Genomic DNA, 280449 nt, shown 5'->3' with positions numbered 1-280449 from the left:
ATTGAGGTGGTGGGGGGGGGCAGATGAAAGGGCAGGAGGGACCTTGGAGAAAAAGGGGGAGGGCAGAGGCTGGAGGAGGACATTGGAGGAGTCAAAGGCCGGGTGGAGGGCGAGGGTCGGGAAGGGTTAGGGTCCGGGCCTTGGTAGTGTCCTGGCCAGAAGGCCGAGGGAAGGACAGGCCCGGGGCGGGGGGGCTCCTGGTCCCTCCCCGGGGCGGGGTCCGGCGGGGCCGGGATGGGGAGGGACAGCAGCAGGTGGCAGGGGCCGCCGGCTATAAATAGCGGGGGGGGGGGGGCCCCGGGGACGGGGCAGAGGGGACAGGCCGGGACAGCGGGCCCAGAGCCGGGCCAGGGCAGGACCGGCCCCGGGGGTGGCTGCGGAGGGGACCGGGGGACAGAGGCAGGCCGGACGGGCCTATGGGGTCCCGGAGGGCCCCGGTTCGCGGGTGGCAGTCCGGCCCGCGCTGCGGGGGTTTTCCCGGGGGGGACGGCGAGGACGAGGGTCGGTGTGGAGCAACAGCCCGGCCAGCCGCAACTACTTGCTCAGCGTGCGGCCCGAGGCCAGGTAAGGGCGGGCCGGGGGTCGGGGGGCTCTCAGGGGTGGCAGGGAGGGGTCTCGAGGAGGTTTGGGAAGGGGGCGAGGGAGAGGGTCTTGAGGCCTAGTTACAGTGCTCTGCTCACAATAAGCGCTCGATAAATACGACCGATTGATCGATCGATTGAGGGGCTCCCGGAGAAGGAGGAGGGCACGGAGAGGGGCCGGGGAGGAGGGAAGGGGCGTCCGAGGGGGTCGGGGGTCCCGAGGGGGGCTGTGGAGGAGGGAAGAGGCCCTGAGGGGATCGTGGAAGAGGGCGAGGCCGCCGGAGGGGAGGGAAGTGGATCTCGTAAAGAATGAGGGGGCTCCTAAGAGGGGCTGTGGGGGAGGGAAGGGGAGCTCAGTGGATCGTGGAGAATGAGGAGGGTCCTGAGAGGGCCTGAAGAGGAGGGAAGGGGAGCTCAGTGGATCGTAGGGAATGCGGGGGATCCTGAGAGGGGCTGTGGAGGAGGGAAGGGGCCTTGAGGGGATTGTGGAGAGGGAGAGGCGCTGAGAAGGCCGGGGAGGAAGGGAAGGGCGCTCAGTGGATCCGTGGAGAATGAGGGGGGCCTGGGGAGAAGGGAAGGGGCTCCGAGGGGATCGTAGTAAAGCGGTGGGGGGGATGATCTGGAGAAGGAGAAGGGGTCGTGGAGAAGGCGGGAGGGAGCTAAGAGGGACATGGAGGAGGGGAGGGCTGAGGGGAGGCTGGAGAAGGGAAAGGGGAGTTTTGTTGAGAGGTCGGGGAGGAGGAAGGGGGCTGGAGGGAGGGTGATAAGGGGAGCTGTATAGGAGATAAGGCGGGCTGTGGAGGAGGATGGACACTGATGGGATCCCGGAAGGAGGAGGAGGGCTGTGGGGCGGGCTATGGAGGGAGGGGAGGGGTGCTGAGAGGATCGTGGAGGAGGGGGAGGGCACAGTGGAGTAGGGAAGAGGGTCTAAGGGGGAAGGTTGGGGTGATAAGGGGGGGGCCGTGCAGTCTGGCCCTGTGATGCTCGTGGAGGAAGAGGGAGCTGAGGGGTCTGAAGAGGAGGGAGGAGTGACTAAAGGGAGCTGTGGAGGAGGGAGGGAGGGCTGTGGGGTCCTGGAGGAGGGGTGGGCATTGAGGGGATCGTGGGGAAATGGGAGAGCATTGAGAGGGCCGAGAAGGAAGGAAGGGGCACTGTAGGAGCCATGGAGAAGGGAGGGGGTGTTGAGCGGGTCTGTGGAGAATGGGGAAGGCACTGTAGGGGCCAGGTGAGGTGTTGAAGAAGCCATCAGGAAGCTGTTGAGGAGGTTTTGGAAGTAGGTGTTGTGAGGGGGTGAGGAAAGATGACCTGCCCCGTGCCCCTTGCTGGGCTCCAAGAGGTTGGGGTCAGGGGCAGTGGACTGGGGCTGGGGTAGTCGGAAAGACCTTGGGATTTACGGGTCAGAAGTGGATCTCTCCGGTAGTAGATGAGGAAGGAAATGGGCTGAACTGGACCGGGGTCAAAGCCTCTGCCAGGATCTCAGTAGACAGGCCCACCCCACCCTCCCTGGGCAAGAGCTGCGGCTCGGCAGGCAGGCTCTGCCCCCATCCACCCTGGGCAGGAGCTGGGGCTTCCAGGGAACTAGGCCTCCTGAGCCGAGGCTGGGAGCGAGGCTGGGACCCCAAACAGCCCCTCGATCCTCTGTGGGGCTTGTGGAGGGACTCTCAGTCATGGAGGCAGCCTGGGAGGCTTAAATTCCAGGGGCCAAAAACCCAGCTGGGGGCTACAGGGTTCTGGGGACCAGAGACTCAGCCCTGCCTCGCCCCACCCACCCCACCGAGCCCTCTCGATTTCTGGTTGTAGGAGGCTGAACTGGAAGCTCCTTTGAGGGTAGGGATATGTCTTCGAATTCTACTGTCCCTCTCCCAAGCACCTCGCACAGAGCTCTGCACGCAGAGGGGGCCTCAGTACGTACGACCCTGATCGATCAATCGATCGAACCTGAAGGCTGGCTTCGGCGGGCAGGCGGTCAACAAGGTCTGAGGGTGCCTAGGAACTGGGCCTGAGGCTGCGCCTCTTTCAGGAGGCTCGGAGATGGGGGGAGCAGGGGAAGGGCCTATAGGACACTGACCAGCCCGTCCCACCCCGTGGACCCGTGCAGATCTTGGCTGAGCTGAGCCCAGAGTTGACCCAGCCTTTCAGGCGAATGTCTTTCCCTCGTCCCTCTCCTCTCCTTCCCCACCCCTCACCCTCATCCTTCCCTTAGAATCCAAACCTCTGGTCTTTGTCATCAGACTCTCCCCCCCAGAGAGACAGAGAGGCCCAGCCCAGAGAGACACACCCCTACCTCTCCCCATCCTTCAGCATGGCCTAGAGGAAAGAGCCGGGTCTGGGAGTCAGAGGACCTGAGTTCTACACCTAACTCCGCACTTGCTTGTTGGGTGACCTTGGGCAAGTCCCTTAACTTCTCTGTGCCTCAGTTTCCTCACCCGGAAGATGGTGAATAATCCTCCTCCCTCCTGGTAAAATCACGAGCCCCAAGTGGAGCAAGGACTGTGACCAACAAGGATTTTGTATCAACCCCGGCGCTTAGCCACAAAGTAAGCACTTAACATCTATAATAATAGTAATAATCATAATAGTCCCTCCTGAATTTTCAGCTCCTTGGTCTCTCTGACCAGGGACTCCTCAGCAGAGAGCACTTTTTTGTGAGCCAGAGCGGGGCGGGGGGGGGGGGGTAGGTTTTCTTAGCCCCGGGGGCCAATCCTCGAGGCCGCTCCAAGGCATTCGGGCCTGCCTCCCTGGAGAGCAGAGGAGCCGGGCCTGGGCAGCAAGGACAAGGAGGAAAGGGTCCGATATTGCTGCTCGCCCTGGCTCAGGGCCGCTGACCTTGGAGTTCTGAGAAGTTCAGTTGTAACCGGAACCAGTTTCTCTCTGGTCCCGTCAGAGTGTCACATGTCCCAGTGCAGGGAGGAGAACTGCTGCTCACACCCCCTCCCCACCCACTCCCGCACCCTCCCCCTACCCGGCTCTCAGAAAAAGCAGGAGGGAGACTTGGCTTTGTGTTCCAGCTGGTGGCCTGTCAGGGCTCTGGCTTTTGTCAGCGCTCAGAGACCCCAGCTGGAGGGGCCAAGGGGCGGCCGCTGTCCCGGAGGGATGGAGGGAATGGAGCGAGCCCAGAAGGCGGCTGGCCACCCAACTGGACAGGCCAGGTCTGCGACCAGGCTGTGGGAGGACGGAGAGGTTCAAATTGCCAGGGAGGGTGCCAACCACTGACTGGGGACCACCCTCTATCGCTCCCCATTCTCTGACTGTTGCTTGTTACCCCACTCCTCCCCCTCCGTCAATCCCCCTCCTCTGCTTGAAGGCCTGTGGGCCTCATGGGACCGAGAGCCTCTCCAAGGGAAAGATGAGTCCCTTCCTTGGGATCAGAGTGGGTTTAACAGAGACGGGGGGGCGCCCCTCCAGGGTGAAAGTCAGTGTGGGAGCCATATTGTCTCAAGGAAGAAGGAGGGAGGGAGGGAACAGGTCCGTTCAGAGAGTAGGGGTCGGGGGGGCCTGAGGAGTTGAGCACAGTGGACGGGACCTTTTGCGAGGGGCGTTGCCCAGGGTTCCCCTGGCTGCTGGGAGCAGTGGGGAGGAGGCTTCCATCACTAGTTGGGGCTGGGGGCTGGGGAACCCCCAGTCCCCCCAGTGTCTCCCAAAGGACTACGGCTTCCTGCCCACCCTACCCTGCCTTGTGCCCCGGGTGAGGACGTTGCTGTGCCAGACCAGCACCAGGAGGGGCCGGGGGCACCCACACGGTGATCCAGCCTGGGCCCCGGAAGTCCGAAGGTGGTCAGACCCAGATCCTTTGGAATCCTGACAGCTGGTCTGGAAAACTCGTCACCCCTCGTCCCTGGCGCCTGAAAGTTTCTGCCCCACTGCCAGATCCTAGGGTAGGGAGACGGGAGAGGTAGGGTGTAGGGGTGAGGTGGGGCAAGCAGGATGTAAAACTGAAGAGCTGCCCCCTCCATCCTGGTGACCCTTGGGGAGAAGCCCACGACGGACTAGATTTGGGGAGATGGGGAGGGGGTGTCAGGGAGGAGCCAGAGGGAGTGGTTCCCAGATTGGCCGATAGCTGGTGAGTTTTGATAAAACCCTGGTACGTAGAGCAGCCTAGTGGAAAGAGCACAGACCTTGGAGTCAGGAGACCTAGGTTCTAATCCTGCTTCCACATGCCTGCCTGCTGTGTGACCTTGGGTAAATCACTTAACTCCTCTGAGCCTCAGGTTCCTCATCTGTAAAAAGGGGATTCGATACCTGTTCTTCCTGCCCCATAGACCGTGAGCCCCATGTGGAACCGGGACTGTGTCTGGTTTGATTGCACTGTATCTACCTCGGTGCTCGGCTCAACAGAGTGCTTAGCGAATACTCCAATCATGATTATTATCGTGTGAGCAGGGCTTGGACTGGGATGAGGGAAATGGGGGAGAGGAGAGGTCAGGGTGGAAACCGGGGGGCTGGGCCCGGCTGTCACCGCCCCAGGGCCCTGTGAGGGCAGCAGCTGACGTCCACGGGGCCGGGCTGCCGTCTGGTAATGGAACATCTGAGCAGATTGTCTTTTTGGGGGCTGTGCGTGTCCACGGCGGATGGCGGGCGGGGCCGGGGGCCGGGGCCGGAGGCGGGGGGAGCTGGCCGGAGCCCAGGCTGCTGTCCTTGCCGCTCGCCCCTTGCGGTTTTCTCTTTATGGCCACTATCTGGGCCTCCTGCTCTTAGTGGACCGCTATTCCCAGCAGCTGTTCTGGGGCTGGACCAGCGGAGGGTGGGGGGGCCCCTGCAGCCTCAGGGCCTGCTTGGGTGTTGGATTTGCCGGTCGGTTGGGTGGTCATAGCTCACAGCTTCCTCGAAGCGGTCTCTAATGTGAATAGACGGTCCGGGGTCTCGGTGTGTTAGGGGAGGAGGGTCGTCTGGCCAGAGATGAGGAAAACACACACACACACACACACATGCACACACACAAAACACTCTCCCCTCCCCCCCCATGACAGTTACCGCCTCAAATAGGCAGTCAGACGGATAAAGGACAGATATCCTTATGCTCTTCTCCATTCATGATTGCATTATTTGTTAAGCACTTATTATGTGCCAGGTAGCATACTAAGCACTGGGATAGCTACAGGCTAATCAGGTCGAACCCAGTCCCTGTCCCCCATGGGACTCCCAATCTAAGTGGGAGGAAGAACAGGTACTGAATCCCTATTTTACAGATGAGGAAACTGAGTCCCAGAAGAGTGAAGTGATTTACCAAGGTCAAAGAGTGGGCCAGATGCAGAACAAGGATTAGAACCCAGGTCCTCTGACTCTCAGGCCCGGGCTCTTTCCACTAGACCACCCTTCTTCATCTCTTTCCACCCAGACCAAGCTCAAAAGCCAGGACACACCCAGCGGGGCAGAGGGTGGTAGCTAGGGACATAATTTTCGGGGTGGAGCCGTGGCTACTGGGTCGGTGATCACAAAGACAAAGAGGTAGGGAGGTGGGCAAGGCAAAGGCAGGAAGGGGACCGGAAAACGAGCTTCGTGACCCCGGGGAGAAGCCAGGTCAAGGTGGGAGCTCCCTGTATCATCCTGCTAGCTTGGGGTGCTCTTCCCACTGTGTCTGCCATCGCTGCTGTCCAGGGGACAGGGTGGACATTAGAGGTCCTGCGTGTCCACCCCACCTCTCTGGTCTCTCTCCAGGCTACTCAGGGTCAAGAGCGGAACTGGCCGCTTCGGTGCCAAGTGAAAAGGTGCCAATCTAGACCTGTTAAGGGCGATGCCTAAGGCTAGTTGAGGGACGTGACCACTTGGAAGGCCAAGAAAACTGAGTCTGGGGAGGGTTTCGGGGCACCGGAAATGGGAGCAGAGGGCCACGAGGGCCAGACACGGGACTAGGGGGACTGAAGCTTGAAATGTTGGGCACTGAGGGTCCAGCTCAGGGTAGAGTTAATGTGCGGGCATCTAGGGCAGGGACATATCCAGGCTTGGCCCAAGAGACGGTCACAGAGGAGTTGGGAATCGGTGTGACCTCTGATCAAATCTCTGTCCCTCGGTCTGACCAAGCCCAGCCTTTCCTCAGCCAAGATAATGGAAAAATAATCCTTCATTTCTCTGGCTCTCCATCTTTGGAGGGCGGGCTCACTGCTGCAGCCCCAAACCCCCTCGCCCACAGCTCCGGGACTTCCAGATTTCTCAAAGCCCCTTGCGGGGCACCTTCCACCCTCAAGGTGTGAAGTGCCCTCTGGGATTCCCCCTCTTCTCCAGAGGGAGGGAGGTTTGCCTAGCGATTCCGCCGCCTCTCACCCCGGCTTGGGGCCCGGGCGGTGGGAGAGAGCCGATGGCAGTGAGCCAGGGCCCGGGGACAGCCCATTTCCGCTAGCTTGGGGTGGGGTTGCCGGCGCAGGGGAGGAGGATCCTGAGGGGTTTTTTGGTTTGGTTTTCCCTTTACCCTGTCCTCTGCTCTCCCAGCTGGTGTGCACTGTGGCCTCTTAACCCGTTAACCCGTTAATACAGTAGATGTTTCTCACGGTCCCCTTCCCCGGCCTCAACCTGGCAGGGAGAGAGGAGGGGTCGCCGTCTGAGGCATTCTTGGAGGGGCAGGATGCCGGAGACGAGCGGGCCGGTCCCCCCCGACCCCGTGTCCTGGAGGACCCGTGGAGCCCCATCTCCCGACTCCGCCGCCTCAGCTCTTGGTTTCAGAAAGGGCTTCGGTTTCTGGACCGTTTCAACGGGAAGTCCAGCAGGCGGCCCCGAGGTGGTGAGGAGTACCTCCCCGGCGGGCAGGCTCCCGGGCTGGCTCCCGTCTCCGCTTTTCTGCCTAATGGTTCTGTTTGCTGTTTCCGCTTAGCTCATCCAGCAGCCGACTCTCCCCCCCCAGCTCTGGAAGGTAAAACTCACTGCGGGCTCATCCGTGCCCATCTCTGCCCTCTCCCTTCTTGAGCCTGTGCCCTGGAGATGCTCGGACACTAACCCACGGGCTGCATGGGGCGCTCACTCACTCCGTTTGCCTCTCTGGGGGTTCAAAGGTCGGTGCCTGCACCGGACGTCCCACAGGGTCGGGGGGCTGGGGGCGTCAGTCAACAGGTGGAGCTATGTGGGGGTCCGTCCCCCTTCCTCGCAGGAGGGAGAGGTCAAAAAGTCGCTTTGAATCCTGTCTTCCCTGCTTTCCAGCTTCTTCCTTCATTGACCTCCTCCTATTCCTCCCTGCCCAGTTTTCTCCCCCTTTCCTTCCTAGCTCCAGCTCTGTTCCAGGACTCATTCTTTCTCTGGGCACCTCCGTCCATACTGCCTTTCCAAAAGTCAATCCTTCCCTCCCTCCCTCCCCTCTGTTCTCCCCCATCTTTGCTCACTGTACCCCTTCCCCGGTCCTCCCCTGTAGAACCCTCCCCACCCCCCAGCACTGACCTGCTAATGCCGGGGCGGGGAGGGGCAGAGAGAGCAAGTTAAACCAGGTAGGGTCTCAGGGGTCCAGCAGGGTCCAGAGCAACCCATGGAAATGCCCAATCAGGAGCCTCTGGGCTGTGGAAATTACCTCCGAGAGCAGAGTGAGAGACCTTGAGCTGAAGAATGGAAATGGAGAGGGAGGGAGGGAGGGAGAGAGGGAAAGGAAGAGAAGGGAGGGGGGAGAGAAGAGAGGGGTTGTTTGGAGTAACTTGATAAGGTGTCAGACAGGCCCAAGCTCCCCCCTCCCCAGTCCCTGCCTGAGTCTCTTGGAAATAAATCACTTGGGACTTTCCCTCAGGGGCCCTCGGGGAGGTGGGGAGTTGACAGCTGTGTGGACCGCTCTTCTTTTTCTTTTTCTTCTTCATCTTCTTCTTCTTTGGGCCGAGGGTTGGGAAACACCGAAGCCTCCCCCAACCTCCCCCTCCAGTTGCAGCCCCAGGCTCAGCTTGGAGCAGGGGGTGGGGACGGGGAATAGGGGCGAAGGTAGGACCAGGGATAAAGACGGAGGCAGGGGTAGGGCACAGTTTCCGTTGGCCTTTGAAACCCCCGTTGGGGGCGATGCAGGGTGGGCCCAGATCCCAGGAGTCTTCTTTCTCCTCCTCTGAGCTCCCACCAGGCGCCCCCAGGACTCCCCCTCTGCCCCCCAAGCTTGAGCAGGTCAGAGGGTCAGGGTTGGGTCGGGCACAGCCTGCTCCACTTGTGTGATTGCATCACGTGTGTGAGGTGGATCCACGCACCAGCTGGGTGGGGGGAGGGCACTCTGCCTGCTGACTGGGGAAACGGAGCAGTCTGTGATCTAGAGGTGTTTTTTTCAGCGGAAAGGTGAGGCATCGAGACAGCTGGCGAAGGCCCGATGCCTTGGCTTCCATGGGTGGAATTGGTAGCCTGGGGGGCCCAGCCCCAGCAAGGGTTCTCCGACTCAGCCCACCTGGGCCTCCAGGGGGCAAGGGGGCGGTGGAGGAGGAGGGTAGGGTGGAGGTGGTCAGGGCATTTGGCACAGCTTTGCTGGGCAAAGCTAGAGCTGCCCACGCTACCCAACTCCACCCGCGGTTCCTGCCAGTGGCTCCGGGACCAGAGGGAGGCCGAGGCTGGCCGGGACCGGGCTCCCTCCCTCCGGGGAGTGGGAAGGGAGCGGGAAGGTGGGGGGAAGGAGTGGGAAGGAGCGGGACGGGGTTCCTGACCCTGGGCCAGTGCTGGCACGGTCACTGCTACTGACACTGTTGATTGGAGCAATTTCCACAGGCTTTCTTTGCAGCCAGCGGGCCAAGTCTCAACAGACCCACCCCGACCCCAGCCCGACCCGGCCCCGCCTCCACCCCAGCCCGAGCCAGGCCCCCCGGGGTCCCTCGCTCCCTTCCTGCGGCCCGCTGTGGTCCTTCTTTGGCTCTCTTCCCCCAGGAGTCACCCCCCCGGCCCCCACCAGGGTGGGATGGGGGCACGAGGCCTCTGTTGGCCTTCCGGCGGGTATGTCCGAAGGCACCCAGAGTGGGGGGTGGCCTGGGGGCAGGGGCACGTCCGGCCTTGCCTGTAAGTGCCCGGGTGTGTGTCTGGTGTGTGTCCTGGCTGCATGAGCTTCCTTGGAATGCGGCAGCTGGAGATGAGGGAAGGGCAGGTGCAGGAGAAAGCGGGGGTCCCTGAACAGGCTCTGGGGTCTGAACGCCCCCGCCTGCCGGCAGCCTGGCTCCTGCCCCGTCCCTCCCCCTGATCCGAGGACCCCCCCCCCCTTCCCTGGCCGGGGAAGGATCGCTGGCCGGGGAGGGTGGAGATGCCGGCCCCAGTGCGGGCCGGGGGGGCGTGGGGTGGCTCTCAGGAGTCCTCGCCTTCTCCAGGAGCACGTTCTGCTCCATCATCGCCCAGCTGACCGAGGAGACCCAGCCACTGTTCGAGACCACGCTCAAGTCCCGGGCCGTGTCCGAGGACTGCGATGCCAAGTTCACCTGTGTCGTCACAGGTATGGAACCCCCCTACCCCCTGCCCCCATCCCTGTGGGTCTGTGCAGGAGCAGGCTCCGTCTCGGGGCGGGATGTGGACGTCTGTCTCGGCTGGGATGCGGGGCCGGCTGACCCTCCGGGCGGGCAGGAGGTGGGTGCGGGAAGCTGGGGGCTGCCCCCGGAGACCCCATGAGCGTTTCCGTGAGGGTCCAGAGGCCTTCCCAGGCTTCTGGGCATTCGGCCCGGGAAAAGCCCACGGAAAGGGGAGGGAGGCCTCGGGGGCGGAGGAGGGAGAGGGATCTAGTGGAGGGAGAAGTGCTCCGGGGCACTGGGCCGGGATCCCCCCCGGGCTGGCCTGCCGGGCCTCCGGGGCTCATCTCTGGGCTGGGGTCCCCCAGGCTGCACTGCAGGGCCGCCTGGTCACCTCTCTGAGCCGGGGCTCCCAAGAGTGGGCTAAAGGGCCGCCTGGTCTCTCCCCCGGTCCGGGGTCCCCCATGTTGGCCTGCAGGGCTGCCCGGTCTCCTCTATCGTCTAGGCTCCCCCAGGCTGAGCCGCAGGATCACCTGGTCTCGTCTCCGGGTCGGGGTGCCCCCCGGATGGGCTGTGGGGCCGCCTGAACTCCTCTCTGAGCTGGGGCCCCCCAGGCTAGGCTGCGGGGTCCCCAGGCTGGGTTGCAGTGTCACCTGGTCTTGTCTCAGCAGGGCCACCTGGTCTCATTTCTGGGCCAGAGCCTCCCAGGGCGACTTGCCTGCCCCGTGGTCTTGTTACTGGACCGGAACCCCCAAGACTCCCCCTCCCCTGGCTCCGAGTAGGCAGATGTTACAGCAGGAGGCTGGTTCCCGTTCACACCTTGCCAAGCTTGGCATGCCACTGAGTCGGCGACACCCAGAGAAGCGGCAGGGTGTAGTGGATAGAACACGGGCCTCGGAGTCAGAAGGTCATGGGTTCTAATTCCCCACTCTGCCACTTATCCGCTGTGTGACCTTGGGCCAGTCACCTCACTTCTCCGTGCCTCAGTTACCTCATCTGAAAAACGGGGATTGAGACCGAGCGCCCTACTTGTATCCACCCCAGGGCTTAGAACGGTGTCTGGCAAATAGTAAACGCTTAACAGAGATCATAATTATTATTACTATTATTATTACCCAGCCTGATACTTAGGCGTGGTTCTGAGGGCACTGAACCTGCAGCTGTCGCCCTTTAAGAGTTCCCAGCTCTCAATACGCAGGCCGGTCTGAAACCCCAGGCCGAAGGTGTCGGTTTAGCCTGGGCCAGAGACTTCGCGGCGGTCCGGGCTGGGAGATGGGATTCATCCGGGCAGGCACCGGAGGGTCGGGGTAGGGCCCAGGATGGATGGTCCAGGTGGAGAGCAGCGCTCCCCAGGGGAAAGACCCCGGGCCTGGGAGTCAGAGGGCTTGGGTTCTAATCCTGGCTCTGCCACTTTCATTCATTCGGTAGTATTTATTGAGCACTTACTATGTGCAGAGCACTGTACCAAGTGCTTGGAGTGTACAGTTCAGCAACAGAGACAATCCCTGTCCAGTGATAGGCTCCCAGCCTAATCAAATAATGTTGGTATTTGTTAAGCGCTTACTATGTGCAGAGCACTGTTCTAAGCACTGGGGTAGAGACAGGGTAATCAGGTTGTCTCACGTGAGGCTCACCGTCTTCATCCCCATTTTACGGATGAGGGAACTGAGGCGCAGAGAAGTGAAGTGACTCGCCCACGGTCACCCAGCTGCCGAGTGGCAGAGCCGGGATTCGAACCCATGACCTCCGACTCCCGAGCCCGGGCTCTTGCCACTGAGCCTCGCTGCTTCACTTGCCTGCTGTGTGACCTCGGGCGAGTCACTTGACTTCTCTGGGCCTCAGTTGCCTCATCTGTAAAATGGGGGTTAAATACCTGTACTCCCCTCCCTCTTAGAACCAGCAGCCTCATGTGGAAGAGGGACTCTGCCCAATCTGATCATCTTGTATCTATCCCAGCACTTAGCATAGTGTCCGGCATATAGTAAGAGCTTAACAAATGCCACAGTTATTATTATTACCTCTGGGCAGGGGCAGGGCCTGGGACAGGAGCGGGGGCAGGCTCTAACCTTCACTCTGTTCCCGTTGCCCAGAAGCTAAGGGAGGCAGGAAGTGGGGATAGGAGCGACTCGGGTTCTGACGGGAAAAGGGCAAGGCTCGCACCCGGTTCCACGCACTCTGCCCTGTTCCACGCAGCCCCTGAGTGAAGTCAAAGCGGGGAGGGGAGTTCCATCCCTCCATCCAAGACCCCAAGTCTCCGGCCCCTCCCCACAGCAGCCCCCGGCCCTTATCTCAAAGGTGGGGCGAGTCCCAGTGGGACAGGGCACAGGCCTGTTAGGTGAGGAGATGGGGCAGGGAGGCAGGGTCTTGGAGTGGGCGATGGTGGGGGCAGGATTCAACTGTCCCCTGGTCTGGGGGAGACACGGGTGAGGTTCCGGCAGGTCTCCAGCCTGACCTCCGCCTATCCCGCGGGCCACCGGGTACTGAGGGGCAAACCCCCCCGGCTCTGGACCTCCCACGTCCCCTCTGTGCCTTCCCCCAGCCTCACTAGCTCTCTGCTGTCCTGGGCCCCGCCTGCTCTGTCTGCTCAGCTGATTTCTGTGGGAACTCGGCGGGGAGGGCTGTCACGGGACGGGGCTCCGGACACGTCCCCCTGCCCCAGCCCTTCCCGCAACGATGAGCTCATATCCACACTGGAGGCGAGGGAGACGTGTGCTGGCTGGCATGTGCTGGGCGGGCACACACGGTGATGCAAGAGGGGCTTTAGCTGGGTGGGAACAAGGAGCTCACCTTACCGGGCAGGGGCAGGGTAGGCGAGGGGACTCCGGGGCACCAAGTAGGATTTCCGCAGGCTCGGTGCCCGGCACGGGGGCAAGAGCGGGGATGGGAGCGTGGGCCTGGGCAGTGACACGGGAGCGGGGGGAAGGTCAGGGATGCCTCAGCCCGCGCCTCAGGGCTGGCCGCCCCAGGAAGAGTGGGGTCGGCTCCCCGTTCTGAGCGCGGCTTGCTTCCGGTCCCCACTGTCTCCCCACCCCGGGCTATTCCTGGGACCTCTGGGGCGAGGCAGACGGAGGTGCCAGGTATGGGGAGCCCAGCCCGTGCCCCCGTCTGCCCCCGTCCCGCACAGGGTACCCGGAGCCAGAGGTGACCTGGTACCGAGATGACGAGGAGCTCGACCGGTACTGCGGCCTGCCCAAGTATGAGATCTCCCAGCGGGGTAACCGCCATACGCTGCAGCTCTACAAGTGAGTGGGGCCTGGGGGAGGTTGGGGGAGGGGGCCCAGAAGAGCTCATGGGGCAGGACCAAGGGGTCATTCATTGTCAGCCTTATTTATTGAGCGCTTACCATGTGCGCAGCACCGTACTAAACGCTTGGGAGAGTACAGTGCAACAATGAGCAGACACATTCCCTGCCCACAACGTGCTTACAGTCTAGATGGGGAGAGACGCCAATACATATTTAATTAATGACAGATATGTACATGAGCAGCGTGGCTCAGTGGAAGGAGCACGGGCTTGGGAGCCAGAGGTCATGGGTTCGAATCCCAGCTCTGCCACCTGGCAGCTGTGTGGCCGTGGGCAAGTCACTTAACTTCTCTGTGCCTCAGTTCCCTCATCTGGAAAATGGGGATGAAGATTGTGAGCCTCATGTGGGGCAACCTGATTACCTCGTATACCCCAGCGCTTAGAACGGTGCTCTGCACATAGTAAGCGCTTAACAAATACCAACATTATTACATAAGTGCTGTGGGGGTCTGTGTGTGGGGGAGAACAAAGGGAGCAAGTCAGGGTGATGCAGAAGGGAGTGGGAGAAGAGGAAAGGGGGGCTTAATCCGTGATGGCCTCTTGGAGGAGATGTGCCTTCAGTAAGGCTTCCAAGTCGGGGAGAGTCACCGTCTGTTGGATTTGAGGAGGGAGGGCGTTCCACGCCCACCTCGGATCCCCTCCACACAGCAGCCGGCCAGGACTGGGTCGGTGGCAAGGAGGGGTCGGCAGCCCGGGTCCTTGAGTCAGACAGACCCCTGCCCGGGTAGCTTCCCGCTCTCCTGGCTCTCGCAGGTCAGTCAGTGAGTCAGTCGTATTTATCGAGCGCTTACTGTATGCAGAGCACCTCATTAAGCGCCTGGGAGCGTACGAAATGACAATATTGTTATATTGGATCCTCTGGACCCTGGAACCCTGGCTGCTCCCAGCTCCGAGCAGAGGTTCAGCGGCCCCCGGAATGGTTGATACGGGCACTCGACCACTCGTTAGCCATTATGAGCCAGGAGGGGCTCGCCACCTAACAGGGTGGGGAGACGGCCAGACACAGATGATACACGGTCAGTGGAAGCAAGAGGAAAATGTAGGGAAGGCTGGTCACAGCCAAAGTTGGGAAAAATGAATGAGCGCTAACTCAGCAGAGTGCGAACATAAACACACCGGCTGAGGGCGGCTGCTGGGGTTACCTGACGGGGGTGGAAATTAGTTGGGCAAGGCCTCCTGGAAGAGGTGGCTCTTCAGGAAGCTTTGGAGGGGCAAAGGGGCATACGTGTTCTGGCGGGATTGAAGAGGGGAAGGTGTTTTAGTGACGGGGGCGGTGGGAGAGGCGAGAGCCAGGTACAAACAGAAGGGGACCTTGGAAGGAGAGAAGAGAGTGAATTGGTGAATAGCGGGTGAGGAGTAAGATGGGGACAGATGGGCCGAGGGGGGCCGTCCAAGAGGGAGAGTTGGGCGCTGTGGGAGTCAGACGGCCCAGTGGGCCTGATCCAGGGCCTCCCCCCCGACAAGGGCCTTGGTCTGGTCTTTTCTCTCCCGTGACCTGTGAAATGGGAGCACGAGGCCGTTCTGCCCCCAGGTGCCGAGAGGAGGACGCTGCCATCTACCAGGCGTCCGCCCGCAACGCCAAAGGTATCGTGTCCTGCTCGGGGGTGCTGGAGGTGGGCACCATGACCGAGTACAAGATCCACCAGCGCTGGTTTGCCAAGCTGAAACGGAAGGCGGAAGCCAAGCTGCGGGAGATCGAGCAGAGCCGGAAGCGGGGCAAGGAGGCGGCCCCCGACGCCGGGGACGGGGCGGCCCCCGAGGACGGGGCGCCACGCAAGCTCAGCCCGGATCGGTTCCAGCGCAAGCGGCGTCTCCGCGGCGCGGCGGAGCCGGACCGCCTCTCCGGGTCCGGCGGAGACGTCGAGAGGGGGTCGCGGGGACCCGACCCCGTGGCCGAGTCTGGCGAGCCGGGTCCGGCCGGCGGCAGCCTCGTGGGCGATCAAGTGGCCACCAACGGAGATGCCGCTCTGGACAGCGGAGAGGAGGGCGGAGGCGAGGCCGGGGGAATCTGGGCCCACGGGCCGCTCAAGGAGTCGGTAGCCAAGAAGAAGAAGAAGAAGGAGGAGGAGGAGGAGAAGGAACCCGGCCGCGGGGCAGGGACCAGGCCGGAAGAGCAGAAGCCATCCCCGGCCCCAGCGTCTGGGAGCCCCGGCCCCACAGAGAGCCGCCGCCCCCACACGCCTCCCGCACCTGGCTCCCTGCGGGGCTTGGAACCCAGGAGAGCCAAGCCCCCAGAGGTGCCGGAGGCCAGGAGCACCCATCCCCGAGGGGTCGGAGCCCGGGACACCCCCACCCCCACTCCCACCCCGCCCGGCAACTTTTCCCTGAAGGATTTGTTCCTGGAGAGTCTCCAGCCCCCTGTCAACGCAGAGGAGGAGGGGACGCCCACGGGCACGAGGGGAGGGGGTTCACCGGCAGCCCAACCCCCCAGAAGATTTAACAAGAAGAGGTTTGAGCCTCCAAAGCCTAAAGGAGATCTGAGCAGTGAGCCCCCGTCCCGCCCTCCGACCCGGCAGGGAGCCCAAGAGCCCCCGGCACCCCCGGTGCCCCTCACCCCACGTGCCCCAGCCCGCCGGAGACACGGCGCCCGGGAGAGCCCCTCGCTAGAGCGGCCGGCCCCCAGCGCCTCTCGGGAGGTGAGGGCACCCACCTAGGGAACTTTTTTGGGAAGTGACTTCACAGCAGACTGTTTCCAAAGCAGCTTTGAGGCAGGCACGCTTGGTCCTATTTATAGGGTTGGGAGGAGGGGCGGGGGGTGGCGGGGGCAGGCCAGGCCAAGGGAGCTGGCCCGGTCACTGGCTCCGGGGACACAGCACACCCAAGCCTGGCCAGTCACCCAGAGTGACCACTGAGCCCAGGACCAGGGCCCCGGGGTGGTCCCCGAGGCAGGAGGTGGTGGGGAATGGCCATCCCGTCTTCCCCCCCGAGGCCCAGCTGCATCTGTTCCCAGCTGCCGCCCTCCTGCTCCCGGCCCCTTGGCTATTTTGGGCGGTGGATCTCTGGGTTTCTAGGAACTGTGGGGCTGAGGTGAGGGTGGAGGTCCGGTCCCCACCGGCCCCAGCTCTTGGGAGAAATGGGGACCGGATCCAGACCCTGTTTTCCCTGAGAGTTGGGGTTAGGCGGCAGGTGGGAGACGGTCTTGGGGAGCCTAGTCTCGTGGGACCAACTGGGCCCAGAGTCTGGCTTGGAAATAGAGGGGTCCTGGTCTTAATCTGAACCCCATCCCTCCCCACATCCCCAAGCTATACAAAGATTTCTGCTCTGCTTTCCCCCCAAAACCAGGCCCCACCCAGAGGGATGGGATCATCCTATGCTGAGGCCAGACCTCTGGGGTCCCAGAGACCGAGAACATCCATGGTAGGAGCGGTCTGCTCACTGCCAACCCTCCCAGCCCCCGAGCTTTGCCCAGGGATCCGCCCCTGAGCTGCTGTGCCAATGTCTCCTGTCCCATGCTCAGCTTGCATCTCTCCCTGCCTCCCCCCCCCACCCCCAGGTCCCACATCCTGGATCTCAGAACGCCACACACCCTGGGTCTGAGAAAGGAAATCTTAGGATCCCACAGACCTCCACCTGCCCCCTAGCTGGTCAGAGGTCATCTTGTCCAGCCCCTGGCCCCAAGCATGGCAGCCCTTCCCTCCAGCCCTCCAGGGAGGGAGGTCTCCAGCTTCCTGGCCCCGCTGACGATCCCCACAAACCCCTGCTGGCTGTGACTCTCCCCAACCTAGTGTGTCATATTCATTGCAAGCAGAATTCTGCAGTTTGACCTAAATCCCACCTGCCGCAGGGTCGGCGAGTTCCCCCTGTTCCGGTCTCGGTGACACGGAACGGCTGAGCCCCGTCCTCCTAACAGGTGGAAGCTCTTCCTCGCGCCCCCAGCCTTCCCCTTTATGCCCACCTCTGGTCCCTGCATCATTTCTGTACCCTTCCCGGGCCTCTGTGGATCCCAGCAGGCTACTAGGTCGGTGGGGGGAGGCAAGAGCAGGAATTGGGGGTCCAGAGAGCATGTAGGGTAAGAGAAGGTTCGGGGGTCCGAGGCGTGAGTTTGGGGCCCAGGCACCCGGAAGGTTGCCAGCCCGGAGAGGGGGTAGAAGGTGGCTCAGGTCCGACTCTCGATGCCTCAGCCCAACAGGGCACAGGGACCCAGGATCCGAACCCCTTATTGCTGTTTGTGGGCTGGACCAGCACTACCCGGTGCCAGAGGAGACTAGAGGCCGTACTGGGCTGCAAAAGATGGACCAAGGGAGAAGGAGATCTTGGGGAGTAGGGCTCTGGGCCAGGTGGGTGAGGTCCTGTTCTCTGTTCTCAGGCCACAGGTTCCACCACAGCTACTGGGGCGGGTTCCACCCCGGAGCTCCCCAGCCACAGCCCCGCAGGTGGCCGGGAGGACGGTGACTCCGTGGACACAGACGCCCGTCGGGACGGGAGGATACAGGCAAACAGGAGACCCCAGCCAGACCCTACACAAGGGGGCACGAGAGCACAGGTGGACAAGAAATCCCAGGTGGACACGAGGAAGCAGGCGGATGAGAAATCCCTGGCGGACGTGAGGTCACAAGAGGAAGTGAGGACTCGAGTGGATGAGAAACCCAAGGTGGACCCGAGGACGCAGGAGGACACGAGGACGCAAGTGGATGAGAAACCCCCAGTGGACTTGGAGACGCAAAAGGACACAAGGACGCAGATGGGTGAGAAACCCTCGGTGGACGGGAGGACGCAAGAGGACACGAGGACGCAGATGGGTGGGAAACCCCCGGTGGACGGGAGGACGCAAGAGGACACGAGGACGCGGGTGGATGAGAAACCCCCGGTGGACGGGAGGACGCAAGAGGACACGAAGGCACAAGCGTATGAGGCCGACACGAGCACGCAGGACAGGACACCACGGTCTGACGTGACACAGGAGGAAGGGCGACCGCAGGCAGATGAGAGACCACAAGAGAACCCCAGAGCACAACCGGAAGGGGAGAGCTTCCCCGACTCCCAGGGCCGACCCCCTGGCTTCCCAAGCTCAGGAGTCCCTGGGTCTCCTCAGACTCCTGGGCGTTTTCCGGAGTGCCCCATCCCCGACTCTGCCCCCGCTAGGCCCAAGATGGCAGAGACTCCTGCCCCCAACTCTTCAGAGGGAGACTCTCTGGACTGTCCAGCTGGGATCTCCGTACCCCCAGCCCACCCCTTCTCTGCAGGACAGATGGACCCAGCTCAGTCCCAGCTGGCCGAGGGCAGGCCGCCCCAGCCAACGCCGGGCGTTAGCCTTGTCGCTGGAGGGAGAGAGCTCAGCCTGACGGGAGGGGTGGCTGCGGGGGGCGGGGCTCCCTCTTCTGACACCCATCCCTCGGCCCTGGGTCCCGAGTCTCTGAAAAGCGAGGAAGGGCTGGGCCCCGGGCATCCCACCCCCGTGGACCCGGCCTCCCACCAGCCCCCAGAGGCCCGTGCCCAGGGCGGGTCTGCTCTGCCACAGCCGCAGGGGCCCGGAAGCCCAGCCCCGGGGGAGGGAGGCCAGTGCCGAGGGAGCCCGCTGGAGCCCAGAGTGGAGAGGCCGGGGGCCCCAGAGGCCGGGGAGGCCGACAGCTGCCTCATCGATTCACTGAAGAATTACCTGCTCCTGCTGTTGAAGCTGTCCAGCGCTGGACCCCCAGACTCGTACCAGGAGGGCTCCCAGATGGGAGCGAAGCGGGAGGGCCTGCAGACCCCTGCACCCGGGCCGCCCGCCCCCAAGCACAGCCTGTGCCCGACGGTGGAGGTCGCCGGCCTGAGTCCCCGGACGTCCCGCAGGATCCTGGAGCGGGTGGAGAACAACCACCTGGTGCAGAGCGCCGAGACGCTCTGCCTGAGCCCCCGCACCTCCCGCCGGCTCACCGGCCTCCTCCACCAAGAGCTGCAGGCTGGCCACCAGGCGCTCGCCCTGGGCAGGGGGCCGGGAAGGGGTTCTGTTCACCTCACCATCCCGGACATCGTGGTGGGAGAGGAGGCCTCGCCTCGGGACCCGGAGAGGGAAGATCTGGCATCCCCAGGAGAGGGCGGGATGTGGGAAGTCCCTGGGGGGGGTGAGGAGCCGAGGCCCTTCTTGGAGAGGGAGCAGGAGATCCCTGGTGTGGAGGCTCCCGGGGCTGGGGAGAGCAAGGAGAAGGAGGTTCCCGGGGAGGGGGAGAGCAAGGAGAAGGAGGTCCCTGGAGTTGGCGAGAGCAAGGAGAAGGAAGCTCCTGGAGCCGAGGAGCCCGGGAAGAGCAGGGAGCAGGAGTCCCCTGGGGCGGGAGAGAGCGGGGAGCAAAAGGCCCCTGGCGCTGGGGAGAGGGGGGAGCTGGGGGAGAGCAGGCTGGAGGCACCGGGAGCCACCCCCCAGGAGCTCGCCCTGGGAGCTCGGCGCAAAAGATTCCTCCCACGGGCGAAGCCGGCCGGGGAGGTGGAGGCAGAAGAGAAAGAGAAGGGCAGCCCCTCGGCCTCCCCTCGCGGGGCCAGGAAGGGCCCGGCTCCGGGGCCCTCACCGCCTCCAGCGGCCCCGGGACGGTCCCCGACCCAGACCAGGAAGCTTGCGACCCTGGAGGTGCCACGGGCATTCGAGGAGCCCGCGGGCCCGGGCGGCGACGACGACGGCCCCGAGGGCAGCAGGGCGCCGGGCGTGGAGGCGGCCCCAGAAGGCCCCGAGCGCGGGCAGGACGCGCCGGAAGCCGAGCCCAGAAAAGCCAAAGACCCTTTCAAAGGTGAGAAATGGCAAGAGGAGGGAGAACCCCACACGGGGGGCGGGTGCTGCTCGGCCACGGCGTGTTGCGGGTGGTCCTCCCGGCCCCCGTCCCCGCTCACCCGCCTCCCCACCGGCCCTCAGCCCCCCAGGTGATCCGGAAGATCCGGGTGGAGCAGTTCCCGGACGCATCAGGCAGCTTGAAGCTCTGGTGCCAATTCTTCAACATCCTCGGGGACTCCGTCCTCACCTGGACCAAGGACTCGCGGCCCGTGGCCGAAGTCGCGAGAAGGTGAGCGGCGAGGCGGGGCCGGGAGGGACATCGGTGAGGAGCTTGAGGCCACCCTTCCTTCCCGACCCATCGTCCCCGGTCCATCTCCCTGACCGATCTTCCCTGACCTTTCCTCCCTGTCCCTTTCTCCCTGCTTCACCCCGCTGTCCCCACGCCTCCTCGTCCTGCCTCCCCACCCCTGCGGGAGTCCGTGCCCACTGCTCCGTCGGGCTGGCCACCTGGGCTGCCCTCAGGCGGGCTCTGCTCTCCGCAGCGCCGGCGACGAGGGGCCGGCAGCCTTGGCCATCGTGCAGGCCTCGCCTCAGGACTGCGGGCTCTACCGGTGCTCCATCCGCAACGAGCACGGCGCCGACTCCACTGACTTCCGACTCAGCCCCGACGGTGAGTGCCGCTCGGGCCTCCACGTTCCGTCCTGGGTGCCCCGAGTGCCGCCCGGGGTCGGTGCCAGACTGTAGAGGGGAGGAGGAATGGGCTACGAGGGGGCGGACAGAAGGAGCCGGGGGCTGGGAGACGATAGTCGTCCCCCAGGGCCCGCGCTCATCGGCCGCTGTTTCCGCAGTGCTGGCGGGCCTCGTCTCCAGGGAAGAGGTAGAGGGTAAGCTTTCCCGGAGAGGGGGCGGGGCCCCGGGGCGCGTCCCCGGCCCCACGCCTGCCCCTTCTTGGAGGGGAGTCCCCGGGGCCCCGGGGAGACCGGGAGGCCTGCTGCGGTGCTCTGTGTGTGCTCGAAAAACCACCCCCCCGGTCGCACTCGCATACACACACGCACACACTCATGATGGGGGGAGGCTGATTTTTCGAGCCCACCACGTCCCCGCCTCTGTCCCGCGGCCGCCTCACCCCTCCCGCGTGCGCCTGTGTGACCTTGCGGGCCGAGGAGAGGACGGATCGCGGCGGGGAGCGGGGAGGCGGGGAGGCCGGGGCTGCCGCCCACGCTCCTGCCGTCTGCCCAGTTGGAGAAGAAATCGAGATGACGCCCATGGTCTTCGCCAAGGGACTGGCCGACTCCGGCTGCTGGGGGGACAAACTGTTCGGGCGGCTGGTGAGCGGGGAGCTGCGCGGCGGCGGGGCGGGGGGCGGCCTGCGCAAGGCCTCCCGAGCCAAGGTCATCTACGGCCTGGAGCCCGTCTTCGAGTCGGGCCGCACCTGCGTCATCAAGGTCCCCAGCCCGCTGGTGTTCGGGCCGGGCAGCGACAGCTCCCTGCTGGGAAGGAACTATGACGCCACCATCCAGGTAGCCGGGCCGCCGTTCCGCCCTCCCCTCTCCTCCCCACCCCTCCCCGCTCCCCACCGTCCCTCTCCGCTTCTCTGCTCCCCCCTCCCCTGCCCTTCCACTCGTCCCTCCGCTCTCCCCTCCCCGGTCCCTCTGCCTGCCCCTCGTTCGCCCCGCCCCGCCCCTCGAATCGTTTTGCCCTGCTTAGCCGGGCCCAGGCCCCCGGGGGATCCGCGGTGGCAGCCTCGGCCTTGGAGAGGCTAGTGGGTTCCTGAGCCGGGAGGGTGCTGTGGATGGTTGAAGGGGGCAGGGGACTCCTGGGGCGAGCTTCAACCCCTTGCGCTAGGCTCCGTCCCCTCGGGGGGGGGGTGGTGAGGAGCTGGGCCAGGGTTGGGGGCGAGCCGGGGTGACGGGCCCAGGCCATCTGCTCCCGGGGGCGTACGGAGACCGACCGGGGCGATGGGCCCGGCTCCTCTCCCTCCCTCCCCAGGGCTGTAAGATCCAGAACATGAGTCGCGAATACTGCAAGATCTTTGCAGCGGAGGCCCGGGCCGCCCCCGCCTTCGGCCAGGTGCCAGAGTAAGTGCCACCCCCCGCCGCGGGCCCTGCCGCGGGCCCCGCCGCGGGCCCTGCCTTGCCCTGCCCCGCCCTGCGGGGCTAAACGGCCGGCACGGCCCCAGGCGTCCGACCTGGCTCCAGGGGCTGACGGCGGGAGCCCCGGGGGGCGGCCTGGGAGCCCGACCTGGAGGAGGCCACCGTCTTCGGCCTGACCCCGGTTCTTTGGCCCCTTCCTCCCTCCCCCCAGGGGATCTGCAGGCCACTACGGGGAGCCCCGGAGAGCCCTTCCCGCACCTTAGTCCCCGGGGCCTGAGGCCCGGGTGGCGGCACCCCAACCAATCCGACTTCGCACTCCTCATGCCCCACTCCCGCCTTTTCGCTCCGATCGGGGTTCCGGGCACCTGCAGTCGGGGAGCCGAGGAGGCCTCCGGCCCCCAGGGGCCGAGCCTGCCGGTGGTAGCTCTGAGCGCCAAGTATTTCCCCGCTCGACCCCCTTCCTCGCCAGCTACGACACCGGATCGTCGGCGGGGGGCGGTTCCCTAACTGGTCTCCCACTGAGCCGAGGGCCGCGCCGGGGTCGAGGGCGGACGTCCCCGGAGGCCGGGGGGCGGGCCCGGCCGGGCTGATTCCCCTCTCTCCGTCGGCTCGTCAGGATCATCCCCCTGTACCTGATCTACCGTCCGGCCAACACCATCCCCTACGCCACGCTGGAGGAGGACCTGGGGGCGCCGCTGGCACCCTACTGTGCACGGGCGTCGGGGTCTCAGGAGGGGCCCGAGGGATCAGAGGCCGCGCTCAAGTGTCAGACCTTCCAGCACTGGCTGTACCAGTGGACGAATGGAGGCTTCCTGGTCACGGACCTCGCCGGTGTGGCTTGGGGGCGGGAAGGAAGGGAGGGGAGGGTGGAGGTGGGCAGAGGGAGAGGGCAGAGGCGGGCCGCGGGGTCGGGGGGAGAGGAAACTGGGTGTCGGGTTCTCCCTTTCCGGCTGTTCCCCCAAACTTGGCTCCTCCTCAGGTGTGGGCTGGAAGACAACCAACGTGCAAATCGCCACGAGACTGAGAGGGTGAGGGAGCCCAGCTGCCCAGGTCCTGCCTGTGCCTCTGTCCCAGCATCAAATATCCTCCCCGGTCCACCCCTCCACCCCCGGCCAAACGACTGCCATGGGGTTACATCCTGGGCCCTTATCTCCCCCCGTTCTGCTTCCCAGTGCAGCGTGGGAGAACTGACCCAGCCTGGCAAGAGATGCCCCTCTCCCCCTCGGCCCGGGGCCCCGGCCCGGCTGGCTCCTCTCCCCGGGGCGCGGTGCGGGTCCGGCGGCCGGGAGTTGGGGCGACCGGCCGGATCCCAGCCCTGCGTGTCCCCGGTTCTCCCTGCCTGCAGGTATCAAGGCCTCAAGGAGAGCTGCTCTCCGGCCCTGCTGGACCAGTTTGAGTCGACGCACCGGTGCAGCCCCCACTGCCGGATGCTGGGGCTGCAGCCTCTGAGGGGCCCCGAGTCGGCCCACTCGCTGGCCAAGTCCAGGGGCCCCAAGAGCCCGTCCCAGGGCCGCAGGGGCCAGTCGACCCAGTCGAGCCCCCAGCTCCAGAAGAAAGGCCCGGCCAGCCCCCAGGGGTCCCGCAAGAGCGGCGTGAGCCCCAAGGCTGCCCGGAAGGCCTCCGAGGCGGCCGGCCGGCCCGCTCCCCCTGACGACAGGGGAGCCGAGGCCCAGGGCCCGCGCTAGGCCGGACCGGAGCTGGGAGCCTCCACCCAGGAAGCGGGAAGCAGCTCCAACCAGACGGAAGACCCGTGCCCAGGGTGCCCGGCTCCCGCCCTGGGCGGGGGCCGCGGGCGGTCGGGGACTTGCCGCCGGGCAGCAGCCTCCTCGGTGTCCTTGGACAGTGGAGTGGGCGGTATGGGCGAAAATGCTCCATTCAGTCCCACGGGAGCCGGGACCCTGAGGAAGGCCGTGTGGCAGGAGTGGGAAGGATGGAACGGATTGAGGTCTCAGGGAACGAGGGACTGGGCACGGAGCCTTCCGCTTCCCTCGGGTCTAAGGGGCACGAGGGGAGGCGCGTATGACTCCAGGGTCCCGGAGGTGCCAGGCTACGAGCGCGTGCCCCGGCCTTCCGGTGCCACTTGTGGTGACTACGTTTACAATAGGTTTTCCCCAGCTCTCCGCTTAGGCCCTCGGGCGGCTCTCGCCGGAGTCAAGCCCCATCGTGTGGGAGTTTCTGTGCCCGGTGGAGGGAGCCTGCTCCTGCCCCGTCCCCCTCCCGAGACCCTTTCCTCACCGGACCCCTCCCCTGGGTCTCAGGCGCCTCCAGAGATGACTCCACCTGGTCTATTTAGGATGGACCTGGGGGTCTCACCCCCAGATGTTCTTCCCTAGCTGCTTTGTTGCACATGACCCAGCAGTTCCTCTACCTCTCGCTGGTTTCCTGCTCCTGCCCAGCCACCGTCTGTTTGTCTTGTTGTGACTTGGATAATCATGGGCATTCTCTTCCCCGGGATTCCCTGCCTAAACCCTCTGGCCCCGCGCTCCGGCCTTACGCTCCGGCCCCAACCGGTAGCTCTTGTTCCCTTGACCGGTCTTTCCCCACACGGCTCGGCTCTCTCTTCCCCCTGAGTGGGCTCCCTCGCCTCGGCTGCCCTCTGTAGACCCCCATATTCCGTCTCTTCCTTTCCTCATCTTTCTGTGGCTTGGGTGAGTCTAGCCTCGCTCGAAAAGGGCCTGGGCTTTGGATCCGTGGCCGCTCTGCCCCCAGGATCGGCGTGGGGGCCGTTCTGTTACGGGGAAGGAGGTAGCCCGATCCTAAGCTCCATCCTGGCCCGAGCCCTGCCTCTTCCCGGGGTTCTCCCCGTGCCGGGTGGGTTGAGACGACCGCCCCGGGGCCCGCATGCTCCGCTTTGAGTGCAATAAACACAGAGTGCACACGTGCCAGGCTCCTGTCTGTCTGTCAGGGCTGTGGGGACGCTCCCTCTCCCACCCATCCTTCCCCAGGGCCAGGGCTCTGACAGCTCACGGGAAGGGGCTCCGCAGTGGTGGAGTGGGAGGAGGGTCCGGGGGAGTGTCCGTCCGTCAGCCTGCCCATCTGTCCTCAGAGCCGTCAGAGGGGACAGCAGGTTCCTGCTGCTGCCGGCCCGGCCCACCTCCAGGACCCCTGGCCCAAAGCCCCGTTTCCGGGAAGGGATCGGGGATGGGGTGGGGGGTGGTGTCAAAGTGAGGCGATCCCCTCTCCCTGCACATTCCCCGTTCCTCAGGGATCGGTCTCGTGCTTCCGCCCGCTGGGTCTCCCTCGGGCCAAGCCCTGTCCGTGGGTTGGAAGCCGCCCAGAATTCCAGCCCGAGCTCACTTTGCAGGAACGAGGGGTTTGATCTGGCAGATTCCTAGTCTCCCCCTGCTCCCTGCTGGGGAAAGATAGGGAAGGTCCCCGGAGTGTGGCGGGGGAAAGAGTGGTGGGGTGGGGAAGAGATCCTAATGAACTTTCGAACACCCGATTTGACCTACTGGACCCCTGCAAGAATTGAGAGTTGGCTGGTTGGTCTACCAAGAGGACTGGTCTTCTCCAGGACCCAGGCTGCCCAGTCCCCCCAGAGAGGCAACCTGAGCCTCCGTGATGCCCCCCGCCACCCCGGATCTCGCCCCTCTCCTTGGAACCTCATGCCCCACGGGTTTTATGGACAGGTGGATGTTGGCCCTCAAAGATCCCCTGCCCCTGCCCCACCCTCCAGGAAGCTGAACAGGGCTGAGGGAGGCCCAGCCAGCTCCTCCCCAGACCCTACTGGGATCGGGGGTTGGGGAGGTAGGGGGGAGGGAATGATGGATCAGGTGCTGGCCCCGGACAGCTACCGAAGCTGGTCGAGGAGCCGCGTCAGTGCCCCGCAGGGCGTGGACTCTGAAAAGAGGATCGGCATCGGCCGCGGACTCTGCCCTGCTACTTCCTGATGGGCAGGGGCGGCCGGAGAGAGAGCGCTTCAGTCCTCTTGGCCCCGGGAAATGCGGTGTTGACGGTCCTCCAGCCCAGCAGTCACCAAGCCGAGCCGGTGAGCGGGATGTGATTCTGTCAGTGTGTGTCTGCACAAATGTGAGGATGAATCTCTGTGGGTTTGTGTTACGTCTTTGAACTTATACTCTCCCATGTACAGTAGGTGTTCAAGAACTACTAATGGATTGAGTGATGTGTGCCCACACCTCTTCATGAGTTTGTGCGATTTTCTTGGTGTGTGTGCTCACACGGGTGATACCTGCTTGTCTAGCGGTGTCTAGTTGTGTACTTTGCAGATCTATGAAGGTTCAGTGCTTTTGGCCCACAGAAGGGCCACCATACTATAGAATGACTGAAAACCTCAGGTGGGAACATAGGCTGTGGAGAGAGAGGGGAGAGTGATGAGAGGAGAGTGGGAAGTGGCAGAAGGGAAAGAGAGCCAAAGAGACATGAGAGACGGATTGTAGACAATCCCCCTGCCCTCTGGCCCACCCTCAGAGCGCCTAGGAATACCCTCCCCTAAACGAGGGGGAGTCTGCTGGGGTGGGTGGCCCGAGGGGCTTTAGGGATAGGAGAGAAGGGCTAAGGAATGGTTGGCATGTTTACTTGGTGCCATGGTCAGGAGAGGGCAGGGCTCTAGTCCCTTTCCTTGTCCCAGGCTCAAGCTCAGAGTCCTGGGGTCAGAGGTCTGTGGCACGGTTGTGGTGAAGTGGAGCGGGAGCTGGGTACTGCCCCTCGGCCTTGCAGGGGTCGGAATGATCTCAGTCCCGGCTTCTTTCTTCAGGGAGAAGCGGGGGGTCAGGGAAGGCACTGCCCCCTGCCCTCAGAAGGGATCCAGTTGTGCGATGGCTCCCCCCAGAACTGCCAGGCCCCGGGCTTGGGGTCGGAACTGCCGGGGGCCGGATCGGAGAACAGGTGGTGTGGGCTCTTTGAGCAATCGAAGCTGGGGTTATCCTGGAGGAAGGAAGTTGGGCAAGGGGAGCCTGGTTCGCTCTGGCACATCAGTCTCTCTCCTCCCACCCTCCTGGGCACACTCCCTCAGAGTGACAGTCCCTCCCCAACTTTGGGTCAGACCTGGCTTCTCCCCATTCCTCCCCGGGTCTCTAGCACCAACTGGGTGGGGTCAGCAGGAAACGGGTCTGAGCTTATGCCCAGCGCTGCTCCAACGCTGCGGAGGCTGGGGCTCGGCCCGCGCCTAGGCTGTCGGGAGAGGGGTCAGGGTGGAGGGAGGGGGTGGTCCGACCCTTCACGCCATGGCCCCCGGTCTGTTGTTCAGGTGGAAGAGCCAGGAGATGGAGGAGAAAGCGAGAGAGCGACGGCCCCCAGGCCCCAGCCCCGAGAAGAAAGGCATGGAGAACATGGGGCTAGAGTTAATGGTAACACCGAGTTCCCTAGGGTGGGCCAGCCTGCGAGGGGTCCCCGGGGGCCACCCCGGAAACATCCACATCCAGGAGGGGCTCCAGACGACACTGCTGCTGCTCATTCCCGCTCAGCGCAGGGGCTGGAAGGTGGCGGGAGCTACTGCCTGTCTTCTCCCCATCTCAGTGGCTATTTCCTGGGGACAAATGACCTTTGGGCTGAAACCTTTGAGGACCATGGTGGCACCACTCTGTCCTGGCTCCCGAGCCGCTCGGGGCACCGTCCCTATAGCCTCTTGACTGTCTGTTTTTGTAGGAGGAAGGCGGGGGAATGGAGGAAGGCTCTCGGAATGCAGAGAGAGGCAGCGGTCTGGGCGAAAGGGCCGAGCCCCCCTCTGAATCGAGGTACAGGGTCCCTGTAAGAGCACCCCCTCGGTTGACCCGCTCCTTCTCCCGCTACCCTCCAGCTGGCAAGCATCGCTCCTCTCAGGCCAACCTATACACCGGGCCTTCCCCTCGTCACCGATCTCTGGCTCATGCCTTCCCTTCTGCCTGGAACTCCGGTCCTCTTTCACATCCGGCAGAGCTCTGCTCTCCCCAACTTGAAGGTCCCTCTGAAATTCCATCTCCTCCAGGAGGCCTTCCCTGATTAATCTCTCATCTCCCCACCTTATTTCTTCCACATATTCTGCTTCAGGGCCTCTTCACCCTTTAAGCCCTTAGGTACTCACACCTCCACACTGTATTTGTGCATGTATCTTTTAGTTGTTCCTTCCTCCTCCTTGTAATTTCCTTGAGTGTTTGCCTTCTCGCTACTGTGGGCAGGGATCATGGGACCGTGGGCAGGGATCGTGTCTTCTACCTCCCACGCAGTGATATAGTGATCTGCGCAGAGAAATTGCCCAATAAATACTATTGATTGATTAACTGCCACCCAGGTTCCTATCGTTGGGGGGAGCTTTGGATGAACACTGGACCAGACAACCTCCCTCTTGACTTCGCTTGAAATCTCCCCAGGAGCTCGCAGCCTGTCCAGAAGGCGAGAAGCTTCTGCCAGGCTCATGCCCGACATATCCGCTGGATCCTCGTGGGCCTGGGGTGTGCAGGTGAGATCTCCGAGTAGACCCTCCAGGGAGGTCAGAGACAAGAAAGCCCACTGGGGTCCTGTCCTGATCGTCCCTGCCCCGGGGTCCAGGCTGTTCCCCATAGTGACTCGCAAGCGCTCTGAGCTTTTCCCTCGCTGCCATCTCCACCGCTTTCCCCTCGGGTCATCACCGTCTCTCAGACCTCTGCCTGCGTCCTCTCCTCAGCTCCGTCCTTCCAGAGAGCCCCAGTGGTTCGTCTCCTTTAACCTGAGTCACCCAGAGGTTTTCTCCTACCTGTCCTGGGCCCATCCCACCTCCAGACTAACCTCTTCGGGGGGCACTGAGCCCAGCACTCTCAGGAAGTTTTGTCTCCTGCCCCCGAAACATCGGCGACACCAAATCAGAGCCACCCTTTCCACACTCTGGGAATGTGGCACAAATGTTAGCCGCTGTGCAAGCCTCACATGTGGACAAATGGGTTTAGCTGTCCTCTGGGGTGACCGGTCTCTTCTGAATTAACTGGGATAGGACTCCGGTTCACCTTCTCCCCTCAACTCTCTGAATTCCCTTCTCTCTTGTGGGGCTCAGGGTTCTATAACTGGCAGGTTTTCACAAGCTGTCAGCTCTCCTGCTTCCTTAAAAGACCTGAATGACTCCTAAACCTCTGGGGAAGGCTCGCTGCCATCTTCTCCCCTATGTCTTCTAAGCTGCTTCTCCTGCCAAAGGAACCAGGCATCTCAGGCCCAGCTGACTATACGTGCTCCTAATGTTTCCTCTTATTTCAGAATCCCTTTTCAGTGTTCCCAAATTTTCTCATTGTTTATTCCATCCTATCTGGAGTCCTTGTGTGTCCTTAGTCTCACTGACGAGATGGGGGTGCGGGGAGCCGGGACCTTCAGGTGAGGTTGCCCCGTGACTCCCTTATTCACCAAGTAATGGCCCCGCCAGCAGCTTCGCAACGGGGAGAGTGGGTGGGCCCGGACAGGGACTGTATCTGTTGCCCTGATGCTTGAAGTCTTGGTTTAACCTTGCATGTTTCCTTTCCCTCCTGCAGGTTATGCTGCCTACCTGCTGGCGGCCTGCATCCTGAACTTCCAGAGAGCGCTGGCCTTGTTCATCATCACCTGTGTGGTCCTCTTCTTCCTGGTCTATGACTGGTGTCAAAAGCGTTTTGGGGAGAAACTGAAGGGGTGCCTGAAGCCCCTTGAAAATTCCCGCCTGAAGCGCTGGCTGAAATGGTGAGAGCAGAGCCCCTGTGGACCCAGCTGCACCGCTGCCCCAGACCCTCCCAGGGCTGCAGCCTAGGGCGCCCTCCTCCAGGGCATACCTTTCTCTCCTGCTCCTCTTCCTGGTGTTCCCCCTCAGGCTTCTCAATAACGATCCCTGAGGGTGACACTTCTGGGACCCTTGGGGCTCTAGGGTATAGACGAAAACTCTTTCCAAGGCAGTGGGGTCCAGTTTTCCGGTAGAGGGGTCCCCCTGAGGCTCTGAAGCCGGGCCAGGCACACAGGGTCAGCTCTGAGGGTCAGATCACTGATCAGCTGTCTGAGGCTCTATTCCTGCACAATGTGCTGAAGTCTCTGGGCCCCCAGAAGGGTCTCCCCATCCCATAAGATCAGGGTTAGCTTCCCCATAGTCCAGGAGAGCAGGGGCTGGGAAGGACAGATTGGGATGGGAGAGTAGGCCAGAAAGGGAAGGGGACAGGTCAGAGATCAGGGGTGGGAAGAGACAGGTCGAAGGTACAGGCCGGGAAGTGAGGGAGGCAGGTCGGAGAGCAAGGACCGTCCACCTGAGGGAGGCTCGGTCCTTTTGCCCCTGCAGCTTCCTAGTTGAGGTCTGCTGAGCCCCCAGGCTGGATAGCCAAATTCTTGGGCTTGAGTAACCCTAAGGGACCACTTGGTGACTAGAAGTCTCAGCGAGGAGGTGGGGGTGAAGATAGGTTGTGGGAAGGAGAAGGAGGACATACATGTTGTAGGACAGACATACATACACCACCCTCCCCTCTCAGATCCAAGCTGGCTTTCCCCGGGGAAGCCCGCCCACCTACGCCTGAGGGGCGGCCCACCTTACAGGGTTTTCTGTGCTCCAGGCACCGCCCTAAAAGCCTGCTCTCGGAAGGATGGGTACAGAAGACTGTTCAGGAGGCAGGTTGGGATCGAGAGGTCGCTGGACCGCTCACCTAACATCCTCCCCGCTGCCACATCAGGCCCCCTGGGGCCCGGGCCCACAGCCCAGATTTCACTCCGGTGTCTGCTGGAATGGCACGGAGTGGTCGAAGCCCAAGCTGACCAGGTTAGACCAGGGCCCCCAGGGTCAGGTCAGTGGTGAAAGAAGACCAGGCTCTGCTGACGATTGCCCAGTTCTGCTGCCCCAGAGATCCAGCCTAGGATTCCAGCCCCTTCAGAAGTCACAGGTCGACCTTCAGGCCCCCAGTCTGCCCACAGGTAACGCACTGTCTACTGCTCCCTTCGCAGGGGCCTGGGGGCGGCGGCGCTGGTCGGCCTGTGCCTGTGGCTGGGGCTGGACACGGCCCAGCGGCCAAAGCAACTCATCTCCTTTGCTGGCATCTGCACGTTCATCATTATCCTATTCGCTTGTTCCAAGCACCCCAGAGCGGTGAGTCTCAGTTCGCAGCCCTATTCCCGGGCTGACTGGCAGCCAAAGCTCTGTGTGTGTCCAGGGATGATCGGTATAGTGCTCTGCACACAGTAAATGCCCAGTAAATACCACTGATTGATTAATTGAGCAGAGACATAGCTTCTTTCTAGGTGAGCGCCCCTGGCCTACAGGGGAACACCATGTCCTTATGTTCCTTGGAGAAGTTTCACCCTGTCACCTGCCTGGCCGGCTCAGCTGCCTCTCTGGCTGTGCCTAAGAGTACTGGCTTCCCTCCCAGTCCCACCACCATCACCCCTTCCCTTATCTGGGCACCTGCCTGGGCCGAGGGCACCCAAGTGACCCCCGGAAGGGGTGGGTTTCTGGGTAACACGGGTCCCATTCTCTCCTCGACCACAGGTGTCGTGGAGGGCAGTGCTGTGGGGCCTCGGGCTGCAGTTTGTCCTCGGGATCTTTGTCATCAGAACCGATCCTGGATTTATCGCGTTCGAGTGGCTGGGAGAACAGATCCGGGTATGGGAGCCCGGTCCGGTTCCTGTGGGGGGAGGAGGGATGGGGAGCTCAGCTTGAATTCTGGAATTTGGGCTGATGGCTGAAGATCTCGGGGAGAGAACAAGACCATCAGAGTGGTTGAAGGGGATGGGACAGGGGTGGTGTACGGGCACAGGGGAAGGGGCTGTGGGAAAGGAGGGGGGAACTGGACCGGGGGTTCCCTGGATGGTTCCATGCCTCTTCATGGGCATTTGGAAAGAATTCCTCCTCCTCCTCCTCCTCCTTCCTCTGTCCCTGGGCCCGGAGGGCTCAGGGGGTGGAGACAGTCCAGACTACAGCAGGGCAGCCTGTGTCCAAACAATGAGTCTGGACCCTAACCATCGGCCCACTCCGCCGTTTCCTGTTTGGAGTCAAGGAGTCCTGACCGCCTAAACACTGGCACTTCTGGACACGGATCTGGGCTTGGTCGCAGAAATCTTTTTCCCTTGCTCCAGCCAGACTAGATGTGGAGAGAAGGAGAGCAGGAAACATCAGCCCTGGGTCCCATTGTCCCCCTCTGCCCATCCCCTGACACTGCCTCCTGGCCCAGCTACCCTGGGCCCATGGCCTCTGTTTCCTGGGGCTCAGCCTTGGCTCCATCATAGGGAGCCCAACCTGGTGGTGGGGGGGGGGGCGGGGCGGTGCATCAGATATGGAAATAGATGATGTTGACCCCTCTCTTTCCCCTCTTTCCTCCTCCCCTCCCTGTATTTTCTCCTCCAGATTTTCCTGGATTACACTGTGGCTGGCTCCGGCTTTGTCTTTGGGGAGCAGCTGATCAAGGAGGTGTTTGCCTTTCAGGTCAGCTGTGGGTACGGGCAGGAGGGGTGGCCGGGTTGGGAGCGAGCAGGATCCGGGCTTCCGAGTGACCTCGATTTGGGCCATGGACCCTCAAGCCCCCAGACCTGCGGGCAGACATGTTATCTTTTGAGGTCTCCCGGTTTGACTCAGAGAAAAACAAGCAGACCAAGCTGGCGCTGCGCCCAGCCTCTGAGGGGAGTCTTCACAGCCCCCCATAGTGGGAGAGCTGTGGCTAACCAAACTGGGTTTCTGTTCCCGAGGAGAGGATGGCTCACCTCGTGGTTTCCATAGAAACAAAGCCAGAGACCCCGGCAGACCACTCCGCCCAGCACAGCTGGTCTCCCTGCCTTTCACGCTTCAGCGGAAGGCAGAGATGGTGACCCAGGTGGAGTTGGGGCTGGTGCCCTGGGACTGCTCCACAGCTGTAAGAAGGCTTGCACATGTGTCTCTCCAGCAGTTTTCCTGTTTTTGATTTCTGGATTCAGCCCTGTCCCCAGCTTGGGGACGATTCCTTTCTCCTGTCATAGCAACTGAGGATCAAAGTTCTCATCCAGCTCCCCAAGGCTGAGTCATTAACCAAGCAAGCTGGGGGCAGGGGCCTCCTCCCAGCCTCTTTGTCCTCTTCGTTGTTCCCAGCCTTTGAAGACTTAGAAAAGACCCCAGGTCCAAGATCGACCCTGCAGAGCTTCCCCGGCCACATCCTATCACGTCTTGCCCAGTTGTCCCAGAACTGACAGGACCGATTCATGATCTTTGACCCTGAGCCCCAGGGCTCTCCTGGCTAGAGAGGAGGACATTTGTGTGGAAATTCTCCAGTCCTGGTAGTTGGCCCAAGAGCTGAACCCCAACCCTGCTCTTCTCCCTGGTCAGGGCCTACTTGAACAGTTTGTCTCAGACCAGGCTGACCTAGGGGCTGGATAAGGAAGGCCACAGACCGCTGAAATGCCAGGGGGCTCAAGACAGTGGTCTGGCTAACGTGGGGCTTCTGCCCCCTGAATCTTGGTTCCCATCCTGGCAGAAGGGGCAGCGACTCATCAGTCAAGCTTAGTGGATAAACCAAGGGCCTGGGATTCAGAATAATGATAATAATAATTTTGGTATTTGTTAAGCGCTTACTATGTGCCGAGCACTGTTCTAAGCTCTGGGGTAGATACAGGGTAATCCGGTTGTCCCACGTGAGGCTCACGGTCTTCATCCCCATTTCACAGATGAGGTAACTGAGGCACCGAGAAGTGAAGTGACTTGCCCAAAGTCACACAGCTGACAGGTGGCGGAGTGGGATTCGAACCCATGACCTCTGACTCCCAAGCCCATGCTCTTTCCACTGAGCCACTCCGCTTCTCTAGAAGGACCTGGGTCTATTCCCGGCTCCACCACTTGTCTGCTTTGTGACCTTGGGCAAGTCACTTCACTTCCTCTATGCTTCAGTTCCCTCATCTGAAAAATGGGGATTGAGACCGTGAGTCCCATGTGGGACAGGGACTGGGTTCAATTGATTAAGCACATAGTGAGTGATTAACAAGTATCATTATTATTACTATTTGTTGAGCACTTACTATGTGCAGAGCACTGTACTGACGTCACAGGAGAGACAGAAGATCCCGGTACAAACGTGACCGCCCAAGGCAAAAGGGAGGGAAGTCAACGGGGGATAGACGCCACAGCCGCCTGCTCCTGGGGGCTCTTGGAGGCTCTGTCCAGGCTCCCAGCAGCCCCCGCCCCCCGCAGGCTGCCCTGCTCTGCTTACCCCGGGTCCTCTGGGGTGTGGCCTGGTGGGGGGGTGAGGGCACATCCTCATCCCCTCTTCACCCTTGGGCAAGTCCCGCTGTCGGCCAGACTGGCCGGGTCCTTTCTGGCTGTGGAGGGGTCTGAGAAAGGGAAGTCCAATCGGAGCCGCCCAGAGATGTGCTGTCTCCTTGTGGGTGAAAAGATCTCCACTCCCCTGTTGCTTGAGGGCCACGAAGGGGGTGCCGGGCATGCTGAGAGCCGGGGAGGAGGGGCAGAATGAGACCAGGCCAGGCCTACTACCCTGAGATCCGGGGGAGATTCGGGGAAAGGACGGGACCACTTTCCTGAGTTTCACAAATGTATACCCTCCCTGTGTTGCCTGCTGGATCCAGGCTGCGAATTGACTGGATCTGGCCCCTTCCTGCCCCTCCCCAATCTACTCCACCCTGTCCCTCCTTCACCCAGCCTGGCCCACGCGCACACGTAAGACAGACAAGGCCTCACCCCGGGCTTGAGGCCCATCAGTTTCAGGGTCCAGACCTCTTCCCGGAGAAGCCTGCGCAGCAGTCTTGGGTCATAAATCAGAGAGTAGAGGTCACCGCTGATAGTGGGTGGAAATGATTGCAAAGTTATCACTGTCGCCAACTTGGAACCACGTCAGGACCTTGATTTCTGGAGAAAGGGGGGAAGGGAAAAGGGAGTCTGATTCATTCAGTCATTCACTTGCATTTATTGAGCGCTTACTATGTGCAGAGCACTGTTCTAGCACTTGGGAGAGTACAGTATCACAATAAACAGACACATTCCCTGCCCACAGCAAGCTGATGAGTCAATCTTTTGTTTCAAATTCCACGGCCAGGATTTGTTATTATTATAATTAACGTAATAGTATAATCAATGTTATAGTACGATACTAATATAATTAATATAATAATTGCGGTATTTCTGAAGTGCTTGCTACGTACTGAGGCCCAGAGAAGTCACGCAGCTGATGAGCGGAAGAACCAGGATTAGAACTCAGGTTCCCTGACGCTCTGGCCCATGCTCTTTCCACCCAAACATGCTGCTTCCCCTTGCACACATATTCTTGCCGGCGCTAGCTCAAATTTTTCTTTAACTTGGTGGAGCCTCTTGGGGGCATTTTGTTCATCCTCCAGGCCGATCCTACTGAAAAAATCCCCAACCGTGACTCTCCTCCTTCTTAAAAATCCCACCACCATGACTGGATGCCCAGTGTTTTGTCACCCCACAAATGGGATTTTTCTCCCATGTCTACCCTAAGTCCCTCCCGCTGCAACTCGAGTCCATTCCATCTGACCCTGGTGTCCTCAATCTGAACACTGGTACTGTTCCCTAGGGTTGCCTAGTCCCCCACCAAGCCAGGATTTTGAGTCCCTCCCTGCTTCTCTGCCCACAGGTTCTTCCAATCATCATCTTCTTCAGCTGTGTGATGTCTATGCTCTATTACCTGGGTCTGATGAACTGGTTGATCATGAAGGTGAGACTCCCTTCCCGCTCCCAGACCCCTGAGTTTCGTTACCCAAGATCTCTCCACCCCAAGGGGGTGACCCCGCTCTTCCCGGAGCCCCGATCGACTCCATCAGAACGTTCAAGGGGTATCTGCTGCGATTCCCACCCACCCCTTAGAATTCTTAGCATCAGGATACAAGGCTGAAACTCAGTGGTCCCAGAGTCCCAGATCTCCTTCCCCGCTGGTTTCCGGTATGGGCCTGGTAGTCCCGACTATCCGCAGTCCTGGGTCTGTAGGGCCTGCCCCAGGTGGGCTCCTGTGGGAGGCACTGGGGGGGAATGAAGCTTATTCAGGGGGCTGAGGGCCAGACCCGAGGCCCTTTAAGAGGATGTGTCAAGGAGAGTCCTTTACCCCTGCCGGCTTCTGTGGCTTCGGCTCAGCTGTCCTCCCCGACCCCTTCTAGATCGCTGGCCTACTGCAGTTCACCCTGGGCACCACAGCCCCGGAGACCCTCACTGTGGCAGGAAACATCTTTGTGAGCCAGGTAAGTTCTAGCCTCCCCGTGTTCTTCCTTCCCCTCGGCAACCCCTGGGCTCCCTCCCAGGAGCACCCACGACTCTTCCCCGGAGAGAGACCATCACACCACTGCAGCCCCTCCCTTCTGCTGGGCAACATGCCACATATGGAGGGGGAGACAGTGGACAGCCTCGCCCCGCCCCAGCTTTCCTCCCCTGGGGACTTCTACCCGGCCCCTCCTGGAGACTCCTACTTTATCTTGCCCTTCTTATTTTATTGCCCAAAGGAAACAAAAGTCCTAAGAAGATGGTTTGTTCAGAGTCTTCTTGTCTTAAGATTAAGGATAATAATGTGATATTTTTTAAGCACTTACTATGTGCCAGGCACTGTACTAAGCACTTGGATAGATACAAGCTAATCAAGAAGCAGCGTGGCCTAGAGGATAGAGCACAGGCCCGAGAGTCAGAAGGACCCACATTCTAATCCCGGCTCCGCCATTTGTCAGCTGTGTGACTTTGGGCAAGACATTTCACTTCTTTGAGCCTGTTACCTCATCTGTAAAATGGGGATTAAGACTGTGAGCCCCACATGGCACAGGGACTGTATCCAATCTGATTGCCTTGTATCTACCCCAGTGCTTAGAATGGTTCCTGGCACAGAGTAAGTGCTTAACAAATATAAAAAAGTCATAGTCCCTGTCCCACATGGGTTTCATAATCTAAGTAGGAGGGAGAACAGGTATTGAATCCCCATTTTATAGATGAAGGAACTGAGGTCCAGAGAAGTTAAGTGACTCGCCTAAGGTCACACTGCAGGCAAGCAGTGGAGGCAGGATTAGAACCTAGGTCCTCTGACTCCCAGACCCAAGCCCTTTCCACTAGATTGGGTTTCTGAGAACTCAACATCCTAACCTGATTTCCATCTCGGGCAGGCAGTCACTGCCCCCTATGTGGTGGCCTCCCATTTTCCATAGTCCCTAGGTGGAGGAACCATGGCAGCTAAGGGACTCTACCTGGGGCTTTCCTGGCCAGCTGAGCAGTGACTGCTCAATAGCTATAATGGTGTTTATTAACCACGGACTAGGAGTTTAGTACTGGTGTACTAAATTACATCAGTCACTGTCCTGTCCCAAACAGGGCACACAATCTAGAAGGGTAGAAGGAAGGGAGAGCAAGAAGGTAGAAGAAAGGAACAAATCTTTACTTCATTTTACAGATAGTGGAATTGAGGCACAGAGAGGTCGTGACTTACCTAAGGCCACACAGGAAGCCACGAGCAACGCTAAGACCAGCACTTTGGTCTCCTGTCTCAGACCCACTCTCTTTCCACTCTGGCCTTGTTGCCTCCCTTCAGAAGAGTTGTTAGAAACGAACCGTTGCCAACTCGGCAGGTGGGTGGGGTGGAGGGTCACGGGAAAATGTGGCAGCAGGGGGTTACTGGGAAATCTATCTGGACAGCAGTCCCTTGTGGAGGAATCAGCAGTGAGGGGGACGACTGGAGAAAGCTTTGACTCAACAGTTAGTAATTGAAAGGCACTCAGGAGTAATCCTCATTACCTCAGTTATGAGTTGCTCAGTGAGGCAGAAATATCAGGTTTGATTTCTTTCTGGAAAGATGAGCAGGTTGGGGTCATGGTCCTCTAAGCAGTGAACCAAGACAAGTTTTGAAAATCAACTCTAGACTGTAAGCTCCTCGTGGGCAGGGAATGTGTCTAACAACTCTTATATTGTACTCTCCCAAGCACTTAGTACAGTCCTCTGCACACGGTGAGTGCTCAATAAATACCAATGGTCTATCTAGGCCACAACACAGCACCTTCCTTCTTCTTTCCCTTCTCAGAGGCCTCTTGGCTTCTTCCAGGGACAAAATTCCAACAGCCACCGATAGTCACTGGCCCAGCTGTTCCCAGGGCTTCCCAGTTCGGGTTTCGATAGCTCTAGGTCACCTAAACGGTGCTGGAAGAGGGGGAGAACATCCATCTTACAGGTCCGCAAGTGTTTAGAACAGTGCTCAGCACTTAGAACGGTGCTTGGCACATAGTAAGTGCTGAACAAATACCATAATAATAATTATTATTATTATTACAAGTGAGCAGGGCCTTGCCAAGCTGAAAGGAGTCTGGGGGGAGCCTGTGGGGAGGGCTGATTCCCCTCTCAGCCCAGTGTTCAGAGATTGAGCCGAGGCTCCGCCTCGCAGGGTTCGGCTCCTGTTCTGGGGAGGCTCTGTGGATCTGGGCCTCCGTCCCAAGCCCGCGTGCTTCTTCCTCTTTGCAGACGGAGTCGCCTCTGCTGATCCGACCGTTCCTCGCAGACTTGACGCTCTCCGAGATTCACGTCGTGATGACCGGAGGTTTCGCCACCATCGCGGGCAGCTTGCTGGGGGCTTATATATCCTTTGGGGTAAGAATATATAAGCCCCCCATGGGGCTCTGGGTGACTGCAGAGACATCCAATGTTGAGATCTTTTCCTTCTGCCGGGGTGGAGGAGTGGGGAGGTCGCGGGCTGTGAGTCTGGTAGTAATCTAGGCGGCATCCAGCCCCTGCTCTACATGCCAAGTACCTTTCCCCATTGGCATTCTTGCAACCTCAGTCCTGTTCCTGAATCCCATCATCAAGGGAATTTATTGAGTGCTTATGGTGTGCAGAGCACTATATTAGGCATTTGGGAGAGTACAATACAACAGAGTTGGTAGACCCATTCCCTGCCCACAGTGAGCTTACGGTTTAGACACTGGCAACATTGGCATCACCTTATTTCCTAAAATGAAGACGTCTACTTGAGCTCAGTTTCCCCTCCTGCAACTCCAACTCCTTCTTCAGTGGGAGGAACTAGACAGGTAGGAGTAGTGATGACATTTACTGAGCGCTTACTGAGTGTAGAGCACTGAACTAAGCACTGGGAGAGAATACCCAGGTGGGAATTTGACATGGTCCGAGGCTCACCAGACTGGGACTGACCGAACGACAAAGGAGTAAGAAAGTGCCAGGATACATGACCGATCTTCAGCTCTGGCCTTGCAGATTGATCCCGCGTCCCTGATTTCGGCCACTGTGATGGCTGCCCCTTGTGCTCTCGCCCTGTCCAAGCTGGTCTACCCGGAAGTGGAAGAGTCCAAGTTCAAAAACGATGAAGCGATGGAACTAACTTTTCAGTGAGTTCCATGATATGTGTAGCTTGTGTAGTGGTGAGGGTTGGGGAGGGTGAGTGAGGAGCTTCTGTTGGCTAACTAGGAATTAGCCCAATCTCCCTGTTTCCTGCCAATCTTCAGCTCTCCTCTTCCTCATGTTCAAATCTCCCACTTTGCTCCTCTCTAGGGTGAGGCGAACACACGTCAACCCTGGCTCCATTTAGATAATTCTAGATCCAGGTTCTATTCTGGGCTTACTTGCCCGCCCGCCCAGGGGAAGTCAGAAATAGCAGACTTAGCGATGTCCTGTGACCCTTTCCCTCAAGGGAGAGCCAGAAAAGGCACAGGCCCTGACCCAAACTCTCTGTCCCAGGACTCCCTTTGGGCCACCTCAGGCCCCAGTGCTCTGGGAGCTTACCGCCCCGGTCCCTGGACCAGTACCCACTGGTCGTACAGAAACCACCAGACAGCAACCCAGAGTTTGGGAGGGTGAAGCGAGTAGGACTGCCTTAGGCCCCTGGGATTTCCAGTTCCCAGAAGCCTGAGGGGATGGGTCCCAGTTGGAAGCAGACAACCATGGGAAGCCTGGGCCAACTCTCAAGTTTGACCCAAATCCCTGAGTTGGGGCAGACCTGGGTCAGCCCAGAACTGAATAGGGGTGGCAGGGGGAGCAGGAGCCAACTTTCTACTCTTTCGGATTCCATTTCCCCGTGGTACAACTCCTTCGCATCTCCATTTTCCTCTGCAATTGGAGGCACCGGGATCTAGTGGAAAGAACACAGGGCTGGCAGTCAGGAGACCCGGCTTCTAATCCCGGCTCTGCCTCTGGCCTGCTGGATGACCTGAGACGAGTCACTTAACCCCTCTGGGCCCCAGTTTCCTCATCTGTAAAAAATGGGAATAAGAGATGCCTGCCTCCCAGTGACATTGTGAAGATAGAACGAGACAATCCGAAATCTTTTTGGAGAAACGGGAGCGTCGTATAAATCCAAAATAATAATAATGTTGGTATTTGTTAAGCGCTTACTTTGTGCAGAGCACTGTTCTAAGCGCTGGGGGAGATACAGGGTAATCAGGTCGTCCCACGTGAGGCTCACAGTTAATCCCCATTTTACAGATGAGAGAACTGGGGCACAGAGAAGTTAAGTGACTTGCCCACAGTCACACAGCTGACAAGTGGCAGATCTGGGAGTCGAACCCATGACCTCTGACTCCGAAGCCCAGGCTCTTTCCACTGCTCTCCTGCTGACTTCTGCTACTGGGGCCTCTTCTCTTCCTCTCCTCCCTACTTCATTCTCATTGCTCTCTCCAAGGGGGAATCCCTTCCCATCACTGGAAAATCTCCACTCTCCTCCCTCCTCGAACCCTTCCTCAACACCCTGAAACAGACACCAAGGAGAGACGAAGCTCATCAGTCCCCATCCCTGCCCTCTGAGCAAAGTTCTTTTTTGTCTTGACTTTTCATTATGGGTCCTAAAGGCGGGGGAGGAGATGAGGTCCGACTCCGAGACCTCTGGTTTCCTCAGGAAATGGTCAGCCAAAGTAATTCCCACCGATCACGATCTGATAACCACAGGGAAGGGAAGCCGGCGAACCTCCTGGAAGCCGCCTCCAGTGGAGCAGCAATTTCAGTGGGCGTCGTGGCGAACATCGCAGCCAATCTGGTTGCGTTCCTGGCCGTGTTGGCCTTCATCAACGCTGCCCTGTCCTGGCTGGGGGAGATGGTGGACATCCAAGATCTCAGCTTCCAGGTAACATCTCAGTGCCATGTCAGTCAACCGATCAGGGGTATTTATTGTGCAGAACACTGTACTAAGCCCTTGGGAAAGTGCAATACAAAAGAATTTGCAGACACGGTCCCTGCCCATCACAAGCTTACCATCTAGAGGGGGTGACATTGGCTATGGGCGGGTAGTGTTACTTATTAAGTGTCTTTTCTATGCAGAGCACTGTACTAAGCACTGGGTGGGAATCAGATGCAGTTCCTATCCCTCAGGGTGGCAGCAGTGTGGCTCAGCGGAAAGGGCACGGGCTAGGGAGTCGGAGCTCATAAATTCTAATCCTGACTCCGCCACTTGTCAGCTGTGTGACTTTGGGTCGCAGCTGTAGCTGACACAGGCTAAAGGGAACAGAGCTTGTGGGACAGACCACTAGTGAGAGTACCAGTAGAGTATTAGATGGCTACTGGGTGCCAAACACTGTATTAAGAATTGGGAAAAATACCTAGGTGAGAATTAGCCACGATCCCTGATCCTCAAGGGGTCCGTGATATATAAATAAGAGCGGGAGAGGGTTGGCGAAGAACCGGTAAGGAAAGATGAATCAGTAAGTACACAAAACAATACACCAGCCAAGAATAATGATGAGAATAACGCAAGAGCAGTAGCACCCTGGGCTAGAGGAGCCGAGCTCCTCCGTCCAATATTCACAACAGCCAAGGCTCCCCCGTGTCCCCGCCTTCCTTAACTGAATAACCTCACCTTTGGTCTGGGGCATTAACCCTTCCTCATCCTGCACTCCGCCTCAGCTCATCTGCTCCTACGTCCTGCGGCCCATGGCCTTCATGATGGGCGTGGACTGGGCGGACTGTCCGATGGTGGCCGAGATGATGGGGGTCAAGTTCTTCCTCAACGAGTTTGTCGCGTATGAGCAGCTGTCCCGGTATAAGAACAAACGCCTGTCTGGAGTGGACGAGTGGATCGATGGGAAGAAACAGTGGATTTCCGTAAGTCGCCCAGGCAGAGAAGCTCGAAACGGGTTGAGGCCCAACTCCGGGCACAGAGGGGAAGGGGCAGGGTGACATTTGGGCTGGTGCGGCCTCCCCCTTGACATTGGCGGGAGCACCGAGGCTGCTCGGCGACCTCAGCTGGAGACTTGGGGCCGGGACTCGTGGGCTCAGAGCCGGGCCCACTGCCACCTCCGTCGGGGCCTCCCTGCTGTCCGGGCAGCTGGACCTGTTCCTGCTCCTGCCTGAAGCAGCTCTGCCTCCTGAGGTTCCGAACGTCTCCATCTCATTTGCTTCTGGCCTGGGGCCATCAGTGAGCTCTCTGCTTTCCTTGACCCCTGTACCTTTCTCCAGTACAAGCTCCTTGGAGAGACTCTGTCCTCCCAGGACCCCTCAGTCTCCACTTCCTCCCCCTGTTCAGGCCCCCATTGCCCTCAGGATCCCGGTCGGACTTCTGTGTCCATTCCCGGGGGCTGTTTCTCTGACGGCCCAGCCGCCGGCTGACCCCCAGCTATCCCTTGCACCTCTTTCCCCCAGGCTTCTCAGCCTCACCTTGCGGGGCGGGGGTGGGGGGGATGGCGCTGAGGGAGAGCCTGGGGTTCGGGTTCCTGGACAGAGAAGCTTCACTGTGTCTACAGCTTCTCACCCGGTTTGCATTTCAGATCAGAGCAGAAATCATCACCACATTCGCCCTCTGTGGATTCGCCAATCTCAGCTCAATCGGGATCATGTTGGGAGGCCTGAGTGAGTGAAATGGGTTCAGCTCCTCTTCCTGGCCTGTGGGGCCCCAGGTCATCTCTGAGGGTTGAGGCTCCAGCTCTGGCCCCCAGAGGGGTTGTTGGGTGGGCTTGTTAGGGCCTTGCTTGGCTGGCCTCTGGGGCTGCAGCCAAAGCTGACAGAGATCGGGGGAGAAGACCTCCCACAAGTCACTGATTTTGCTCTCTGCTCTAAGTCAGGGGTGAGGCGGGTGAGATCAGCCTGGTCCAGCCTCTGGGAAATAGTTTCCTGGGCTCTAAGTCGGCTGTGGGTGGTTGGCTGATTGCTACTGTGATTTCCCCAAAGCCCAGCTGTAGCCAGAGAACCCAAGTAGGGGCCTCCCTGAAGGAGCATGGCCTGGTGGAAAGACCGGGCCTAAGAGTCAGGAGACCTGAGCTCTAATCCTGGCTCTGCCACTTGTCTGCTGTGTGACTTTGGGCAAGTCACTTAACTTTTCTGTGCCTCAGTTTCCTCATCTGTCAAATGGAGAATAAGACTGTGAGCTCTGTGTGGGACAAGGACCGTGTCCAACCCGATTACCTTGTAACTACCCCAGTGCTTGATGTAGTGCCCGGCACATAGTAAGCATTTAACAAATGCCGCAATTATTATTATTATTATTATTTTGTGAGGTCTGGCCTGGAGGATACCACCTAAGATACTCACTGTTCCTCAGTGTGATAGCTGCTGGCAGTCCCTCTAGTTGTAAGCTAGTTGTGGGCAGGGAATGGGTCTTAAATATATATAGCAATATATATTGTACTTTCTCAAGTGCTTAATACAGTCTTCTGCACCCAATAAGCACTCATTAAATATGATTGACAAGCTGACTGGGCAATAAGGTGGGGAGGAGTGCCGGGCCTCTCTGCTAAGGCTGTCTGGCGGGGGCTCTTGTGGAGCTGAACTCTTGCCATGGGGGACTCTGGTCTGGGCCCAGCGAGTCCCTTTCCTTGGGGCCTGGAAGGGCCCCTGGGAAAATACTTCACTGTAGAGAGTGGGCCCCTTCCTGAGAACTGCTTCCTGATGTCCTATAGAATCAGAATCAGGTTGCCTTGAGGGCGACTGGGTAATCGGTGCCGTGGTGACTCTTCCGGAGGTGACTTGGAGGAGGAGTAACTTGGGAAAATGGGAAAATAGAGCTAGCTGGCTAATCCAGGTGCTTTGTACAGTGGTCTACATACAGTAAGCGCTCAATAAATACGACTCACCGACTATTCCCAGAACTAGCAGGATGTGGAAACTCAGGGCAGGGGTGGGCACCTTTCTCACCTGTGTATCGAGTCCATCTGCAGGATTCCAAGTTCCTCTCTCTCATCCCCTCCCATTTGCCTGCAGCCTCCATGGTTCCTAAGCGGAAGAGCGACTTCTCCAAGATTGTCATCAGAGCCCTCCTTACAGGTGCCTGCGTGTCCCTGGTCAATGCCTGTGTGGCAGGTAGGTGCAACATCCCCAAGCGCTTTGTACAGTCCCAAGAGCTTAGTACAGTGCTTTGCATACAGTAAGAACTCAATAAATATGATTGCATGAATGAACATCTACGTCCCTGTGAGGGAAGTGTGGTGGAGGGGGAGATATTCATTCATTCATTCATTCAATAGTATTTATTGAGCGCTTACTATGTGCAGAGCACTGTACTAAGCGCTTGGGATGAACAAGTCGGCGACAGATAGAGACAGTCCCTGCCGTTTGACGAGCTTACAGTCTAATCGGGGGAGACGGACAGACGAGAACAATGGCACTAAACAGCGTCAAGAGGAAGAACATCTCGTAAAAACCGATGGCAACTAAATAGAATCGAGGCGATGTACAATTCATTAACAAAATAAATAGGGTAACGAAAATATATACAGTTGAGCGGACGAGTACAGTGCTGTGGGGATGGGAAGGGAGAGGTGGAGGAGCAGAGGGAAAAGGGGAAAATGAGGCTTTAGCTGCGGAGAGGTAAAGGGGGGATGGCAGAGGGAGTAGAGGGGGAAGAGGAGCTCAGTCTGGGAACGCCTCTTGGAGGAGGTGATTTTTAAGTAAGGTTTTGAAGAGGGAAAGAGAATCAGTTTGGCGGAGGTGAGGAGGGAGGGCGTTCCAGGACCGCGGGAGGACGTGACCCGGGGGTCGACGGCGGGATAGGCGAGACCGAGGGACGGCGAGGAGGTGGGCGGCGGAGGAGCGGAGCGTGCAGGGTGGGCGGTAGAAAGAGAGGAGGGAGGAGAGGTAGGAAGGGGCAAGGTGATGGAGAGCCTTGAAGCCTAGAGTGAGGAGTTTTTGTTTGGAGCGGAGGTCAATAGGCAACCACTGTAGTTGTTTAAGAAGGGGAGTGACATGCCCAGATCGTTTCTGCAGGAAGATGAGCCGGGCAGCGGAGTGAAGAATAGACCGGAGCGGGGCGAGAGAGGAGGAAGGGAGGTCAGAGAGAAGGCTGACACAGTAGTCTAGCCGGGATATAACGAGAGCCCGTAATAGTAAGGTAGCCGTTCGGGTGGAGAGGAAAGGGCGGATCTTGGTGATATTGTAGAGGTGAAACCGGCAGGTCTTGGTAACGGATAGGATGTGTGGGGTGAACGAGAGGGACGAGTCAAGGATGACACCGAGATTGCGGGCCTGCGGGACGGGAAGGATGGTCGTGCCCTCCACGGTGACGGAGAAGTCTGGGAGCGGACCGGGCTTGGGAGGGAAGATGAGGAGCTCAGTCTTGCTCATGTTGAGTTTTAGGTGGCGGGCCGACATCCAGGTGGAGACGTCCCGGAGGCAGGAGGAGATGCGAGCCTGAAGGGAGGGGGAGAGGACAGGGGCGGAGATGTAGATCTGCGTGTCCTCTGCGTAGAGATGGTAGTCAAAGCCGTGAGAGCGGATGAGTTCACCGAGGGAGAATATGAGATATGAATATGAATATGAGATATGAGCACCTCTTCCTGTGGATGAATGATTACAACCCAGGATATCCATCTGAAATTTCATCCCAAGAGAAGAGGGAGTTCACAGCCCAGAGATATGAAGATGACGGGCAGAATCCACTTCTGCCCGCCATCCCGAGACAGGGTTTCTTTCTCTTCCCCAGGAATCCTCTATGTCCCCCGAGGTGCCGAGGCGGACTGCGTCTCCTTCCTGAACACGACCAGTTTCTCCAACAGCACCTATGACCTTTATGTGTGTTGCAGAGAGCTCTTCCAGAGGTGAGGACCGCAGGACCCCCACCCGCTTTTCCGGGGAGAGGTTGGAGAGAGAGGGCAGAGAGTTGGAAAAGAAAGATGGGTATCAAGGGGCTTTTGGAGCCGCCAATTGCAGAGCCAGGTTGGGTCAGTAAAGGGTTACCAAAACGAGTCCTGTTGAAGTTTAGGTGGCCCTGAAACTCAGGTGACGTTGCCATGGATGCACAGTTGGCCCAGGGCCATAGTGGGACTAATTTTCAGCAACTCTCGGAGCAGTGAAAGGCAGAGACCTAGATGGAAATCCCGGTTTGGCCCACACCCACTGCTGGCCTGGGTCGGGGCTGGACTGTGCTATCTATCCAGCACTGTTTTTAGAATGATCCCAGGTTCCTGGTCTGTCAGGATCTGTAGTGGATGGACGTCCTGTAGACTCCCATTAGGCTGGGGGCCAGTGTTGTTAGGACCACTGAGGCTGCTCACAGCAGCAGATACCCCCTAGGCTGGGAGATGGTGCCTCTAGGCCCGAAGAGGCCACTCACATATGCAGACTCTCCCAAGGCTGGAGGACATTGTGGGCGGGGGAAGACATCAGTAGCGGCATGGAGTAGCAACATGGCCCCATGGAAAGAGCACGGCTCTGGGAGTCAGAGGACCTGGGTTCCAATCCGGGCTCCACCACGTGTCTGCTGTGTGACCTTGGGCGTATCACTTAACTTCTCTGAGCCTCAGTTACCTCACCTGTAAAATAGGGATTAAGAGTGTGCGCCCCATGGGGGACAGAGATTGTGTCCAACATGATTACCTTGTACTGACCCCAGCGCTTAGAACAGTGCTTGGCACATAGTGCTTAACACGTACCAAAATTATAACTCTGTTGTACTGTGCCCTCCCAAGTGCTTAGTACAGTGCTCTGAACATAGTAAGGGCTCAATACGTACTATTGAATGAATACAGTGCCCTGCACACAGTAAGCGCTCAATAAGTACGATTGATTGAAGTGATGGTGATGAGGGAAGGCGGGGTGGGTGGCAAGACAGAAGAGAAGGGTGAGGGGGCAGTGTAAGTGACCCCTTGGACTGAAAATTTCTCAGTGGCCAGTTGAGACTTGGGGTTTTCCTTTCAGCACCACCGTCACCAACGGCTCCCACTCCTTCTCCGGCCCCTGGGCCGATGTGGAGTTCAGCGAGCTGACCCTCCGCAGCTGCTGCGGGCTCTACGACAACACCGTCTGCTCCGTGCCGCGCCCATTTTGGTGATCCTCCGGCTGGGTTTCACTGAGGTTGGGGTGAGTGGGGACTCCTTCCAAGGGCGAGGTTGAGTTAACGGACTCTTCCCACTTCCAGTGGCTCCAATCCGGGCTCTCGCACCCAAATCTCCAAGATCCATCTCCATCTGGGGGCGGCTCGTGAGGCTAACTTTGCAGTGTTTAATTTATGTTCTTGTTCTCCCTGGTGTGAAAATTAGCTCTTGTCTGTAAGTTCAGGCCCAGTGATCTTGCTGCGAGCTAAACTTTAGGAAATGTAAAAAATGTAAAATAAAAAATATAGAGTTTGGTACCCTGACCCTCTCTGACTGTTGCAGACTCTTTGGCCTCTCTGCCTGCTCTTTGGGGCCAAGGCTGTCAGTTTGTTGTTGGCTCCTCACAATTCCCAAGTCCCCCGCCCTGCTAAAGTAGTCGGATGCCTGACTATGATGGCTCTGGTAGTGAATGGAATACAGTTACCCAGACTTAACAATTAAGACTGTGAGCCTCACGTAGGACAACCTGATTACCCTGTATCTACCCCAGCACTTAGAACAGTGCTCTGCACATAGTAAGCGCTTAACAAATACCAACATTATTAATTACCCAGCATTTAACAGTAAGTGGCCAAGAGTTTAGTCATCTGGGGCAATCAGTCAAACAATCAATAACATTTATTTAGAACTTTCCGAGCACAGAGCACTATCCTAAGCATTTGGGAGAGAAGAGTATCATAATGATAATAATAATAATGATATTTGTTAAAAGTGCTTATCATGTGCCAAGCGCTGTTCTAAGCATTGGGGTAGATACAAGGTAATCATGTTGGACACAATCCCTATCCCACATGAGGCTCACACTCTTAATCCCCATTTTACAGATGAGGTAACTGAGGCACAGAGAACTTAAGGAACTTCCCCAAGGTCACACAGCAGACAAGTGAAGGAGTTGGCAGCATGGCCTAGTGGCAAGAGCACGGGCTTGGGAGTCAGAGGTCGTGAGTTCTAACCCCAGCTCTGCAACTTATCGGCTGTGTGACTTTGGTCAAGTCCTTTAGTAATAATAATGTTGGTATTTGTTAAGCGCTTCCTATGTGCCGAGTACTCTTCTAAGCGCTGGGGTAGATACAGGGTAATCAGGTTGTCCCCTGTGAGGCTCACAGTATTAATCCCCATTTTACAGATGAGGTAACTGAAGCACTGAGAAGTGAAGTGACTTGCCCACAGTCACACAGCTGACAAGTGGCAGAGCTGGGATTCGAACCCATGACCTATGACTCCCAAGCCCGGGTTCTTTCCACTGAGTCACGCTGCTTCTCTCTTCTCTGTGCCTCAGTGACCTCATCTGTAAAATTGGGGTTATGACTGTGAGCCCCACATGGGACACCCTGATTACCTTGTATCTACCCCAGTGCTTAGAACAGTGCTTGGCACATATTAAGCGCTTAACAAATACCACCATTATTATTAGAACCATGATCTCTGACTCCCAAGCCCGTGCTCTTGCCACTAGGCCTTGTTGCTTCCCAGATGATGATAATAATAGTATTTTTCAAGCCCTTACTATGTGCCAAGCACTTAGTGCCAAGCATTAAGTGATACAAGATCACCAGGTCCCACATGGGGCTCGCGGTCTTTTTAGGAGCAAGAACAGAGATTGAATCCCCATTGTGCAGATGAGGGAATTGAGGCAACGAGAAGTTAAGTGACTTCCCCAAGGTCACACAGCAGACAAGAGGCAGAGCCAGGATCAGAACCCAGGTCCTCTGACTCCCAGGCCTGTGCTTTTTCCACTTGAACACACTGCTTCTCCACTAGAGTATCCGTTATCGTGAATGGCAGACAGGCCAGGTCTGTGCCCATCAGCTGGCATCTCAAGGACCCTCGAGTCACATGCTCCTCCCCTCGTGCCCCTAGAGTCCTCCAGACTGTAAGTTCACCATGGGCAGGGAATGCAACTGTTACATTGTTGTATCGTACTCTCCTAAACTCTTAGTACAGTGCTCTGCACATGGTAAGCACTGAGTGAGTACGATTGACTGACGGACTAGAGCCTGGGGGAAGTGGAAGGCCCTGGGCCCGGATCCTCAATCCCCGAGTCCATCCTACCCACTCCTGCCACATGTTCTTCCTCGGGGTCGCCGATCGCGTGGGGCTGGACAGTCTCCTCACCTGTGCGCGCACTCCAACTCCCAAGGACAGTGAAGATGTGAGTGTTCTGTCTGGTTGAAGCTGCTTCCTAGGTGGAGTCCCCCAGGCTCGGTTCTTCCAGGGTCACTGAATAGTTGACCTTCTATTCGACGACGACCCTGCTGACTGTGAGACTGTACCCGGGAGAACTCTGGAAAATATAGTAAGTAATGCCCCTTTTCAAGCCATTTGCCATTAAGGGGAACATTGGCCCAGCAGCAATGGTTTAGAGTTTTTGCAAAAGTGGGGATGGTCTGCACTGAGCAATCCACATCCTCTCATCCAGCCCCTCTATGCCCCAAAGCACTGTTTGGAGATGGCTGATAAGGAAAATAGGTGCACTCTGCGATCAGAGAACAGAATCCCTCAGACCTCATTAGCAGCAAACACCTGTACTCTCATCCACCCTTAACATAAAAGTCTTGAGTGTCTTTTACTAAGAGTTGGGGGAGGAGGTGATGATTCTGAGAAGGGTGAGCAATTGTTTGAAATGAGCTCAAACTTCCCCCACAAAAGTTGGACTGATTAAAGGAAGAATTTCCTCTAACCAGCGCTGAGACACTGGGAGGAATCTCTTTCTGAGGATTTGAAGAACATGATGTCTCTTCTGTGTGGGGGCAGGACATTGGACTAGATGGCCCTCTAGGGGCCTCTTCCAACCTAGGCCTCTGGTTCTGATTTCCAAAGCACCAACGGGCAGTGGAAACCTAACTGTGCATCCATGATTGCAGCTGGATATCATTCAGGATGTTCTCCGGAATAAGCCTCATCTCTTCGATTGCTTTGCTCTCTGCCCCCGTTGATTCCCCGCTGGTGCCCACGAGCATGGCACTGGGCCCACCCCGTTGCAGACTGGAGCCTCTCTTGTGAGGAAAGGGTACTCTGTGGCCATCCATCTTCCCCCACGGGCCTGCCAGCAGCCTTTCCCATCTCTATCCTGAGGAGGTGTGTGTGGCAGGGTGGGTAGGGGCTATTCTAGCCGCTGGTGCCCCTGGCATCACTCACTTGACAGCCTGGGCCCACTTTTCCTCATCTCACACTCCCTTCTGGGTCGCCCTCACTTGCTCCCTTTGTTCTCCCCGCATCCCAGCCCCTCAGCACTTATGTACATATCTGTCATTTTATTTATATTGATGTCTTTGGGCTGTAAGGTCACTGTGGGCAGGGAATGGAACTGTGTATTGTTGTATTGTACTCTCCCAAGTACTTAGTACAGTGCTCTGCACAAGGTAAGTCTCCATTAAATACGATTAAATGAATGAATGAGTTAAGATAGTTTAGTCTCCAGTGGCCCACGGTTGCTGCAAACACCAGAGAAAGATTTGCCCCACTCTGTCCATGTGGTGAAATCCAGGTGTCAGACTGAACCAGGCCTTCCTTCCCAGGTACTTTCTTTCTTTTTTTTTTTTTACAATATTTGTTAAGCCCTTACTAGGTACCAAGAACTGTACTAAGCGCTGAGATAGAAGCTAATCAGGTAGGACCCAGTCCATGTCTCACAGTCTTAATTTCCATGGAGAAATAGCATGGCCGAGCAGTTAGAACATGGGTCTGGGAGTCGGAAGGTTCTAATCGTAGCTCTGCCACTTGTCTGTTGTGTGATCTTGGGCAAGTCACTTCACTTTTCTACAGCAGACAAGTGGCAGCCTCATCTGTAAAATGGGGATTAAGACTGTGAGCCCTCTCTGGTATAGGGGCCGGGGCCAACCTGATTAGCTTGTATCTACCCCAGTGCTTAGTTCAATACCTGGCACATAGTAAACACTTAACAAATACCATTAAAAAAACACCCCACAAACCCAGATTCCCAGACTCCCAAGCTCGTGCTCTATCCACTAGGCCATGCTGCTTCTCTTAATTGTGACTGAGGTATAGATAATAATAATAACTGTGGTATTTGTTAGGCAATCACTTTGTGCCAGGCACTGTTCTAAGCGGTGGGATAGATACAAGGTAATTGGGTTGGACACAGTCTCTGTCTCATGCGGTGCTGTCTCAATCTCCAGTAGACAAATGAGGTAACTGAGAAGTGAAGTGACTTGCCCAAGGCCAAACATCAGACAAGTGGCAGAGCTGGGATTAGAATTCATGACCTTCTGATTTCCAGGACTATGCTCTATCCACTGCACCATGCTGGGGAGTGGAAGTGCACACCGTCCTAGCAATTGCGGGGTGGCTGGAGTTGGGGCAGTTTTGGGGGGTAGGAAGGGGGTATTAGACGGGGGCTCGAGGCTTCCCTTAGCTGGGGGTCGGTAAAAAGACCGTCCACCTCACTGCCACTTCGTCTGGGTGAGTCCAGGGCTCCTTTTGCTGGGCGGCAACCGCTCCTGCAGGCAGTGCCCAAGCGGTGCCCAAGTCGGCAGTGCCCAAGTCCATGCTCTCGCCACTCGGCCATGCTGCTTCCCATTATTGAGCGCTTACCGTGTGCAGATTTGCTTGGGGCAAATCGATCTCCTTTGGGTCTGGTCTCGAGGTCCCGCTCCCAGCCAGCTAGGTCCGTCCTCCCAGCTCTCCCACCAAACGCAGTGGGGGCCCTGCCGCTTCTTCTTCTCCCCCATCCTCTCCTTCAAAAGCAGTCTGAGCAGAGGGGGCGGCTGCAGGGTCTGAGGTCCCCACTTTCGGGAGAGTTCTCTCTGTCACGGGCAGATCTCCTAGTTGCTGGTGTTGGTGAAACTCGTTTAGTTCTGGAAGTTTTGCAGAAGGCACTGTCCATCTCAGCCTCTCTGGGGAAGGAGAAAGAAACTTTATCAGTAATGCCTGAGAAGCATGGTGGCCTAGTAGTAAGATCCTGGGCCTGGAGGTCAGAGGACCTGTGTAATAATTATAATAATAATCATAACGGTATTTGTTAAGCTCTTAGTATGTGCCAGGCACTGTATTAAGCACTAAGGTAGATACAAGGTAACTGGGTTGAACACAAACTCTGTCCCACAGAGGGCTCACAGTCTTAATCCCCATCTTCCAGATGAGATAACTGAAGCACAGAGATGCAAAGTGACTCCCCCAATGTCACACAGCAGACAAATGGCAGAGCCAGGATTAGAACCCAGGTCCTTCTGACTCCCAGGCCCATGATCCATCCATTAAACCAAGCTGCTTGCTTGCTGGTGACCTTGGCCAAGTGCTTCAGTTTCCTCAACTGTAAAATGGGGATTAAATCCTACTCCCTTGTACTTAGAGTGTGAGCCCCAAGTAGGACATGGACTGTCTCCAACTTGATTGGCTAGTATCTACCCCAGTGCTTAGAACAGAACTGGACACATAGTAGGCGCTTAACAAATACCATAAAAAAGTGAATTCTGCCTGTGATCTTGGTATCCCTGGGCTAGGAACTTCCTCTGCTCTGTGGTGACAGGGTGGGCCTCTGCCCTGGGGAGGGGGTGAAATTTTGGATTTCCAAAATGAAATTCACATCCAACGAAGCTTTTTCCTCCAGGAATCTCAGGGCTTCTTGTTCCTCAAACACATAAAACCAAACCCGGCCCAGGAATAGGCCAAAACAATCAAATAGCTGGAACCACAAGGGTAAGAACACTGGACTTAAAGAAAAAAAGGTTTCTGCCTCCAGGCAGCAAGATGGGCCCAGAGACACCTATCTCAAATTGGTCTTCCAGTGTTGGAGAATAAGTTCAAAAGAACCTTATCAAAGGAGTTTTTGTGGTATGTCGCCGGAGGCAGGAGATCAGCTACTGGTGTTTGTGGACAATTCAGACCCTCATCTTTTAGGGCAGAAATTTAGAAAAGACTGTGATGCCAAGAGATAGGCTCAGAAATGGTATGAAGCCCAGCAGGTAACAAACCAGCTAGCGGAATGAAGGATGTCTTTCTGCTCAAGCACAGGCGGGAGGGATTGCCCTTCACCCATCAGTCTCTTTATCCGCCTTGCGACATATATGGATTGAATCTCTATCGGCACACATGTGGATAAATCCTCAGAAATGTCATCATCAAACCTGAAAGACGGTGCTATATTTGTTTTGGAGGCTGCAGAGTTGTGAGGCAGTTTCAAGCTCTTTGCTGACTGCTTGCTATAAGATTGAGACATGGCCATGATCTTTTTCAAGATGACCGTTGATCTTTCCCGCTGTTTTCTCTGTAAAATGTCAACCTGTGTTCATGTTTCCAGGGGACCCTTCTCAGCATGAGGCAATACCCAATATACTACCTCAAGGACTCCGAAAGGTGCTTGCAGGCTTTTGAAGTGGAGTTTTCCCAGAAAAATGAAAAACATCTTAAAATCAGCATCCAGATTACTTATTTTTTCCCCCAGAGCACCAGACCCCAGCTGACCCAGGATGTAGACTGCGTCATTCAGTGGAACTCAGTGACCAGCAATTTTATCCAAAGTCTAGAAAATATCAAAATCTTGGCTTGAGTAAGTAAAGATCCCCTAGTAGTGGGATGATTTGGTGCCCTCTGCATTTTCCTTGCCCTTGACATGTTAAAAGACATAACCTGTTCAGATGAGAGCTAAGCAAGGATAAAAAGAAGAATGAACCGCGCAAGTAAGAGAGTTGTCAACTGGCTTGAGATGAAAAACCAAGGAGAATCTGAGACCTTCAGGAGGCCATTCATTTCATCGTGGTTACTGAGCACTTACTGTGCCCAGAGCACTGTACTAAGCGCTTGGGAGAGCTAAATATAACAATAAATGGACACATTCCCTGCCACAGTGAGCTTTAAGTCTAGAGATGAGCTTACAGTCTAGAGGTCTGTTGCCCTGGGCTGGAGCAATCTTAGCTTTGGTTTTTTGTTTTGTATTCATTAAGCATTTACTATGTGCCAGGCATTGTACTAAGTGCTGGAGTAAATACAGGATTGGATACAGTCCATGTCCCTTGTGGGGGCTCACATTCTTAATCCCCATGTAACAGATGAGGTAACAGAGGCCCAGAAAAGTGAAGTGACTTGGCCACGGTCACACACTAGACAAGTGGAAGAGCCGGCATTATGAACCCACGTCCTCCTGACTCCCGGGTCCCGGGTTGGCCTGGCCTGGCAAAAGAGGACAGAGCCAGGGAAAGTTGCAGAGGTGGGGTCCACAAGACTCAGGAATGCCAGGGACCAGATGCATCTACCTAGATCTGCTTTGGGTGTGCTTGAGTTAGAGTTTCTATACTTGCGTTAGACTCGGATGTGAGCACTTTGGGAAAGGAGCAACTGATCTGTTCCACATTTTACTCTGCCATTTTGCCACACTTCTGGCCTTAATCCTATTTACTGAGTGCTTACTGTGTGCAGAACACTGGAGTAAGCACTTGGGAAAGTACAGTGTAACAGAGTTAGTAAACACATTCCCTGCTCTCGACAAGCTTACAGTCCAGAGGGGGATACAGACATTTTTATAGATAAATTATGCATAGGTACATAAGTACTATAGGGCTAAGGAGGGGTGAATATCCAAGGCCTCCCTCAAGCAGCATGGCTCAGTGGAAAGAGCGTGGGCTTTGGATTCAGAGGTCATGGGTTCAAATCCCGGTTCGGCCACTTGTCAGCTGTGTGACTTTGGGCAAGTCACTTAACTTCTCGGTGCCTCAGTTACCTCATCTGTAAAATGGGGATTAAGACTGTGAGCCCCACGTGGGACAACCTGATTTCCCTGTGTCTACCCCAGCGCTTAGAACAGTGGTCGGCACATAGTAAGCGCTTAACAAATACCAACATTATTATTATTACTCAGAAAGCCCTCCCTCTACTTTCAGAAAGCCACTGGTTCTTCCTGTCAACCTACTCCTCCCCTCCAGAGAGCATCTATTCTTATTCTGGGAAAATTGCTCACACACAAAAGAGCCAGGCTCGGTTGGGTCGGCAGCTTGGATCGCTTAGGGCTTGGAGTGAGTGGGTGAGGCTGTGTGGCCTAGTGGAGAGAGCACGGGCCTGGGAGTCAGAACAGCTGGGTTCTAAGCCCGGCTCTGCCGTGGGCCCAGCGCTTAGAACAGAGCTCGGCACATAGTAAACACTTAAGAAATACCATTATTATTATTAGGTACCTGCTGCGTGACCTGGATTTCAGAGAGCTTCACGTCTGAGAGAAACGGCTGGATCAGTTGAGGAGCTTTGTCCTAGAATTTAGGAAAGGACAATCAGGCTTGGATATACTGGTATTGGCTCTTATTTGGGGAAAGTAGACCTAGGCCACGTTGCTTCCAAGAGAATTGGTCAGGTTGGGGAGTAATGCATGTGCCTGCCCATCGAGAGGAGTGATTCTAGGAGAAGCTTCATGGTATAACGAATAGAACACAGGCTGGGTGTCAGAGGGTCATGGGTCTTGATCCTGGCTCTGCCACTCATCTGCTGTGTCACCCTGGGCAAGTGACTTTACTTCTCCGGACCTCAGTTACCTCATCTGTAAAATGGGGATTGAGACTCTGAGCCCCACATGGGACAGGGATTGTGTCCAACCTGATTTGCTTGTATCAACGCTTAGTACAATGCCTGGCACACAGTAAGAGCTTAACAAATACCTTAATTACTATTATTATTGGTCCAAAAATTGGGTGTAGTGCACTGCTTGGCACCCAGGAGACGCTCAGTTGATACCATGGTGATGGTGGGAGAAGAATTTACTTCCAGGATCAGCCTTTGCAAGTGGTCCATAGAGTAGAACTCAAGACATCTGAGCACGGCTGAACATGATGATGGCTGGTAAAACCAAAGATTAGAATGAAGCACCTTGAGTCCAGGGTTGGTTAAAGATCAAGCAGCAAGGCCTAGTGGATAGAGCACAGGCCTGGGAGTCAGAGAGACCTGGGCTCTAATCCCAGCTCTGTCACTTGTCTGCTGTGTGATCTTCAGCAAGTCACTTCACTTCCCTGTGCCTTGGTTACCTCATCTGTAAAATGGGAATTAAGACTGTGAGTCCCAAGTGAGACGGGGACTGTGTCTAACCTGATTAACTTGTACCTATCCCAGCGCTTAGTACAGTGCCTGGCTCATAGCGTTAACAAATACTATAAAAATAAAAGAAAAAAGTGGGCAGCATGGAACATGGAACAGATTTTCTCAGCAGACCTGAGAAAGGGATGAGCCACGAGTGTGGAATGGCAGAGCTTTGAGGGATTCACAGCCTGTAATCTCAAGATCCTGTTAGAGCAGTTAGTGGTCCCAAAACCCATGACATTTTAGACCTCAGGCCCCACCACCTATCAGATGAAAATGAACAAACTTGGCAAATGAAAGATGGTTCCCAGCAATATCAGTAGAAGGCAATGTGGCAGCTGTGAAGAATGAAGAAGACTCTTTAGATTAAATTTAAACAAAATTCCACTCTCCCACAGAGGCAGATTTCATAACATAGGAGGATTTCCCCTTGGGAAACTAAAATGAAGAATACTTAGACTTCACAAAATTTTAAAATAGAAAAATATTACTCCCCTTCAAGTTCTTGGGCATCCCAGGTCAACCCCTGCCCCACTGGGCTGCCACTTCAATCGACCAATGGCATTTACTAAACATCTATTGAGTGCTAAGCGCTGTATTAAGTGGTTGGGAGAGTACAACAGTATTAAGATACAGGCTCCCTGTCCTGAAGGATCTCATAATCTAATGGAGGAGACAGACAAAATTATTCTCAGAAAATGGAAGCGGAAGAGCTAGTATGAGACTGGAAACAGTATGACCATAGGATGAAGTAACCGTATAAATAATTGAATGTAGAGATATTTAAAGAAATAAAATAAAAATATACGTATGAACTTGAGTACATATGTACATGAGAGATGGAGAAAATGAGCATTAGGAAAGTGAAACGAAAGGATGGTATTCTAATTTTCATAAGGTGATTTTCATCGAGAAGCAGTGGGTAGAGCATGGGCCCGGTAATCAGGAGGGTCTGAGTTCTAATCTCAGCTCTGCCATTCATCTGCTGTGTGACCTTGGGTGAGTCAGTTAACTTCTCTGTGCCTCAATTATCTCATCTGTAAAATGGGGATTAAGACTGTGAGCCCCATGTGGGGCATGGATTGTGTCCAACCACATTAGCTTATATCCACCCCAGCATTAAATAAATGCTTAACAAATACCATTACAAAAAAAAAAGTTTTGTGGGTTTCCGCTAACTCAATATATCCTACTTTTACTTCCTATTCCCCTTTTATTTGGTTTCCACGGGGGAGGGAAGTAACAGAATGTTTTCTTTAGACAAGTGCTTGCCTTCTGTTCACCTAGAGATGTCAGTTGGTCATATAGACAAAGAGGAAGTAACAGCTGTAATTTATCTAGACTTCAGTAAGGATTTTAATTCCATTCCACATTACATTTTCAGTACAAACCAGGAAGGTGGTCTCTGCACCACATTATTCATTCATTCATTCATTCAATTGCATTTATTGAGCGCTTACTGTGTGCAGAACACTGTACTAAGTGCTTGGGAGAGAACAATACAACATTCCCTGCCCACAGTGAGCCTACAGTCTAGAGTGGGGGGGACAGATGAGGAGGATTCATAGTTAATTCAGGTTTTGTTCCAGAAGGTGGTAACAAATGGGTCAGAGCCTACCTGGGTGCTTGTATTAATAATAATCACAATAATTGTGGTATTGGTCAAGTGTTTACTATGTGCCAGGCACCATACTAAGCCCTGGGGTAGATACAAATTTGTCAGGTTGGACACAGTCCCTGACACTGCAAAGGGCTCACAGCGCTGTTTCCAAATTTTCTTTTATATTGAAACAACATGGCCTATGGCAAGACCACGGGCTTGGGAACCAAAGGAAGTGGTTTCTAATCCTGGCTCCATCACTTCTCTGCTGTGTGGTCTTGGAGAACTCAGTTCACCTCTCTGTGCCTCAGTTACCTCATCTGTCAAATGGGGATTAAGATTGTGAGCCCCAAGTGGGACAGGGCCTGTGTCCACTCTGATTACCTTATATCTATTCCAGCACTTAGAACAGTGCTTGGCACATAGTAAGTGCTTAACAAATACCATTATTATTATTATTATTATTAATAATCTCCATTTTGCAGATGAGGAAACTGAGGCCAGAGAAGTTAAATGACTTGCCCAAGGTCACACAGCAGACAAGAAGCAGGACCAGGATTAGAACCCACATCCTTCTGACTCCTAATCTCATGGTCTGTCCACTAGGCCACCCTGCTTCCCTATTTTGTCGAGTCCCCTGCTAATCAGTTCTGGACTAGTATTATTCAAGATTTCAGTCAATTATATGGATGAAAAAATTAAGAGTATGTTCATTAAGTTTCCAGGCTTGGCCAGGGTTGCTAACACTTCAGAATTTTAAAATACAATTCAAAATGGACTTGGTAAATTAGAGAAATGGCCCATCGACAGCAAGATAAAGTTGAATAGTGTACCAAAAGGCAAAAAAAAAGGGAATAATACAGCAACAGGGGAAGAGAAAAGATTAGCTAGACGCAAGAAGAGCATGAAAAAAATCTTGGGGGTAGACTCCAAGTTGATTATGAATCAGGAAGTTGGTATTAATAGGAATATGACATATATAAATCAGGAAATAAACATTTTCACTATTATCATTTTGGTCAGATCATCATTAAAGCATTGTGCTGAGTCTAGGGCATTGGCTTTAAAAGAGGATGTGAAGAAACTGGAAAGGAATCACAAGAAGAGCAACCAAAATGATTAAAGGGATGAAAAACAGGTCTCATAAGGAAAAGTTAAAGGAATTGGAAGTGGAATGGGATGCAGAGGCACTTAGCCTGAACAAGAGAAGTCTAAGCAGTGATGTCATGAGAACCTGAAGGGTTTCTATGAGTAAACCACCACCCAGGTCTCCAATTCCACAGAAAACTCAATGAAAGAAAATTGGTTTAAAATGACATTACTAGTATTATGGTATTTATTAAGCACCTATGTGTCAGGCACTGTATACGCCCCTTTATACAGATGAGGAAGCAGAGGTCCACGGAAGTGAAATGATTTGCCCACGGTTATCATAGAGCAGGCAAGGGGCAGAGCTAGAGTTAGAAAACCCAGGTCCTCTCACTCTCTGTGCTCTCTCCACTAGGCCATGTTGCTTCCTGCCCACGTAAGGAGAAAATTTCGCTGAACCATAATTGAACACTGGAACAGGCAGAACAAGAGAGGAGATGATGTCTCCACCACTGGAGATCTTGAAAAATCAGAATTCTTTGGTTCTGAATGGTTTAGGAATACGTCTGCCTGAAGACAAAGGGCTATAGTGAAGGATCACCTGAAGTTCTTTCCAGCACTGAGATTCTGTTGGGATGGGGGAGGAAGAAGCAGGAGGAGGTAGGAAGGAAATGGAAGGTGAGAGGAGGCAGGTGATAGGAAGGAGGAGCATGGCCTAGTGGATAGAGCATGGACCTGGGAGTCAAAAGAACCTGGGTCCTAACTCAGGCTCTGCCATTTGTCTGTTGTGTGACCTTGGGCAAGTCACTTAACTTCTCTGTGCCTCAATTACCCCATCTATAAAATGGGGAATAAGACTGTGAACCCCATGTGGGACACGGACTGTGTCCAACTCGATCATCTACCCCAGACGTGCAAATTAAAACCTTGAGCATTTCCACCACCTGATCCTGCCTGGACTCCAAAAGAGATTTGCAGAGGCCATGCTGAGGGAGCTGGCAGTGCTGTAGGGGCGGGAAAGAAAGCCTCTCAAACCCTTCGTGACCCCCGGGGGCTTCTACTCTGGAAGAAGCCAATCGGAAAACTTTTCTTAGAGGCTCCCTGTCTCCCACAGCTAATCTGGCAGGAGCCAGATGAGAAGAGAGCTAGATGGCAGATAAAGATCAGTAACGCTGAGGTTTCGGCCAACGGTACTCCTTGGCTCAGAGCGAGAAATGGCAGGTGGGCCAATGGGTAGTGTATGCGGTAACGGACAGGATGCCTCCAAGACAAACTCCTTCCTGAGTGAAAGTGGGAGTCATTGAAGTTTCTGAGAAGGTTTTTTTCCTAGAGAGTAGCAGGAAGAGCCCTCCCTGTCCAATACCTACTCCTCTCCACACACCGTATTGACCCTGGCTGCTTCTTTGAAGCCTGTACTGAAGTCTGACTCCTGAACGCTCCAATCATAATCGATAGTGTTTTATTGAGTGCTACAATTTGCAAAGTGCTACACTGAGCACTGGAAGAACTTTCATTCATTCATTCAATCGTATTTCTTGAGCGCTTACTATATGCAGAGCACTATACTAAGCGCTTGGAATGTACGATTTGGCAACAGATAGCGACAATCCCTGCCCAACAACGGGCTCATGGTCTAAAATACATGGATATTAGCTCGGACATAGTCCATTACCCATGGGGGCTCACAATCTAAAGTGATTTAAGGGGAAGACAGATGAAGAGGGAAAGCTCAACAACTAAAAGGAACCAGAACATGGAAAGACAGATTAAAAAAGAACAAAGAGAAGCAACATGGTCTAGTGAATGGAGCACGGGCCCGAGAGTCAGAAGGACCTGGATTAGAATCCGTGTAACCTTGGGCAAATCACCTAACTTGTCTGCTACAACCTTCCCCCAGTTCTACCACCCTCTCCTCTTCGGGTGGGGGTGGAGGATGGGGAGGAGGGAGAGATCATCCCAATTCTCAAGTAGCCCCTGTGGTCCTGCAGCCTCGATGTTGGGGTTTGCGTGGAGATGGTGAGCAGGGATGAGGGATTCTTCCCTCAAGCATGGGAAGTGGGGCCCAGAAGGCCAATAATCGCCACAGAGAGTCTCTGACCCACCTCCCCCTTACTCTCACGGCCCATTCCTCTATTAACAAAGATCAGCCCACCCCCAGCTCCTTCTCCTTCACCCTGGATCTTCAACGGTTAACACAACTTCCAGGATGCCATCTGAGCTCTCCCTCCCACCTCCGGAAGCCCAGTTAGTAAAGGAGAACTCCTGCATGCAGGTTGCCATACCTGGATTTGGTGACCCAGCCACTGCAACACAGCATAACCAGGACTGGTTCTAATAGCAGAGTTGACGAGGACAGATTGCAGCCTCAGACCCCAAAGCACTGTCCTCACGGACATCTGGGATCCAAAACACACGATATATGTACTTTTCTATGGTATTAAGCACTTACTCTGTATCAGACACTGTTCTAAGCACTGAGGTAGATACAAGTTAGGTTGGATCCAGTCCATGTCCCACATAGGGCTCAGTCTTAATCCCATTTTGCAGATGAGGTAACTGAGGCCCCACAGAGAAGCTTAGTGACTTGCCCAGGGTTACACAGCAGGTAAGTGGCAGAGCCAGGATTACGAGCCAGGTCCTTCTGACTCCCAGACGTGTTCTAACCACTAGGCCATGCTGCTTCTCAGTGTACCTAAAGATGCTGACTCTAATGAAAAGAACCCCACCCCATTAGCTCTTTAGTGCCATATTAGTGCACTTAGTACACTCAGTACTTTGCATACAGTGAGAGCTCATTAAATATGATTGAACAGATGCACATAGTAATAGAGAAGCAGCGCGGCTCAGTGGAAAGAGCGCGGGCTTGGGAGTCAGAGGTCACGTGTTCTAATCCCGGCTCCGCCGCTAGTCAGCTGTATGACCTTGGGCAAGTCACTTAACTTCTTTGGGCCTCAGTTACCTCATCTGTCAAATGGGAATTAAAAAACTGTGAGCCCCACGTGGGACAACCTGATCACCTTGTATCCCCCAGCGCTTAGAACAGTGCTTTGCACATAGTAAGCACTTAACAAATACCACAATTTATTTAATAATACTATGGTAGTGCCCTATATGCAGCCGGATGTCCATTCCAGCACACTCTGTGTACTTTTGCCAAACGTGTGCTGTTAGAGTATGATTTTTCAGTCATTCCTACTGAAATCAGCCAGCTTTATAACTGATCATTTCTCTGACAACCAGGCAGCTTGGAATTCTGACCCTGGAATTTCAAGGCAGTGGCTTTTTACCTCAGCCTTCAAATATAAATGTGGAGGAGGGGAAAACCTTGGGTCCGGGAAGTGACAGAAGCTACATCAATCAACAAATGGTACCTCAGTTCTAATCCTGGCTCTGCCACTTGTCTGCACTGTGACCTTGGGCAAGTCACTTCACTTCTCTGTGTCTCTGTCACCTCATCTATAAAAGGAGGATTAAGACTGTGAGCCCAAAATGAGACAGGGACTGTGTCCAACCTGATCATCTTTTATTTATCCCAGAACTTAGTACAGTGCCTGGGAAAGAGTAAGCACTTAAAGAATACCAAAAAAAAAAAAGGTATTGAGTGCTTACTGTGTGCATGTCATGTATTCAACACATAGCAAAGAACAATGCAATAGAGTTGGTAGACACAATCTCTGCCCCTAAGGAGCTTACAGACTAAATCAGCTAAAACGATCCCCTCAGAGGGTTTTCAATGTCTCACTGCCTAGAGTCTTCCTCGGCATCCAGAGTACAGAATGTCCGAACAGTGACTCAGCCTGCAGGTGTCTTGAGTCATGTGGGCTGAGCCATGAGTTTTCTTGGAAAAAAGTCTTGTGGCCTGATTTGTTCATGGAGAAACTGTGCTTGTCCTGTGTTGCCCTGGGTGTTGATGGGGTGGAGGCAGATGGGTCCTGCCCAATCCACACCAGTCATCCCAGACTGTCAACAGACACTGACCACACAGCAAAGGGATTGGCAAAGAACATGGAAAAGGCAGCAAGGGAGACCGGTTTCTGGACCTTAGGGAAGAGATCTACCCCTAGCCACAGGACCAGGCCAGTCGGCCAAGCTATCCCCAGCTTCTTACATAGAAGAATCTCCCTCTGGACTAGAAGCTCCTTGTGGGCAGGGAATGTGTCTGTTTATCGTTGTACTGTATTCTCCCAAGCACTTAACACAGTACTCTACATACAATAAATGCTCAAAAAATACGATTGACTGACTGAATGACCTGAGAGAATGAACCAGTGAATGAATCATGGGAGCTAGAGGGGTGCAAGATGGATTCAGTCTTACCCCTCAGGGAAGAATTTTATTATTATTAGTAGTAGTAGCAATAGCAATAATAATTATGTGGTATTTGTTAAGCACTTACTATGTGCTAGGCACTGTACTAAGCACTGGGGTGGATGCAAGCAAATCGGGTTGGACACGGTCCTTGTCCCACATGGGACTATCAGTCATTTTACGGATGAGGTAACTGAGAAACAGCTAAGTGAGGCTACTTGCCCAAGGTCACAAAGCAGACAAGTGGCAGAGCCGGGGATTAGAACTCAGGTCCTTCTGACTCCCAGGCCCGAGCTCTATTCACTAGGCCCTGCTGTTTTTCTTAATTACATTCACAACACTCCAGAAAAATGGAATAATTTTCCCTCATCTACCCTTTCCTTTAATATCTCCAGTGTAAGAAATGTCACAATTTCCCTAATAATACTATTCATAATTTCACAACTCTTACAGTAAAGTTATTTTCCAAATATCTAAACTGATTTCTTCTGCAATGTCAGCCTATTCCCCTTGTGGTTTCCTCAAGTGAAATGGAGAAAATTAAAATGACCAAGCTTTGTCTTGGTTCCTTCGTAAGGAAGTTAACTGAGTAGCTGAGCTAAATTCCTGAGAGAGGACTGTTCTGCTCTGGGGGTCAAATCTGTAAGCTCCTTGTGGCTAGGGATTGTGTCTACCAGCTATATTGTATTGCTCTTTGTCACTTAGTACAGTGCTCTGCGCACAGTAAGTGCTCAATAAATACCACTTATGGATTGAATCAATAAATACCACTGATGGATTGACTGCGGTTCTATTTCCACCCTGGCTGCAGTTGAACTAGATTGCCTTGGGCAATTCATTTATTTCTCAATGCCTCCAATAATTAACTGAAAGTATTTAAAATTTGCTCCTTCCTCTCCTTCTCTGACAGAGTTTGGAGGAGTAGAATACTGGGCAAAGCACTTCAAGCCTTCCGAAAGAAGTGGGTAACGATAATCAGTGACTGGGCCCAACTACAGTCGGATCCAGGCTTATTTCCAAGGGTGCTACTGCCTAGGTATGGTGGGTCAGAGAGTGCTCAACCCCTGTACATTGGCACCATTACTAATTGCAGTGGCTAAAGAGAAGCAGCAGGTCCTAGTGGACAGAGCACGGGCCTGGGAGTCAGAAGATCATGGATTCTAATCCTGGCTCCGCCACTTGTCTGCTGTGTGACCTTGGACAAGTCACTTCACTTCTCTCTGCCTCAATTACCTCATCCGTAAAATGGGGATTAAATGGGGCTGTACACCCAATGTGGGCAGGGACTGTGTTCACTTGTATTCCCCCCTGCCCTTAGTGTAGTGCCAGGCACATAATTAGCGCTTAACCAATACCACAGTTATTATTATCATTATGCTCATGGGGCAGCCAGGTACTGAGGAACTCTTCTTCCCCTCATCATTTCAGCTAAAGTTTTACATAGAAACTTTCAAGGAGTGTCAGAGAGCTCTTTAGCTTCCTTTCAAAGTGGATTTTAAATAGAAGATGGACCAGGGAGAAGAGGACCACACAGTAATGGGTGAGACGTCCAAGATGCCGGCCCCCAACATCAAGGTAGCATAGCCTAGTGGAAAGGGCATGGACCTGGGAGTCAGTGGACCCTAGGTTCTAATCCCAGATCTGCCTCTTGCCTACCATATGACCTTGAGCAAGTCACTTAACTTCTCAGTGCCTCAGTTGCCTCATCTGTAAAATGGGGTTCAATACTCGTGACTGACCTGATGATCTTGTATCTACTCCAGTGCTTAACACAGTGCTGGACATATAGTCAGTGCTCAAATTCCACAGTGATTATTATCATCAAGATGCTAAATTGGGGTAAGGAAACTGAGATGGTGAAAGACTCAAAGCTTCTAGGAAATGGCTCTAATCTCTTCCTGGGCTGGCTCTCCCTCTTCCTCACCAAGGTGCTGGATAAGTAAGGATGGAGTAGATGGACAAGCGAATCACGAGGTTGCTTTACCTGACTCGAGGTTTTCAGGGTGTTCAGGAAGACGCTGAGAACCTTCTATGGACCAAGGTTGACGGGCAGTTTCCATGTTTCCTCAGCAGAAGGGGCCAGGATGGGTCACCACAGAGCTGAATCCAACCAGGTCAAGGTTCGGGTCCTCCAGCTGAAGGAATAGCCGGCAGCTCCCTGAGACGTGGAGGTTCGACAGCAATGGGCAGAATGGGGAGCTCCACGGAAGAGAGGGAGGTTGAGAAATTTAAGGGAAGGAGGTGAAGGCAGAGCCTTTGAAATTCACTCGGAGCTGTCAGATCCCTATGGGGATGTAATGAGGATGAAATGAGAGAAATTAAATGAAAGCACATTGGAAAATAAATGTACTGGACAACTTCAATGTGGGAATAAAACCTGCTAAATCAATCGATGGTATTTATTGAGTGCTTACTATGTGCAGGGCACCATACTAAGCATTTGGGAGAGTACAATGCAACAAAATTAGCAGACAAGTTCCCTGTCCATAATGAGCTCGCAGTCTAGAGGGGGAGATAGACATTAATATGAATAAATCAGTAAGTTATATAATTTAAAGAAATGTACGTAAGTGCTGTGGGGCTGGGACAAATATCAAATATTGTCTGCAAGTGAGGTCTTCACAGTGTCTAAAATTGTCCCCATTCTCAGAGTTTGGAAAGGGAGGGGCTGGCTGGACCTCACCCATGTGCCTGAGACAGGAGATTCAGAATCCTGAGCGTGCTGGGTTTAGCCTTCCTGGAGAAGGGGAGTCTGGAGGTGGGAGAGGCCCAGGAACGGCAGGAGAAAACCTCAGGATGACACGGGGAGAAGGAGCTGAACCACCGGGGGTCTCTGGAAGGACGGTGCTGAAGAGAGGACCCAGGCGGAGGTCCAAGGGACAGTGTTGACCCGAGAGGAAAGCGGTGGAAACGGCAGCGAGGGGAAAGGTCAGAGCCTGTGGGAGTCACCTGAGGGGCAGGAACGGCTGGGACCCCAGGAGACTTCCCTGTCTCTGACCCCCCCGAAGGGTCGAAGCGGGGGTCTCATCTGCCCACCCCAGGCCCACGAGGATCCACCGGAAAAATTTCTTGCCTGCACGTTCCTGGGAGATTTCAAGCAAGGTCAAGCAAGAGGCTAGTCCAATGCTCATTGCCTTCCCAACTCCCACTTGGGCAGGGACTCTGAGAAGTTTCAGCCAGAAACTTTCCTTGCTAAATCAGGGTACTGTCAAACCTTCAGCCTGCAGAAAGTCTGATGATGCTCCTGCTCATCCTAAAGGACCTTAGTTACATCCTCCGGCAGCAAGAAAGTTCAACAAGTTCACCTCTCATCCCAGGATGAACCTGGAATATCTTAGGTGATCTATCTTTTTAGGCAGGGACCTGGGTTCTAATCCTGACTCCGCCACTTTTCTGCTGTGAGACCCTGGGCAAATCACTTCTCTTCTCTGTGCCTCAGTTACCTCATCTGTAAAGTGGGGATTAAGACTGTGAATCCTATGTGGAACGGGGACTGTGTCTAACCCAATTAACTTGCATCTACCCCGGCACTTAGTACAGAGCCTGGCACAGAGTAAGCGATTAACTTTTATTCTTAACTATTATACCCCAATTATTCTTATGGGAAGGAAGGATTAACCACTACTGCTTAACTCAGGGAGCAACCCTGGCTATCCCTAACGCCAAATGCATAACTCTTGCCAGTTGAAGGACGAGGTTCTGAGAGGCAATCCATCAATCAATCACATTTACTGAACACGTACTGTGTGCAGAACACTGTCCTAAGCACCTGGAAAAGTACAACATAACAGAGTTGGTAGATACGTTCCCTGGTGACAGTGCTGAGCCTTCTCGGCTCAGATCCACACCACCCCTTCCCCCCACCGTAGTGCAAGGTCAGAGCTACCAGGCACTTTCTCTGTCAGACCAAACAGTACAGTCAGACATTAAGTTGACCTTGACCGAGCTCAGAGCTGAGCTACTTTGGGGGGCTAGAGCCTGGACTCCCTTCTTGCCTGACCTGGTTGGAAAAAATGCAAATGCCCAGCAAGTAGCATGGCCTAGTGGAAAGAGCACAGATCTAGGAGTCAGAAGGACCTGGATTCTAATTTCAGCTCCGCCACTTATCTGTTCCGTGACCTTGGCCCTCACTTACCGCATCTATAAAATAGAGATTGAGACTGTGAGCCCTATGTGGGACACGGCTTGTGCCCAGCCTGATGATCTTGTATCTACCCTAGTGCTTAGTATAGTGCCTGAAGTGGTAGAGCTGGGGAGACAAACATCAATACAAATAAATTAAATTGTATATAGGTAGAGAAGTGCTGTGGGGCTGGTGGGGGCGAGGAGAGCAAAGGGAGCAAGTCAGGGCGATGCCGAAGGGAGTTGGGGTGATGAGGAAAAGGGGGGCATAGTCTGGGAAGGCCTCTTGCAGGAGATGTGCTTCAATAAGGCTTTGAAGCGGGGGAGAGTAATTGTTGGATTTGAGGAGGGAGAGCATTCCAGGCCAGGGGCAAGAAGGGTCGGTGGCAAGACAGGTGAGATGGAGACACAGTGAGATGGTTGGCACTAGAGGAGCGAAGTGTGCGGACTGGGTTATAGAAGGAGAGGAACGAGGTGAGGTAGAAGGGGGCAAGGTGATGGAGGGCTTTAAAGCCAATAGTGAGGAGCTTTTGTTTGATATAGAAGTGGATGGGCAACCACTGGAGTTCTTTTGAGGAGTGGGGTGACATGCCCTGACTGTTTTTGTAGAAAAATGATCTGGGCAGCAGAATAAAGTATGGACTGGAGTGGGGAGACATAGAAGGCTGGGAAGTCAGCAAGGAGGCTGATGCGGTAATCTAGGTGGGATAGGATGAATGATTATATTAACATGGTAACAGTTTGGATGGAGAGAAAAGGGTCATTTGCCATTCCATTCCCCCTCTTGTTACCCCCTCCTCCTTCTCACCTTTTCAGTCATCCCTATCTCCTTCCCCCCGCCCGCCTCCTACTCTCAGGAAACTCCCCACCCTCCCACCTCCCACCTGCCAGGTCACTTGAGGAGATTCCTGGTGGGAATGGCCCGCATCTGGCCCGATGAAGCAGCCACTGTGGTCGGAGCCCCCAGAGCTTCGTGACACTCCCTGGAAGTGGAGGAAGGCACCAAAATGGGGCAAGAAAGTCCCATCAATCCTGTTCCTTCTGCCAGGATCCAGCCCTCGTGCTCCAACTCAAAACTGGCCCAGCAGTTCCTTCTGGCTGGGCCCCTGTTCTAGATGGCAGCTTCAATTCCCCCTTCCCACCCAGATGCAGCCTGGCACCACCACCACCACCATCATCATCACAACTGCATATTTGTTAAGCACGCACTATGTACAGGCACTCTACTAAGAGCTGGGGTGGATACAAGCAAATCGGGTTGGACACAGTCCCTGTCCCAGGTGTGGGTGACAGTCTCAATTCCCATTTTACAGATGAGGCAGCAGAAGTGAAGTGACTTGCACAAGATCACACAGCAGACAAGTGGTGGAGCCAGGATTAGCACCCATGACCTTCTGATTCCTAGGCTCGTTCTCTATCCTCTTCCACCACGTTGCTTCTTAATACAGCAGACTGTGTCTGACATGACTGTGCTCGGCACAGCCCTTAACAAATAACATTATTATGCAATATGAGGAACCGGCCTAATGCATACCTACTAAGGACTTGGGAAAGTGGAATAGAAACAAAAGACCAGGTCCCTGTCCCATCCCCCCAACCGCCAAAGTGCCAGGAGAGGGGTCATACACAGCAAAGTGTGCCCAGCCAAGGAGTTTGTCATCAACTGAGCAATTATTATCGAATTGAGCGGGGTCATGCTCGGAGGACAATATAGCCACCCACCTTTACCCTGTTCACATTTGGAAACTTAAAATAGAAAATCCAAGGCCTCGTTCAAAAGCCGGTGCAGAGGACCGCCCGAGGGCCTCTCCAAAAGGAGACGGGACACTCGCTTTGGGAGCCAGGGTAAGGGCAGGCAAGTGCTCGCCCAACTCTTCTGCCATCATCATCGTCACCTTGATCAACAACACCACCGCCACCATTTTCCACCTTATCATCATCAACACCTTCACCACCATTTCCACCATCAACTCCAGCTGCTTTTACCCTACAGCTATTTCGAGCTGAACGGGATCGAAGAAGTATAAACAGGATCTTTGCCCTATAGAAATTTACAGCCTACCAAACATTAAGGGTGTGAAGTCTCAACTTCACTTCTCAACTGCAGGAGTATAAATAACAGACACACCAATCAAAGCTTTTGGTAGGCACACTGTGAGGATAAGATGTGAAAGTGGTTTGGGAAAAATGAAACCTTTTTCAGATTCAAGGTATTATTATTATCATTAGCATCATTATTATTCTGTGCACATCGGGACTGAAATAGCTGTTAGAGAACGGTCTGAGCAGGCCAGAGGGAAGGGGAAGTTAAACAGAAAGGGCTTCCTGAAAAGAGGTGGCTTTTCAGTAAGAATTGAAGGAGGGTAAGGATGTGATTGGGTGAGGTGGAAGCAGCAGAGGGAGTCAATCAATCATCATCGTCAACATCAATAGTATTTATTGAGCGCTCACTGTGTGTAGAGCACTGCACTAGTCAGTTGTATTTATTGAATGCTTCCTGTGGGAGAGTACAATATTACAAAAAACAGATACATTCCCTGCCCTCAATGAGCTTACGGTCTAGAGGGGGGTGGGAAGGGGCTTGGGAGAGAAAATTACAACACGAGAACAGAGTTGGTAGCAGTCTAGAAGTGGGAGGGACAAATGTGGTGCTGGGGGAGGAGGGTTTACCTCAGGCACAGTGAAGAGCAGGAGGTGGGGTGTAGTAGGAGAAGACAGAGGCTGGTAGAAGCCAGCTCCTGGAGGGTGAAGTGAGAAGGAACTAAAGGGAAAGACAACGAGAATCCACCCAAGGATTTTGTGAAGAGAATTGTTATGAAGGATTATTATGCTGCTTGATATAGGACAGATTCTGCGCTGTAAGCTCCTAGTGGGCAGGGAATGTGTCTACCAACTCTTTTGCCTTGTACTTTCCCAACCACTTAGTACAATGCTCTGCGCACAGTAAGCGGTCAATAAATTCCACTGATTGACTGGTTGGAGGGTAGAGAGCCTGGAGACAGGAGGTGAGTGAGAGGCCCAGGGTAAGGAGATAAGATTTGGGGTTAGGGTTTTGACGAAAGGACTAGGAGAGGAAAGGGGCAGATGGGGGAATATTACTGGGTTAGAATGAGCAGGATTTAGGCACAGTGCTACCACTTGGTACTAAGCAGGTGTGACAAGGAGGGACCCCGGTAAGACTTCTGCCTGACAAAGAGGCTAGTGCCTGGGATCAGTATAATCCTTTAGGTCCCCCCAAATCCCACCCTGCTTAATAACTCAAAGGATCCATACTAGTCATGGAAGGTGTGAATTTACTCACAACAGGTTTGTACAGAGGTAAACAATTAGACACTTTTACAGAAATGAGTGGTCCTGCAGATGTGCAAACTGTGGAATTACCTCTTGTGACTTGATGTCGGCCTGAAAACTTGTAGACGCCCAGAACGTCACTAGCCCCATCCATCACCACAGCTACCAGGAATTAGGTGGTACAGAGGGACCCAAACTTGACTCACCTCTTTGAAGAACATCCCTCTCCCGGGCAAGATTTTCAAAACACACAGATCCCAGCGTGGTCACCGACAGCAAGACGAATACATTTTTATTTTACATTTTTACATTTCTTAAAGTTTAGCTCCCAGCAAGCTCATTGGGCCCAAGCTAACGGGCAAGAGTATATCTTCACGCCATAGATAAAAAGAATATAAATCAAGAACCGCAAGGTTACATACAGCATCATAGGCTCGCTGGGTTAGAAAAGGATCTTTGAGATTTGGGTGCGAGAGCCCAGATTGGAATCACTGGAAGGCTAGAAGGGTCAATCAAATCCACCTTGCCCCAGGAAGGAAACACCATTCATCCCACCTTTCATTAGGATGATTATGATGATGATTATGGGATGTGTTACATGCTTACTATATGCCAAGCACTGTACTAAGCCCTGGGTAGATATAAGATACAAGGTCTAACATAGGTCCTGTCCCACATGGGGCTCACAGGCTATGTAGGGGGGAGTGAAACCCAGTGTGCAGATCATCAAAATATGCTCGGTATAGTGCAGACACTGTGGTTGAAGAGCCCGCAGCAGCTGCTGACGGTCTGACTCGTGAGCCCCGCGTTAGCCCAGGGGTCGGAGAGGATGTATGTCTTGTTGACGATGGTGGTGCTGAAAGGATGAAAAGGGTTCAGTTGCCCCCGATCCTTCCCGCACACACATACACACTCCCCCATCCTCCCACCCACACCAATCCCATTCCCTCTCTCTCCACCTCCAACTTCTCTTAGAGAGACCCGGGCAGCTGGGGGATCCTGGGGGGCCTCACCTCTGGAAGAGCTCTTTGCAGCACACATTAAGTTCATAGGTGCGGTTGGAGAAAATCGCTGTGCTCAGGAAGGAGATACAGTCGGCTTCGGCGCCTCTGGGGACATAGAGGATTCCTGGGGAAAAAAGAGAGGGACCCAAGAGGGAGACTTCGTCTTGCAGGGTCTCAACTTCTGTTCCTGGGGGACTGGTTTGGCACCAGTAATCTGGGTTGGCCCTTCACTCAGTTCCCAACAAAGGCCGGAAAGTGAGCTCTGATCTCTGCCCCTCACATCCTGTCATTGGGTGGACAGACCACACTTACCTGCCACACAGGCATTAACCAGGGACACACAAGCTCCAGTGAAGAGGGCGCTGACCACAATCTTGGAGAAATCGCTCTTCCGGCTCGGGACTATTGAGGCTGCGGGCAAAGAGTAGGGGAATCAGACATGTCAGACTCCTCATTATAACAACAATAATAATAATCATGGTACTTGTTAAGCATTTACTATGTTCCAAGCACTGTTCTAAGCACTAGGATAGATATAAGTTAACCAGGTGAGACACAGTCCCTGTCCCTCATGGGGTTCACAGTCTTCAACCCCATTTTACAGGTGTGGTAACTGAGGCCCAGAGAAATGAAGTGACTTGCCCAACGTCACATTATCAGACATGTGGCGGAGCTGGGATTAGAACCTAGGGCCTTCAGATTACCAGGCTCTTGCTCTATCCACTAAGCCACACTGCTTTTATAATAAGTGTGGGTATTTAGTAAGCGCTTACTATTTGCTAAGCACTGTACTAACCACTGGGGTGGATATAAGGAAACTGGGTGGTACATAGACTCTGTCCCACATGCAGAGTCTCTGTCCCACATCTTCTTACTGAGCCCTGAAAATAGACACAGCAGTATTATTAGTAGTATAAATAGAGAAGCAGCGTGGCCTAGTGGAAAGAGCCCGGGGCTGGGTGTCAGAAGGACCTGTGTTCTAATCCTGACCACGAGTGGTGGACCACTAGTCTGATGTGCGACCTCAGGCAAATCACTCAACTTCAATAAACCTCAGTTGCCTTATTTGTAAAATGGGTATTAAGACTGAGCCTCAAATGGGACATGGACTGTGTCCAACTTGATTAGCTTGTATCTACCTCAGCACTTAGTACAGTACCTGGCACATAGTAAGTACTCAATAAATTTCATTAAAAAAATAGTAGCCATAAGTAGACTACAAGCATCTTGTGGAAAGGGATCATGACTACCAACTCTATTATACTGAACTCTTCCAAGCGCTTAGCACAGTACTTTGCACATAGTAAGCCCTCAATAAATACCATTCATGGATTGATACTTTTATATTTATTTCATCCACTGTATCATACTAAGCCCTTAGTGAAGCACGATAGAAGCACAAAATTCATTCTCTGCCCACAGGGAGAATTTACACTTTAATGGCGGAGACCAACAGAAGTATGCCCAAGGTCTCTTGTAGCATGATGCATCTGTGATTCCAGTTTGCATCTAGCTTTCACATTCCAGATTCCCTCCAACGCCATCTTCTCTCTCTCATGTCCTCAGAGGGGGCAGATTGCTCAACTCTGCTCTTGGCAGTCTGCTCCTCCCATCACAGAATCTTCTCCAAACCAGCCTGGAGCTAAGCCCCCGAAGCCATTCTTCAGCCCTTCTCCTTCTTGGCTCTGATATTGGGAGCGCAGTATGGGACAAGGGCTATGTCCAATCTGATTGTCTTGCTAAACCCCAGGGTTCAGCACGATGCTTGACCCAGAGTAAGTGCTTAATAAATACCACGTGAGCCTCCCCTGACCCTCCTAGTGAAAGCCCCTCCCCGCTTCCCCTCCACTAGGGCCTGGGAGTCGGAAGGACCTAGGTACTAATCACGACTGTGCCACTCATCTGCTGTGTTACCTTGGGCAAGTCACCTCACTTCTCTGGGTCTCAGTTACCTCACCTGTAAAATGGGGAGGAAGACTGTGAGTCCCACATGGGTCAGGGACTGTGTCAAACCTGATTATGCTGTATCTACCCCAGCACTTAGAACATTCCTGGACACATAGTAAGTGCTAAAAAAAAGCATTATTATTATTATTACTCAGTAATTCCTCTCAAGCAGACATTTCCAGCCCTAGCTTTGACCACATCCTGTTTGAGAGACAGAAACATACAGAAAGGAGAGGTGAGGATGCACTGAAAGACAGAGTTGTGCTTGTCCTACAGTTTCTTAACACAGCCCTCACATAGCCCAGGATTCTCTTCTATTTTCCCCTCATTGCCTTGGCTCTCAGATGGAATTTTTACAAAAATTGTATTTGTTAAGTGCTTGCTATGTGCCAGGCACTGGACTAAGCTCTGGGGTAGAACAATCGCTCAATCAATCAATGGCATTTACTAAGCACTTACTACTATATGCAGAGTACTGAATTAAGCGCTTGGGAGAGTACGATATAATAAACAGACACTTTCTCTTCCCATAAAGAGTTTACATACAGACAGGCATTTATATGAATAATATTATATATGTATATATTTATAACTGTATGATAATTGGGTTGGCACGGTCCCTGTCCCGCAAAGTGCTCATGGTCTCAACCCCCATCTTACAGATGAGGTCACAGAGGCACAGAGAAGTTATTTTTTCCCCAGGTCTAACAGCAGACAAGTGGCAGAGCTGGGATTAGAATCCAGGTCCTGGGTTTAGAATACAGAACGCAGTCGGGCCCAAGCCCTTCCACTTCGTTACACAAAGACCCCAAGAGGTTGGCAAAACAGATGGCATTCTATTTGTCATGTCGTTTTGCATGCCGTTTGAATTTGGTTCATTTTAACAGCAGTTTTACTCCCATTTCCCTAAAGGCTTCTCTTGCCAGAATTACCATCACCCCGGGGTGGGCCAAACAGGTATAAGGGCTCCACTTTCTGGTACCTAGACTCAACTGCAAGTCTGGGCTCTCCAGACTTTCCCCCTGTGATGACAACTTATTTTCTGGGGGGGACTTGGGGACTCAGTTCACTCACTCATGCCTCCTAACGTGATCCCGATCGAGGTGAGATTGGCAAATCCGCAGAGGGCGAATGTGGTGATGATTTCTGCTCTGATCTGAAATGCAAACCGGATGAGAAGCTGTGGACGCAGCGAGCCTTCTCTGTCCGGGAACCCGAGCTGCAGGTTCTCCTTCGGCCTCCTGAGAAGCTCGGGAGAAGAAGAGGTAGAAGGGGATGGCTGAGGGTCAAGCCGGCGGCTGGGCCGTCAGAAAAACAGACCCAAGGAATGGGCAAGGGTCGGGCGGTCGGGATCCTGAGGACAATGGGGGCCTGAGCAAGGGGAGGAGGTGGAGACTGAGGGGCTGTGGGAGGACAGAGTCTCTCCAAGGAGTCTGTACTGGAGAAAGGCACAGGGGGACGGGGACGGGGGCCCTCCTGACCAGGAGCTGGGAGGCCCCAGCAGTGAGTCCTGACTTACTGAGATGGGAGCTGAGAAAGAAAGGGGCTGGCTGATGGCTCGAGGCCAGAAGTAAATGAGATGGAGACATTCAGAACCTCAGGTGGCATAGCTACTTCGGGCAGGAGCAGGAGCAAGAGTAGGCCGAGCTGCCCGGACAGAGGGGAGGCCCCAATGTAGGTGGCAGTGGGCCCGGTTCTGAGCCCACGAGCCCCAGCCCGAAGGCTCCAGCTGCCGTCGCTGAGCAGCCTCGGTGCTCCCGCCAATGTCAGACACAAGGCCCCTGTTAGGGAGGAGGCTGCACCAGCCCCTCTCCTCCGCGCCCGGACCCGGGGCCTCACCCCATTTCGAGCTTCTCCGCCTGGGCCACTTACGGAAATCCACTGTTTCTTCCCATCGATCCACTCGTCCATTCCAGACAGGCGTTTGTTCTTATACTGGGACAGCTGCTGATATGCCACAAACTCGTTCAGGAAGAACTTGATCCCTATCATCTCGGCCACCATCGGACAATCCGCCCAGTCCACGCCCATCATGAAGGCCATGGGCCGTAGGATATAGGAGCAGATGAGCTGAGGCACAGTGGGAGATAATGACACGTGAGTTTGTTGTGGGCAGGGCATGTGTCTGTTATACTGTACTCTCCCAAGTGCCTAGTACAGCGCTTTGCGCACAGTGAGTGCTCAATAAATCTGATTGAATAAATGAATGAGCCAGAGATCATATCTTTCTGTATGACCGGGTGGGGAGGGGGGGTTCCACTCTCTCGGTCCTACCTGACCCCCTCCTCCTCCTTGCCTTCCCACTACCTGCCCCTTGAGTAATTCTCTACTTCAGATGTTCTGGGCCACTGGGTTGAGCACTCTCACAGACACGTCAAGCCTGATGCGGGGGGTGACTGTGCTTCACAGTTGACCTCTCTTGACAAGTACTGCCAGGTGCAGTCAGGTGCTCTGTCCATGAAGTGGGAGGCCCAGGGTGGGTGGGGCCCAGTCCATGGCTCCCGGGGGCTTCTGAGATGATTGGGATTCTACCAGAGTCCAGGCTTCCCCTCTAGAATGTAAACTCAATGTAGGCAGTCAATAGATCAATTACATTTACTGAGCGTTTACTGTGTTCAGAGCCCTGTATTAACTTCTTGGGAGAGTACCCCAGAGCAATATAAAAGACAAAAACCCCCGCCCTCACAGTGAGTTTAGCTGACAAGTGGTAGAACCAGAATTAGAACTCAGGTCCTTCTGACTCCCAGGCCCTTACTCTACTCACTAGACCGTATTGCTTCTCCCTAGAATTTACTGCAGTGCTCTAAACACCCTCAAATACAGTTGACTGGCTGACCGACAGCCCTCAGAAACAATTTTCATTCATTCATTCAATAGTATTTATTGAGCGCTTACTATGTGCAGAGCACTGTACTAAGCGCTTGGGATGAACAAGTCGGCAACAGATAGAGACAGTCCCTGCCGTTTGACGGGCTTACAGTCTAAATCGGGGGAGACGGACAGACAAGAACAATGGCACTAAACAGCGTCAAGGGGAAGAACATCTCGTAAAAACAATGGCAACTAAATAGAATCGAGGCGATGTACAATTCATTAACAAAATAAATAGGGTAACGAAAATATATACAGTTGAGCGGACGAGTACAGTGCTGTGGGGATGGGAAGGGAGAGGTGGAGGAGCAGAGGGAAAAGGGGAAAATGAGGCTTTAGCTGCGGAGAGGTAAAGGGGGGATGGCAGAGGGAGTAGAGGGGGAACTGGGAATTTTGGGAACTGGGAGCCGCTGGAGTGGAGATGCGGGAGCCTGAAAGAAAAGCCGCATTCTCCTCCTTCACGGGCACCTGGGTATCTGGACCGTGAAAGGTCGTGGCGCTTCCCCACCGGTACTGAGAGAATTACCTGGAAGTTGAGACCTTGGATGTCCACCATCTCCCCCAGCCAAGACAGGGCAGCGTTGATGAAGGCCAGCACGGCCAGGAATGCAATGAGATTGGCCGCGATGTTTGCAATGAGTTCTATTGAGGTAGCTGCCCCACTGCTGGCAGCTTCCAGGATGCTCTGCTCTTCTCTGCGGGGGGTGAGGGAGTGACCAGAGAGAATAGGAAGGGAAAAAAACCCAGAACAACCTAACACCAGTCTCTGAGACCTGAGGTAGTCCCCCCAGGGAAGGGAGCAGCATGACTTAGTGGATAGAGCATGGACCTGGGAGTCAGAAGGACCTGATTCTAGGTTCTAATCCCTGCTCTGCCATTTGTCTGCTGTTTGACCTTGGGCAAATCATTTCACTTCTCTGTGCCTCAGTTACCTCAGTTATTAAATGGGGATTAAGACAGTGAGCCCCAAGTGGAACAGAGACTATGTCCAACCTGATTTGCTTGTATACCATTCCAGTGCTTAATACAGTACCTGGCACATAGTGAATGCTTAACAAATGCTACAATTATGATTATTATCATTATTATTAGGGAGGGGACCTGGGAGCTGCTGTCCCTATTCACTCCAGCCCCTTAGAGTAGCCTTTTGCCACCTCAGTGAGATTCTTGGAGGTATGAGTCCTCAGAACTCCTGCAGCAATGAGGGGGATAATGCAGCTGGGAGAATGGGTGTCCAGGAAGCCAACCATCACACACTTCCTCCAAGTGAACCACTGTCACTTTTGGAGGCAGAATCCTAGGCCGATCCGGTAATGGCTTCGATGAATGCTAGCGGTGGTGTGAATTATCCTCTGTGCTCATAGGGAGGAAAAGGAAAGGGACAACATTCTATCCTGTGGTTCCTTCCTCGCACACCTCCTCAGCCAGCCTAAGGGAGCTGCTCTCTCATCCTTCCCCCATCCGCAACCCGCACCCGAACAAGATGCACAACTTCTTGGACTCACCCAGGGGGCAGTTTTACCCCCTCCTCATCCTTGAACTTCGACTCTTCCATTTCTGGGTAGACCAGCTTGGTCAGGGCCAGGGCACAGGGAGCAGCCATCACAGATGCAGAAATGAGTGCTGCTGGGTCTATCTGCAAGGCCCAAACCAGAATTAGTGTCCGTGCAGAGTCCACATTTGGCTCCCTACAGGTCCTGAAAGATGGCTTTTTCATCATCACCTGTGTGCAAAGCACTGTATTAAGGCACTTGGGAAACCAACAGTAGAAATAAGTCACGGTCTCTGCTATCACAGAGTTTATAATTTAAAGGGAATAAATCAGTAGTATTCATTGACTCCTACCTAAGTTTAAACACAACTCAATTCAATTACACCACTGCAGGGGAGATGGAAGCCTGGGGTTTCCAGTTGAGTTGGAGGGTTGGTGAATGAGTGGGGTCAATTGGAGAAAGTTTGGACTAGGGATTGTGGGGAAGTTGAAAGCCTTCATGTGAAGGACTCTAAGAGGACACACCTCACTGGAAGGGAAGGTTCTGGCTGGGAAAGAACTGGCAGGGAGACTGGGGCTAACTGGTGAACAGATCTGAAGACAACAGTGAGCAGCAAAGGGTTCTGGGGAGTCGCCGGAGGGGTGGGAGTTGCCGAGAGACATGGCTGTAGTGGCAAGTCTAGGAAACAAATCTAGCTGTTGCGAGCAGAACAGTTTGGAGTGGGGAAAGCCTGGGATCTGTTGGATGGGAAAGAGAAAAACTACAGAAGCCAGAGGCGAGAGAATGAGTGGTAGAACCGAAGGAAAATGGTCCTATTCAATGGTGGTTTCAGTCCGGAAAATGATTCCATTAAGGAAAGGAACCCGTAAACAAACGCTCACCCTAATGAAATGTTCCACTGCCCCCGCTGGCCAAATGTCAGGGAGATTTGAAGCCCGAGGCTCCCGTCTAGCTGGCGTTAAGGGACCGAGGAGATGGTTTTCAGGTCAGGGAGTGCCAAACCTAGCTAACGTTAAGATTCCCAGAAGCAGCGTGGCCTAGGAGAAAGAACACAGGCCTCGGAGCTAGAGGGACTGTGTTCCAATCCTGACTCCGCCACTTACCTGCTACGTCAATCAGTCGGTCAGGCCGTCGATCGCATTTACCGAGTGCTTACTGTGTGCGGAGCACTCTACTAAGCACTTGGGACAGTACAGCATAACAACATAATAGATACATTCCCTGCCCGCAACGAGCTCACAGTCTAGAATGGGAGGAAGGCATCACTATCAACATAAATAACACTTTGTTTCTCGGGCCCTCAGTTTCCTCAGTTGTAGAGGTTCAATCCCTGTTCTCCCTCCTGCTGCGACGGTGAGGGACTGGGTCCAAACTGATCAACTCGTATCTACCCCGGCGCTTAGCACGGGCCTTGACACAAAGTAAGAGCTTAAGAAATAGAATAATGTTTTCGATAATAATAATAATAATACTAATAGGACCGTAGAGCCCCTGAAATGGTCTGTCAGGGGGTCCGGCTGGTCAGCCCCGAAGCAATCTCTCCAGATGAACACCAGAGGGCAGTGTCCATCTAGGGCCCCAAGGCTCGGGTCCAGGGCCACTAGAGTGGACAGAGGGAGTCCCGTTAGCGGCCCCGTCCCCTTTCTTACTGAACCAGAGTCCCAAGTTCTCCTCGCTCAGGGCTGTACTTACCCCAAAGGTAATGTAGGCCCCCATCACACTGCCGGCGATGGTGGCAAAACCCCCAGTCATCACTGAGTGAACTTCAGACATGGTCATGTCTTTCAGGTACGGTCGGATCAGCAGGGGTGCCTCCGTCTGCAAGCGGGAAGTGGTAATTGGGTTCCGGGCCGGGGCCCGGCCACGGGGCCCAATCCACGGGCACGATTCAAGAACCGGAGCGTGGCACCCTGGGCAGGGCAATGGGAAGTGGAGACTCATTATGACCACTGAACACCGGGGTGGGAGGGGGGACTCAGGGCATACAATGTGGGGGCCTCACCCCAGCTCTCCCACTGACTCTCTGCCAGCCTGGCAAGGCACTGCATGTTTCTGGGTCCGTTTCCCCACCCGTAGCGTGGGTGATAACCCTCCCCCCCCTCTTATTTCTGGGTAATCTGTGGATAAATAAGACCCCGGCTGGGAAGTACCACGAGCACCTAGGGAGGAATTGACCGGGGTAGAGGCCCGGACGATTTCTGGGCTGGGCCCCGGGGGATCTAGGAGCTTGGGGTAGGGGAAAGAGCGGTGGGGGAAGTGCTACCTTGTGGCCCAGTTGATCTTCAAAGACTTTTCTTTGCCCTTTTACTGACTGGGCACAGGACCGTGGCCTTCTTTCAGAAGGAAATCAAGCCTCACTCAGCCTGGTCCCTGACCAACTTTGGATCCATCCAGAGCTCCATCCAGCTTACCATGCCCACAAAGATGTTTCCTGCCACACTCAGGGTCTCTGTGGCTGTGGTACCCAGGGTGACTTGCAACAACCAGGCAACCTAGGAGGATGAAGGGGTGTGTCACCGGGGACCCAGAATGAAGCTCGGGATAAAAAGCCGACCCCCCGGGGGGACCCAGGAGTTACAAACTTCCCGTGGGGCAGCGGGGCTGCTGGGAGACAACTGAGAACGGGTTCAGTTCCATCCTGCGTCCCAGGTCCCATATCCCTTCGTGGCATTTCTGCCCAAGAACCCGTCCCTAGGGGAGCCCCTCGGTGTCCCATCCAGGTCCCGGAGGGAGCTCCCGGCTCAAAACTGACTGAAAAATTCTTACCTTCAGGATCAGCCACTGCATGAGGCCCACGTAGTACAGAATGGACATCACGCAGCTGAAGAAGACGATGACGGGTAAGGCCTGAGGTTAAAAAAAAAAAAAATGACAGGGGACACCTCAAAGACCAGATGGAGGATTAAGATGTTGACAGAGATATGATCTTCTAAATTGTTATACACACATACATGTAACATATACATACATGTTAGATTATATAAATAAATCAATAGGCTAACTCTATTTGTTTATGCTACTTAATTTTTCACCCCTCATCCTTTCCACACTTGTGGCTTTGTTCTCTCCCCCCCTCACAGTTTGGAAATAATTTTTGTTGGTCTGCTTCCCTTTTGAGGACAGGGACTGTGAATTTTGCTTTTATTGAATTCTCTCAATTTCTTAGTACAGTGTTCTGCACAAAGTAGGTGCTCAATCAAGCAATCGATCAAAATCACTTAATGAGCACCTACTGTGTGCAGAGCACTGTACTAAGCACTAGAGCACGTATTTGACATATAGGAGACATGATCCCTGATGCCAGAAAGGACACTTCAGGTAAGGGGTAATTGATTGACGTGCCCCCACATAATCTCCTCTCCCCTAGGGCAGAGAACACACCAACTCAACCTAAGGGCAGCAAGGGGGCAAGGGAGGAGGGCATTTGATTGATTAAAAAAAATCTTGATGTATTATATGTCTAAATACTGTACTAACTTCAGCATTTATTTTAAAGGGCTTTTTAAAGGCTAATGACAGCTATACTTCACCCAGATCCTTTTTACACAAATCCACATCGGTACCTTTTTTTGGTCTGGAATTCAGGTGCCTTTTAGAGTTCAACCTAACTTTGACTCATTCCATCGTATTTATTGAGCGCTTACTGTGTGCAGAGCGCTGTACTAAGCAACTGGAAAGTACAATTCAGCAACAAATAGAGACGATCCCTACCCAACAACGGGCTCAGTCTAGAAGGGGTGAGACAGACATCAAATCAGGTAAACAGGCATCAATAGCATCAATATAAATAGAATTATAGTTATATGCACATCATTAATAAAATAAATAGAATAATAAATATGTACATATATACACAAGTGCTGTGGGGCTGGGGGGGGTAGAGCAGAGGGAGGGAGTTGGGGCAATGGGGAGGGGAAGAGGAGCAGAGGAAAAGGGGGGCTCAGTCTGGGAAGACCTCCTGGAGGAGGTGAACTTTGAGTAGGGCTTTGAAGGGGGGAAGTGTGATGACTTGGCAGATGTGAGGAGGGAGGGTATTCCAGGCTAGAGGTAGGATGTGGGCCAGGCGAGAACGAGGCCCAATGAGGAGGTTAGCGGCACCAGGGGAGCGGAGTGTGCTGGCTGGGATGGAGAAGGAGAGAAAGGAGGTGAGGTAAGAATGGGCAAGGAGATGGACAATAATGTTGGTATTTGTTAAGCGCTTACTATGTGCCGAGCACTGTTCTAAGCGCTGGGGTAGACATAGGGGAATCAGGTTGTCCCACGTGGGGCTCACAGTCTTAATCTCCATTTTACAGATGAGGGAACTGAGGCACAGAGAAGTTAAGTGACTTGCCCACAGTCACACAGCCGACAAGTGGCAGAGCCGGGATTCGAACTCATGAGCCCTGACTCCAAAGCCCGTGCTCTTTCCACTGAGCCACGCTGCTTCTCCAATTACAGGTACGACCCAGATGGGACACGAACCCACAAAATAGCAAAGAGTTTTTGCTAGATACGAAGGTTGTTAGGTAACATGCCCAGACTGTTTCTCACCCTGGGTGTTCGGGGGGTGAACAGTCAGAGGCGGGGAGGTCCTGGCCAACATGGAATCATTAGTGAAAGCTTCTGGCCGGGTGGACAGGCCCAAAAGAAACCCTGACAATAGCTGGCTAGCGTGGGCAGCGGAAACCACATGGGCTACTGAGGCAGGTGTGGGCACAGCATCAGTCCTGTGCCGTGATAGGATAAATGGGTTTTGTACGTAAGATTTTTGCATGTACTTCATGATGTGTCATGCCTCTTCCCTTCTACTTCCTGATTGGCCACATTGCCCCATAGGGAACGCAACTGGCAGGATCAAGAGTGCACGTCCTGACTTGCTCCTTTTCTTCTAACCCCATCCCAGCCCCACAGCACTTAAAAATAATAATAATAATAATGATAATCGTATTTGTTAAGCACTTACTACGTGCCAGGCAGTGTACTAAGTGCTGACATTAGCATCAATAACTTATTTATGTTAATGTCTGTCTCTCCCCCATCTAGATTGTAAGTTTATCGTGGGCAGGGAATGTGTCTGTTTACTGTTGTACTGTACTCCCTCAAGTGCTTAGTACAGTGCTCTGCATACGGTAAGCACCCAATAAATACAAGTGACTGAAGTGGTGCTGTGTAAATCACGTGTCTCACAATGAATTTCCTCCCACAGGGTCTTGGTCCCAAAGCCTTATTTTTGACTGGACCAAGCCTTGTCTGTTGTTTACAACAGATGGCCCCGGTGCTGTGTAAAAGAGATTCACATAGCATAGCCTTCGCTCCTCCTCAGTATTGGGCAATCACTGACTTCCCAATACTGCCTCACAAGGGAGAAGGAGGAAGCCATTGACAGTTATGAAGACTGGGCGTTCTGCCTCTGCCCTTTCACCCAAATGGCTTGGAAAACAGGTGGGATCCTGCAATTAGTTTCCTCAGTGTCAGTGAGATGTCAGTTTGTGCCCAATCCATCTGATTTTTGGCCTGGGTTCTAATCCTAACTCCACCACTTGCCTGCTTGTGTGACCTTGGGCAAGTCACTTCACTTCCCTGGGCCTCAGTTTCCTCATCTGTAAAATGGAGATGAAGACTGTGAGCCCCTTGTGGGACAGGGACTGTGTCCAACCTTATTACCTAAGGTTACTGTGGATACAGTGCCTGGCACATAGTAAGCACTTAAATACCATAAAAAAAAAGAGATTGCAGATTGAGGTCCCCAGCCTCAGCGCTCGGACTCCAGCTTAAACTGGAAACATTCGACACAGATGTGCAGTGCTTCTTACGTATAATATAGAGGCACAGTTAACGAGTTCCACCTCCCCAGAAATGAGAAAGCCAAAGAGACCAGGTGAGGTGGTCTGGCCTGGGTCTCTGGCATGGTTTCCATGGGAACCATGAGGCGAGCCATCTTCTCGGGAGCAGAAACCCGACTGGTTAGCTACAGCTCCCCTAAGATCAGGGCTGTGAAGATCCTCAGCGGCTGAGCTCGATGCCAGTTTGATCTGCCTGTCGGGACCAAAACAAGCTGGGAGCCCTGAAAGGATGGCCTGTCTGCCCCAAGGCCTAAGAAGGGCAGAACTCTATTGGACCAAATCACTGCCCACTCCCAACCCGGCCACCCCTCCTGCCCGAACCCACACCTGACCTGAAAGGCAAACACGTCCTTGACCAGCGTCTCCCCAAAGACAAAGCCAGAGCCAGCCACAGTGTAATCCAGGAAAATCTGGAAGAGAAAATACATGGGGAGGAGGAGAGAGAGGAGGGAAAAGAGAGGAGTAAACATCACCCAGGATGGGTTCCTTGAGATGGCACCAGACCTGAGCCCTCCAGGAAACAGAGGTCCAGAGCTCAGGGCAGCTGGGCCCGGAGGCAATGTCAGAGGAGGAACAAAGGGGGACAATGGGACACTGGGCTGATGCTTCCTGCCTGCCACATCCCCACATCTAGTCTGGCTGGAGCAAGGGAAGAAGAGTCCTAGCGACCAGGCCAGGATCCAAGTCCAGAAATGCCACTGTTTGGGTGGCCAGGACTCCTTGACCCAAAAAGGAAATGTCCCTTCATTTACTGCACCTCTGGGCCATGAGACAGAAGAAGGAGGGGGATGAGGGATTCTTCCCAAATACCCAAGGATGGGAGATCCAGAGAGGGACACGAAACCATTCAGGAAGCCCTGGCCCAGCTCTCCCCTCCTTTCCCAAAGCCTGTTCCCCTGCACCCTTACCCCCCCTGCCCCATATCCTTCAACCATTCTGATGGTCTTGTTCTCTCCCCCAGATCTTCAGCCATTAGCCCAAATTCCCAGGATTCAGGCTGAGCTCCTCCTCCCTCCTCCCTCCTCTCCCCCACAGGAGCTGGAAACAGAGCAGAGCCCCAGGCTCCCATACCCGAATCTGTTCACCCAGCCACTCGAAGGCGATAAACCCAGGATTGGTTCTGATGACAAAGATCCCGAGGACAAACTGCAGTCCGAGGCCCCACAGCACGGCCCTCCATGACACCTGTGATCAAGGAGAGAGCGGGACCCACGTTACCCAGAAATCCACCAGACTAGGGTCTCCTGGGTGACCTAGGCTCAGGCAGGCACCCAGATAAGGGAGGGGGTGATGGTGGTGGGACTGGCAGGGAATCCAGGACTCGTAGGCACAACAGCCAGAGGAGAAGCAGCTGGGCCTGCCAAGCCGGTGACAGGGTGAAACTTTTCCAAAAAACATAAGGACAAGGTCTTCCCCCGTAGGCCAGGGGCGCTCACCTGAAACGAAGCAATTTCCCTGCTCAACCATCCAGACACACATCAAGCCCTGATGGCCCAGTCATCCCTGGGGCTTGCCAGCCCCAGCCCCACCCCATAGGGCAGGGCCTTGCGCTTCTATACCCCTCTCTGATCCTTTTTCTCTGGAGGAAGAAGCCTGGCCTAATGGAAAGAGTATGGGCTTGGGAGTCAGAGGATGAGGGTTCTAAACCTGGTTCTGCCACTTGCCTGCTGGGTGACCTTGGGCAAGTGACTTACCTTCTCTGGGCTTCAGTTCACTCATTTGTAAAATGGGGATTAAGATTGTGAGCCCTGTATGGGACAGGGACTGTGTCCAACCTGATTATCTTGTATCTACCCCAGGGTTTAGAACAGTGCTTGGCATATTACAGAAGCAGCGTGGCTCAGTGGAAAGAGCATGGGCTCGGGAGTCAGAGGTCATGGGTTCAAATCCCGGCTCTGCCGCTTGTCAGCTGGGTGACTGTGGGCAAGTCACTTAACTTCTCTGTGCCTCAGTTCCCTCATCTGTAAAATGGGGATTAAGACTGTGAGCCCCACGTGAGACAACCAGATCACCTTGTATCCTCCCCAGCGCTTAGAACAGTGCCTTGCACATAGTAAGCGCTTAACAAATGCCATCATTATTATATAGTACGTGCTCAACAAATATCATTTAAAAAAGGGACGTCTACCAACTCTGTTGTATTCTACCATGCACTTAGTACAGTGCTCTGCATATAGTAAGCACTCGATAAATACCACTGATTGAACTGATTGATTGGGAAGGTCAGAAGGAGACACTCCAGGCTTGGAGAGCCACATGAAGCTGTGGCTGGGAGGAGGTGAAAACTAAGCTGCCCCTCTTCTATTGAGTCTAAAAGGCAGAGGTCTGTACAATCAAACAAAATCAATCCATATACGGTATTTATTGAGCACCTATTGTGTGCAGAGCTGTTCCTCCAGCTTCCAAACCACTCCCTGCTAAGCTTGTCTTTGGGGCAGTGCAGTGAGCAGTGGGCTGGGACACAGGAACTGTGGGATCAAATACGTGTTCTCTCTCACCTCTGCAGTGTCCTTGGGCAAGTCACTTAATTTCTCTGTACTTCAGTTTCCCCATCTGTAAAGTGGGAATCGAGTAACCCTTCCCCTTCCTTCTTAGATTACGGATCCTATGCGGGACAGGGACTGCATTCAATGTGACTCTCTTGTATCTACCCCGGTGCTCACAGCACTTAAATAAATAACATCGTCATTAGGATTATGATTCACCAGAAAACTCTGAGTCCCAATGGGGCAATTTAAACTGGAGCTGTCAGCAGGGTGCCAGGTGAATAATGACAGGATCAGGGAAAGGGTAGGGACAAAGGTAGCCCAGGTGATAGGGGCAGTGGTTGTTTTTATCAGCCTGGCACTGGCTACGTGAATGCAGAGTTCAGGGTGAGTCTAAAGCTAGGCCAGGGGAGCAGGTTAGCCAGCTGAAATCAGGAGAAGGGCAGGGGGTAGAAAGACAAGAAGGGAAGAATGAGAGATTGGCTTAAAACTGTTTCAGGCCCTTTCATTAGGGGGTGTGTGTGTGTAAAATCAGGAGAGTGTCAAGAAGTAGAAAGACAGGAAAGGAAGAGTGAAAGCTGGGTAAAACTGGTTCAGGCTAATAATAACAATAACTGAGGTATTTGTTAAGCACTTACTATATGCCAGGCACTGTACTAAGCACTGGGGGAAGACACATGATAAGCAGGTTGGACACAGTCCCTGTCCCCCATGGGGCTCAATGTCTTAACCCCCATTTTACAGATGAGGTAACTGAAGTTCAGAGAAGTGAAGGGACTTAATAATAATAAATGTTGGTATTTGTTAAGCGCTTACTATGTGCAGAGCAATGTTCTAAGCGCTGGGGTAGATACAGGGTAATCAGGTTGTCCCACGTGAGGCTCGCAGTTAATCCCCATTTTACAGATGAGGTAACTGAGGCCCAGAGAAGTGAAGTAACTTGTCCACAGTCACACAGCTGACAAGTGGCAGAGCTGGGATTCGAACCCATGACCTCTGACTCCCAAGCCCGGGCTCTTCCCACTGAGCCACGCTGCTTCAAGGTCACACAGAAGACAAGTGGCGGAGTCGGATTTAGAACCCAGGTCCTTCTGACTCCCAGGCCCATACTCAATAGGGGACGGGGGATGGGGTGGGGTGGGGGTGTTTGTGCGTGTTTGTGTCTGTACAAAAGAGGATGATGGGGTCCAGCAGAGGCAGCCAAGCCCTCCCCAACCAGCCCGGGCTGCCAACGGCAGACTCACTTTGCGGTGGTTCTTGGAGCAGGCGAAGAGGATGATGATGAACATGCAGATGCCAGCAAAGGAGGTGAGCTGCTTGGGCCGCTTGGCGGTGTCCAGCCCCAGCCACAGGATCAGGCCGAGCAGCGCCAAGGCCCCCAGACTCCTGCAGAGGGAGCAGCGGACCGTATATCACCTGTGGGCAGGCTGGGGGCCGAGGGGGGGGAAAGGCCTCCGGAGGGCATGAGAAAGAATCAATTCCCAGTGGTAGGGAAGGGGAAAACCCATCTCGGATTCCCAATTTGTTCAGCTTGATCCAGGCTGGGCTCGCCCCTACTGCTAAACAGGCTGGGGGTGGGGAGGACTTCCAGGATCTCAGTAAGGGCCTGGGCCAAGTGCTCCCCTTGGCAAATAGTACAGAGATCTACACACATAAGCACTTAATGAATATTATTACTTCTAGCACAATCCCTTCCCAGGGCCTCATGCCTTTCCAGTGCTCTCTGCCTGCCTTTCTTAATAATAATAATGGTATTTGTTAAGAGCTTACTAAGGGCCAGACACTGTACTAAGCACTGGGGTAGACACAAGATAATCAGGTTGAACACAGTCCCTGTCCCCCACAGGGCTCAAGTCTTCACCCTCATTTTACAGATGAGGTAACTAGCAAACTGTGTTGGACACAGTACCTGTCCCACATGGGGCTGAGTCTCAATCCCCATTTTACAGATGAGGTCACTGAAGCACAGAGAAGTTAAGTAACTTGCCCAGAGTCACACACAGCAGACGTGGCAGAGCCGGGATTAGAACCCACGACACTCTGCCCCCCAGGTCTGGGCTCTATGCACTAAGTCCAGCGCTTAGAACAGTGCTCGGCACATAGTAAGCGCTTAACAAATACCAACATAAGCTATTGCTACTTCTCTTGTGGCTAAACAGCTCTTGGGCAAAACAAAGCAGCCTACAGAGCAGGAGGCATCTGACAGGATCTCTCCCTGCCTACCAACAGCTGGGCTCCGGGAAGGAGAGATAATTAAAGGAAATGAGGGCTAGAAAAGAGCTGAGATTGCATGGGGGGGGAGGTGGGGGAGGCTTTCCCTCTCTCCCTCCCAGGAGGTGGCGGTTGAACTTTGCTTCCCAGCTGTCGTCCCTCTGGCCAAGGAGTGTTCCTTCCCAGAACACTTGCTCTGGCCTGCTTCCTGCTCAGGATCTACCTGGAATCCATTGGGAAACCTTATCCTCCTCTGACCGAACTCTAACCCCTTCGGGAGCAGCTGGCTTCAACCTCCATCGATGGAGAGTCTGAACTCCGGAGCAATGTTTGGTTTTCTTCAGATGGCTATTTGTTTCAATTATGCATTATAAGTTGTTTATATTCATATAAATTAATTACAGTCTCTAGAGTGTAAGTCTTTTTATGGTATTTGTTAAGTGGTTACTATGTGCCAGGCAATGTACTAATTGCTGAATCCAACAGACAATGACTCTCCCCCACTTCAAAGCCTTATTGAAAACTCCTCTAAGAGGCCTTCCCAGACTAGACCCTCCTTTCCTCTTCTCCCACTCCCTCTGCGTCACCCTGACTTGCTCTGTTTATTAATCCCCACACCCAGCCCCACAGCACTTATGTCCATATCTGTAATTTATTTATTTATATTAATGTCTGTCTTCCCCTTTAGATGTCAGCTCATTGTGGGCAGGGAATGTATCTGCTTATTATTATATTGTACTCTCCCAAGAGCTTAGTACAGTGTTCTGCACATAGTAAGCTCTCAATAAATATGAATGAATTAATTAATACAAGCTAATCAGTTTGGACACAGTCCCTATCCCATGGAGCTCACAATCTTAATCCTCATTTTGCAGATGGGGTCACTGAGTGCAAGGAATGTGTCTGCTAATTCTCTTGTACTGTACTCCCCAAGTGCCCCAATCCCAACCCCACAGCACTAACAATAATAATAATAATAACTGTGGTATTTGTTAAGCGCTTACTGTGTGCCAGGCATTGTACTAAATGCTGGGGTGGATACAACCAAATTGTGCTCCTCCTCCCTCTCCAATCCCCTAACTGTAGGGGTTCCTCAAGGGTCAGTTCGTGGTCCCCTTCTGTTCTCCATCTATACGCACTCCCTTGGTGAACTCATTCGTCCCTATGGCTTCAACTATCATCTCTACGCAGATGACACCCAAATCTACATCTCCTTCCTTGTTCTCTCTCCCTCCCTCCAGGCTTGTATCTCCTCCTGCCTTCAGGACATCTCCACCTGGATGTCCGCCCTCCACCTAAAACTCAAGCCTGAGCTCCTTATCTTCCCTCTGAAACCCTGTCCTCTCCCCGACTTTCCCGTCACTGCGGACGGCATTACCATCCTTCCCGTCTCACAAGCCCGCAACCTTGGTGTCATCCTTGACTCTGTTCTCTCATTCAACCCACACATCCAATCTGTCACCAAAAGCTGCCGGTCTCACCTTCACAACATTGCCAAGATCCACCCTTTCCTCTCCATCCAAACCGCTACCTTGTTGGTACACTCATCATATCCCGACTGGATTACTGCTTCAGCATCCTTTCTGATCTCCCAATCTCCTGTCTCTCCCGACTCAGTCTATACTTCACTCTGCTGCCCAGATTATCTTTCTACAGAAACGCTCTGGGCATGTCACCCCCTCCTCAAAAATCTCCAGTGGTTGCCTATTAACCTTCGTATCAAGCAAAAACTCCTCATTTTTGGCTTCAAAGCTGTCCATCCCCTTGCCCCGTCTCACCTCACCTCCTTTCTCTCCTTCTCCATCCAAGCCAGCACACTCCGCTCCCCTGCTGCTAACCTCCTCACTGTGCCTCGTTCTCACCTGTCCCACCGTCGACCCCTGGCCCACATCCTACTTCTGGCCTGGAATGCCCTCCCTCCTCACAACTGTCAAACTAGCTCTCTTCCCCACTCCAAAGCCCTACTGAGAGCTCAACTCCTCCAGGAGGCCTTCCCAGACTGAGCCCCTCTTTTCCTCTTCTCCTCCTCTCCTTCCCATCATCCCTACTCCCTCCCTCTGATCTACCCACCTCCCCGCCGCACTTGTGTATATGTGTACATATTTATCATTCTATTTTATTAATGATCTGTATATATCTATAATTCTATTTATCTATTTTGATGCTATTGATGCCTGTCTACTTGTTTTATTTTGTTGTCTGCCTCCCCCCTTCTAGACTGTGAGCCCATTGTTGGGAAGGGATTGTCTCTATCTGTTGCCTAACTGCACTTTCCAAGCACTTAGTACAGTGCTCTGCACACAGTATGTGCTCAATAAATATGAATGAATGAATGGGTTGGACATAGTCCCTGTGTATATATATATACAATATGAGTATATATATGTATATGTATGTGTATATATATGCATATTCGAGTGGGCCAGACAACTCCAAGCTCAACTGATTCTATCACCTCCTCCCATCTCCTCCAACAAGCTTTTCCCATCAAATTATCGGCACCCTGGAATTGACTCTTCGGTCGCCTCTCACATTTATGGATTCATTTATCAGGAGTATGTACATTGTATTTCTTTTCAACTGAACATCCCATTTTACTTAAAGAAGCCATATGGCCCTGTACCTGCCAACACCACACCTTCAAAGGGTGAAGATGGCCTTGGAGAAGCAGTGTAGGCTGGTGGATAGAGCACAGGCCTGGGAGTCAGAAGGACCTGGGATCTAATCTCAGCTCCACCACTTGTCTACTCTGGGAGTTTAGGCAAGTCATTTACCTTCTCTGTGCCTCAGTTCCCTCAGCTGTAAAATGGGGATTAAGACTGTGAGCCCCATGTGGGACAGGGACTGTGTCCAACACAATTTACTTGTATCCACCCCAGTGGTTAGTACAGTTTCTGGCACAGTGTAAGCACTTAAATACCATAATCATCATCATCATCCACTTTCACCGCAGACAAAGAGGGCATTCTGAAGGAATGACATAGCCACCATATTTCAACGTTCTCCTACCAACTCTTCCCCGATTAATCTCCCGGGTCCCTGGGCTGCATCATCCTTTCAGTCACCTCTAGCACTTATGAACCTATTTTTATCCTCTTCAGCATTCACTTTAGACATACCTCCTAAATTATTTATTTTGACAATTCACTCTGTAAATAATTTTTGGTTGCCTTAGTACAAGCACTTTATACAGTGCTCTGCACGCAGTAAACACTCAATAAATACCCTTGATTTTTGTCTCCCCTGCTAGAATCTAAGCTCCTAATGGACAGAGTGTGTGTTACTTTATTCTGTGCTTCCCAAGTGCCTAGTACAGTGCACTACACCAAGTGGGCATTCAAAAAGAGTCACTCAGTCATTCGTATTTATTGAGCACTTACTGTGTGCAGAGTACTGTACTAAGTGCTTGGGAGAGTACAATATATCAGACTTGGTAGAAACATTCCCTGCCCACAAGGAGCTTGGAGTCAAAGGATTTGGAAGCGAATCAATCAATCAATGGTATTTACTGAGCACTTACTATGGGCAGAGCACTATATTACTAGTAATAATAATAATGGTATTTGTTAAGCGCTTAGTATGTACCAAGCACTGTTCTAAGCGCTGGGTTAGATACAAGATAATCAGGTTGTCCCACTTGGGGCTCCCCATCTTAATCCCCATTTTACAGATGAAGGAACTGAGGCACAAAGAAGATAAGCAACTTGCCCAAGGTCACACGGCAACAAGTGGCAGAGCCTGGATTAAAACCCATGTTCTCTGACTGCTAACCCGTGCTCTTCCCGCTAAACTACGCTGCTTCTCTAAGCACTTGGGAGAGGACAATATGATAGAATCAGCATATGCGTTCCCTGCCCACAACGAATTTACAGTCTAGAGGGGGAGATAGACATTAGCATAGTAGGAGAAGCCAAAATGTCAACCCCCTCTAGACCGTAAACTCATTATGGGTAGGCAACTAAGAGTCTGCTAACTCTGTTGTACTGTCTTTTCCCAAGGGCTTAGTACAGTGTTCTGCATAATGTAAGCCCTCAGTAAATACCATTCATTCAATCATATTTATTGAGCACTTCCTGTGTGCAAAGCACTGTACTAAGTGCTTACCACTGACTGATTGATTCATTTATTCATTCATTCACTTCCAGCCCCTCTATGACTCCAAACTCCTTGAGGGCCGGGAATGTGTCTACCAACTCTGTTGTGTTGTACTGTGACCCGAGGGTTCGTTCATTCATTCAATCACATTTACTGTGTGCTTACTTTGTGCAGAGCACTGTACTAAGCGTTTGGGACAGCACGATAGAGCAATAAACAGACACATTGCCTGCCCAAAAGCTTTCGGTCAAGAAGGTTCCTCTCACCCTCTCTGGGCTCTGGAGCTGGACCAGAGGCCCCTCTTGCTCCCAGCCCAAGGGTCCAGTGAAGGTGAACCCAACCCCTGCCTCATTCTGGGCCACCCCTGGAGCCACCGCTACTTGGTTGGCAAGAGACAGGATCTGTAGCAACAGAAGAGGATGCCCTTCCTCCTGCTTCCAGCAGCAATCATCCCCAGTCAATCAATCAATCAATCAATCAATCAATCAGCCAATGGTATTTACTGAGGGCTCACTGTGTACAGAGCACTGAGGATGACAGATTTTACTCGCAAGCTGGCCGGACCCGAAGTGGATATCATGGCACTCTGACGGAAGGGCATTAAAATCCATTACAGGAGTGTCACCTTTGTTCCCAACATGCTCTGTGCCCACCAGGCAGGAGATAAAAGTTGCTTCCCCATGCTCTCAGGCCCATTCATTGCCAATAATAAAAGCATCTGCATCCCTTCTCTCCACTTGTATTCTTTGACCGTGTGTCCTCCAAGGGATGGGAACAAGAGCCCCTTTCTCACATGGGGCTCACGCTCTTCATCCCCATTTTACAGATGAGCTAACTGAGACACAGAGAAACTAGTAACTTGCCTAAGTAGACCAGAGAAGTGAAGTGACTTGTCCAAAGTCACACAGCAGACAGGTGGTGGAGCCGACATTAGAACGCAGATCCTTCTGACTCTCAGGCCCCTGCTCTATCCATTAAGCCAGGCTGCTTCTCTAAAGGTCTGCATTTCATCCCTGCTGTCTCTCCCACACACTTTCACACTTCTCTGTTGATCAGGGAGACCATAAGAGCAGACAGCAAATCACAGCAGTCCAGAGCCTCAAGGGTCCCAGAAGTGTCACCCTCAGTGACTGTTACAGAGAAGACTGAGGGGGAACACCGGGAAGAGAAGCAGGAGAGAAAGGGAAGCTCTGGGAGGATCTGGGGCAGAGGGGCAGTAGGGTCCACAGGGGCTCTGCTCCCACTCACCATTTCAGCCAGCGCTTCAGGCGGGAATTTCCAAAGGGCTTCATGCACCCCTTCATCCTATTCCCAAAACACTTTTGAAACCAATCGTAGCCCAGGAAGAAGAGGACAACACAGGTGATGATGAACAAGGCCAGGGCTCTCCGGAAGTCCAGGATGCAGGCCGCCAGGAGGTAGGCAGCATAACCTGCAGGAGAGAAAGGGAACAAGCAAGACCAAACCAAGATCTTTTTTTATGGCATTTGTTAAGTGCTTATTATTTGCCAAGCATTGATCTAAGCGCTAGGGTAGATACAAAGTAATCATCAGGTTTGGGTCATATGGGGCTCATAGTCTTATTCCCCATTTTACAGAGGAGGCAACTGAGGCCCAGGGAAGTGAAGTGACTTGCACACAGCAGATGAGTGGCAGAGCCGGGATTAGAACCCAGGTTCTTCTGATTTCCAGCCCCATGCTCTATCCATTAGACCACGCTGCTTCCCTGACTCCAAGCGACAGGACAACAGATACAGTCCCTGCCCAGGCCTACTCTCTCTCCCCATCGCCAAGCCCCTGGCAGGGCCATTACTGGGTAGGCAAGGGAGTCAAGGGGAATCCCGGCCTGAGGGTCTCGGCTCTCCACCCTTCCCCTTCCCCCTCTCCCCACCACCTCGTCAATGAGACCAAGGGTAACATGGACTCCAGATATGATGAAATAAACAACGAGAAAATCTGGAAACACTAAGAAGGGATTCTGAAATAACAGGGAACATTTGGAGTGTGTACAGTCAGTTGGGCCCGAGATACTCAAACGGGAGGTTTCAGATTCATTCAGGTCTTTTAAGGAATCAGGAAGATGCCGATAGCTCACAAAGATCGGCCGCTTATAGAACCCTGGGCCCTGGCCCTGGGCCCACAGGACAGAGGGAGGTTCCAAAAGGTGAGGGGAGTAGGTGAAACCGGAGCCCTGTCACAGTTCATTCAGAAAAGACTGGTCCTTCTGGAGGTCGGCTAAACCCAGCTGTCCGCTTGTGCAGCCTGCCCAGTGGCTAACATTGCTCATCCGTTTGATGGTATTTTTTGAGTGCTTACTGTGTACAAAGCACTCTACCAAGTGCTTGGGAGAGTAAAAGACAACAATAAACAGACACATTCCCAGCTCACAACGAGCTTTCAGTGGAGAGCCACATTCTCAGAGTTTGAAAAGGGAAGCGCTGACTGGGTCTGAACCTGGGAGGGAGAAATTGGTATCACGGTGCTGCGACTGCTGTATGAGAGGAGTCCATGGGGTAGTAATGAGACTAACCAACTGGGGAAGGCTTCTGGAAGTGGGTTCTTCATAGGCTTGAGAGGAGGGGAAGAATGAGGCTGGCACTGCTGAGTGGAAGGGCTTTCCAGGTAGGAGAACATGCGGAGCAGGTCAGAGGTAGGAGAACAGAGCACAGGAGTCAGTGAGAAGGCTTAATCATTTGAAGAGAGGAGAGAGCTGTGGGGGAGAGCACATCTAGGTGGAAAGGAGCCAGTTGGGAATAATAGTAATGATGGTATTTGTTAGGCATTTACTATTTGTCAAGCATTGTTCTAAGCGCTAGGGTAGACGCAAGCTAACCAGATTGGACACAGTTTCTGTCCCACATGGGGCTCAAAGTCTTAATCCCCACGTTACAGATGAGGTAACTGAGGCTCAGAGAAATTAAGTGACATGCCCGAGGTCACGCAGCGGAGCGGAGATTAGAACCCAGGTCCTTCTGACTTCCAGGCCCGTGCTCTTTCCTCCAGGTCATGCTGCTTCAAAGGAAGAGCCTTGAGGTCAAGTAAGTAAATCATGAACTTTAGTTTAATATGAGCAGGGTCCAGTATCATGAACTATAATTTAATATGAGCAGGGTACAGTATCATGAGCTTCAGTGTAATGTGAGCAGGTATTTGAGGAGGAAAGCGATGTGAAGGGATTAGTACTCCCATTTTTTGCTTTAGTATTTCTGATTTTTATCCTAGAGGGATCACACGATTTCTTTACACTGTACTTCGTAGAAACTTTGCCTAATCTAGTGCATCCGCTGCCTTTACGACTCCTCCACTTGGCCATCCTCATGGTAGGTGACATAAGGATGATTGTGTAGCCTTTCTTTCTATAGGTCTTTATGCAACAGGATATATATTGGGTAATATATATACACTCATTTGGTACAGGAACCTTATTTTGAAGAACTGAAAATTGAACTCACATAACCTTTCGGTCACTCACTTTCCACTAAGAGGACTGTCTGGATGTGGTGATGGGTCAGATGTGGTCCCTGCCCTCGTGTAGCCCCCAGCCCAGGGCAGACACACAAATCGCCCCCTTCGGTTTGTACAGACAGATGAGGTCACGACAAGCAGCATGGCCTAGTGGATAGAGCACAGGCCTGGGAGTCAGAAGGACCTGGGTTCTAACGGTGGCTCCGCCACTTGATGGCTGTGTGACTTTTAGCTAGTCACTTCACTTTTCTGTGCCTCATTTACCTCATATATAAAATGAGAATTATTATTATTAATAATATTGGTATTCATTAAGCACTTACTATGTTCCAGGCACTGTACTAAGCACTGGGGTGGATACAGGCAAATCAAATTGGACATAGTCCCTGTCCCATGTGGGGCTCAGTCTTAATCCCCATTTTGCTGATGAGGTAACTGAGGCTCGGAGAATAAAAATTACGGCATCTGTTAAGCATTTACTATGTGCCAGGCAGTATACTACATGCTGGAGTGAAGTGACTTACCCAAGGTCACACAGCAGACAGGTGGCAGAGCAGGGATTCGAACCTATGGCCTTCTGACTTGAAGGTCTGTGCCCTACCCACTGTGCTGAGCCCCATGAGGAACAGAGACTATGTCCAACCTGACAATCTTTTATCTACCCCCGTGTTTAATAGAGTCTCTGGCACATAGTAAGCGCTTAACAGATACCATTTAAAAGAATAAAAAGTTAAAGGGGAGAGGAATAGTTCACAGATGGTACTGGCAGGTTGGAGAAAGCCTCCTGGTCTCCCCATTAGATAGTGAGAGCTCCTCAAGGTCTGGGATGGCATCTTTTTAATTCTACTGGATTTTCCCAGGCACAGACTCAGTAAATACTGTGAATAACAATTGCTAAGAATGGGGATAGAGCTTCCCATTAAAGCTCATATAGAAGGGTGGTCGCCCCAGAGAACTGCTAAACACAGTTCTCTGCATGTGAGGCTTGCATAATGGTAGCTTCCCGGAATTTAGGAAGGGAGGTCGTAGACTGTAAGGTCCTTGTGGGTAGAGAACAAGTCTACCAAATCCATTGTACTGTATTCTCCCAAGAGCTTATTACGGGGCTCTGCATACAGTAAGTGCTCAGTAAATACCAGTGATTGATTGGCGGCACTGTCTGGGTCTTGCTGATAATAATAATAATGTTGGTATTTATTAAGTGCTAACTATGTGCAGAGCACTGTTCTAAGCGCCGGAGCAGACACAGGGGAATCAGGTTGTCCCATGTGGGGCTCACAGTCTTAATCACCATTTTACAGATGAGGTAACTGAGGCACAGAGAAGTTGAGTGACTTGCCCACAGTCAAAGAGCTGATAAGTGGCAGAGCTGGGATTCGAACTCATGACCTCTGACTCCAAAGCCCGTGCTCTTTCCACTGAGCCACGCTGCTTCTCATGTGTCAGGGACAGGAGACACAGATCCCAGAGGGTGCTGGTCTTCTTCGTCCCCCTGGAATAGGGGAGTCTGGAGGTGGGAGAAGCCCAGAACAGGCAGGAGAAAACCTCAGGGTGACTCGGGGCGAAGGAGATGAACCACCGGTGCTCTCTGGAAGGACGATGTGCTCTCTGGAAGGACGATGCTTGGAGAGAGGACCCAGGCAGAGATCTGAGGGACAGTGATGACCCGAGAGGAAAGCGGTGGAAATGGCAGCAAGGAAAAAGCTAAGAGCCCATATGAATCGCCTGTGGGGAACAGCCCGGACCCCGGGGCAGGGTCAATCAGGATCTCAATGAGCCTTCCTGTCTCTGACCTCCCCAGAGGGTCTACTCGGGGGTCTCACCTGCACACCCCAGGCCCACGAGGATCCACCGGATAAGTTGGCCATGGGCCTGGCAGAAGCTCTTCACCCTTGAGGTGACCTGTGAGTTCCTAGGGAGATTTCAAGTGAGGTCAAGAGGTTAGGTTGTCCAGTCCAGCGCCTATCGCCACCCAAGCTCCTCCTACTAAAGGAGTGTGAGCAACTCAGACTGAGGTTCCCTTTTCTTGGAGCAGGGCTCTGGCCCTCAATCAACCCTCTAGACAAACAGGTGGTGAAGCAGCTGGTGCCCTGAATTCTATGAATGGAGGGAGTGTTCTCACAAGAACCCTGCCCACAAGGATTTACCTCGATTCAGAGGAAGATCTGGCCCCATCATCAAGGCCGTCCTTTCTCTCGCCAGTCCAAAGGCTTTCCTCGATGCCCCTGTCTTTCTCCTACAAACACAGGCAGAGTCAGCACTGGTGGGGATTGGTGCCCAGAATCCCCCGAGGGACAGGGACGTTACCGTCAGCTCCAGATCCTGGTTCTCCATGCCACTGTCCAGGGAGGAGCCATGGTTGCGCCTTCTCTGACCCTCAGTCCCCACCTCCACATCCTCCATTTTCTGTCTGAAAAACAGATTGGGCCCAAATTCAATCCCCAGATTCCTGCTGCCTCCTGAATCGAGCAATTCAGTTCACATTTGCCCCAGTTCACCGTGGCAGAACCTGTTTGAATTTGTAAATGAACATGCCTATTTGAGCAGTGAGCATACTTACCCCAAAATAAACATTTCTGGCTAGGAATTAAGTTAAATTGGTTAAAACCCTAAAAATTCAGCTCAGAGCGGTAGGAACCCACCGTCGGTACAGAACGTGGTGGGAGGGAGGCACCCCCAGATCTCCGTTAGGGAAGGAGGTCTGTGGTCAGCCTCTGTGATCTCTGAGCAGAGCAACAGTGTGAAAAGAGGAACAGCAGAATTGGGAAGAGACTGTCCAGGTCCCAGGCCCCTGGGGCTTGAGACTAGAGGATGGAGACAGGTGGGTTCAGTCAACCAATGACACTTATTGAGCTCTGGCTGTGTACAGTGCACTAAATAAACCACTTGGGAGAGTAGGATAGCATTTGAAGAATATGATCCCTGCCTGCAAGGAGCTGACAATCTAGAGGGGGAGACAGACAATAAATTACAGACAGGGGAAGCAACAGACTGTAAGAAGACCTATCAACAAAAACTCCTCACCTTTGGCTTTACAGCGCTTAGTCACCTTGCCCCCTCCTACCTCACCTCCCTACTCTCCTACTACAACCCAGCCCAAATACTTCGTTCCTCTAATGCTAAGCTTTTCGTTGTACTTCGATCTCCTCTATCTGCCCACCGACCTCTTGCCCACATCCTACCTCTGGCCCTCCCTCCTATCAGACAAATAATTGCTCTCCCTCACTTCAAGGCCTTATCAAAGGCATATCTTCAAGAAGTCTTTCCTGACAAAGCCTTCTTCTCCTCTTTACCCACTCCCTTCTGCATCACCCTGACTTGCTCCCTTCATTCATCCTCCCTCCCAACCCACAGCACATATGTATATAGCCGCAATTTATTTATTTACTTATCCCTACTTTTCCTCATCTCCCACTCCCTTCCGCATCAACCTGACTCACTCCCTTTGCTCCCGCCCCACAGCACTTATAATAGTAATAATAATGATGGTATTTGTTAATCGTTTACTATGTGCCAAGCACTATTCTAAGCACAGGGGTAGATACAAGGTAATCAGGTTGTCCCACGTGGGGCTCACAGTCTTAATCCCCATTTTACAGATGAGGTAACTGAGGTACAGAGAAGTTAATAATAACAATAATAATAATGATGGTATTTGTTAAGCGCTTACAATGTGCCAAGCAAAGTTAAGTGACTTGCCCAAAGTCACACAGCTGATACATACATATATCTGTAATTTTATTTATTTATATTGATGTCTGTTTACTTGTATTGATGTCTGTCCCTCCTTTAGACTGCAAGCTCGTTGTGGGCAGGGATTGTCTCTCTTTATAGCTGCATTGTACTTTCCCAAACTCTTAGTAGAGTGCTCTGCACATAGTAAGCGCTCAATAAATACGACTGAATGAATGAATGAAACAATTAATTAATTAATTAACGTCTCCCCCTCTAGAGTTTGTTGTAGGCAGGGAATGTGTCTGTTTGTTGCTCTATTGTACTCTCCCAAGTGCTCAGTACAGGGTTTTGCACACAGTAGGTGCTCAATAAATATGATTGAATGAATGAATGAACATGTATAAAGGCTTTTAGGTCAGGCAGGGGAGCACCCAAGTGCTCCGAGCAGTCACAAGTAGGGAAGCAGCGAGGCCGAGTGGATAAAGCCGGGAAGCAGCGTGGCTCAGTGGAAAGAACCTGGGCTTCGGAGTCAGAGGTCATGGGTTCGACTGCCGGCTCTGCCACTTGTTAGCTGTGTGACTGTGGGCAAGTCACTTCGCTTCTCTGGGCCTCAGTTACCTCATCTGTAAAATGGGGATTAACTGTGAGCCTCACGTGGGACAACCTGATTACCCTGTATCTACCCCAGCGCTTAGAACAGTGCTCTGCACACAGTAAGCGCTTAACAAATACCAACATTATTATAAAGCCCAGGTCTGGGAGCCAGAAGACCTGGGTTCAACGCCCCCTCCACTTGCCTGCTGTGTTACCTTGTGCCAATTACCAGCTCTGTGCCCCAGTTTCCTCAATACCTGTTCTCCCTCCTACTTGACTGTGAGTGAGCCCCATGTAGGGTGGGACTCTATCCAGGCTGATTAACTTATATCTTCCCCACTTCTTGGAACTGAGCTTGACCCACTGTAAGCATTAAACAAATACCACAAAAAAAGGAATAGGAAATGCAGAATAGGGTGGGGTGAGCAGGAAGGAAAGGCTTCCTGGAGGAGATAATGCCACCGGCAAGAGTAGCAGAGCCTTTCCTTCAGGTTTCTTGCAATCTCCACCCAGCCTCATTTCCTAGTTACACTGGGGGGTGGGGATGGGAGGAGGAGGGCACTGGAGCCCTTGAAAGGCATTGGAGCCCTAACCAACCTCCCCAATCCAGGGGGGGCCAGGGTTAGGGACCCTGCTCCCAGGAGCTATCCAATCATGGCTTGCCTGGAATCCACCCAGATCTCCCCCATATACTACCTCTGTGAGTCTGAGTTACTCATTACTTAACATTATCTTTCTGAAAGGGCTTTATAATAATTACTGATTACCTCTCTCCATCCTGATGGTCCAATTAGGAGCACAGGATTGTGTTAAACAGAAACGGTTTTCACTGCCACTTTCATCCCGCCCTAAGATATGCAAACCGGCTGTTTTTAAAGGGAGAACAGGTGGAGAGATCAGAAGCAGAGATTCAAACAGGGGATCCGGCCTGGGAAGAAAGAGGGAGATGGGATAGAAGAGAGGGGAAGCAAAACGAAACCTCTTGAAAGTCTCTGCATCTCAACTCCCTGCAGCAGGGAGGGACTTCTGAGCCGATTCGGGGCAGGGGAAAAAGCAGTTTCCAATAAGATGAGAAAAATCAGCCAGTAAATCAGTCATTGTCAAGCAGACACAGAAAAAGGACCCTGCTTCAATTTCTGAGCTGCCCAGTAAATCTCGCTAAATAGCAAGGGCAGAAGAAAACACAGCTGTGCCACTGGAGTGGAGCCTATAGACTCGATTCTATTCTTATCCCCTCTGACCTTTGATATTATGGAGCACTCATCCCCCTCAAAGGGTGGTATTTAGTGAGCGCTTACTGTGGTCTGACCGCTCTACACTAAACTCTCAGGGGCCTACAAGAGAGTAGGCAGACATGATCCCTGCCCACAAGGAGTTTCCAGCCTAGAGGGAGAGACAGACATTAAAATAACACTATTAAAGGCTGGGGTAGTGCTGACTCGGTAATAACCTGGTTCTCCTCCTACCTCTTTGACTGTTCCTCTTCAGTGTCATTCGCTGGCTGCTCTTCCGCCTCCCAGCCCCCAACTGTAGTCTGTTCTGCATCTCCTAGTCATGTCACTCTACACCCACTCCCTGTGAGCTCAGCGGCTTTGGCTCTCTGACCTCTCTGAGGACACAACTCTTGGCTCTCCCTCTCTGGTCCCGACCTCTTTCCTAACCTACAATCTTCCACTTCTTGTCTCCAAGCCATCTTCGCTTGGACGTCCCACAGGCTCCTCAGATTTAACACGCCCCAAACTGAACTGTTCCTCTTCCCTCCTAAACCCTCTCCTCCTCCAAACTTTTCCACCTCTGCCCGTGTGCTGGACACCCACATCCCGGGTGTCGTCCTCGACCCCTTACTACCTTTCATCTCTCACCTTCAAACTACTCTAAATCCTGATTACCTTGTATCTACCCCAGTGCTTCGAACAGTGCTTGGCACATAGTAAGCGCTTAACAGATACCATAATTATTATAATGGTCTAGTGGCTAGGGCACGGACCTGGGAGTCAGAAGGACCCGAGTCTAATCCCGAATCCATCACTTGTCTGCTGTGTGGCCTTGGGTAAGTCACTTAATTTCTCTGTGCCTCAGTTTTATCTCATCTGTAAAATGGGGATTAAGACTGGGACCCCTATGTGGGACAGGGACTGGGTCCAACTTGATTAGCCAGTATCTACTCCAGCGCTTAGAAAAGTTGACACACAGTATGCACTTAACAAGTACTATTATTGTAATTATTATTATTATCATCTTGTTGGTTTTTCTCAATAACATTACCTGCATCCTCCTATTCCTCTCCACCCCAGACTCCTACCATCCTGGATCAAACTTTTGTCATGTCGTCGCTGGACTAGTCATTCTTTCATTCATTCATTCAATCGTAATTATTGAGCGCTTACTGTGTGCGCAGAGCACTGTACTAAGCGTTTGGAAAGTACAATTCAGCAATAAAGAGAGACAATTCCTGCCCACACCGGACTTATAGTTTTGAAGGGGGAAGGCAGACATCAAAACAAGTAAACAGGCATCAATATAAATAGAATTATAGATATATGATGATGTTGGTATTTGTTAAGCGCTTACTATGTGCAGAGCACTGTTCTGTATATACATACATAAGTTATTGGGCCCGGACTGTCTCTATCTGTTGCCAAATTGTACATTCCAAGTGCTTAGTACAGTGCTCTACACATAGTAAGCGCTCAATAAATACAACTGAATGAATGAATAAGTGCTGTGCTGTGGGGAGAGGGGGGAAAGAGCAAAGAGAGTGAGTCAAGGTGGCGCAGAAGGGAGGGGGAGCTGAGGAAAAGAGGGGCTTAGTCTGGGAAGGCCTCTTGGAGGAGGTGAGCCATCAGTCTCTCCCTGTTCCAGTTTATATCATGTGCTGATCGCCGACTGAGAAGCATCCCTCCTCATTCATTCATTCGATCATATATATTGAGCGCTTACTGTGTGCAGAGCACTGCACTAAGCACTTGGAATGTACAACTCGGCAACAGATAGAGACAATCCCTGCCCAACAACGGGCTCACAGTCTAAAGTGGGGAGACAGACAACAAAACAAAACAGAACAAAACAAGTAGTCTGGCGAAAATATCATCAAGATAAATAGAATCATAGATATATACACATCATTAACAAAACAGAGTACTAAATAATATACAAATATGCACAGTGCTGTGGGGTGTGGAAGGGGGAAGAGCAGAGGGCGGGAGAAGGGGGAATGAGGAGGGGAGGAGGAGGGAAAGGGAGGGCTCAGTTTGGGAAGGCCTCCTGGAGGAGGTGAACGCTCATCTCACATCCCCTTCTCTTCAAATCCCCCAAAGGCTCACTATTTCTCTCCACATCAAGCAAATGTTCCTTCTGGTCAGCCTCAAGGCTCTCAACCAACACCTCCCATCTTACATAATAACCCTCTTCATCTGCTACCCTCAGTCAGTCAACTGCATTTATTGAGCACTTACTGTGTGCAGATCACTGTACTAAGCACTTGGGAGAGTATAACATTATAACAGACACATTCCCTGCCCACTGCGAACTTACAGTCCAGAGGGGGAGACAGACATTAATATAAATAAATAAATTATAGATCTGTGGCAAGTGCTTTGAGGCTGGGAGGGGGGGATGAATGAAGGTAGCAAGTCAGGGTAATGCAGAAGGGAGAGGGAGAAGAGGAAAGGAGGGCTTAGTCAGGGAAGGCCTCTTGAAGGAGATGTGCCTTCAATAAGGCTTTGAATGGTGGGGAGGTGGGAGGGGAGCTGGTGCTATCCTCCAGCTCACACCCCTGGTCCCATCTGCTCTCTAAAACTACCCCCTTTAACTGTAGCTGTGCATCTTTCTAATAGCATTGGTGGCTCAGAGGTAGAATTTTTGCCTGCCTCGCGGGAGGCTCGGGTTCAATTCCCGGCCAGTGCACTGGATATATCCCCTCTCCCCCGCCATAAAATAAAATTACATATTTGTAATTTGTTTATATTGATGTCTGTCTCCTCCTCTAGATTGTTAGCTCGTGTGGCCGGGGATGTGACTGACATATGGTTATATTGTACTCTCCCAAGGGCTTAGTACTGTGCTGTGCACACAGTAAGCCCTCAATAAATGTGATTGACTGACTGACTTACTATCCCCTCATACCACTTGAAAACAGTTGTTCCTAATCTCCCCCTTCCTTACCACTTCCTTCAATGTCTCACTCTCAGACGGCTCCTTCCTCCCTGTCTTCAAACAGGTTCAAGTCTCCCCTATTTTTAAAGAAGTCTCTCTAGATCCCACAACTCCCTCTAGCTATTGCCCCATCTCTTGGCTCCTGTTACTGACTAGACCCCTTAAATGGGCAATAGAGACCTCTGCCATCGCTTCCACCTCTCCAAATCTCCTGATGACCCATACAATCTGATTTAGCCTCCCATTCCACTGAGACGGCACTCTCCAAGGGTCACCAATGACCTTCTCCTAGCAAAGTTAAATGGGGTCTACACCATCCTTATCCCCCTTGGCCTCCGGGGTCTACACCATCCTTATCCCCCTTGGCCTCCCAGTGCCTTTGACACTACTGACAAATCCCTTAGCCTAGAAAAATCTATCCATCCTTGGTTTGGCTGAAGATACTCGGCTGCTTCTCTTCCTAGCTCTCTGACTGCTCCTTTGCATTGCCCTTGGCTGGCTCTTAATAATAATGTTGGTATTTGTTAAGCGCTTACTATGTGCCGAGCACTGTTCTAAGCGCTGGGGTAGACATAGGGGAATCAGGTTGTCCCACGTGGGGCTCACAGTCTTAATCCCCATTTTACAGATGAGGGAACTGAGGCACAGAGAAGTTAAGTGACTTGCCCACAGTCACACAGCCGGCAAGTGGCAGAGCTGGGATTCGAACTCATGAGCCCTGACTCCAAAGCCCGTGCTCTTTCCACTGAGCCAGCTCTTCTTCCACCTCTCGTCCCTTAACTGAGGATGTCCCACAGAGCTATGTGCTTGGTCTCCCATCCTTCTCACTCTACACTTTTTTTTCTTGGGAGCTCAGCGCTCTACCTCACCAGTCCCCATCTCTTACCAAATTTACAATCCCACATCTCCTCCTTCTTCCAAGACATCATCTCATAATTGTTCCACAGAGACCTCAAACTCATTATGTCCAAAACAGAACTTCTCATCTCCCTTCCATAATCTAAACCTTTTCCTCATTTTTCTATCTCTTCTGATCACCCCACCATCCTCCCTGCTCCAAAAGCCCACCAGCTTGGTGCCATCCTTGACTCCCTACAATCTGTCAGACTTCACATTTGATCGACTGCTAAATCTTGCCAATTCCTTTTTTTTAATTTATGGTATTTATTAAGCACTTATTATGTGGCAGGCACTGTACTAAGTGTTGGGGTAGGAATGAGTTAATCAGGTTCCACGTAAGGCTCACAGTCTTAATCCCCATTTTACAGATGAGGTAACTGAGGCACAGAGAAGTTAAGTGACTTGCCCAAGGTCACAAAACAGTCAAGTGGAGGAGCCGCGATTAGAACCCAGGTCCTTTTGATTCCCAGGTTCGTTCTCAACTCATTAGGTTATGTTGCTTCTAGCTATTCCTTCATAATATGTCCTTGAACTGCCCCTTTCTCTCCACTCAAACAGCTACCATCCTGGTCCAAGCTTTCATTATATCCCAGGTAGCCTTCTAGTCTTCTTGCCTTCTATCTCTTGACATTGCCGCGCAGAGAATTTCTGGAAGCAGCTCTTGGGATTCATCTTTCTAGTCCTCAAAAAAAACCTAATGGTTATCCGTCTCTCCCCACATCAAGTAGAAGCTCCTTTCCACTGGCCTCAAGGCTGTCTACCAGCCGTCTCCATCTTACATATCAGCTCTCTGCTTCGCTCACTTCTCTCTAGCTTGCACTCTTTGTTCCTCCCTACATCGCCTTCAAGCTATACCTTGCTCTCAACGTTTCCACCCCTGCTCTCTTGCTCATGACGCTTCCCCCCTCTGGGACTCCCTCCTATCACACAAATACACCAGACCACAGTTCTCCCCCATCTAAAACCCATCTCCTACAAACTTCCTATTTTCCCTGATTAAACCACCACAATACCACAATTATATCAACCCAGTATCCACCCTTAGCCCTTTTGTGTTTAATTTCTATCCCCGGTCCTCATGCACGTACTTCTCAATCAATCACTGGTATTTATTGGGCACTTACTGTGTGCAAAACACTGTACTAAGCACTTGGAAGAGTTTAACAGAATAAAACTGGTAGATGCTTTCCTTGCCCACATTTATTTGCACACTCAATCATGAATTCAAGGATGTCACCCTGATATGTTTGTACTACTTCCTGCTACAGATTTATTCTTCCTTCTCCTTTTGCAATCTGCAAATTATTATTCGTCTCCCCTTTGAAGGTAGGAAGCGTCTGAATTGCCATTGTTGTGGTAGAAGCGATAGCATTTATTGTGCCAAGCACTTAGAATGGTGCCCGGGCATTAAGTAGAAGCTCCAGAAATACCGCTGTTTGATTGAATGATTGATCAAACCCAGGTCAACCCAGATCACTGCCCACTTCCGGGGTCACCCTGAGGTTCTTGAAGCCTATTCTCTGGGACACCAGCCCTGAGTGGCTCAGTGTCACTCTTAAGGCCAAGCTGACCACTTCAAAATACAAAACACAGTGCAATTTCAACCAGATCTCCCCCCCACATCACAAGGCTTATAATTCCAGGAGTTACACTGGCGGTTACTGATTCTGCCGGTCAGAGAGTCACTGGAAACTGGCACGGGACAGATCTCTGCATGGACTCAGGTCAGCCTGCCAGATGGGGTGGCCCAGGCCAGAAACCAAAGGGCCAAAGGGCCAAAGCTAGTTTTGGGCCGAGAGCCAAGGGGACGGCAGAACATTGGTGGCAGTGCTACTTTCCCCCAGACACAAAAAGGTATCGTAAAATGTTTCTTACTCACTGATTTCTGGTTTCTCCAGTTGTTATTGTGCTCCACGCGAAACCTGAAATGCTACCGCCTCCCAGTGGGTTGCCCAACTTTATGGGGCAAAGCTTACAGATACCCCTCTGGTATCGTCAGATGGCATCAGAGTCCATAGGTCAGAGATCTACACAGTGCGGACCACTGGTTGATCGATGGATTCTTCCTGTGGTGCCTGCTCCAGCTTCCCAGTCAAAAAGAGACAAAGGGAGGCACGTATTTCCCCAAATGACCAGTTCCAGCTGTGACTCTGGGGGAAGGGTGGAAAGAGGAAGGACGTCAGATGGGACAGTCAGCAATGATCTTTGGATCTAGTGCTATGGGGAATTGGTAGGCGTGGGGTTGTGGGGCGGCGGTGACAAGGTGAGAGCTGCCAGGGGATGAAACCCCCACGATAAAGCTCGGTAAGCAGGACTTGGTCTCTGCAGCCCCCTCAGCGTCTCACCTCAGAGATGACAGCGGGTAAAAGCCAACGCAATGGACACGGTTTGCAAATGCCACATGGCCCCGGGAGCATCATACCACCACATACATTGCCCAGATTCACTGGCACCCCAACACCGAAACCCCACTTCCTTTTTCCCCTTGTGCCCTTTCCTGTTATGGTCATTACTGCCCCTCCTCCCTCCCCAACTGTGCTACTGTTTTGCGGTTGGGTTTAAGAAAAGTATGTCATTCAGGAAGTGCACATTGGTTAAAAGTTTCTTGTAACCGCTCTTTGTGAGCTTGGGAGAGAAAAGAAGATGTTATAGAGGCTTAGTTCGAAAAGCTTACTACAGTGTGCTGCACACGGTAAGCACTTGATAAATACCACTGGTTGACTGATTGATTGATTGGCTGAACAGAGGCATAAATGATGCCTGCAGAGGTAGGGAGGCAATGGATAATAATAATAATAATGTTGGTATTTGTTAAGCGCTTACTATGTGCCGAGCACTGTTCTAAGTACTGGGGTAGATACAGGGTAATCAGGTTGTCCCACGTGAGGCTCACACTCTTAATCTCCATTTTACAGATGAGGAATCAGAGGCACCGAGAAGTGAAGTGACTTGCCCAAAGTCACACAGGTGACAGGTGGCGGAGCCGGAATTAGAACCCATGACCTCTTACTCCAAAGCCCATGCTCTTTCCACTGAGCCGTGCCGCTTCACAATATAACAATAATAATAATTATGATGATAACTGTGGCATTCGTTAAGCGCTTACTATGTGCCAGGTACTGTACTAATTTGCAATCCCATATCTCCTTCTTCCTCCAAGACTTCACCATGTGAATGCTCCACAAACACCTCAAACTCAACATTTCCAAACTCATCTCCCCTTCATAATAATAATAATAATAATGGTGGTATTTGTTAAATGCTATGTGCCAAGCATTCCTCTAAGCACTGGGGAAGATACAAGATAATTCATTCATTCATTCATTCATTCATTCATCCAATTGTATTTCTTGAGTGCTTACTGTGTGCAGAGTACTGTGCTAAGTTCTTGGAAAGTACGATTCAGCAATAGAGACAATCCCTGCCCACGATAATCAGGTTGGACACAGTTCATATCCCTCCTGGGGGTCTCAGTCTTGATGCCCATTTTACAGATGAGGTAACAGAGGCCCAGAGAAGTTAAGTGACTCTCCCAAGGTCACACAGTAGTCTGTGGAAGAGGTGGCATTAGAACCCATGATCTCTGACTCTCAGGCCCGTGTTCTTTCCACTAGGCCATGCTGCTTCATAGCCCAATCCTCCTCCTCATTTTCCCATCTCTTCTGATCACCCCACCATCCTTCCTGTTCCAAAAGCCCACCATCTTGGTGCCATCCTTGACTCCCCACAATCTGTCAGACTTCACATTCAATCAGCTGCTAAATCTTGCTGATTCTTCCTGTGTAACATATCCTGGATCTGCCCCTTTTCTCTCCACTCAAAAAGCAAGCATCCTGGTCCAAGTTTTTGTCATATCCCAAATCGACTATCGTAGCAGCCTTCTGATCTCCTTGCCTTCTGCCTCTTGATGTTGCTGCTGAGGTAATTTCAGAAGGAGCATGGTGTAGTGGATAGAGCATGGGCCTGGAAGTCAGAAGGTAATGGGTTCTAGTCCTGGCTCAGCCACTTGTCTGCTGGGTGACCTTGGGCAAGTCATTTCACTTCTCTGGGCCTCAGTTACTTCATCTGTAAAATGGGGATTGAGACTGTGAGCCCCACGTGGGACAGGGACTGTGTCTAACCCCATTTGCTTGTATCCACCCCAGTGCTTAGTACATTGCCTGGTACAAAGTAAGCACTTACAAAGACAACAATTATTACTATTATTGTTATTATTGAAGCAGTTCTAGGGACTCATTTTCTATTCCTCAAAAAATCTAACGGCCACCCGTCTCTCTCCATGTCAAATAGAAGCCCCTTTCCACTGGCCTCAAGGCTGTCTACCAGCCATCTCCATCTTAGATATCAGCTCTCTGCTTCGTTCACTTCTCCCTAACTTGCACTCTTCGTTCCTCCCTACGTCACGTTCTAGCTGTACCTCGTTCTTGACATTTCCACCGCTGATCCCTTCCTCGTGCTGTTCCCCCAATCTAGGCTCCCCCCCGCATACAAATACATCAGGTCACAGTTTTCCCCCATCTAAACCTATCTCCTACAAACTTCTTATTTACCCTGATTATGCCATAATACCGCAATTACCTCAACCTGACATCCACCCTTAGCCCTCTGATATTTAATTCCTAACCTCGGTCCTCATGCACCTACTCATCTTATTCACTGATATATTTCCCTGCACTTTCGATTACGGATTCAAGGATGTCACACTGATGTATTTGTACGACTTCCTGCTACAGACTTGTTCTTCTTCCTCCTTTTGCTATCCGCAAATTATTATTTGACTCCCCACTGAAGGTAGGGAATGTGTGAATTGCCACTGTTGTGGTGAAAACAGTAATAGTATTTATTGTGCATTGCACTTAGTAAGGCATTTAGGCACTAAGTAGGAGCTCAAGAAATACCACTGATTGATCCATTCTGGGTCAGTGCAGGGCACTTTCCACCTCTGGGGTGACCCTGAGGTTCCTGCAGCCTATTCTCTGGCCTGAGCGGCTTAGTGTCACTTTTAAGGCCAAGCTGACCACATCAAATTATGAAACACAGAGCAATTCCAACCAAATTTTTCCCGAAATTGTAAGTCCCATAAATCCAGGAGATACACTCTGCAGTTATTGATTCTTCCAGTCAGAGTGTCACTGGAATGTGGCACGAGACAGATCTTGGCATGGACTCGGCCTGTGAGGTGGGGCGGCCCAGGCCAGGAACCAAAGTACAATGGGCCAAAGCTAGTTTTGGGCTAAGAGCCAAGGGGACCACAGAACAACAGTGGCGGCGCTACTTTCTCCCAGACACAGAAAACATATTTTAAAATGTTTCTTACTCACTGATTGCTGGTTTCTCGGGTAATCAATCGTGCTCCACGCAGGACCTGAAATGCTACCGCCTCCCAGTGGGTTGCCCAACTTTATGGGGCAGAGCTTACATATACACCTCTGGAATCATCAGATAGCATGAGTCCACAGATCAAAGATCTTAGAATAATAATGTGTGGTATTTGCTAAGTGCTTACTCTATGCCAAACACTGTACTAAACACTGTACAAACACTGGGGCAGATGCAAGATAATCAAGTCCCACATGAGGCTCACATTCTAAGGAGGCGGAAGCACAGGTATTGAATCCCCATTTTTCAGATGAGGGAACTGAGGCACAGGAGAGTGAAGTGACTTGCCCGCGGTCCCACAGCAGTTAAGAGGCGGGGCCATGATTCATTCATTCATTCAATCGTATTTATTGAGCACTTACTATGTTCAGAGCACTGTACTAAGCGCTTGGAGTGTACAAATCGGTAACAGATAGAGACAGTCCCTGCCCTTTGACGGGCTTACAAGTCTAATCGGGGGAGACAGACAGACAAAAACAATAGCAATAAATAGAATCAAGGGGATGAACATCTCATTAAAACAATAGCAAATAAATAATCAAGGTGATGTACATCTCATTAACAAAATAAATAGGGTAATGAAAATATATACAGTTGAGCAGGTTCGACTCTATTCGAACCCAGGTCCTCTGACTCCCAGGCCCCTGCTCTTTCCACTAGGCCACGGTGCTTCCCAGCACTGAGTACAGTACTGCCTGGCACATAGGAAGCGCTTAACAAATACCATAATTATTATCACACACGTAGAGGTTTAGTGCCTACCACTCACTGATCGATGGATTCTTTCCGCGATGCCTGCTTCCCAGTCAAAAAGAGACAAAGGAAGAAACTATTTCCCCAAATGGACAGTTCCAGCTGCGACTCTGGGGGCAGGGTGGAAAGAGGAAGGAGTTCATATGGAACAGTCAGTAATGACCTTTGGGTCTAGTGCTATGGGGAATTGGGGGTGAGGGTTGCGGGGGGCTGGGTGGAGGCTGTGACAAGGGCAGAGCTGCCTGAGAATGGAACCCCCAAGATTAAACCTTGGTGTGCAGGACTTGACCCCTGCAGCCCTCTCAGCGTCTCCCCTGGGAGACGACACCAGGTGACAGTCAACTGAACGGTCACGGTTGGTGAAATGCAAATCGGTGCTGGGTACACCGGCCGTGTGTGTGCTTGCCAGATTCATTCTCGCCCCCACACCGAAACCCCACTTCCTTTTTCCTCATTTGCCCCTTCCTGTTATGGTCATTACTCCCCCTCCTCCCTCCCCATCTGTGTTACTGTTTTGCGGTTGGGTTTAAGAAATGCTTGTCATTCAGGAAGTGAACATTGGTTAAAAATTTCTGGTAACCACCCTTTGTGAACTTGGGAGGAAAATAAAGATGTTACGGAGGCTCAGTTTGAAGAGCTTGTTGCAGTGTGCTGCACACGGTAAGCACTTGATAATTAACATATTGATCGACTGAACGGAGGAGGCGGAGCTCAGGGAAGGCAATGCCTATCAATAAACAGCGTGGCTGTGAAGCAGCGTGGCTTGGTGGAAAGAGCACGGGCTTTGGAGTCAGAGGTCATGGGTTCGAATCCCAGCTCGGCCACTTGTCAGCTGTGTGACTTTGGGCAAGTCACTTAACTTCTCGGTGCCTCAGTTACCTCATCTGTAAATGGGGATGAAGACTGTGAGCCCCACGTGGGACAACCTGATTCCCCTGTGTCTACCCCAGCGCTTAGAACAGTGCTCGGCACATAGTAAGCGCTTAACAAATACCAACATTATTATTATTATTAAACTGCCTTGCCCCCCAATTCTGCCCCCATTCATTCAATCAATGAGAAGCAGCGTGGCTCAGTGGAAAGAGCCCCGGCTTGGGAGTCAGAGGTCATGAGTTCGAATCCCGGCTCTGCTACTTGTCAGCTGTGTGACTTTGGGCAAGTCACTTCACCTCTCTGTGCCTCAGTTACCTCATCTGTGAAAGGGGAGATGAAGACAACCCGATGACCCTGTATCTACCCCAGCGCTTAGAACAGTGCTCTGCACACAGTAAGCGCTTAACAAATACCAACATTATTATTATTATTATCAATCCTAAATAATTAGCATTTACTGTGTGCAGAGTACTGTACTAAGAGCTTGAGAGAGTGCAGTATAACAATAAACTGACACATTCCCCCACCCTGCAGTTACCTAAAAGTCTGGTTCCCCAGGTTGGTTCCTGTACCCCGGGGCAAAGGGGGCTACCTGTCCTAGCTTCAAAGCGACCACCCCATTTTCAGACTTTTGCGCCCAGCTTGTCTGGTTCCAACCCCGTGTTCTCTGTCCCGGCTCCCACATTCCCCAGTCTTGAGCGATTGAGCTACCGCTCTTTCCAAAAGATCAGTGGATTTGGCATTGAGGGCAAAGTATCCTTTCTCTGAGGTGCTGGACCCCAGGTGACCCTGAGTCCCTGGCCAGCTGGGACGGTTCAAAGGCATCAGCTCCTCAACTTGTCATGTCAGCAAGAGGTTAGAGGCCTCCGATTTATCTGATTCCAGTGATCCTGGAGGGGAGAATGACAGAACCCAACTGGCGTGTGAGTGGGGGAGGTACAGCACGTGCCCCGGAGGAGATGCAAAGAATTAAGTCAACAAAGTCAACAACCGATTAAGATCACTCAGGCGTTCAGCCTGAGCCTGGCTGGGAGCTAAACAAAAGGCAGGGCTCTGGGGGCTGAGCTGAGCAGTTCGGTAGAGTGGATGCATGGGCCTGGGATGCTGAAGGCTGTGATTGTAATGCTGGCTCTGCCACTTGTCTGCTGTGTGACCTTGGGCAAGTGGCTTCACTTCTCTGTGCCTCAGTTACCTCATCTGTAAAATGGGGCTCCAGACTGTGAGCCCCACATGGGACAGGGGCTGTGTTCAACCCAATTTTCTTGTATCCACTCCAGTGCTGAGTACAGTGCCTGGCACCTCGTAAGCACTTAACAAGTACCACAGTTATTATGGCTATTATTATTATTAGAGGAGGCTGAGCCAAGGGGCCCTGCTCTGGACAGCCCCCGGCTCCTGAGAAACCCAAGACTGAGGGTCAGGTGGGTTGGGGACCTGGTTGGGGCTGGTTCAGATTGTCCTGCTTATGCCCCTTTTCAGAGGTTGCAGGCCAGAGAAGGAGCATTGCACAGTGGCTGAGGGGAAAATGATAGGATGTTGGGAAGTTGCTCCCGGGAAATGTGTTTATACTCCTCTGAAGTGCTGGGACCACAGAATCCAGAAGCCCCAGGGGGCAACTGCACATATGCAGAAGGGGCCCCCCCGCAACCCTGCTTCTGGTTCAGCCCGGAGTTAATTCTGGTCCAATATGGCTGTTGTGGGGGACCTAGAATGGGTCAATTCAGGTCAGACCAGGCCCCAGACCCACTACCCCGGGCATGGGTCTATAGGACCATATCTGGCCTCTTTAATGCCAGTGGCGTAACCCCTCCCCACTGCTTTTCCTGGCCACCTCTTTCTGGCTAGGCATTGGCAGAATTGAAGGGACTTCGGGGGAGGTATTGGAGAGGAGGGAGAAGGACCTGATGGCAGAGAGGGATTGAGCCCATCCCAACCCAGCCAAGCCAAAGAGATGCTTTTGTCCGGGAAAGCAAAAGGACTGTACTCTCTCTCTCTCTTCCATCTCTCTTCCTGCCCCTCTTTCTCTCCCTGTGGGCAGGGAATGTGTCAGTTTATGGCTACATTGTACTCTCCCCCGTGCTTAGCTCAGTGCTCTGCACACAGTATGCGCTCAATAAATATGACTGACCTACTGGCCTCCAAGAGCAGGCTCAAGTTTTCAGGCCCTAGCTCCGGTTGGAGGAGAGGAGAGATTGACTGAGAGAACCTGAGGCTGGGAGTTGCACCCCCAGAGGAACGACCTGCAGCCTGGGCCGGACCCATCCAGAGACCTTCCAGGTCCAGGGCAGAGAAACCGCCCAGAGTTTGGAGGAGAACTCTTGCTTCATTGCCAGGAGATAATTGGGACTGGCTTATCTTGTTGGCATTTTGCTGGGGCATGAGAGTGAAGGCCTGAGCATTCCTGCTGAGATTGTAGTTACAGTATTAATAAACCATTGCATCCTTCTTGCAAGTTTGTGGGTGGGTGTGTCCTGGGGTTCTGGGTGGGGATTCAAGCTAAGAAGAAGGCGGTTCCTCAAGGGAAGTGAACTTAGCCCTGGTCTTTCTGAGGCACCCTTCTTCTCTCTGCCTTTTTCTCTTCCTCCCTCTGTCTTTCCCCCTGCTCCTCACTCCATCAATCAATTAATCAATGGTATTTATTGTTATTATTAATAACATTAATAAGAATAATGGTGCTTATTAAGCACTTACCATGTGCCGAGCACTGTTCTAATAGTAATAATGATGGCGTTTAACAAATGCTTTGCACTGTTCTAAGCCCTGGGGGGATACAAGGTGATCAGGTTGTCACACGTGGGGCTTACAGTCTTCATTCCAATTTTACAGATGAAGTAACTGAGGCTAAGAGAAGTGAAGTGACTTGCCCAAAGTCACACAGCTGACAAGCGGCAGGGCCGGGATTAGAACCCATGACCTCTGACTCCCAAGCCCAGGTTCTTTCCACTGAGCCATGCTCCTTCTCTAATCACTGAGGTAGAAACAAGTTAATCAAGTTGGACACAATCCCTGTCCCAAATGCGACTCACACTCTTATCCCCATTTTACAGATGAGGGAACTGAGGCCCAGAGAAGTTAGGTGACTTGCTCAAAGTCACAGAGCAGACATGTGGCAGAGCCCAGGGATGAGGAGGGTGGAGGGGGTCTTTGCCCCTGCGGTGGATCCACAGTGCCAACCAGGAGTCGGGTCTGAGGCTGGGACTTTCAGGTTCTCATCTTTGGAGCAACTCGTGCTCCTTCCAAACTTCCGGATGGGCCATGATCCAGTGGCCACATTTGGGAGAAAAGGAGGTGGCCTAGTGGATAGAGCCCAGGCCTGGGAGTCTGGAGGACTCGGGTTCTAGTCCCGGCTCTACTACTTGTCTGCTATGTGACTTTGGGCAAGTCACTTCTCTGTGCCGCAGTTACCTCATCTTTAAAACGAGGATTAAGAGCGGGAGTTTCCAGTGGGACAGTGTCCAGCCCCATTTGCTTGTATCCACCCCAGCGCTTAGTACACTGCCTGGCACATAGTCATCACCTAACAAACATCATATTTATTTATCTACTCCAAAGCTTAGAACAGAACCTGGCACATAGTTAGGGCTTAAAATTTGAGCCCGTCGTGGGCAGGGAGTGTGTTGATTTGGACAAGCAGCGTGGCTCAGTGGCAAGAGCCCGGGGTTGGGAGTCTGAGATCATGGGTTCTAATCCCAGCTCCGCCACTTGTCAGCTGTGTGACCTTGGGCAAGTCACTTCACTTCTCTGGGCCTCAGTCCCCTCATCTGTAAAAATGGGGATGAAGACTGCGAGCCCCACGTGGGACCACCTGATGACCTTGTATCCCCCCCAGTGCTTAGAACGGGACTTGGCACCTAGTAAGCGCTTAACAAATGCCATCGTTATTATTATTGGACTCTCCCAAGCGCTTAGTACGGTGCTTGACACACGGTGAGCGCTCCATACATACGATTGAATGAATGAATGCAGAAATGCTTTTAAAAAAGGGTTTAGTGGAGCGTCAGGCCGCGGTTGGAGCCCCACCCTCACCCCCACCCCCAGGGCAGCAGGTCGCATGCGCAAACCCTCCTCCCTCCCTCCCTTCTCCTTCGCCCCCCACTCATTCATTCATTCAATAGTATTTATTGATCATTTACTATGTGCAGAACACTGTACTAAGCGCTTGGAATAGACAATTCGGCAACAGATAGAGACCATCCCTGTCCAATAACGGGCTCACAGTCTAAGCTGGGGGGACAGACAGCAAAGCGAAACAGAACAAAACCAAAACAAGACATCATCAGGATAAATAGGAAGAAGGAGAAATACACCTCATTAACAAAATGAACAATCTATACAAATGAGCACAGTGTTGAGGGGAGGGGGAGCAGACGAAAAGGGGGGGGGCCGGCTCAGCCCGGGAAGGCCTCCGGGAGGAGGTGAGCTCTCGGCAGGGCTTTGAAGAGGTTCCAAAATATGCCTCGGAACCACACTCCGCTCCCACCCTGCGTGCACGCATATGCACACCCTGTGTACACGCATATGCCCAGCCTGGCACCCACCCAATGACCCCGGGGGCTGCGTGGGGCAGGGCAGAGGAGGGGGCCGGGGTGGGGGGAAAGGGGGAGAGGAAAGGAGGGGGTCTCCCCTTCCCCCCCCCCCCCCATCGGGACCCCAGGTGTCCGGCTGCCCTCGGGGGGTCGGGGCGCCCTTGGGGAGGGGCTCGGGCGAGCCGGGCCGGGACCGGTCGGGGTCACGGCAGCAATCCCCCTGCCGTCGGGATCCCCAAGGTTGGGCCCAGCTACCTGGCAGCGCTGGGCTTCTCCCTCCTTCCGGGGAGAAGCGAGCCGGGGGGCCCGGACTGCAGGAAAGTCCCTTTCGGCTGGGGTTTGGGTTGGTTTTCCCCACTTTGGGCCCGGCCACGTGGCAGTCTTCGGTCGGAGCTCCCTGGAAGCCGGGCACCTGGGGGTTGGAACGGGGCCCGGCCCGGCGCGGCCCGGCCCGGCCCGGCTGCGAGCAGGGACACGTCCCCCGCCATCGGAGGGCTCGGCCCCCGGCGGGGTTTTGGCCGGCGCCCGCCCCCCACCCCCCACCCCCGCTCCCGGGCGAACGGCCCAGCTCCGGGGGCAACAACTGGCCCCGGGGGCCCCGAGAGCCCGGCCACCGCCCCGCTCGGCCCCAGGCCTCTGCCGCCCTCCTGTGGCCGAGCCGCGCAACGCCGAGAGCCGCGCCTCCAGCCCGTTCCGTCACTCGCTCACTCACTCAGTCACTCGTTCACTCATTCATTCACTCCACTCACTCAGTCATTCTTTCGGTCATTCTTTCATTCGCTCACTCCACTCACTCATTCATTCACTCATTTATTTATTCGTTCACTCATTCATTCACTCACTCAAGCATTCATTCGGTCATTCTTTCATTCGCTCACTCCACTCACTCACTCATTCGTTCACTCATTCATTCATTCGTTCACTCATTCATTCACTCACTCATTCATTCGTTCACTCTTTCATTCGTTCACTCATTCATTCGTTCACTCAATCATTCATTCGGTCATTTTTTCATTCGCTCATTCATTCACCCACTCATTCGTTCACTTATTCATTCACTCACTCATTCATTCTTTCATTCGCTCACTCCACTCACTCACTCATTCATTCACTCATTCATTCATTCACTCACTCATTCATTCGTTCACTCATTCATTCACTCACTCATTCATTCTTTCATTCGCTCACTCCACTCACTCATTCATTCACTCATTCATTCACTCACTCATTCATTCACTCCACTCATTCACTCATTCATTCCCTCACTCATTCATTCACTCATTCATTCGTTCACTCATTCATTCCCCCACTCACTCATTCATTCGTTCACTTACTCATTCGCTCATTCATTCACTCATTCATTCACTCTCTCATTCAATAATAATAATGACATTTCTTAAGCGCTTCCTATGTACTAAGCACTGTTCTAATAATAATAATAATGGTGGTATTTGCTAAGCACTTACTATTTGCTAAGCACTGTTCTAAGCACTGAGGTGATACAAGGTGATCAGGTTGCCCCACGTGGGGCTCCCAGTCTTCATCCCCATTTGACAGCTGAGGTCACCGAGGCCCAGAGAAGTGAAGTGACTTGCCCAAAGTCACCCAGCTGACAAGCAGTGAAGCCAGGATTAGAACCCATGACCTCTGACTCCCAGGCCCATGCTTTATCCACTAGGCCATTACTATACAGTAAGCACTTAACAGGTACCACAATATTATATGCTTATTATTATTATGGTACCTGTAAAGCGCTTACTATGTACCAAGCACTGTTCTAAGCGCTGGGGTATATAGAAGCTAATCAGGTGGGACACAGTCCCTGACCCACATTCCAAGCGTTTAGTACAGTGCTCTGCACATAGAAAGCGCTCAATAAATGCTATTGAATGAATAAATGAATGGGACTCACATTCTTATCCCCATTTTACAGTTGAGGGAACTGAGGCCCCAGGAAGTGAAATGACTTGCCCAAGGTCACACAGCAGACATGTGGCAGAGACGGGATTAGAACCCAGGACCTTCTGACTCCCAGTCCCGTGTTCAATCCAATCCTTAGTGGATTAGCTATGCTTAGTTGGTAGAGCTTACTATTATTATTATTAACAAGATTAATAATGCAATAATAATCTAGACTGAGCTCATTGTGGGCAGGGATTGTCACTATTTATTTTTGTATTGTACTTTCCCAAGCGCTCAGTACAGTGCTCTGCACATAGTAAGTGCTTAAAGACAGTGAGCCCGTTGTTGGGTGGAGATTGTCTCTATCTGTTGCCAAACTCGAGCCGTGCTGCTTCTCAGTAGTATTTATTGAGTGCTTAATATGTGCAGAGCACTGTTTAATAATAATAACACACATGACATTCTATACATATTCTATATGTATATTATATGACATTCTTTGATAAATGATAGAGAAGTAGCTTGGCTTACAGCTGTGTGACCTTGGGCAAGTCACCTCACTTCTCTGTGCCTCAGTGACCTCATCTGGAAAATGGGGATGAAGACTGTGAGCTCTACGTGAGACAATCTGACGACCTTGTAATAATAATAATAATGTTGGCATTTGTTAAGCGCTTACTATGTGCAGAGCACTGTTCTGAGTGCTGGGGTAGAAGTGTGGCTCAGTGGAAAGAGCCTGGGCGTCAGAGGTCATGGGTTCGACTCCCGGCTCTGCCACGTGTCAGCTGTGTGACTGTGGGCAAGTCACTTCACTTCTCTGGGCCTCAGTTACCTCGTCTGAAAAATGGGGATTAACTGTGAGCCTCACGTGGGACAACCTGATCACCCTGTATCTACCCCACTGCTTAGAACAGTGCTCTGCACATAACAAATACCAACATTATTATTATTATTACAGGATTATCAGGTTGTCCCACGTGAGGCTCCCAGTCTTCATCCCCATTTTACAGATGAGGGAACTGAGGCCCAGAGAAGTGAAGTGACTTGCCCCCAGTCACACACCCATGACCTCTGACTTCCAAGCGCGGTCTCTTTCCGCGGAGCCACGCTGCTTCAAAATAACGATAGCATTTGTTAAGCGCTTACTATGTGCCAAGCACTGTTCTAAGCGCTGGGGGAGGATACAAGGCCATCAGGTTGTCCCACGTGGGGCTTCCAGTCTTCACCCCCATTTTTACAGATGAGGTAATTGAGGCCCTGAAGTGACCCATTAGACTGTGAGCCCGTCAAAGGGCAGGGACTGTCTCTATCCAAGCGCTCAGTCCAGTGCTCTGCACATAGTAAGCGCTCACTAAATACTACTGAATGAAAATACTATTGAATGAACTTGGCCAAAGTCACAGAGCTAAGTGGCGGAGCCGGGATTTGAACCCATGCCCTCTGACTCATTCAATTCATTCAATAGTATTTATTGACTCCCCGGCCAGGGCTCTTTCCACTGAGCCACGCTGCTTTATCTACCCCCCCCCCCCAGCGCTTAGCACATAGTCAGCGCTTAACAACTATCATTCTTATAAAGGAGGGCTAACTTTTGAAGGGAGGGCCAAGGAGGAAAAAGAAAAGAGGGCTCACCCCTTGCCGTGCCATTGCGATCGCAATGCCGTGACTCGGATTCGAACCGAGGTTGCTGCGGCCACAACGCAGAGTACTAACCACTATACGATCACGGCGAGCTACTGGGGCGGCGCCACAAAACTCCTCTGCAGGCCTCCTCTTCCCACCTGCTCACCCTCCCCCCCCCCCCCTTCGCCCTTCCGATAATTTTCCAACTGCTGGAAAGAAAATCAACATGAAAATACCTCCTCCACCCATTCGCTCGTATTTTTTGAGCGCTGGCTGTGTGCAAAGCACCGTACTGAGCGCTTGGGCTAATGCGGTTTAACAGTAAACGGACACGTCAAGCTGGGGAAGGAGGAGGACGAGGGAGGGATTCCCCGGCTAATTCTTTCAGCTGTGCCGCTTAGAACAGTGCTCTGCACATAGTAAGCGCTTAACAAATACCAGCATTATTAGTGTCAGCTGTGTGACCTTGGACGAGTCATTTCACTTCTCTGGGCCTCAGTGACCTCAACTGTAAAAGGGGGGTGAAGACGATAATCGGGGGTTGCCTCCCCCGATTAGACTGTAAACCCGTCAAACGGCAGGGACTGTCTCTATCTGTTGCCGACTTGTTCATTCCAAGCGCTTAGTACAGTGCTCTGCACATAGTAAGCGCTCAATAAATACTATTGAATGAATGACTGGGAGCCCCACGTGGGACAACCTGCTCACCTTTGTATCCTCCCCAGCGCTTAGAACAGTGCTCGGTACATAGTAAGGGCCTAACAAATGCCATCATTATTATTATTATTATTTCAGTCCTATTTATTGAAGGCTTGTGTGCAGAATATTCATTCATTCAATCGTATTTATTGAGCGCTTACTATGTGCAGAGTACTGTACTGAGCGCTTGGGATAATAGAACATAACAATAAACAGACACGTCATTCCGGGGAAGGGGGGACGAGAGGACGAGGAAGGGAATTCCCAGGACTAATTCATTCTTTCAGTCCTATTTATTGAGCGCTGGTTGTGTGCAGAGTATTCATTCAATCAATCGTATTTATTGAGCGTTTACTATGTGCAGAGTACTGTACTGAGCGCTTGGGATAATCGAATTTAACAATAAACAGACACGTCAATCCGGGGAAGGATGTCTGCCTATTTGTTTTGTTTTGTCGTCTAGACTGTGAGCCCGTTGTTGGGTAGCGATGGTCTCTATCTCTTGACGAATTGTCCTTTCCAAGCGCTTAGTCCAGTGCTCTGCCCACAGTGAGCGCTCAATAAATACGATTGAATGAATGAATGCAGAGCACTGGACTGAGCGGTCGGGAGAGTACGATACAACAATAAACAGACACCGGCATCGGGGAAGGAGAGAGGAGGAGTCGCCTCTCAGTTTGGGGAGGGGGAAGAGGGAGAAGGAAGGGCTCCGAGGGCGGGAATCAATCAGTCGTATTTACTGAGCGCTTAATGTGTGCAGAGCACTGTATTAAGTGCTTGGGAGAGTTCAATACAACAGATTTGGCAACGAGTTTACCATCTGGCGGGAATGGTGACGTTCCGAGCCGGTTTGATCCATCAATCAGTCAATCAATCAATCAGTGGCCTCTATCGAGCACTTACTGTGCACAGAGCACTGTACTAAAGCGCTTAGTACAGTGCTCTGCACATAGTAAACGCTCAATAAATACTATTGAATAAACCCTTGGGAGAGTACAATACTTCATAATGAGCGGAAGCATTTCCTGCCCTAATAGAATTTTCAGTCCAGCCTTGGCCGCTCCACCCATTTTATGCACCTACCTATACAATATTTAGTATAAAGTATTTATTCCTATTAATGTCTGTCGCCTCCTCGGGACTTGAAGATCGTTTTGGGCAACGCTTAGTATAGTGCTCTGAGCACAATAAGCGCTCAGTAAATACCCCTGATGATGATGATCCTCCGCTGAGGGGAGGGAGATCCTTTCTGAGGAGGGGGTCTGACGTAAAGCAGGCCTCAGCTAAGGCTGATTGTTCTCCCTGCGCTCAGGAAAGGAAGATTCATTCAGTCGTATTTATTGAGCGCTTTCTGTGTGCCGGGTACTGTTTGGACCCGCTCCATTTACAGAAAACGGGACAAGTCGGGGAAGATGAGGGGAGAGACATTAAACAAGCCCCGTCCAAAGGGGCTCCCTTCTGCCTCGCCCTGACTTGCCCCTTTTATTCATCACCCCCTCCAGCCCTTAGGTACATATACATATAATAATACTAATTAGGGTAACTTGTTAAGGGTTTACTAGGTGCCAAGCCCTGCTCCAAACACTGGGGGAACAACAATAATAATTTTTATTAAGGCCTTTTATTCATTCCCCCCTCCCAGCCCTTTTGTACATAAAATAATACTAATTAGGGTACTTGTTAAGGGCTTACTAGATGCCAAGCACTGTTCTAAGCACTGGGGGAACAATAATAATAATGATAGTATTTATTAAGGCCTGGAAGGCCTTCTCTCCTCATATCAGACAGAAAATTGCATTTGAATTGAATAATTGAGCACTGAATAATTGCTCTCCCTCACTTCAAAGCCTTATTGAAAGTACATCTCCTCCAAGAAGCCGTCCCTGACTAAACCCTCCTCTCCTCTTCTCCCACTCCCTTCTGCACCGCTCTGACTTGCTCCTTCATTCATCCTCCCTCCCATCCCCACAGCAAATTTATTTGCTTATTTATATCAAAGTCTGTCTCCCCTCTAGACTCAGTGTGGACAGGAATATATCTGTTGTTATGTTGTACTCTCCCAAGCACTTAGTATACTGCTTTACACACAGTAAGCGCTCAATAAATACAATGAACGAATGAATACTATGTGCCAGCCACTGCACTAAGCGCTGGGGTGGATACAAACAAATAATAATAATATTTATTAGGTGCTTACTTTGTGCCGGGCACTGTACTAAAGGGCTGGGGTGGATATTACGGAATCGGTTTGGACACCGTCCCTCCCCAACTTTCGGCTCCCCGTCTCAATCCCCATTTTACAGATGAGGTAACTGAGGCCCAGAGAATTTAAACGATCATCTGCTACACTGTGAGCCCGATGTTGGGTAGCGATTGTCTCTCGTTGTTGCTGAACTGTACTTTCCAAGCGCTTAGTACAGTGCTCTGTACGCAGTAATTGCTCAATAAATACGATTGAATGAAAATGACAACAGCAATAACTCTGATATTTGTCAAGGGCTTACTATGTGCCAAGCACTGTTCTAAGCATTAGGGTAGATACAAGGTAATCAGGTTGTCCCACATGGGGCTCACAATCTTAATCCCCATTTTACAGATGAGGCAACCGAGGCCCAGAGAAGCGAGGGGCTCACAGTCTTAATCCCCATTTCACAGATGAGACAACTGAGGTACAGAGACGTGAAGTGACTTACCCAAGGTCACACAGCAGACAAGTGGTGGAGGCGAGATTAGAATCCATGACCTCTGACTCCCAGGCCTGGGCTCTTTCCTCTAAGCCACGCTGCTTCGTGGACTGCGGTGATTTGCCCAAGGTCACACGTATTTATTTATATCGATATCCGTCTCCCCCTCCTGACTGTAAACTCGTCGCGGGCAGGGAATGTGTCTGTTTATTTTCATGTACTCTCTGGATCTCTTAGTACAATGCTCCCTACACAGTAAGCGCTCAATAAAGACGATTGAACGGATGAGTTGAGACTGGGTTGCTCAGTGGAAAGAGCCCGGGCTTGGGAGTCAGAGGTCGTGGGTTCTAATCCCGTTCTGCCACTTTTCAGCTGTATTGCTTTGGGCACATCACTTCACTTCTCTGGGCCTCAGTGACCTCATCTGGAAAATGGGGATTAAGACTGTGAGCCCCACGTGGGACAACCCGATTACCTTCTTATCTCCCCAGCGCTCAGAACAGTGCTTGGCACACTGTAAGCGCTTAACAAATAGCATAGTTATTCATATTACTTGTCTTGCTGTCTCCCCCTTTTAGACTGTGGAGCCTGTTGTTGGGCCGGGAAGGTCTCTATCTGTTGCTGAACTGTGCCTCAGTTTCCTCATCTGTAAAATGGGGATTAAGACTGTGAACCTCACATGGGACAACCTGATGACCCTGTATCTCCCCCAGCGCTTAGAACAGTGTTCTGCACACAGTAAGCGCTTAACAAATACCAACATTATTATTACATTCCAAGCGCTGAGTACAGTGCTCGGCACACAGTAAGTGCTCAATAAGAATGAATGAATGGACGAATGAATGGATGAATGGATGGACAAATGAATGAATGAATGAACTGACGAATGAATGAATGAAGGAAGGAATGGATGAATGAATGGACGAACGAATGGGTGAATGGACGGATGAATGAATTGACGAATGAATGAATGGATGAACGAATGGATTCATTCATTCAGTCAGTCAATAGTATCTTTTGAGTGCTTACCATGTGCAGAGCACTGTACTAAGAGCTTGGAATGGACAACTGGGCAACAGATAGAGACAATCCCTACCTAATGATGGGCTCACAGTCTAATCGGGGGAGACAGATGGATGGATGGATGGATGGATGGATGGATGGATGGATGGATGGATGGATGGATGGATGGATGGATGGATGGATGGATGGACGGATGGATGAATGAACGAAGGGATGAATGGATGGGCGAATGAATGAATGAATGCACGGATGGATGGACGGTGAATGAATGAATGGACGAATGAATGAATGAACGAAGGGATGAATGGATGGACGAATGAATGAATGAATGCGCGATTGGATGGATGGATGGATGAATGAGTGGACGAATGAATGAATGAATGAACGAAGGGATGAATGGATGGACGAATGGCTGAATGAATGCACGGATGGATGGATGGATGGATGGACGGACGGATGAATGAATGAATGAGTGGACGAATGAGTGAATAAACGAAGGGATGAATGGATGGACGAATGGATGGACGGACGGATGGATGAATGAATGAATGGACGAATGAATGGATGGACGAATGGATGGATGGATGAATTAATGGCCGGATGGATGAATGAATGAATGGACGAATGAATGAAAGTATGAATGAACGGATGGACGAACGGACGAATGAATGAATGAACGGATGGAGGGAGGGAGGAAGGAAAGAAGGAGGGAAGGAAGGAAGGAAGGAAGGAAGGAAGGAAGGAAGGAAGGGAGGGAGGGAGGAAGGAAGGAAGGAAGGAAGGAAGGAAGGAAGGAAGGAAGGAAGGAAGGAAGGAAGGGAGGAAGGGAGGGAGGAAAGGAGGAAGGGAGGCCGGCCAGGCCGAGGGTGTAACGTGGGCCGAGGGCGCGAAGGTGGGCGGGGTCGGGGTCGGGGTCGGGGTCGGGGTCGGGGGGGGGGGGGGGGGGGGTCAGGTCCGGCAGCAGAGAAGAAAGGGCGTGCGGCGGCGGGCGGCCAGCAGCGCCCCGGTAGCTCGCCGTGATCGTATAGTGGTTAGTACTCTGCGTTGTGGCCGCAGCAACCTCGGTTCGAATCCGAGTCACGGCATTGCGATCGCAATGGCACGGCAAGGGGCTTTCCTTTTTACCCCTCCAGGACACCCCAAAGCCCCACCACCTGTCGAGCCCCCCCCCCCCATCTCTCCCCTTGCCGCTGGCTTTGAGATGCCCCCCCCCCCAACTATCCCCTCCGAGCGCTTAGTATAGCGTCTGCACGTAGTAAGCGCCCTATTGATGCCCCTTTATTTGTTTGGGGGGGGGGGGTCTGTCTTCCCCCCTTCGGGGCCTGGAGCCCGTTGGGGCCGAATTGTACTTTCCAAGCGCTTAGTTCAGGGCTCTGCACCCAGTGAGCGCTCAATAAATACGATTAAATGAATGGACGAAGTGCTCAGTACGGTGCTCGGCGCCCGGGAAGCGCTCAATTGAATACGATCGAATGAACGAATGCTTAATAATAATATTAGCCAAGCCCTTACTAGGCGCCAAGCACCGTTCTAAGCGCTGATTAACAAATACCATTATTATGATTATTACAGTTGGAGAGTTATTATAGTAGGGGAGCACGCGTGCACCCACCAACAATTTTACTCAGATTTTACTCAGAAATAGCAGCCCGAAGGGAGCTTGGTAGTTTGTTCATTTATTCCATCCTATTGATGGAGCGCTTTCCAGGTGCGAAGCCCTGTCCTAAGCCTTCGGAGAGTACAATCTGACAACAAGCAGACTGTCTCTATCTGTTGCCGACTTGTTCATTCCAAGCGCTTAGTACAGTGCTCTGCACCTAGTAAGCGCTCAATAAATACTACTGAATGAAGGAACTGAACGTTCCCCTGCCCACGAGGAGCTCATTCGTGTGCTGTATTTTTTGGACTCCCCTGTGTCCCGTCCTCAATTTTCCAGGCTCCAGGCCCCGGGGGAAGCTCCTTCCAAACGAGACTGTCAGCCCCAAGTGGGACCGGGACTGTATCCAACCCCATTTGATTGTATCCACCCCAGCGTTTAGTACAGTGCCTGGCACCTGATAAGCGCTGAGCAAGTACCATAATTACTAAACGGCGGGATGCAAGCGGGACACAGCTGCGGCCGAGAGACTTCACTGGGTAAGGCGAGGCTATTTATTTGTTCATTTATTTACCTATAAAAATAAAATGAATGGTGGCATTTGTTAAGCGCTTACTATGTGCCAAACACTGTTCTAAGCGCTGGGGGATACAAGGTGATCAGATTGTCCCACGTGGGGCTCCCGGTCTTCATCCCCATTTGACAGATGAGGTAACGGAGGCACAGAGAAGTTAAGTGACTTGCCTAAAGTCACACAGCTGGCAAGTGGCGGAGCCGGGATATATTTATGTATATGGATTAGCGGAAAGAGCCCAGGCTTGGGAGTCAGAGGTCGTGGGTTCTAATCCCCCTCTGCCACTTGTCTGCTGGGTGACCTTGGGCAAATCACTTAACTTGGTGCCTCAGTGACCTCCTCTGTCAAATGGGGATGAAGACTGTGAGCCTCACGTGAGACAACCTGATTACCCTGTAGCTACCCCAGCACTTAGAACAGTGCTCTGCACATAGCAAGTACTTAATACCAACATTATTATTATTATTATTATTCCCTCATTTGTAAAATGGGGATGAGGACTGTGAGCCCCACATGGGACAACCTGATTACCTTGTATCTACCCCAGCGCTTAGAACAGTGCTTGGCCCGTGGTAAGCGCTTAACAAATGCCATAATAATAATTATTGTTATTATATTAATGCCTGTCTCCCCCTCTACACTATGAGCTCATTGTGGACAGGGAATGTCTTTGATGGTATATTGTACTCTCCCAAGCGCTTAGTACAGTTCTTTGCACACAGTAAACACTCAATAAATGCGATTAATAAATAATAAATAGATCACATCCGCCAAATTAACTCTCTCCCCCTTTTCAAAGCCCTACTGACAGCTCACCTCCTCCAAGAGGCCTTCCCAGACTAAGCCCCCCTTTCCCTCTGCCCCTCCTCCCCTCCTCATTCCCCCTTCTCCCTCTCTTCGCTCTTCTCCCTTCCCCTCTCCACAGCACTGTACATATTTGTATATATTTTTGATTACTCTATTTATTTTGTAATGATATGTGCATCTCTATGATTGGGAGTCAGAGGTCTGGGTTCGAATACCCACTCTGCCACTTGTCAGCTGTGTAACTGTGGGCAAGTCACTTAACTTCTCTGGGCCTCAGTTACCTCATCTGTAAAATGGGGATTAACTGTGAGCCTCACACTGGACAACCTGATGACCCTGTATCTACCCCAGCACTTAGAACAGTGTTCTGCACATAGTAAGCGCTTAACAAATACCAACATTATTATTATTACCTCACCTGTAAAATGGGGATTAACTGTGAGCCTCACATGGGACAACCTAATGACCCTGTATCTCCCCCAGCGCTTAGAACAGTGTTCTGCACATAGTAAGCGCTTAACAAATACCAACATTATTATTATTATGGATCTTGATGCTATCTACACCAGACTACTTTGTTTTGTTCCGTTTTGCTTTGCTGTCAACCCCGTTTAGACTGTGAGCCCGTTATGGGGCAGGGATGGTCTCTCTCTGTTGTGGAATTGTCCATTCCTAGCGCTTAGTACAGTGCCCTGCACACAGTAAGGGCTCAATTAATACGAATGAATGAATGGATGATGAATGAATGAATGAATTAAATAGATCCACAACGACTTTGCTTAGCAGAGGAAAGAAAGGAAAGGAGAAAGGAAAGGAAAGGAAAGGAAAGGAAAGGAAAGGAAAGGAAAGGAAAGGAAAGGAAAGGAAAGGAAAGGAAAGGAAAGGAAAGGAAAGGAAAGGAAAGGAAAGGAGACATAGATCCACAACAACTCTGCTTAGCCCAGGCCTAGCAGACACTGCGCCTGCGCCACTAGAAGCGCGCGCTCCTCCCCCCCGCCGCGCGCGCTCCTCCCCCCCGCCGCGCGCGCCTTCGCCCCCCCCCCCCGGCGGTGACTGACGGAATGACGTCACCAGAAACCCCGCCTATAGGCGGAGCAGGATCAGGCCACAGCGCCGACCAACCAATGAGGAGGGGCTAGAGACAGAGAAGAGCGCTCGTGGCGGGGCGGCTTCGCACAGCCCCGGTAGCTCGCCGTGATCGTATAGTGGTTAGTACTCTGCGTTGTGGCCGCAGCAACCTCGGTTCGAATCCGAGTCACGGCATTGCGAACGCAATGGCACGGCAAGGGGCCTCATCTTTTGCCTTTTATTTTGTCTTCTCCTAACATATGACACAATTACCTCCCTGATCTTTTGGAAAGCCCCAGATGTATCCACAGAGTCTCTATGAATGGGAAACTACTCGACGGCCCTTGATAATAATAATAATAAACTATTATTCACCCAATCCAGCGGTGTTTTCTCAAAATTCCTCAATACCTCCAATGACCTGGCTCTAACTTCTTATCCCTGGGGCATGCACCCCAATTTAATAATAATAACAATAATAATAATAATAGTGTTGGGATTTGTTAAGCGCTTACTACGTGCAGAGCACTGTTCTAAGCGCTGGGGTAGATGCAGGGGAATGAGGTTGTCCCACGTGAGGCTCACAGTCTTCACCCCCATTTTCCAGATGAGGGAACTGAGGCACAGAGAAGTGAAGTGACTTGCCCACAGTCGCACAGCTGACAAGGGGCAGAGTCGGAATTTACCATTCCCCTGTGCCAAGATTTGATAGAACTCAGTGGCCCTCCGTCGCATTTTGAACTCCGTCGCATTTTGTGCCTCAGTTCCCTCATCTGTAAAATGGGGATGAAGACTGTGAGCCCCATGTGGGACAACCTGATTCCCCTGTGTCTACCCCAGCGCTTAGAACAGTGCTCTGCACATAGTAAGCGCTTAACAAATACCAACATTAACTCCCAGGAACCTCCCATTTTGAACTTCCAGAAACCTCCCTCCCTTGGAAAGCTGGAATCTTTGTCAGGACATAGAGATTTGACAAGGTTTCATGATAGGAGCGGTAGATACGCTTCTTTAGGCTGAGAGCCCCATGTGAGACGATTTTTGGTTTGGTTTTTTGGGGGACCTATCCAAGCGCTTAACAAGTATTATAGATATTCCTCCAAAGGGAACAGAGAGAGTAGTGTAAAAAGTAATTAGGGAGGCCATCTACTGTATTAAGCACTTCAAAAAGTATATCAGTAGCACAAAAGGTGATCCCTTCCCACAGGAAGCTTTCATTCTAACGGGAGATGCAGACATAAAAATAGATCGCTATAGGAGATTGTGCACTTCATATGGGACCGAAATGTACAAAGAGCCGGGGCTTGGGAGTCAGAGGACATGGGTTCTAATCCCACCCCTGCCACTTGTCCCCTGTGTGACCTTGGACAAGTCACTTAGCTTCTCTGTGCCTCAGTTCCCTCATCTGGAAAATGGGGATGAAGATGTGAGGCCCACATGGGACAACCGGATGACCTTGTATCTACCCCAGCGCTTAGAACAGCGCCTGGCACATAGTAAGCGCTTAACAAATTCCATCATCATTATTATTATTATTCTCTATAGAAGATATGTCTTCCAGGTCCGGGATTCTCTATCCAGAAAACAAAGGAGAAATCTTTACAAGAATTTATAGAGGGGGAAAAAAAAAAATCCCTTTCATTCCTTTCCCATCTCTTTCGATTAATCAATCAATGATCTTTGTCGAGTGCTTACTGTGGGCAGAGAACTGCACAAAATGCTTAGGAAAGAACAATATAACGGAATTGGTAGATGTGATCTCTGCCTATAAGGAGTTTAAGTCATATGTAAATAAATTACAGATAGGGGAAATAGTAGCATATAAGGATGTTTATGTAAGTGCAGTGGTGCTGGAGTGAGTAGCAGAGTGCTTAAGAGATTCTCGGTCAAGTGCATAGTTAATTCAGAAGGGAAGGTGAACTGAGGACATAGTGGGGGAAAGTCCTCGTGGAGGAGATGTGATTTTAGGAGAGTTTGGAAGGTGGGGAGGGTGGTGGTCTGCAGGATATGAAGGAGGAAGGATGTGGGCAAGGAGTCAGGGGCAGGAGAGGCAAGAGTTCATTCATTCATGCATGCAGTAGTATTTATTGAGCGCTTACTATGTGCAGAGCACTGTACTAAGCGCTTGGAATATACAATTCGGCACCAGATAGAGACCATCCCTGCCCACTGACGGGCTCACAGTCTAATCGGGGGAGACAGATGGACAAAAGCAAGACAACATCATCACCATAAATAGAATCAAGAGTTACACCCCTTCTCCTTCCCCAGCTTCCCTGCCGGCCCCTTGCGTGCTCTTTCCTCCTGGAGCTGATGAGGGCATAAAAAAGGTTGTAGTTAGGCATTTCTTAAGCTCCTACTATGTGGTATTTGTATTTGTTAAGCGCTTACTATGTGCAAAGCACTGTTCTAAGCGCTGGGGGGGATACAGGGTGATCAGATTGTCCCACGTGGGGCTCACAGTTTTAATCCCCATTTTACAGATGAGTAACTGAGGCCCAGAGAAGTTAAGTGACAGAACTGTACGAAAAAGCAGTGTGGCCCAGTGGATAGAGTATGGGCCTGGAAGTCAGGGGGACTTAGCTTGGCTACTTGTCGGTTGTGTGACCACGGGGAAAGTCCCTTCTCTTCCCTGCGACTCAATTACCTCAGCTGTAAAATGGGGATTAAGAGTGTGAACCCCATGTGGGACAGGGACTGTGTCCAACCCGATCTGCTTGCATCCACTCTAGCGCTTAACAAGTACCATTATTCATTCATTCATTCATTCAATAGTATTTATTGAGCGCTTACTATGTGCAGAGCACTGTACTAAGCGCTTGGGATGAACAAGTCGGCACCATTATTATTATTAATATTATTATTACTAAGCCCGGGGATAATAACAATGTTGGTATTTGTTAAACACTTACTATGGGCAGAGCACTGTTCTGAGCACTGGGGGAGATACGGGGTCATCAGGTTGTCCCACGGGAGGCTCACAGTCTTAATCCAGAGTCAGAGGTCATGGGTTCGAATCCCGGCTCGGCCACTCGTCAGCTGTGTGACTTTGGGCAAGTCACTTAACTTCTCGGTGCCTCAGTTCCCTCATCTGTAAAATGGGGATGAAGACTGTGAGCCTCCCGTGGGACAACCTGATGACCCTGTATCTCCCGCAGCGCTTAGAACAGTGCTCGGCACATAGTAAGTGCTTAACAAATGCCAACATTATTATTATTATTATTAATCCCCATTTTACAGATGAGGGAACTGAGGCACAGAGAAGTTCTAATCAGTTTGGACAGAGTCCGGCCCAGACGGTAGGTTCCTTGTGAGCAGGGATCATGTCTACCAACTCTACCATATTGTACTCTCCAAAACACTGAGTACAGTTAGTACTGGGGAAGCAGTGTGGTTCAGTGGAAAGAGCCTGGGCTTCGGAGTCAGAGGTCATGGGTTTGACTCCCGGCTCTGCCACTCGTCAGCTGTGTGACTGTGGGCGAGTCACTTCACTTCTCTGGGCCTCAGTTCCCTCATCTGTAAAATGGGGATTCAGACTGTGAGCCTCACGTGGGACAACCTGATGACCCTGTCTCTACCCCAGCGCTTAGAACAGTGCTCTGCACATAGTAAACGCTTAACAAACACCAACATTATTATTACAGTGCTCTGCAAACCATAAACACTAGCCTCCCCTTTCCCTCTGCTCCTCCTCCCCTCCCCATTTCCCCCTTCTCCCACCCTCCGCTCTTCCCCCTTCCCCTCCCCTCAGCACTGTGCATATTTGTATATATTATTTATTACTCTATTTATTTTGTTAATGATGTTATATATCTGTTTATTGTTATACTGTCCCAAGCACTTAATACAGTGCTCTGCACACCGTAAGCTCTCAATAAATATGATTGGATGAGAAGCAGCGAGGCTCAGTGGAAAGAGCCCGGGCTTGGGAGTCAGAGGTCATGGGTTCGAATCCCGGACCTGCCGCTTGCCAGCTGTGTGACTTTGGGCGAGTCACTTCACTCCTCTGTGCCTCAGTTCCCTCATCTGTAAAATGGGGATGAAAACCCGTGAGCTCCACGAGGGACAACCTGATCACCTTGTATCCCCCCTCCGCCCGGCGCTTAGAACAGTGCTTTGCACATAGTAAGCGCTTAACAAATACCACCATTATTAACTGGGCCAAGACAGACCCTGACGCGGCTGAGGCCTGATGCGCTAAGTAGGTCCTTGCCCGTCGAGGCCACAAGGAAGCTGTACTTCCATGTCTCCTCTCCCCTCCAGGCCCCAGCCGGTCACCCAGTAATAACAACAATTATGGTATTTGTTAAGCGCTTACTATGTGCCGGCCACTGTACTAAGCGCTGGGGTGGATGGGTTGGACACAGTCCCTTGTCCCATGTGGGGCTCGCAGTCTCAATCCCCATTTTACAGATGAGGCAACTGAGGCACAGATGCAGTGAAGTGACTTGCCCGAGATTACACAGCAGACAGGTGCAGAGCTGGGATTAGAACCCAGGACCTATTGACTCCCAGGCCCATGCTCTGTCCCCTATGCCTAGCTGCTTCTGCCTCGCATATCCTCCCTAGTTTCTGCCCGTCAATCAATCAATTAATAATATTTAGAGAGCGTCTACTATGTGCAGAGCACTGTACCAAACATGAGGGAGAGTAAAATAACAATGATAATAATAATGTTGGTATTGGTTAAGCACTTACTATGTGCTGAGCACTGTTCTAAGCACTGGAGTAGACACAGGGGAATCAGGTTGTCCCACGTGGGGCTCACAGTCTTAATCTTAATCACTTTACAGATGAGGTCACTGAGGCACCGAGAAGTTAAGTGACTTGCCCAAAGTCACAGAGCTAACAAGTGGCCAAGCGGGATTCAAACCCATGACCTCTGACTCCAAAGCCCGGGCTCTTTCCACTGAGCCACGCTGCTTCTCTAAAATTAAAATTAAAAGATATGATACCGGCCTTCCAGGAATTTACAATCTTGTGGGGAACAGACAAGCACTGTCAGCTGTGTGACTGTGGGCAAGTCACTTAACTTCTCTGTACCTCAGTGACCTCATCTGTAAAATGGGGATTAAGACTGTGAGCCTCACGTAGGACAACCTGATGACCTTGTATCTTCCCCAGCGCTTAGAACAGTGCTTTGCTCATAGTAAGCGCTTAACAAATACCAACATTATAATAATAATAATAGTAAGTGCTCCATAAATGCTATTGAATGAATGAATGTCCCTTCCAAGCGCTTAGTCCAGTGCTCGGCACATAGTAAGCGCTCCATAAATATTATTAAATGAATGAATGAATGATTGTCTCTATCTGTTGCCGAACTGTCCTTTCCAAGCGCTTAGTACAGGGCTCTTCACACAGGAAGCGCTCGATTAAATGCGATTGAATGAACAAATATAATAATAATGATGGTATTTGTTGAGCGCTTCCTGTGTGCCAAGCATTGTTCTAAGCGCTGGGGTAGATAGAAGGTAATCGGGTTGTCCCACATGAGCCGCAAGCAGTTCCCTTCAAATTTAATCCCAGTTTTCACTTCCAATCTAGTTATTGGCAGAATGGAGCGGGAGAGTCGATAAATCAAGAGACCGTGGGGTCTCTAGGTACCAGAATGTTTGAGATCCATATAATAATAATAATAATAATAATATGGTATTTGTTAAGCGCTTACTATGTGCCGAGCACTGTTCTAAGCGCTGGGGGAGACGCAGGGGAATCAGGATGTCCCACGGGGGGCTCCCAGTCTTCATCCCCATTTTACAGATGAGGTCACTGAGGCCCAGAGAAGTGAGGTGACTTGCCCACAGTCACCCAGCCGACAAGCGGCAGAGCTGGGATTCAAACTCATGACCTCTGACTCCCAAGCCCGTGCTCGTTCCACTGAGCCACGCGGCTTCTCTAATATCTCTAATAATAATCACTACCACTAATAATAATAATAATTATGATATTTACGCTTCCACAGGGAAGCCGCCTGGCTCAGTGGAACGAGCACGAGCTTGGGAGTCAGAGGTCGTGGGTTCTAATCCCGTCTCTGCCGCTTGCCGGCTGGGTGACTTTGGACAAGTCACTTCCCTTCTCTGGGCCTCAGTGACCTCATCTGTAAAATGGGGATGAAGACTGGGAGCCTCCCGTGGGACCACCTGATGACCCTGCATCACCCCCAGCGCTTAGAACAGTGCTCTGCACAGAGTAAGCGCTTCACAAATACCAACATTATTATTATTCTTAATGACCACTGAGCGGAGCCCCGCCCCCTCCCTCTACCACCAAGCCCCACCCCCTATCCCGCCCCTGACCAATCAGCGCTCCTGTTCACCGAGCGAGGCTCCGCCCCCTCCTTCTACTACCCCCACCAAGCCCCGCCCCCATCCAACCTACCAATCCGCGCTCCTGGTTATCGAGCGAGGCCCCGCCCCTTCTCTCTGCCCCCCTCCAAGCCCGGCCCCCATCCTCCCGACCAATGGGCGCTCCTGGCCACGGAGCGAGGCCCCGCCCCTACCTCTCCCCGCCCCGCCCCCTCGCTCCCCGACCAATCGGCGCCCCCGGTCCCCGCTGGGAGCCCCGCCCCCGACCAATCAGCGCTCCTGGGCCCGGAGGAGGCCCCGCCCCTTCTCTCTGCCGCCCTCCCCAAGCCCCGCCCTCATTCCCGGACCAATCGGCGCCCCGGTCTCCGATGGGAGCCCCGCCCCCGACCAATCGGCGCTCCTGGGCCCGGAGGAGGCCCCGCCCCTTCTCTCTGCCCCCACCCACCCAAGCCCCGCCCTCATTCCCCCGACCAATCGGCGCCCCCGGTCTCCGCTGGGAGCCCCGCCCCCGACCAATCAGCGCTCCTGGGCCCGGAGGAGGCCCCGCCCCTTCTCTCTGCCGCCCTCCCCAAGCCCCGCCCTCATTCCCTCGGCCAATCGGCGCCCCCGGCCCCCGCTGGGAGCCCCGCCCCCGACCAATCGGCGCTCCTGCTCCCGGAGCGCGGCCACGCCCCCTCGCCGCCCGGCCAATGGGCGCTCCGGTCCCCGCCGGGCCGCCCCGCCCCCTCCCCGGCCCCGCCCCCCGTCGGCCGGGGGGGGGGGTCCCCTGGTGAGGGGTGGGAGGCGCTCCCGCTCCGGGTCCCGCTGTCCCCGGTCCCCGGCGGAGCGAGCGCTGCGGGGCCCATGTTGCTGAGCGGTCCTCCTCCTCCTCCTCCTCCTCCTCCTCCTCCCCCCCCTCCCCCTCCTCCCCCTCCGGGCTCGGGTCCGGGGTGGCGATGGGCGGGGGGCGGGGGGGCCCGGCGGGGCGGCGCGGCGGGGACGGGGACCGGCGGGGGGGGCGTGGCCAGATGGCTCCGGGAGCATCTGGGCTTCCGCGGGGGCGCCGCGGGCGGGGGCGTCAAAGCGGGGCCTCCCCCCGCGCCCCCCGAGCCCGACTACCGGCCCCCGCCGCCCCCCGACATCCTGGCCGCCTACCGGCTGCAGCGGGACCGCGACTTCGAGGACCCCTACACCGGCGCGGGGGTGGGCGCCGCCTCCTCGGGCCCCCACGACGCCCCCGGCCCCGCGCCCCCGCCGCGCCACGGCTCCCCCCCGCACCGCCTCATCCGCGTCGAGACCCCCGGGCCCCCCGCGCCCCCGCCCGAGGACCCCCGGACCCTCGGAGCCCCCGCCAACGCCGACAGGGTGAGTGGGAGCCCCCCGACGCCGCCCCCCCCCCCTCGGGGACCCGGGGGACCCGAAGGTCGCAGGGAGTGGGGGAGACGCCTCCCCTCCCCGACTACCCAGACCTGCACCCCAGACCTCCCCCAGCCCCTTCTGCCAGACTGGGCAGCGAGCAGGAGGGCACTGGGGACAAGAAGAAGAAGAATGGTGGCATTTGTGAAGCGCTTACTATGGGCGGAGCACCGTTCTAAGCGCTGGGGGAGAGACAGGGTCGTCGGGAGCCTCACGGTTAGTCCCCGTTTTACAGATGAGGTCACTGAGGCGGAGAGAAGCGACTGGCCCACGGTCACCCAGCTGACCGGGGGCAGCGCCGGGATTCGAACCCGTGACCTCCGACTCCCAAGCCCGGGCTCTTTCCGATACGAGGTCCTCAGGTGGCCCCACGCGGGGCTCCCGGTCTTCATCCCCGTTTCACGGAGGAGGGAACTGAGGCCCAGAGGAGCGGAGTGACTTGCCCAAGGTCACCCAGCTGACGAGCGGGGATTGGAACCCACCACCCCTTGGGTGGCCGGGCTTCGCCCCGACCCCCCGCTCGACTGGAGCTTTCACCCGCCCCTTGCCTTCCAGGTCAGATGCCGCCCACCCTCTTGCCCGTCCCCTCCTCCTCCCGCCGCCTTCACCGATGCCGGGGGTGGCCAAGAGGCTGCGAGGAGCCGAGGGGGTCGGGCCCCGGGGGGGGGGGGTAACTGTCCCGCTTCATCCAGAAGAGGGATTTTGGAGGATGGGGCTCCCAGACCAGGGGACCGAGCCACTGGTGACCCCCCGCCCGTGCCCCCGGGCCAGCGACTACATCTCTTCCGTAGGGCCCGTGCGCTGTCTCTGTGCTGTTGCCGTTGTCCGGTCCCTAGGACGGGACCAGAGAGGCCAGACCCAGTGATGCGTGGGGGTGGTCCCTTTATTTCTACCGAGGGGTGGGGGCAGAAAGGATGGAACCAGACGTCCCCTAGCACCCCCCCGGGGGCCCACGGAGGAAGCCGGGGTGTCTGGGCTCCGGGGTCCTTCGCCCTGGGACCCGGGCCCGGCCGCCGTCCCGGCCGACCGGGGGGGGGGGGAGGCGGCTCCAGCCCAGCCGGGACTGACTCAGGTTTGACCCCGTGCCCTCGGCCCAGCTCGGGTCACTCCCTCTCTCTCGCCCCCGCCTCCCGCCCCCATAGCCCACCCTAGCCAGCCTAGCCAACAGGAGGGAAGATGTTGCCTTGCTGTTCTTGGCGGCCGGAGTCCAGGCTGGCCCGGATCGGGGATCCAGGCTGGAAGAAATAGGGGGAGACCGTCTTCCAGCTCAGCAGGAAACCTCGGGCACGGGATTGCCCGACCCGGGCCGCCGCATGCCCGTCTCCTGTCAGGATCCCTCCGGGGACATCGTGTGCCCTCAGAATAGCCCGCGCCCCGGAGATCCCAGGCTGATTGCGGTCGGCGATGGCCCTACGGGCCCCCTGCCCCACTCTGCCGTTCCCTCTGGCTCCTTGCGGTCGGACCGGTCCGAGGGCCTCGATCGTCAGGCGCTGCCCAGCCAATTTCAACCCTTGGGGGGGGGGCAGGGCCAGGCTTAAGAGCTTAGTACAGCGCTCTGCACACAGTAAGCGCTCGATAGATATGATTGAATGAAGGAATGGGGTCTGAGCAGGACCCGAGCAGTGGGTTCATCCGACCACCTGCAGGGGTTGTGTGTCCGTGGCCTTCCAGGCCACTTCCCCACCCCAAGGGCCTCTGTCCCTCATGTCCTAGAACCAGTGGGTCTCTGTAGGCTGGGGACCCCGTGCTGACCCCATCCCGGATTGGGAGGGGAAGGCTGTGAGTGGTGACCCCCAGCCAGGACCCCAGGGCCAAGGTCACACAGCAAATGGCAGAGCTAGGAATAGGACCCAGGTCCGCCGACTCCCAGGCCCGTGCTGTAACCACTGGGCCAGAGATTCTCCTTTCCATCCCTCTCCCACCTCCTTTCTTGAGAGCCGTCTCCCAGATACCCCAAATCCCCTTTCCCCAAGTCCCGAGCCGTCGCTACGCCGCTTTTTCTGCTCTGTCCACCCCATCCGCAGACCGTCTCCAAACTCTGGTCTGTCCACCCCCTCTCCGGACGGTCCCCAGCCCTGAGGGACCGGGGTTTGGCCTGTCTCATCTCCTCTTGCGAGTCTACAAGGGGCTCAGGTCCTGGGATCTTGCCGCAGGCCTCTTCTCTGCCGCCCATCTTCTGTCTTCTCGCCCTCCAGGCTGCCCCGTGAGTCTCTGCTGTCACCCTGGGCTCGAGGCAGGAGAGAACCCTCGTTCTGACTGCCTAGTGGTGGCTAGGAAACCGAGGGGTTGGTGGCCCCCGAGTCTGATTTTTTTTTCCTTAATGGTATTCGTTAAACGCTTACTGTGTACCAGGCACTGTAGTGAACGCCGGGGTAGGTAACAGGCTAATCACGTTGGACACAGTCCACGTCCCACTTGGGGCTCTCAGTCTTAATCCCCTTTGTAGAGATGTGGTAACTGAGGCACAGAGAAGTGAAGTGACCTGCCCCAGGGTAGACAGCAGACAGGTGGCAGAGCCAGGATTAGAACCCAGGTCTCTCTGAATCCTAGGCCCATGCTCTGAACGCTCTGTTTCTGTCGGGGAGCAGATGGGGCCGGGGAGGGGCCGGGTTTCTGCCCCTCAGGTGGGGTCTGGGGAGGTGTCGGGGGCCCGAGGGAGCTCCGACATTGTCCCCAGAAAGAGCAGGACCGGGACTGCGTAGGGGCAGCCCCCTTGCCCCTCCGCCGCCAGCACCAGGACCGCCTTGCTCGCCACTGAACCCCTCCCCCGAGGGAGGGCTGACCATCTGGGTCGGTCAGCAGTGGGGCAGGTGGCAGGGCGGCAGGAGCTGGGCGCCTGGGGGACGGGGGCGTGGCGGTGGGAGCTGGCTGTGGCAAGAAAGGCAGATGGTACGGCAGTTGAGCCGCACAAAGGACCTGGGAAAGAGACTGGCCGGAGCCTCGGCCCCGGGTCTGGCAGAGCCTGGTCAGGAGGGGCGGAGGGTGGGGATCGAATAGGGGCTGTTTCAGGTTTCCTAGAGAGGGGGAGGCCAGGCCTGGGGGCGGGCACCGCCGGGCTGAGCCTGGCCAAGGGCGTCTGCAGCCTGTGACTGAGCTCGGAGTCCTGGAGGGAGGGAGGGACAGAGCAGACGGGCAGAGAAGCCGGGACACATGCACCAACGGACCCAGACAGAAGCCCCCAGGCACACGTGCCCACCCGGACGACGGTGTGCCCAGGCCCGGACGCACCGCAAACATGCACTCGGCCCCTCCGTCTCGTGCGACGCGCGTGCTGCCCCTCTGCTTTATGCGCTCAGAAACCCGGAGCCTGCCCTGATTCTGTCCAGTAGAGAAGCTTGTGTCCAGCTGTTGAGATCCCACCCGCGCCCTCGGGATCACCAGGGGAAGGGTTTGGGATCCGCTGTCAGTTCCTGGCCCAGAGAGCGAGGGTCAGGCTCCCGTGCTGGCGAGAAGGGAGAGGGGGCGGGGTACCAACCTTCCTCCTGGCGTGACCTGCTTAGGGGGGCCTGTAGCTGTCCCTTCCCCCACTGCCTCTGACCTTGGGACCTCAGAATTGCCAGGTCCCAGCACGCCACCCCTCCCTTCCCCCTAGTAGAGGCTGCAGGAAGCCCCTTCCCCAGCCAATTTGAAGGATCCCCTCCCCTCACCCCCCCCCCCCCCGCTGCTGCACCGAGGGCAGATTGGTATCCTGGGCCTGGGGGCGGCATGGATTCACTGATGGAGCTAGATGGGGGCTTGGCCATCTCGGTAATAATTATAATAATTACAATTATAGTATTTGTCAAGCGCTTACTGTGGGCCAAGCACTGTTCTAAGCGCCAGGGTAATAATAACAATGATGGTATTTGTTAATATTAATAATAATGTTGGTATCTGTCAAGTGCTTACTCTGTGCCAAGCACTGTGCTAAGCGCCGGGGGGATGCAAGGTGATCAGGTTGTCCCACGTGGGGCTCACAGTCTTCATCCCCATGTGACAGATGGGGTAGCTGAGGCACAGAGAAGCAAAGTGACTTGCCCAAAGTCACCCAGCTGACAAGGGGCAGAGCCGGGATGAGAACCCACGACCTCTGACTCCCGAGCCCGGGCTCTTTCCACTAAGCCATGCTGCTTCTCACAGCGCTTACTATGTGCCAAGCACTGTTTTTAGCGCTGGAGATGCGAGGTAATCGGGCTGTCCCACACGGGGCTCACAGTCTTATTCCCCATTTAACAGATGAGGTAACTGAGGCGCCGAGAAGTGAAGTGACTCGCCCAAGGTCACACAGCAGACAAGTGGCCGAGCCGGGATTCGAACCCTCTGACTCCCAAGCCCAGGCTCTTGCCACTGGGCCATGGGTGTCATTCTCCAGTGTAGGGGCTCCAAGGTAGGAAATAGTGTGGGGGGGCATGAGGAGCCCCCAGACATGACCCCCTGCCTCTCTGTGTTGGCAAGGGGCCAACAGGGAGGGTCGTGGGGCATCTGCACGTAGGGAAGCAGCGTGGCTCAGAGGAAAGAGCCTGGGCTTCGGAGTCAGAGGTCATGAGTTCGACTCCCGGCTCTGCCGCTTGTCAGCTGTGTGACTGCGGGCAAGTCACTTAACTTCTCTGTGCCTCAGTTACCTCATCTGTAAAATGGGGATTAACTGTGAGCCTCACGTGGGACAACCTGATTACCCTGTATCTACCCCAGCGCTTAGAACAGTGCTCTGCACATAGTAAGCACTTAACAAATACCAACATTATTATTATTATTATTATTATCTGCCCCATCGGGACAGGAGAGGGACGGAGCTGAGGAGAGAGCCGGGCTGGAGCGTGGCTCGGTGGCAAGAGCCCGGGCTTGGGAGTCAGAGGTCGTGGGTTCGAATCCCGGCTCTGCCGCTTGGCAGCTGGGTGACTGTGGGCGAGTCACTTCACTTCTCTGGGCCTCAGTTCCCTCATCTGTAAAATGGGGCTGAAGACTGTGAGCCTCACGTGGGAGAACCTGATTACCCTGTATCTACCCCAGTGCTTAGAACAGCGCTCTGCACATCGTAAGCGCTTAACAGATACCAACGTTATTAATCCGCTTGAGCCCTGGGCTGGAGCAAGGCCTCCTGCCAGGCTGGGAGGCCAGAGGCCCAGCTGGGAATCTGGGTAGGGGTATCCTGGTCTCGATGGGTAGGGAGCTGTCTGGGCAGAGGTGGCTGTGCCAACGGGCTAGTTACCTCAGGGCTGGGAACCACAGCATCCCCCTCCAGACTCTAAGGGACTATGTCTGTTTATTGTTATAGCGGACTCTCCTTAGCGCTTAGTACAGTGCTCTGCACATAGTAAGTGCTCAGTAAATACAACTGACTGTCAGCTGGGACCCAGACCCTGCCTCTGTCCCCTCCTTTCATTCATTCTATAGTATTTATTGAGCGCTTACTATGTGCAGAGCACTGTACTAAGCGCTCGGAATGGACAATTGGGCAAGATACACCAACCTCAAGCAAGGAGCTCTCCTGAGCCCACCCAACGCTGCCTTCTGTCCTTTGCCCCCTGCCCTGGCCCCTCTCCCCAAGGAGATCTGGCCCCACCCTCCTGACTCCATCCCTACGGCCCCGCGAGGATGCCGAGGCCTGGGTGACCGTGGTGGAGATGGGTGGGGTGGGAACGATACTTAGTACAGCGCATTGGATCGAGCGGGCGCTCAATAAATACTAATACCACTGCTGGCGGCGCCGGGCCGACGGTGGACCGGATGCGCGCTGCGCCCTGTGGTGGGTCCGGGCCCGGGGCTGGGCCATGGCACCTGCCCACGTAGCAGGGCTGTGGCGTCCCCGTGGGTGGACCCTGGAGTGCCCAGCCCAGGGTGGGGGCAGCTCCTTCCTGCGGCAGGGTGTGGATGCCAGGAAGGGAACAGTGCGGGCATTGAGGGGCTGCCCGCCTGCCACACTGCCACCTGTGCCGCCTGCAGGCACCGCCGACTGGGGAAACCCACGCTGCCTGGCTGGGAGGGGACCGGGCACCGGTCCAGGGCTCCAGTGGCTGGGAGCAGGGCAGAGAGCCAGGCAGGGAGGGTGGCATAATCCCAGGCCCCGTGGACAGTGACCAATCCAAGCTGTCAGGGATGGCCCATCCCTACCCTTCAGCGAACAATAGCCAGGTGCCACTACCCTGGAGTGGGGGAGGGCAGCTGACCTACCCTCAGGATGAGGGGGGCTGATATGTGAGGGTCTTAGCCTCCAACCTGATGAGATTCCCCAAAGGGGAGGATGGGGCCCCTGCCCTCTCCCCGTGCTCCAGCAGCAGGGCCAGTCCTCCCCTGGCACCAGGAGTGGGGTCGATGAACGTATTATTGTTGCCAGGGTGAGCCAGGTGTCCCCGGGCTCTCCCAGGCTAGGCCCTGCGCGGCTTACAGGGTGTGGAATGGATTTAACTTTAGGTCTCTTCTCCCAGTCCCTGCCCTGGTGCTCTGCTTTTGGGGCTGCCCCGCCCCACCCTGCCTCATCCCAGTGGGGCCTTCTGCCTCCTCCCCCTCCGCCCCATCCCTGGGTCAGCATCCTGGGTGCCCCCTGGATGGCGGGACAGGCTCCCCAGCCTTGGCCTCCCTGCTCAAGTTGGGTGGCTTGGCCCCAACTGGGCCCGAGGCTGGAGCAGGTGGGTCTCCACCTGGCGTGGCAAAAGGGTGGGCGCTCTCAGGCGGGTATCGATTATCCCTCTCCTCTGGGATCCCCAGTTGGCTCCTGCAGCATGGCACCAGCTGAGTTTGGGGCTCAGAGCTAGGCACGCGGGCCGGCGGCGATGTCCGGGCAAAGGCAGATGTGGGACGGGGTTGGAATGGAGCCTCCACGGGCACCTTCCCCCCGAGCTGGGCAGCTTCCTGCAGGGCAGCACTCCTCCCGCTCCTGCTCGCCTCTTCCGATCTCCCGCTCGCCCTGCTCCCACCCCCGTGCTCTGCTTGAAAAAGGGCCCATTGTGCCTCGGCTGTACCCGGCTCCACCCCAGCCTCTGCCTCCGGGAGGAGGGTGGTGAGCTGGGCACCTCCTGGACCGGGCGACCGGCCTCAGCCCCGGGTGGAGCAGGAGGCGGGCAGGGAAATAGCAGGTCCAGGCCCAGATCGGTCCCTGGCTCCCGCTGGGCTTCCTCGAGGGCCGTGCGCTGGGCAGCCATTTCCTGTCTGCGGCTTGGGGGGAGCCTCCCCCTGCCCGGAGCCAGCCCAGATGGTGCCCACCCGGCTGAGCCCCGCACCCTCTCTGGCAGCTGGCGATCGTAGAAGACTACGCAGACCCATTTGACGCCCACGATGGGGGCGAGGGGACGGCGAAGCCCGCGGAGAGCCCCCCCGAGCAGATGCCCGAGAACGACGGCTACATGGAGCCCTACGAGGCTCAGAAGATGATGGCCGGTGAGCGGGGGTGGGGGGCTGGGGGCTGCTCTCTGACGAAGCAGGGTCACAGGCCCCAAGAGTAAGAATAATAACTGTGGTGTTTGTTAAGCGCTGACTAGGTGCGAGGCGCCGGGGTGGATACAGGCCCATCGGGTTGGACCCAGCCCCCGCCCCAAGTGGGGCTCACGGTCTCAATCCCCATTTTACAGATGAGAGAACTGAGAACCGGGGGGGGTCACTGAGGCCCGGGAGCGGGAAACCGGAGGGTGCAAGATCCGTCCCCTCCGAGGGCACATTTCCAGGTCTGAGTCTCCCCCACCCTCTCCATCCCCTTCCCCCAGAGATCCGGGGCTCCAAGGAACCGGCCCCCCAGCTGCTGCCCCTGTACGACACGCCCTACGAGCCGGGGGAGGACGGCCTCAGTCCTGAAGGCGAGGGCGGGGGAAGGACCCGGGAGCCTCGCCTCCCAGCTGGTGACGAACGACCCCCGGAGGAGTACGACCAGCCCTGGGAGTGGAAGAAAGAGAGGATCTCCAAGGCCTTCGCAGGTGAGGCGGGGGAGTGGGCCGCCCGTGGGCCCAGCCCCATGGATCAATCTTCAGTGGTATTGATTAAATGCCTGCTGGGCGCAGAGCACTGTACTAAAGGCTTGGGAAGGAGGAATGACTAAAAGACACAAACCCAGTCTTCCAGGAGCTTAGCAGGGGCTTTAGGGCTAGTGACCAGGACAAGTGCTCAACAAGAAAAGGGCGGGGTCCCGGTGGCCTTAGGCTGGGGACCCCCCCCAGCCTTACTCCTAAAATAGGTCATTCATTCATTGTCATATTTACTGAGCGCTTACTGTGTGCCGAGCACTGTGCTAAGCTCTTGGGGAAGTACAGTTCAACAGTAAACAATGACATTCCTTGCCCACGGTGAGCTCACAGTCTAGAGTCGGGGAGACAGACGTCGGTGCAAATAAATAAAATTACAGGTAGGTGCTTTGGGGCTGGGAGAGGGGAAGAGCAAAGCGATAAAATTACAGATATGTACATAAGCGCTTTGGGGCTCAAATGGGGGAAGAGCAAAGGGATAAATTAAATTATAGATATGTACATGAGTTCTTTGGGGCAGGTCAGGTGGGGGCAAAGCCAGGGTGGGTGTTGGGGTGCTAACTGTGGTATTTGTTAAGCACTAACTATGTGTCAAGCACTGTACTAAGCGCTGAGGTAGATACAGTTAGATAATCAGGTCAGACACAGTCCCTGTCACAGTCTAAGGACGATGGAGTACAAGTTTTCAATCCCCATTTTGTAGATGAGGAAACTGAGTCCCAGAGAAGTGAAATGACTTGCCCGAGGTCACCCAGCAGGCGGTTGGCAGAACCGGAATTAAAGTCCAGATCCTCTGATGCCCAGGCCTGTCCTCTTTCAGTTAGGCTTCCCGAGGGGTCAGATTTGGGTGGGTCGGTGCTGTCTGGGGGGTGGGGAGAGGCAGGGGCCAGGGATGGTGTTGGGCAGGACGCTGGATGCCTTCTCCAGTAGTGGGGGGACTGAGCCCCCTTTCCCTGTTATTTGAAACAGATGGTGGGGACTGGTGGGGATCGATAACTCAGGCTGCAGACGTAAAGCCCTCGAGCCATCAGCCCTCACTGCCTGTCCGCTTGCCTCCCCCTTATCATCTGCCACTCTCCTCTCGCCCTTCCGTAGTCTAGAAGGGTGGGCAGGCAGGAGGGCAGCCCCAGAACTGGCTCTGCTCCTTTCTTCCACCAGATCCTGGGGAAGGAGGTGGGACGACCGCCAGATCCCCCCACATCACTGGTCTCCCGGCGTGCCTTGCGGCCAAGGAGACGTTAATCCCGGGGTCTCCTTGGAGAATCGATACTGTTTGGATTGCTTAATGGGAAAATCTATCGTCATCATTAGGAAACCTCGTTAGTAGCCCTGCAGCTCCAGTGTGGCTCCAGCCAGGATCCACACGGGGAAGGGAAAAATCAATGGAAGGCTCGCTCAGGGCTCCAAACTGGAGGGGCGAGAAGATCCCGGGGTTCTGGGTGGCGAGAGCCTGGCCGCTCTCCAGTCCATTTCGTCGTCCCCGGGTCTGAGTAGGAGAGCCCTTCCGAGGTTGAGGGCAAGAGCGGGCCCCGTTATAATAATAATGATGATGGTATTTTTTAGGCGCTTACTAGTGTCAGGCACTGTTCTAAGCACTGGGGTGCATAGAAAATAAGCGCGTTGGACTTAGTCCATCCCTGTCCCACATGGAGCTTACAGTCTTAATCCCCATTTTACAGATGAGGTAACTGAGGTACAGAGAAGTTGTGACTTGCCCAAGGTCACACAGAAGACAAGTGGCAGAGCTGGGAGTAGAACCAAGGTCTTTCTGACCCCCAGGCCCGTGCTCTATCCACTAGGCCGCAAGGCAAACACAGCTCATCCCTTTCAAGGGGGCTCAGACTGCTGGGAGCTGGGGGACTCCCAAGATGCCCCCATAGCCAGAATCCTCCCCCTTCCCATTAAAATATTAATAATAATAATAGTATCTGCCAAGCACTGTTCTAAGCACTGAGGTAGATACAGGGTATGCAGGCTGGACACAGTCCTGTCCCATATGGGGCTCACAGTCTTAATCCCCATTTTACAGTTGAGGTAACTGAGGCACCGAGAAGTTAAGCGGCTTGCCCAGGGTCACACAGCAGCCAGTGGGTTGGTGGGGTGAATAGGCTGAAATGAACTGGTTTGGGTGGAAATAGCCTGACTGGGAATCTTTTCAGCCCCACATTCAGAAACTCCTGGCTCTTTTCAGCCCCCAGGAAAAGTGGAGTTCAGATGAAAAGGCACAGCCCTGGGGGAGGGCAAAATCTATGTTTTCTAGCCCAGTATGGGAAATCCAGAGGGCACCACCCAGCCTCCACTAAAGCTGGCACCTGTATGCTCAACCCCTCTGCCCCCATTCCCAGGCCTCTTTGTTGGAATTTTGGTATTTGTTAAGTGCTTACTATGTGCAGAGCACTGTTCTAAGCGCTGGGGTAGATACAGGGTCATCAGGTTGTCCCACCTGAGGCTCACCGTCTTCATCCCCATTTTACAGATGAGGTAACTGAGGCACAGAGAAGTTAAGTGAATTGCCCACAGTCACCCAGCTGCCAAGTGGCAGAGCCGGGATTCGAACCCACGACCTCTGACTCCCGAGCCCGAGCTCTTTCCACTGAGCCACGCTGCTTCTCTTTGTCTTTAAGCCTTTCCCCTCTCCATCCTCTGCACTTTCCTCCTCCCTGGGCCACCCTTGGCCCTGCTCGTGTTCGGGCTTGGGTGTCGGTATCTCAATATCTCTATTTCTCTCTGTGTTTCTCTGTCTCTGTCTCCTCTCCTGCTGGCTCCAGTTGACATTAAGGTCATCAAAGACCTGCCGTGGCCGCCACCCGTGGGACAGCTGGCCAGCAGCCCCTCCCCTGGGGACGGGGACGCCTCTGCTCCAGCCTCACCCCCCCTCCAGCTTCAGCCCCAGCCCGGCTTAGAAGAGCGCAGCGGTGGGTTGTGTGGGGTCTTAGATGCCTGGGCGAGATCTGCCCCAGGTGACCCTGGCACCTGCCCCTGTCGTCTTCCTCGGGCAGGAGGCCTGGAGGCTGTGGGGGAACAGTAGAAGCCCAGAACCAGCCTTGGGATTGTGCGGGGGTGGAAAGGAGGAGTGTGCACGTTCGTGTGTGTGTGTGTGTGTGTGTGTGTGCATGTGCATGCATGAACACTGATGGGATATTTTATTTCCTCCTGGGGGGGAGGGGTCTGCAGATGTGCACAAGTGTGCTACTGAGTTTGTGGGTGAATCTGCCTGGAAATATCCGTGTAAATGCACAAGTAGTCCCAAGAGAAATAGTAGTGCGAGTCTAGGACTGGGTCTGCACGTGTCGGGTAGGAGTGTGGGAGGGAAATACTTGTGGGGAGGAAGCTGTGATAGGAAGAGGTGCAGAGAAGGAGAGATGTGTACTGGGGTGAGGGATGTGGCATGTGGAAGGGGCTGGAGGAGAGGGATGCATGACAGGAAGGGGCGAGGGGAGCGGGATGTATGGTGGTGTGGAGAGGAACCCGTAATAGGAAGGGGTACAGAGAGGGGAGAATGGGTGGAGAGGGGCCGTATCTTGGGGAGATTGGGGTGGGGGGCAGGATGTATGGTGCTGTGGAGAAGAACCTATGGTGGGGGAGGAGGAGGCAGGGAATGCCTGTGGGAAAAGGACGTGTGCTGGGAAGAGGGGAGGGGATGAATATAAGCCCAACTGCTGGGCTCGGCCCCCTGGCCAGGCAAAGAAAGAAGGATATGAGGGTGTGAGCAGTTGGTGGAGGGGAGGGAAGGGGGTGGGCAGAAGGAGGGTGGGGAGGGAGCCGGTCCCCGGGGTGGGGGCTCTAAGTGGGATTAGCCTGGCAGGAGGCCCAGGCGATTCGGTAATGGCTTTGCAATCGATAAGTCATTTCAGCAGAGTGGTTTGGCCGGGTGTGGCGGTGAACTCAGGAGGGGAGAGGAGAGGGACGATGTTGGCATCCTAAGAGCCGCTCGTCGTGGGCGACTTGATGAGAGGCAGGGAAAAAGAAGGCTGGCCACGGGGCCCGGGGCCTTCTCCCAACTCAGCGCTGCCCCTGGGTCCCGGGCGCCGGCCTGGAGGCATTCAGTGTTCCGGGGCTGACTGGTTATGGTGCGGTCTGGGCCTCCCCCACACCACGGTGCCACCTAGATGCCCATTCACCCCAAGAGTGAGGTCCCAAATCCGGGGCCTGTGCAGGTACGGTCGGCAGAGCCGGAGGGTGGAAAGATGGGGAGAAAGACCAGTCAGGCCCGGCCCCGCTGCCTCCAGCCCCAACCACAGCCCCTCCAGTGACCACATATGTTTCTCCCACAGCCCAGTTCGAGGCGTTGGACAAAGGTTTCCTGTCTCCCGGACGGGAAGAGAAGGGACGCCCTCTGGCCCGGCTGACAAAACCTGTGATTGGTGACCCTACCAGCCCCCTGGGCGAGTGGACGGACCCAGCTTTGCCTCTAGAAAACCAGGTGTGAGTGTCTGGGCTGGTCGGGGGGACCGGCCCTTGGCTCTGCCCCCCTTCCGCTCCCCGTGCTCGGGCTGGACCCCCAGCCCCGTCCCCCCTCTTGCCTCTCCCCCTGTTCCCCTGGGGCTGCGGAAGGAGGGCCGGGGCCTCTGAGTGGGTACCATTGGTACCGGGGCCATTGGCAGCATCAACCCCGAGACGAGTAGACTGACTTGCCATCTTCCCCCCGCCCCCAGCTGGTACCACGGAGCCATCAGCCGCACCGATGCCGAGGCCCTGCTGAGGTTGTGCAAGGAGGCCAGTTACCTGGTGCGAAACAGTGAGACCAGCAAAAACGACTTCTCCCTCTCCCTCAAGTAAGTGCCGGGAGGGGACCTTCCCGAGCTTCCGGGTTCAGGGATCGGGAGGGGGGCGGGTGGGCCGGGGGCCCCTGTGAGCACAGCAGCGATAGCCCCCTTTCCCACAGTGCGGCCATCCGGCTCCTACTCTCCAGTGCTAGTCCCAACTCCCTCCACCTCTACTCAATACAGAGCCCGGCACATAGTAAGCACTGAAATACCATCACTGTTTCGACTACCGTCAATCTATCAATAAGGGGCACTGATCGAGCGTTTTCTGGGTGCGGAGCATTGGACTTGGTGCTCGGGAGAGTACAGTATGTTTGAAATGGTAGACACCGAAGCTCAGCTGGGGAAACTGAGGCGCCGGAGGGGCCGCCCACGCCCCAGTGGCGGTTTTGTCATGCCGGGGAGGTGTGGGGGTCCGTGCTCCGTCTGTCTGGTCGGGAGCCGGGGAGGACCGAGGGAAGGGACTGGCTCCAGTTCTCGACGGTCCCATCTGGGGCCTGCCAGCATCTGTCTGCCGGAGCCTCGTTTGCATATAAATGGGCTTCTCTGAAACACAATTACGGTTTCCCGGCTCTCGGTAATGGAAGGGCTTTCACTGGTAATTAAAACCGCTTCCGCCCGCTGCCCGGTGGGGCCTACCCGCGCCTCCTCCCTCTCTCCCTCCTTCCCTCCCGCACCGGCCCCTCCAGCACTTTCAAGGCAGGTCAAGATTGGCGGAGTAACCACAGCCCTCCCTAGCTTCGCTGAATAAGGGCCATTGCATACAGGGAAACTGAGGCAGGGATCACCCACCCCCGTGTTTAGCCCGAGGCCAAAGAGGAAACGAAGCAAGTGGCGGGGCCCTCCCGGGCAACCCAGGGTAGACCCTAGGGTTGAAGCTGGGTCTCTGAGCACTAGTGCCTCAGTTTACTCATTCATTCATGCAGTAGTATTTATTGAGCACTTACTGTGTGCATAGCACTGTACTAAGCGCTTGGAATGTACAATTTGGCAACAGAGACGATCCCCGTCCAATGACGGGCTCACAGTCTAAACGGGGAGACAAGACTCCTGTGAATGAATGCCTCCTCCCCAGGCACGCTCTCCGAGGCCAGATGAAATAGGAGACCTCCGAGAGAAGTGGGTGCTGCAGGAACCAGTCAACTGTATTGAGCGCTTACCGTGTGCAGTGCATTGTACTAAGTGCTTGGGAGAGTACGGTATAACCTCCCTCCTCAAATCCAACAATTACCCTCCCTCAGTTCAAAGCCTTATTGACAGCACATCCCCAGGAGGCCTTCCCTGACTAAGGTCCCCTTTCCTCTTCTCCCACTCCCTTCTGCATTGCCCTGACTTGCACCTTTTCTTCATCCCCCCTCCCAGCCCCACAGCACTTATGTACAGCTCTGTAATTAATTTATTTATATTAACGTCTGTCTTCTCCCCCCACCCCCCGCCACCCTCAGACGAGGGTAGGAGGGAAGACAGACATTAATATAAAGCTCACTGTGGGCAGGGAACATGTCTGTTTATTGTTGTATTGTCATAATACTAATAACTGTGGTATTTGTTAAGCATTTACTATGTGCCAGACACTGTACTCATACTCTCCCAAGTGCTTAGGATGTTGCTCTGCACGCAGTAAGCACTCAGTAAATATGATTGAATGAATGAATGAACAATAGACATATTCTCTGCCCACGGCCCGTGAGGGACTCTGCTGATTTCTCATGTCCCCTGGGTTCCCTCCCCTCAAATTTAAGAAAAATGTTTCCTGCCCTCCTATTCTGCCCAGCTCCTGGTTTCCCTCCCCCTCCCACTCCTCTGTACTGTCTGGCTCGACTCCCATCCGCTATTATCTCTGACAGACAGATGGACACAGTCATTCCCCTCGCCCTCGCTGGCTGTCCGAGGTCTAGGAGGCGGTCGGGGCTGCAGGCGGGAAATCTGTTAGAGCTGCAGGGCCCGGAGGGGGGCAGGAAGAGGCTATTAGCCCAGGCCCCTGCCAGGAAAGGGAAGGCAAGACTTGGTGGGGAGGGGAAGACCTCCTGCCACAAGCGGGAGATCAAGGCGGGAGATAAAGTCGCTAAAAGAGCCAGAGACCTAGCTAGGCCTGCCTGGAAGGCAGCAAGGGGAGGTTGCAGGAACAGGCTTGCCGTGGGCACAGAATGTGTCTGTTTATTGTTCTATTGTCCTCTCCCAAGTGCTTAGTACAGTGCTCTGCACACAGTAAGCGCTCAATAAATACAGTTGACTGACTGGATGGCGCGGTGCAGGGAATCTTGTGCCTGAGATGGGCGATGGCAGTGCCCGGGGGCTAGGGAGGAGAGGATCTCCACACGGGTCTCGGACCAATGGGTAGGGGAGAGAGCTAAACTTTGAGAGCTAAGCTCTGAGTCTCCCCCTTCCCCAAGAGCCAGCGCTACCAGAACCGCAGGGCCCGAGCCAGGCCAGGGGTGGAGACATCTTTTGCAGCATAAGAAAATCGTACGCAACTGCTCCTGCGACTGGTGCATTCACCACCCACTCACATGTCACTGGCTCACCTGCACACTTCCCCGCCCCCTCCCCCCAGGACAGCGCTAGCCCTGGGCCAGCTCCCCCCTTGTCATGCATGCATGCACACATGCGTGTGTGTGGTGGGGATGCAGCCGTCCCCTTCAGAGTCCTGCGGCCCGCGCTGCCCCCTAATAATAATCATAATAATGGTATTCGTTAAGCACTTACTATGTGCCAGGCACTGTACTAAGTGCTGGGGTAGTTACGAGTTCACTGGGTTGGTTGGACACAGTCCCTGTCCCAGGTGGGGCTCACAATCTTAATCCCCATTTTACAGATGAGGTCACTGAGGCACAGAGAAGTTAAGTAACTTGCCCAAGGCCACACGGCGGACAAGTGGCAGATTGTCTGATTCCCTGATTCCCAGGCCCGTGCTCACCTGCACGAGACCACGCTGCTTCTCATCCCACTCTCTGTCCTCCCCACAGGAGCAGCCAAGGGTTCATGCACATGAAACTGTCACGCACCAAAGAACACAAGTACGTGCTGGGCCAGCACAGCCCGCCCTTCGCCAGCGTGCCCGAGATCGTGCACCACTACGCCAGCCGCAAGCTGCCCATCAAGGGGGCCGAGCACATGTCGCTGCTCTACCCGGTCGCCATCCGGACTCTTTAGGGCCTCATGGCCCACCCCCTACCTGCTGGCTCCGCTCCCCGTCACTCCCTTATCCCCCAGGCCGAGGACTGGGACTCGTGTTAATTTATTCTAAAGGGGAGCAGGCCGAAACGGCCGAGGGGATGGGCCCTCCACAGATACGGTCCGAGCTCCGCCGGTCAGGACCACCACCCTTGCTGCCGGGCAGTGACCTGCACCTGCCTCCAGGCACGGCTAGCCGGGGCCGGGTTGGCCGCGGCGACGGTGTCCCGGCGCCAATGTCGCGAACCTCGGCTTCCCCGGCCCGACTCACCTTGCCTCGCTCCCCACCTCTCTGTGCCCGGGGAAGAGGGAGTGGGGACCAGACAGGCTATAAACCACCGTTTCCAAGCAGACGCCGCGGCTCTGAGAGCACTTTGTGAGCACCGAGCTCTTGGTGTGGCGTCCAACTGCCCACTGCCCGACCTATCCGATGGGAGGGGTGGGGGAGTGGGGACCTCTGCTCTAGCTAGGAGGATTGCTAAGTCAGTTGCCACCTTAGGAGGCAGAGCGCTGAAGTGAGACTGGGAGGAGGCTGCCTGATCCTCCGTCTGGAGCCAGTAGGGAAGCATCTGGATCGAGGGTGGGCCTAGTCTGACCCCACCCTCACTGCCGCCTCTTTCTACGGGAGCTCCCCAAGTCGGGCAGTGGGCAAACTGACCCCTGATGCTGGAACCTGTTCTCCCAGGCTCCTCCTCATCCCCCACTTCCCCCAGAACCATGACCTGGAACCCAGCGGGCTTGGACCTTCCTCACCGGGCTGCCGAGCTCTGTGCTCTTCCGGGCTAGTATAGATTGAGGTGAGGCGTTTCTAACGGGAGCAGACTTGGCTTCTCCCACCTACCTTCAGAGGGTCCTAGGGAGCAGGGAGGGCATTCAGGCCAACCCTCAGATCCTACTTAGTACCGCCCTCTGGCCCTGCGTTGGCCTGGTGGGCCAACCTGGGCCCCGGAGCCATCCACGATGGAAAGGAAAAGAAGTGAACTTAGAGTGGGGGAGTGCTTTATTTTCAGAGAACAGGGTCAGGATTGCCTTTCCAGAGAAGTGGGCTGCACAGGAGAAGGTTCTTGCCTATCTGTTGGTGAATGTGTTTGAACCGGACAGGGCTGAGCCAGTACCCACACAGACACCCCGAGCTCCCTGAGCCTGGCTGATCTGCTTCTCATACCCTCGCAGCCCAGCCCATGCGGCGGGGCAGAGCTGTGGCTCTGGCAGCCAGGGAGCGTCCCCACAGTCTGGGCTGCCTCGCCCCAGTCCTGCCTGGCCCGGCCCCCGTCTGCGGTTAGGGAGGAAAGAGATTCGGGGTGGGGAGAGGAGAGTGACCTGGAGTCCCCACCAATGCCAAGATCCAAGCCCCAGCTGCTCTACAGACTGGGGGCAAAGGATTGGGGGTTTCTGTCCCACTCGGCTGGCCCAGACAGCGTTGAGTGGGGGTGCAGTACCGCTACAGGACCCCCCACACCCTTTAGCCTGGCACAGTGGGAATAGGTTGGAGCTCTGGGCACCTGCCCCGAACCTGTCTGCATGCCAGCTGCAGACAATCCCCAAGTGCCAGGCGGACCTGAGGCCAGACAGGTCAAGGGCGGTGTCGGCTCTGGCCCCAACCTCGCCCTACCGCGCTGCTCAGCGGGGAGACTCAGAAGTTCTCATAGTGGTGGGAGAACTGGGCCTGGTCCTGCCGGTTGATGAGCTGACAGGCCTTCTCCACGTTCTTGGTCATACCGGGCGGGCCGCAGCTGAACACCCCGATCTTCCGCACCTGGAGGGGAGGGGCTGCATTAGGGACCAGGTCAGAGAGACCCGGCTGCTCCCAGGAGAGGAGGGGCCAGAGAGACGTGAATCCGGGAGGGCCCGGCCATGGACACGAGGGGCGGTTCTCCCTGTCCATTGGCTGTACTGCCCAGGAGGGCTGGTGTCCCTGGGTTCCAGCTGTGGAGGCAAAGCCATTGTTTCCCACGGCTGCCTGAGCTGGATCATCACCTTGCTCACACCGAATCTCTAAATGAGAAGTGGAAGTGGAAAAGCCTCCCCCAGATCTGGTTTTTTGCCATCCTAGGAGCTCCTTGAAGCCAACCTACTGCTCCCAAGCCCCAGTACATTCCCAAATCCACAATAAAAAGCGTGTGCAGCTAGCACCCCAGAAGTGTCACCACAGCAGCGTGGCTCAGTGGAAAGAGCATGGGCTTTGGAGTCAGGGCTCATGAGTTCGAATCCCAGCTCTGCCACTTGTCGGCTGTGTGACTGTGGGCAAGTCACTTAACTTCTCTGTGCCTCAGTTCCCTCATCTGTAAAATGGGGATTAAGACTGTGAGCCCCACGTGGGACAACCTGATTCCCCTATGTCTATCCCAGCGCTTAGAACAGTGCTCGGCACATAGTAAGCGCTTAACAAATACCAACATTATAACTCTGTTTGGGCCCCAAGAGGGTAGCGTAGTGGTGACCAAACTTGTCCAGCCTCAAGACTGCTGTGGGGGGTAGCCAGGCGGCCCTGCTCTGGGTAATAATTGCAGTATTTGTTAAGCACTTACTATGTGCCAGACACTGTACTAAGCAAAGGAGTAGGTACAAGTTTATCAGGTTGGACACAGTCCTTGTCCCACATGGGGCTCATGGCCTCGATCCCCACTTTATAGATGAGGTAACAGACACAGAGAAGTGAAGTGACTTGCCTAAGGTCACAGAGCAGACAAGTGGCAGAGCCAAGATTAGAACCTCAGAACCCAGGGGGGCCGACCTGGGGGCTTCTGACCCTCCTCCAGATGGGGTCACTGCTTAATGAGCCATGGCCAAGGGGGGTGCCTCAGACCCCACCACAGCAGCCAGGACCCATCCTCAGTCCTGTCATCAGTGGAGGGGTCACTCTGACCAACAGCGTTGGGCCAAGTACTGGGGGAATAGAGGAGGAAGTCCCTACCCCCAAGGGGTTTGCAATCAACTGACACCCCTGGATCTGCAGGGCTGGGGATGGGATGGTCAGCAAAGGAATTGGGGAGTGTGATTTCCCAGACACAAACTCCAGTGCCATTTTTCCCTCCCCACACCCGTTCCCTTACCACAGGGGAAAGGGAGACTCACCTGAGGGTGAACTTCCTGCAGGGAACTGAAGAAGGGGACGAACTGCGGGCGGCCAAAGTGGGTGACGGAGCGCAGGCCCGTGAACAGGCTCCTGTTCAGCACCTTCTGGAAGTGGCGCTCACAGATGTACTGAGGAGAGGGGGCAGAAGTCAGGCCTGGGCATGGGGCCGCAGGGCAGATGGGGATTTGGCCGGGAACGGGGCTGAGTGAGGGCTCAGAGGCAGAGACGGAGCTGAGGGAATTTACAGGGACAGAATGGGGGTCGGACACGGGGACAAGGCTGGGACGAAGGGACAGAGGTGGGGTGACAGATGGAGAGACACAGCAGTGGGGACAGAGTTGGAGGTCAGGTAGAGAGACAGAGCTTGGGGGATGGACTGGATGGGGCTGAGGGCGGGGGAGGTCGGAACCCCTCAGACTGGCATCCCCCGGCCCAACCTCACCAGCATGGTGGTCCTGAGGTCGAACTTCTCAGCCAGCTGGGTGATGTAGATGTGGACGGACACCAGCTCCTGCCGGTCGTTCTCCTCCACCTCGCGGATGATGTCGGCCAGCCACTCGAACTGCCTCTGCGTCCGCGTCACCCAGATGAAGTAGATCTGGAAGCAACGGCTCCCGCTCAGGTCCGGCCCGGGACCCCCACCCCAGGTCGAGTCCCCCCCATCCCACCAGACCTCGATGGGGAGGCTCAGCTGCCCTTGCCCTCCATCTGTGAGCGCCCTAGGGCCAGGGGCCAGGTCTAATTCCCACTGGTGAATTTTCTCCCAGCCCTTAGTACAGCGCCGTGCACACAGTCAACACTTAGTAAATAAGCAGCATGGCCTATTGGGAAAAGCTCGGGCCTGAAAGTCAGAGGACGTGAGTTCTAATCCCCGCTCCACCATGTGTCCTTGGGCCAGTCACTCAACTTCTCTGTGCCTCGGTTACCTCATCTGTAAAAATGAGGATTAAGACCGTGAGCCCTGTGTGAGACAGGGACCATCCAACTGGATTTGCTTGTATCCACCCCACTGGTCCTGACCTGATTACCTTTCATCTACCCTAGCGCTTAGAACAGCTCTTAGAACAGTGCTTGGTACATAGTAAGCGCTTAACAGATACTATAATTATTACTGTTACTACCTCCGGGTGCACCCCACGTGTCCCGTCCCTCCCCGCGCCTGCCGTCCCTCGAGCTCACGGCAGTCCCGCAGATGGCGCTGCCAGTCACCAGGGTGGAGGCCTGTCCCCGCCCCAGCGGGGAGGGGGTTTGGGGGGAAGAGGGGAGGAAGAGGAGGAGGAGGAGGAAGGCCTCTGGCGGGGTGGGGGTTCCGTCTGTCACCCCGAGGGTGCTGCCTGGCCTGGCCCGGAACAATGGGCTGTGTCTCTGCCCGCCGCATTCCTGTGCCCGTGACTCACCCTCGAGGCCGGGAAGACGAGCAGAGACCTGTCAGCCCGGGTAGGGGGGTGGGGGGTTTGGGGTGGGGGCTGGGGGCTGGGGTCTAGGAAACAGAGGGGAGGGGCGTTCTGGGCGCCGGAGCCTGCTGCTTCGCTCACCGAGCTCCCACCCTGGGCCTTCCACTTGATGCTCTTCTGTCATCCTCAGTGCCCCAGTCTCCTCTTCTCCACCACCCCATGGGGCCAGTATCAGGGACCCTTGTCATTCCCCCCCCCAAAACCCAGCTCGGTGGGCTACCCCTCCCCACCCTTGACCCCCACCCCCCAACTCTAGGGCAAGTCGGAAGGGCCCAACCCATTTTGCAGATGCCTCCCAGCGCAGCTCCTGCCAGGCATGGGGCGTGGAGAGGTCAGTGTGTGGGGAAGGGAGGATGGTGGGGGCGTCTCACCTTCCTACAGAGCAGCTGGCAACTGACCGATGATTTGAAGACCAGGTCTTTGAGGATGGAGGCAAAGGGAGTGACCCCGATGCCCCCGCCAACCAGCACCGACACCTCAAACTTGTGCCACTCCTGGTGACCCTCTCCAAATGGCCCGTCCAGATAGAGCTGGGGGAGAAGGACCCAGTCTGGTGACCACCCCGGCTGGCTCCCGCCCAGAGAGAGGGCAGGAAACACAGAGGGAAAGGGGCCCGTCAGGTACTGGGCCGTTGGCCACGCTGAGCCCATCTATGGTCCTCACCACCCCGGACCCACCCTCCGCACCACCCAACCTAGGTCCTTCCTCCCCTTGCCCAGCCCCGGCTGCAGGGGCACCTTGGGGTATCTGGCACTGTCGGCCCCCGGGGGCGGAGTGTAGATCTCCCGCAGGCGGGTGGTCCAGGGCCCCGCGGCACGGATGTGCAGGCTGAGCGTGTCCTCGTGGGGGGCGGAGGTCAGCGTGAAGGGGTGGTACTCCGTGGTGCCCAGTGCCAGGCAGGCGATCCGCACCCACTGCCCGGATTTATACTCGAAGCCCTGGGGGCGCTGAAACTGCAGGTGGGTCACACCTGAGGGTGGAGGAGAGGGGAGAGGGCAGAGGGCAGGGCCGTCTTCGGTGTGGCATCTTCCCGGGTAGGGCATGCCCTCTCAGAAGGTGCTGAAGACCGGACACGGCAGAGCTGTCCCATGTACTGGGGACCCCCGCCCGGCTTCCCCAGAACTGCCGGGCAGCACAAGCAGCCGGTCACCCCAAGTAGAGTCCGGCGCATTATCCTCTTCTCCACACCCCAACCCACACGTGAGATGGCAAAGCGGCCTCGGTCAGCTGGCCCCCACCCTCCGGGCCTGGCTGCTCCTCGGTGCCCCCTCAGAGCCCATACCTGAGGGCAGCAGCTCGGCCTTCACCACGCCGATCTCCACTTTCTTCCGGCTCAGGCTCACCAGCTTGTCCCCCGCGTAGATGAGCGCAGGGACCAGGAAGAAGATGTAGAAACGCGGCTGCTGGATCAGGGCGTAGCTGCCGTGGATGATGAGCTGGGAGGCACGGCGCAGCCCAGAGTTACCCACTGCTGCCGCCTGCCCCGCCCCAGACCCAGCCGCCCTCCAGCCCGGCTCCCGATGCAGCTGGACTCAGAGGGCTCCAATCCACTGTCATTTGGTTCCCCGGGACCCAAGGGCTTTTCATCCCCCAGCCTCTGATAACGCAATTAAAAGTGACCAGAGCAGGAAATCCCGGGGCCCTCTTCTTGGGCCGCTTGAGAAGCAGCTTGGCTTAGTGGCAAGAGTCCGGGCTTGGGAGTCAGAGGACATGGATTCTAATCCCGACTCTGCCACTTGTCTGCTGCGAGACCTCGGGCAAGCCACTTAACTTCTCTGTGTCTCAGTTACCTGTAAAATGGGGATTAAGACTGTGAGCCCCAGATGGGCCAACCTGATTGCCTTGTATCTACCCTAGAGCTTAGAACGGTGCTTGGCACGTAGTAAGCGCTTAACGAATACCATCATCAGCATCGTTCTTACTAACCTTCCCAAGGTCTGACAAACCCCCCCGTCCAGAAATTCTTCCTCCAGTCTAACCTAAATCCTTCATGCTGCAGTGTCAACCCATTTCCTCTTGTTTTGGATGACAGCCCTTCCAGGACCTGAAGGCAGTTTCTACGGGGCCCCTCAGCCTCCTCCTCTTTGGACTGAACAATCCCAAAGTTTAAAGCTTTCCACCTAGGTCTTAGTTCTCAAGCCTTGAGTCATCTTCCAGCTCTCTCCTCTGTGGCCTCCCTGGTCCTCCCGGGCTTGGGCTGGGCCCAGCTGAAGGAAGATGATCTCACAGGCCCTCCTTGCCGGCCCTGGTTGAGATTCTCAGGCCTGGACTGGTTTTGGGTGTCGGTAAAGGGCTACACTGGTGACTCCAAGACCTGCTTGGGGTTCACTATGAGTCCTAGATCCTTTCCTGCCCAACTTGTGGCAGGTCTCCCCCACACCCAAACCCGTCTCTATCCTTGGGGAGTCGGTCAGTTGTATTTATTGAGTGCTTACTGTGTGCAAAGCCCTGCACTAAGCACTTGGGAGAGTGCGATCTAACAATATAACCGCCGCGTTCCCTGCCCACAGCGAGCTTCTAGCCTAGAGGAAGCACCATCCTGAAGCTACAGCTGTCCCATCCAGGCCGGCCCTCCCCCTCCATACCTCCACTCCAGGGGGTTCAGGGTAGACCCCAGCTCTTCCCTTGGTGGGAGGGGCACTCTCAGCCTGAGGGCCTGCCCCCCGCCCCGCCTGGCCCCCAAATCCTGCAGAGTCCAGCAGGGGAAAGCGGGCAGCCAGAGCAGGGGGGTTTTCCAGGGTTGGGCTGAGCCCCGAGACAACCAAGCTAGACCGGGAGGCCTGCTCTCTGGGGACTCCAGGCCAGAGTCCCCTATAACCAGCTTCGGCCTTCCGCCAACGGCAGCGATAAAACTGGCACTAGACCAGAGGCCTCCTCTTCTTAATAAAGGAGGGAGGATTAAGCGCATGTTCTCAGGAAGGGGAGGAGGGGCGTGGCAGGGATCATCAAAGCAGAAGGGAGCTCAGGGGTTGGGGAAGGGGGAACCAGGTGAAATATGGCAGCCAGCTGTCTCCATCTCCCCTGAGAGCGGATCCAGGTGGATGGGATTACACTGCAGCAGGAGGGTGGCAGGTCGGGCAGTAGGAAGAACTAGCTGACTGCGAAGGGTGTGTCGGGGAGGCTGTGAAGGTGTCTTGGGCAAGAGAGACCCAGCTGTCTGGGCTTCGAGGTTTCAGGAAGGAGGGGCAGGGAGGGGCAGGTGGTGCCACTCAGCCCTGCCCATCGAGGGGTCTGGGAGTCTCCAAAGCTGATGGTCAGGCAGGGTGGGACCCAGGACCCTGGACTTCCCCAGACAGGCTTTATCTGGGGGCAGGGGGCCTGCATGGGAACTAGCAGTATGGTCCAGTGGATAGAGCACGGGCCTAGAAGGACTTGGTTCTAATCCTAGCTCTTCTACTTCTCTGCTGTGTGACCTTAGACAAGTGACTTCACTTCTTTGGGTCTCCGTTCCCTCATCTGTAAAATGGGGATTAAGACTCTGAGCCCCACGTGGGACAGGGACTGTGTTCAACCTGATTACCTTATATCTACCCCAGTGCCCGCAGTCAGCCCTGCTGCCTTGTCTCCAGAAATCCAACCTAGCACTGGCCTAATGAATTGGGTTTTGTTGCCACAAAACCTGTCCATTTCTGAGCTGCAGTGCCTGGCACATGGTAAGAGCTTAATAAATACCATTTAAAACAAAGTAGAGCAAAACAAAACAAAAACAGGCAGTGAGCAGCTCAGAAATGGACAGGCTTTGTGCCAACAAAGCCCAATTCATTAGGCCAGTGCTAGGTTGGATTTCTGGAGACGAGGCAGCGGGACTGACTGTGGGCAGATGCAGACCACCTCCTGTTTGTCCCAGTGAGCCCCAGTTGACAGCTGGTGGTCCTGTGAGCCAGCCCAGAGCCTCAGGGCAACGGTGGCTGGGGCTGAGATGCAAAGCTGTCAATCAACTGATGGACTGGCACCTGACTTTCTGGGGTGGGACCAGTGGGGCCTCCTCTCTTTCCCTCTTCAGCTTCCCAGCCCCAGCACCAAAGGGTGAGGTGGTTCTGGGGGCCTGCTCTGCTCATAGATTTGCCAGCTCAAAAATAACTTGCCTCTAAAAAATTATTTGGGAGCCAACTTGCTGCCTGGCATGGTCCCTGAGAGGCCAGATCCAGAGACTCATAGTGGGGAACCATCAGGTTGGGCATGCAGCTGGCCGAAAAAGAGTCAGGGGTCAAAGTGGACCATTAATTAGCCCCAGGACGGGATGCACTGTGAGTGTGTGTGTTTGTTATGGGGGGCACCCTCCTTTTCCCAGGTTGATTGGGTTCTGCCTGGGGTTTGGGGTACTAGGTGGTGGGGGGAGGCAGAGGGGTCCAGAACCAGGAGGAGAAATAGGGCATACCCGCGGGTGGGCACTCACCAGGATGTAGAGCAGGACATAGAGGTGGTGGGTCAGCCAGAAGCCCCGGAAACTGCGGCGACGGAAGTGGCGGGAGGCAAAGACGTACATGATGGCGAGGATGATGAGCAGAGCTACGCCCGTCAGGCCTGAGAGTGGGAACGGAGCATGGGCCGGGGCAGCGGGGAGCTTGGTCACCGCCTGTCACTGTCACCATCCACTGCCGTTCCTATCTGTCACCATTACTCTCCCTGATGCCATCCATCAGACTGTGTGACTCTGTGTGAGCCCCACCTGGGACAACTTGATTCTCCTATGTCTATCCCAGCGCTTAGAACAGTGCTCTGCACATAGTAAGCGCTTAACAAATACCAGCATTATTACTCTGCTTTCCTGGTGATCCTCCGAACCCACCCCACCCCTGCCCTTTCCACAGAAACTGAAGCCCAGCCGGCCTGGACATCTCTGGAGTCAGTGCAGTGGGTGGGTCGGAGGGATACTGTCTGGGCAGGGGGCCAAACTTACCAGGGACTGTTTGGAAGAACCACCAGGAATACTTCTGGGGCAGCTCGGACCTGACAGGGAGCAGGGAAGATAGGAGGAAGGGTCACCGTGCTGTGCGAGAGGGCAGGGGAAAACCTCCATGGTCACCATCGTTCTTCCTCTCCCACTCCTCAGAGGTGTCCAGGAGTGGGCGGGTAGACTGAATGAAGTCCCAGGGTGCCCCAGAGCCCTCTCCCTACCTCCAGGGGCACTTCCTCACCCGTCATTATGAAAAAGGTGGGGGAAGAGGCAGGCGAGGACGCTGAGCGGACTGATGGAGAACAGGTACACGTTGACCACGTGGCCGGCACTGTGCAGAACTGCAGAAACAGAGCCGGCAGGGATGAGGCTGTGGAGGGAAGGTCTGCCCTCCGGGGCTCAGGCCGGGAGTGGGAGGACACCCCCCTCAAAGCCTTATTGAAAGCACGTCTCCTCCAAGAGGCCTTCCCTGACTGAGCTCTCCTTTTCCCATTCCCTGCTGCATCACGCTGACTTGTTCCCTTTATTCATCCCCCCTCCCAGCCCCGCAGCACTTAATGATGACATCTGTTAAGCATTCACTATGTATCAAGCACTGTTCTAAGCACTGGGGTAGATACAAGTTAATCAGGTTGGACACTGTCCCTGTCCCACACGGGGCTCACAGTCTTAACCCCCATTTCACAGATGAGGTAACTGAGGCACAGAGAAGTTAAGTGACTTGCCCAAGGTCATACAGCAGTCAAGAGGCAGAGGCGGGATTAGAATGCAGGTCCTTCTGACTCCCAGGCCTGTGCTCTAACCACTGGGGCATGCTGCTTTTCAATACGTACTTGTGTACATATCTGTAATTTATTTATAGGAATACCTGTCTCTAACTCTAGACTGTAAGCTCGCTGTGGGCAGGGAATGTGTCTGTTTATTGTAGTATTGTTCTTTCCCAAGAGCTTAGTACAGTGGTCTGCTCAAAGTAAGTGCTCAATAAATATGATTGACTGACTGAGGACTGCTTCAGACGGGGCAGTCCATCCACAGCAGGCTGGGTGATTCGTACTAAACTGTCGTGGGCAGGGAATGTGTCTACTAACTCTGTCATATTGTACTCTCCCAAGTGCTTAGTACAGTGCTCTGCACACAGTAAGCACTCAATAAATATGATTGACTGACAGCTCAGGCATGCTCGGGCCTCGGGCGGCCTGAGGCGGGCTAAGAGGTGGGAGTCTATCCGTTTCGAGGAGAACTTTATTCTGGGAACTAGCGCTTTGCACTGGGGTCAGGGAACCCACCGAGCCCAACCTGGCTCAGCTCCAGGCTCTCGAGACCCGCGGGACCCATGGGTCGCCTGACTCTTTTGAGGCTCCGCCAGTAACCCCTTCTTGCAGCCTATGGACGATTAATCCCAGAACCCTTTGGAGCCAATTGGAAGAAAATGGGTCTGTCTAATAGGATCGCTGGAGTCTTGCCAATCAGAGTGCAGAAGAAGGACATTTTAAGCTGTTACAGAAATGAACAATCAATCACGCTTTGCTTGGCTCGATTCTCTTCTCCCCCCAGCTCTGTCTTCATTTCACACTACTTCCCTTCTTTCTTCCTCCTCCCCTTTTCCCCTTCTCTCCTCCCCGCCCACTCGCCCCCGTCCCCCAAGAGACATGCCCCAGTTCTTGTGGTTCCATCCAGCCGCTCCTGGACTGAGCTACAGGGACCATCGTAGGCGTTGGCTTGGTCTCACAGCCAAAGCTTCTGCCACTGGAAGCTCAGGGGAGGGTTTCTAGGATTTGGACTGAGCAAGCTCTTCCTGTTCCTCCCCTCTCCCAGCTTCCCTTCTCAAGAAGCACATTTCTGAGGGGAGAGAGGAGAGGAGGGAGAGAAAGAGGAGGAGGAGGAGAAGGAATAGTTTCACCGAGCTGTAAACTGTGCCCTCGTGGCAGCCAGGGCTGGATTTACAGCTTCTGGCTCAGCTCCTCACCTCTCTCTTTGGAGCAGAGGGTAACCGCCTTCACCCCCAGCCCTTAGGTCGCAGCCCCCGGTGAGAACAGGGACACCCTCAATCGCCCCAGTCTGGGGAAAGGAGAAGGAGGGAGGAAGGGGGCCAAAGGATCTCACAACCTCCTGGCACGGGGACCCCCATCATCACCAGCCCCAAGGTCTGCTGGGAAAGCCGTTGAGCTCTGGGCAGGGCTGAGGAACAGGGTTTTGGGGATAGGTGCTGCTCTTCACCGGATCCCCCCAGTTACGGTAGCCCCCAGAACCGGTAGCCTTACCGGTGAGCACCACGGCGGTGTAGGCGATGACGCGGTGGAAGTCGACGGCGGCATCGAAGGGCACGTAGCGATTCAGGAAGGTCTCGCGCAGGAAGGTGATGAGGTTGCGGCACATGGTGAGCAGGATGTAGGAGAACATGAAGGACACGCTGGCCGCCGTGCCCCGCGACAAGATGATGCCCACCCGGGTGGTGTCCGTGATGCCCGTGTGGTGCGCGGCATATGCGTAGTCTGGAGAGTGGGGGCCGAGAGGAGGGTCGAGATGGATCTGACCATGGCTGGATGGGGGGGTTCGAGGCCTCCCCCCGTGGGCCAAATCCTGCCCCCGGTCTGTCCCTCCCGGTGGGCCCCAGACACCTCCTTCCCTGGGCTGTCATCGATAATAATGACTGTATTTGTTAAGCACATAATATGTGCCAAGCACTATTCTAAGTGCTGGAGAAAATACAAGGTTATCAGGTTATCCCAGGTGGGGCTCAAAGTCTTAATTCCCGTTTTACAGATGAGGTAACCGAGGCACAAAGAAATTAAGTGACTTACCCAAAGTCACACAGCAGCCAAGTCATTCCCAGTTTGTCCTTGGCTTTTCATGCCCCTAAAGTCCCCCTCCCCATTGCTCCCTGGGGGTAGTTAGACCTCACCCCCCTGGGTGTTGTTCAGAAAAATCCTGCTTCCAGGCTGTCACTGACAGTATGCCCCACCCTCAGGCTGTCACACCTGACTTTTCCCTCTGGGATGCCTGGGTTGTCACCCCAGGCTTTCGCTCAGGCTCGGCCCCACCCGTGAGCCATCATTTCCCCGGGGACTCCACGCCCAGTAAGCCTGGGCTGTCACCAAACTGGCCCCTTGGGGTGCCACCCCCAGTACGCCTGGGCAGTCACTCACAGTAAGCCCTCTCCAGGAAGAGCCCGCTGGTGATGGCGAAGAAGATGGTGGTGCAGGCAATGTGCCGTCGGTAGTTCTCCACGAAGCGCTTGAACTGCTGCACCGCCTGGTGCCAGCGGCTGCGCCGGAACTTCTCCCGCCGGGCCTCAGTGAATGGCCGCGGCTGGAAGGACGTCGCCCTAGAGACGGGCCAGCCATCACCGGCTGTTCCGGGCCCTCCCTGCCCAGCCCGCCCTCCCGCCTCGGCCTCCAGCCCTGTCCCCAAGATGGGTGGTTCCACCCCCTCCGCCCAGGGGATGAAGGGAGGGGAGACTCACTTCTTGCCAAACCTCTTGCGTCCCTCCTGCGGGGGGTCTGAGCTCGTGGGACACTTGCATTTCTGTACCATCGACTGGGGCAGCGGGTCACTGCAGAGAGACTGAGTGAGGGCTTGGAGCGACCCCAGGAAAGGGAGGGGTCTGGAAGGGGCCGGGGCCAGAGCTCCATACAGAAACTCCCACTGCGCCCCTTTCCCCTCTAGGCAAGGGCGCAGGCTGCAGAACCCGGAGCTTCTGGCTTTCTTGCTGGGGAAGGATCCCGGGTTCCCCTGGGCCAGCTAGACCACCCTCCCCACAACCTCTCCCGGCCAGACCCCAACCCCACTCACTAGATCTTCTCCTGGCTGATGAAGGAGACTCTGCGACACAAGTCCTTCACCACCTCAGGGACCTCGACTCCTACAGGCAAGGCAAGGCCGTTCAGCTGGGCGCCCCCGTCCCGCCCTCCATGACTGCCTGGCTTCCAGCCTGGCTTCTCTAAGGGAGCTGTCAAGGCTGCTCACTGCTGGCCAGGCTGCCCCAGTGATGGCCTCTTGGGCCCAAGAGGCGGAAGGACCGGGTCCGGGGGGCAGCCGGCACCATCAGAGGGGCTCGGGCCGAGACTCCTGCGCCTCCCTGGCCCGAATTCCAGTGGCCAGGCACTGACTCTCCCCCTCCTCCCTTCCCCTTCCCTCTGACTGGAGCCATCCCCCTCTCTCTCTGCTTCCCTGACCCGGCGGCGGGTTGCTCCGGCCCAAACGCTCACTGCGACGCTCATAATCCTGGGAGAGGTCGGGTTGGGTTTTGACACGTTCCCGGCAGAAGGCTGAGCCCGGGGTGGGATGGGGCAGGACAGGCAGAGCCAGGCTCTGATGCTGCCCTTTGCCCCCTTCTGTGCTGTGGTGCCCCTGCCCCCCTGCCTTCTTAGACACCACTCCGTCTGAGCTCTGACAGGTGGGTAGGGCCTAGAGGACCCTGACACTCCTTCCCCCTAATGCCCAGCAGCCTAGGCTGCTTCCCCATTTGAGGGGCCTGAACTCTCTCCCCCTACCCAATTTCCCTGCCTCAGGGGAAGGGCTTCAGGAAGTGAGGAGCCAGTCCTCCCGAACTTTGACCCAGAGTTGGGTGAAAAAGAATCAAGGAACGGTTTGCCCACCCACCCCAGGAAGGTACTATTGATCTTGCTCTCCCTTCCTCCATTTCTTCCCCAGTCCCATCACCTCAGACCCCACCACTCGTTGACGCAGACAACAGGCACTACCTCTTACCAGCTGCCCACAGTGATCCTCAGCCCCTGACTCCCCAGCCCAGGGCCTCAGACCCTCAGACTCTTACACCCAGCCACCTTTGTGTCACCCATCCCCTGACACCTTTGATGCAGAGCTGGGTGAAGCGGAGCTCGCTGTCATGGTCACGCAGCATGAAGTGGAAATCCTCCCAGGTCAGCTCCGTCCGGTCCTGGAAGCCGGATTCCCGGAACATGGACTCCACCACCTCCGCCAGCTGAGCCTTGGACAGGCAGTTGTTGGAGATCTCGATGAAGGACCTGACCGGGGCGGGAGGCCAGAGAGATCATGGGCGGCAAGTGGTTGGGAACCAAAGCAGGGGGACAGAACAGACGTGGGGGGCAGGTGAACGTGGGGGCAATCCGGGAGGGGCAGCCTGGGTATGAAGGGGTGCCTTGTGGGGGTGGGGATGGGACTGGGCAAGGAGGAGCAAGGTGGGGCGGCCTGAGAGGGTAGGGGCAGGGAGGGGCAGTCTGGGCAGGGAGGGGCCAGACGGGTGGTCAGGGTGCTGCTCCAACCTCAGCATCCGGATGAACTCATCCTTGGAGATGAGCCCATTCCCATCAAAATCGTACATCCGGAACATGAGCCGGGACTTCTCCTCCGGGGAGCCTGGATCGGGGTTGAGGGAGGGGGTCACCAGGAGAGGAGAGGTGTGTCCCCACCCCAGGAACTGCCCATGGTTCTCCCCCACTGAGACGGCATTGGTAAGCCTCACCCCTCACCACCCCTCACCTCCCACCTCCCACCTTTCATGAAGACCACAAGGATGTCCAGGAATTCGAGGAAGGAGAGGTAGCCGTTGCCGTCCTTGTCGGCCAGGGAGAACATGGACTCCACAAACATGGCCTGGGGCTTGAGGCCCAGAGACTCGGCGAACTCGGCCCGGCTCAGCTCACAGGCCAGCGCCTCCCGCACCTTCTGCGACGAGTCCAGGGGCAGGGCCCCCGCGTCTGCCTGATCAATGTCCAGCACCTGGGGTCAAGAGAGCAGGCCCGGTCAGTCTGGGTGCCGGGGAGCAGGAGGCCAGACTGGCTTGAAACAGGGGAGGGAGAGGCTCCGGCAGGGTCAGGCAGGGAGAGGGACCTAGTAGGTTGAGGGAAACCCTTTCTGGGGATCTGGATCAGGGGAAGCAGCATGGCCTAGTAGAAAGGGCACAGGCCGGGGAGTCAGAAAGACCAGGGTCCTAACCCCCTTCCACCGCTTGTCTGCTGTGTGACCTTGGGCAAGTCACTTAACTTCTCTCTGCCTCATCTGTAAAATGGGGATTAAGACTATGAGCCCCATGTGGGACACGGACTGTGTCCAACCTGAATTGTTTGTATCTGGTCCAGCTCTCAGTACAGTGCTTGGCACATAGTAAGCGCTTAACAAATGTCACCATAATGGCTGGAGGAAACCAGAGGAGGCAGGCCCTCGGGGAGCGGGGAGGGGGAGGGGAGCCCTGCAGCACCTCAGCCCCTAGCCCAAGGACTGGGATGGTTCACCTGACTCTGGCTGGGCCCCTGCCTCCATCTGCCCCTCGGCTCCTGTCCTGCTCCCTCTGCCCCAAACTCCAGCTCACTGCTGATAGCGTCTCTTCATCCCTCCCTGCATCTCTCTCATCTCCAGCCAGTTCCCTCTGTGTTCAAAGCCCCTTCCTATGGACACCCCAGTGTCCCGCCACCCCAGTGTTGGAGGGTGGAGGGGGGCGTCCGGAGCTTGGAACCAGAAGCCTATTTCTCTCTGCTGAGCTTCTGCAGACCCCAGTGGGCCAGCCCTGCTTCTGCTCCTGGCCCTTCTCTGTCCAGCCTCTCTGGGTCCAGGCCTGGCCCCCAGCCTCCACTCCTCAGGAGCCGGCGGGGCCTTTGGATTTGCCCAGGACTCCAGGGAAGGTCCAGAGACCCTGATCGGCTCTGAACTATTGCTCTGGAGATGAGAGCTTCTTGTTGACCCCTCAGGGGACTGTCTCCTGCTGCTCTCTCCCACTCCCCTTTTGGCCTGTGATGGATGTCTTCCCCTGGCCTCTCCCTACCTTAGCCAGCAAGCAGCGTGGCTTAGTGAATAGAGCACGGGCCTGGGAGTCAGAACGACATGGGCTCTAATCCTGACTCCACCATTTGTCTGCTGTATGACCTTGGGCAAGTCAGTTCACTTCTCTGGGCCTGTTACCTCATCTGTAAAATGGGGATAAGAGTGTGATCCTCATGTGGGACCGGGACTGTGTCCAACCTGATTAACTTGTATCTACTCCAGCGTTGAGAAGAGTGCTTGGCACATAGTAAGTGCTTAACAGCTACCATAATAATAATAATTATTATTATTAGGCTGCAGCTCCTGGATGGCTGCTGAACGGGAGTGCCGTGGGCTGAACTGGGCTGAGCTGGGCTGCCAGGGCTCTGGGGCAGAATGGGGAGGGTGCTGGGGAGGAGCCGTGTCCTGGAGCCCATCCAGGAAGGAGTCATTAGGGCTCTGAAAGGGCCAAGCCAGGACCACCTCCACTGGCCACAAGGCAAATGCTTCTGTTCCCAGGGTGAAGCTCACCCACCCCTCTCTCACATCCTGCTCCTTATCACACACAAACACACACACACACAGGCCTGGGCCCTGGCACATGCGCCTTCCCGGCTGCCACCCCCGTGCCTGGGAAAACAGGTGCCTGAAGAAGGTCTCCAGGATGAGGCCTCTCTGCTTGTGGGTCACGGCTGCCCGCAGCAGCTCCTGCTCCCGCAGCTCCCACTCCTGGAAGGGCAGACCGCTCTCCTTCAGGGCCGCCCGCAGGTGGTGTACCAGCTCCTGCCGCTCTGCTTCCGACTTCAACATCAGCACCTGAGACCGGGAGCGGGGGGAGAGAGAGAGAGTTTTTTTCTCAGATGGTATTTGTTAAGCACTTCCTATAATAATAATGTTGGTATTTGTCAAGTGCTTACTATGTGCAGAGCACTGTTCTAAGCGCTGGGGTAAATACAGGGTAATTGGGTTGTCCCACGTGAGGCTCACGGTCTTTCCTCACAGATGAGGTAACTGAGGCACTGAGAAGTTAAAATGACTTGTCCACAGTCACACAGCTGACAAGTGGCAGAGTGGGGATTTGAACCCGTGACCTCTGACTCCCAAGCCCGGGCTCTTTCCACTGAGCCATGCTGCTTCTCTATGTACCAGGCACTCTACTAAGTGCTGGAGTGGATACAAGGTAATCAGGTTGGACACAGTCTTTGACCCATGTGGGGCTCACACTCTTATCCCCATTTTACAGATGTGATAACTGAGGCCCAGAGAAGTGAATTGACTTGCCCAAGATTACACAGCAGACATGTGGAGGAGCTGGGATTAGAACCCGGGTCCTTCTGTCTCTCAGGCCCGTGCTCTATCCACTAAGCCACCCTGCTTGCTGGCCAGGGGCAGGGAGAGGCCAGCAGGGGACATCAGTCCACTAAGCACTGGGGTATATACAAGATAATCAGGTGGGACTCAGTCCCTGTCCCACATGGGGTTTACAATCTTAATCCCCATTTCACAGATGAGGTCACTGAGGCACAAAGAAGGTCATACACCGGACAAGCAGTGGAGCAGGAATTGTGCAGAACACTGTGCTAGTCAATTGAAAGCAGGCAATATGTCTAACATGATTTCTGTCCTCGAGGGATTTATCACCACATCAACTCTGTTGGCCCCAATGGTAATTCTATCCTTCTTGTTTAATTAACACCTATCCTTCCTGCTCCTTTAGAACCTCCCTTCTGTTTGTTCGCTCAGTCTAATTTTTTTTTATGACAATCTTCATTCTTGCCTAATCCCTGTTGTCTTTAAACACTGGTCTCCTGTTCACTCCTTCCCAGGAAACCTATACAGCTGATTCTCCTCTTTATCTTTTCTTCAAAAACCTTCTTTTGAAAAACATTTAAGCCAATAATTGTTTCATTTGAGAAACGCTTGCTTTGTTCAGGAATTTACATTGCTTCTGGAAAGCTTCTGGAAAGCTGCCGGGTAGAATGCTAACCTGATACTCGCCTTGCCCTGATACTCTCTAGCTCAGTCAATGGCCTGTTTTCTTCTAGAGAGGCTTTTCCTTGGAAGGACTTTAAAGAAGCCCATGTTTGGCTAAGGAGTAGGACCTGTCATATCAACATGCTTTCATGGCATATTAGCCTGTGAAAACAACCTGGCATTGGACCGACTGTGCAGAATATGAGGTTCTGAGGGGCCACCATGACAAGCTTTGGATCAGGGGCCTTTCGCTCTCTCCCTCATGACTTTGGATGGTTGGGGTGACTCCCAGTTGGTCCCTTTATTTATCCCTCCTTCCAACCCTAAAGCACTTATGTATATATCTGTAATTTATTTATTCATATTATTCTCCCCCCCTTCAAAGCTTTATTGAAGGTTCACCTCCTCCAAGAGGCCTTCCCAGACTAGGCCACAATCCAGGCACTGAGCAGGCTGGCTGGAGGGAGTAGGGGTGGGAGGGGGCTTAGGGAGCAGGATAGGGGCTGGGAGGGAAGGGGAGGAAGTGGAAAGAAAGAGAGGGGAGAAGAGGGGAGGGGATGGAAAGGAGAGAAAGTCATGGGAAGGGAGAAAAGGAGAGAGGAGATATTTATGGGGTGGGGAGAGAAGCAGGGAAACAAACGTCCGGGAGAGGAGGGGATGCAAGAGGAGGGGAGCTCCTTGCTGATCTCCCAACCTCCTGCTCCCCCCATTTTTCCTCATCTCCCACTCTCTTCTGCATCATCCTGACTTGCTCTCTTTGCCCTTTCCGCCTCCCAGCTCCACAGCATTTTTGTACATACTCATAATTTTACTTATTTGTATTGTTGTCTGTCTCCCCCGCTCTAGACTGTAAGCTCATTGTGGGCAGGGAATATCACTATTGTTGTATTGTACTTTCCCAAGCGTATAGTACAGTGCTCTGCACATAGTAAGTGCTCAATAAATACAATTGAATGAATGAAATGTCTTCCCTTCTAGTTTGTCAGATCGTTGTGTCTGTTTTTGTACTTTACTTTGTATTGTACAGTTCTCCGCGATGAATGAATGAATAAATGAATAAGTGATTGCCCGTACCAGGTCGTACTCCTTGGGGATCTTGAGCAGCAGCGTCCGACGGCCCCGGTTGTTGGACTGGATGAGGTTGACCTGCTGGGGCGGGCGGAGCTGGACGGACCGGAGCACGGCCAGCCTCCCGTCCAGCACGTGCAGCAGTCCGGGCTGCACGTTCAGGAGGACGGGGCGGCTGGGCTCTCGCCGGCCCTGCCACTCCAGCGCTGTGGGGACAGTGGACAGTCAGGGCCCTGCTGGACCGCACAGTTTTCTCTACCATCTCTAGACTTTAATGTCATCACGGGCAGGGCACGTGTCTGTTATATTGTCACACTGTACTCGCTCAAGCGCTTAGTTCAGTGCTCTGCATGCAGTAAACGCTCAATAAATACCATTCATTTGACGGACTGACAGAGTGAGGGACAGGTCCTAGCCCCACACCCTCCTGCCCTCCAGGAACCGCTCCCTCCCTCACCCTTGGGCCTGATCCCTTGTGCTGGGGGAAGTTGTGGGGAGAGGGAGAGTGCCCTAAGGGAACAAGGGAGAGGAGGTCATGGAGGGCCTGGTGGAGGGATGGGGGGACACAACCCACAGGTCAGGGTGCCAGCAAAGCGGGTTTGGGAAGGGGAAGGATAGAAGGAGATAGCAACAGTCTCAGTGCTCTGGGGAGGGGCCTGGGTGAAACCCGGCAGTGCCAAGCTCAAACACCCCTAACACACACACCCCACTCTTTCCCCAGGAGGGCACGAGCTCACCTTCCACACCCTCCACCAGCTTCTCCGACTGGATGCTCTGGCGGGTTTGGTCCTGCAACCTCTGGAAATTCCTCCGTCGGACCCGGGCCACAATCCAGGCGCTGAGCAGGCTGGCTGGAGGGGGTGGGGAGAGGAGGAGGTTTAGGAGACAGGGAGGGGAGGGGAGGAAGTGGAGAGAAAGGGAGGGGAGAAGAGGGGACTGGATGGAAGGGAGGGGAGGAGATGGGAAGGAAGAAAAGGAGAGAGGAGATGATGCAGAGGGTGGGAAGAGAAGAGGGGAAACAAAGGGAGGGGAGAGGAGGAAGCACAAGAAGAGAAGAGTCTACTTGCTGACCTCCCAACCTCCTGTCTCTCCCCACTCCAGTCCGTACTTCACTCCCCCGCCCGGATCATCTTTCTACAAAAACGTTCAGAACATGTCACCCCTGCCCATCAAAAATTTCCAGTGGTTTCCTATCCACATCCATACCAAACAAAAACTCTTCACCATTGGCTTTAAAACTCTCCATCACCTTTCCCCCTCCTACCTCATCTCACTTCTTTCCTTCTACAACCCAGCTCGCATACTTGGCTCTTCTAGTACTCACTATCTCACTGTCCTCTTATCTCACCTGTCTCGCCATCAACCCCTGGCACACGTCCTGCCTCTGGCCTGGAACACGTCCTGCCTCTGGCCTGGAACACCTTCCTCCTCAAATCCAACAGATAATTTATCTCCCCACTTTCAAAGCTTTATTGAAAGCACATCTCCTCCAAGAGACCTTCCCAGACTAAGCCCCACTTTTCCTCATCTCCCACTCCTTTCTGCATTGCCCTGACTTGCTCCCTTCACGCTCTCCCCACCCCGCCCCAGCCCCACAGCACTTATGCATATATCTGTAATTTTATTTATTTGGATTGATGTCTGCCTCCCCCACTCTAGACAGTGAGCTCGCTGTGGGCAGGGAATGTCACTGTTTATTGTTGTATTGTTCTTTCCCAAGCGCTCAGTACAGTGCTCTGCACACAGTAAGTGCTTAATAGATACAAATGAATGAATGAGAGAAGAAGGGAAGCAGAGGAAGGGTCAGGAAGAAAGAGGCAAGCAGAGAGGGGAACTGTACCAGGCAGACGCACCTAGAGGCAGACAGCACAGCGCGCTGATCGTGACTGCAAAACCAAATCCGCTGCCCTCAAAGTAGTCCAGCACGGTGAGGGGCACACAGGAGGGCAGATCTGCACTGGTGAGCTGCCCTGGCTGTGAGCAGGGGTCTCCTGCAAGGAAAGAGATGGGAGTGAGGGCCTGAGCCGGAGAGGAGCTTGCATCAGTCTCCTTGCTGACCTCCCAGCCTCCTGTCTTTCCCCACTCCAGTCCATACTTCACTCTCCTGCCCGATCATTTCTCTACAGAAACCTTCAGTCCATGTTTCTCCACTCCTCAAGAACCTCCAGTGATTACCCATCCACCTCTGCATCAAACAGAAACGCCTTACCGTCGGCTTTAAAGCACTCAATAACCTTGCCCCCTCCTACCTTACCTCCCTGATTTCCTACTACACCCGAGCCCACACACTTTGCTCCTCTAATGCCAACCTGTGCCTGGATCTTGCCAATTGCATCACAGACCTCTCACCCACATCCTGCCTCTGGCCTGGTGTGCCTTCCCACTTCATATCCGACAGACTATCGCTCTCCCCATCTTTAAAGTCTTGTTGAAAGCACATCTCCTCCAAGAGGCCTTCCCTGACTAGGCTCTCATTTCCTTTTCTCCCACTCCCTTCATGTAGTCCCTGCTCTTGGATTTGCACCTTTTATTCAATCCTCCCTCCATCCCACAGCACTTATGTACATAGAAGCAGTGTAGACTTGTGGTTAGAGCACAGTTCTGGGAGACAGCAGGACCTGGCTTCTGATCCCGGATCCGCCACTTGCCCGCTGTGACCTCGAGCACGTCACTTCACTAATCTGTGCCTCGGTTACCTCATCTATAAAATGGGGATTAAGACTGTGAGCCCCATGTGGGATAGGGACTATGTCCAACCTGATTATCTTATACCTATCCCAGGGCTTAAAAGAGTGCCTGGCACACAGTAAGCACTTAACAAATATCATTTTTTAAAAATCCATAATTTATTGATTTATAGTTATGTCTATCTCCCCCTCTAAATTGTAAGCTCGATGTGGGCAGGAACATGTCTACCAATTCTGTTATATTCTACAGTGCATGGCACAAAGTGAGTGCTCTATAAATATGACTGGGAGATCCAGCTCCAAGCAGGACCCTTTATCCCAACTCCCCAGAGTCAGCATCCCCAGCCCACCCCACTCCCTCCAGCTCTGACTTTGTAGTCACTCACCCTCATGCCAGATGAAGACGTTGGGTTGCAGGGCTCCAGGGTCCACGCCAGTCACCGCCACCAGGACATCGTGAAGGGACGTGTTCTTGATCTCGGCGATTTCCGCCTTGGAAAACAGCCTGGGGGGCAGGAGGCTATGGGTGGGGGGCTCGGGCATTGGACAGAGCAGGGTGGGGGGCCATGACTGAGAAAGAAGTAGAGCAGTGGGGACATTCAGCGGAAGGTAGGGGGTCTGGGGCTGGAATTGGGGTGGGGAGCCACCGGGCCAGGACTCACCCGTTCCTCGTGTTCTCAAACCAGTAGCGGTCCCCGTCCCGCAGCCGCACAAACTGGTCGAGGACGATGGCGCTGAAGAGGGGCCCGGGGTCACCCTGGCTCTCCAGGAGGCCCCCGGGCAGCAGCTCTAGCCGGGACAGGTCATGACCATACAGGGCAGCTGTGGCCTCCAGGACCTGGGCCCCGGGGCAGGGGAGGAAGGGCAGAGGTCAGCAGCAAGGCTCACGCCAGTTGGTCAAGGACCAGAGAAGCAGTGTGGCCTAACGGATAGAGCACGAGGCTGGGAGTCAGAAGGACCTGGCTTCTAATACCAGTTCTGTCATCTGTCTGTTCTGTGACCTTGGGCAAATCACTTCACTTTTCTGTGCCGCAGTTCCCTCAATTGTAAAATGGAGATTAACCAATGTGGGACAGGGACTGTGTTCAACACAATTATCTTGTATCAATCCCAGCACTTAGTACAGTGCGTGGCACATAGTAAGCGCTTAACAAACACTACAATTATTATTATTATTGTTATTATGGATGAGGAGAGCCGACTGTGCAGCCCATCCCTCAGCGCTCAACCCTTGGCCACCCCTGGACCCTCCAGCACCTCACTCACCGTGTTGTTCCCCCAGGGAAGCTTGGGGTTGATATTCTGCCAGTGAGTGGGTGGCTCCAGCCCCATGGCGGCTCGGGCCCGGCTGTAGGTCGGCAACCCCAGGTCACGACCCCGCTGCAGCCAGCTCGCCACATAGTCCGCGCGGGAGAACTTCAGTAGTCCCGGCCAGAAATCTGGAGATGGGATTGGGGGGGAGTCCAAGTGGGCCTGGCTTCATCCCAGTCTTAGCCCACTCTGACCCACTGCTCCTTTCCATTCCACTCTGCCTCCTCCACCTTACCCAACCGGGGCCTTCCCGCCTTCAAGTATATCTAAAGAGTCACCTCCTGCAGGAAGCCCTTCCTGATTAACTTCCCCTCCCAGAGGCCTGGAATGGCCCAGTCTTCCAACTTTCAGGCCTGCGAGACAGAGTGGGAACTCTGAGGGCATTGTTGTGGGCTCTGGTCTTGCCCGGAAGCTAATAATTGTTCATTCAGGTCCTGTGCCGCCCCACAGACTGAAAGCTCCCGGAGGCCAGGGCCTTGTATTTCCTCTTTGTGTTTGCCCTCGGGGCCAGTCCTGAGCCTGCACGGAGAAGTCTTCAGACCACATGCGGCTGGTTGGGAAAGCAAGGGCGGAGAAGGAAGAACTCGGAGGTGGTACGGGGAAGTTGAGGCGTGGGAGCAATGCCCCCAGCCCTCCCCAGGCAGGGAGAAGCAGCGTGGCTCAGTGGAAAGAGCATGGGCTTTGGAGTCAGAGATCATGGGTTCAAATCCCAGCTCAGCCACTTGTCAGCTGTGTGACTTTAGGCAAGTCACTTAACTTCTCTGTGCCTCAGTTACCTCATCTGTAAAATGGGGATTAAGACTGTGAGCCCCACGTGGGACAACCTGATTCCCCTATGTCTACCCCAGCGCTTAGAACAGTGCTCGGCACATAGTAAGTGCTTAACAAATACCAACATTATTATTACAACCTGATTCCCTTGTGTCTACCCCCGCGCTTAGAACAGTGCTCTGCACATAGTAAGTGCTTAACAAATACCAACATTATTATTACTATTATTATTACCTCGCAGATCCTCGACCACGACATTGTCCTCGCGCTCGGCGATCTGGGAGGACATGCCCAGCAGCAGCGAGTCCACGGCCTTGGCACTGGGCAGGTTGGGGTTCTGGGCGGGACAGTGGCCTCAGGACAGACTCCGGAGCCCCACGGCCCAGAATCCCCTGAGCTCTGTGGACCTCACTGTCCCCACTAGAAGGGACACTGTCTACCGGAGTCTGGAGACCCCCAGCAAGCCCTGCCTTGCTGGGCCCATGGTTGAGAGACCCACCCAGGCCAGGCCTGGTCTGCTGGGTACAGCCCCACGCCTCCACCCGGCAGCCTGCCCACCCGCTCCCTTTCCAGGCCAGTACCCCTCTCTGACCTGTCGGCTCCAGAAGCTGTTGCAAACACGCAGGGCTGGAGAGACGCTCCCATCCTGGTTGGTGACTTTCTGGAAATGGCAGCTGGCATTTCTGAAATGGTGGGAGAGGGCACTGTACAGATTCCCGAGCTCCCACCCCAGCCCCTCACCCAAGCTCCACCCAGACTGGGGGCGGCCTCCCTGCCCACGGCACTTCCCTGGTCTCCTTCTTTTGGGTCCACAAAGACTGTGGAACCCTGAGACCGGTCAGGGAAGGCAACCCTTCTCTTTCTGCCCCTACCTCAGATAGACGCCCGAGGGCACCATGGTGGAGGAGAACTGAGCCACAGCTGCCAGGAATTCGGGGGAGATACTGGGGTCCAGAAACGGCCGGTATCCTGGGGGTGGTGGTGAGGGTAATAATGTTGGTATTTGTTAAGCGCTTACTATGTGCAGAGCACTGTTCTAAGCGCTGGGGTGGATACAGGGTAATCAGGTTGTCCCACGTGAGGCTCACAGTTAATCCTCATTTTACAGATGAGGTAACTGAGGCACAGAGAAGTTAAGTGACTTGCCCACAGTCACACAGCTGACAAGTGGCAGAGCCGGGAGTGGAACCCATGACCCCTGAACCCTGAGCCTCTCAACACCAACTCCCCACAATCCCCTAGTTCCCCAAGCCCCACTCCCACCGCTCAGTTCCCTGACTTCCCTCTCTCCCTCCCTTGCCCCCATCCCCAGCTTTTCATGAGTCCTCATTCCCCCTCACCTCCATATGGGGGTGGGCTTCTCTGCAGGAAGCTGGGCAGCCATTCATACAGAGCAATGTTCTGTGGTGGGGAGGAGGGAAGAGAGGGGTCAAGAGGGATGAGGTTTGGGGGCTCAAGGTCACAAGAGGTGGTCTAGGACTCTGATGGTCCATGTGATGGACCCCCCAGAGTGACCATGTTCTGATAGCTGTGGAGCTGGGGGCAGGGATCCCTGGGATGGCCACGTTTAGAGGCAGGGGGCTCCCCCTAGGATCAGGTACATGTTTGGGGTTCCTATCCTTTGGGGGCCATTCTCTCAGGGTGGGGGGCCGTGTCCAGGCATCCCTGTATGGTGGGGGCTACTCTCCCAGGCTGGAGGACTGTGTACGGGAGTCCCTGTCCAGTGGGGGCCAACTCTCTGCGGGGACTGTGTCTGGGGCTCCCTGTCCAGAGGAGGCCACTCTCTGGGCCTCAGGAGGTTTTGTCCAGGGGTCCATGCATCTGGGCGGGGCTGACCTGGTAGGTGGCGATGACCCTCTTGCGGGCATGCTGGAACAGGGCCTCGTCCCCCCACTGCGGGTGGTCACGTGCCAGCCGCTTCGCCCACCAGTTGTGGTAGCGGAACCAGAGGAGGCCGAGCGCCTGCAGGAACAGGGCCTCGTTCCCTCGCTTGGCCCCGAAAGCTGCCGGGAAAGAGGTAACAGCTGACCCCGACCCAGCCCCGACCTGAACACTCCCTGACCACCGCGGTGACTTTTCCCACCGCATGGCTGACCTTTAGCCCCAACGGTCCATCACGACTCCCCTCCGGCCCCTCCTGCCCCACACCCTCGCACCATAGATGCCCCGCGGCCCGCGCTGGCCCGTGGAGGGATCGGGGGCTGTCCACATGAGGAGAGGTCCTTGCGTGTCCCTGGGGAAGTCCGGGTCCGGCCCCGCCGCCAGCTGCCCCCCAGAGAAGCTCCTCAGGGCGTCGCTCCAGGAGTGCGAGGAGCCATAGATAGCGCTGCCGTCCAGCCAGCCGGTCACTTCGTTCACCTGACCGGGGTGGGCCGGAGTCATCACCCGATTGGCGCCCGGGCCTCCCCCAGCCCCAGGAGCCCCTGCCCTCAGCTCCACCCGGAGTTTGCGAGGGGATGCGATAGGGTGTGGAATGGGGGCGGTAGGGGTGGGGGGAAGACCCGGGGAAGCCCGGCCCCAGCCCCAACCTGGTCGCGGGGGTTGCTGGGACTCCGGCCGGTATCCAGGTCCCACTGGCTCCGCTGGAAGGGCAACACCACATCCCCGCTGCCGTCGGGGTCAAACACGGGATCCCCGGCCGGGATGGGGATGTTGAGGAATTCGGCGGGGCAGCCGGGCTGCTCCACGCTCACCACCTCCGACAGCATGTGGTAACCTGGGGACGGGGGTCAGCCGGGGGTCAGCCAAGGGCAGTGAGGAGGGGGCGGGTCAGCCCGGGGCCGTGACGTATGAACCATGACCAGGGTCCCCTCCACCTCCACCCTGTGACTGCACTGTTTTGCTCCCGGTTTGTTCGCCTCCTTGGCAACTGGGGAGGAGCCGGGGAGCGCTGGGGCGCGGGGCACCTCGCGGGCTCTGACATGCCGGGTGGTACCGCCCCGGGGCTGAGCGCCTGGCCTCGACGCCACCCCGTGCTTCCCGGGAAGGCAGGTCCGGCTAACCAGAGGCCGGCTGGTCCTACCCCTCAGCCTTTCCTGTCCTCCCGCACCCCCGTCTCCCACCCCTCGCTCACACACACACACCCCAAGCTCCTGCAGGTCCCTCAGTCATCTCCGGCCCCGGCGGCCGGCCCTGACCCTGCCCCTGCCCACCCGGGCTCGAACCCCCAGCCCCGGTGCTCACCAAAGAAGACCCCCAGCACGGTGCGGTTGCGGAGCGAGGGCTGGCCGGAGGGGCCCCAAGTGACCGCGAGACTGAGGTTGCGGGGGTTGGGCAGGAGCGGCTCCCCCAGGGCCTGGTAGACGCCATCCGCGTAGTTGGCGGGGACCAGGCGCTGCAGCCTGGAGCCTGCAAGGAGGGGGAGGGTCACCGGTGGGCTAGGCACACGCACCCGCTCTCCAGGACCCTCGGAGACCCCCAGCTACCATTGCAGTGCCCTGTATTCTCCCTGCCCCCCGGCTGCCTTGGTCGGTCCACCCGTTCTGGCCCGGCCCAGCCTACCTACCCCGTGCACCCCAGCGGTGCTGGCCCAGGTTGTTGAACCAGCCGTCGTAGCGCTGCACCTCCCAGGAGATGGTGTCCCCGGAATCTGTGGGAACAGGATGGGGTCAGTGTGGGGTCAGGGTCGGGGTCAGGGCAAGGTCGCTGCAGGTGGGTACCAAGACGGAAAGCCAGGGACGAGGGAGGTCAGGACTCTCCTCCACTCAAAAATCATGCTTCTGCGGGGCTGTGGAGGAGAGGAAAGATGGGGAAGAGTGAGGCAAGGGGAGCGAGGTAAGGGGAGGGGCTGGCACCAAGACAGGGGGTCTCCAATAGGAAAGAAAGGGGGGACCAAGGAGCAAGGGGCTGGGGCGGGGGCGAGGGCAGGACCCGTCCCCTCTACCATACCCGCAGTGAAACAGAAACTGTTCCCTCCCTGGTAAGTGATACCGGAGGCCCAGCTCTGCCCAGGGTAGGGGCGGAGAAACTCGCCTTTTGGGGCCAAGCCGAGGCAGCCCCCCGCCCAGGGCAATGGCGTTGGTGGGAGTGACACCTCTCCCCCAAGCCCGACCTTTCTCCCAGTTCCCGGGTGGGCCTGGGGTGAGGCCGTTGATCTGGGTTGTGCCTGGCAGGACCAATACTGGGTTTTAACTGACAGCAAAGGAGAAGATTTCTCCCCACCGCACCTGCGGGCTCACAGGCAATGACAGTGCAGGGTGGCAGCGGGGCTGGGGGTGTCCCTGCCCGGCCCACTGCCCGCTGGCCCCTGCCCACTGCCCCAGCATCTGGGTACTTTCTCTAGGCTACAGGATCCTTCCTCCTGCCTCCTTCGCCTCTAGACCAAGGAGGGGAAGGAGCAGCAGAGCAACAGAAAGGGGTGAATAATGAGGAGCTGAAATTCCAGATGCTTTGCAAGTCCAGGGGCTCTGTGGTCCAACCTCCTGCCTCCAGGCTTGACAGATGGGCATCTTCTGTTCTAACAGATGTCTGAAGAGGGGAGCTGGGGAGGCCCAGCCATTATGGATCTAACAGGCCCCTCTAAATCTCCCTGGCACTGCCTAGGCCAACCAGTCCCACCAGCTGCCTTCTTGTGCCCTCTTGGGTACCTCCTAACCTAGGCTGCACCTGGGACCCCTGGGGTGGGAAGCCAGGCCTTATCCACCAGACCCGGGAGACCCAGGCAGAGGGAAGGGGATGGTGGGGGGTGGTGAGACCTGGCCCCGTGGGTCTCACACACCTGTTGCTCCAACCCGAGTTGGGGATCACTTCTGGACCTCAGGGCCAACTGATCAGGACCTAGACACTCTGATCTCTGGATCCTCTTCTTCCCAGTGCATCCTTGGCTGCATGGCTCAGGGCTAGGTGAATCCAATGGCGAAAGGAGATGGAGGGACAGGAATGGTAGGGGGGGCCTGACAGTGAGAGATGCCAGGTTGGATGAAGGGTAGTGAAGGGAGGGAATCTCTGAATTCTGGGATCCCTTTGTCTTCCTGCCCCACAATAGTAAATACTCACCCCCAGGGCTCCCAAGGCCAGCACAGAAGATCCACGCTAGCACCAGGCTCCAGCCACCTCTGCGAACCATGATTTCACTACGGCTGCGTGACCCACCCTGGAGAACCCGGAAATAAAGGGTTAAGGAAGGGTCTGGACAAGGGTCATTCATTGATTTATTCATTCATTCATTGCTGTAACAGAAAGCTGTCTATCCTAGCTAACCATGGCCCCAACCTAGCCCTAATAATTTGGGGGTGGGGACAGACTTCTTCCTGGACTCCTTCCCTTCTACCAGCTTCCCCTCTGGCTCCACTCTCATGGAGTGGGGGCAGTGCTATAATTCTCAGTGTTCGGGCTTCTTGGGTGAGGGGTACTGACTCCTCTTCTGTGACTCTTGCCTACTTTTCCTAGCGTAGCAAACCAAGCGGGGCAAAGGGGAAACTGAGGCAGCAAGTGGTCCGAGGCCAGAGTCTAGGGTGGCCAACCGCGGAGGGAGGAGCAGAGAGGCTCTGTCCTCCATCTTCTGAGCTAGGGTAGGCCAGCGGGATCGGAGATCAGCCTCTCTCCACGGGCCTGGCCCTTCCTTTTTTCAACCTGGTGGGTGGAGGAGGGATGAAGAAGGGGACAGGAGAGAATCAGTTGGCAGACAGGGGCTGGGAGGGAAGTGTCCCTGACTGACAGTGGATGGGGTCTTCTTTCCCCACCCCCTACCCAAGGATGCCCTGCTCCTTCACACAGCAGCATGACCTAGTGGATAGAGCTGGGGCTTAGGATCAGGAGGTCGTGGGTTCTAATTCCACCTCCTCCACTCCTCTGCTGTGTGACTTCGGACAAGTCACTTCACTTCTCTGTGCCTCAGTTACCTCATCTGGAAAATGGGGATTAAGGCTGTGAGCCCCACATGGAACAGGGACTGGGTCCAACCGGATTTGCTTGTATCCACCACCCCAACGCTTAATACAGTGCTTGGCACATGGTAAGCCGTTAACAAATATCATAATTATTATTATTCACCTCCCCCCACCCAGTACTTCTGATTCAGGGGGGTAGAGGGAGCTGAAGCTTTTCAGGGTAGGGGGTGAGGTCTGGGGCTGGGGAGAAAAAGGATAAGCACCTGTCAGACTGGTCCAACTGGAAGCGAGCCCAGGGCCTGGGTCAGGCTGGCATGGTCAGCTAGGGGGGTCGGCAGGGGGTCTACAGACGTTTCCGTGTGGCTCTCGAATCCTAGACTCTGTCCTAGGAGTCGAGGGGGGGGCGCCCCAGGGTCCTGGGAGAGACTTTCCTTGGGAGAGCAGGTCTGGGGAGGGGAGGGAGAAAGGCCCCTGGCCAGGGGAAGGGATTGAGGGGTGGTCGCCTCCTCGGGAACGGCCCAGGCACTGACCTCTGGCCGCCCAGTCCCAGACCCCCGACGGCGGCTTCGGCTCCAGCTCCTGCTCCGGCCCGGCTCCGGCTCTGAGCTCTGACGGGGAGGAGGGGGAATAAAGAGGGTGGGGGGAGGGCGCGGTCTGGATGAGGGGTGGAACCGGCTGGGGCGGAACCGGGCCCTGGGAAGCCCGGCGAGGCGCACAAGGGCCCAGAGCAACCGGGCCGTGGGAAGCCCGGAGAGGCGCACAAGGGCCCGGAGCACAAGAGGTGAGGCTGCGGACACACGAGGGCTGGGGGGGGGGGACTAGGCCAGAGCCTGTCCTGGGCACAAACCCCCTCCCCACCCTGATTCTCCCTCTCCAGGCCCAGATCTGGATCTCTACTGTTCAGCGTGGGAGGGAAGGGGAGGTAGTTGGGGAGGAAATGTTCCAAGCCCCGGCCCCTCATCCCCCGTCCAAACTGGGATCCTGGGAATCCCCTTCCCCACCTTCGGGATACCCTCCCAGGATGGCGAGACTCCGAGGGGACGGAAGTCATAGGCTCTTGGAGCCCAGGAAGACACTTGGTGACGAGGGGAAGAATCCGGGACAAACCCAGGGGAGGGGGCTTCGGACTCAGTTTACCATCAGAGACGGGAGAGAACCCCCCTCCCCTGGGGCTGGGAGGACAGAAAGCTGAAGGAGGACAGGAGAGCCTCAAGGAGAGGGTGCAGTGTGTACCGTGAGCCTGTCTATGCCTGTCTCCCTGAATCCATGCATGGGTGGATGACCGAGTGTTGGTGGCGACTTGTTTGTGTGTAAATGTAGGGATACGTGTACGTGTATCAACTCTCTAAGTGATTCTGAGTGCGAGGTCTGTGTCTGCACGTGAAACATTTCTGGATGACCGGTTTCTGGATGATGCTAGGTGACTTTGTGTTCTATCAGCAGTCTCTTTAGCTTTCTCGGGATTAGCACTATGTATGTGTATATCAGCAGTTTAGCTATCTGCATGTGTCATTGCGCATCCACTTTCTAGGTGACTGTGTATGTGAGCGCCAGCTCTGTGTGTGTTGTCTATCAGCAGTCTAGCTACCTCTACGTGTATCAAGAGTTTAACTGTCTGTATGTGCCCATGTGTGCATCAGCTCTGAAGATGATTGGGTGTATCAGTGCTCTCTCTAATAATAATAGCGATGGCATTTGTTAAGTGCTTACTTTGTGCCGAGCACTGTTCTAAGCACTGAGGTAGATACAAGTCTTCTAGACTGTGAGCCTGTTGTTGGGTAGGGATTGACTCTATCTGTTGCCGAATTGCACTTTCCAAGTGCTTAGTGAAGGGCTCGGCACAAAGTAAGGGCTCATTAAAGACGATTGAATGAATGAATCCAAGGTAATGAGGTTGAACAAAGTCCCTGTCCCACTTAGGGCTCACAGCCCTAATCCCCATTTTATGGATGAGGTAACTGAGGCACAGAGAAGTGAAGTGACTTGTCCAAGGTGACACAGCAGACAAGTGGCAGAGCCGGGATTAAGAACCGTAGCTGTGTGTTCCCAGAGCGGTCTTTAGCTCTTTGTATGTGCATCAGCAGTCTTGTTGTCATGTGTCAGCTCTCCAGGTGACTCTGTGTGTGTGAGAGGTCTCTAGATGTGTGTGTGTGTGTGTATGTGTGTGTGTGTGTATCAGCAGCCTGGCTTACCCTGTATCAGCCGTCTAGCTGTCCACACGTGAATTAGTTGTATCCTTAGTTTAGCAATCTGTGTCTGCGTGTGCATCAGCTCTCTAGGTGATTCTCTGTGTGTGTGTTTGTGTGAATGTCTATGTGTGTGTGTGTGTGCGTGTGTGAAAGGGAGAGAGCAGTGTGTGGGTTGTGTGTGGCCAGGAGGCTGATCCGGGGTCCCGGGGTGCAGCTCCTCCCAGGTACCACGATGCCCGCCTTCGGACAAACCTTCCCCTTCTACACCGGCCCCAAGCCCGTCTTCCCCGTGGACACCACCTGGGCCGTCACCGCCGCCGTCTTCCTGACCGCGCTGGTCACCTTCATCAGTATCCTGCCGGGCATCCGGGGCAAGTCGGTGAGAGCCGCCCGGTCAGCCCGGGGAAGGCCGGGGCAGCCCGGGGAATCCCGGAGGAGTATAAGGCTTCCCGGATCAATCCGGGGCAGTGTGGGGCCCGGAGGGTACAAGCAGCTTGAGGAGGAGGGAGCAGGCTGAGAGCGGGGGTCGATTCTGGGAGAGGGGGCAGTAGGGGAATAGGCTGCTCTCTGACCACCCCGGGCTTCCCCGCCCTCTCTCCCCTCTCCTCCTCATCCCATCCCCATCCCCAGAGGCTGTTCTGGTTGCTGCGCGTGGTGATCAGCCTGTACATTGGAGCCGCCACGCTGGGTGAGTGTGGCCGGAGCAAGTCGGGGACCAACGGGCCCCGAGCCAGGCCTTCTTTCGTGCATCCTCTCCCCCAACATGCATGCTTCCCTTCCCTCCCTGTGCTCCCACCTGCCCGTCTCCTGTCCCGTGCCCCATCGGCCCCTCACCGTTGCCCCTACCTGTCCCCCCCAGCGGTGAATTTCAGCGGGGAGTGGGCCGTGGGCCGGGTCAGCGCCAACACCACGTACAAAGCGTTCAGCGCGGCGCGGGTGAGCGTGGACATCGGGCTGCAGGTCGGGCTGAGCGGCGTCAACATCACCCTGAAAGGTGAGGAGGGGCGGTGCCCGGGGGCCTGGGGACGGTGGGTTGGGAGGGTCTGGGGTGACCAAACACACACACACACATTGTTCATTCTTTCATTCAATCGTATTTATTGAGTGCTTACTGCATACAGAGCACTCTACTAAGCCTTTGGTAAACAGCATGGTTTAGTGGAAAGAGCATGGGCTTGGGAGTCAGAGGATGTGGGTTCTAATCCCAGATCCGCCACTTGTCTGCTGTGTGATCTTGGGCAAGCTGCTTAACTTCTCCATTCATTCATTCATTCAATAGTATTTATTGAGCGCTTACTATGTGCAGAGCACTGTACTAAGTGCTTGGAATGGACAATTCAGCAACAGATAGAGACCATCCCTGCTCAATAATGGGCTCCCAGTATAAGCGGGGGAGGCAGACAGCAAAGCAAAACAGAACAAAACAAAACAAGTAGTACCTCATCTGGACCTCCTCTTTGAGTCCCACATGGGACCACCTAATGACCTTGCATCTACCTCAGCGCTTAGAACAGTGCTCTGCACATAGTAAGCACTTAACAAATACCACAATTATTAATTAGTACTATTATTATTACAGTACAACAAAAAACAGTGACAGTCCCTGCCCCCAACAAGCTCACAGTCCTGAAGGGGGAACACATTCATTCATTCATTCATTCAATAGTAATAATGTTGGTATTTGTTAAGAGCTTACTATGTGTAGAGCACTGTTCTAAACAAGTATTTACTGAGCGCTTACTGTGTGCAGAGCACTGTTCTAAGCGAGTATTTACTGAGTGCTTACTATGTGCAGAGCACTGTACTAAGCGCTTGGAATGGACAATTCGGCAACAGATAGAGACAATCCCTGCCCATTGACGGGTTTACAGTCTAAGCGGGGGAGACAGTCGGACAAAAAAAAGACAACTTAATCACGATAAATAGAATCAAGGGGATGGAAATCTCATTCACAAAATAAATAGGGTAATAAAAACATAGACAGATGAGCACAGTGCTGAGGGGAGGGGAAGGGGGGGAGCAGAGGGAAAAGGGGGAAAGGGGGCTTAGCTGAGGGGAGGTGAAGGGGGGGCAGAGAGGGATCAGAGGGAAAAGGAGAAGCTCAGTCTGGGAAGGCCTCTTGGAGGAGGTGAGCTCTCAGGAGGGCCTTGAAAAGGGGAAGAGAGTGTGGCAGAGGTGAGGAGGGAGGGTATTCCAGGACAGAGGTAGGACGTGGGCCAGGGCTCGACGGCGGGATAGGTGTGAACGGGGGATGGTGAGGAGGTGAGCGGCAGAGGAATACAAGAAAATAAAGTTACTTGGTGGTGTCGAGCTCTCCCATAAGAGAAGCAGCGTGGCTCAGTGGAAAGAGCATGGGCTTGGGAGCCAGAGGTCATGGGTTCGAATACCAGCTCTGCCACTTGTCAGCTGTGTGGCTGTGGGCAAGTCACTTCACTTCTCTGTGCCTCAGTTACCTCATCTGTAAAATGGGGATGAAGATTGTGAGCCTCATGTGGGACAACCTGATTACCTTGTATACCCCAGCGCTTAGAGCAGTGCTCTGCACATAGTAAGCGCTTAACAAATACCAACATTATTATTAGTAGTAGTAAGCGCTTAATATCTACATGACGGCCTCTGCTGCTCTTTGTCGCCCCCTGTCGCCAGGACACTTCGCTGGGTCTCCCGAGGCCGCTCTGCCCCCTGCCGACAGCTTTCTTCATTACAGGGAGCATCACCCACCGCCAACCTTGAGCTTTGCCCCCCCTCTAATAATAATTAATAATAAGGTTGGTATTTGTTAAGCGCTTACTACGTGCGGAGCACTGTTCTAAGCGCTGGGGGAGATACAGGGTCATCACGTTGTCCCACGTGAGGCTCACAGTCTTGACTCTATTTATTGCCATTGTTCTTGTCTGCCTGTCTCCCCCGATTAGACTGTGAGCCCATCAAAGGGCAGGGATTGTCTCTATCTGTTGCCGACTTGTACATTCCAAGCGCTTAGTACAGTGCTCTGCATATAGTAAGCGCTCAATAAATACTAATGAATGAATCCTCATTTTAGAGATGAGGGAACAGAGTTATTATCATTTTCTTTGTTCTGCGCTTACTATGTGCCAGGCACTGTACTAAACGCTGGGGTAGATTCAAGGTAATTGGGCTGGACACAGTTCCTGTCCTCCATGGGGCTCACAGTCTTAATCCCCCTTTTGCAGAGGAGATCCGTTGTTGGGCAGGGATTGTCTCTGTTGCCGAATTGTACATTCCAAGCGCTTAGTACAGTGAGTCTGCACATAATAAGCACTCAATAAATACAATTGAACGAATGAATGAAAGGAGGAGGGGGGTGGGAGTGTGAGCCCACTGTTGGGCAGGGATTGTCTCTATCTGTTGCCGACTTGTTCATTCCAAGTGCTTAGTACAGTGCTCTGCACATAGTAAGCGCTCAATAAATACTATTGAATAATTGTCCATTCCAAGTGCTTAGTACAGTGCTCTGCACCCAGTATGCGCTCAATAAATATAACTGAAGGAATGAATGAGGTCACTGAGGCCTGGAGAAGTAAAGTGACTTGCCCAAGATCAAACAGCAGGCAAGTGGCGGAGGCGGGATTAGAACCCATTACCCCTGACTCCCAGGCCCTTGTTCTATCCACAAGGCCGTGCTGCTTCCCTGAGTTGGTCGAGCTACACAACACACACCCCCCCCCACACTCCTAGGCACAGTCCCATTCGAACACTGCGAAACACACAGAGCCAAACCTGCACACCCCCTCACTCGGCCTCCCCCGCCCTCCCGCAGGGACCCCCCTGCACCAGCTGAACGAGACCATCGACTACAACGAGCGGTTCAACTGGAGGTCTGGGGAGAACTACGAGGCGGCCTACGAGGCCGGGCTGGAGAAGGGGCTGCCCGACCCGGTGCTCTACCTGGCCGAGAAGTTCTCCCCGCCCAGCCCCTGCGGCCTGCACCAACAGTACCGCCTGGCCGGACACTACGCCTCGGCCACCCTCTGGTGAGACCCGCGGTGGGCGGGGGGGACCCTGGGGGGCGAGGGGTCAGGCCTCTCAGGTCCGCCCACCCGTGTTTGGGCCGGGCCGTGCTGCCCGTTTCTCCTAAACGAGGCCACGACTGAGCCTCGGCGACCAGTCGAGTGAGGAGGGGACCCGGTTTAGTGCTTGGACCTACCCCTCTCCCTCCTCACCACCCGGCCGTGCTCTGACCCCTCCCTCCCCCAGGATGGCATTTCTGTGTTGGCTGCTGGCCAACGTCCTGCTGTCCATGCCCGCGCTGGTCTACGGTGGCCACATGCTCCTGGCCACCGGCACCTTCCTGCTCCTGTCGCTGCTCTTCTTTTCCATGGCCACTGCCCTCACACCCCCATGCCTCCTCCGCCTGGGCCCTGCCACGCTGCAAACCCACCGGGGCACCGCCTTCTGGCTCACGCTGTTCACGGGTGAGGGACCGGCAGGGAGAGGGGAGTGTGGGTGTGTGGGTGGGGGACGGGGGGTGGGTCGCCCAGCCCCAACCCTCTCCCCCGACCCTGGCAGTGACCAGGTCGTTGAGCCCGCGGGGAGGCGGGAGGGGCCCAGCAGGGTGGGGGTCGCAGCAGGGGGCGATGGCCCTGACGGTGAGGCCTGTGCCCTTTGACCCGCCCAGGATTGCTCTGCCTGGGCCTGGGCCTGGCGGTGACGGTCCTGCACCGGAAGAGGCCGGACAGACTCAAGATCTTCTTCAACCAGAGCGAGGTGGGGCGGCCCGAGGTGGGAAGGCCCGGTCCCCGCTACCGGCCCGTGGTGGACAGCACGCGGGGCCGGGACATCGCCCTGTCCGAGGCCCTCCTGGAGGAGGACGAGCCCACCGCCGGCTCCTCCCCCTGCTCCTCGCCCGGCCCGGTCCCCAGCCCCGGACCTTCCCCCACCGCTAGCGGTGCCCCTTAGCCCCTCGGACCAAGCCCACCCCCCTGGACCCTCGGACCAGGCCCGGACATGCCCCCATCGTCTCCCCTCCCTCTTTTCTCCAGCCCGGACCCCAACCCCTGGCGGAAAAGAAATCAGGCAGAGGGGACCAATGAGAATAAAGGCGGGTACGAGGCCCCTCATCCCGGCGCTGCCTGTCTCTGCGTGGCGGAAGAGGGTCGAGGACAGGTGGAGCAGAGGGTCTCAGCCCACCCCACCGGCCCAGGGTCGGCAGGCTCGGAGAAAGGCCGACCCTCCGGAGCCGCCCGATGAGCGACCTGCTCGCGCCGAGCGCCAAAGAAGACTTAGGTGTTGCTTCCAAGAGAGACGGGGTCAGGGGTGGGGTTCAGGCGGGTTGGGTCTCCCCCCTCTCCCTCTCTCCTGTCCCCAATATCCCAACCCCCCCCAAACCGGCTGAGCTCAACCAGGGCTGAGAAATAAAAAAATATTTTTTATTACCAGAACACCCTCTCACCCCGCAACAACCCCGTGGGGCAGCCCCGGTCTGTCCAAGCAGGGAGCAGAACCTCCGACCAGCGGTGGTGTAGGAGGGGTGTGCGCCTTATGCATGTCCGAAGCAGCGTGGCTTAGTGGATAGAGCCCGGGCTTGGGAGTCAGAGGATGTGGGTTCTAATCCTGGTCCCGCCCCTTGTCTGCTGTATGACCTCGGGCAAGTCCCTTAGCTTCCCTGGGCCTCGGTTACCTTCTCTGTAAAATGGGGATTAAAAATGTGAGACCCACGTGGGACACCCCGATTACTCTGTATCCACCCCAGCCCTTAGAACAGTGCTTGAAACATAGTAAGCGCTTAATACCACAATTATTATTACTACTTTCTAAGTGTTTAGTCCAGTGCTCTGCGCACAATAAGCAAAGCAGCGTGGCTCAGTGGAAAGAGTTCGGGCTGGGGAGTCAGAGGTCATGGGTTCTAATCCCGACTCCCCCGCTTGTCAGCTGTGTGACTTTGGGCAAGTCACTTCACTTCTCTGGGTCTCAGTTCCCTCATCTGCAAAACGGGGATGAAGACTGTGAGCCCCATGTGGGAAAAACTCATCACCTTGTACGCCCCCACCCCAGAGCTCAGAACAATGCTTGACACATAGTAAGCCCTTAACAAATACCATCATCATTATTGTGATTAACCTATCTGTACCTCAGTTCCCTCATCTGTAAAACGGGATTGAGGACTGTGAGTCCCACGTGGGACAACCTGATTACCTTGCATCCCCCCAGCGCTTAGACTGTAAGCCCATCAGTGGGTAGGGATTGTCTCTATCTGTTGCCGGATTGTACATTCCAAGCGTTTAGTACCGTGCTCTGCACATAGTAAGCGCTCAATAAATACTATTAAATGAATGAAAAGTGCTTGGCACATAGTAAGCGCTTAACAAATACCATCATCATTATTACGATTACCTTCTCTGTACCTCAGCTCCCTCATCTGTAAAACGGGGATGACGACTGTGAGCCCCACGTGGGACAACCTGATCACCTTGTATCCCCACCCCCCCAGCGCTTAGAACAGTGCTTGACACATAGTAAGCGCTTAAATACCATCATCAGTATTACAATTAACTTCTCAGTACCTCAGTTCCCTCATCTGTAAAACGGGGATGACGACTGTGAGCCCCACGTGGGACCACCTGATCCCCTTGCCTCCCCCCAGCGCTCAGCAGAGCAGTGCTTGGCACGTAGTAAGCGCTTAACAAATACGGTCATCGTTATTATTATTAGTCAGCGCTCAATAAATCGGATTGAATGAAGGAAGGAAGATGGGAGGGGGGGCGGGTCCCCGGGAGAGGCTGCGGCTGCGCAGTCCGGCCGCCAGGGGGCGCCCCGCTGCTGGGGTTCCCGGCTTGGAGCGCCCTCTAGAGGCGCACGTGGAGCAGTGCGTCGGGGTGGCTGGGGTCGCCGGCCTGGTGGTCGTCGGGCACGAAAAGCGGGTTGCTGTAAGCCCGGGGCGGCGGCCCCTCGGCCTCTCCCCTTTGGTCCTCGCCGCTCAGGTCCAGGAAAGCGCGCAGGCCGCCAGGTCTCGCCCGGTGGAGGCCCAGCACGGCCCCGCCCAGCACAAAGCACAGGAGCCCTGGGGGAGGGGGCGGTGGAGAGAGGGTCAGCGACACCGGGCGGGACCCCCCCTCCAGAAGCAGCGTGGCCTAGGGGAGAGGCACGGGCTTGGAATAATAATAATCATGTTGGCATCTCTTGATTCTATTTATTGCTATTGTTCCTATCTGGCCGTCTCCCCCCGATTAGACTAGAGAAGCAGTGTGGCACAGTGGAAAGAGAACGGGCTTTGGAGTCGGAGGTCATGAGTTTGAATCCCAGCTCTGCCACTTGTCAGCTGTGTGACTGTGGGCAAGTCACTTAACTTCTCTGTGCCTCAGTTACCTCATCTGTAAAATGGGGATTAAGACTGTGAGGCCCCACGTGGGACATCCTGATTCCCCTGTGTCTACCCCAGTGCTTAGAACAGTGCTCGACACATAGTAAGCGCTTAACAAATACCAACATTATTATTATTATTATGAAAGGGCAGACACTGTCTCTGTTACCAATTTGTACATTCCAAGCGCTTGGTACAGTGCTCTGCAGAGTAAGTGCTCAATAAATACTATTGAATGAATCTCTTAAGCGCTTACTCTGTGCAGAGCAATGTGCTAAGCGCTGGGGGAGATTTACAGGGTCATCAGGCTGTCCCACGGGAGGCTCACAGTCTTTAATCCCCATTTTTCAGATGAGGCCCAGAGAAGTGAAGTGACTTTCCCACGGTCACCCAGCTGACAAGTGGCGGAGTTGGCATTCGAACCCATGACCTCTGACTCCCCAGCCCGGGCTCTTTCCACGGAGACACACTGCGTCTCTTAAGTCAGAAGGAGCTGGGTTCCACTTCTCATTCTACCACTTGTCAGCTGTGTGACTTTGGGCAAGCCACTTCACTTCTCTGGGCCTCAGCTACCTCATCTGTAAAATGGGGATGAAGACTGTGAGCCCCACGTGGGACAGCCTCACCACCTTGTATCCCCCAGCGCTTAGAACAGTGCTTGGCACATAGTAAGCGCTTAAACAAACACCAACATTATTATTATTATAAAGCACAGGCCTGGAAGTCAGAAGGAGCTGGATTCCACTTCACATTCTACCACTAATCTGCTGTGGGTCTTTGGAGATGTCACTTCACTTCTCTGGGCCTCAGCTACCTCATCTGTAAAATGGGGATGTAGACTTTGAACCCCACGTGGGACAGCCTGATCACCTTGTATCCCCCAGCACTTAGAATAGGGCTTGGCACATAGTAAGTGCTTAACAAATACCATCACTATTATTATTATTCTCTGGGCCTCAGTTCCCTCATCGGTAAAATGGGAATGAAGACTGTGAGCCCTCCGTGGGACAACCTGCTTACCTTCTATCTACCCCGGCACTTAGAACAGTGCTTGGCACATAGTAAGCGCTAAACAAATAGAGCATGGGCCTGGAAATCAGAAGGAGCTGGATTCCACTTCACATCCTACCACTAGTCTGCTGTGGGTCTTTGGAGAAGTCAGTTAACTTCCCTGTGCCTCAGCTCATCTGTAAAATGGGGATCGAGACTGTGAGCCCCATGTGGGACAGGGGCTGTGTCCAACCTGATTATACTATTAATAATAATTATGGTACCTGTTAAGCGCTTCCTATGTGCAAGGCACGGTACTAAGCGCTGGGATAGATACGAGCAAATCTTCAGGCTGGACCAAGTCCCGGGGCACACAGTCTCAATCCCCACTTTATAGAGGAGATAATTGAAGCACAGAGAGGTGAAGTGACTTGCCCAAGGCCATACAGCAGACAAGCGGTGCAGTGAGGATTAGAACCCATGACTTTCTGACTCTCAGGCCCATGCTTTATCCATTATGCCATGCTGCTTCTTCGATCGCCTTGTATCCACCCCAGCGCTTAGTACGGTTCCTTGCACATAGTAAGCGCTTAACAAATACCATTTTTTTTTTTTAGTCCCCCGCCCTTACCAGTGGCCAGCGTGATCCAGAAAGCGACCCCGTAGCTGGTGGTGAGGGTGGCGGGGCCGAGGCGGAGCGGGCAGGTGGCCGAGGCCGAGACGAAGGAGAGAATCGTGAAGATCAGGAAGGCGCCGGCCGCCAACAACGTGAAGCCACCGTAGTGCGGGGCCGGCAAGGACAGGAGCACGTTGGACAGGAGCCAGAAGCAGAACGCCACCCTGGGGGGGGAAGGCCGAAAAGGGGGGCCGGGTGTCAGGACCCACTCCCCTCTCGCTAGGAGAGGTGGACAGGGAGATGGACGGGGAGGTGGAGCTGTGGCCACCTGCCTGGAGACCCCCTCACCACTGGGTCTCACCAGAGGGTGGCCGAAGCGTAGTGTCCGGCCAGGCGGTACTGTTGGTGCAGGCCGCAGGGGCTGGGCGGGGAGAACTTCTCGGCCAGGTAGAGCACCGGGTCGGGCAGCCCCTTCTCCAGTCCGGCCTCGTAGGCCTCCTCGTAGTTCTCCCCCAACCTCCAGTCGAACCGCTCGTTGTAGTCGATGGTCTCGTTCAGCTGGTGCACGGGAGTCCCTGCAGGAGGGCCGGGGAGGCCGAGTGAGGGGGTGTGGAGGCTAGATGCGGTGTGTTTCACAGTGTGTGTCTGTGTGTTGAGGAGCTCAGCCAACACAGCCTGTTCCCATCTTACTCATCAGGGGCCAGGGAAGAAAGATCAAGATTGGCGGCAGGTGATGCTCCCTTGTAACGACCAAACCTGTCGGCAAGGGGCAGAGCAGCATCGGGAGACCCAGCAAATGGGCCTCGCAAAAAGCAACTAACAGGGTCGGCTTGTTTGACCAATAAACCATTGATTTGTGTGTATTTGTCAGTTTGTTTTGGTTCCACCTTCACAACATCGCTAAAATCCACCCTTTCCTCTCCATCCAAACTATTGCCGCGTTAAGACGATCACTTATCCTCTCCCGCCTTGATTACTCTATCAGCCTCCTTGCTGACCTCCCAGCCTCCTGTCTCTCCTCACTCCCGTCCATTCTTTACTCTGCTGCCTGGATCATTTGCCCACAAAAACATTCAGGACAGGTTTCCTCATTCCTCAAGGAACTTCAGTGGTTGCCCATCCACCTCCGCATCAAGCAAAAAGTTCTCACCATTGGCTTTAAAGTAACAATAATAATAATAATGACATTGCATTTGTTAAGCACTTACTACATGCAAAGCACTGTTCTAAGCGCTAGAGAGGATACAAGGTGATCAGGTGGTCCCACATAGGGCTCACAGTCTTCATCCCCATTTTACAGATGAGGGAAGTGAGACCCAGAGAAGTGAAGTGACTTGCCCAAAGTCACACAGCTGACAAGCAGCTGAGCTGGGATTTGAACCCCTGACCTCTGACTCCTAAGTCCGGGCTCTTTCCACTGAGCCACGCTGCTTCTCTACAAGTACTCAATCACTTTGCCCCCATCTTACTTCAGCTCGCTATTCTCCTACTACAACAGTCAACACACGTTGCTTCTTTAATGCCAACCTTCTCACTGTCCCTCCATCTCGTCTATTTCGCCGCTGACCCCTCTCCCACATCCTCCCTCTGGCCTGGAACGCCAATAGTATTTATTGAATGCTTACTATGTGCAGAGCACTGTACTAAGCGCTTGGAATGTACAATTCGGCAACAGATAGAGATAATTAACCGCCCCCTCCCACACACCTTAAAGTCTTACTGAAGTCACATCCCCTCCAAGAGGTCTTCCCAGACCAAAGCCCTCTTTCCTCTCCTCCCACTCCCTTCTGCGTCTCCCTGAATCACTCTCTTTATTCACCTTCCCCTCCCAGCCCAGAGCATTTATGTCCAGATCTGTAATTTATTTATTTCTATTAATGTCTGTCTCGCCCTCTAGACTGTAGGCTCGTTGTGGGCAGGGAATGTGTCTGTTTCTTGGGAACAGTGTACTCTCCCAAGCGCTTAGTACAGTAAGTGCTCAGTAAATACGGTTGAATGAATGAACGAATGGTCACCCCGAGCCCACCCCCAAACTCGTCGAGCCCCTCCCCATCCCACTGTCCCCAGGCCCCCCTCTCACCTTTCAGGGTGATGTTGATGCCGCTCAGCCCGACCTGCAGCCCGATGTCCACGCTCACCCGCGCCGCGCTGAACGCTTTGTACGTGGTGTTGGCGCTGACCCGGCCCACGGCCCACTCCCCACTGAAATTCACCGCTGGGGGGGACAGGTAGGGCACGGGATATATGGCAAGAACAGAACAGGCCGGTCCTTCAAATACCCACAGATCCCTTCATCCCCCCCGCTAGATTCTCATCCTCACACAGTCGATAATGGTGGCATTTGTTTTGCGCTTACTCTGGGTCAAGTATTGTTCTAAGCGCTGAGGTAGATACTGTGTCCAGTGTGATTTGCTAGTATCCTCTCCAGCGCTTAGTACAGTGCCTTAACAAATATCACAATTAATAAGTCACGTTGGATCAGTCCCGGCCCCACATACGGCTCACGGTCAAAGTAGGAGGGAGAACGGGTATTAAATCCCCATTTTAACTTCTCGGGGATGTCCATTTTACAGATGAGGGGACTGAGGCACCGAGAAGTTAAAATGGGGATGAAGACTGTGAGCCCCTCGTAGGACAACCTGATTACCTGGTACCCATCCCAGCGCTTAGAATAGCGCTTGGCACATAGTAAGCGCTCAACAAATACCAACGTTATTTTACCGATGAGGAAACTGAGGCACAGACAAGTTAAGTGACCCGTCCAAGGCCTCCCAGCAGGCAAGCGGCGGAGGCGGGATTCGAACCCAGGTCGTCTGACTCCCAGGCCCGTGTTCTTTCCACGGAACTTCCCCCATCCTTGCTCACACCCGCTCACCCTCAGAGGCCCTCACCACTCTCACGAAATCTCCCACGCCTTCCCGCCGTCTCTCTGGAGCGCTCACAACGCGTGGACTCACCTACGATCTCGGCGCCGATGAAGAGGCTGAGGAGGATCCGCACCAGCCAGAACCAGCGCTGCGGGAAAGAGCGGGACGGGGAGGAGGCTCAGGAGGGAAATGCGGTGCCTTCGCTCCCTTAGGCCCCGCGGCCCGTCCGGACCTCGTCCGTCCCCCCCCCGGCCCTCGGTCACGGCTCGATGCGGCCTGGTCAGCGGGACCCTTCCCCCATCCCCATCCCCTCCTCTTCTCAAGCCACTGGTCCGTGAGGTCTCGGCCGTCAAGAGGCGGGCGGGGAAGGCAACTCAACTGTGGTATTTGTTAAGGTATTTGTATTTGTTAGAGGAGCAGCGTGGCTCGGTGGAAAGAGCCCGGGCTTTGGAGTCAGAGGTCATGAGTTCGAATCCCAGCTCTGCCACTTGTCAGCTGGGTGACTGTGGGCAAGTCACTTAACTTCTCATCTGTAAAATGGGGATTAAGAGTATGAGCCCCACGTGGGACATCCTGATTCCCCTGTGTCTACCCCAGCGCTTAGAACAGTGCTCGGCACATAGTAAGCGCTTAACAAATACCAACATTATTATTATTATTATTATTATTAAGCGCTCACTATGTGCCAGGCACTCGTTAAGCGCTTACCATGAGCGCGGCTTAGTGGAAAGAGCTCCGGCTTCGGAGTCAGACGTCTTGGGGTCTACTCCCAGCCCTTCCACTGTGTCACCTGTGTGACTTTGGGCATGTCACTTCACTTCTCTGTGCCTCAGTGACCTCATCTGTAAAATGGGGATTAAAACTGTGAGCCCCATGTGGGACAAGCTGATGATCTTGTATCTACCCCAGGGCTTAGAACAGTGCTTGGCACGTAGTAAGCGCTTAACGAATACCTACATTATTATTATTATGTGCCAGGCACTCTACTAAGCGCTGGGGTGGATACAAGCAAATCGGGTTGGACACAGTCGATGCCCCACCTGGGCTTCGCAGTCTCAATCCCCATGTTACAGAGGAGGGAACTGAGGTTTAGAGAAGCGAAGTGACTTCCCCAGGGTCACACAACAGACAAATACTAAGCGCCGGGATGGACCGGGCAAATCGGGCTGGACACAGCCCTCGACTCCGGGGTGCCCGGACACACACACACACGTAACAATAATGATGGTATGTGTTAAACGCTTACGATGTGCCAGGCACCGTACTAGGCGCTGGGGAGGGTACCAGCAAATCGAGTTGGACACAGTCCTTGTCCCTTGTGGGGCTCGCAGTCTCAGTCTCCATTTAACAGGTGAGGTAACTGAGGCACGGAGAAGGGAAGTGACTTGCCCACGTACACACACATACACATACACACGCGCGCGTTGAAGGGAGATCGTCAGGGATGGGATGACTTGCCTTGCCCCAGGACCGGCACAAATGCACCCCACCGCCCAGCTCTGGGCCTCAGTTTCTCCTGGAGGGAGCGAGGGAGCTGGTCCCGGGGCTTGGAAGAAGGGACTCGGCCACTGCCCCCTTTACCCTCATCCCCTTGGGTCCCTTCGACCCCGGGGGGGTGGGTTCCTTACCGCCCGGCCGCGGACGCCTGGAAGGATGAACAGGAAGCTGGCGGCCAGGGCCAGAAACACGATGATGACCACGAGCAGCGGTACGGGGACACCGGCCGGATGGCGAGGTTGCGGGTAGAAGGGCAGGACTCCATTCCACAGGGTCATGCTGGATCCAGCCCGAGGCACCGGGGAGGTCGAGGCACTGAGGGAGGTCGAGGCACCGCTGAAGATCGAGGCACCGGGGAGATCTGTGGAGTGACCAGAGACTTGAGTGGGAGCCTGAGGGCTGGGCCCTGCTCCTGGTGCCCCCTCCCTTTCTGGCCTCCCGGGACCCAACCCCTCCTCAGCCCGGGCTGGAGCAGAGAGGGGTGGTAGAGAGGGGTGGTCCTTGGGCACAAAGACCCCAGGCGTGCGACCCTCCTCCTGGGTTCTCGCTGGGCTTTCTCTCTCACCGGCTCCGTTGGCTGTGTCGGGTCTCTAAGTCTCCGGCTAACGCCACTTGTTTCCTTTTATAGCGCGCCTTGGGCCTGTCCCGGGGTCTCCAAGAGGGAATAAAGAGGGGGAGGGGCCTCGCTGAGCAGCAGCTAAGGGAGGAGGGACCTGTATGCTAACACCGACCCCACCCCAGGGGTAGCTAGCAGGTGCCGCCCGGCAGGTAGTCACCACTTGGACTGGACTCTGGAGGCAGCGGACACCGGCCCAGGACCGAGCCCGGGATAGAGAGAGGCCGGAGGCAAGGGAGGTCAGTCACGGGAGAAGGAAATGGGCATTTAGAGACCCAGAGACAGGAGAGATCGAAATTCGAGATGACAGGAAGGGACTCAAACGGGGAGCTTCGTGGGCAAGGAATGTGTCGGTTTATTGTTCTATTGTACTCTTCCGAGCGCTTAGTACAGTGCTCTCTGCGCACAGTAAGCGCTCAATAAATCCGGTTGAATTGAATGAATGAATGAGAGAAAGCAGCGTGGCTTAGTGGAAACAGCCCGGGTTTGGGAGTCAGAGGAGGTGGGTTCTAATCCCATCTCCGCCCCTTGTCTGCTACATGACCGTGGGCAAGGCACTTTACTTCTCTGTTCCTCATTTACCTCATCTCTGAGGCCCACATGGGACAACCTGATTACCTTGTATCTACCCCAGCGTTTAGAACAGTGCTTGGCACATAGTAAGTGCCTAACAAATACCATAATAATTATTATCAGAAGCAATGCGGTTTAGTGGAAAGAGCACGGAGTTAGAGTTGGGAGTTAGAGGACGGGGGTTCTAATCCCGGTTTTGCCACTTATCTGTTGCGTGACCTTGGGCAAGCCAATTTCTTAATTTCTCTCTTCCTCAATTACCTCATCTGTAAAATGGGGATTAAGCCTGTGAGCCCCGAGTGGGACAACCTGATTACCTTGTATCTACCCCAGTGACGATGATGATGATGGTATTTGCTAAAGCCGTGCCCGTGATGGTATTTGTTAAGCTTGCTATGTGTAAAGCACTCTTCTAAGCGCTGGGAGGGGAATACAAGGAAATCAGATTGTCACAGTCTTCATCCCCATTTTACAGATGAGGTAACCGAGGCATAGAGAAGTTAAGTGACTTGCCCAAGGTCACACAGCTGACCGAGCCCGGGCTCTTTCCACTGAGCCACGCTACTTCTCACGATTAAGACTGTGAATCCCACGTGGGACAGGAACTGTGTCCAACCGGATTTGCTGTATCTCCCCCAGCGCTTAGTACAGTGCCTGGCACATAATCAGCGTTTAACAAATGCCACAATTAATGATTATTATGATTGTTAAGGATGTTCGGCGGGGGACCAGGGACGCTGATGCTGGCGTTGGCAGTGGGACTGCTGAGCCTGAGCCGGGGCCTGGCGAGTGAGTAGGGAGAGTCGGATGGGGGCGCCCCTTTCCCGCGGGAAACAAGACTTTGGGGAAGGAGGCCGGGAGGCCGGGAGGATGGGAGGATGGGAGGATGGGAGGCCGGGAGGATGGGAGGATGGGAGGCCGGGAGGATGGGAGGATGGGAAGCCGGGGGGATGAGAGGATGGGAGGACACGGAGCTGTCCATCCCCTTGAGATCTCCATCTGGGTCTCCCTGCCTGTTGAGGCAGGTGTGTGGGGGGAGGTTGAGGCGGCCCGGTGGGATGCAGGCTCGTTGGGGGAGAGCCGGGGCTGAGCCCTTCCAACTTCGCGGGGGATTAAGGGGTGTCGGGCAGGTCCGGCGGGGCCCCCCTGCCCTGACCGGAGTGGTGTCCTCAGGCGACCAGGCCCCAGCTCCGAGCTGGGAGGTGCAGCGCTACGACGGCTGGTTCAACAACCTGCGGCACCACGAGCGGGGAATTGCGGGTAAGGGGCGCTGGGGCCGCGGGGCGGGGGTCTCCGAGGGTCCTGGAGGGCGGGTGGACGTGCCCGGCCCGTCGGTGACCCTCCCCGTCCCCGCAGGCTCCAGGCTGCAGCGCCTGGTCCCCGCCAACTACGCGGATGGCGTCTACCAGGCCCTGGGGGAGCCGCTCCTGCCCAACCCCCGCAACCTCAGCCTCACGGTCACTCGGGGCCCCTCCGGCCAGCCCTCGCTCCGCAACCGCACCGTGCTGGGGGTCTTCTTTGGTGAGCACCGGGGCTGGGGGTTCGAGAGTCGAGGGTGTATGTGTGTCTGTACTGAGAGCTCACCTACTCCAGGAGGCCTTCCCAGACTGAGCCCTCCCTTTCCCATTGACCTTACTCCCTCCCTCTGCTCTACCCCCTTCCCCGCCCCACAGTTTGTACATATTTATTGCTCTATTTATTTTATTAATGCTGTGTGCATTTATCTATGGTTCTATTTATTTTGGGGATGGTAGTGATGCCCGTCTACTTGCCTTCTTTTGTTGTCTGTCTCCCCTTTCTAGACTCTGAGCCCGTTGTTAGGAAGGGATTGTCTCTATTTGTTGCCGAATTGTACTTCCCAAGCGCTTAGTACAGTGCTCTGCACATTGTAAGCGCTCAATAAATACGATTGAATGAATGAATGCGGGAGGAGACAGGGGTGCGGGAGGCCAGGGGCGGCAGGACCCGTCTTCCCGGGGAGCGCGGGGCGGCGTCGAGGCCGGGCACTCGGCCCCCGGGCGGTACCACCCGGCATGTCAGAGCCCTCGAGGTGCCCCGCGCCCCAGCGCTCCCTGGATCCTCCCCAGTTGCCAAGGAAGCGAGCAAACCGGGAGCAAAGCAATGCAGTCACGGGGTTGGGGGTGGAGGGTTTCTACGTCGTGACCCCGGGCTGACCCGCCCCCTCCTCACTGCCCCTGGCTGACCCCCGGCTGACCCCCGACCCCAGGTTACCACGTGCTGTCGGAGGTGGTGAGCGTGGAGCAGCCCGGCTGCCCCGCCGAATTCCTCAACATCCCCATCCCGGCCGGGGATCCCGTGTTTGACCCCGACGGCAGCGGGGACGTGGTGTTGCCCTTCCAGCGGAGCCAGTGGGACCCGGACACCGGCCAGAGTCCCAGCAACCCCCGCGACCAGGTTGGGGCTGGGGCCGGGCTTCCCCGGGTCTTCCCCCAACCCCTACCGCCCCCATTCCACACCCTATCGCATCCCCTGGCAAACTCCGGGTGGAGCTGAGGGCAGGGGCTCCTGGGGCTGGGGGAGGCCCGGGCGCCAATCGGGTGATGACTCCGGCCCACCCCGGTCAGGTGAACGAAGTGACCGGCTGGCTGGACGGCAGCTCTATCTATGGCTCCTCGCACTCCTGGAGCGACGCCCTGAGGAGCTTCTCTGGGGGGCAGCTGGCGGCGGGGCCGGACCCGGACTTCCCCAGGGACACGCAAGGACCCCTCCTCATGTGGACAGCCCCCGACCCCTCCACGGGCCAGCGCGGGCCACGGGGCATCTATGGTGCGGGGGTGTGGGGCAGGAGGGGCAAGGAGGGGAGTCATGATGGACCATTGGGGCTAAAGGTCAGCCATGCGGTGGGAAAAGTCACCGCGGTGGTCAGGGAGTGTTCAGGTCGGGGCTGGGTCGGGGTCAGCTGTTACCTCTTTCCCGGCAGCTTTCGGGGCCAAGCGAGGGAACGAGGCCCTGTTCCTGCAGGCGCTCGGCCTCCTCTGGTTCCGCTACCACAACTGGTGGGCGAAGCAGCTGGCACGTGACCACCCGCAGTGGGGGGACGAGGTCCTGTTCCAGCATGCCCGCAAGAGGGTCATCGCCACCTACCAGGTCAGCCCTGCCCTGAACACACAGACCCCTGGACACAGCCCAAATAAGTGGCCCCCACGAGACAGGGATTCCTGGTCACAGCCCTCCCAGGCCCAGAGATTACCCTCACTGTACAGAGACCCCCAGATATAATCTCCCACCCTGAGAGAATGACCCCACAGGACAGGAATCCCAAACATGTACTCATCCCAGGGGTGGTCCCCTCTCCACAAACATGGCCATCCTGTGGACCCCAACCCTCCAGTTCCACAGCTACATGAACAGGGTTACTCCAGAAGGTCCATTATAGGGACAAGAGCCCTAGGGGCAGGGTTCCCTACCACCTCCAGTAACCCTGAGCCCCCAACCAAACCTTGTGACCCGAACCCTCATAGCCCCTCCCTTCCCTCTTCCTCACCGCAGAACATCGTTTTGTATGAATGGCTGCCCAGCTTGCTGCAGAAAAGCCCACCCCCATACGGAGGTGAGGAGGAATGAGGACTCATGAAAAGCTGGGGGTGGGGGCAAGGGAGGGGGAGAGGAAAGTCAGGGAACTGAGAGGTGGGAGTGGGGCTTGGAGAGCCAGTGGGTGGGGGTGCTGGCGTCTGGAGGCTTGGGGTGACCCCCTTCCACCTCCAGGATACCGGCCGTTTCTGGACCCCAGTATCTCCCCTGAGTTCCTGGTGGCTGCGGCTCAGTTCTCCACCATGGTGCCCTCGGGCGTCTACATGAGGTAGGGGCAGAACGAGGAGAGCTGCCTTTTCTGGCCAGGACCCAAAGAAAGCAGACCAGGGAAGTGCCATGGGCAGGGAGGCCGCCCCCAGTCTGGGTGGGGCTTGGGTGAGGGGCTGGGGCAGAAGCTCGTGAATCTGTACAGTGCCCTCTCCCACCATTTCAGAGACGCCAGCTGCCATTTCCAGGAAGTGACCAACCAGGACGGGAGCATCTCTCCGGCCCTGCGCCTCTGCAACAGCTTCTGGAGCCGACAGGTCCGGGACAGGGATACTGGCTGGAGGAGGGTGCGGGCGATCGGATTGGTGGACGTGGTGGACTTTGAGGCTTCACTCAGCAGACCTGGGGCTGGGGTTGCCCGATGGGTCTGCAGGCCCTGGCAGACTGCACTCCCTCTGACAAGGAAATGGGGCCATGGGGATGCAGGGGATTCTGGGGCGTGGGGCTCCAGACTCCTGAGGCCACTGTCCCACACAGAACCCCAACCTGCCCAGTGCCAAGGCCGTGGACGCGCTGCTGCTGGGCATGTCCTCCCAGATCGCCGAGCGCGAGGACAACGTCGTGGTCGAGGATCTGAGAGGTGAGTGGTGGTCCCTGCGTTGGGGAGGGGTGGGGGCACGGCTCCCACGCCTTGACTTCCCTATATGTCCTCTGAACTCTTCCTTTCCTGCCCTTGCTTTCCCAGCCAGGCGCAGGGGGTCTGAGCACTTCTCTGTGCAGGCTCAGGACTGGCTCCGAGGGCAAGCACACAGAGGAAATTCAAGGCCCTGGACTCTGGGAGCTTTCAATCTGTGAGGCTGAAAGGGACTTGAACACACAATTAGCTCTTGAGCAAGACAGCAGTCCACAGCAATGCCCTCAAAGTTCCTGCTCTGGCCCATAGGCCCGAGAGCTGCAAGACTGAGCCACTCCAGGCCTGTGGGAAGGGAAGTTAATCAGGGAGGGCTTCCTGCAGGAGTCAATCAGTCAGTCATAGTTATTGAGCACCTACTGTGTGCAGAGAACTGTACTAAGAGCTTGGGACAATATGACAGTATAGCTATATAATAGACATATTCCCTGTCCACAACAAGTTGACTCTCTAGAGGGGGAGACAGTGGCTTGAAGGATGGGAGGGTCACATTTGGGCAAGGTGGAGAAAGCAGAGTGTCGCATGGATCAGAGGAGGAGTTGAATACCAGACGGCAGATCTGCAGGAAGAGTGGGGCTGGCCTGGGGAGGAGATCAAGACCGGCCAATTAGACCCCAGGGGAACCGTAACCCCGGCCCCATCCAGACTGAACTTCCCGTTCATGCCCCTAGATTACTGGCCAGGCCCTGAGAAGTTCTCCCGCACAGACTACGTAGCCAGCAGCATCCAGCGGGGCCGTGATCTGGGGCTGCCCAGCTACAATCAGGCCCTGGAAGCCATGGGGTTGAAGACTCTCACCTCCTGGAAAGACTTCAACTCCAGCGTAGACCCCGAGGTCAGGCCTCCCAACTTCTCTCTCCCCTCCACACCCCTGAACTGGGTGGGAGGGTACAAAAGGGTCCCTCATTCCACCAGGTGGAGTCGGGGAGTCTGGGTGCAGGGGTTGACTGGCCCACGGGTCATGGAGGGCAGTGGGTGCAAGCCCCCCCACCCCTCCTCCTCTCTAACCCAACCCCCGGGCCCAGGTCTTGAATGCCACACTTGCCCTGTACGGCCACGACCTGTCCCAGCTGGAGCTGCTGCCCGGAGGCCTGCTGGAGAGCCAGGGTGACCCCGGGCCCCTCTTCAGTGCCATAGTCCTCGACCAGTTTGTGCGGCTGCGGGACGGAGACCGCTACTGGTTTGAGAACGTGAGGAACAGGTGAGTCCTGGCTCGGTGACCCCTGACCCTGGCCCAGCCCTGAACCTCCTGCCTTCTGCCGAATGTCCCCAGTACTCTGCCCCTCTCTTAGCCACGGCCCCATCCCTGCTCTGCCCAATGCCCGGGCTCTGGCCTCCAGCCTCTGGAGGAGCCGGGCTCAGAGCCTCCTGCCCCCCCAGGCTGTTCTCCGAGGCAGAGATCACCGATATCAGGAAAACAACCCTTCGTGACGTCCTGGTGGCAGTCACCGGCGTGGACCCCGGAGCCCTGCAACACAACGTCTTCTTCTGGCACGAGGGTGAGTGACCATGTGAGGGGATGGGGAGGCAGGGAAGCTAGGCCCTTTAACCTTCCTGGCAACTTGAGTTCAGCAAGCTCAGGATGTGCAGGAGCCCTGGCAGGCTCTCAAGAGGGCACAAGGTTGGGGTTTGGGCCAACCCTAGCCCTAATCTCTCTCCTCCCTTTCAAAGGCTCCTCTTGGTCCAGTTGTTGCACAGCCAGAGGACCCGGAGAACCCAACTGGGGCCGACTCGCCACAACCTCCCTCATGGCTATCCCACTGGGCAGTTTAGGGTTGCAGGAATGGGCACCAAGAATTGTCCTTAGCACAGGGATTGGCCCCAGGCATCCTCCAGGGGCCGAGGTGGCTTATCCCTGGTCAGGGCCTCTGGTCAAGCCTCTGGTTCTGACCCCATATCCCTTTCTCTCCCTCCCCCACAGGTGACCCTTGCCCACAGCCCCAGCAGCTCACCAACATGACCCAGTCTCCGTGCACGCCCCTCACCGTGCTCAACTATTTCGAGGGCAGCGGCCCTGGTTTTGGAGTCACCATCGTGGCCCTCTGCTGTCTCCCACTAGGTGCGCCCTCCCCTCCCTGCTTCCCACTCCCCCCTGCCCGGGAGCTCGGCTGGCAGTTCTATGCCAACTGCCAAACTTGCCCCTTCTCCAGCCGGTCCCCTCCCTGGACCCTGGGGCTACTCTGAGCTCTCAGGACATCTTTGAAGGTGCAGCGGGCGGAGGTGAGGAGAGAGGGAGCTGACTTCCTTCTGCTCATCATTCTGCTTGCCACCAGTGAGCTTGCTCGTCGCCTGGGTAGTGGCCCGTTTCCGGAGCCGGGAGTTCCGGAAACTGCAGGAGGAGAGGAAGCTGAGCGTGAAGAAGGAGCTGTCCTCAGATGCGGTGTCAGGTGAGGGAGGGGGCAGCTGGTGGTGCCGCTGGGGGCAAAGTCAGGTGATGGTGAGGACAGGGCAGGCCAGGGGATGGGAAGGGGTGAGATGGTGTTGGGGGTCATTGAGTGGAGCAGCTTGAGGTTGCCCCAGAAGAGAATCCACAGTGGGGGGGCAGTGTTTGTGGGGCCACCCTCAGCCCCCACACCTCCCCTTCCCACTTTCACAGCCCTGGAGTGGCCCGGCCCAGGCCTGGGGACCTACCCCGTGTACCTGCAGCTCCTCCCGGAGCTCTGCCTGCGCGTGCTGGATGAGCGGCTGGCTGTGCTCCGGTCCGTCCAGCTCCGGCTACCCCAGCAGCTCAACCTCATCCTGTCCAACAACCGGGGACGCCGGACCCTGCTGCTCAAGATCCCAAAGGAGTACGATCTGGTACGGGCAGTCGGCCTTGCCCCTCCCTTGTTGTCCCCATCCTGGATTCCAGGAGCTGAACCCTCCCCTTTGCCCTATCCTGAGCCTTCCCCTACCCTGAAAGGCGCAGCCATTGGGTGAGGGGGGGAGGAACATGTGGGCACCACAACGGTTGGTCCCCAGCCCCCCGGAGCTCCACGGCTCATTCTTGGGAGGGTAGTCGGCCCTCACACTCACTCAAGACTTGCTCCACCCTACCTGCAGGTGCTGATGTTTAACTCGGAGATGGACCGGGGCGTCTGCCTCCAGCACGTGCAAGGCTACTGCGAGCGCTGGGGCCTGCACCTCCAGCTGCAGGAGCTGCGGGAGCAGGAGCTGCTGCAGAACGCTGTCTCCAAGCAGCAGCGCAGCATCCTCCTGGAGACCTTCTTCAGGCACCTGTTTGCTCAGGTTAGGGGCCCACTGGCAGGGTCCAGTCAGGGCTGCTCCGCAGCGCCTGCCCTAGAGCCCGGCTGAGGTGCCTCCTCCTCCCACTCCTACCTTTCCCATTCTCTGTCTCCTTCCCCACCTGACCCCTGCTCCCAGATAGCCTGCCCCAGCATCTGACCGGGCCTTCTCCCTTGGCCCCAGGTGTTGGACATTGACCAGGCAGACGCAGGGGCCCTGCCCCAGGACTCGTCGCAGAGGGTGAGGGATGCGCTGGCCTGTGAGCTGAGCCGGGCCGAGTTCGCCGAGTCTCTGGGCCTCAAGCCCCAGGCCATGTTTGTGGAGTCCATGTTCTCTCTGGCCGACAAGGACGGCAACGGCTACATCTCCTTCCGCGAGTTCTTGGACATCCTTGCGGTCTTCATGAAAGGTGAGAGGTGGGAGGCATGGGGCGGGACTCACCAATCCTGTCTCAGTGGGGGAGAAACTTGAGTGGCTCCAAGGGTGGAGGCACACCTCTCTTCTCCTGATGACCCCTTCCCCCAACCCCGATCCAGGCTCCCCGGAGGAGAAGTCCCGGCTCATGTTCCGGATGTATGATTTTGATGGGAACGGGCTCATCTCCAAGGATGAGTTCATCCGGATGCTGAGGTTGGAGCCCCCGATTGCCCCTCATCTGTCCCCTGCCTCCCTCCACTACCCAGACTGCTCACCTTGCCTATCCTCACCCCCACAGGCCACCCCACAGAGCCAGACTAGATTGCCCCCGTGTTCACCTGCCCCCAGGGTTGTCCTGTACCCTTGCTTTGCCCTCCAACCACTTGCCCCCCCCCCCCCGTGACCACTCTGACCTCTCGCCCCGGTCAGGTCCTTCATCGAGATCTCCAATAACTGCCTGTCCAAGGATCAGCTGACAGAGGTGGTGGAGTCCATGTTCCGGGAGTCTGGCTTCCAGGACCGGACAGAGCTGACCTGGGAGGATTTCCACTTCATGCTGCGTGACCATGACAGCGAGCTCCGCTTCACCAAGCTCTGCATCAAAGGTGTCAGGGGGTTGGGGGCTGGTGGCCTATGGTGAGGGGTTGGGGGGCTGGGAGGTTGGGGGTTGGGGCCATATCCTCTCTCCTTCTCATGGGTGTCTCCACCCATTCCCTCCCCAGGTGACCCTGACATCTTCAGGCAGAACATTAACAACCGCATCTCCTTCCTCACCCACAGAAGGCTTGCAGGGTGAGTGTCTGCTGGGCCCCAGGCCGAGGGCAGAGGAAAGGGCAGGGGAGGGTCTTTCCTTCAGGGTCCTGGGCCCCCCTCGATCCCCTACAAGTAAGGGGAAACAGTCAACTTGTTCCCAAGACAGCAGCCAAACATGCCCTCACCTCTCCAGGGTCCCTGGGTTGGGATCACCCTCCCAACCCCTCCAAGCTGGAGATGGACAGGGCCTGGTCTTGGGGCCACTTCCACCTCTATTTCCCCCATGACCCACCCGCTGCCTGATTTCTCCCTGCCTTGTTCAAGGCCTGTGTGGGCTGGCACAGTGCAGCTCCTAGGGGTTCTGCCCCTTCTTCCTCCCCTAGCCCTCAGCGAGGAGCCAGGATGGGGATTAAATTATCTGCCTTATCAACAGCGCTGCCCCCGCTGAGGCGGACTCCCTGCCTGCCAACATCCTGGAGGCTGGTGGACCTGAGCTCAGGAAGAGGTTTGGCAAAAAGTGAGTCCTTGACCTCACCTCCTTCCCCTGGGCACGGTAGCTTCTGGGGCAGTAGGGGACGGGAGAAAGATTGGGGAAGGTGCCGGTCCAGCTACCAGGTCCAGAGTGGCTTGGTGAGTTGGGAAGTAATGGGGTGGGGTCAGCCATGGGAGGCTCACTGGGTAGAGGAATGGGGGAAGAGGCTGGGACCACCCTCCCGATATCCTCCCTTCTCACCTGCGATCCAGGCTTCCACCTCCACGGCTGTACACTGAGGCATGGCGGGAGAAGCTGCAACGTGGCCGCCTACACCAGCGACTCCAGCAGTTCAAGCGCTTCGTGGAGAACTACAGGCGCCACATCGTCTGTGTGGCCATCTTCTCCTCCATCTGCTGTGGCCTGTTTGTTGAGCGAGCTTACTGTGAGGCCCTGGAGGGGTGGACTAGGCCGGGACCGGTGGGATGGGCTGGGCCAGGAGCGGTGGGGCAGATTGGGCCAGGAGTAGTGTGGGGAACTGGACTGGCGTAGAAGCAGCTTGGAGTAGTGGATAGAGCATAGGCCTGGGAGTCAGTAGCTCATGGGATCTAATCCCGGCTCCACCACTTGTCTGCTGTGTGGCCTTGGGAAAGTCACTTCACTTCCCTGTGTCTCAGTTACCATCTATAAAATGGGGATTAAAACTTTGAGTCCAATGTGGGATGGGGATTGTGTCCAACCCGATTTGCTTGTATTCATCCCGGCATTTAGTAGGGTGACTGGCACATAATAAGCACTTAACAAACACCAAAATTATTATTACTATTATTATTATTATTGTGGGGGATGGACAGGCTGAGTCAGGGAGGGTGTGAGGGACTGGGTCGAGAGGGCATGCTGGGTCACCCTCCCTGGAAAGTAGGGAGAGGAGAGGCTGAAGAGGGCTGGCTTTGATCCCAGAGAAGCCCCTGAGTTTACCTCCCATTGCCATCCAGCCCTCTCCCCTTCCCATCCCTGTTCCTACCCTTCCCCAACTCCTTCTGTGTTTTGACCCCTCCACCTCCCTCTTCTTGTCCCCCCATGCCCAGACTATGCATTTGCCTCGCCACCCTCGGGTATCGCCAAGACAACGTTCGTGGGCATCATCCTGTCGCGGGGCACAGCGGCCAGCGTGTCCTTCATGTTCTCCTACATCCTGCTCACCATGTGCCGCAACCTCATCACCTTCCTGCGCGAGACCTTCTTGAACCTCTACGTGCCCTTCGACGCCGCCGTTGACTTCCACCGCTGGATCGCCATGGCGGCCGTCGTGCTGGCCAGTACGACTCTGCCTTCCCCTTCCCTCCTTTCCTCTTCCTTTCCCTTCCCTCTCTTCTTGGGGAGGTGGCAGGTGGCTGGTGCCATCAGCCCCTGAGGGAGGGAGTGAAGAGATGAGGGATGCTTTGACCCAGGCTGTCTGTACCCGGAGATGGGGTCAAGACTCACTCCTAAACCCTTGCTGCTTCAGGCAAGGAGCTCTGCCACCTCTCTGTCCCTGACCCCGGTCTCCATCATCTCTCTCTGATGCTGACCGCCTCTCTTTGTCCCCACAGTCCTACACAGTGCTGGCCACGTGGTCAATGTGTACATCTTCTCCGTCAGCCCACTCAGTCTGCTGTCCTGTGTCTTCCCCAACGTCTTCTTCAACGACGGGTCAGTCTGGAGAGGGAGATGGGAGGGAGGAGCTGTGTTAGGCAGTGCCCCTTTCTGCCCCCAGGGCAAGGACTTGGGGTGGCAGAAGCCCTGGGTAAAAGCCAGTTCCTAGTCCCTAGTAATAATTATTATATTTAAGTACTTACTCTGTGCTAAAAACGCCTGGAATAGATACTAGATAACCTGACAGGACACAGTCCTTGTTCCACAAAACAGTTATTTCACCCCCATTTTACAGATGAGGAAATGGAGGCCCAGACATCCCTGCTCAAGGTCACTCAGCAGGTTAATGGCAAAGCTGAGATTAAACCCTCCTGACTCCTGGGCCCGTGCTCTCTGTCCTCAGACGTGTCCCAGCCCCTCTCCCCTGGAGTGGGGTTCAGCGGCAGCCCGTTTCTCCTGTGTGAGCCGAGGGCTCAGTTGCTATGATTACTTCTCCAGGTCCCAGCTGCCCCAGAAGTTCTATTGGTGGTTCTTCCAAACCGTCCCAGGTAAGGGGCCAGGCCGGGGGCTGGGGAGGCCACTGGCCTGATGGTCCTGGCCTGGTAGTACTGTTTCTTCCTTTCCCGGAATCATAGCGTGATTCTGGAGGGGCCACGGCTAGGACTCGCCGCTCCAACCAATTTCAGCTCTGAATGGCTCTCCCAGGGCCCCCCAGTGGTCTGGCTCTGTGGGAGGGGGGCTCAGCCATACCCAGACAGCTTCTACAGCTTCAGTCCCTCCAGTTGCCATTCATCCTTCCCTGCCCAAGATCTTCTCCCATCTTCACCTCAACCCCCACAGTCTCTGACCAAGCCCCTCTCTAGTCCTGAACTGCCACCCCTTCCATCCCTCTGCGCCCCCCAAGTCATATCTCTGCTCCCTGCAGCTTAGCTCTCTGCTCCCTACCCCTCATCCCTCTGTTCCCTTCCCCCCACTCTCTGCCCCCCGCTCTCTGATCCATACCCCTAAGTTAACCCCTAGGTCCCTCCCCTCACCACTCTGCTCCCTTCCCCTCAGCTCCCTGCAGGGAGGAGGCGGGGGTAGGCCAGTCTGGGATATGGGGAAGGGAAGCAGGGCTGGGGAAGGGAGTTGAGGCTAGCGAGTGTTGTGGGGATTGTATGAGAGGGAAGAGGCGAGCGAGCTGGGTATGGGATCAGGGAGACGGGAGAGCGGGACCAGAAGAGCTCTTAGCCAGCTTCCCATCAGGGTGTCCCCGGCCCTCAGCATCAAGACCGGTGTGGGGAAGGATGCAGGGGAGGCTAGGTCGAGCTCCAGGGTGCGGGAGCCTGGCTCAGGACTCGTCTCCCCTGGCCCCTCTGGCCCAGGTATGACCGGGGTGCTCCTGCTCGTTGTCCTCGCCATCATGTACGTCTTCGCCTCCCGCCACTTCCGTCGCCGCAGCTTCCGGGGCTTCTGGCTGACCCACCACCTCTACATCTTGCTTTACGTCCTGGTGAGTGGCATGAGGGGCAGTAGGGTGGCAGTGTGTGGCGGCTGGGACCAAGTGAGGCGAGGGAGCTAGGGGGATGTCTTTGGGCTCCAGTCCCTGCAGGAAATTAGTTCCTGGGGATCCAGTACTCCCCAGCTCTAAGTTCCCCCTGAGCTGAGTCCCCTCTGAGGATTCTGCACTATCCCTTGGAGCCCCCCGTGTCCCAGCCTGGAGGGTGGCTGGGTCTGGACCGGGGCAGGGTTCAGCAGTGGGTTACTCTGGGCTGCACTATGTCTTCCAGCTCATCATCCACGGCAGCTACGCCCTGATCCAGCAGCCGCGTTTCTACATCTATTTCCTGGTCCCTGCGCTTATCTACAGTGGGGACAAGTTGGTGAGCCTGAGCCGGAAGAAGGTGGAGATCGGCGTGGTGAAGGCCGAGCTGCTGCCCTCAGGTACGGGCTCTGACGGGGCACCGGGCACTGGCAGGTAGAGGAGAGGGAGCCGTGGCTGTTGCAGGAGCACTGTGCAAGAGAGGAGAGGAATCCACCAATGCTATTTATTGAACGCTTTCTGGGAGCAGGGCTCTGTACCTATCGCTCGGGAGACTATAATCCCAGCCCTCAAAGAGCTTCTGGTCTCAGGGGAAAAATCAGGTCCCTGCCAAACTACCCTCTTCCCCCTGCCTGGACCCTGTTAGCCACGATAATCTCCCTGGTGGCAGGGTCCCCGGGCCTCCTTCCCTGGGTTGAATGACTGGAATTGGCAGGGTTGCCCCCCCGAAGTTTCTACCCAGCAGGAACTGGGCTCGGTGTAGAAGGACAGATTTGGATTGGACATCTTGAAGGACATTTTAGTCATAAATTGTGAAATCCTGGAGCAGAAGGCAGGAGAAGGCTGGATTGGCCTTCTCTGGAGAATTCAGAACACATGAGCAGGCCAAGGGCCCCCTTTGCCTTGAGGCATGGGCCAGATAAGATGACCTTCTAAAGCAGTAATAATAATGATATTGGTATTTGTTAAGTGCTTACTATGTGCCAAACACTGTTCTAAGCACTGGAGAGGATACAAGGTAATCAGGTTGTCCCATGTGGGGCTCACAGTCTTAATACCCGTTTTACAGATGAGGGAACTGAGGCACAGAGAAGTTAAGTGACTTGCCCAAAGTCACACAGCTGACAAGTGGTGGAGCCGGGATTAGAAGCCATGACCTGACTCCCAAGCCCATGCTCTTTCCATTGAGCCATGCTGCTTCTCCGTAGCTTGGTCTGCCTGGGACACGGGATTGGAAGAGTCACCAGCCCGCCTGACTCTGGGAGGGAGCCCGGGCTCCCGAAGTTCAGGGGATGCAGAGGCAGGATTCAATGGGGAAGGGGGAGAAGTGGCATGGCCTAGTGGACAGAGCTTGGGCCTGGGAGTCAGAAGGACCTAGATTCTAATCCCAGCTCCCCCCTTACCTGCTGTGCAGCCCTGGGCAAGTTACTTCACTTCTCTGGGCCTCAATTTCCTCCTCTGTAAAATGGGGATTAAATCCTACTCCCCCTATTTCGTCTGTGAGGTCCTTATGGGACAGGGACTGTGTCCAACCTCATTCTCTTGTATCTACCACAGCTCTTAGTTCAGCGCTTGGCTCGTAGTAAGTGATTAACAAGTACAATTGAAGAAGAAGAGTGTGTGTATGGGGGGGTCCCTACCCTGAGCTAAGCCGGCACATAGTACCAAGGCCTCCCCTGCCCCCTGTCTCCTCCTCCTTGTTACCCTGTACCTCTCGCCCACCCCCAGGTGTGACCCATCTGCAGTTCCAGCGCCCCCAGGACTTCGAGTACAAGTCTGGGCAGTGGGTGCGGATTGCCTGCCTGGACCTAGGCACCACGGAGTACCACCCCTTCACGCTGACCTCCGCCCCCCACGAGGACACGCTCAGCCTGCACATCCGTGCTGCGGGGCCCTGGACCACCCGCCTGCGGGAGATCTACACTCTGCCCCTGGGGGTCGACAGTGCCAAATACCCCAAGGTACCCCACAGCTAGGGCTGGATGGGAGTGGGGGGAGAAAAGACCCTAGATGGGCTCAGTGCAGCCAACAGCCCGGGGCCTAATGGGGCCCCTCCCCCTCCGTGTCTCCCACCTCCTCTCTGGGTGGGGAGAAGCTGGGGCGGTTACCAGATTGGGTCCTTCTCCCTCAGCTCTACCTGGACGGGCCGTTCGGAGAGGGTCATCAGGAGTGGCATAAGTTTGAGGTGTCGGTGCTGGTTGGTGGGGGCATTGGAGTCACCCCCTTTGCCTCCATCCTCAAAGACCTGGTCTTCAAGTCATCAGTCAGAAACCAAATGCTCTGTAAGAAGGTGAGACCCCTCGCTCCCCACCCCAACATCACCCACTCCCCCCCACTCATGAGGGGCACAGAGAGGTGCCCCCTCCCCGGCCAGGGTATCGACTGATCAATCAGAGCTGATGACCCTGGACTTAGAGCATCTCAGAAAGGGGGAGAAAATTTGGAGGTGTGAGGGGAGGGGCAGTCCTCTTGTTGGGTCCTGTCAGTTCTGTTCTTCTGGGAGCCGGGAAGGGGGAACTGGTGAGTAGAGAGGGGAACTCGGCCTAGGGTAGGAGTCCCAAGATGGGCCTGAGCGGGAGCCGTTGCTTCCAGATCTATTTCATCTGGGTGACGCGGACGCAGAAGCAGTTCGAGTGGCTGGCTGACATCATCCGCGAGGTGGAGGAGAACGACCGGGAGGAGCTGGTGTCCGTCCACATCTACATCACCCAGTTGGCCGAGAAGTTCGACCTCAGGACCACCATGCTGGTGAGGCTGGGCTGGGGAGACACTGAGTCTGAGCAGTTCAGACCACCCCCCTCACCCCTGCAGCCCCATCCTTGTGTCTTTTCTCTTCTCTGTCCCAGTCCGTCCCGTCCCGCCCCTGCAAAGCTCTGTCTCTCCACCTGACCAACAGCTTCGACCCCACTGCTGTGTTCCTTCATCTGTCACCTCCCACCTCTGTCCCTGCGTCTTTGGTTCCTGGCCTTGTCCCCATGTCTGACCCCCGTTCTGTCCCTGAGACTACGCTCAGCTTGGTCCCCGCCTCTGACCCCCACCCTAACCCCCTAGGCCCATTCCCAGCCTGGTCCCCATCTGCCCCCGGCCCCGTGCCCGGGCCTGACTTCTGCCTCCTCTCCTCAGTACATCTGTGAGCGTCATTTCCAGAAGGTGCTGAACAGGAGCCTGTTCACGGGCCTGCGCTCTGTCACCCACTTTGGCCGCCCGCCTTTTGACCGCTTCTTCAGCTCCCTGCAAGAAGTTCATCCTCAGGTCAGAGTTCAATGCCCCCTCCCTGGTCCCTAAAGGAAGGGGGGCGAGTTGGGCTCGGGCTCCCTGTTCCGCTCAGGTCCCCTTCCAGCCTGGAGCTTCCATGATTCTCATCCTCATCCTCCAGCCCGAGCCCCCTCCCTCAGCTCAGGCCCTGACCCAGTGACCTGCCCACCTCCTTATCACCACCATCTGGGCAGCGGGGTTTCTCTGGCATGGGGGAGGTCTGGGAACCTCCTTCACACACATATTCACACACTCTCTCCAGGTGCGGAAGATCGGGGTGTTCAGCTGTGGCCCCCCCGGCATGACCAAGAACGTGGAGAAGGCCTGTTGCCTCATCAATCGGCAGGACCAAACCCACTTCGTGCACCATTACAAGAATTTCTGAGCTTCCCACCCACCCTGGCTGCTCCCACTGCCTCTCCCACACCCTTGAGGAAGGGAGGAGGCCATGGACCTTACATCCCCTTCCCAGGAACTCCTCTGCTGGACATTGCCCTGGGCCTGCAGTGGGGAATGGACTCAAGGTCAATCCTTGTTTGGTTTTATTATAGTATTCGTTAAGCGGAGTCTCTGGGTCGGAAAGTGACTCGACAGCTTAAGACAAGACTTTTTAAGCACTTACTAAGTGCCAAACACTGTTCTATGCACTAGGGTAAGTACAAGTCAATTAGGTTGGAAACAGTCCTGTCCTGCATGGGGCTCACAGTCTGAAGCAGGAGGGAGAGCAGGTATTGAATCCCCATTTTACAGTTGAGGAAACTGAGGCTCAGGGAAGCTGAATGACTTGCCCAAAGCCATTTGGCAAGCAGTTGGCAGAGCCGGAATTAGAACCTAGGTCCTCCGACTCCCAGGCCTGTGCTTTTTCCACTAGGCCATGCTGATTCTCAATCATCAGAGGAGGGGAGATGCTGGGCTAGATCCAGGTCTTCAGGTGCCCTGCCCTGCTTTAGGAGTTCCCTGTCCCAGTCTCACCCCTCACCCTGCTCCCTGGAACTCCTGTTGACAGTTTGGTGAGGAGACAACCCATGTCCAGTTATGGGGTGGGATGGAGTAAGAGTTAACCTCTCTAGATCAGCCATCTTTGTCTCCACAATAATGGTGAAGGGGAGGAGGAAAAGAAAAGGAAGAAGGACAAAAGGGACCAAGAGAAGGAGGAAAGGGAGGAACAGGAGGAAAAAGAGGATGAAATAAAATTCAATTAGACTCCATGGCTCTGCAGTGGTCACTACCCTCTAGAATGGCTGGCGTGGGGAAAGAGGGAGGGAGGGAGGTGGGAGAAAAGAGAATCCATAGGTGGGAGCTGGGACTGGGAAGGGTGGGCTGATCTCGGACTCTGCTCAGATCTCACGGCCCCTTCCCTCCATCAGGAGCAATGGGGAGCCCTTCCACGAATCCCCTCCCTAACCCTCTCTATGCCCCTCTGATGATAGTCTCAACCTGGAGACACCAGTCCGCAACTTCCATCTCAAACCCCGCTTAGCCAATCACTCTCAGGTTCCCTTTGACCTGCACTTGCAGATGTCAGGCAGACTCCCTGAGGATGTGCAGGCCTCCCTGAAACACACCCCCACAGCCACATATGAGGACACACATCTTCACGAACAATCAGTGGTATTTATGGAGCACTTACTGTGTGCACAGCACTGAACTAAGTGCTTGGGAGAGTACAATATAACAGATTTGGTAGCCATATTCCCTGCCCACAGTGAGCTTACAGTCTAGAGGGGGAAACAGACATTAATATAAATATATTAGACTTGACTGTAAGCTTGTTGTGGGCACGGAATTGTCTGTTATATCGTACTTTCCCAGGGTCTTAGCACAGTGCTCTGCATATAGTAAGCGCTCAATAAATATGATTGACAAAATAAATATAAGCAATTGCAGCTTCCCCCAGCTCCCACCCTCTCTCCCCTGCCATTTTCCTTTCTCTTTCACTGTTGAACCCATCCCTTTGGAAGGTTCAGAAGCCAGGGCAGCCTTCTTGGATATACACAAGTGCTGTGGAGGGACAGGGGTAGAGGATAATGATGGTATCTTTTAAGCGCTTACTTTGTGTCAAGCACTGTTTTAAGCGCTGGGGTAGATAAATGGTAATTAGGTTGTCCCATGTAGGGCTCACAGTCTTGATCCCCATTTTACAGATGGGGTAACTAAGGCATGGAGAAGTGAAGTGACTTGCCTGAAGTTACACAGCTAACAAGTGGTGGAGTCGGGATTAGAACCCACCACCTCTGATTCCCAAGCCCATGCTCTTTCCACTATGCCACGATGCTTCTAAGATCCGAGGAGATGGCAGACAGACACTTTCCTAAAGACAAGCTCTCTTCCCATCATCACCTTCTAAAACATGATGATGAGGATAACGCGATTCGTTAAGCACTTACAAAGTGCCAAGCACTGAACTAAGTGTTGGAGTAGATACAAGAGAATCAGGTTGGACACAGTCCCTGTCCCATGTGGGGCTCACAGTCGAAGGGAGAGGGAGCATAGATATTGAATCCCCATGTTACAGATGAGGAAACTGAGGCACAGAGGAGTGAAGTGAAGGTTACTTAGCAGGCAGTGGCAGAGTTGGGTTTGGAACCCAGGTGCTCTACCCACTAGGCCATGCTACTTCTCTCCTCCAAGAATCTTTTCCTTACCTACCTCTCATTTCCCTACCCAATATTCCCTCTCTTTTGCGTCACCTATATATTTGGGTCTGTACCGTTTAAGTACTTTGATACTCACCCCAGCCCCACAGCATTTACACACATCTTCTTATATCCTGCCAATTCCTCCAAAATGTATTTTAATGTCGGCCTCCCCCACAAGACTGTAAGGTCCTTGAATCTACACCTCCAGCCCTGATCTTTCCCCTTCTCATACTTCCTCCTGCCTTCAGGACATCTCTACTTGGATGTCTCGCTGACATCTCAAACTTAACATCTCCGAAAAAGAATGCCTTATCTTCCTACCAAGACCCCATCCTCCCCCGACTTTCCCATCGCTGTAGACAACACCACCATCCTCTCAGACTCAATCATGACTCCATGACTGAGTCCGTAACCTTGAAGTTATCCTCTACTCATCTCTCTCATTCAACCCATATGGTCAATCTGTCATCAAATTCTATCGGTTCTACCTTCACAACGTCATTAAAATCAGCTCTTTCCCCTCTAACCAAACTGCTACCATGCTGATCCAAGCACTTATCCTATCATTCATTCATTCATTTAATTGTATTTATTGAGCGCTTACTACTTGCAGAGCACTGTACTAAGCGCTTGGAATGTACAATTTAGCAACAGATAGAGACATTCCCTGCCCAACAACGGGCTCACAGTGTAAACCTGCCTTGACTACTACATTAGCCTTCTTGCTCACCTCCCAGCCTCCTGCCTCTCTCCACTCCATTCTTCACTCCCTTGCCCGGATCATTTTTCTAAAAATAAAACACCATTCAGTCCATGTTTCCCCATCCTTCAAGAACCTCCAGTGGTTGCCCATCCACCTCAGCATCAAACAGAAACTCCTTACAGTTGACTTTAAAGCACTAAATCGCTTTGCCCCCTCCTATCTTTCATTCACTCATTCAATAGTATTTACTGAATGCTTACTATGTGCAGAGCACTGTACTAAGCGCTTGGAATGTACAATTCGGCAACAGATAGAGACAATCCCTGCCCATTGACAGGCTTACATTTCCTACTACAACTCAGCCACTCACTTTACTCCTCTAAGGTCAACCTACCCACTGTACCTCAATCTTGTTTATCTTGCTGCTGACCCCTGACCCACATCCTGCCTCTGACCTGGAATGTCCTCCCTTGTATTCATTCATTCATTCAATCCTATTTATCAAGCACTTACTGTGTGCAGAGAGCACCGTACTAAGAGTTTGGGAGAGTACAACAATAAACAGACATATTCCTGGCCACAAGGAGCTTACAGTCTAGAAGGGGAGACAGGCATTAGTATAAATCGATAAATTACAGATATGTACGTAAGTGCTGTGGGGCTGGGAGAGGGGATAGGTGAAGGGGACATGTCAGGGCAACTCGGAAGGGAGAGGGAAAAGAGGAAAGGAAGGCTTTGCCAGGAAAGGCCAGAGGTAGGACGTGGGCGAGAGGTCAGTGGTGAGGTAGATGAGATGGAGGTACATTGAGAAGGTTAGCAGGAGAGGAGTAAAGTGTGCAGGCAGGTTGTAGTAGGACAGTAGTGAGGTAGGAGGGGGCATGGTGATTGAGTACTTTAAATCCAATGGTGAGAAGTTTTTGTTTGCTGTGGAGGTAGATGGGCAACCACTGGAGTTTCTTGAGGAATGGGCAAACAAGTCCCCATTATTTTTGTAGAAAAATGATCCGGGCAGCAGAGTGAAGTATGGACTGGGGTGGGGAAAGACAGGAGGCAGGGAGGTCAGCAAGGCGGCTGAAATGGTAATCAAGGCAGGATAGGATAAGTGACTAGATTAACGTGGTAGCAGTTTGGATGGAGAGGAAAAGGCAGACTTTAGCAATGTTGTGAAGATGGAATCGACAGGATTTAGTGATGGACTGAATGTGTGGGGTGAATCCCTTTTCGTATCAGAGAAGCAGCGTGGCTCAGTGGAAACAGCACAGGCTTGGGAGTCAGATCATGGGTTCAAATCCCGGCTCAGCCACTTGTCAGCTGTGTGACTTTGGGCAAGTGCCTTAACTTCTCTGTGCCTGTTACATCATCTGTAAAATGGGGATGAAGACTGTGAGCCCCACATGGGACAACCTTATCACCTTGTATCCCCCAGCACTTAGAACAGTGCTTTGCAAATAGTAAATGCTTAACAAATGCATTTTGTTATTATATCCTACAGACCACCACTCCCCCAGCCTTCAAAGTCTTATTAAAATCCCATTTCCTCCAAGAGGCCTTCCCCCACTAAACCCTCATTTTCTCTTCTCCCTCTCCCTTCTGAATTGCCCTTGTACGTGGATATGTATCCTTTATTCACTCTTCCCTCAGCCTCACAGCTCTTATGTGCATATCTGTAATGTGTTTATTCATATTCGTGTCTCACTCCCTCTTCAGACTATAAGCTCCTTTTGGGCAGGGAATGCACCTTCCCACTCCGTATAATGTACTCTCCCAAGCACTTAGTACAACGCTCCGCACACAGTGAATGCTCAATAAATATGATTGATTGATTGATTGATAGGAGAGAGGCAGAGCAAAACATGATACACTTCAGCAGCCCTGCCCCCACAACTTTAACCCTGCCCATCCCACTGACTCTGCTGCAGGCTGGAGGGGGGGAAGGGGTGGAATTGGGGCCAGGTAAGGAGAAGAGAATGTCCTGGTCCCTGTGGCCCCACCCTGCTTGGAGCCAACCTATGGGGAGAGGGTGGACAAGGGGAAGGCCCAACTTTGTGTCCAAGGAGAAAGTTGTCAGAAAATAAAGAAAGGATGCTGGAGAGAAAATAAGATTTTCACAGCTGAGTCAATCGATAGTATGTATCGAGCCTTTACTGTGTGCGGAGTGCATAACTCCTGCTTTGGTCTCCCTGGGCCCTGGGGTTCTGGTTCCAAGGGAGTCTTAGCTGGTTGATTGCCACTGGAAAGTCTCCAGGGACTCTCCAGTCCCAGAAGGTTGGCATTAACCATGTTCCTGATCTTCTCTGTGTGGGTGGCCTGGGACCCTGCCTCGGCTCTCTCTCTCTGAGCCACCACCTGCCCTCCCTTCTCCCCACCCCTAGAGCCCTGCTGGATGCAAGAAGCTGGGAACTCCCTGGGGCCTAGGCGGCTCTTCTCTCCCAACCACGCCCTGCTCCCCTGGGTTTCACTGGAAGACCATGTGCCCAAGAAGAAGTGCAGCTTTGCACGTAGCCAGCCCCATCCCAACTGCTTGCCCGCTATCCTTATCACCTGCCAGGTTCAGGCCCAAAGTACTATCAACCTTCATGGTACTTTATCACCCTTGTTTCATCCTGCCAGGTATGCTGCAAATGGGAGATAGGGAAGAGAATGAAGTCAACCGGAGACAGGGAGGCAGGCAAGGGGTAAGGGCTGACACGAGACTGGGGTGGGGACCTTAGGGTGGTGATGGAGCAACCAGGAAAATGCGTTGGCCCTTTTTTCCCCAATGAACCCAGGTGATGTGCTGAGCAGCACTTATTCCAGCAGGAAAATTTTCCCCCTTCCCCTCCAGGCCACGCCTCCTCCAGGCACCGGTCCACGGGCCCGGGTAGACAGTGATTCCAAATTTAGTATCCATTCACTCAAACTTATTGAGTGCTTACTGTGTGTAGGGCACTATACTAAGCACTTGGGAAAGTACAGTACAACAATAACAGACACATTCCCTTCCCACAACAAGTAAGCCTAAAGAAAATTCTAAGCCCAGTTCCTGACCTGCCCTTCCCCAGACTCCTGCTGCTCCTGCTGGGCAGGGGCAGAGGGTAGAGGGCAGGCTAAAACTTGCTGGCAAGGCCTGAACCTGGTGCCCAGCAGTTCTGAGGCTGGACCAATGACCCAGAGATTAGGGGGATCCCTGGAGAGCTTAGTTTTATTCTGGCCGTTCTCCATCTCTGAGGCCAAGAGAGAGAGCTCAACCCCTGGATTCCAGTCAAAATTCCTGGGAGATGGAAGGAGAACCCCCTGGCTTGGCTCTCCAGGATCCCAGCCTGGTTGGGAAGGGAAGGGGTCTGCTATTTTTATGGCATTTGTTAAGCAATTACTATGTGCCAGACACCGTTCTAAGCGCTGGGGTAGAAAGAAGGTAATGAGGTTGGACACAGTCCACGTCCCCCATGGAGCTCACAGTCTTAATCCTCATTTCCCAGATGAGGTAACTGAGTCCTAGAGAAGTGAAGTGACTTGCCCAAGGTCACACAGCAGACAAGTGCCAGGACTTTCTGACCCCCAGGCCCATGTTCTACCAGCTAGGCTATGCCACTTCTCCCCTCAGCTGTGGCACTAAGGCCCCCCATGATCTCCTGGAAACCCCCAGGGGATTGCAGGGGAGAGGGAGCTATTTGCATACTGACTGTACTCTTGCCCCTTGGTGTCGGGGAAGAAGAAAAGTCTGATGGTGTGTGGGCAATTATCAGCCCTCATCTCCAGAAAGAGACCCAAAGGTTGATGTGCACATCTCCTTCCAGCCTGCTTCCTGAATACTTACTGATCGTTGATTGGCCCTGCCCAAGACTCCCAGGACTGGAGAAGAGGAAAAAGAGGCGGATGTAGAAGACGCACAATAGCTCAATCAATCAATGGTACTTACTGAGTGCTTACTCTGTGCAGAGCACTGTTCAAAGCTCTTGAGAAGCAGCGTGACTCAGTGGAAAGAGCCCAGGCTTGGGAGTCAGAGGTCACGGGTCCTAATCCCGGCTCCGCCATTTGTGAGCTGTGTGACCTTGGGCAAGTCACTTCACTTCTCTGTGCTTGAGTTACCTCATCTGTAAAATGGGGATGAAGACTGTGAGCCCTACCTGGGACAACCTGATTACCTTGTATCTAACCCAGCACTTAGAACAGTGTGTGGCACATAGTAAGCACTTAACAAATACCAATGTTATTATTATTATTATTATCATTATTCTCTGGGCCTCAGTTACCTCATCTGTAAAATGGGGATTAAGACTGTGAGCCCCATGTGGGACAACCTGATTACCTGTATCCACCCCCCCCCCCCAGTGCTTAGAACAGTGCCTGGCACATAGCAAGTGCCTAACAAATGCTATTATTGTTATTAGTAATATTATGATAGCTTTCTGTGGCTTCCTTTCCCTTGGTGGCCTGGAGGAAGCACCCGAGTGTAGCCCAGAGACCTCCACCTCTCAGGGCCTGAGGGCCAGACTCAAAGGTCAGGGCCCAGGGGACTCCTTCGCAGAATACCAGCCTGTGGGGCCAACTGCCCAGTCAGGATTCCTGGGAGGTGGGAGGAGGACTGGGAGGGGCAGGTTTACAGAGTCATCGAGGGACCCAAATCTGATGTGGGACTTTGACTCCCCTGTGAATTGGGAGCGCTCAGGCCTAGCTCAATCCCAACCTCACTTGGGGACGTTAAAGGATCCTGATCCTCTCAATGCCCCGATACACTGAAAATGACAATGTCTCTCTACCCTTAATTAGTTCCTGGAGAAAATCCAGGTCCCCTCGGTCTACTCCCACTGATGGGAGGAGGGCGAGTGGCCACAGGGCAATAAGTGAGGACTGCAGTTGACACCTTACCTTGGATCCATCAATCATATTTATTGAGCACTTACTGTGTACAGAGCACTGTACTAAACATTTAGGAGAGTACAATACAACAGAGTTGGTAGACACGTTTCCTGCCCACAAGGAGCTTACAGTCTAGAGGGGGAAACAAAAAAACATGAATAAATGTACATGGATATATACATAAGTGTCGCAGGGCTGGGTGTGAGGTCAATAAAGGGTACAAATGCAAGGATGATGAAGAAGATAGGAGTAGGGGAAATGAGGGTTTGTCAGGGAAGGCCTTTTGGAGGAAATGGGATTTTAATAAGGCTTTGAGGGTGGGTGGGGAGTATGGTGGTCTGTCAGATATAAAGGAAGAGGGAGTTCCAGTTCAGAGGCAGGATGTGGGTGAGAGGTTGGTAATGAGATAGATGTGCTCGAGGAACAGTGAAAAGGTTGGCATTAGAGGAGCAGAGTATGCAGGCTGAGTTGTAGTAAGGAAAGCAGTGAGGTAGGTAGGAGGGGGCAACGTGATTGAGTACTTTAAAGCCGATTGTAAGGAGCTTCTGTTTGCTGTGGAAGTGGATGGGCAAGCACTGGAGGTTCTTGATGGGTGGGGGAACATGGACTGAATGATTTTTTTCAGAAAAATGACCCAGGCAGCAGAGTGAAGTGTGGAATGGCGTGGGAAGACAGGAGGCAGGGAGGTCAGCAAAGAGGCTGCTGCAGCAGTCAAAGTGGGATAAGATAAATGCTTGGATCAACTTGGGAGCAGTTGGGATGGAGAGGAAAGGGTGGATTTTAGTGATGTTGTGAAGATAGAACTGCTAGGATTTGGTGACAGGTTGAGTATGTGGGTTGATTGAGAGTAATGAGTGGAGGATAACACCACCATTATGTATGGGATTGGGAGACAAGGAAGATGGTGGTGCTGATTTCAGTGATTAGAAAGTCATGGGGAAGACAGGGTTTGGGTGGGAATCAATCATATTTACTGAGAGCTTACCATGTGCAGAGCATTGTACTAAGTGCTTGGGAGAGTACAATAGAATTAGCAGACGTGTTCCCTACCATAGTGAGCATACCCATGAGCATACAGTCCAGAGGGGGAGACAGACATTAATATGAATAAATAATTTATAATACAGAAATTAAAAATATGTACATGAGTGCTGTGGGGTTGGGGGTCGGGTGACTATCAAATGTCCAAAGGACACAGATTGAAGTGCAGAGACGATGGGAAGATAAGGAGCTCTGTTTTGGACACGTTAAGTTTGAGAATGTCAGTGGGACATCCAAGTAGAGATGTTCTGAAGGCCGGAGGAAATACAAGATTGCAGAGAAGAAGATTAGGGCTGGAGATGTAGATTTGGGAATCACCCTCATAGAGATGGTAGTTGAAGCCATGGGAGCGAAAGAGTTCCCCAAGAGAAATGAGCCTTGAGGGACTCCAACAGTTAGGGATAACTGGTTGGGCTGGGGTTGAGGTTAGGGTCCAGGTTGGAGTAGGGGTGGAATGCACCTTCCTCATCCCAGGCGCTATGAATAACTCCGCTTCCTGGTCTACCCTGCCCCGCTGGCCCCACCTCCAGCAGAGGCACCAACATATCTCTTTCAGGCTCTTTTCCTACCACCTGTTCCTCTACCCACCCCCCTTCTAACAGACAGGAAGGCTGGAGTTCATTCTGCTGAGGATATCTCCTCCAAGAGGTCTTCCCTGACTAGAAGCAGTGTGGCTCAGTGGAAAGAGCCTGGACTTGGGACTCAGAGGTCATGGATTTTAATCCCGGCTCTGCCACTTTCAGCTGTGTGACCGTGGGCAAGTCACTTAACTTCTCTGTGCCTCAGTTACCTCATCTGTAAAATGGGGATTAACTGTGAGCCTCACGTGGGACAACCTGATTACCCTGTATCTACACCAGCGCTTAGAACAGCACTCTGCACATAATAAGTGCTTAACAAATACAAACATTATTATTATTAAGCCCTCCTTTCCTCTTCTCCCACTCCCTTCTGCCTTGTCCTGACTTGCTCCCTTTATTCATTCCTCCCTCCCAACCCCACAGCACTTCTGTACATATCTGTAATTCCTTTATATTAATGTCTTTCTCCCACTCTAGACTGTAAGCTCGCTGAGGGTGGAGAATGAGTCTGCTATATTGTTACACGGTACTTTCCCAAGCACTTAATGTTGGTATTTGTTAAGCGCTTACTATGTGCTGAGCACTGTTCTAAGTGCTGGGGTAGACACAGGTGAATCAGGATGTCCCACGTGGGGCTCACAGTCTTAATCCCCATTTTACAGATGAGGGAACTGAGGCACAGAGAAGTTAAGTGACTTGCCCACGGTCACACAGCTGACAAGTGGCAGAGCTGGGATTTGAACTCATGACCTCTGACTCCAAAGCCCGTGCTCTTTCCACTGAGCCATGCTGCTTCTCAATGCTCTGTGCATAGTATGCGCTCAATAAATATGACTCACTGGCTGAGTGACAGACTGAGAGTTCTGGGGGCAGCCTGGTGCAGCATCTGGACCTTGGCAACTGAGCCCCAACCAGGATGGGATTCCAGGCCAAATCAGAAGTGATCCGGGCTCCCTCTTGTGAGGTTCTCCCACCTCCAGAACTCACTCTGACCTGACCAGGCTCGACTAGGTGCTGTCTTGCTCAGGCCTTGCCTGTGTTTGGCCAGGAAATTAACCTGGACCTGGAGGTCAAAGGCAGGAAAGAAATCGGGCGGTGAGTGAATCAGTGTGATTGTGACACACGGAAACAAAAGCAAGTAAGGTGCAAACTTCTCACAGGCCCTCCCAGCCTCAGGATCACAGGCACTGAGTCAGGAATGGGAAGAACAATATCTCCCAGTTATTTCCCTCTTACCTACCTGCTTCTCTTCTCATGCTAGGCTTGAGCGCGCAAACTTTCCTAATCCCTCACACATAACAATATCATCTTTCCCCCTTCTTGCAACTCCCTCCCTCCTCAGATCTGCCAGTACACTTCCCTTCTCTCCTTCAAAGCCCTCCTAAAAAGACGGTTTCTTCAGGAAGAATTTCCTGACTAATCCACACCTTCTCCGTCATTCCAACCTGACGGTTACTTGGAGCACTCAGCTGTCTGTTTAGTTTTCCTTTCATTTGCTTCCCTACTTTCATTTTCTTCATTTGGGATTTAAGTTCTCTTTTATTTATGGTACACATATCCCCCATTAGATTATTAACTTTTGAGGGCAAGGATCACATCTCTTACGTCTATTGTCGACAACGTCCTCATCTAATTCGTATTGTACTCACCCAAGCGCTTAGAATAGTGCTTTGTACATAGTAAGTGTTCAATAAATACCTCTGATTGATTGATGAACTGATTGATCATCACACGACCTTAGGGCACTTGATATTCCACCCACCCTCAACCCCATGGTGCTTATGTACACATTTATAAATTATATATTATAAATTATTTACTGATATTAATGCTTGTCTCCCATTCTAGAGGGGCCGGGGCCTAGAGGGTATCCCTTCTCTTACCCCACAGTGAGTGAGCGGGTCCTCTGGTCAGAGCAGAGACAACAAACTCCAAAGATCCTATGAGTTAGGAAGTGGGTAGTAACAGGTGATGTGGGGGTAGGGGGCAGGGAATGCCCCCGTGAGCTGTAAGTGCAGTGTTTCTCTGCCTCCCACCATGACAGGCAGAATCAGGAGGAGAAACAGCGTGGCCTAATAGATAAAGCACGGGCCTGGGAGTTAGGAGGACCTGGGTTCTAATCCCAACTCTGCCACTTGTCTGCTGTGTGACCTTGAGTAAATCACTTCATTTCTCTGGGTCTCAGTTACTTCCTCTGTAAAATGAGGATTAAGACTTTGGGCCCCGTGTGGAATGTGGACTGTGTCCAATCTGATTAGCTCAGTAGAGTGCTTGACACATAGTGTCATAGTAAGCACTTAACAAATGCTATTAAGAAAATAATACATATCACAGGAGCCCCAATTCTCAACTGGGGGAGTCCCTCAGAGAATCTCTCGGTGCTTGTTTTTTTCTGAAGGAACTACAGGGCTCAGCTGAGCACCGACCCACTTCTTTGAGGCCAATTCGTATCCATCACCATCAATCAGGCAGGGAGGTGCAGTTGGTCTGAGAGCTGAAGTGGCCCAGTCTCTTTCCTCCTCTAACCCTGGTGATAATGAGGTGTACATCCCCTTGATTCTATTTATCATGATTAAGTTGTCTTGTTTATGTCCATCTGTCTCCCCCGATTAGACTGTAAGCCCATCAATGGGCAGAGATTGTCTCTATCTGTTGCCAAATTGTACACTGCAAGCACTTAGTACAGTGCTCTGCACATAGTAAGCACTCAATAAATACTATTGAATGAATAAGGAAACTTCAACAGCATGGCAGATGAGAGGTAATACATGGACTGGATAATTGTTATTTACTGCTGACTCAAAGGTAATCAGTCCAGGCGGGAACGGCAGAGAATCCGGAACTTTCTAGCGTCTCCAGGGTCAGAGTAAGGGCTGGTGGCCCAATCTGAGAGGCGCTAGCCCAGTGACTAGTACAGCTCCAATAGCTATGGAGCCTTCCTAGTGCCATCTGTACGGTGGCTAAGGAGACGACCTTCCCTTCCCTCCCAGAGCTGGTGTCGTGGTCAACAAGATAGCTCTGCAACTGGACATGACCCCCTTTCACGGGAGAAGAATTTCAACTGGAGAGGAAAGGTCCAGGACCAGCACTTCCGTACATATCAACTACCATACCTACTATTTAAGCACAAACTCATTGACATAATCCCCCTTTCCTTCCTCCTATCAATCAATCCGTCGTATTTATTGAGCACATACTATGTGTGGAGGGAGGGGAGGAAGCGACAAAGTCAGAAAGCAGGGAGAGGCAGAAGAGTCCTTTTCAAAGATACTGAAAATGGCACCAGGAGGGTTCAGAATTAAATGCAATTTTATTTTCATTATCAGGTTGTAAGAAGAGATGGCAAGGGGATGCTCCATTCCTATTGGCAGCCCTCGGTAGACAGATCGGAGACATCCTTCCTGGAAGTCACCTCAGTCCATTAGGACTGGACCCAGCTTTCCCTGTTCACCTGAGTCACTTCGGAATCAGAAGGAAGGTGCTGGTGCTGATGCTGCTGTATCCTCTTTCCCCGAGTGGTGGTTGAAGGATGCCTTGAGATTGTCTACCTCCTCAAGAGTTGAGTCACAACCCCTCTTCTGGTTGACGGGCAGTCAGGCAGGGTGGGCCCACGGGAAGCACCCCTTACCCATCAGAGACAGCTGCCAGGTTTCAGTCCTGCCACGGCGTCTCCTCTGTGACTGGGCTTTCTGCTTCTGGCTCTGACTTCTCCCGCTCCCCTTGTTCCTGTTCCTCTCAAAAACTCCAATCTCTGGGAGGGACCTCCCCTGAGCTTCCCCTTCAGCTGGACCACTTCCCTTGATTGGGAACTCAACTATGGCAACTATGCGACTAGCCTAATAATAACAACGGTGGAATTTGTTGAGCATTTTTACTATATGCCAAAGACTGTGCTAAGTGCTGAGGCAGATTCAGGATGGGCAAGTCGGAGACCATCCCTGTCCCACTTCGGATTTGCGGTCCGTGGGGGAGAAAGCACGGGCTGTCATCCCTGGGTGTGGGTCCTGGAGGGGTAGTCACCCCCTCCCCGCAGTTTGGGAGATGGGGGAGACGGGACTTGCTCAGCTGCTGTGAGATTCTCCCCTTCTCTGGTCACCGCTGCTGAGCGGTTGGAGGAGGTTTGGGCCCGGGGCAGAGCCAGGCCGAAGCTCTTAGGGTGGGGGCAGGATTTGGAGCTTTGGTTGGTGCAGACTCAGTCACAGGGGGATGGTAAGGGATGGAGAGAGGAAGAGTCAGGGATGATGGATGGTCTGAGCTGGGTCAGTGGGGGAGAAATGGGGATAATGGATGGTCTGTGCTGGGTCACTCAGGGAAAATCAAGGATGGCGAGGGGAAGAGTCAGGGACAGAACAGAAGCAGCATGGCCTAGTGGAAAGAGCAGTGGCCTGTAGGCAGAGGATCTGGGTTCTGATCCCAGCTTTGCCAACTGCTTGCAGTATAACCTTGGGCAAGTCGCTTCACTTCTCTGGGCTTCAGTTTCCTCATCTGTGAAATGGATATTAAATACCTGTTCTCCCTCCTACTTAGACTATGATTCCCATATGGGACAGGGAATGCGTCTAACTTGATTAACTTGTATCTACCCCAGCACTTAGTAAGCTCAACAAATACTGTAATAATAGCAATAATAACAATGGACTGAGGGAAGAGTCAGGGGTTTTAGATGGTCCATACTGAGCTCCTGGGAGAGAGTCAAGGGCATTGGATGGTCTGTGGAGAGTTAGGGATCGGAGAAGGGAGAGTCGGGGGTGTTGGTCCATGCTGGGTCACTGGGGGAAGAGTCAAGGATGAAGAGGGAAGAGTCAGGGGTGTTGGATGGTCTGTGGGGAGAGGTAGGGATGGAGATGGGAAAGTCAGGGATGAGTCAAGGAAGCAGAGTGGCCTAGTGGAAACAGCACAGGCCTAGGAGTCTGAGGACCTGGGTTCCAATCCTGCTCTGCCACTTGTCTGTGTGATCATGAGCAAGTCACTGAATTTCCCTTTGCCTCACTTTCCTCATCTGTAAAATGGGAATTAAATACCTGCTCCCCTCCTACTTAGACTGTGAGTCCCATGTGGGACAGGGACTGTGCCGATATACTGAATCTGCCCAAGCATTTAGTACAGTGCTTAGCCCATAATAAGCATTTAAATACTATCATTATTATTCTTAGGCATTTAATTCCCATTTTATATATGAGGAAACTATAAGCACACAGAACTTAAGTGACTCACCCAAGGTCATCTGCAAGCAACTGGTGGAGGAAGAATCAGAAGACAAGTCTCCTGACTCCCAGTCAGTCAATGGTATTTATTGAGGGCTTACTGTGTGCAGAGTTCTTGGGAGAGGAAAACATAACAGACATATTCCTTGCCCAAAGTGAGTTTACAGTCCTATGCTCTTTCCACTAGGCCATGCTGCTTCTCTGCCACAGTGATGTGTGGTGGATCTCTAGCCTGGTAAGGTCTGGGCAGGCCCCGGGCACGTCCTCTGGGGGCTTTGCTCGATGATTCAGAATTTCTCAATGGTCCCAATAGGAGTTTCCCAAACTTATCACTACTTTTTTTTTTTTTTTTTAAAAGCACTCATCTCACTCAGTCTAAACCTCTCTGCTTGAACACATTCACTGTTGCTATTTGCTCAGATATTCAAAATGAATCACTCAAAATAGACTCTCGCCCCAAGCAAACACTGACCACTGGGGTCAAATGGGAAGAGGCGGGAATGGAGGGCGGAGCCCAGGGTCATGTCAAGGATTCTGGTCACTGGGGTCACACTTGAGCATGACTTTGACCCCGAGCCCCTTCCTGGTTGTCTCAAAGGCCTCCACAGCCTTCTCCAGAGGGAAGCGGTGGGTGACTAAGGGCTTGACGTTCACTGACTTGGAAGCAAGCATGGCGATTGCCACGGGCCACCTGCAAAAGACCACAGACAACCGGTCTCAGCCTGTCACACGGGTACCAAGATGTAGCAGCCCACCACCACTTTCACCCCCTGCCACTTGACCCCAAGTGAGGGTGGAAGGGGAACTTGGAAAAAGTTAAAGGAGCCTCATTTTTTCCTCACTTTCCCCCACCTTCTTCACTCTTTTTCTGCCACTATCCCCTTTTAAATTCTGCACGTTGGTGGGCGAGGGGGTAATTAGGACAAGGCAGGGAGGTCAGGACAATCCATTGGCCTCAGGCCTGAGACCTGTCCACACCTCATCCTGACTGGGCTTTACTTGGGAAGAAGAGCCGAGCAGCTGAGTCATAGCAGCTCTGAAAAGCAGGAGGGGAAGGGCTTTCCCCAGTCCGGGGCCCCAGGGAATGTGCCTATTATATCATACCCTCTCAAGGGCTTAGTAATAATAATGTAATAATAATAATGTTGGTATTTGTTGAGCACTTACTATGTGCCGAGCACTGTTCTAAGCGCTGGGGTAGATACAGGGGAATCAGGTTGTCCCACATGAGGCTCACGGACTTCATTCCCATTTTACAGATGAGGGAACTGAGGCACCAAGAAGTTAAGTGACTTGCCCAAAGTCACACAGCTGACAGGTGGTAGAGCCGGGAAGAGAACCCCTGACCTCTGACTCCTAAGCCCGCGCTCTTTCCACTGAGCCACGCTGCTTCTCTGCACATAGGAAGTGCTCAATAAATATGATTAACTGACTCTGCTCTGACAGGGGTGGACTCCCTCCCTGCTGGGGGACCTTTGACACCACCATTCTCTGGGAGAGAGCCTCTTTCGTGGGGCAGCCTTGTCCAGTGGGGTTGGGGCTGAGGGGTGTCGCCAAGGCAGTCACTTGCCCTTTCCCCCTAATTACAATAATAATTATGGTATTTGTTAAACACTGACTATGTGCCAAGCACTGTTCTAAGCACTGGGGTAGATATAAGGTAATCAGATTGTCCCACCTGGGGCTTGCAGTCTTGATCCCCATTTTGCAGATGAGGTAACTGAGGCACAGAAAAGTTAAGTGGTTTGCCCAAGGTCATACAGCAGACAAGTGGCAGAGCCAGGACTAGAATCCACAATAATAATAATAATTGTGGTATTTGTTAAGCGCGTACTATGTGCCAGGCATTGTCCTAAGTGCCGGGGTAGATACAAGCTAATCGGGTTGGACACAGTCCCTGTCCCACAGAGGGCTCCCAGGCTTCATCTCCATTTTACAGATGGGGAAATCAAGGCCCAGAGAAGTGAAGTGACTTCCCCAAGGTCACAGAGCATACAAGTAGTGAGCCAGTATTAGAACCCAGGTCCTTCTGACTCCCAGGTCCGGGCTCTGTCCACTAGGCCACCCTCCGGTTGGGGTCACCAGGCTGTGGCCTGAGACACCCCTGGCAGAGGGAACAGAGGCATACCGCCCCGGCCCAGACTGGTCAGCCCTCACTCCCTCCGCCCATGGGGAATGGCGTACTCACGTGTTGCAGTATCTAAAAACGCCTCTGATGTCCACTTCTCTCACCGCCGCGTTCACCAGAGGGACGGTCGCCATTTCACTGCCCAGGCCAACCAGAACCAGCGTCCCCCCAGAACGAGTGGCCTACGGAGAATAACCCAAGAGAACTAAGAGAAGGGTCGCGAAAACTTCTAGAAAGTCCTTCTAGACCATGAGCCTTTTGTTGGGTAGAGATTGTCTCTTATCTGTTGCCGAACTGTACTGTCCAGTGCTCTACACACAGTAAGCACTCAAATACAATTGAATGAATACTTCACACCCCATTTCCACCAATCAATCAGTAGCACTTTATTGAGCACCTGTTGGGTTCAGAACACTGCAGTAAACACTTGGGAGAGCACGACAGAGTTAGCAGACGGAATCGCTGTCCTCAAAGAGCTGACAATCTACGGGGGAAGGTGGGCACTAAAGTAAATTACAGAATGGAGGAAGTAATCGAGTACAGATATGTACACACGTGCTACATGGGGATGTAGCATTTATTGAGCGCTTTCTGCAGGCAGAGCATTGTATTAAGTGCTTGGGAAAGTCCAACACTTGGTAGACGTGACCCCTGTCGTCAAGGAGCTTACGTCTACAGGTGTCATGGAAGTGCTACAGCGGCAGTAGGGGAATATATAAAATGGGGACATTAAAAATGAATCAGGGAAGGCCTCCTAGAGGTGTGATTTTTAAAGATGGGGAGAACAGCGGCCTGTCAGATGTGAAGGGAAGGATGGAGATGTGGGCGTGAGCAAGAGGTGGGTGATAGGAGACATGACAGCAGGACCCCGTGAGTGGGTTAGCTGAAGAGGAAGGAAGCGAAGATTGCAAGCAAAGTCTAGTGGGCGAAGAGAGTGGATAACTCTTGTCAGCTTGTTGTGGTCAGGGAATGTGTCTACCGACTCTGGTGTACTGTTCTCTCCCAACTGCTTAGTACGGTACTCTGCACGCTGTATGTGCTCAATAAATGCCATTGATGATGATGATAAGTAGGAGAGAGCAAGCTTTTCGAGTGTCTTAGAGCAGTCTACTTGATGTGGAAAGGAATGAGCAATAATAATAACAGATAATAACAACAGCTGTGGCATTTAAATGCTTAATAATTATAATGTTGGTATTTGTTAAGCGCTTACTATGTGCAGAGCACTGTTCTAAGCGCTGGGGTAAATACAGGGTAATCAGATTGTCCCACGTGAGGCTCAGTCTTCATCCCCATTTTACAGATGAGGTAACTGAGGCACAGAGAAGTTAAGTGACTTGCCCACCGTCACACAGCTGACAAGTGGCAGAGCTGGGATTCAAACTCATGAGCTCTACTCCCAAGCCCGTGCTCTTTCCACTGAGCCACGCTGCTTCTATGTGCCAGGCACTCTACAAAGCACTAGGTCAGATACAAACTCCCAGTCACAGTCTTCAGCCCCATTTTACAGAAGAGGTGACTGAGGCATAGAGAAGTGAAGTGCCTTGCCCAAGGTCACAGGACAGACAAGTGATCGAGCTGGGATTAGAATCCACATCCTCTGACTCCCAGGCCCACACTTTAGCTGCTAGATCCCACTGCTTTTCTGAGAACTCGGTTACAGTTAGAAAGCTCCTTAGGGCAAGGGTTTTAACTTTCACTTCTATTGTACTCTCTCAAGCACTTAGTATAGCACTCAGCACACAGTTGGAATTCAAAGAATACTACAACACAACATTTTTCAATATCAGAATGCAAAATGTTTCAAGTGCAGTTCCCAATAAATATTAGTTACTTATAAGTTCTCAGGAAAGTGAGATACACTTCAATTAATCTCCAGAGCTGGCCCAATCGTTAGCCATTCTTGGCCTGAGTTATTTCTGAGGACAGGTGCAGCTCAGACAACACGTCTAGTGGGATAACTGATCAATCGCATTTATCGAATGCTTACTGGGAACAGAGTAAGCCCCGCACTAAGACCTTGGGAAAATACAATGTGACAGAATTGGCAGACATGTTGGCAGGACGTGGTGAGACAGAACATGTGGGCTGAATGGGAGAGATGAGTCGAGAGCAACGCTAAGGTTATAGGCTTGTGGGATAGGGAGGATAGTGGTATTGTCTACAGTGATGGGAAAGCCAGGGGAAGGGCAGGGTTTGGGTGAGAAGTTGAGGAATTCTGTTTTAGACATGTTTAGTTTGATGGGTCGGCAGGACATCTAGCTGGAGATGCCATGAAGGCAAGAGGAAATGAGAGACTGCAGAGAAGGAGAGAGATCAGGGCTGGAGATGTAGATTTGGGAATCGTCCTTATAAAGATAATAGTTGAAGCCAAGGGAGTGAATGAGTTCTCCAAGGGAGTGGGTGTAGATGAAAAATAGAAGGGGACCCAGAACGAATAATAATAATAATAATGTTGGTATTTGTTAAGCGCTTACTATGTGCCGGGCACTGTTCTAAGCGCTGGGGTAGACAGAGGGGAATCAGGTTATCCCACGTGGGGCTCACAGTCTTAATCCCCATTTTACAGATGAGGTAACTGAGGCACTGAGAAGTTAAGTGACTTGCCCAAAGTCACACAGCTGACAAGTGGCCGAGCTTGGATTCGAACCCATGACCTCTGACTCCAAAGCCCGTGCTCTTTCCACTGAGCCATGCTGCTTTCTCATGGCTCAACGAATGAACCCTGAGGGACTCTCATAGGGGGTAGGAGGCAGAGGAGGAGTCCGTGAAAGAACTTGAGAATGAGCAGCCAGAGGAGGAGAACCAGGAGAGGACAGTGACAGTGAAGCCCAGGTTGGATAATGTCTCCAGGTGAAAGGGATGGAAAACAGTGTTGAAGGCGGCTGAGAGATCAAAGAGGATTAGGATGGAGTAGACACATGGCCTAGTGGATGGAGAACGTGCCTGCAAGTCAGAAGGTCATGGGTTCTTAACCTGCCCTGCCACTCTTCTGCTGTGTGACCTTGGGCAAGTCACTTAACTTTTCTGTGCCTCTGATACCTCATCTGTAAAATGGGGATCGAGACTGAGCCCCCCACGTGGGACAGGGAGTGTGTCCAAGCCGCTTTGCTTGTATCCACCCCAGCACTTAGTACAGTACCTGGCACATAGTAAGCGCTTAACAAATACCACGATTGTTGTTATTATTATTACTATCTGGCAAGAAGATCAACGATGACCTTTGAGAGGGCAGTTTCATGGATTGAAGGGGTTGGAAGCTAGACTGTAGGGGGGCAAGGAGTCAACTGGATGAGAGAAACTTGACACAGCAGGTGTAAGCAAGGAGTCTGGAGAATGGTAGGAGGGAGACAAGGGGTCAAGAGAGGTTTCTTTTAGGATGGGGAGATATGAGTAAGTTTGAAAGCAGTAGGGAAGAAGCCATTGGAGAGTGAACAGCTGAAGATGGCAGTTAGGGAGGGAAGAAAGGAGGGGACAAATGTTCTGATAAGGTGTGAAGGGAACGGGGTCAGAGGTGTGGGTGGACGAGGCAGATTTTGAGAGGAGGCAGGAGATCTCCTTTTCAGATACTGCTGGGAAAGATGGGAGAGTTGAAGAAGAGGCAGGAGGTGGGAGGGACTGGAAAGGAGAAAGGGAGATGTTAGGGAGATCATGCCTGATGGGCAGGGGAGTCGATAAGGATGGAGAAATAACACTGCCAGGTGAAGGAGATCGCAGAGTTAAAGCGGGCAAGAACGAATTTGAGATATCTGGATTTCTGCCTGCAGCACTCTGAGGCTCATGCACAGCAGCAAAGGAAACAGACTGTGGAGGTGATTCAGGGCTGCTGATTAGTGGTATGAGACTGGCAAAGGGATAGGGGTGAATTGGGAAAACTGATGCAGGTCAAAAGATCAGAGGTCTCAGTGGGAGAAGAGGACAGATTTGCGGGAGGGGGGTTTGGCGAAAAAAAGCAGTGAGGAGGATGTGGTCAGATGGAGGGGTTTCAGAGTTGGTGAGGGTAGAGATTGTACAGTGACTAGAAGTGATATGGTATTTGTTAAGTGCTTACTATGTGCCAAGCACTTTTCTAAGCGCCAGGGTAGATACAGGGTAATCAAGTTGTCCCAGGTGGGGCTTCACAGTTTTAATCCCCATTTCACAGATGAGGTAACTGAGGCACAGAGAAGTTAAGTGGCCTGCTCGAGGTCACACAGCAGACAAGAGGCGGAGCCGGGATTAGAACCCAGGTCCTCTGACGCCCAAGCCTGTGCTCTTTCTGCTAAGCCACGTTGCTTCTCTAAGATGAGTTGAAAAGTGTGTTCAAGTTACTGAGTAGGTGAGGTGGAGTGGAGAGAGAGGTCAGTGGAGTTGACGAGAAATAGAAAGTGGGCAGCCGAAGGATCACTGGGAATGGATACTAACATTCCCAAGGATCAACGCAGGGTCGGAAAAAGGGAAGGAACAAGAGAGAGGGATCAAAATAGTTCCAAAAGTTGGAGGTGGGGCCTGGGCCTGGGAGGGGGCGCGACGGTAGATGACTGACTAGAAACTAGAGTGGGTGGTAGAGGTAGGCGATAGGGGTTTCAGAGGAAGGGAAAGAGAACAGAGTCTTCCTACAACTCTATAATCACCGAGTTCTAGAAGGATCTGGAACTAATATTCTCTTTTGGGACTAATATTAATTAAATTGAATGTGGAATCACAAATGGCCAGTTTCAGGTGGCTTCCCTTCATTTTCAAATTCAAATTTTTGACATAGAAAATTTGAACAAAAAACAATCATCTTCAAAATCATGGGGCACAACAAAAGACACCATATGTAAATCAACAAACTCTGTCCTGACATTTTAAAGCAGTTTTACTCAGTGAGAGGCTTACTTAGGGATGGGGATATTTATAAATGCCTCAGTCAAACTTATTCACCGTTTTTCTTTCTTGTCGGTAACTTTCTCCTCTTTGGGTAAAGTGTCCCTGCCTTACTGTGTCAACTGTAGAAATACCAAAAATTAAAAGAGCAGCAGCTCCCCAAATTCCTAACTGCAGCCTTGGTTGCATTTAAGTGGGAGGGGATGTTGGGGAATGTGTTCCTGGTGAAATTCAATGAATGATTGTTTAGGCCGATCCAGCAGCTCTCTTCCAGGAAGCTCAGAAATGACATACAAATACCTTGTTAAATACTAACCAACAACCGGTGAGGGAGAAAGAGGTAAAAGGCAACGGACAGGACATGTCTGCTTGGATTAATCGATTCTTTGGAATAGAGGGTCAGGCCGGGGTTAAACTTGTCATTGAGGGAAAGAAACTAGGGTGAAAAAATCCCCCAAGAAATCCCCGCGCTCTGCATTGCTTCCTCCTTTTCATCTCCACCCTATGTTGGGAAGGAGAAGGAAGACAGTCAAACAGGGCATTGTAATGGGAGGGTGTCGTATTTGACGATCAGAGGCAGAGTAGCGACAGAGCAAATTTAACCTTTGTTCTGAGGGTGTGCTATTTCCCCTAAATATTGGTCGCTGGCAAGGGTTCTCCTCAATCCTTCCAAGCTGAAAATGTTAGCTCTTCTTCCACCCCCGCTCACACCGAGAGCCCTCCCCAATCAGGTGCTCAATCCGTTGTATTTACTGAGTGCTTACAGTGAGCAAAGCACTGGACTGAGCACTTGGGGGAGTGCAATGCAACAGAGTCGGTAGTCACATTCTCTGCCCATAACGAGCTTATATTAATCAATGATATTCACTGAGTGCATACTTCATGCAGAGTCCTGTACCAACTGCTCGGGAGAGCACAATACAGTAGAGTTGGTAGACGTGATCCCTGCCCACAAGGAACTTTCTTTCAATAATTCCAGCACGCCAAGTCACATAAATCCATTGGCCATCTCTAACCCTCACGTTTGCTTATGCCCATCATCGGCACTGCAGTATCTAAGTATCTTCAATGGTACATTTGTAAATTTATCTTGATTATTCAATCTGCATATCTCTTCTTGTCTTCTCCCTCTTTAGAATGTTCACTCCTTGTGGGCAGGCAATGTGTCGCATGGCAGAGCGGATAGAGAACGCGCCTGGGAGTCAGAAGGTCACGGGTTCTAATCCCAGCCCCGCCACTTATTTGCTGTGTGACTTTGGGCAAGTCACTTCACTTCTCTGTGCCTCAGTTACCTCATCTATAGAATGGGGATTGAGACTGTGAACCCCACGTGGGTCAAGGACTGTGTCCAAACCGATTAGCTTGTATTCACCTTGGCGCTTAGTACAGCGCCTGGCACATAGGTAAGCACTTAAATACCATTATTATTATTATTATCTCTTTGTTTTGGCCTTCCTCCTTGCTTAGCATAGTACACTGCACCCAGGGGCACAATGCTGGAAGCTGGGACTACCAGTAAGTTAATCAACTAATAATAATAATAATAATGTTGGTATTTGTTAAGCACTTACTATGTGCCGAGCACTGTTCTAAGCGCTGGGGGAGATACAGAGTCATCAGGTTGTCCCACATGAGGCTCACAGTTAATCCCCATTTTACAGATGAGGTAAATGAGGCACAGAGAAGTGAAGTGACTTGCCCACAGTCACACAGCTGACAAGTGGCAGAGTTGTACTTATTGAGCACTTACTCTGTGCAGACATTGTACTGTTTGGGAGAGTACACTATAACAATATAACATAACAGACACATTCCCTGCCCACAATGAGCCCCCCGTCCAGAAGGGGGGCCAAAGGAGGAGAAGAGAGGCAGGGGTCAAGGAAAGAGCTAGGGGGCATCTCAAGCATTTGGAAAACCTCCCCTTTTCCACCCAAAACAGGGGGTCAGAGGTCATAATGGGAAATGCATATCTACCTATTCTCTCATACTGAATCCTACCAAGTGCTTATTAGCACAGTGCTCTGCACACAGTAAGTGCTCAATAGATGCCATTGATTGATCGACAGCTTTAGAGGTCCAGTGTCCCCTGCTCAAAATGTAGCCCTCCTGAGACTGGGCCAACCCATTTTCCCCTACTGCTCCAATAGCTCTGCACACACCCAGAGGTCTGGTAGACTGACAGGTGGAAAGGTGGAATTTCCCTCACTCCAAAGGACCCGGCTCCCCCCAGCCAAGCAGGAGTAGATGGAGGGGCTGTCCCGACCCTGCCACGCTTTGCCCCTCACTCTGGAAGGTTGGCTGGACTAAAAGAAACCCATGTAGGGTGGGGAACTGTATTAATGCTTGGGAAATCCAGCATAAAGAAGTGACACATTCCTTGCCCACAGCAAGTTTACACTTTAATGGGGGAGACGGACATAAACATCGTGGAAGCAGCGTGGTCTAGTGGATAGAGCGAGGTCCTGGGAGTCAAAGACCTGGATTTTAATCTTGGCTCCACCACTTATTTGCTGTGTCATCTTGGGCAAGTTACTTCACTTCTCTGTGCCATGGTTTTCTCATCTAAAATGGGAATTAAGACTGTGAGCCCCATATGGGACACGGATTGTGTCCAACCCGATTAGCTTTTATCTACCCCAGTGCTTAATACTGTGACTGGCACCTAGTAAATGCTTAACAAATAACATTAAAAATTTTCAAAAATCATGTTAGCAACTAGAGGATCCAAGATAAATAACTTAGTACACATCTATCTATTTGTGAGGAGCCATCTGACTAAAGTTGAAAGACAGGAGAAGAAGAGTCCGAGCAATCTTCCAGGCCAAACTACCTGACCCACAGGCTCAATTAAGACTTAGACGGAAGGAGAAATCTGTTCTGAGCTCTGGGGAAGCGGGAGCTAACAAGGAAGTTGGAAGACCTTTGGCCTGTGATGATTTTATGAGCATGCTGACGGTTTTCCAAGAAACACCAGCAGAAATATTCCCCAAGGGACAAGGGAGACTCACCTGCATTGTGCCCTTTTTCAGATAATTTTTTCCTGGTCCTTTGAAACCTTCAATCCAAAACTGCTTTGCTTTGTTAGGGAAGGCCTAATTAACTTGGGCTGATCAGTTGACATGCCACCACTAGAGAGATGCTCTACCTCTTTGAATTCTGGACTTAATTTGAAATAACAGCCAGAGCCCGGTGTCACTGGGCTACATGGGGGAGCCAAACTACGATGGTGATCACAACACGATGGATTTTTCGACCGGGATGCTGGGAAAGGAAGGCCAAAGAAAGCTACCCAGGGGTATTAAATCTTAGATGAGGGAACTGTCCAAAAAACTGGTGGAATAATTAGAAAAAGAAAAAGAAGCTCATGGTCACCCAGCAGGCAAGTGATAGTGCTGAGATTATCAATCATTCAATCGTATTAATAATAATAATGTTGGTATTTGTTAAGCGCTTACTATGTGCAGAGCACTGTTCTAAGCGCTGGGGTAGACACAGGGGAATCAGGTTGTCCCACGTGGGGCTCACAGTCTTAATCCCCATTTTCCAGATGAGGGAACTGAGGCCCAGAGAAGTGAATTGCCCAAAGTCACACAGCTGACAAGTGGCAGGGCCGGGATTAGAACCCACGACCTCTGACTCCTGAGCCCATGCTCTTTCCACTGAACCACACTGCTTCTCAGCATATCTTTTCCCGATGTGTACATTCCAAGCACTCAGTACAGTGCTCTGCACACAGTAAGCGCTCAATAAATACTATTGAATCAATATCTCAGGAAATATGATATGACTAAGGCTTTGAAGGTGGAGCGCATGATGGTCTCTTGGATACGAAAAGGGAGGGATTCCAGGTCACAGGCAGGATTCAAACCCAGGTCTCCTGAATCCCAATCCTGGGCTTTTCCCATTAGGCCTCACCGCTTCTCACAGTAAAGCATCTTTTCTTTAGACTCTGGAGAGCTCCCCCAAGCAAGGTCTAATGGAAAGAGCATGGGTCTGGGAGTCAGAGGAGGGTTCTAAACCTGGCTTCACCAACTGCTTGCTGTGTGATCATTTGCCAATCATTTCACTTCTCTTTGCCTCGGTTTCCTCATCTGTAAAATAAGGACTCAATATCTGTCTACTTACACGGTGAGCCCCACATGGGTCAGGGAATGTGTCTAAACTGATGATCTTCTATCTACCCCAGCAGTAAATGCACTGCTTAGCACACAATAAGCACTTAACAATTATTTATTTTTACTTACTAAATGAGGCCAGGAAAGCTTATATGAGGTGTCAAAAGGAAATCAAGCATACCAAAAAGCGTAAGAGAAGTACCTTGCGAGGGCTGACAGAGCTAAGCTTAATAAGCTTTTCTGCTACAACCAAACACAGAGGATCAGTGGAGTCTCTGTCTCTCTCTCTTTAATGGTACTTGTTAACATGCTTACTCTGTGCCAGGCACTGTGCTCTCTGGGATGAAAAAACACCTGAGAGTTTCCATAAAACCTTGAGCTCTCTTTTTACCAAGGAATTTTACCTCTGAGGTCCAATGAAATGGCACACGGTCCTTCAGGAGATAGATTATCAGAGAGTCATTGAAAGACTGGGCCTAGTCTGTCAGAGTCACCGTGAATGGGTCAGTGGGAATAAATCGGCAAATACACCGGTCATCAAAACTTTGTAGGACCTCATAGCTCTGGTGCCCGAGAGATTTACAGAGACCGTCCTAATGTCATGCTAATCAAGTTAAAGACCGAGCACAACCAGCGGTTGGACGGCCGACTCAAGAGATCCAAGGCGCTACAAACCATGACCACACCAATGCTTCTGTTCTGCGGTAAAAGAAGATTTTGGCTCTGAACATACCATCAGAGAACTTCTGAGTAATCAGTAAGGCTCCAGCATCAATCAATTAGTGATATTAACTAAGCGACTACTGTCTGCACAGCACTGTACTATGCACTTGGAAATGTACAATACTACTGAATCCATACACATGCTCCCTGCCCACCATGAACTTACAGTCTAGAGGGGGAGACACGGAGGGAACTCTGATGAGAAGCTACATTTCCCATTATCCAAGAAAGCCTAGAAAACTGATCAGGGTGGGAGGCAGTGCGGCCCAGTGAACACGGAATGGGAGGAAGCTCAGCCTCCGCCCTGCTGTGAGACCCTGGGCAAGTCTCTCAACCCCTTGGGGCTTCAATCAATCAACCAACCAACGGTACTTATCGAACGCTCACTATGTGCAGAGCACTGCACTAAGTGCTTGGAAGAGGTCGACAGAATTAGCAGACACGTTCCCTGCTCATAACGAGCTTACACTCTAGAGTGGTTCGGTCACCTCCTCTGTAAATAGGGATAAAGTATATGCTCTCCATATCCCTTACTGATGAGCCCAGTTTGAAATAATAATAATAATAATAATGATTTTAAAAAAAGTCACGACATTTGTTCTATTGAGAAGTCATCACTCAAGTCCAATCAATGAAAAATGGCAAAGAAGTAATAGTAATAATAGAAATAATAGCATTTATTAAGTGCCTACTGTCTGTTGATTCTACTTATCTTGATTGTATTGATGCCTGACTACTTGTTTTGTTTTGTTGTCTGTCTTTCCCTTTTAGACTGTGAGCCCATTGTTGGGCAGGGATTGTCTCTATCTGTCGCTGAAATGTACATTTTAAGTGTTTAGTACAATGCTCTGCACACAGTAAGCGCTCAGTAAATACGACTGAATGAATGGATGTTGAGCACTATGCTCGGAGATGGGAAACAAAATACAAAGGGGAGAATTAGATCTGATTCCTGGCCCTCTAGGGGTTAAAAATCTCATAATCTACCACCGAACAGAGAGCTACAGTTCAAAGCTCAGTTGATGCTGTGCTAAACATCGCCAAACTGATTCTCTTTCCCTCTTCAAAACCCTACTTAAAACTCACCTCCTTCAAGAGGCGTTCCCAGACTGAGCTCCTCTTCCCCCTCTACTCCCTCTGCCATCCTCCCTTTACCTCTCCGCAGCTAAACCCTCTTTTTCCCCTTTTCCCTCTGCTCCTCCACCTCTCCCTTCCCATCCCCACAGCACTGTACTCGTCCGCTCAACTGTATATATTTTCGTTACCCTATTTATTTTGTTAATGAATTGTACATCGCCTTGATTCTGTTTAGTTGCCATTGTTTTTACGAGATGTTCTTCCCCTTGACTCTATTTATTGCCATTGTTCTCGTCTGTCCGCCTCCCCCGATTAGACTGTAAACCCGTCAAACGGCAGGGACTGTATCTGTTGCCGACTTGTTCATCCCAAGTGCTTAGTACAGTGCTCTGCACATAGTAAGCGCTCAATAAATACTATTGAATGAATAAACACCCTTCTTGGCAAGCCACAGTAACAAGTGCACAGAGCAGCGTTATCTGAAGGTGCTCAATAAATATGACTATTTGAGAGGGGGTGAGAGGCAGCGTGGCCTAGTGGATAGAGCACAGTCCTGGGAGTCAGAAGGACCTGGCTTCTAATCTCAGCTCCGCCACTGGTCTACTATGTGACCTCGGGCAAGTCACTTCCCTTCTCTGTCCCTCAATTATCTCATCTGTAAAATAGGGATTAAGATTGTGAGCTCCATGTAGACAGGGACAGTGTAAAGCCTGATTAGCTGGTTTATCCCCAGAGCTTAATTCAGTGCCTGTCACAGAGTAAATGCTCAACAAATACCATGGGGAAAAAAAAGAGTTTCTAAGGGGGGAATTCTCCCCATGATGTCTCTTTTTTTCTCTAGAATGCTTAGGTACCAGTGCCCAAAGCCATGTTTTAAACATTGCAAAGGTCTTGGAAGGCCCTAACTTGCTCCTTTTAGTCATTCCCCACTTCCAGCTCTACAGCACTTAGGTATGTATCTGTCATTTATTTATATTAACATCTGCCTTCCTCTCTAGACCGTAAACCCCTTGTGGGCAGGGAATGTGTCTACTGTTGAACTGTACTCTTTTAAGCGCTCGATAAATAGGACTGAGCCAATGAACGCTGATCTGAATTAAATCTCGCTGGAGTCTCCTTCCTTTCTAATATAGACTTCTTCCTGCCTCAAGACCCTACCCCCAGAGGTAGTGATGGGGATATTTGGATATTGGAGGAGACATTTCCAATGGTGTTGATGTACTCCCTAAATTCAGGCAACTCCCACCTGCGCTACTGTTGGCTAGGCTTTTCCAGCTTTAGGGTCTGGCTTGCTAGATTGAGCCAGGGAAAATGTAGCAACTGGAAACATCCTCCCTATCAGATGTTTAGGGGAGAAGAAGGTTCAAGTTTCACCTTGATGCCTGTGCCAAGGATTGACTTGGTAGTCACAAATCATAGTAATAATTGTGGTATTTGTTAAGTGCTTACTGTGTGCTAAGTACTGTACTGAGGTAATCCGGTCCCACATGGGGCTTGCAGAGTAAGGAGGAGGGAGACCAGGTACTGAATCTTCATTCTGCAGATGAGGGAATTGAGGCACAGAGAAGTTAAGTGACCCACTCAAGGTCACACAGCAGGTAAGTGGTGGAGCCAGGCCCTTCCCACTAGGGTATATATACTGCATCCCGTTGGTGCTGGATTCCACACCACCATCTTACTCCTTTCCTCATTCCTTGGTACTTACTGTTTCCTGCAAAATTTGGATAGGAAAGAAGACAGACAAGACAGGATGCTAACTTCAGAAAATTGGGTGAAGGGAGGGACACTGACAGACAGTAGCTGCTGGAGCCGCTCAACCAGACTGGTTCTTTCGACAAATTCCTCCATTGTCGTTTGCAGTCAATCAGCATTTTTCAGATTTAAGGTCTGACTCACTGAGAGTCTCACTAGTTTCTCCACTACTTCTAATCTATTCTTAACCTCAAGATATGGTCAATATCAAAGTCAAATTCCCAGTAATTTTTACGGTGCTGCCCTGGAGTTCCGGTGGGAATCATCCAGGATTAAGAGACTCTTTCTGTTTTCCAAAGAGGGATACACTCAGGTGGAAATAATCAGTCAGGCTCAGGAAGGCAGAGCAGTTGACCAACCAACCCAGAGAACAGATCCAAGTCCTACTTGGTCCCCCAAGTGACAAGCAGGGACAAGGAGTTGCTACTCTTTGATAGACCCATGAAGAAGAAATTGCTAAGGTTTCTATATTCACTAAGCACTTATTTGCCTTTCTTTGACAAAGTCAGTTCTAGTCTGTGGAATCTACTGTACTGTACTCTCCCAAGCACTTACTACAGTGCTTTGCACACAGAAAGCACTCAATAAATACCTGTCTACATGTTTTATTTTGCTGTCTCCCCCTTTTAGCCTGTGAGCCCGTTGCTGGGCAGGGACTGTCTCTATCTGTTGCCAAACTGTACATTCCAAGCACTTAGTAGAGTGCTCTGCACAAAGTAAGCAGTAAGCGCTCCATAAATACGATCGAATGAACAAATATGACTGACTGATGGCAAAGAAGCATGGTCTAGCGGAAAGAGAATGGGCCCATGAGTCAGAGGACCAGACCTCTAATCCCGACTCCGTCTCTCATCGGCTGTGTGACTTTGGGCAAGTCGCTTCACTTCTCTGTGCCTCGGTGATCTCATAAGGGGGATAAAAGGGTGAGCCCAAAGGGATATGGACTGTGTCCAACCTGATTAGCTTTTATCTACCTCCAGCACTCAGGGGAGTGCCTGGCACAAAGTAAGCACTTAATAAATTCCACTATTTGATGGTGAAGTTAACTAACCTAGAAGAGGCCTGGAACTAGGCTGAATTGTACATTCCAAGCACTTAGTACAGTGCTCTGCACATACTGAGTGCTCAATAAATATGATTGAATGAATGAATAATCAGTAAGACAGTCCCAGGAACAGTTTTTAACCAAGAAGGAAAGAAAGCAGGCTTAAGAAACATCAATAGTCACTGTGAATTATTAATGGCAGCATCAGTAGTCACTGTGAATGTGGCTCATAAAATGTGATATCTATGCAAATATTTTATGGCTAATTAAGATAGAAGTAGATCCAGCAATCAAACTTTTGAGAACAATGAAATCACTATTGTAAATAGTGGGGTTGGCTAGCCTTCCAGTCCTCACTCTTCCCCCAGATGCAGAGAACTGGAATACTAACTTCAGGAGAAAGGTGGGCAGTATGGACGCACCTGGGTTCTATTGGTAGCCTGGGTGACCCCAGAGTAGGGAACCAAAAATTTCTCTCCTGCTGCAGGGGGCTGGGACAGAGGCAGCATGGCCTAGTGGAGAGACCATGAGCCTGGGAGTTAGAGGATCTGGGTAATAATCCTGGCTCTGCCACTTGTCTGCCATGTGACCTTGGGCAAGTCGCTTCACTTCTCTGTGCCTCAGTTATCTCACGTGTAAAATGGGGATTAAGATTGTGAGCCCTATTGTGGGACAGGGACTGTGTCCAACCTGACTAGCTTGTTTCTACCCTGGTGCCTAATACAATGCCTGCCACTTAGTAACGTTTTGATACTACTAAAAACAAAACCAAAAACACAGGCTGTTGAGGAATGATGCCTGGTACGCAGATGACCACTTGACCGCTTTTAACAGAGAGTTGGAGTAGCCTTGGGTGAAGGGGGGACAGGACTAAAAGTCAATTGTTAAGTCTTTATAACCAGGTGCAAAACACAACCAGCCCGACCCTTGCTTCTAACACAGTATGCTGTCCAGGTGGGAGGTCCTGGTCTTCCCCTGTCTCAAACAAGCTGCTGAGAGAAAACCAGATCTGGAGAGAACCATGGCTCAATGCAGTACAGCAACTCAACTTTAACTCCCAGGGAACCACATCCTTTAATGGTGTTTATTTTTGTTTGTTCTTTTATGTAATGGTATTTGTTAAGTGCTTATTATGTGCCAGGCACTGGTGTAGATACAAGATAATCGGGTTGGACAAGGTCCCTGTCCCACATGGGGCTTAAAGTCTTAACCCCTATTTTACAGATGAGGAAACTGAGGCCCAGAGAAGGGAAGTGACTTGCCTAGGGTCACACTGCAGACGGGTGACACAGCCGGAATTAGAACCCAGGTCTTCTGACTTCCAGGCCCAGACTCGTCCCACTAGACCATGTTATGTGTCTGACTAAAAGGCTCAGGTGGCCAGCAGCAAGACCCTGCATCTAGAGCACTCTTGAAAAAACACACACACACACAAAAAATATCCACCGCAAGTCGGTATTGGCTAGGGGAGCACTGTGAGATGGGAATCTCCCCAACCTCCCCCAGAAATACAGTTCCTTTTACTGCGCTTGTTTATCCTTGGTTTAAGGCTGTCTGCTCATTGCTTGCTTTATGAACACTCCCCTCTCCATTTGCAGCATATTTGCTACCTGTCCTGGGTGCCTTGGAGGGCATGAATACTATATCCCATTGTTCCTTGAGTAACCTCAGGTGATTAGCTGGTCCAATCCTCAGCCCAGAGGGGATTTAGAAGGTTTAGGAAACTAGCATACATTTCAAAAAGAAAAATCCATCAGTCATGGCATCCTGGTTAAAGGCAGAGGGTCCCACCACTTTGTCAGTCTCTTTTTTTCTTTTCTTTTCTCTCTCTCTCTCTTTCCCTTCTCCTTCTCCTCACCCTCTTCTCAACCTGCCCATGCATATACTGGAGCATTTAATCCAGTCATTTAATTTATTTATTTGTATTACTGTCTGCCTCCCCCTCTAGACTGTAAGCTCATTATGGGCAGGGAACGTGTCTATTATTATATTATACTCTTCCAAATGCTTAGTGCAGTGCTCAGTACATAGTAAGTTCTCAATAGATACGACTGAATGACTGAACTATAGTGCATTCTCCCAAGTACTTAGTACAGTGGTTGGCACACAGAAAGTGCTCAATAAATACCATTAATTGATGGATTGATAGTCCGTGCCCTGGAAGATAGGTGGTAACACCCTCTATTCTTCCTGTTCTATGTGTTGGGAAAGAAAAACAGTTCTAGTTCTGCATGGCCTCCCCTCACTGCTCTCCTCTCCTCACTTCTTAGACCGGAGAAGGGCAGCCTGTAATTGAGAAAGAGAAAGGCAGGCAGAGGAGAGTAGGATGAGAGAATGAGGCAAAGAAGAGGGGGAACATTGGAAAAAAAGGAGAGGAAAGAGAGTGAGATCGTAAAACAAGACAAAAGGGAAAAGGAGGAAGGAAACAGTAGAAACAAGGGAAACCGAAGAAAAATAAAGGAGGTGAAAGCATAGAGGAAAAATAGAGAAAAGGAGAGGGAAAAGGGCATGCCCCTGGAAAAATAAACCAAAAGGGAAAAATGAGATTAAAAATAAATGTACAAATGAAACAAAAACAAAGGAAAAACAAAGAAAAAAAGGATGAGGAGTGGATCATCAAAGGATCAAGGATCAGGAAAACACTATAGCCAACACTGGTAGTGAAGGATCAATTGGGTTTGGAAAAGGGTATGTGTGTACAAGGGAAGTGGTCTAAAAAGGGTACTCACATGCAGGGAATTATTTTGATTATTATCATTAGTAGTAGTAATAATAGCAACTCTTGTGATACTTGCTAAATGCCAAGCATTGTATTAAGCACTGGAATAGGTACAAGATAAACAGGTTGGTAACAGTGCGGGCACACACAGGGCTCAGAGTCAAAAGAGGAGGGAAAATGGGAATTGAATCCCCATTTTAAAGATGAAAAAACAGAGGCACAGACAAGTTGGTGAGTTCCCCAAGATCACACAGCAGGCACTGGTGGTGGCATCAGAATTAGAACCCAGGTTCCCTGACTCCCAGGTTCAGCCTCTTTCCACTAGGCCATGTCACAAATAACCAATCTTATTTTGAGGAGAGAGCTGGCCTAGTGGCAAGAGCTCAGGCTTGGGAGTCAGAGGATGTGGATTCTAATCACAGCTCCGCCACTTGCTGTTGTGTGACCTTATGCAAGTCACTTCAGTTCTCTGTGCCTCAGTTACCTCATCTGGAAAATGGGGATTAAGATTGTGAGCCTCACAAGGGACAAGCTGATTACCTTGTATGTACCAGTGTTTAGAACTGTGCTCGGCACACAGTAAGCACTTAAATGCCATCATTATTATTATTGCTATTATTACCTTGGAGATACTATTCTGATAGAGATAATGGCTTCTATAAAACCTATAGGAAAAAGGACCTAATTCCTTAAAATAATGCTCTAGTCCCACTTTTGTCACTGTGTGATATTTTCATAAATTTTAAAATACATCCATCTTTTATCAAAAAAAATTTGACTCATCAAGGAATTTCAGTGTGACACATTAGCTTAAAAAGGTTTACAGAAAATTAAGAAGCTGGAGGCAAAGTAACCAGGTAAGCTCTTCAAGGGCAAAGATTGTATTTTATAATTCTTTTGTAAATTCCCAAAGCAGTTAGCACTGCTCTACGAATGGTATAAGGTGCTCAGTGAATAAATGCTGTTGATATATTCTTTTTCTTATGGTATTTAAGCATTTACCATACTACTGTATATGTACATTCCCATCTCACAGTATGTATATACATATATGTACTGCATATTTACTATGCTACTGTACTAAGCACTGGGACAGATACAAGTTAATCAGTTTGAACACAGTCCATGTCCCACATGGGGCTCAGTCTTAATCCCTATTTTACATATAAGGTAACTGAGTCACAAAGAAGTGAAGTGACTTACCCAAGATCACACAACAGATGAGTGGCAGAGTCAGGATTAGAACATAGGTCCTTCTGACTCCCAGGCCTGTAGTTAATCCACTGGGCCACTCAACTTCTCAAAAAAAAACCGCCAAAAAACAAACATACACAAAAAAAAAACCTGACCAAGCCCCACAGAAATTTGAACTTGGATCACTGGATTCAGGGTCCAGAGTGCAAACCATTACATCATGGAACCAGGTGATGCAATGTTCATTCTGTCATATTTATTGAGCGCTTACTACGGCAGAGCACTGTACTAAGTGCTTGATGCAGATGTGGGATCACTGCACCTGGCAAGCCATGGAGAATTTGGTTTGGTGATCCCTTGAATTCTGTCACAGAGTTTGATTAAAGATTGATTTCAGTTAAGCCCACAAAATTCTACGACGGGAATTCTCCAAAAGTCAGCGTACACACCCCAGGAATGTAGTCTGACTCTCATTTTGATTCTCTCTTGGCTTTAACCAATACCATTTACTGAGTGATTGCTGTGTACTAAGCACTGTACTAAGAGCTTGGAAGAGTACAGGTAAAAGACACGATAAAGGCCGGAGGAAGGAGTTCAGGGCAGTCGGAACGGTATAAGGGAGGAGAGTCAAGAAAAAGGTACAGTGGGAAGTTTTGAGACACCAATCAATCAATAGCATTTATTGAACATTTACTGGGTGCACAGAACTGTACTAGGCACTTAGTGAATTAGTGATAGGAGGAATGGGAGAGTATAATGATATGTATATATATGCTGGGGGTAGGTGTTTAAGGGGTAGATATTAAGTCCACAGACGATGCAGAAGCGATGGTGAGGAAATGAGGGTTTAGTTGGGGAAGGCCTCTTGTGATTTTAAGAAGGCTTTGAAGGAGAGAGTCATGGTCTGTTGGATATGAAGGGGGAGAAAGTCTCAGGCCAGAGGAAAAATGGTGAGGGATCGGCAGTGAGCTAGGTGAGATCGTGTGTGCAGTGGGGTGTAGTAAGAGATCAGTGAGTGAGGTAGGAGGGGGAGAGCTGATTATCTTAAAGCTTATGAGAAGCAGCGTGGCTCAGTGGAAAGAGCACGGGCTTTGGAGTCAGAGGTCATGGGTTCGAACCCTGGCTCTGCCGCTTGTCAGCTGACTGTGGGCAAGTCACTTAACTTCTCTGTGCCTCAGTTACCTCATCTGTAAAATGGGGATTAAGACTGTGAGCCCCACGTGGGACAACCTGATTCCCCTGTGTCTACCCCAGCACTTAGAACAGTGCTCTGCACATAGTAAGCGCTTAACAAATACCAACATTATTAGCTTATGGTAAAGAGCTGACATTTAATGAACAAGCGGGTGGGCAGCCTTTGCAGGCTTTAAAGAGTGGGGAGATATGGACTGAACTTTGTATTAGAAAAAATGATCTGGACAGCAGAGTGAAGTATGGGCTAGAGTTGGGGAAGGCAGGAAGGTCAGTGAGGACGCAAGTAGAGTGAGACATGATAGGTGCTTGGATCAGCTTGGTAGCAATTTGGATGGAGAGGAAAGGGTGGGTTTTGGTGATGCTGTGGAAGTAGAATCTATGGGATTTGGCGAAAGATAATTATAATTATGGTATTTATTAAGCACTTAGTATGTGCCAGGCACTTTACTAAGCGCTGGGGTGAACACAAGCAAATCACGCTGACACAGTCCCGGTTCCACATGGGGCTCACAGTCTTAATCTCCATTTTACAGATAAGGGAACTGAGGAACTGTTATTACTTCTCTGTGAGCCCCAGAGAAGTAATAATAATAATGTTGGTATTTGTTAAGCGCTTACTATGTGCAGAGCACTGTTCTAAGCGCTGGGGTAAATACAGGGTAATCAGGTTGTCCCACATGAGGCTCACAGTCTTAATCCCCATTTTACAGATGAGGTAACTGAGGCACAGAGAAGTTAAGTGACTTGCCCAAAGTTACACAGCAGAGCCAGGATTCAAACCTATGACCTCTGACTCCCAAGCCTGTACTCTTTCCACTGAGCCACGCTGTTTAGGTCACACAGCAGACAAATGGAGGAGCTGCAATTAGAACCCATGACCTTTGGACTCCCAGGCCTCATCTCTATCTACTACACCTACCTGGATTGAATGAGAATGATGAGCTGAGGATAATACCAAGGTTATGGTCTTGTGAGACAGGAAAGGTGGTGGTGATGTCTACAGTGATTAGTGGGATGATGAGTTCTTAAGAGCATTTAACTTCTCTGTGCCTCAGGTACCTCATCTGTAAAATGGGGATTCAATACCTGTTCTTTCTATTTAATCTCTGAGCCCCACGTGGGACCTATTTTAGATCTACCCCAGCGCTTAGTACAGTGCTGGGCACAAAGTAAGCACTTAACAAGTACCATAATTATTATTTTAGTAAGTGCTTAACAAACACCACAATTATCATCATTGATAACTCTCCATACTCAAAATCCCAACTCCTCCAATAATCCTTCTCTGGTCTATTTCCCAGCACTCTAAGCCGTAAAAGACCATCAACCAGCTCAAGCACTTGGGAGCTTACTTTTACTCATCTTCCAGATCTGCTACCCCTCTAGACTGTGAGCTCACTGTGGGTAGGGAACGTGTCTACCAACTCCGTTATACTGTATTCTCCCAAGCGCTTAGTCAATAGTAAGTGCTCAATAAATCCTACTGATTGAATGAGCCTCTGCACTCATGTTTACATGTTTTTCCCATTATTTATTGTGACCATTCTAGTTGTAAATAATTTTATATTTGTTTCTATTAGAATGCAAGCTTCTTGTGGGCAGGGTAGATGTCGCTTTTTTATTCTGTACTTTCCAAGTGCCTTGTACTGTCCGTTCATCAAGTGTGTATTCAATGCCATTCTGACTCAGCTACAATATTCACGAAGAGGCAAAGCAACCCAACTCTGGCTTTATGTAAAGGGGAAATACTCACGTAGATGCCAGCTTGGATGGCGGATTCGGCCCCTGTGCACTCAATGGTGATTTCGGGCTTACAACCAAGCAAGCTCTCCACCTTGCCTGCAATTTCCTGAGGAGTCTCTCTGCTGATCTGGAAGGTGAAATCGGCCCCGGATTCCGTGGCTTTTCCCAAGCGTGGAGCGGACAGATCTGAGGTTAAAAACTTTCAGTCAGATGTGAAACTTCACGGTGAATTTAAACCCAGTGAAAACCAAGTTCTAACACTGCTGAACCAGAACTAAGGGTGGAAAGGCTTGCATCTGGAGAGGTGGCACATGACCTAGTAGAAAGAGACTGTAGCATGGAATAGTGGATACAGCACAGGCCTGGAAGTCAGTAGCTCATGGGCTCTGCCACTTGTGTGCTGTGTGATCTTGGGCAAGTCACTTCATTTCTCTGTGCTTCAGTTACCTCATCTGTGAAATGGAGAGCGAAACTGGGAGCCCCATGTGGGACAGGGACTGTTAACCCCATTTGGGAGAGGGACTGTGTCCATTCCAAATTCCTTGTATCCACCCTGGAGCTTACTACAGTGCCTGGCACATAGTAAATGCTTAACAAATACCATAATATAATAATAATACATATATGTGTATGCATGTCTAGGAATCAGGAGAGCTGTGTTCTAATCTCAGTTCTGGCCCTGGATAATTGTTTGACTTTGGGCAAGTCACTTAGCCTCTGTGACTGCTCAGTTTCCTCAAATATAAAATGGGGGTGAGCTAGACCATGAGTCCCTTGGGGACAGGGATTACATCCAATGTGGCCACCTGTATCTACCCCAGTGTTTAGCACATAGTAAACCCTTAAAACTGCCATAATAAAACTGGGCACCCAAAATAGTTGATAGGGCATGGCACCCCTACACAGCACTCTGGTAATAACTGATGTGAAGGAAGGCCTTAGCTTCTGAGTGCCATGCAACAGCTGGAACCTTGGGATTGGTTCACCACTTCCAAAGTCGCCATGTTTCTCACTCCACTGTGACAGAAAAGAAGGGAGAGGCAAAAAGGGCCTTCATGAATCCTGAGTAATACCTCAGAGACCAGCGGGCCCCCTCCAAGACAGAGTGCCAGGTGAAAGGAAAAAGGAAAACTTTGCAAGCTATCCGTATCCAGATTCCTTCTCCAAACAAAATGACGACGGCACCAGTTTATAAAGACAACTTACCAGTCACTACCACTTGGGAGGCTCCCATCGCTTTTGCCACCAACAAAGTGACTAATCCAATTGGTCCTAAGCAGAAGAAGAAGTCAGAAGGATTCATTAAAGCCAGAAAACCAAGAGTTTTGGGGGCAGAATGAGTGTCTGGAAGATTTCCCAAGTCCCCCGGCTGCTGGACATGGTGCTGATGATGGCTATTACTCCTTGAGTTGTGAATGAAAATATGACCGCTCATAGCCTGATAGTCTCTTGGCCATCAGAGGGGCCAGAATTCATTTCTGGACTCTCAATTTATTTGTTCAACTCAGTACAGTCAAAAGAAACTACTATTATCCCGAGTATGAAAAATACTTGAGAGTGTCCAACACAGCTCCATGACGGTTTCTCATCGACTTCAGTCAGTTCTGCTAGAACACATGTGCATTACATGATTTGGAAACAGCGTGAAGGGAGAGTTGGGGGATGTTCTTCCCACAACATCTATCTGTCTGGTACAACACGATCCTCATGTCATCGGCCAAGGGGTGATGTGTCAGGGTTTCCCGGCCTCTGCCTCAGCCTTCTGGGTGCTTCTTTGTTTTTGCAACTTTACAGTATTTGATTACAGTAAAACAGCAATGAGGGGGAAGGACCTGGGTACTAATCCTGGCTACTCCACTTGTCTACTAGGTGACTTTGGGGAAGAGGTTTCACTTCTCCGAGTCTCAGTTCCCTTATCTGCAAAATGGGCATTAAGACTGTGAGCCCCATATGGGACAGGGACTATGACTCACTTGATTATCTTGTATCTATCTCAGAGCTTAGTACAATGCCTGGCAAAGAGTAAGTGCTCAATAATATAGACATTTATATTGAGAAAATGTCAGTCATGGTGGCTTTTTTTACTATGTCTTGATCCCCATTGAATCAGTTACTATTACATGCTTTTCCCATACTATATTATCACATATCACACTGTGACAGTAATGACTGAAATTCTGAAAATCATAAATCAGTCCACTACCACCTCATCAATGAAAAATACCATTCAAGGGAAGGGCAAGAACCAGGGACTAGGATTCAAGGGTTAGGGATGGGTGTCAGTGATTGATATTTTAAATTACCGAACTGTCAATGGCTAAATGCTTGGGAGAGTACGTTACAGAGTTAGTACTCCTACCTACAAGGATCTTTCAGTCTAAGGTGGGAGACAGATATTGAAATAAATTCCGGATACGCAGATAAGCACTGTGGGACTGAGGGTGGGGTGAGGATATCTAGTTCTTAAAGGTGCAAGGGTGACACAGAAGCGGGGAGTAGGAGAAATGAGGGCATAGGCAGAGATGTGATTTTAATTATGACGTTGAAGGTGGGGAGAGTGGTCGCGGTCTGTTGGATACAAAGGGGAAGGGAGTTTCAAGCCAGAGGGAGGATGAGGGAAAGGGGTTGGTGGCAAGATAGACGAGTTCAAAAATACGGTGTGGGTAGACTGGCTTTAAAGGAGTGAAGTGTTTGAGCTGAGTTGTAATAGGAAATAAGGGAGGAAAGGTAGGAGGGAGCAAGCTAATTGGTTGCTTTGAAGGAGTTTCTGTTTGATGCGGAAGCGGATGTGCAACACCTGGAGGTTCTTGAGGAGAGGGGAGACAGGACTGAATTTTTCTTTAGAAAAATGATTCAGTCAGCACAGTGAAATATGGACTGGAGTTGGGAGAGAGGGGAGACAAAGGAGTCGGCGAAGAGGCTGATACAATACTCAGAATGGGATAAGTAAAGCATAAAAGCAGTTTGGATCAAGAGGAGTAGGGCAGACTTTAGTGATGTTGTGAAGGTAGACCGAATGGATTTGGAGACAGTGGGTAGAGAGAGATGGGTCAAGGTTATGTGCTTGTGAGACAGGGAGCATAATGGTGCTGTCTGCAGTGTTGGGGAAGTCAGGAGGAGGACAGGATTTGTTGTTAGACAGCCCTTACCTGCTCCACACACTAAAACCTTGCTTCCCAAAGTGACTCCAGCCCTCCGGCAGGCATGAATCCCCACAGACAGCGGCTCAATTAGAGCCCCCTCCTCAAAGGTGACATTGTCAGGAAGCCTGTGGGTACAAAACACACACATTCAACGTTCAAGACTGGAACCCCCTTTCCTTCCACATACAAGCCCTCCCAGAAGCACACTACAAATGGCTCTCTTCCCCTCCTGAATACATCCAGCAGGGCATTTCCAAGATTAACATGACCAAAGGTCAGCAAGAGGCTCATTTCACACTCCCCCACTTCCACTATAGAAAAATGTTTCTGATTTCTTGGACTCGGCAAAATAATAATGACCCAATTTCCTGTATTCCTCAGCCCACTACACGGCAACCAGCAGGTGCTTAATAATCATTCCTTCAGAAATCCTGACAGCTTCAAGTTTGCAAGCTGCAACCAATTTATAGCCTGCGGGCGATTTCTCACCAGTGTGTTCCTCTTCTACTTGGGAAGTCGGGTGAGAAGTCGATTATTTCTTGGTCCAGTGCCCCCGATATTGGAGCTCAAAAATGAACGCTGGCAGTGGGGCCCCTCCTCCCCATCTTTCATTCTCATTTCTTCCTGACCTTCCTGTCTGGCTACTAGTTATGGATTTCCACTCCCGGTCATTTAATCACCGTCATCTTCAAACAACAAATATCTGAGTGCCCAAGAACTTCACAGAAACGAGAACTGAACTTCCTGAAATCTTCTAAAGGGGAATTATATCCCAGCACAGCAGCCAAACTGACACAACAGCATGTGTCTCTGTACTCCGTGCGGCCTTGTGATTGGCATTCCTTTGTTTTCTTGCCTGCCTACCCTCCACTCCTATTCTCCAAGACCCCAAATATAATTGCTTCTCATCCTTCTCTCCTGCAGATGCCAGTAAACCTGGCCCCCCTTTTGTCCCTTCTCTGATGAAGCTCTTTTCCCCGGCTCACTCTCCCTTCTGCATCATCTATGCACTTGAATATGCGACCTTTGGACATTTGATATTTGCCCCACCCCCACAGCACTTATGTAAATATCTTTTAATTATATAAATTACTTATTTATTCATATTAATGTCTTTCTCCCCCTCTAGACTGTAAATATGTTGTAAGCAGGGAACATGTCTGCCGATTCTGTTGTATTGGACTTTCCCAAGCACTTAGGACAGTGTTCTGCACATAGTAAGCACTCAGTAAAAACCACTGATTACACCTGGCCTTTATTCCTGCACCATGAAGCCCCTCTCTCCTTCTGTCTTCCTCAGCTACCTGGTAGGAAATGGGTGTCTGTCATTCTAATGCAAATCACTTGGCTAACATAGAAATGTCTCCTCATCATTGGTCACCAAACCTCTCTGTCCTTCCAAGGAAATGACCATCCCTTTTCTGCCATTGGCTATGACTGGGGATTTCCCACGGGCTTGTAAGTGTGCCTTTGAGGGCAGGTCTCTCAATATCCTTTATGTTAGCCTTCCTGCCTCTTCCATTCAGCTCAGTTCAATGATTTTGCCCTGTTCGATTCTGGATCCTGGCAGGCAGCCTGGGGCCACCATCTCCCTCTTCTCTCTTACTTTTCACTCCAAATTCTCTAATAATGGATTCCAGAAGAAAAAAAACATGGAGACTAGCAAAACTCTTCTCTTCCAGGGCCCAAGCCAGCCTTCCTTGAGTGGGTAAAATGCTCTATGTGTCCACCTAGGGGCCAGTGACTCAATCTTTTGGGATTTACTTCCATTCGGGGCTCAGGGACGACTCATCTATACCACCAGCTGAATGACAGATTACTCAACATGGCTACCTGCGAATAGTCTCTGAGAGCAGTTTCAGCTAGACCAGCAGGAGGTAGAAATCAGAAAGACAGTACAGGTAAAAAGGCAGTTTGCCTGCAGCAGTGAGGAATCCCTATGGGGGTGGGGGGGAATGAAGAGGCGTAAAGGTAGGGGGTGGCCCACAGAAGCAGGCTGGGAACACACTGGGGACCCTGCCTGAAATGGGAAGCTGCTAGGCCCAGTGGAAAGAGCCCAGGCCTGGGAGCCAGAGGACCTGGGTTCTCTCCTCAGCTTTGCCACAAGCCTTCTGTGGGATCAAAGGCAAGTCATTCCCTGGATCTCAATTTCCTTATCTGTAAAATGGGGATTCAATACCTGTTCTCCCTCCTTTTAAGACCATAAGACTCCATGTGGGGAAGGGACTGTGTCTTACCTGATTATTGTACATTAATTCATTCAATTGTATTTGAGTGCTTACTATGTGCAGGGCACTGTACTACGTGCTTAGAATGTACAATTTGGCAACAGATAGAGACAATCCCTGCCCAACAATGGGCTCACGGTCTAAAAGGGGGAGGCCGACAACAAAACCAAACAAGTATCCCAATGCTTAATAAGCACTTTTTAAATGGTATTCGTTAAGTGCTTACTAATATGCCAGGAACTCTGTACTAAGCACTGGGGTAGATACCAGGTTGGACACAGTCCATGTTCCATTTGGGGCTCACATTCTTAATCCTCCTTTTACAGACAGATAAGGTAACTGAGGCACAGAAAAGTGAAGTGGCAGAGCTGGGGTTAGAACCCAGGTCTGCCTGACTCCCAGGCCTGTGCTCTACCCATTAGGCTGTTTATTATTATTGTTGTGATAATAAATGGAGCCACTCTGAGTGGCAGCCTCTCCTGCTGCCTAGTGAGCCCCTCTCCAGCAGCCCCTAACTCTGGACTGCAAACTAGTCCCCCTGCACTTCATGGAACTTCCTCTGCGCCCTGGCCTCATTCTTACCCTCCCTGGAGTGGGCGTCAATCAGCTCCCCCAATCACTCCCAGAACCCCCCAAGTACTCCCAGAGCCAAGCAGCCCTGGCTCTTCCTGACTTGGCCCGGCGGCCTGGCATCGTGACAGAAGACAGGGTTCATGAGAAGGAAAGTTGTTTTCCAAAGGTGATCAGCTCCCCCTTCTGCCAGGGCCCAGAATCTGAAAGCAGGACCTGCTCTTCCTGAGGTCTCAGGGAACATCGAGAATATCACAGTCTCTGTGGCGGGTCGCCCTGGCTCTGCAGATGACCGTTATTGCATTGACTTTAAAACTGCCGCACGTTTCCCGCCTTAAACTGCCCTCTCTTGGAAATGTGACCTTCCAGAACGTGGCTCTCAGGAGCCTTAGGCTGACAGCAGGCTTGTCTGCTAGCTTCCCTACCTTGGCAGCCCAACTCTGCCTGAATCTGAATGGGTCAAGACTTCCGCTAAAGGGAGAGCCCATCTTTAAATGTGCACTTCCCTTTCAGCTTTCATGGATTTAGCTGGAGCGGGATCCAAAAGAAATGTGCCTTATTAACAGCATGTATCCTCCTAAGCCCTCGTTTCCTCTTCTCACACTCCCTTCTGCGTGATGCTTGGACTTGGATTTGCACCCTTTATTCACTCCTCCCTCAGCCCTGCAGGACTTATGTCCATATCCATAATTTGTCTATAGCCCTCTCTTCACTGAAAGCTCACTGTGGGCAAGGAACATAGCTATCAACCCTGTTATATTGCCCTCTCCCAGGCACTTAATTTAGTGCTCGGCAATAAATACGATCGATTGATTCACCAGGGCCTTTTCTCAACCACAGAATATACAACAAGGCCTCCTTCGATCAGCTCTAACCCAGTGATCTGCACTTCTCCTATCTGTCTCCTCTTTCCCCTGTAGCTCCCACGTGCTCACAAGAGGCATGACTGAACTAGCTAACTTGTAAAAGGAAACAAACCTGTAACAGAAATCTGCATTGTGCTTGTAAAATCTGCAGAGGTTCCCGTCGTCAGGCGGGGTGGCACAAAAGAAGATGGTGGGAGACAGGTTATATCTCCCCGTTTTGCAGAATTCATCGATTTCTCGGGGAGCCCCAGGTTCGATGGCAACTCGGTCACCTAGGGAAGGAAAACGAAAATGACATTTAAACATAGAGGCCGCAGGAGCTCCTGAGGAAGAGAGCCATTAATAATAATAATGATCATTATAATGAAAATTGCGGTACTAGCTAAGCGCTTACTACATCCTCTAGACTATAAGCTCCTCGTGGGCATTGATCATGTCTACCGACTCTATTCTACTGTACTCTCCCAAGCGCTTAATACAGTTCTCTGCACATCAGTAAATGTTCAATAAATTACACTGATTAATCGATTGCCTGATTGATGTACCGAGTACCATGGTAGACACTAGATAATCAGGTCCGGCACCTCCTCTGTCCTACAGACTTAAGTAGGCACAGAGATGTTAAGTGACTTACCCAAGTTCACACAGCAGGCAAACAGCAGAGCCCAAGATTAGAACCTGGGTCCTCTGACTCCCAGACTCAGATTCTTTCCAGCAGGCTGCGCTGATTCCATTCTTTTTTTTAATGGTATTTGTCAAGTGCTTATGATGTGCCCGGCACTGTACTAAGTGCAGGGGTAGAAACAACATAATTGGGTGGGACACAGTCCCTGTCCCACATAGGGCTCACAATCTTAATCCCCATTTTACAGATAACTGAGGCAGAGAAGTGAAGTGACTTATCCAAGGTCATACGGCAGGAAACCAACCAATCAATGGCATTTACTGAGCACTTATTATGTACAGACCTCTATACTGAGCACTTTGGAATACAACAGAATTAGGCACATTCCCTGTCCATATCGAATTTACAGTCTACAGTTTACAGACACAGAGCGAGAACTAGAACCCAGGTCCTCTGACTCGCAGGGCTGGGCTCTTTCTACTTGGGTCATGCTGCTTCCATTCAATTGAGAGTCACATATTTCTCTTGCTCAAGTTCCTTTGTTTTGCTGGGTTGTGTCTGGTGATCATAGCCTGGTCACTGGCCAGCAAGAAAGGTAGTTATGCAGTCGCAGGCAGAGGATACACTCCCAGCTGGACAGCAGGGCCACTACCCAGTTCCCGAGCCATCTGTGCCTCAGATGAAAATTAAAGGCAAACCGGAACTACGGCAATCTCAGTGACAAGTTGGGGTCCCCTCCATTTCTCCAGGCAGGAGAGGGACCTTTAGCTCATCTCCAAATCAGCCTCAGGACTCTTTGCCAAGGCACCCCATGACGCTTACCTGAGACTCAGGTGATCTTCCCCATATTATCAGAGAAGCAGTGTGGCCTAATGGATAGAGCGTAGGACTGGGAGTCAGAAGGCCCTGGGTTCTAATCCTGGCTCTGCCACTTTTCTGCTTTGACCTTCTTTGCTTCACTTCACTGTGCCCTAGTTACCTCAGCTGTAAAATGGGGAATAATATTGTGAGCCCCATGTGGGACATGGACGCTCTTAAGACAGTGCCTGGCACATAGGAAGCATTTAACAAATGCTATAAAAAAAATTACGCCCAGTCCGTACTCAGAGCTTAGGAAACACTGAAAAGAGGCCCGATACTAAGACATAACTTGTCTTGTTCGTCACAGTGGAAACTTTCGAAAGGCAGTAAGACTGTCCAAACAGACCAAAATATCAATGAGAGTTTTCAATCAGTGGTATTTACTGAATGCTTACTGTGTGCACAGCATTGTAGTAATCACTCGGGAGAGTATAATAAAAGAGTCAGCAGACACATTCCCTGCCCACAAGGAGCTTAGTGTCTAGAGGGCAACTTTCCCCAAAGGTAAGTTTAGCACTTTGCTTCAAGACGAGTGCTAAATCCAACAGTCCGTATAAGATCTTGCACACATCCTGCCACTGACCTGGAATGCCCTCCCTCCTCATTTCTGACAATGACTCTCCCTCCTGCTTCATAGCTTTGTTGAAGACCCATCTCCACCAAGAGGCCTTCCCCATCTAAGCCCTCCTTTCCTCTTCTCCCACTCCCTCCTGCATCACCCTGACTCGCTCCCTTAATCCAGCCCCACAACACTTGTGTGCATATCTGTAATTTATTTATATTAGTATCTTCCCCTCTAGACTGTAAGCTCGCTGTGGGTAGGGAATGTGTCTGTTTATTGCTCTACTGTATCCTCCCAAGCGCTTAGTACTGTGCTCTGCATACAGTAAGCGCTCAATAAATGATTGACTGAGTGACTAAGCATTTTGATACTCACCCTACCCCAACAGTACATATGTACATATCTTATACTCTACTGCTTCACTTACTGTAATAATGTTAATAATGTTGGCATTTGTTAAGCGCTTACTATGTGCAGAGCACTGTTCTAAGCAGTGGGGTAGATACAAGGTCATCAGGTTGTCCCACATGAGGCTCAGTCTTCATCCCCATTTTGCAGATGAGGTAACTGAGGCACAGAGAAGTGAAGTGACTTGCCCACAGTCACACAGGTGACAAGTGGGAGAGCTGGAATTCGAACCCACGACCTCTGACTCCCAAGCCCGGGCTCTTTATCACTGAGCCATGCTGCTTCTCATATGTCCATCTATCTTTCTAGACTGAAAACTCCTAGAGGGCAGAGATTACTTCTACCCATTCTACTGTATTGTACTTTCTCCTAAGTGCCTAGGTCAGTATGCAAAATACAAGTAAGAGTTCAATATACACCAATGATTGCTTTATTGATGCAAAATGATGAGCACACCAGCCCAGAGCCTGCATAATTGAGTGAACTGTCAAGAAAACCTTAGCTACCTTCGAACTGAGTGACTTGGAGGTATAAAGAAATGGAAAAGTTCTAAATGGCATTTATTTATGTCGATGCTATGTACTGCAACTTCTTTGGTTAAGATAACTTGATAATGATCCAGGAATCGTCCCCTGACCCCTTCTGAATACCTACCTGGGCTGAATCAAATAGAAATAAATATGTAATTTCAGGCTCCCACAGGTTGAAGGCGCAATTTTTTTTATGGCATTTCTTATTGTTGAAAAAACTCCCTTGGGCAGGTCAGGATTAAAATTTAAGGATCCATCTAAAAGAGGGGGTAATTTCATGTGACTATATGCAACTGCTTATGAGAAGCAGCATGACATAGTGGAAAGAGCATGGGCCTGGGAGTCAAAAGACCTGGGTCCCAATTCAGGCTCCACCACTTGCCTGCTGTGGGGTCTTAGGCAAAGTCATTTACCATCTCTGTTTCTCAGTTTCCTCATCTGCAAAATGCCTGCTCTCCCTCCAATTTAGACTGTGAGCCACAGTTGGGACAGGGACTGCTTCTGATCTGAACAGCTTGTATCTACCCCACTGCTTGGTACGGTGCTCGGCACGCAGTAAGCGGTTAGCAGATTCCATAATTGTTATTATCATAATGCCATGTACCCAGCGCTAGTTGACTCTTCTGACCACTGGCAGCAATCTGCAAACTTTCACCAGAAAAGCTGTTTTCCTCGGTAATCTGCAGATCTCTATGAGGTGTCTTTAAATGAATACATATGTTTTAGTCCTGTTGCTTTCCCTTAAACTCTTGTTCAACATATCTATCACTGGAGTATAAAGAATTCAAGGGCAGAACCCTGCCTTCTACAGTTTTTGTACGCTCTGAAATGCTTAGTACAATGCTCAGCACCCAGTCAGTGCTCAATAAATACCAATGATAATGATGATCTGTCCTGAAAATAAAGGAGGAAGCTTTTGAAAAATATGTTAAGCCAAATAAATTCTTCTTTGGACGATCAAGACAACAGTGATATAATGATATTTGACAAGCACTTACTTTGTATCAAGCGCTGAACTAAGCACTGGGGTAGATACAAAATAATCAAGTCAGACAGTCCCTGTCCCAGAGGGGGCTCACCATCCCATTTCTTATTGTTGAAAAAACTCAGCTCGGGGGGATTAAAATTTATAGATCTCTCTAAAAGAGGTGCCTCTAGATGAATTCGCTATTATGAACATAACCCGCACTTATCGGCAACAGGAAGCAAAACAGTGGCCAATCAGAGTGTGCGTGTGTAGTGTGCGAGACATGCTGAGGTGTGCATGGCCAGGTCTGAGACAGCACTGATTAGTTTCCTCCTGATAAGCCGCTCCATCCAGAAAGACATGGAATCAGTGCAGATTAACGGGTTAGTTTACACAAAGCAGGCTCTAGGAACCAGTATTTTTTCTGGATACTTTTCTTGGGCATGGGAAGGATGGGACTTGAATATGAGGAGGGAAACACAAAGATCAAGCCACTAAACCAATGCTGGGAAAGATAGCAGTGTGGAAGTAGCGTGTTCTAGTGGAGACAGAGCACAGGTCCAGGAGACAGAAGGACCTGGGTTCTACTCCTGCCTGGTGAGTAACCTTGGGCACTTGGGGAACTTCTCTGTACCTCAATTAGCTCATCTGTAGACTGGGGATTAAGACTGTGATCCTCATGTGGGACATGGACTGTGTCCAACCTGATTAGCTTGTATCTATTGCAGTGCTTAATAGAGTGCCTGACACATAGTAAGCACTTAAATATCACACACAAAAAGTCCCATGGAGGAAGGGGAGCCTTTGGGGATTCCCAGGCCCCACAGCACTTATATAGATATTCCTCTTCTCTCTCCCTTCCCCTAGCTGTAATTTATTTTATCATTTGTCTCCCCTACTACATTGCAAGGTCCTTGAAGGCACGGATTGTGTTGAATGTATTGGGCTCTCCCAAGCACTTAGTACAGTGGGGAAGCAGCGTAGCTCAGTGGAAAGGGCCTGGGCTTCGCAATCAGAGGTCATGGATTTGAATCCCGGCTCTGCCACTTTCAGCTGTGTGACCGTGGGCAAGTCACTTAACTTCTCTGTGCCTCAGTTACCTCATCTGTAAAATGGGGATTAACTGTGAGCCTCATGTGGGACAACCTGATTACCCTGTATCTCCCCCAGCGCGTAGAACAGTGCTCTGCACATAGGAAGCGATTAATAAATACCAACATTATTATTATTATTACAGTGTATAAACTACTTGAGGGCAGGAATCCTGTCTGCCAACTCTACTGTATCGTCCTTTCCCAAGCTCTTCGTACAGTGCTCTGCACAGAGTAAGCACTCAAACTGACTGTTCTACCCACCGTCAGTGCTCAATAAATATCATCATTTAATTGACAGAGATGTACCACTAATCCCATCATGGAATCCACCCTGACAAAACAGCGCTTTCAGGACTTTCTTTCCCCTTTTCTCGCTACTGTCTCATCCCACCTCTTCACCCCTGCTACCTCCCAGTCCTCTCCATTTGCTCTCCCGCCACCCCATAATTATGTTATTTTTAGGGAGAACAAGGGATCTAGGGTGAACATTGCTTTTTCAATCTGTAAAAAGAGTGCCTCAGACTATAGTGTTTTCCTCAATTCGAAGCCGACTCTGATAATAATAATGATAATAATAATAATAGTATCTGTTAAGCACTTGCTACGTGCCAGGCACTATATTAAGTGCTGGAGTGGATACAAGCAAATCGGGTTGGACACAGTCCCTGACCCACATGAGGCTCACAGTCTTAATCCCCAATTTTTTCAGATGAGGTAACAGGCCCAGGGGAGTGAAGTGGCTTGCCCAAGATCCCACAGCAGACAAATGGCGGTGTCACAATTAGAACCCATGACCTTTGACTCCCAGGCCCCTGCTCTATCCACTCCACCACGGACTGTAACACTGCTGATGGCAAACTGCAACCGTGAAGGTGTCACTGAGCAGATCGCTTAGACCCAAGCACCTTTTCTGGCCCCTTGCCGTTTGGAGGAAACATTGTTCACCCTGTTGACTAACATAGGAGGAACTCAAGAAGATGACCTCACCATGGGGAACAGAAATTGAATCCAGAGCAGGGGAAAAAAAGGGTCCTCCCCCAGAGGAACAAGCCACGTTCCTAGCTTGTTCATAGATAAGACAGCACATTAGAGATAAGGTCATTTTACATAATATTACAGGAGAACTATATCAGATAAGGAAGACTAAGCACCCCAAGGAAACAGTGTCAATTAGGCTGGCACCCAGCCCAATCAGGAAACACACCTACAAACACAATCTCAGCAAAAACTCTTAACGACCTCGAATAAAAAGACTTCGGCTAATCTTTATAAACTGACTGCACCAATACCAGTGACTGACGGCTTGACTAATTGATTTTCAGTCTTATCTTCATCCCTGACAAACATTTGGCTTGGTGGATTTTTCTGTTAAAGGGCTCCTGTGTGGCCTAGACAGACTTCAAAACGGTTTTCCATTCCTTGATTTTCCTATCCCATTCCTCCATTTTCCTGCATTCCACAGACTGCCCAGTATCAGGTTTTCTAAACAAGCAGCTCAAAGTTCAGGTGACCAGATGGCTGAGACCCAAAGGTACAGTCTCACTCTCCCCAGTGTCCCTCTCCCTGTTCCGAATTGTGGCTCTGCCCACCATATCCAGGACCCCTGGTCCCTCATCATCTGGGCGCTCGGTGGAACAGCCCCCTCCTTGGATGCTGTGTAGGTAGGAGGAGGAATAGGAAGTCCCACCATGGTATCATTAGCTGGGGAGCCCTTTAAGATCTCTTCCTACCCAATCGATCAATCAGTGGTACTTATTAAGTGCTTACGGAGTGCAGAGCACTGTACTGAGTGTTTAAAAATAAAAATAAATGTTGGCATTTGTTAAGCACTTACTATGTGCACAGCACTGTTTTAAGCGCTGGGGTAGATACAGGTTTAGGAAAGTACAGCGCGGTACAGTTGGAAGACAAGATCTCTGCCTACCAGGAGCTTCCCAAGGCAATGGGGGGTAATAGCCGGCAAAGGAGGCGGTCCTCTACACTATAATCTCATTGTTGGCAAGGATGTGTCGAGAAGCAGCGTGGCTAAGTGGAAAGAGCATGGGTTTGGGAGTCAGAGGTCATGGGTTCGAATCACAGCTCTGCCGCTTGTCAGCTGTGTGACTGTGGGCAAGTCACTTCCCTTCTCTGCGCCTCAGTTCTCTCATCTGTAAAATGGGGGTGAAGACTGTGAGCCTCATGTGGGACAACCTGATTACCCTGTATCTCCCCCAGCGCTTAGAACAGTGCTCTGCACATAGTAAGAGCTTAACAAATACCAACATTATTATGTGTCTGTTTACTGTTTGTATTGTACTCTCCCAAGCACTAGTATGGTGCTCTATACACAGTAAGCCCTCGATAAATACGACTGAAGGAATGAAAGGCGAGAGGTATAGGAACCACCTCATGATGCCTGAAACTTCAGAAAGTACTTTGGCCTAGTGGATAGACTACAGGCCTGGGAGTCAGAAGGACCTGGGTTCCAACAGATTTACTTGTATACACTCCAGGGCTTAATACAGTTCTCGGCACATAGTAAATGCTTACCAAATACCACGATTATTATAGTTCTAATCCCTACTCTGCCACTTGTCCGTTGCATGGCCTTGGGCAAGTTACTTAACTTCTTTGTGCCTTGGTTACGTCATCTGTAATACGGGGATTAAGACTGCAAGCCCTCTGTGGGACAGGGACCGTGTCCATCCTGATGATCTTGTACCTAGCCCAGTGCTTAAAACAGTGCCTGGCACCATAGTAAATGCTTAACAATATCACAAGTATTATTATTATTACTTCTCTCCCTGCCCATGGCACTACAGCTGATGGGTCGATCATCTTGGGCTCTGATCCCTGCTGGCAACAAGCCAAAGGATGCTTTTCACTTGCTTCATTTTTAATAGTATTGGTTAAGTGCTTACTGTGTGCCAGGCACTATACTAAGCGATGGGGTAGAGACAAGATAATCAAGATGAACAAATTCCATGTCCCACTGGGGCTCACAGTCTTAATCCCCAATTTACAGATGAGGGAACTGAGGCACAGAGAAGCTAAGTGGCTTGCCCGAGACCAAATGTCTAAAGGTTTGGCATTCATGCCAATAAAGGGGAGGTGGGGCAGGGGGGAATGAGTTTTCAGGCAAAAGCCAGGTTTACCCAAACCATGCCAGGACCTGCCCACCCATGAAAACACACTAGGAGCTTTCCTTCCTCAGAGTAAGCCCTCTGGACTATAAGCTCCTAGTGAGCAGGGAATGTATCTACCAAATCTATTGTATTATACTCTCCCAAGCGCTTAGTACAATGCTCTGGACACAGTAAGTGCTCGATGAGTACCATCGATGGCTTGGTTGTGGAGAAGCAACTTTACCTAAATGGACAGGGCCCAGGCCTAAGAGTCAGAGGACCTGGGTTCTAATCCTGGCTCCGCCATCTACCTGCTGTACCATTTCAGGCAAGTCACTTTAACTTCTCTGTGTCTCAGTTCACCCTTAAGAAAATGGGATTCAAAACCTATTCTACCCCCTACTTAGATTGTGAGCCCATGGTGGGGACAGAAACTGTGTCTGACTTACCTGGCAATGACCCCAGTGCTTAAAACAGGGCTTGACACAGTTAAGTGCTTAATGTTTGTTTCCCCGCCTCTAGACTGTAAATTCATTATGGGCAGGGAACAAGTCTGCTAATTCTGTTACACTGTACTTTCCCGAGCGCTCAGTACAGCGCTCTGCACATAGTAAGCACTCAATACAACTGATTGATGAACAAATACCATAATAACACCATTGCTAATTATTAAGCCCATTTGGTACCAATAAGGGAGATGCATTAATGTCTCATCTGGTTCAAAGAATCCAATGTACCAGGTCCTGCTCTGAGTCAGGGAGGAACTGTGGAAGGGGCCCACTGACCTGGTTTAAGATGCTTTACTAATGATCCCACTTTAAAGACTGTTCCTGATGCTTCGTGGCCCAACACCATTGGCTTTTTAACAACAAAATCCGCAATTCGGCCATGCTGCCAGTAGTGAACATCGGAGCCGCATATGCCAACTGAGTGCATCTTCAGCAGCACTTCTGGGAGGGGAGAAGAGAAACGACAGAAGGGAAAGGTTAGAACATGACTCACTTCTCGCTCTGCACCTTGGGACTCTTAGCTCTGGCAAGAGAGGAGGACTCTAATTATGCAATCAACCATATCGAGTAATTTCTCCGTGCAAAACACTGAACTAAGTGCTTGGGAGAATACAATACAGTTGGGCTTAAGTATATTTGTGAAGCACAAATGCTTCACAAATATGTGGCAGGGACTGTACTAAGCCCTGGGGTAGATACAAGATAATCGGGTTGGACGCAATCCCTGTCCCATGTAGGACTCACCATCTTAATCCCCATTTTTCCGATGAGGGAACTGAAACACAGAAAAGTGAAGTGACTCGCCCAGGGTCACAAAGCAGACAAGGAGAGTCAGTAGACATGATCCCTGTCCACAAAAAGCTTATAGCCTAGAGGGAAAATAGACATTAAAATAAAATACAGATAGGGGATATGGGCAAAAGAGCTGTGAGAGAAAGCCTGAAAGACGGAGCCATCATCTCGGCTGCTCTGTTACGCGGAGTTAGTTAAGAAGGACTAAAGAGTCTCTTCTGCCAAATTTAACTTTACTATCACTACTGCTTTCTAACTTTGGAAAATTACGCCCTGGAGCCAGCCGGTAGAAAGTTTGTCAAAGACATAATTATCACATGAAAAGCATTTCAGGAAACTCCCCAAGAAAAATCCCTGTGAATAAAATGCTGCTCAGCCCTCCATTTTCTGATCAAAACACCTCACCCCCATATTGTGGGTGGTGGATTAGATGGAGATGAGGGGAGCATTCTTAATCCATTGATCAATAGTACTTTTTGAGTGCCTACTGGGTGCAGAGCTCTGTCTTAAGTGTTTGGGAGAATATAAGAGTTAGGAGACAGAATCCCATTCCTGCCCTTAAAGAGATTAAAATGGCACCCAGTTCTAGATGTGAAGATTAAGAACTGTCAGTGTATGTTGGAATCAAAGGGAACACGAAAACTCTTTCACGCCTTTTCTTCTTCAAGTTCTGCTCTTAAAGGCTGCTTGGTGGCAAAAAGAGGACTTTGACAGAGTCAGCGCTCACGAAATACGATTGAATGAATAAATGAATGGATGGATACAATCAGGGCTGGAATATTCTAGGAGTATTTGGAAATGTGCCCATTGGTCTGGGATTATTCCACATTTAACCCAGCTGAGCATGGATGGGAAGCAAAGAGTGGACATCTGCTGAGCTCTGCCTCTGCCCTGACAGTAATCCCCATCATTCTACACAGGGTATGGTCAAAGTCAAGTGGCCTTCCCCTCAGCCCTCTGGCTCCAGGGAAAGTTAACTCCAGCCTGGAGAAACCCCAGCTTCAGTGTGCCATCTCACTCACTGAGGCAGAGAACCACAAAAGACAAAAGACACAAAACCGCCCTTTCCTCTCCACCCAAACGGCTACCTTACTGCTACGGGCTATTGTTATATCCCGACTAGACTACTGTGTCAGCCTTCTCTCTGACCTCCCTTCCTCCTCTCTCGCCCCGCTCCGGTCTATTCTTCACTCCGCTGCCCGGCTCATCTTCCTGCAGAAACGATCTGGGCATGTCACTCCCCTTCTTAAACAACTCCAGTGGTTGCCTATCGACCTCCGCTCCAAACAAAAACTCCTCACTCTAGGCTTCAAGGCTCTCCATCACCTTGCCCCTTCCTACCTCTCCTCCCTTCTCTCTTTCTACCGCCCACCCCGCACGCTCCGTTCCTCTGCCGCCCACCTCCTCGCCGTCCCTCGGTCTCGCCTATCCCGCCGTCGACCCCTGGGTCACGTCCTCCCGCGGTCCTGGAACGCCCTCCCTCCTCACCTCCGCCAAACTGATTCTCTTTCCCTCTTCAAAACCTTACTTAAAAATCACCTCCTCCAAGAGGCCTTCCCAGACTGAGCTCCTCTTCCCCCTCTACTCCCTCTGCCATCCCCCCTTTACCTCTCCGCAGCTAAAGCCTCATTTTCCCCTTTTCCCTCTGCTCCTCCACCTCTCCCTTCCCATCCCCATCCCCACAGCACTGTACCCGTCCGCTCAACTGTATATATTTTCGTTACCCTATTTATTTTGTTAATGAATTGTACATCGCCTTGATTCTATTTAGTTGCCATTGTTTTTATGAGATGTTCTTCCCCTTGACGCTGTTTAGTGCCATTGTTCTTGTCTGTCCGTCTCCCCCGATTAGACTGTAAGCCCGTCAAACGGCAGGGACTGTCTCTATCTGTTGCCGACTTGTTCATCCCAAGCGCTTAGTACAGTGCTCTGCACATAGTAAGCGCTCAATAAATACTATTGAATGAATGAATGAATGAAAAAGACAAAAACCCGAGGGTGATGAGATGAGGAAATGTTGATGGGAGAAGCCCTGCTAAGTAGTTAAACTACTAGTGGAGTGTCACAAAGACCTACCATTTGGGCCGGGTTCAGGAATCGGATAGTTTTCCTAGAGGACACAAAATAGAAAAAATTCAGTGTGCATGATAACTTTCGAGCTTTCCCTCCAGTTCCCCAACATTCATGAAAAAATTGTTGTTGTTGTTCTTTTTATTATTATTATGGTATTTGTTAAGTGCTTACTATGTGCCAGACACTGTTCTAAGCATCGGGGTAGATACAAAATAATCAGGTTGGACACAGTCCCTGTCCCACATAGGGCTCACAGTCTTATTCCCCATTCTACAGATGAGGGAGGGAACTGAGTGAGGCCCAGAAAAGTTCAGTAACTTGCCCCAAGTCACACAGCAGACAAGAGGCAGAGCCGGGAATAGAAGCAGGTCCTTTTTACTCCCACGCCCATGCTCTATCCACTAGGCCCGCTGCTTCTGGAACTCCGAGAGGTGGGACGGAATCAAGGCCAGAGTAACACTGCCTGCAACCCTGACCGTCATAATTCACTGGAAGGTTCAGTGTCAACTGGAGAGTCCTATCAAATGGAGTGCCTCAAGGCTCAACCTGACTCCAGGTTTTAATCAATGACTTCAATGATGGAACAGACAGCTTGATCCTTTAGGTTGAAAATGCCAAGGTGTACATTGGGAGGGAAGTGGCTGGCAGCTAGAGCCTTGGATAAGATTTAAATTCAACATGACCTCAACAAGATCAGAATTCAACATCGCGAGGAGTGACAAGAAACAAACAAAATGGGACAAAAGTCAAGTCAACAGGGGCAGGTACGGGGCAGGACAGTTACGGAAAAAACACAAACTGAACAAATATGAGACGAGGAAAACTGGCTCTAGGTGCATAGGAGAGGGAAGTACTTTAAATGTTTGGAGTAGGTATTGGGAGGAAATCTTCTGTCTGTCCATCATCCCCAGCTCAAATTCTTCCTCTGCAGCAAATAATCTTTCCTTCTGTTCCATTTCCTGTTGAAAGCACTCCATCAGGTTGACCTCAAAACCAATCGTTCTTCCAAGCTCCTGCTGCAATCAGGGCCTGAGAGTCGGGGGCCTGCATTTGCATGCACAGACTCACACACACACTCCCCCTTCCTTCCCTAATTCCTGGTTATGTGGTTGACAAGTACTAGGAAGGAAACTAACAAACTGAGAAAAGACCCTGAGGCTGCCCCAAGTTATGAAGCAATGATTTCCTCCTAGCTGAGCCAGTAGTGCTACTAGTAATAGTCTTTTATTAAGCACTTACGGGGGCACAGCACTACAGTAAGCATACAGGTAGGAATCGGACATGTTCCCTGTTTCTTGTGGGGTGGGGGCTCATAATCTAAGTCAAGCTCCCAAAGTGCGAGTTCACTCATTCATTCATTCAATAGTATTTATTGAGCGCTTACTATGTGCAGAGCACTGTACTAAGCGCTTGGAATGTACAGTTCGGCAACAGAAAGAGACAATCCCTGCCCATTGAGGGGCTTCCAGTCTAATCGGGGGAGACAGACAAAAACAATAGCAAAAAATAGAATCAAGGGGATGTACATCTCATTAACAAAGGCCAAAGGAGACTTACCACATTTCTAGAGGGGGATGGTGAAATGTACATTTGCTGTTTTGTCCCTTGGGCTCACTGGGACCTAAAGCCTCCATGGAACCTAAAGCCTCCACAAGACCTCAGAAGCCTCTGTTTGGGACTCCTAATTTATGGGCAGAAACGCCCCATTTGCCAAGCTGGGTGAAAGCTGTGATCAATCACTGGTGCTTTCCCCAGGGTGTGGGCACAGGGCACAGTTCTAGAGGTTTCTAAAAGCATTCTAAAAGACACAATTTATTTTAATGTCTGCCTCCCCGCTCCTTAAACTGTAACCCCCTTGTAGGCAGGGATCTACCAATTCCGTTGCATTGTACTCTCCCAAATGCTTAGTACACTCTGGACACAGGAGGTGCTTAATAAATCACCAATTGATTGAAAAGACACAGTCCCTGCCCTGTAAGAGGAGAAAGGGAGACCCAGCTTCTTTACAAATAGGGAGCAGGAAGAAAAACAGACCTAAAAAGAGAGGAACAACTATGCCAGGATGAAATGGTGGAATAAATAATTGACTGTACATATACACAAGTGTTGAGGATGGGCATAAATGCAGAAGTACTGTTAGGTCGATGATGACAATGATAAATGGTATTTGTTAAGCAATTACTATCTGTCAAGTGCTGTACTAAGCACTAGGGTAGCTACAGGATAATCAGGCCAAACCCAGGTCCTGTCCCACACAGGACTCTCAGTCTAATGAACAACAGTAATGAATCCCCATTTGACAGGTGAGGAAACTAAAGCTCAGAGAGTGACTTGCCCAGGGTTTCACAAGAGGCCAGCGGCAAAGTCAGGTTTAGGGCTCAGGACCTCTGTCTCACAGGCCCACGCTCTTTCCACTAGGTCATACTGCTTATCATTGCTGGAGGTGTGGGGAGTTAATCGTGGATGGCTTCCTGTAGGAGATGGGATATTTTTAGGAGGGCTCTGGAGTTGGGGAGGGCTGTGGTTAGGTCCATCTGAGGGGAAAAGGAGTGGCAGGCAGGGGAGCAGCCTGAGCAAGCGGTCAGAGAAGGAAGGGTCCACAGTGAGGCCCAGTGGTGGTCCCACCAATCCAAGATTCCTTGGGAAACTGGGTTGTAAAGTGACCAAAGCCCAGGCCTCCAACCTGTAGCTCAGCCTACCTGAACCAAGGTAAACAGCGTGGCCAAGTGGTTAAAGCATGGGCCTGGGAGTCAGGAGGACCAGGGCTCTAATCCTGGCTCTGCCACTTGTCTGCTGTGTGACCTTGGACACACCACTTCACCTTTCTGGGCCTCAGTTACCTCATCTGTAAAAGGGGGAATAAGACCTTGAGGCCTATGTGGGACATGGTGGACTTGGTCCAACCTAATTACTCTGTATCTACTCCAGCGATTAGATCAGTGCCTGGGACATAGTAAGCACCTAATAAATACCATTTAAAAAACCCTCAAAAACCCACCAAATCCAGGAGCGCAGGTCCATAGGCATGGATATGCAGTTGTTTGGTCTAAGAACTTACACTGGGCTTTGTGTTTGGGCCTGTTCTAAGGGCCTATTCTCCGTAAAACGGTGGGGAGGAGCATCTCCACAATAAATGGCTTAGTTAACTCCTCTGCCTGTCAACACGCTACCAAATGCAGTCAGATGAGGTTCTCTTGGTACCTGCTTCGGCGCCCAGGGCAGTTCATGCAGATGTGCTTGGTGGGGAAGCTATAAAATCCCATTATGACCTCTCTCACTGCACTGAAGGAAGGCATTTGCCAGGGCAATTTGGTAAAGAGATTATTTGAGGCATTTTTTCACAGCCTTTGCTAGTTTGTAAACTGATCATTTGAAAGCAAGGAAGCAAACAGATTTAGACATGCCAAGATATTAGATAATGTGTTCTAGAAATGTATCAGCCCTAAAAGGCTGAGAACATTTTCAGATGTCACAGTTTTTAGCAACACATTATTCACTCAATTGTATGTATTGAGCACTCTACTAAGCGCTTGGGAGAGTACAATATAATATTACACACGAAATGGAAAGAGCATAGGGTTCTTCTCCAAGTCGTACAACCTGGCCAAGCCACAACCTCTCTGGGCCTCAATTTCCTCGTCTTCAAAATGGGGATGAAATCCCTGCTCTTCCCTCCATCTTAGACTGTGTGCTCAGGGACAGTGTCTGTCTTATTTGAATCTATCCCCAGCATTTAGCACAGTTCTTGGCACCCAGGTAAGAAAGCTTTAAAAATTCCATTAAATTGCACATGGCTAACTGTTAAGAGTGGAAATTTTTTGATCAAATTTTGACTGCAGAAAAGGCCTGAAAATCTGATGGAGGGCCTCACTTTATCTTGAACATTTCTCCTGAGAAGATGCATAAGGGGTTTTCTCCTCCTCTGCACACATGGAGTATTCAGCTTCCTGAGGTAGAAAGTAGAGCTGACACCCTATATTTTCCTGCCCCTCTTATTTCCTTCCAACTGGACCTATGCTTACGCACAGGGACTCCCATTCATTAAGGGGCCCTCAACCCAACAGCCCATTCTCCTTTAGACTGTGAGTCCTTTGGGAGTTGGGGGTCCATGTCACTCACACCTGTGCACTTTCTCCCCAGTGCTCAACAGAGTGTTTTGCACACAGGAGCTTCTTAACACTCTTGCTATTTCTCCACATCTCCTAGCATCAATGCGGTTGTGCCCGAATCAAGATAATCACAAGGAGTCCTAGAAAAACCATATGCTTTAGGACCCTCAAGAGAAAACAGAAGCAACTGGGTTGACTCTGTTTACTGGACTTTGCTCCAGGAGTCAGGGATCTGGCTAAGGCAAAGAGTGTGGGTGATAAAATATCAGTCTTTTTAATCCCCTGACTCTCCTCATTGTATTCTGAAATAGTCAAGAAGAGTCCTTAGATAGGTGGGCTCAATTCTTTCCACGATCTATTGTTTCAAGTTGATTCATGAGAGTTAAAAATGACCTTGTTTCTTGTTTTGACTTTGTTTCTTTTCTCAGTGAAAGGGTAGGGATGGTTTCGCATATCCTCCAAATTTGCATACAGCAGAAGCTCCACCAATATTTTTGAATATCATCGAGTCAAGAATGTTATATCTACACACCTTTGTACATGCCTTACCTACTCTATTGCTTAAGGATTAGAGAGAGATATATAGTTACATACATATATACACATATATATATATCAATCCCTTTTTCCTTCTTCCTCTTATGAGTATATTATTTTAGCCTCTGCCTTCCTCACTAGATCGTAAACTTTGTGAGGGAGGGTGGGGATCAGGTCTACTAACCCTTCTGTACTCTCCCCAATACTTAGTACAGTGTTCTGCACACGAGAGATTTTCCATACGTATGACTGATTGATGGCTGCGCTCTCCATTTCCCTATGCCTCTTCAGCCATTTCGTGCATCCTCTTTTCAGTATTAGAAGGTAGAGCTAGGGTGGCCATTTGTCCAGCTTTGTACTGACAAAATGAAGCAGCCTGAACTGGTGGATAGATCTCAGGCCTTGGAGTCAGAAGGACTTGGGTCCTAATCCTGGCTCCGCTACTTGCCTGCTGTGTGACCTTGAGCAAATCACTTCATTCTCACTGTTACCTCATCTGTAAAATGAAGATTAAGACTGTGAGCCTTACATGGGATAGGGACTGGGTCCAATGTGATTATCATGTATCTTAATGCTTAATCAGGGCCTGGCACTTAGTAAGCACTTATCAAATATTATGGGGAAAAAAAAGATACTGAACAATCCGGTTTCAGCTGGGCTGTTCCCCACCCAGGAGACGTACAGCAGCAGATGCCTTTATGTCCAGTAATTTTAAGCACCTTGCCTCCCTCCACCTCAGCTCCTTCCAAGTCCCATGGCGGGAAGCGGTGCTTGGGTTCACGGGGAACTGGGAGGAAACGCAAAGGCTCTGGAGCAAAGGGGAAGCTCAGGTTTTCCCCTTGCAAAACACTCCGATAATAACTGTCATATTTTTCAACTGCTATTATGTGTCAAGCACCGCTCTAACTGCTGGGGTTGTTACAAGACAATCAGGTCAGACGCAGTGCCTGTCCCAGATGAGGCTCGTGGCCTAAGGAAGAGGAGGAACGGGTACTTAATTTTACAGCTGAGGAAACTGAGGCCCAGAAAAGTGACAGAGCAGACAAGCCGCAGAGCTGGGATCAGAGCCCAGATCCTCTAACTCCCATGTCCGTCATGTCACATTACACTGCGTGCCCAGTGTAACATACATCGTATGAGTCTGATATTCACAAGCCACCAGTGGTCCCCCTAACTAGTGCCCCTCCTCATCAGTCGGTTCTAACCTGCTGCCAAACCTCCTGTTTTTGACATTTAAGCACCTACTACGTGTCGAACACGTTCTAAGCTCTGGGGTAAATACCAGTTTATCATGTCGGACACGGTCACTGTACCATACTGGGCTTAAAGTATAAGTAAGTGGGAGAATAGATCTTGGATTCCCATTTCACAGTTGAGGAAACTGAGGCACTGAGAAGTCACAGAATGGACAAGTGGCAGAGCCAGGATTAGGATCCAGGTTTTCTGACTCCTGCCTTATGCTCTTCCCACTGACATCAATGACATTGCTCCTACAGGCCAGAGATGTTGGTATTTAAGCGCTTACTATGTGCAGAGCACTGTTCTAAGCACTGGGGTAGATACAGGGTAATCAGGTTGTCCCACATGAGGCTCACAGTTAATCCCCATTTTACAGATGAGGGAACTGAGGCCCAGAGAAGTGATGTGACTTGCCCAAAGTCACACAGCTGACAAGCGGCTGAGCCGGAATTTGAACCCAAGACCTCTGACTCCCAAGCCCATGCTCTTTCCGCTGAGCCACGCTGCTCACCTCTCCACCATCTCTCTCTCTCTAAGAAGTTTCTCTCCTTCATGTGAATGCCGGGAAGAAGCATTCCTCCTCTGATACCTCCCTTGACAATTATTACGTTTTACCAAGGGTCTTGAGCTAAGTGTAGCTAATGAGCTATATTTTGATATACTATGATGTAGTTGTTAAGCACTTACTATCTGTATACAAGCTAATCAGGTTGGACTGTCCCATAAGGGGCTCGCTCTCTTAATCCCATTTTACAGATGAGGGAACTGAGGGCCAGAGAAGAGAAGTGACCTGCCCAAAGTCACACAGCAGACAAGTGGCAGAGCCAGGACTAGGACCCAAGTCCTTCTGACTCCAAGGCCCGGGCTCTATCCATTGGGCCATGCTGCTCCTGTAATTTCGAAGCCCTGACCAGGGAAAAGTGAACCACTGACAGATGTAGGGAGACTGGGAAAAGAAGGTTGGAAAGGTCCGGGATGACTGACTCTATCAGCAACCCTGAATGAGAAGTGTTTTATCATTATCAGACTGAAAGAGGAAAAAAACAAAAACAACTCAGCATCTTCAGGGTAGCCTAGTGGAAAGAGCCTGGGAGTCAGAAGACCTGCTTTCTAATTCCAGCCCCGTTACCTGTCTGCTGTGTGACTTGGGACAAGTCACTTAACATTTCTGTGCCTCAGCTTCCTCACCTGCAACAGGATGACTCAATGCCTCTTCTTTCCTCTTACCTAGACTAGAAGCGTCATGTGGGACTTGGACTTGTGCCTAACCTGATTATCCTGTATGTTCCTCAGCACTAGGTAAGTGCTTAAAAAATACCACGATTATTAACCTCACATAATACCCCATACATTTATTCTAACCGCTACATCCTCCTTCTCAAGAGGCTCTAAATTCAGAGGATGCTGTGGGGAGAAAAAGGGCTTGTACAGCAGGAGATGGGCTGACCTGGCAAAGGCCAAGTGGAGTCTATAAAGAACAGAACAGGAAAGGGGATTAGGTCCCCTAGTTGGACCTTCACTAGCCCTGCTGCCCACTTTGGACATGCATTTCCCCGGCTCATGGACTTTAGCTGCCTGAAAAGGGAAGAGGTGGAAGAGGGGCATTAACTTGATTGTTTACTGAACTTTACCCTGGGAGCTGGGGGCTGAATCTGGGGGGAGGGGAGCACGCATGCTCAAACATCCTGCAGTGAACAGGTCATTTTTTAAAAAATGGTATCTGTTAAACACTATGTGCCGGACACTGTATTACGCACCAGAGTAGATACAAACCAGATTGGACACAGTCCATGCGCATGTGGGACTCATGGTTTTAATCCCCATTTTCCAGATGAGAAAACTGAGGCCCAGAGAAGTGAAGTGACTTTCCCAAGGTCATTCAGCAGACAAGTGGGATTAGAACCCAGATTCTTCTGACTCTCAGGCCTGGGCTCTTTCCACTAAACCACGCTGCTTCTCTTGGTCAAGGGGACATTAGTCTTGGGCTCGAATGCCTGGTGATGCAGGAGAGGGGCTGATGAGGGGGGAAAGAGTGGAACCAAGGGTGGTTTAATGGATAAAGCACATGTGGGAGAGCCAGAGGGTCCTCAGTTCTAATCCTGGCTCAGCCACCTGTTTGCTGTGTGACCTTGGGCAAGTCACTTCACTTCTCTGGGCCTCAGTTCCTTCATCTGCAAAATTTAGACCGTCTGGGACTGGGAGTCTGTCCAACTTGTAACTTTTTTCTACCCCATGCTTACAAGAGTGTCTGGCACAAGTGAGCCCCAACGTGGGCAGGGCCTGTGTCCAGTAATAATAATTTAATGTTATTTGTGAAGCGCTTACTATGTGCAGAGCACTGTTCTAAGTGCTGTGTAGATCCAAGGTCATCAGGTTGTCCCACATGGGGCTCCCAGTCTTTATCCCCCTTTTCCCGATGAGGTCACTGAGGCCCAGAAAAGTGAAGTGACTTGCCCAAAGTCACCCTGCTGACAGGTGGCGGCACCGGGATTAGAACCCATGACCTCTGACTTCCAAGCCCGAGCTCTTTCCACTGAGCCACACTGCTTCTCTTCCACAATCCGTTTGGTATTTATGCTGGAGCTTAATATCGTGTCTGGCGCATAATAATAATGATGTTGGTATTTGTTAAGTGCTTACTATGTGCAAAGCACTGTTCTAAGGGCTGGGGAGGATACAAGGTCATCAAGTGGTCCCACGTGGGGCTTCCAGTCGTCATCAGCGTGGCTCAGTGGAAAGAGCCCGGGCTTGGAAGTCAAAGGTCATGGGTTCAAATCCCAGCTCCACCCCTTGCCAGCTGTGTGACTGTGGGCAAGTCACTTCTCTAGGCCTCAGTTCCCTCATCTGTCAAATGGGGATTAAAAACTGTGAGCCCCACGTGGGACAACCTGATGACCTTGTATCCCCCCAGCGCTTAGAACAGTGCTTTGCACATAGTAAGTGCTTAACAAATACCACCATTATTATTATTCATTCCCATTTTCCAGAGGAGGTCACTGAGGCCCAGGAAAGTGAAGTGACTTGCCCAAAGTCACCCAGCTGACAAGCGGGGAGCCGGCATTTAATAATAATAATAATAATAATGTTGGTATTTGTTAAGCGCTTACTCTGTGCAGAGCACTCTTCTAAGCGCTGGGGGAGATACAGGGTCATCAGGTTGTCCCACGTGGGGCTCACAGTCTTCATCCCCATTTGACAGATGAGGTCACTGAGGCACCGAGAAGTGACTTGTCCAAAGTCACCCAGCTCACAGGCGGCGCCGGGATTCGAACCCATGACCTCTGACTCCCAAGCCCGGGCTCTTGCCACTGAGCCAGGCTGCATTGGAAGCACTTAATAAATATTATTATTATTAATGAGGATTGTTACTGCTGCTGCCTCCGACGCGCAGGGCGGGGAGAGGAGGAGGGAAGGGGCGGGCATTACCAGTCGGAGGTCCCCGGGTCCGTGCACCACCAGGGCCAGGTTGTCCGCTTTCCCCGCCGCCATGTCGTCCGCGTGGCTCGGCCTGGAGGGTCCGGTGGGGCAGGACCGGCCGGGGAGGGCAAAGGTCAAGACGGGGCGGCGGGGCAGGACCGGCCGCGGGGGCGGGGGCCGCGGGGGCGGGGCCGAGGAGGGGCCCGCGCGGCCGGGGGCGGGGCCTCGGAGGAGAAGGCAGGCTCTGATTGGAGGAGAGGCCCCTCACATGACGTGGATGGGCGGGGCCTCCCGAGCACGCGCCGAGGGAGCGGGGCCCCTCCGAGCACGAGACCGAGGGGGCGGGGCCGCGCCGGAGAAGAAAGGCTCCGATTGGTGGGAAGGACAGTCACATGATGCGGAGGGGTGGGCCTCCCGAGCACGCGCCGAGGGAGCGGGGCCCCTCCGAGCACGAGATCGAGGAGGCGGGGCCTCGTCGGAGAAGAGAGGCTCTGATTGGAGGGGAGCCCCGTCACATGACGCTTAGGGGGCGAGGCCTCCCGAGCACGAGACCGAGGGGGCGTGGCCTCGCCGGAGAAGGAAGGCCCTGATTGGAGGGGAGGCCAGTCGCATGACGCGGAGGGGCGGGTCTCCCGAGCACGAGACCGAGGGGGCGGGGCCTCCCGAGCACGCGACCTTTTCCCTCTCCCCTCCTCCCCTCAGCTGTCCTCATGTGTATATATTATTTATTACCCTATTGAGTTTGTTAATGAGGTGTATTTCC

General features: G+C 53.0%; 9 protein-coding genes and 3 non-coding genes across 14 annotated transcripts; 7 read left to right on the top strand and 5 right to left on the bottom strand.

The window, feature by feature from the left end:
- The first annotated feature begins 370 nt into the window (after positions 1 to 370).
- Positions 371 to 24896, top strand: ALPK3 (alpha kinase 3). Its single transcript, XM_029070743.2, is given in 15 exon segments — positions 371 to 501; positions 504 to 564; positions 7384 to 7422; positions 9809 to 9930; positions 13065 to 13182; positions 14775 to 15879; positions 17550 to 19941; positions 20064 to 20211; positions 20465 to 20592; positions 20771 to 20806; positions 21162 to 21442; positions 21912 to 22000; positions 22632 to 22846; positions 22995 to 23043; positions 23361 to 24896. Coding segments are annotated over 15 exon segments (5208 nt in total). The 5' UTR covers positions 371 to 416; the 3' UTR covers positions 23701 to 24896.
- A 2302-nt stretch (positions 24897 to 27198) lies between these two features.
- Positions 27199 to 47364, top strand: LOC100088927 (sodium/nucleoside cotransporter 2). The gene is made up of 17 exons (XM_029070620.1): positions 27199 to 27453; positions 27620 to 27708; positions 28321 to 28409; positions 29443 to 29626; positions 30863 to 31004; positions 31404 to 31517; positions 32259 to 32336; positions 35482 to 35562; positions 35999 to 36079; positions 38325 to 38450; positions 39072 to 39202; positions 40755 to 40929; positions 41706 to 41903; positions 42566 to 42647; positions 43995 to 44093; positions 45712 to 45826; positions 46926 to 47364. Exons 1-17 carry the CDS (start codon positions 27199 to 27201, stop codon positions 47056 to 47058), a joined length of 2172 nt encoding a protein of 723 aa, XP_028926453.1. The 3' UTR covers positions 47059 to 47364.
- A 23144-nt stretch (positions 47365 to 70508) lies between these two features.
- Positions 70509 to 117298, bottom strand: LOC100091077 (sodium/nucleoside cotransporter 2-like). 3 transcript variants are annotated; one of them, XM_029070683.2, is made up of 19 exons: positions 117031 to 117111; positions 107120 to 107394; positions 98228 to 98330; positions 98068 to 98156; positions 97744 to 97832; positions 93704 to 93887; positions 87394 to 87535; positions 84735 to 84848; positions 83996 to 84073; positions 80605 to 80685; positions 80250 to 80330; positions 79531 to 79656; positions 77851 to 77981; positions 76872 to 77040; positions 75347 to 75544; positions 74549 to 74630; positions 71840 to 71938; positions 71537 to 71651; positions 70509 to 71379 (listed from the first exon to the last, which is right to left on the bottom strand). In XM_029070683.2, exons 3-19 carry the CDS (start codon positions 98321 to 98323, stop codon positions 71250 to 71252), a joined length of 2004 nt encoding a protein of 667 aa, XP_028926516.1. In that variant the 5' UTR covers positions 98324 to 98330; positions 107120 to 107394; positions 117031 to 117111; the 3' UTR covers positions 70509 to 71249. The 3 variants fall into 3 exon arrangements, with proteins under 3 accessions (XP_028926516.1, XP_028926515.1, XP_028926514.1); XM_029070682.2 differs by having other exon boundaries at positions 107124 to 107394; XM_029070681.2 differs by lacking the exon at positions 107120 to 107394 and having other exon boundaries at positions 117031 to 117298.
- Positions 117299 to 120335: 3037 nt separating this feature from the next.
- On the bottom strand, positions 120336 to 120407 carry TRNAH-GUG. Its single transcript has one exon. It is a non-coding gene; the product is annotated as a tRNA-His (tRNA).
- A 5312-nt stretch (positions 120408 to 125719) lies between these two features.
- Positions 125720 to 125791, top strand: TRNAH-GUG. Its single transcript has one exon. It is a non-coding gene; the product is annotated as a tRNA-His (tRNA).
- A 3084-nt stretch (positions 125792 to 128875) lies between these two features.
- Positions 128876 to 128947, top strand: TRNAH-GUG. Its single transcript has one exon. It is a non-coding gene; the product is annotated as a tRNA-His (tRNA).
- Positions 128948 to 135969: 7022 nt separating this feature from the next.
- SHF (Src homology 2 domain containing F) lies at positions 135970 to 152676 on the top strand (the record flags this gene model as incomplete). The annotated part of the gene is made up of 7 exons (XM_029070613.2): positions 135970 to 136404; positions 143664 to 143808; positions 144132 to 144338; positions 147152 to 147298; positions 148658 to 148808; positions 149039 to 149158; positions 152116 to 152676. Coding segments are annotated over 7 exons (1392 nt in total), but the record flags the coding sequence as incomplete, so codon positions are not given.
- Positions 152677 to 153289: 613 nt separating this feature from the next.
- Positions 153290 to 184377, bottom strand: LOC100093104 (dual oxidase 1). Its single transcript, XM_029070612.1, has 36 exons — positions 184302 to 184377; positions 182640 to 182717; positions 182382 to 182494; positions 181277 to 181373; positions 179787 to 179870; positions 179465 to 179629; positions 178810 to 178997; positions 178438 to 178639; positions 178118 to 178284; positions 177622 to 177682; positions 177154 to 177250; positions 176874 to 176964; positions 176516 to 176618; positions 175466 to 175638; positions 174862 to 175037; positions 174586 to 174704; positions 173366 to 173503; positions 172250 to 172363; positions 171519 to 171718; positions 169101 to 169286; positions 167228 to 167453; positions 166997 to 167090; positions 166563 to 166738; positions 165543 to 165612; positions 165214 to 165303; positions 164897 to 165075; positions 164012 to 164242; positions 161992 to 162091; positions 161754 to 161803; positions 161250 to 161377; positions 158136 to 158289; positions 157591 to 157823; positions 157225 to 157383; positions 155842 to 155997; positions 155399 to 155527; positions 153290 to 154079 (listed from the first exon to the last, which is right to left on the bottom strand). Exons 1-36 carry the CDS (start codon positions 184375 to 184377, stop codon positions 153957 to 153959), a joined length of 4926 nt encoding a protein of 1641 aa, XP_028926445.1. The 3' UTR covers positions 153290 to 153956.
- Positions 184378 to 184530: 153 nt separating this feature from the next.
- LOC114813760 (dual oxidase maturation factor 1-like) lies at positions 184531 to 189218 on the top strand. The gene is made up of 6 exons (XM_029070611.1): positions 184531 to 184677; positions 184929 to 184986; positions 185158 to 185292; positions 188080 to 188293; positions 188517 to 188734; positions 188938 to 189218. Exons 1-6 carry the CDS (start codon positions 184531 to 184533, stop codon positions 189216 to 189218), a joined length of 1053 nt encoding a protein of 350 aa, XP_028926444.1.
- Positions 189219 to 191083: 1865 nt separating this feature from the next.
- On the bottom strand, positions 191084 to 198038 carry DUOXA2 (dual oxidase maturation factor 2). The gene is made up of 6 exons (XM_001518603.3): positions 197721 to 198038; positions 196183 to 196240; positions 195306 to 195440; positions 193587 to 193800; positions 193241 to 193449; positions 191084 to 191319 (listed from the first exon to the last, which is right to left on the bottom strand). Exons 1-6 carry the CDS (start codon positions 197865 to 197867, stop codon positions 191105 to 191107), a joined length of 978 nt encoding a protein of 325 aa, XP_001518653.2. The 5' UTR covers positions 197868 to 198038; the 3' UTR covers positions 191084 to 191104.
- A 1453-nt stretch (positions 198039 to 199491) lies between these two features.
- Positions 199492 to 215084, top strand: DUOX2 (dual oxidase 2). Its single transcript, XM_039912872.1, has 32 exons — positions 199492 to 199567; positions 199952 to 200038; positions 200135 to 200299; positions 201006 to 201193; positions 201364 to 201565; positions 201720 to 201886; positions 202289 to 202349; positions 202505 to 202598; positions 202764 to 202854; positions 203075 to 203177; positions 203900 to 204063; positions 204254 to 204429; positions 204609 to 204727; positions 205150 to 205287; positions 205502 to 205615; positions 205825 to 206027; positions 206271 to 206456; positions 206637 to 206862; positions 206990 to 207083; positions 207300 to 207475; positions 207593 to 207662; positions 208368 to 208540; positions 209184 to 209414; positions 209688 to 209787; positions 210229 to 210278; positions 211095 to 211222; positions 211500 to 211653; positions 212981 to 213213; positions 213384 to 213542; positions 213845 to 214000; positions 214376 to 214504; positions 214770 to 215084. Exons 1-32 carry the CDS (start codon positions 199492 to 199494, stop codon positions 214890 to 214892), a joined length of 4536 nt encoding a protein of 1511 aa, XP_039768806.1. The 3' UTR covers positions 214893 to 215084.
- Positions 215085 to 229868: 14784 nt separating this feature from the next.
- Positions 229869 to 279824, bottom strand: SORD (sorbitol dehydrogenase). The gene is made up of 9 exons (XM_029071255.2): positions 279696 to 279824; positions 270388 to 270421; positions 267796 to 267960; positions 258972 to 259131; positions 255202 to 255320; positions 253259 to 253324; positions 252063 to 252238; positions 231703 to 231824; positions 229869 to 230205 (listed from the first exon to the last, which is right to left on the bottom strand). The coding sequence occupies exons 1-9, from the start codon at positions 279756 to 279758 to the stop codon at positions 230040 to 230042; spliced, it is 1071 nt and encodes a 356-aa protein (XP_028927088.1). The 5' UTR covers positions 279759 to 279824; the 3' UTR covers positions 229869 to 230039.
- Between the last annotated feature and the right edge of the window lie 625 nt (positions 279825 to 280449).

Source organism: Ornithorhynchus anatinus, chromosome 8, assembly GCF_004115215.2.
Source record: "Ornithorhynchus anatinus isolate Pmale09 chromosome 8, mOrnAna1.pri.v4, whole genome shotgun sequence".
NCBI classification, from domain to species: Eukaryota; Metazoa; Chordata; class Mammalia; order Monotremata; family Ornithorhynchidae; genus Ornithorhynchus; species Ornithorhynchus anatinus.
The sequence above is the reverse complement of the archived record's forward strand: the minus strand, read 5'-3'. Positions and strand labels throughout refer to the sequence as shown.

What these genes read in the sequence shown, in the direction of transcription:
- LOC100088927 (XM_029070620.1), top strand. Translation starts at nt 27,199, where the DNA reads ATGGCCCCCGGTCTGTTGTTCAGGTGGAAGAGCCAGGAGATGGAGGAG. An exon ending in GGCTGGGAGAACAGATCCGG is followed by an intron (nt 31,518 to 32,258) that starts GTATGGGAGCCC and finishes TTTCTCCTCCAG; the next exon opens with ATTTTCCTGGATTACACTGT. An exon ending in TGAACTGGTTGATCATGAAG is followed by an intron (nt 35,563 to 35,998) that starts GTGAGACTCCCT and finishes GACCCCTTCTAG; the next exon opens with ATCGCTGGCCTACTGCAGTT.
- LOC100091077 (XM_029070681.2), bottom strand. Translation starts at nt 117,263, where the DNA reads ATGGCGGGGGACGTGTCCCTGCTCGCAGCCGGGCCGGGCCGGGCCGCG. An exon ending in GCTCCAAGAACCACCGCAAA is followed by an intron (nt 84,849 to 87,393) that starts GTGAGTCTGCCG and finishes CCTTGATCACAG; the next exon opens with GTGTCATGGAGGGCCGTGCT. An exon ending in GGAAGAAACAGTGGATTTCC is followed by an intron (nt 74,631 to 75,346) that starts GTAAGTGGCCCA and finishes TTTGCATTTCAG; the next exon opens with ATCAGAGCAGAAATCATCAC.
- LOC100093104 (XM_029070612.1), bottom strand. Translation starts at nt 184,377, where the DNA reads ATGCACACGCAGACACAGATTGCTAAACTAAGGATACAACTAATTCAC. An exon ending in CTTCCTGGAGAGGGCTTACT is followed by an intron (nt 164,243 to 164,896) that starts GTGAGTGACTGC and finishes CCCACTCTCCAG; the next exon opens with ACTACGCATATGCCGCGCAC. An exon ending in GTTCTTCCAAACAGTCCCTG is followed by an intron (nt 161,378 to 161,753) that starts GTAAGTTTGGCC and finishes TCCCACTCTCAG; the next exon opens with GCCTGACGGGCGTAGCTCTG.
- LOC114813760 (XM_029070611.1), top strand. Translation starts at nt 184,531, where the DNA reads ATGCCCGCCTTCGGACAAACCTTCCCCTTCTACACCGGCCCCAAGCCC. An exon ending in CGTCAACATCACCCTGAAAG is followed by an intron (nt 185,293 to 188,079) that starts GTGAGGAGGGGC and finishes GCCCTCCCGCAG; the next exon opens with GGACCCCCCTGCACCAGCTG. An exon ending in TACGCCTCGGCCACCCTCTG is followed by an intron (nt 188,294 to 188,516) that starts GTGAGACCCGCG and finishes TCCCTCCCCCAG; the next exon opens with GATGGCATTTCTGTGTTGGC.
- DUOXA2 (XM_001518603.3), bottom strand. Translation starts at nt 197,867, where the DNA reads ATGACCCTGTGGAATGGAGTCCTGCCCTTCTACCCGCAACCTCGCCAT. An exon ending in CAGGCGTCCGCGGCCGGGCG is followed by an intron (nt 196,241 to 197,720) that starts GTAAGGAACCCA and finishes TCTTTCCCGCAG; the next exon opens with CGCTGGTTCTGGCTGGTGCG. An exon ending in CTGGATCACGCTGGCCACTG is followed by an intron (nt 191,320 to 193,240) that starts GTAAGGGCGGGG and finishes CCCCTCCCCCAG; the next exon opens with GGCTCCTGTGCTTTGTGCTG.
- DUOX2 (XM_039912872.1), top strand. Translation starts at nt 199,492, where the DNA reads ATGTTCGGCGGGGGACCAGGGACGCTGATGCTGGCGTTGGCAGTGGGA. An exon ending in ACTCCAGCGTAGACCCCGAG is followed by an intron (nt 204,064 to 204,253) that starts GTCAGGCCTCCC and finishes CCCCGGGCCCAG; the next exon opens with GTCTTGAATGCCACACTTGC. An exon ending in CGTCTTCTTCTGGCACGAGG is followed by an intron (nt 204,728 to 205,149) that starts GTGAGTGACCAT and finishes CCTCCCCCACAG; the next exon opens with GTGACCCTTGCCCACAGCCC.
- SORD (XM_029071255.2), bottom strand. Translation starts at nt 279,758, where the DNA reads ATGGCGGCGGGGAAAGCGGACAACCTGGCCCTGGTGGTGCACGGACCC. An exon ending in GACCCGGGGACCTCCGACTG is followed by an intron (nt 270,422 to 279,695) that starts GTAATGCCCGCC and finishes TGTGTCCTCTAG; the next exon opens with GAAAACTATCCGATTCCTGA. An exon ending in GTTTTTAGATACTGCAACAC is followed by an intron (nt 230,206 to 231,702) that starts GTGAGTACGCCA and finishes GGTCTTTTGCAG; the next exon opens with GTGGCCCGTGGCAATCGCCA.